General features: G+C 45.3%; 4 protein-coding genes across 10 annotated transcripts; 3 read left to right on the top strand and 1 right to left on the bottom strand.

The window, feature by feature from the left end:
• Nucleotides 1-12509: 12509 nt before the first annotated feature.
• Nucleotides 12510-49217, top strand: ZC3H7A (zinc finger CCCH-type containing 7A). Of its 3 annotated transcripts, none has more exons than XM_084881118.1 (23): nt 12510-12647; nt 24186-24287; nt 25296-25352; nt 27008-27205; nt 29039-29197; nt 29895-29975; nt 30068-30106; nt 30969-31002; nt 31472-31755; nt 32312-32513; nt 34406-34470; nt 35397-35583; nt 36342-36503; nt 37135-37331; nt 37600-37700; nt 38141-38322; nt 38739-38815; nt 39559-39692; nt 40096-40201; nt 43797-43905; nt 45439-45572; nt 47147-47310; nt 48309-49217. In XM_084881118.1, the coding sequence occupies exons 4-23, from the start codon at nt 27086-27088 to the stop codon at nt 48496-48498; spliced, it is 2727 nt and encodes a 908-aa protein (XP_084737244.1). In that variant the 5' UTR covers nt 12510-12647; nt 24186-24287; nt 25296-25352; nt 27008-27085; the 3' UTR covers nt 48499-49217. The 3 variants fall into 3 exon arrangements, with proteins under 3 accessions (XP_084737244.1, XP_084737242.1, XP_084737243.1); XM_084881116.1 differs by having other exon boundaries at nt 25296-25335; XM_084881117.1 differs by having other exon boundaries at nt 25296-25335; nt 30071-30106.
• Nucleotides 49218-53565: 4348 nt separating this feature from the next.
• On the top strand, nt 53566-123627 carry TXNDC11 (thioredoxin domain containing 11). 4 transcript variants are annotated; one of them, XM_084882191.1, is made up of 12 exons: nt 53566-53993; nt 63553-63769; nt 67492-67589; nt 73524-73653; nt 82824-82917; nt 101743-101855; nt 104198-104398; nt 110372-111161; nt 113687-113829; nt 114554-114663; nt 118808-118888; nt 122927-123627. In XM_084882191.1, exons 1-12 carry the CDS (start codon nt 53728-53730, stop codon nt 123567-123569), a joined length of 2886 nt encoding a protein of 961 aa, XP_084738317.1. In that variant the 5' UTR covers nt 53566-53727; the 3' UTR covers nt 123570-123627. The 4 variants fall into 4 exon arrangements, with proteins under 4 accessions (XP_084738317.1, XP_084738320.1, XP_084738318.1 ...); XM_084882194.1 differs by having other exon boundaries at nt 53596-53993; nt 63635-63769; XM_084882192.1 differs by lacking the exon at nt 73524-73653 and having other exon boundaries at nt 53629-53993.
• SNN (stannin) lies at nt 123612-133706 on the bottom strand. Its single transcript, XM_084882195.1, has 2 exons — nt 133587-133706; nt 123612-126902 (listed from the first exon to the last, which is right to left on the bottom strand). Exon 2 carries the CDS (start codon nt 126813-126815, stop codon nt 126552-126554), a length of 264 nt encoding a protein of 87 aa, XP_084738321.1. The 5' UTR covers nt 126816-126902; nt 133587-133706; the 3' UTR covers nt 123612-126551.
• Nucleotides 133707-212060: 78354 nt separating this feature from the next.
• On the top strand, nt 212061-245189 carry LITAF (lipopolysaccharide induced TNF factor). Of its 2 annotated transcripts, none has more exons than XM_084881183.1 (4): nt 212061-212192; nt 235253-235477; nt 240969-241125; nt 243601-245189. In XM_084881183.1, the coding sequence occupies exons 2-4, from the start codon at nt 235258-235260 to the stop codon at nt 243707-243709; spliced, it is 486 nt and encodes a 161-aa protein (XP_084737309.1). In that variant the 5' UTR covers nt 212061-212192; nt 235253-235257; the 3' UTR covers nt 243710-245189. The 2 variants fall into 2 exon arrangements, with proteins under 2 accessions (XP_084737309.1, XP_084737310.1); XM_084881184.1 differs by lacking the exon at nt 212061-212192 and adding an exon at nt 212940-213063.
• Nucleotides 245190-251753: the final 6564 nt, after the last annotated feature.

Here is a 251753-nt window from a genome sequence, read left to right on the forward strand (position 1 = left end):
TTGATGTTTCTCTCTCATCGATCTTTCTAGCTCTCTATCTCTCTCCCTTCCTCTCTGTAAAAATTTAATAAAATACATTTTAAAAAAACAAAAAAAATAATAAAATACATTAAAAACAAAACAAACAAACAAACAAAAAAACTCATGGCCCGTAATGTCCAAAACGACAGGCTGCATGTGCAGCAGGCTCTGTAGGCGGGGACTGGCCAGTGGGCTGAACTGCTGACCTCTTGGGGAGAGAGAGGGGGGGGGGCTGATAAGCAGCTACCAAGGTTGCTGGCAAAGCCCAAAGAGAGAGAGAAGCAGGGTCTGATCCGCAGCCTCTCTCTCTCTGAGAGATCAGCAGGTCAGCTCACTTGGGAGAGGCTGAGGGAAGGCACATGGGACTTTCCTATAAATTTCTGAGAAATTTCCTATGAATCTATAATTACTTCATAATAAAAAGTTTAAAATTTTTAAATAGTATTTAAACAGACTGTTGAAATGAAAAAACCACACACACAAACCACAATGTCAGGTTTTATAATTTTGCTTTTGTAAGGGGCCCAAAAATGCTATTATAAGAACTGGCCACACAGTGTCACTAGTGGCCTGCCATAGCCCTCTTAAAAAAAATAAAAAAATAAAATATATATATATATTTCTCTCTCTCTCTCTCTCTCTCTCTCTCTCTCTCTCTCTCTCTATCTCTCTCTCTCTTTCTCTCTCTCTCTCTCTCTCTCTCTCTCTCTCTCTCTCTCTCTCTCTCTTTCTCTCTCCTAAACAAGACTTATCATTCATGAATAAAAGACCTGGCCATGTTAAAAAATAACAAATTATAAAACGGCCACATTCAAGTACAGTTGTTTGTTTTTTTGTTTTTTTTTCTGATTGGGAGCATTTTGAAATCCAGATATTTCATCTTTTTTTTTTTTTTTTTTTTTTTTTTAGGTGAAACCACAGAAAAACCCTAAGAAAATGAATAGAGTTTAAAGAAAACAAATGGGACATTATCAAGAGGAGACTTGCTTCTCAAAATGTGGTCCATGATCTTAGTAGGACTGGCATGGCCGAAGAATTTGTAAGAAGTGGGAAACCCAGTCCTGGGTTAGGTTCCTAATAAGTTCCGAGCGCCAATGCTGCTGGCCCACAGACAGCACTCTGAATAGTTATATGGAAGGGACGCAGAACATGGGCAGAGGCCTGGCAAGTATCAGCTGCTGCAGACACAATAAAACCTTCCTAATTTGAAGCTCACTAAATCAGCTCTCTTACGTTTACAAGTTATCAACATAAGAAACATCCTGGCTGGCAAGGCTCAGTAGTTGAGCATTGACCTATGAACCAGGAGGTCACGGTTTGATTTCCAGTCAGGGCATAAGCCCAGGTTGTGGGCTCAATCCCTAGTGCGGGGTGTGCAGGAGGCAACTGATCAATGATTCTCTCTCATCATTGATGTTTTATCTCTCTCCTTTCTTCCTCTCTGAAATCAATGAAAATATATTTTTTTAAAAAAGAAACATTCAAACTTATAGAGACTTTGTGTGGGTTTATTTGAGCCAACTGTTGATAATTGCCAGGAAGCAAAATCTGAACGAATTGAGATAATGCTCCAGAGAATGGCAGTTTTGCACCATTATATATATTGCAATCCAAAGAGAAGACACGCCCTAGCCGGTTTTCTTCAGTGACTAAAATATTGGCTTGCGAACCAAAGGGTCAAGGGCAGGTATCTCAGTTCCAGACTCCTTCCCGGTAGGACCCTCGTCAAGGCTGATGTAGGAGACAACTAATTGATGTGTTTCTCTCACATAGATATTTCTCTCTGTCTCTCCCTCTCTCTTCCACTCTAAAAAAATCAATGGAAAAATATCCTTGGGTGAGGATTAAAAAAAGAGAAGACACAAGTGAGTTACATGAAATCCACTGGTGGTAGATTAGGGAGGTGGGAGAAAGCAAAGCAGAGAAACTTCTGGGATTGAATGAAAAGTAAAATGATAGACACATACACCTTTTACATAGGTGCGTACAGGATAGTTAACAGTTAACAATTAACTCAATAATAACGAGGGGATTTGTGGTCTTCACAGAGCAGTGCCTGTGCTTTGAGCGGTCTGGAAAAAGGAAAATCACTTGCCATTCCAAAGATATGTTATCATAGATACAAAGAGACAATAGACAGTCTCAGTTAAGGTAAAGATTGACCTTTGTCAAAGAAGATGCTGGCCTAGGACATAACTACCTGCCATAAACTGCTTTTAGTTAAAAAGTTTTAATTTCAGCCCTAGCCAGTTTGGCTCAGTGGATAGAGTGTCAGCCTGTGGACTGAAGGGTCCTAGGTTGATTCCGGCCAAGGGCACATGCCTGGGTTATGGGCTCGATCCCCAGTAGGGGGCGTGCAGGAGGCAGCCGATCAATAACTCTCTCATCATTGGTGTTTCTATCTCTCTCTTCTTCTCCCTTCCTCTCTGAAATCAATAAAGAAATATATATATATATATATATATATATATATATATATATATATATATATTTATATATTTAAAAAGTTTTAATTTCACACCATCCTTTGTGGTTACTTTAGACCTTTGAGTTTGAAAGGCCGCAGCCAGGCCTTCCCTGAACCTTTTTAACTGAAAAATGGGTATAAAATATATAAATTGGCTTAAATGTTTATCATATATCAAACTTTGGTTCTGATCTTGCAAAAATAGTTTAGTGATAACTCATTATAGAAACTTAGACCAAAGCATTAATAATGGCTTACATTGACCTATTGATTTTTTAAATGAAATAATACATTTTATTATTACTTAATTATTACTGAATTCCAATAATAAGTCAGATGTCACTACCCTTATTTAGATGGGGAAATGCTAAAAGGTCTAAAAGCAGTTAGTTTCAACTGTTTTTAGGGTGCTTTTAGAATATTCTGAAGTAAAGCATTCAGAGTTTGATGGGAAAACATTTTTATGATTTTGTTTTTTTCATAGTGCTTTTACTTTTTAATGTTTTCATATTGAGGTTGTTTAGATCCACTTCATTTTTTTTCCCTTACAGGTCACTTTTTCCATATACTTTCTTTTAACTTTTGTTTTCAATCTATAATATTCTCCTGGGTTCTTTTACCTTCCAAAATGGATATTTACTATGAATTGCTTTTGTCTATAAAATTAATAGTTGCTCACTATTTTTAAAAATATATACATTTTTTATTGATTTCAGAGAGTAAGGAAGAGAGAGAAACCTCAATGATGAGAGAGAAACATTGATTGGCTGTCTCCTGCACGCCCCCTACTGGGGGGAATGAGCCTGCAACCCAGGCATGTGCCCTTGGCTGGAATAGAACCCAGGACCTTTTAGTCTCCAGGCTGAATCTCTATCCACTGAGCCAAACTGGCTAGGGCAGTTGCTCACTATTTTAAAGCTATTTTACTTCACACCTTTTGAGAATTTATTTAGTCTTGACCGGTTTAGCTCTGTGGATAAAGCATTGGCCTGTGAACTGAAGGGAGTTGTATTTGATTCTAGTCAAAGGCATTACTGCCCCAGTCAGGGTGCGTGCTGGAGACAGCCAATTGAAATGTCTCTCTCACATTGATGTTTTGCTCCGCCTCTCCCTCTCCCTTCCACTCTAAAAGATCAATGGAAAAATATCCTTGGGTAAAGATTAATAAAAAAAGACAAAAGGAATTTATTTAATTGCCTCATGAGGCAAGTGATTTGCAAAACAGCTACTTTTATTTTTTAATTGTGGTAAAAAAGCATGTAACACATATTTTTCCATCAGAAGTGCTACTTTTGTTTGTAAACACATTGAACTTGGTTTAGCCTCACTCCCTTGAAGGACAGTTTGCTCCCTGGCTGCTCACATCTTCATTGTTTACTCTTCCTTCCTTGTCTTTGCATTTTGTTCCCTGGCTTTTCCTCTGATCTTATCAGTCTCTGTTTTGTTTCCTCTTGGGCTAATTGAGTTTTTCCCACTGACATCTCAATCATCATAGATATAATGATATTTAATAATTGCTTGCTTTTCGTAACTAAATATACAAGCATTCTTTTTGACTTGCATGTTTTCCAAGAGACTTCATGCTACGTAGAAATCTTTCACTCCTAGCTGGCATGGCTTAGTGGTTTAGCATCGACCCATCATCTTCAACCTATGAACCGGGAAGTCACGATTTGATTCCCAGTGTGGGACATGCAGGAGGCAGCTGATCAATCATTCTCTCTCATCATTGATGTTTCTATCTCTCTCTCCCTCTTCCTTCCTCTAGAAATCAATGAAAATATGTGTATTTTAAAAAGCAATCTTTCAGGATTTTTTTTTATATTCCCTTTAGAATCTCTGTGTTGCAGACTAGTGATCATGAAGGTGCACATGTTCCTAAACTTCTTTCCATCTACCACCAACCATCTGGTCTGCTATACTTTGGATTAATTTCTAACTAGTAATCTCTCTTTTTCAGAGAGAATCTTCCAGTAGGAAACTTTTCTCAGTAAACAGCTATACATCAATAATGTAGTCAACAAAATCTATACTAATAAAAGCCTAGGTCGCACCTCGCCCTTGCATCATCACAAGATGGTCACCCCCGTGTTGTCACAAGATGGCTGCCCCCACATCATCACAAGATGGCCACCACAACATGGCTGGCAGGGGAGGGCAGTTGTGGGAGATCAGAGGAGGGCAGTTGGGGGTGATTAGGCAGGCAGGCAGGTGAGCAGATAGGCCTACAGGATTGGGCCTCAGCTGGCAGTCAGACATCCCCTAAGATAGGAGAGGGTGCAGGCTGGGCTTAGGGACATCCTCCCCCCATGCACAAATTTCATGCACCAGACCTCTAGTATATTACCTAATAATAGACAAACATGTAAATTGACCATGCCTCCACTATGCCCACCAGCCAATCAGAGGGAATATGCAAATTAGAAGGACAAAGATGGTGGCCACCCAGCTGCACCAGGTATGGAGTGGCTGGGCAGGGCAGGACACTTGCTATGAGAGGAAGGGTGGGGGGCGAAGGCTCTACGGCAATGGCACTCTGGCTGTAGCGAAGAAGAAGACTACAGACTCGAGTCTGCAACGAAGATGAAGATGGCAACTCTGGAGTCTGCAGCGAAGATGGCAGATTCCAGACAGAGTCTGCAGCAATGATGAAGAAGGCAGACTCTGGCTGAAGGGAAGGCCTGGGTCCCGGGTGCCAGAGGAAAACAGGTGCTGGAAGCTAAGGGAAGGAAGGCCTATTGCATGAATCTCTTTGTGCAACGGGCCCCTAATACTATATAATAAAAGCCTAATATACTAAGTGTTCGGTCATCCAGATATCCGTTCAACCAATCAAAGTGTAATATGCTAATGATATGCTAAGGCCACTCAACTGCTCTCTGTGATGTGTACTGATCACCAGGGGGCAGACACTCTGACTGTTAGTCTATGAAAAATATGTCCATTTTTCTCAACTATGGAATACAATGTTGAGAAAAATAGACATCGCCTCGGCCTCCATGGAGCTTACAGTCTCATGAGAGAGACAAATATGAATCACAAACAAATGTAACTTCGCACTTGTGTCCATTTCTTAGAGGGAAGTACACCATTTACTGAATGTCTCTCCTGGGCCGACTTCGCCTGCTCAAGAAAGCTAGCGAAGGTTTTCCTGAGACAGTGTCACATGGGGAAGGGGGAAGACTGGAGTTCAGTTTTTGACATGCTGTAATGGAAATGCTTCTGAGATATCCTAAAAGCAAGGCTAAGTAGGCAGCTGAACACAAGGGTTGGGGCTCAGAGGACTGAGCTGAGCTAGAGACATACGTGTAAGAGCCATCAGTGGAGAAGTGACAGTGGGAGCCAGAAATGGCAATGAGGTTGAACAGGAGAGGACCTACAGCAGTCACTGCTTTGGACATACGTGCCATTCATTTATAACTTTCTTCAGGAACCAGCACTTTTCCTTGGAAGAACCAGCCACAAACGGAGGACCTGCCTGGAAACAGGAAAGCAGAGTTGACAGATGGGGAACAACTGGACTGTGATGACATTGAGGCCAGTCCTACCTGGATGATTAAGTTACAGGAGCTCATAAATTTGCTTTCTGCCTTACCCTAGTTTAAGTAGGGTTCACTACTTACAGATCCCTTGCAACTAAAACATTCTTGATGTATCTAGTCTTTAACTTCCTTTAAAAAATGTTAGTAAAGTGCTTGAGAAGGAACTGGCCCTCCAAGGATATCTGAATCACTATGATACAGATACCCTGGTTAGAGGAACTTCATTGTTAAATTTTCATGCCCCTCTATTTTATTTTATTCATTTTATTATTTTTTAAAAATAACATTTTTTTTTTTTTTTAATTTCAGAGAAGAAGGGAGAAAGAGAGATAGAAACATCAAAGATGAGAGAGAATCATCGATAGGCTTCCTCCTGCATGCCCCTCACTGGGGATCAAGCCACTACCTGGACATGTGCTCTGACCGGGAATCGAACCTGGGGCCTTCAGTCCACAGGCCAATACTAAGCCAAACCAGCTAGGGCTCATGTCCTATTTTAAAAAGTGTACTATGGATAACATTTCCTGATCAACACTGAAAACAAAAAACACCACTGATTAGACTTCCTTGATAGTATAGATGAAATGGAGAAAATTAACATTTAAATTGAGAAGCATAGAAAGCTCTTCAATAGCTAGAATGTCTAAAATCTAGTTTATTCTGGAAAAAACAACAACTGGAAATTTAAGTTTATCCTATAGTAAACTTATGTGAAATATATGAAAATTTTGAATAAAATTTGTTTCCTCCAAAGGAACACACACACACACACACACACACACACACACACACACACACATTTGGTTCTCTGCACATATGCATCTGTAGCAGTGCATGCTTCCAGAAACCTCTCTCCTGTTGAAGACACAGGTCTTAAATATGAGGCTTGAAGGATGAAATGCTGAAAGCTAGGGAGCAGAGCTGGCTCAGAGCTGGCTCAGGATTTAAAAATTTTTTACATTAATATTTAAATTTTATAATGCAAGTACATTACCATGATTTAGGCTTAGAATTTATTCACCTTTATTCCTTATTCACATTTAAAACATGTTGATTTAAAATTTTGCTATAAATAAGTCTAGGGCAGCAGATGTGGATTCATGCTAAGTACATTTTATAACAAGATTGCAGAAGAGAAAATGGCTTTGGAATATATTTTTGGAAAATATACATGTGGTTACTCAAGGGAGGACTCGTGCTTTTTTTATATTTATGGTTTGGCACATTTCCTAATAAGCCTCCCTCGGCACCCTGCCAGAGGCTATAGAAGACTTTGTAACATTTATAATCCTTGCTCATACTTTTTCCCCTTAAAGCTAGCACTCTATTGCTGATTTGTTAAATTAAAGGAAGCCTGACAGCAGTTTTCTTTGAGGCAACTTTTATTTCATTAGGAGAGGCCTGGTGCATGAACCGTGCAACGGGTGGGGTCCCTGGGCCTGGCGGGGATGGAGGCCTATCAGGGGTCCAGCCTGGAGGAAGGGACCCCAGGAGGTTGGCTGGTGGGGAGGAGGGGCCACAGGCAGTTGGCTGGTTGGCCCCACCCCTGACTGGGGGAGCTGACCCCGGGCAGGGTCAGCGGGGCAGAGGGGCCGGCCAGGGGGAGGGGCTGAGTGAGGTTGGGGGGTGCGGATCAGGGCCCAGATAGGGCCGGTTGGCCACTGCAGTGCGTGTCATAGCAACCAGTTGTTCTGGTTGTTCCAGTGGTTCCGCTGTTCGGTCACTGGGTTTTTATAGAGAGAGACTAGAGGCCCAGTGCATGAACATTTGTGCACTCGGGAAGGGGGGTATCTCTCAGCCCAGCCTGCGGGCTCTCACAATCTGGGACCCCTAAGGTAGGGTCCAATCCCATCACAGCATGGCTCTGGTTCCCTGGGCCTGTGGGCCGGCGGGGAGGGGCCAAGAGGCCAGTCCGAGATCGCAGCATGGCTCCAGTTCCCCAGAGCCTGCAGGTGCCGGGAGGGACCAAGATTCCCAGATCGCAGCATGGCTCTGGTTCCCCAGAGCCTGCAGGCAGGGGGAGGTACCAAGAGGCCAGTCCGATGGCAGCATGGCCCTGTTCCCACAGCTTCCTCCTGGCCCCATGCTGCGGGCAGCTGGGACCCAGGACTGACTCCCACCTTGCCGGCCAGGACCCAGGACCGACTTCTGCTGTGCTGGCCGGGACCCTAGCCTGGTGTTTGGTCATCTGTCCAGATATTTAGGTCGTGACGGGCCCTGGCTCTTTATATATTATTATTATTATTATTATTATTATTATTATTATTTTTTAAATACATATATATTTTCCTTTTGTATTGTTTAAAATATTACAGATAGTAGTACATATATCTTCTTTTTTCCCCTCACTGACCTTCCCCCAGCCTCCCCTACCCCCTGTCGCATGCCCTCATCCCTAAATATATCTTTATTGATTCACAGAGGAAGGGAGAGGGAGAGAGAGATAGAAACATCAATGATGAGAGCAAATCATTGATTGGCTGCCTCCTGCATGTCCCCCACTGGGGATCGCGTTTGCAACCCAGGCATGCGCCCTTGACCAGAATCAAACCTGGGACCCTTCAGTCTGCAGGCTGATGCTTTATCCACTGAGCCAAACTAGCTAGGGCTCTTTGAGGCATCTTTTATATGGCAGGGTGAGAGATGAGTTTCATTCTGATTTCATGCTAATTCTCATTTTCACACGTCCCAATAACCTCACACGTTAAAAGAGAAATATTTTGGACCATCCATCCCAATAGATCAAGTTCCTTTAATCTGTGTTTTTGCTTAATCACGGGTCTCTGTGCTCCTTTCTGCCCATTTCCCAAACCCCATTATGGGGATCTTGAAACAGCAGGTTTAATTTTAAGTATCTTGAATGTAGGAACCATGATCAGTAGATTTTGGGATTCAGCAAACTGCCCTTAACAGAGTTGGCACATATGTATGTTAAACAGATGGATGAAGCTCTTTGACTTCCACCCACGATTCTGGAAAGACCAGTTTGAAGTGGCTTAGATCCCACAGGCTGGAGGCGATAGGACTTATGTTCAGTATTAACTCCATAATCAAAGGGCAGGGGAGGAAGAATCAGTTGGAAATAGGTATGGCGTGGAAGACAAGACACATCCCCAACTTTAGGGCAGCGAGAAGCAGGTGAGATAACTGGACCTGGGTCTGGAAAGGAAGCACTCTTGAGTTCTCATGATCCTTCAATTTCAGAAGCTACTAGACTTGGAATAATTATTTTTCTGAGTATTAAAGGTACATCCCCCAAATACAAGCAGGGGACATGGGACACATTGTGGCATTAAACTGTGTATCAAATCCATATCAAGAACCAAAGGAACTCACTTTAGAACTAAAGATCTGGCCCTAGCTGGTTTGGCTCAGTGGACAGAGCATTGGCCTGTGGACAGAAGGGTCCAGGGTATAATTCCCGGTCAGAGCACATGCCTGGGTTGCGGGCTTGATCCCCAGATGGGGGCGGGGGCGCATGCAGGAGGCAGCCTATCAATGATTCTTTCTAAACTTTGATGTTTCTATCTCTCTCTCTCCCTCTCTGAAATCAATAAAAATACATTTTTTTTTTTAAAAAAAGATCTGCTTTCCTGCCAGTGTGCAGGAGAGCTCCTAAGAACTACTGGGGAAATTGCAGACAAGTAAAATGCAAAGTCTGTTTTATAATCTCCCAAATTATTTAGGTTTCCCCTTGGGTAATTCTCTTGCCTTACACGTACCTTCACATTTAGGTTGCAGAGCAGTTCCGGTGTGAATATTGACAAAAATGAAATGTATGTGGCTTGTGAAAGTATCATATATTCATTTGGCAAACAGATATCTTATACTTTCATGTTCTGAGTGCTATAAAATTGGAGATTTTCTTTTTCTTGTATAGGCATGTCATATTTGCAGATGGACCATTTAAAAAAATGTTTTTTTATTGATTTTGTACAGAGAGGAAGGGAGAAGAATAGAGAGCTAGAAACATTGATGAGAGAGAAACATCGATCAGCTGCCTCCTACACACCCCCTTCTGGGGATGTGCCCACAACCCAGGTATATGCTCCTGACTGGCATCGAACCTGGGACCCTTGTGTCTGCAGGCTGATGCTCCACCCACTGAGCCAAACTGGCCACGGCAAGATGGACCATTTTTTTTTTTTTTTAAATTCTTTCTTATTTGAGGTTTCCCCTGTTGTCAACCCATTTTTGTAGGCGACATTGTGATAATGGCCCCAAGATTGAGGGTTTTTCTTTTGGTTTCATTTTTAAGCCAGTGATTCTCGAACATTTTCACCTCAGTGCATCTAAGAGGCCTGCCAGCTTCATCACAACCCTCAAGAACAGTTTCTCCAAAGGCAGCAATTCCATGGGTACCGGGAGCATGCCGAACAATTTCTGGGGGGCGCAAGTGTCCCTCCCTACTCCAAAGATTACGATGGAAAGCTTAATCCATTCATTAGTCAAAACCTCCAGGGAAAGGTAATGGCTAGTTATTGAACACCCTCTCTGCCAGGTGCCTTACATATACGTTTTTTACTCCTCACCCTGCCAGAGGAATCATCATTCACATTTAAAGATGACGAATTTAAGACTCTGAGATATAAGAAATTGGCCCAGGGCCATCCAGATGGGTAAGGAGTGAGTTGGAACTTGACCGTGTTCTCCATACCTCCAAAGCCCTCCTTTTCCGCCATTGTGCTGACTATCCTACCAACTACTCAATCTTAGATGTTCACCGTCTTAGTTCCCTCGAGCTGCTCTGGTGGCTTCAGCAACAGACATTGATTTCTCACAGTTCTGGAAGCTGGGAAGCCCGAGATCAGGATCTAGTCTGGGGTGACTCTCTCCTTGGCTTTCAGATGACCATCTTCTTGCCGTGTCCTCACAAGATAAATCCTCTCTCTCTTGTCCCTTTTAAAAGGGCACTGATCCCATTCAATAGGGTTCCACCCCCATCACCTAATCTCCTCCCAAAGGCCCACTTCCTTATATCATCACATTGGGGTTAGGATTGCAATATATAAATTTGGGGGGGATGGCACAAACATTCAGTCCATAACATTTACTTATGTTATTTGCAGGAGCTTGAGAAAGTGTGGTATCTTCAACAATAAAGAACACATTTTGCCTTTAGAGGGAACTTAGGATGTGAATATATATTAAAAATACACATTTGTCATGTTTGCATGGTAGTTTCAGCTGAGGATCGTAGAGAACTTTATTCATAAAACAGAACTACTATTGTTATTACTCCATAGGTGTAGATATGCTGTCCAAAGACCCCATGGGCCGAGGATAAATCACCCCCAAAGTTCAAGATGAGTGCTAGGAGAAGGGGTTCTTTCCCTAAGATGTCTAATTTGGCGCTCAGCTGAAAGGAAACCGAGGCAACCAGAAGTCAATTTTGTTTGTTTTATTTCTCTAATAATCTGTTATGAATGTGTGGCAGGTCAATTTTATTTTATTTATTTTTTTTAAAAAGAAGCCATTTGAGCAGAGACTTGAGTGATGAGCAGTCTCGGGTCAGAGAGGCCCTGCATGTTTGAATGTCACAGCCTCAGGGCCTTTGCACTTGCTCTTCCCTCTTTCTGGGGCTCATTTCCCGGTTCAGCTCTAGTGCCACCTTCTCAGAGGCCTTCCTTGGCTTATCCCCACCCCCTCTCTAACCCTCCCATCACGGTCAGGTCATCCTGCTCTAGTTGCTTTCCTTTTTCACTGTCCCCATTGGTCTTCTCTGTGTCCTTTCGGTCCACACCCCCACGCTCCATCCGGTCAAAGGGCGGGGCCTCTGCCTTGCCCTCTGTTGAGACCCAGGGCGCCCGGCTGTTGAAAATACAGTGGAAGATGAGGCATTTGAGCTGGGACATGGAGGACAGGAACCAGCCAAGCCTTCCAAAGGTGGAGGCTGTCTCTCCATCCCAGAGCTGCCAGTGAGCTCCGTGCTCCCTCCCATCTATACGAATGAGGACAAGAATGGCTGTTTTGAGGCTCCAAAGAGTAACTGATCACAGATCAGTAAGCACCAGATAGCACTTGCTACATAGACAGCCTCTCCCGGAAGGCTTCCTGATACCCAAACTAGGTCAGTTCCCTGCTAGATGCGGTGCTAACCCTAGGGCAGCAGATTAGAAAAAAAACCGAAAAAAAAAAAAAACCCGAAAAAAAACCAAAACACAAATGCACAAGTCGCGTAAAAATTTGAACGTTCCGTCCACCCAGCAGTTGGCAGCCCTGGGGTGTCCTGGACACGATCTGGCTTCTTATTGGCTCCACCCGGCGGGCCAGCGCGCTCGGTTTGGGGACGGGCCCGCGGTCGGCAGGGCCGAGGGTCGCTGCCGCCGGTGCCAATCCCGGGCCCCGTCCCCGCCCGCCCGGCCCGACGTGCGCCGCGGCCGCCCCTGGCACCGACGCTCGCGGGCGCAGCCAATGGCGGCGCCTCTCCGGCGGCTCGCGCGCGGCCTCCCGCCGCCAGAGGGCGCTGCGCGGGGGCCGGGAAGCCGCCGCCGCCGCCGCCGGTCGCGGAGGGAAGCTGCGAGCGAGCGCCGAGGCCGCCGCCGCCCCTGTCGCCCGCTCCCCCGCGCGCCGCCGCCCTCTTTCTCGCCCGCTGGCCGGCGCGGCCGCCCCCGCAGGTAGGTGGGCGCCGTCGGGGCCCGCACACCCGCCGCCCCTCCGCCGCGCGGGGCCCCCGCCGGGCGCGCGCCCGCCGCCGCCGCCTCGTGCTCGCGCGCGGCCGGTAACGGGCCCCGGGCGGGGGAGGGGCGGGCGCGGGGTCCTCGGAGGCAGCCCGGGGAGTCTGGAGTGGGGGCTCCGCCACGAAGCGGGGCAAGGTCCGGGGGCGCGCCCCCGATCGGGCCACGGATTCTCGGTCCGCCGTGGGCGCGCGCGCCCGGGGTCTCCTCCCCTCCCTCCCCATCTCCTCCTCCGGGTTGGCGGGGGGAAGAAGGGGGCTCAGCCGGAGGGTTGGGGGCGCTGGAGGGTTGGGGGCGGAGGGGGCGCGGCTCCGGGAAGTGGGGCGAAAAGCGCTGCTTCTCCCTGCCATTCCGCGCCAGCATGCATTTCCGTTGGCTGGACACCTCCTTTCTGGCTATTGAACTCCAAAAGACATTTTCTTTTTTCGTTATCTGTGTCTGTTCCGGTCATCGCGGTGTTCCTAATTCAGTATTTTGGGTTTTGGGGGGCGGGAAGGATGCACGCGGAGTGTGTGGCTCATTTATTTCGGGTTAGTCCCTCCCCCGTGGGCCCCCCCCTTTTTTTTTTTTGCGCGGGACACACGTCGGGAACGCGCGGCGAATGGCTTCTCGTCTTTCTTGTGGACGCGGAGACCGCCGGGTTTAGGTGTCTCCTGCCCACCCTTGGAGAAGGAGGACCTGTCAGTTGCCATGAGCGAGAATTTCCCAGTGGAGGGGGTGGTCATCGCAGGGGTGTGGCCAGGCTGGGAAGAGGTTGTGCCTGCCCCCTGATTGGGTGAACTTGTTAGTGGTTGGGTATTTCCCCCGTCTTTCCCCCCAACCCGCACGATTAGGGATGAAAGGAGGTACCCGCCTTAAATTTAAAGAGCAAGGATCTGCTTGAACTAGAAGACCTTTGCTTCCCAGGAAGGTGGCCACTGACCCCAGGGGACTCTTGAGCACTTGGAATATAGGTAGGCCGAATTTTGGCGAATAAGACACACCTGATTTTAAACACTTACAATGGGGGGGAAAAAAGGTAAAATATCTCGTAATTTTGTTAAAATATTTTTATTGATTTTTTTAGGGAGAGAGGAAAGGAGAGGGAGAGATAGAAACATGGATGGGAGAGAAACATCATTGATTGGCTGCCTCCTGCATGCCCCCTTACCCGGGATCGAACCTGCATCCCGGGCGTGTGCCCTGACTGGGAATTGAACCGGCAGCCCTCTGGTTCTTGGGTTGATGCGCACTGAGCCACATGGCGGGGTTCATATTTTTCTATGCTTCAATAATACACGTTGAGATGATATTTTGAACGTATTGGGTTAACTAAAAAGACGGCATTTAAATTCCCGTAGTGGGGTCTCCCGGCCGGAGCTTTTTTTGGCATTTAAATTCAGCTCTGCAGGCATTTACTTTTTTTTTTTCCCCCCCCCCCTCTATCTTATCTATTTTTTGAGTTAGTTATGAAAAGTAAAAACATTTATAAAGAAAATGTTTATTATTAAAGTTATCTTGACCCACTCCTTGCCGGGAACTAAAGTTCCCTTTCCTCCGATAAAGGTTAAAATTAATGTCACTTTTACTTTTACTTTTGTTAATATGGCGGCTTGAAAATTTAAAATTAGATATGTGGCTAACATTATATTTCTGTTGGGCAGGGCTCCAATGAGCCTGTGAATGGGGGCAGGGGCGGGTGGAAGCCTATGCCATTTGCTTATCTTTTCCTGCTTCTCTGATGGCATCTGGCCTCCTGTTCTGTAGGCTCTCCAGGAATCCCCACCCCCTTCTCACCCTCGGCTGAACTGAACTTTTGAGCTGATTGCATAATGAGGATCTTGTCCTAATACGCAGAATAATTCATGTTCACGGGCAGAATTTTTTTCAAAAAGAAAGGTCTATCCGCTGTGTACTAAGAGTCTGGAAACAGTCATGTAATGTTTAACTCAGAATCAGGTCATATTGAGGTTGAATGTTTTCATTATTTTAAAAAATATATATTTTATTGATTTTTACAGAGAGGAAGAGAGAGGGATTAGAGAGTTAGATACATCGATGAGAGAGAATCATAGATCAGCTGCCTCTTGCACCCCCCCCACCCCCCCACTGGGGATGTGCCAGCAACCAAGGTACATGCCCTTGACTAGAATCGAACCCGGGACCTTTCAGTCTGCAGGCCGACGCTCTGTCTACTGAGTCAAACCGGTCTCGGCAAAGGAGACACTTTTTAAGCGAGGTGCTTTTCTTTGAGGTTTTGTCCCAACAAGAAATCTGCTTTTTTTAAAATTTTTATTTTTTATGAGTTTAGCAATATGTTTAGTTAATTAATATTAATTAATTTCACATAACTTATAAACCTCAGTAAGAGAGAGTCAGTAATTTTCTATTTGACAAAAACCAATAAAACCCAGAGCCTTTGTATTTTATGAGAATACCTAAATTTGGAGCAAGATATTAATGTGGCCCTTGAGAAGACCTCATCTGCAGTCCTGGGCATGTCACAGGCAGTATGTATGACTGGGCAAACTATTTGTCCTGAAGACTTTACATCTTTTTTTTTTTTATTTTTTAAAAAAATATATTTTTATTGATTTCAGAGAGGAAGGGAAAGGTGAGAAGATAGAAACATCAATGATGAGAATCATTGATCGACTGCCTCCTGCACGCCCCCTACTGGGGATCGAGCCTGTAACTCAGGCATGCGCCTTTAGCCACAATCGAACCTGGGACCCTTTACTCCGCAGGCAGAGGCTTTATTCACTGAGCCAAACCAATAGGAGGAACAGATTGACTTTCTCAGTGAACCAAAACTCATAGGTCGACGCTCAACTGCTGGGCCACACTGGTTGGACAGAGTCTTCACATCATTTTTGTTGATTCCTTCCATACAGAGGAGGTGTATGAGGTGAGATGAACCCTGTACCCTAGCAGGGCTGCGCTCTGGAGGAGGCAGTTGGCATATGTATCTGATTTCAAAATGAAAGTCCAGGGGGGCGGGAAACATTATCAGATTACCTTTCTGATGTTTAGCAACAGCCTCCATCACCGCTTTTTCACTTTCAGTGAAGGGGAAAAGTTGTCTCATAAAGTATCCAGTAGGAGAGACAGGTGCAAGAAGGTGGTAGAACATCTGTAATAATGTTTCACTGACTGGATTTGTAGTCATGAGGATTATATTGTATCCACATGCTTTTGTAAGTGTTGCCGGAGCGAGCTAATACATTATTGCAAGACAGGCTTTAACTATTTGTTTGCCTGTTTGTCTAGCCAATACACAGAAGCTTGGGTCTGATGGCAAGTACAATTTTTCACTTGAAACTTCAGAATATCTTTTAAGGCAAAAGTCCTAGCACAGTGTCCAGTTCCCTGGGGGCATGTTCTCTGGTCCTGAGTTAGAACATCTTGTAAATAAGGCCCTTTAATATTTCTTCTTAGTACCTAAGTACATTATAGTAGGGCAAAGTGGACTTCCCTGGAGTAAAGATCCTTCACTGACTACATTCCTGTGTGAACCCTCTGCTTTGTCTAAATCACTTTAGATTATGTTCCTTGAGCACTTACGTCAGTGTATATGCAGGCATATGTTTATTTTGTTCCTCTTGAGTGGCGTTCAGGTGTCCACCTGTCCGTCAGTGCTGCGTTAGTCTTTGCGAGCCGAGCCCAGGGCCAGCTTACCTGAGCCCCTCCTCCTCCAGGCGAAACCACCACTTACAGGGCAAAGGAGGGTGGTGGGTGAGTTCGGGCTGGGAGCCAGCCTGTCTGGCTTTGAAATCTGGCTCTGTCCCTTGGTTGCTGTGCTTCAGTTTCCTCATAGGACCTATGTGTTAAGGTTACTATAAGGATTAAAAGATTTAATACATGTAAAGCACTTGGAACAATGCCTGGCATGGAGTAAGCACACTAGTGTTAGCTGTCATTCCTACCTGTGCTATTGCAGTCATCTACCTGGGTGTCTTCTGTTAATGGGAGCTAGTTTCTAAAGTTGCTAAGGAAGACTGAAATTTTAAATTGTTCACTTATGAGCTCTGTACATTGTACTGGACTTGAGTATAATGAGTTTCACCTAACAGGCCCTGAGTAAATACTTAAAGGAATTATAATAAAGATCCAGGGTATTTTTTTTTTGTTGTTGTTCTTATAAAAAACTTGAGAATGAGTAACAAATTTTAAAATCGGCTGGTTCTGGAAAGATGATGTTCTGGTTTGTAGGAGTTTAGTTAATTTAATGAAATTCATATCTAATTGAATTTCTTGCCTTAAAAAGCTTCCCTATCCCCAACCCACTTCCTTTTCATTTAAGGCACATGTGTCAAACACAAGGCCCGCGGGCCAAATCCAGTCCGCCAGGCCTTGCAATGTGGCCCGCACCGCGCTGTCATCACTGCACTCCGCTGTCAGTTTATGACATTGTCAGTTTATGACTGTTCAGTAAACCATTCGGCCCGCGATTTAGGCTGGATTTTAGATTTTGGCCCTTTCTCTGATTGAGTTTGACACCCCTAATTTAAGGAGAAGGGATGGGTCTGACTTGCTTTCCCCTGGCATCCCAGCACTGTTTCAGGAGTCTTATGGTTTCAGATTTTTCTCTCTGTCTGTCTCTAGTTGATTTACTCCCCAACTTGCTCCCCTGCAGGGTTGGGGCAGAGTCCCCTACAGCCAGCTCTGCTTATGTCCGGCCATTTCCTCCCGGACACCCTCCTTTCTCCTGCTTGCCTGTTTTTGTGAACAGTTTTACCAGGTTTTAACTCTGGGGCCTCTCAACTTTGCATTCATTCCTTCTTCCATTCAAGCTTTTCTTGACCTGGTCCTAGGTATTGTGATGCAATCAGGAGTAAATAACACAAGGTACCTCTTAAAGTGAATAATGGGAGGTGATGACAATTTAGGGCGGAAAGGGAAGCCTCAGGTACACTTACTATGAGCCAGGACTCCAGACCGAAAAGGAGCCAGCTCTGGGATCTGGGAAGCGTGTTGTGGGCAGAGGGATCAGCAGGCACAATGGCCCAGAAGAACAGAGCCCTTGACTCATGTTAGGAACACACCGAAGGCCAGTCTGCCGGGAGCTGAGTAAGTGAATCAGGGTGAGGGCGTTGTGAAAAGACTTTCGGGAAGTTAGTCCTCCCAGATCTGGTAGGTCGAGGTAAGGCATCTCGGTTTTCTTTTAAATGCTTAGGGAAGTCAGTGAAGGGTTTTAGGCAGAGCTAATAACTAATTTCTGTTTTTAAAAGAGCATTCCTTTTAGTTTACTGTAGGACATGAAAGGGGGAGGGGCAGAGGAAATGACTGGAGCTGAGACAGAGGCTGAGAGAAGAGAGGAGGATATGACAGCATTCATACGAGATGGTGAGACAAGGCCAAGGAGGTTTGAGTGGTTGGATTTGGGATGCCTGCACCAATTTTGATGGTATCTTCCACAGGCTTGTCAGTGGGTTGCTTGGATGCGGAATGTGAGAGAGAGAAAAGTGTAATGCCAGGTTTTTGGTTTGAGCAACTGGCCGGAAGGTTTCATTACTAAAAAGGTAAGATGGGGCCAAGCCTTAGGATTGGGAGGAGGGCAGAGGATTGGGGCCACTGAAGTCAGGAATGCTGATTAAAAGTCAGAAACAGAGCCAGGTGGCCTGGCACATATTGCTATAGAATAGAGGACCTTTTTGTAAATGAAGTTTGGGCAACTGGGCAGCTATTTGGGAGGAAAATATAGACAGTGTATCTTTATATCACTCCTTATAGTAAACTGGCAGATCTGATTTAAAAATATGTTTAATGAGAGGATATGAGTACTAGAAGAAAACATGGATAATTATTTTATAATCTCAGTGTTGAAGGCATTTCTGAGTATGTCAAAACCCAGAAGCCATATCTCTCACCTCCTGGTTGACAAAGGTGAAAAGATTTGATAATTTCTGGGGAAGCAGTGAAATAGACACCCTCAAGTACTGTTTCTGGGTAGGGTCATTTGGGGTAGCTTGGCAATAGCTGGTAAAATAACGACAACATATATTCTTTATCATATAGAAATTCTTTGAAGATACACATATGTGAAAGGTCCTGTGTATCTGATGGATTTTAAAGATTGGAAACAACCAAATTGTTCATCACTAGAGACCTAGTGAAGTTACAGTCCAACCGTATTCTAGAACAGGCTACATGGCTGTTAAGGATAAAGCAGTTTTTCAGGTGCTGATATGGAAAGACCCTCTGGATTAGGTGCTTCAGGAAAAAGCAAGGTGCAGAACACGTTAGGAGCCCCAGGTTGTAGCCTATATAATAAAAGCCTAATATGCAAATGGACCAAACAGTGGAATGACTAGTCGCTATGACATGCACTGACCACCAGGGGTCAGACGCTTAACACAGGAGCTGCCCCCAGCCCACAGGCCCCAGGCCAGTCTAGGTGGGTGCCAGCAGGACCCCCTTCCCCATTTCCCCGCCGGTCACCCCACAGATCAGCTGTGATCATTGTCCAGGCCTAGGGACCCTACTGTTGCTGTAGTAAAAATAACATGCATGGGCTACTTTTAACTTATTTTGAAATGTAGACTCTCAGGAAATTGCAAAAGTATGTAGATTTCCAGTGGTGCCATCTTATATAACTATAGTGACATCAAAGCCAGGAAATTGTCATTGGTGTAATACTGTAACCAAGTACACCTTACTCTGTTTTCGCCAGTTTTTACATGCACCTGTGTGTGTGTGTGTGTGTGTGTGTGTGTGTGTGTGTGTGTTCTGTGGTCTATGTCTATACACAGAAAAACTGGTAACAGTGGTTGATTGCTCTCAGGAAGGACAAAAAGGTGGTTGAGTGATGGGGTTGTGTGGATATATTTCTTTCATTGTCATAATAAGATACTATTGTACTTTTAAAACAGTTTATAATGTCTGTGAGTCATCCCAGGTAGAACTATCACATCCGTGGAGAGTATCAAGATCTGCCTGGGGATGGCCTGGGGAGTGTAGAGGGCCCAGATGAGGGTTTTTGACAGCTGGGCAGTGTGGGAGGCCCTGAGGGAGAGTGGTTGGGCGGGAGATGGTCTGATGAAGCCCAGGGCTCTCACAGTTAGAAGTCAGTGGGAGATGGAATCCCAGGTCCAAGGAGGAAGTGGACACCTGTGACATACAATGACTTGAGTTTGAATAAGAAAAAAAAAGGGGGGGGGAAACGACTCCTGATGGTGTGTCTCAGTGGTTGAGCATTGATCTATGGTTTGATTCTGGTCTGGGCACATTCCCAGGTTGCAGGCTGGATCCCCGGGGTGGGGGGGTGGGGTGGGGGGAGAGGAAGGGGAGGCATGCAGGAGGCAGCGAATCAATGATTCTCTCTCATCTTTGATGTTTCCATTTTTCTCTCCCTCTCCTTTCCTCTCTGAAATCAATAAAAATATATTTAAAAAAAACCTGACTGTTGGGTTAACTTTATTAAATTCTTAAATTCTTTCTATCATTAAAATTGAGGCAAGATTTTAACTGGATCCAAAAGTTAGATGGTGTATAATGCATAGATATTTTTCTTTCAAAATGGGAGGTGGAGGAGGCTTATTTTATAGGTAAAACTAATTCACAGTGAAAAAAAACACACAAACCAACCCAGAACAGTGGTTGGTGGGTGGCCAGCTGGGGAAGGGGCATGAGGAGTGACCATGACTGTATATCACGATTGGGGTCTGGGCTACATGAATTTATCTTTTGTCAAAACTTGCCTTAAAATGTGTGCATTTACATTAAGGAACCTAACAAATGTTGAATTCTAGGTAAGGATAAATATGTTGAAGAGGTTAGAGGTGAATTATAATTGATGAATTAAATGTAACTCACTTTGCAACTCACTAATATAATGCAGGTTGATGGAAGGCCAGAAGGATGGGCAAATGGGTAAAGACAGGCAGATGTGATCAATATAGCAAAATATTAATTGTAGAATATAGGTACGGTGTTGGTATATGGTGTGCCTTGTGGAAAGAAATTTAAAATTTGTGTGTGTAAAATTTTTCATAATATTTTTTTTGGGAAAATTATAGAACATTTCATGTTCTGTCATATGTCTAAATATCACTTGATACTATGCTTCCAGATCTTTAACATGTAAAGGAAGCGTATACTTCATGTGAGTCTGCATCTTATTTCCTCTTAATCACTTATCTGAGTTGTCAGCTCTTTGCCACCTGCCCTTTGTCCCTAAGAGGTCCAGGTTCAAGGTTTCCCAGCACTAGCTGGAGAAATGGCCCCACGGCTATTAGTTTGGTGGATTATCACTCCCCAGACATCCCTTCTTATGGGTAGCTGCCCCTTTTGAACAATAGGAGGAACAGATTGACTTTCTCAGCGAACCAAAACTCATTTCTCACCAGGCTGGACAGAGGTGGGGAGAGTTTTGCCATTCACTGAAGAGGGAACAGTGCTTCTGAGAACTGGTGTCTGCTTTTGTCCCAGCCTTTGGGCCTGGCTGCCATAGACTCAAGGCTGCTCTGGGGGCCTCTGAGCTCTGAAGTGCTGCTGTGAGGTGGCCCTGCTTAAAACAAAACAAAATAAAATAAAAGCCACCTTAGTGGGCCTGGAAGGGCCATCTTTCCAAGGAAGGGCTCAGAGGCTACATAGACTTTTAAGAATACTTATAATTCATTTACAGGATTCAAAAGAAAAGTTTTAAAGGTATTCAGTGAAAAGACCCATTCAGCTGCTGCTGCTGTAATTTTCTGGGATTCCATCTGGAGTTTTGTTTTTTTTTTTTACAAACAAAAAACTGGGGTCATATTGTGGGTAGTTGCTCCTTGCCTCTTTTTCTCCAGCTTCATTTAGTTATTTCCTTTCTGATAAGACAGTTAATCTGCTCTCTTATTCTCTTACAAATATTGCCTCCTTAAATAACTTTGTACATACAAGTATGAATTACATTTTTTATCATGAAAACAGTCAGACCTGTACCAGTAGAGGGGCTGAATGAACTCACACATTCCTCCCATTGTTTAAAAGGGGCAGTTACCCATATTTTTGGCAACATTGTTTCACTTCTATCAGGGGTCTTCAAACTACAGCCCGCGGGCCACATGCGGCCCGCAGAGGAGTCTGATCCGGCCCGCCAGGTTTTTTGGGCAGTGAGCGCAGCCGAGGTGTTACAGTAGGAATTAGTAGTTCATATAGTCCGGCCCTCCAGCTCTCTGAGGGACCGTGATCTGGCCCCCACTTTAAAAAGTTTGAGGATCCCATTGAATGGTCGGCAAACTGTGGTTCTCCAACCACATGCGGCTCTTTGGCACCTTGAGTGTGGCTCTTCCACAAAATACCACTGCCTGGGCGAGTCTATTTTGAAGAAGTGTCGTTAGAAGAAGTTTAAGTTTGCCGAAACCGGTTTGGCTCAGTGGTAGAGCGTCCGTCTGCGGACTGAAGGGCCCCAGGTTCGATTCCGGTCAAGGGCATGTACCTTGGTTGCGGGCACATCCCCAGTAGGGGGTGTGCAAGAGGCAGCTGGTTGATGTTCCTCTCTCATCGACATTTCTAGCTCTCTATCTCTCTCCCTTCCTCTCTGTAAAAAATCAATAAAATATATTTTTAAAAAAAGAAAAGAAGAAGTTTAAGTTTAAAAAGTTTAGCTCTCAAAAGAAATGTCAGTCGTTGTACTGTTGATATTTGGCTCTGTTGACTAATGAGTTTGCTGACCACTGGGCTAGACCATCTTAAAAATAAATTCCAAGCCCTAGCTGGTGTGGCTCTGTGGATAGAGCATTGGCCTGCGGACCAAAGGATCCTGGGATTGATTCCGGTCGAGGGCACATGCCTGGGTTGTGGGCTCTATGTAGGAGGCAGCCGATCATGATTCCCTCTTATTGATATTTCTATCCCCCTTTCCCCTCTCCCTCTCTGAAATCAATAAAAATATGTTAAAAAACAAAATCAAATTCCAGAAATAATGCCATTTTACTTCAGTGTAAGAGGTTTTTATCCTTTTTATTTTGGAAGAGTTCAAACTTATAAGGTAGAGCAAGTCCTAGGAAAAAGCCTTGTGCTTTCACCAGTTATCAGTGTTCTGCTGTTTCATATCCCTCCCAACTCCCTTTTTTGTTTGCTGGAGTATTTTAAAGCAAGTTCCAGATATTGTATCCTTTCCATGTAAACACTTCAGTGAAGTACCAACCTTTAAGTATGAGATTGAAGTACTTAGAGCTGACAGTATTTAAAAGACAAAAAGAATTAGTACCAGCTGCCAGCCTTTGGGGCATTCCAACCTTCATCCTCACCCCTACACTTAGAAAAAGGTAGATTTAAAGACCAGACCACAGTGGTAAGCAGTAATGAAACAAACATTTCAGCCACATATTTGAAATGTGAGTGACATTTTCCCATCTGTCACGTGGGTCCAAATACATGGCTTATGTGATAAGATGACTCCTGAGGCTTAGATCTCAGGGGTTTGTACCCTGGGGTGATGTGCCCCACCCAGTCCAATCGTCCCCTGCAGGGGACCTTTAACAGCATGTGGAGACCTTTTTGGTTGTCACAAGAGATGGGGGAGGGAGGGCTACTTGGCATCTCGTGGCTGGAGACTGGGATGCTAACATCCGTCAGCTGCGGTGCTGAGCTTGAGAAACCCCAGTTAGGACATTGGAGACGCTCTTTTATCACAGTCTCTTCCCTGCGGTCCTCTGATTTGCTGGGAGCTCCCTAACGAACACTGATTTGTGGGTTAGATACTACCAGCAAGGACACGTATTGACATTTGCCAGTTACCTGGAAGGTAAACACTTTCCAGAAAATTCTAATGGAAGGAAATTCACTTAGATCACTAATTTAAAAAAAAATATTTTTATCGATTTCAGAGAGGAAGGGAGTGAGAGAGATAGAAACATCAATGATGAGAGAAACATTTATCGGCAGTCTCCTACACCCCACACTGGGGATCGAGCCCACAACCCCCCCATGTGCCGTGACCAGGAATTGAACAATGACCTCCTGTAGGTTGATGCTCAACCACTGAGCACACTGGCTGGGCTAGATCATTTATTTATTTTTTATCAGTTGTATCAACAAGGATTATTTCAGAAGTTTGTGTAACGAAATAAGTGTTCAGGTTTAGAGTCTGCTGGTAAGGAAGTCAGACTCCCTCGGAGGCAAGCGGATGTGAAACCTTTTTACTTCTGGAGAGCTTCCAGAACAAAACAAGGCCGGGACTGTTCAGGGCAGCGTCCGTGCGCCGTGTAGGAAGGGAATCAACAAATCCTGAGGCTGAAGGAGAGGAGAGAAGGGAGGGGAGAGAAATGGCTTTTTCCCGGAGAGTGCTTGGGGGAGCCTTTCCAGTCCGCCTGGCTGTGTAACCTGGAGTCTAAGAACCTTCTGCTCTGTGAGCTGGACAACGGGCCCCGCACAGGAAAGGCTTTGAGAACTGAGAGTCACATCGGCATAGAGGGACGCGTTCACAACAAATCAGTGACATAACCTTAAATGATGGGTGCTTTAACTGGACAGGTTGTGCTGCCTGATGCAATTCTGTGTATTCTTTCTTTCCAGATTGTTCACTTAGAAAGTGAATGTGTGGGGTAACATGTCCAGTGTGTCCGAGGAGAGAAGAAAAAGGCAGCAGAGCATTAAGGAAGGACTACAATTTATACTGTAAGAGCTTAATTCATACCTGTGTCCCTACTAACTTTGATATGGCTATACATTTCACAGAGATTAAGAAACCTTTAGTTATATATCACAAGTCCCGTTAATTTGGATGAGAAATTAGGTATTTTGTTCCAGTAGTAATTTTTGCTCTTTTACATTTGATTTCTTTGTGTTCTGACCTGAATCTTTTTTTTTTTTTTTTTTTAAATATTTTAAAATTTTATTTCAGAGAGGAAAGGAGAGGGAGAGAGAGACAGAAAGATCAGTGATGAGAGAGAATCATTGATCGGCTGCCTCCTGCATGCCCCACACTGGGGATTGAGCCCACAACCCAGACATATGCCCCGACCGAGAATGGAATTGTGACCTGATTTATAGGCGATACTCAACCACTGAGCCATGCTGGCTGGGCTGACCTGGATCTTACTGTCACTGATTGTTAGGGCCGAAACCCTTTAATTTCCCTGGGAATGTTAGGCTGAGGAATTTGAACCTAATCTCATGAGAACAGTTCTGATGAATGAAAGTGAACACCTGTCAACACAGAGCTTTTGTGATCAGACGTTTCTGTTGAGAAGCTCAGTCTCTGACTGACCTTTGTAAGGCATGCTGGTGAGGGGACAGGTGTGGCTTGGGTGGATATGTCCAGGAAGAGGTCTTTCTGTGCTGCCCAGGAAGTGACAATCTTCTCCTTACACTCTAGTAAATTGGGTTCAATGGTATTAATGGTTTTGTACTATTTTTAAAATGTTTTTGGCATGTGGAACATTAGGCCTTCTTTTCATAGCAGTAGATTTGAGAAGAAAATGTACTTAGTCAAGAAAGACAAAGGAATAATTTTAGATTTCTTAAATCATGACTACAGTTATGTGTGAATAAGGAGAAGTAGATCTTTAAAACATGTTTTGAACCAGCAGCAAGCTCATAGATCTTCATGTTTAAGATGCCTTCTGGATGAACAAATCCTGATAAGAGCCTGATAATTAAAATGAATTTGTTTTCTCTTCTTAGGTCACCACTGTCATATCCAGGAACACAGGAACAATATGCGGTAATGACTCTGGGAAGGTCGGCTTAAACACTCTTCAGTAGCCTGTGAACTGTAAATATGTAGCAAGGGTTGGCAAACTATGGCCTTGATGACCAAATCTGGCCCGTTGTTTGTTTTTGTAAATAAAGTTTTATTAGAACACAGTCACACTAATTTGTTCATGTATCTTCTATGGCTGCTTTCACAAAATATGGCATTTGGGACAGAGACTGTATGGCCCATAAAGCCTAAAATGTTAGTATCTGAGCATTTACAGAAAAGATATACTGACCCTCATATATAGGACAACATTTGTTTTTTTTACATACTTGGACAGTTGTCCTATATATTTTTTCTCTCTTAGTATAGTATTGAATTAATATATCTTTTTAAAAATTAATATGTCTTTTGAGCCTCTTGAAAATTCTAGCCTACTTCTCATTTCATCGAAAATAAGTGGGACAGAATATGTTGAGAAGGAGAAAGAGAATCTTCTGCTTTTATTTAGGAGAAAAAAGTTCTAACACTGATAAAGTGTGACTCAGTAATAGGAAGAGCCAGGGGTGAATCTATTAATCTATTAATTAGTGAATCTATTAATGTAAGGCATGTCAGTGATGCGAGATAGTTCTGCAGGTTCTTGTCTCTAAAGACTGTTAGTTCACCTGTGGTTTTGTGTCTCTGAGGGACATGGTGCTTCTAATTGTCACTTTTTTGTCTCTGCCTGTCCCTTCCTCTCCTTTATTTTAGTTACTTCTTTCCTCTTTCTTTCCTTCCTCCAAACAGCTGTAGAATCATGAAGTATGATGGTTGCAAATAAATGGAATAATCCATTTACTTTATAATTCAGTTTACAATCCTTACATTTAAATTGGAACTGGGGTCTAAAAGAGGTTAAGTGGCATTTCAGAAGTTACCTCGATTGTCAAAGGTTGATCTGTCCAGATTTCTTTACTACTTAGACCTGAATTCTCAAAATGAGACAGAAGACTTGAATATTTATTTGATCTTATGATAAGAAAGGACTTCTAAAATATTAAAGCTGTGATAGAAAACACAAAGGAATCTTAAAAACTTTTCTGCACATCAGAAGGATGTACATACTTACATAATAAAAAGTAGCCTGAGCAAACAGGTTATAAAAACAGAAATACAAATGGTCCACAGAAATGTGGAAAAGTTCAACTTCACTGGTAATCAAAGAAACACAAATAAAAAAGGAACCACTTTCACTAGAAATTGGTAGAGATTTTTAGTTGCAGGCACACAAGTGCCTACATGCTCCTCAGGGTTGGTGGGATGCTGTAAAGGAAACCACTAAAAATACCCGCTGTTACCGCCTTTGGAAGGCAGTTTAGAAATATTGGTAAGAAGCCTTAAACGTCTCATTCTGTTTGACCTAGAGTGTCCACCTGTAGCAATGTATCCCAGGCACAGAGTTGGAAACATGGACAAATATTTACAGGGTGCTTTTGCTGCATTTTTCTTAATAATTAAGAACTGGATTTTCTCTTGAAAAAGCAAGCAAGATGAAACCCACAATGAGATAGTGGCCTGGATTTTGTAATTTCTTACAACAGTACTTCTTGCTCTGTCAAATTATTTCCTCTGAAGGTGTAGGTACAAAAACTAAAATTTACTTACACCCGACTTGTTCCTTAAATGGTTTCAAGTGGTACCTTTCTTTTTTTAGGTATATTTACATGCTCTTGTGAGAAATCTTTTTAATGAAGGAAATGATGTTTATCGGGAAGGTGATTGGAATGGCTCGATGAGCCAATACACGGAAGCTTTGAATATAGCTGATTATGCAAAGTCTGAAGAAATTTTAATACCTAAAGAAATCATTGAGAAACTACATATAAATCGGATTGCTTGCTATTCTAACATGGTGAGTTGTGGTTTTTAAAACAGTGTTTCAATATAGTATATTAATAAGTCAATATCTAATTTTAGGTGTTTTTTTTTTTTTAATCCTCACCTGAGCATATTTTTCCATTGATTTTTAGAGAGAATGGGAGAGGGAAAGAAATATCGATGTGAGAGAAACATATCGATTGGTTGCCTCCTGCAACCGAGGTACGTGCCCTTGACTGGAATCGAACCTGGGATCTTTCCATCTGCAGGCCAATGCTCTATCCCCTGAGCCAAATCCGCTAGGGCTAATTTTAGTATATGTTTTTTTGTTTTGTTTTTTTTTGAATATGTTTTGACTGATTTTAGAGAGGAAGGGAGAGAAACATTAATGAGAGAGAATCATTGATCGGCTGCATCCTGCATGCCCTCGACTGGGATCAAGCCCACAACCAGGGCACATGCTCTGACTGGGAATCACACTGTGACCTCCTAGTTCATAGGTTAATGCTCAACCATTGAACCAAACAGGCTGGGCTCTAATTTCAGTGTTAAGTAAAGATGTTATTAACTGCTTTTAGAGTTGCCTGAAATTTTGAAAAATCAGCTTTGGGCAAATGTTTAGGGATTTTTAAAGTAACTTGTTTCTTAGTTACTGATCTATAAAGATTCCTATTTGAATATGCTTTGGGTGGAGTGTCACTTTAAAAAAATAAAACTAAAACCAGCCCAGGGAGATAAGATACAAGTGTTCAGAGATAGTGTGTCTGTCAGGTACTTGTGCTAATTATTCACTTCTTAGTCAAGATTCAGTCCTCTGAATAGATTTTTACCCAAAAGGTACCCTGTTTCTCCCAAAATAAGACAGTGTCTTATATTAATTTTTGCTCCCAAAGATGCTCTAGGTCTTATGTTCAGAGGATGTCTTATTTTTCCATGAAGAAGAATACTGTACACATTTATTGTTAAATGAAAATAAAGGAAATTTATTACCTGTATACGGTACGGTAGTACGGTAGTTGTCAACACAAACCAAACAAACTGAATCCTACAGTATCAAGAATTTACTCATTTATTCAATGACAATCATGTCATCATCTTCTGGAACATCATAACAATCCAATTCCTGAATTTCCTGGTGAATTTCTTGTGACTCCATTTCTTTCAGAATCAGTGGACTAAATCTCTCATGTTTAGCCTAGGGGGGCCTTATTTTCGGGGGGATGGCTTATATTTCACTCAGAAGGAAACCTGTAAGTAGGTCTTATTTTCAGGGAAACATGGTAGTTAGCCTTCAAAAGAATTAACAAGCTTTCTTAAAAAGCAATATTTTGATGTGCCTATAATCTTCACTATGGACGTTCAGTAAAACTTAGCTGTGAAAATAAGAAAGGTACCCATGTTGTCACCTAGTTCTTTATTAATGAGCATTCATTGATATTTATTTTGTTTTCTCTAATGTGTTCCTTTCTCATCTCTAGCTGTTTGGGAGTTACATTTTCATTTGACATTTTAATGAGATCCGCCAAGGGGAGACTAAGAATGGTAGGAGAATAGGACAGAGAGTGACACCTGCAGGCATCTGTCAAGTCTAGAAAGTTTTCTTTCTTGAAGACCTGTGGCTTTTATGGCCAAATGGTAACCTTTGTCTGACTGGGTAGCGGATACATAGGTGTTTATGATATTCTTTCTCCTTTTATGAATTTGAAATCTCATACTGAAAATAATTTTAAGAAGGAAAGTAATACCGCTAACCTGGAGTTTAAAAGGAGGGTAATAGCCTGGGGTTGTAATGTGTTTGCATTTATTTACAGGAAGACACCAGTGCAAGATTGTTTGATTGCTAACTATATTTGGTCTTCCACACCAGGGTTTCCTTGATAAAATTATAGAAGACTGTGATAAAGTCCTCGGTTTAAATGCCAGTAACTGCAAAGCTCTGTATCGGAAATCAAAGGCTCTAAGTAATTTGGGAAGATACAAAGAGGCTTATGACGCAGTAGCCAAGTGCTCCTTAGCGGTGCCTCAGGTATGAGATTTGTATTTTCGTCCATTTGTTTACATCACGACCATTTTATTAATTCCTTGTGGGTATATGGCATCTAAAGAGTTAAATTTTCCAACCAGCCACCAGCCTGCTTTAGTTGGAACTAATTACTCATAAAGCAAATGTTTTGACAGAATATAAGTTATAAGTTACAGTTATATAAATTTGTAAGTTATAAGTTATACTGGAGACCTGGTGCTTGAATTCTTGCACAGGTAGGGTCCCTCAGCCTGGCTGTGATCAAGGTGATCGGGGCCCTCTTGCCCAGTCCAGATCAGGTCCGTGGTAGGTTGGGCAGCCGGCCTGAGCTGGAAGGGACCACGGGAGGCTGGCCAGCTGTGGGAAATTGGCTGTGGGAGTGCACTGATCACCAGGGGGCAGCTCCTGCATTGAGCATCATAGCGACTGGTCATCCGGTTGTCTGGTTGTTCCAGTCGTTCTGGTTGTTTGGTTGTAAAACAGTTGCAACAGTTGCTATTGTATATATATATATATATATATATATATATATATATATATATATATAGAGAGAGAGAGAGAGAGAGAGAGAGAGAGACAGAGAGAGAGACAGAGAGAGAGAGAGAGAGAGACAGAGAGAGAGATAGGCATAAGTTTTGCCTAATCTTCATAGTTAGTAAAATATAACTCTTCATTAAATATATATTCTTACTTGTTTCAGGATGAACATGTAATAAAACTAACTCAAGAACTAGCTCAGAAATTGGGATTTAAAATAAGAAAAGCATATGTTAGAACCGAGGTAAGCCGAGTTCTCTCCATCAGGTGTTCTCATTTTGTTTTGTAACCTGGAGTCAATTCTGTTTTTAAGTTCTCGTCTTTGTTTTCTTTCAGCAGTCATTAAAATCAGTTCCTGGGGACAGGGCTACCAAGGTAAAGCTATTATTTCTATAAAAATCATAATATGAAAATGAAGAAGCAAAGATAGGCACATTAGTAGTTTTGCTTTTAATATGTTTAGTTTGTGTTTATTTGAGAACTTTTTATTTCTCAGACACATTATTGGCCTGAGTTTCCTGGCCTGTGAAAAGAAAGCAGGCACTTTGAGTAGTACCTTTCACGTTTACCCAGTATCTCCTGAAGTCTGATGGAACATTTTACAGGGTATTCAGAGATGATAGGTTTTGTTAGAAAAAGTGGTGGAGGCCAAGTAAGTAATTTTGGGAGTCTTTGGGATAAACACAGTTAACAAGTTGTTTTTTCAATTTTTAAAAAAAAAAATATATTTTATTGATTTTTTACAGAGAGGAAGGGAGAGAGATAGAGAGTTAGAAAGGTCGATGAGAGAGAAACATCGACCAGCTGCCTCTTGCACAACCCCCACCGGGGATGTGCCCGCAACCAAGGTACATGCCCTTGATCGGAATCGAACCCGGGACCTTTCAGTCCGCAGGCCAACGCTCTACCACTGAGCCAAACCGGTTTCGGCAACAAGTTGTTTTTTCATAGGTAAGTCTTCTTGGAGCTGTTAGGATGCTAGTGGCCACTGTGAGTTGCGAGTGAGTGGTGGCCAGGCTCGTGGCTCTGGAACTGGCTCCTGAACCTGTCAGAAATGCTGGCCCACAGAACAGACAGGTGGTGCTGCTGGCTGATAGCACCACTCACTGCAAAGATTTACATGTTCCATTTATTTTTTGGATCTTAATTGGGAATGTCTTACAGTGAAGTTTACAGATTCCTTTATAGTTTAGAATCCTGAAAAATACTGTGATTCATTATTTGGTTTAATTTCTAGGCTTTGAACTGTTCTGTTGAAGATATCGAGCCAGGTATGTGTTTCCATGTCATCTTAATCTGAAAAGTGCCAGTGTTAGACATGAGATGTGTTATAGTTGTCAAATGAGATTACTATGTGGTTATTAGTATGAAAGCAAGAATAATTTTGGAAACCACTTTTATGCTCCTGTCTGAGCCTGCACGTGACTGATAATGCTGATATCAGTAAGCAGTCATTGAATGCCCACTAAGGCCTTACCACTATTTTAACAGTTCTGCCTATAAGGGGCCCAGGTATTTTGAGAAAGAAGGAAATATTTTCTCAAATGAATATATCTATGCCTGGGTGAAACAAATTATTTTTAGAATTACATTTGCTCTTTTATTTGAATTGCTTTTACTATTGTATCTATGTATTTATTTGTTTTTATCATTGCTCTTTCTATTCTCTTACTGTTTATTAACATTGGTATTATGTATATACACTGAAAATGAGCGAGTACATTCCTGTCTACGTTACAGATTTATTAACGCCAAGGCAAGAAGCACTTCCTCTTGTTTCTGTACCTGCATCTGGTTTTCCTCACCACCTTGGAAGTGAGCTGGCCTCAGTTTCAGTTATGCCCTTAACTTCTGTTTTGCCACTGCAAGTGGAAGAGAGCTCTCTGCCATCAACAGTTTTGGCAAATGGAGGAAAGATCCCCTTCACAATGCCGGAAGCTTATGTAGATGATGGAGATATGGTCCTTGGAGAGGAAATAGATGACCTCCTTGATTCCGCCCCTGAAACTAATGACACTGTTATGGTAACGTTCAGTGTGACTTCTTTCAAAAAATTAAGGCAGGCTTGTTAAAAAAAGAAAAGGCAATATAAGAAACTTAAAAAAAAAAAATAATAAAATAAAAATGGCAAAATAACCTATTAGATATTTTCAGAATTGCCTACCAGCTGAACTTTGGATTTGTTATCTTGAAAATTACTTTTGTCTTTCTTTGGTGATATAACTGGCTAATTTGGTCATTTTTGAAATAAAAAGATACATACTCTCTAGTAATTAGCCAATTTTCTTCAACTCCTATTGGAACCATATCTATGAAAAGGGTAAATTTTACATTTGAACAAAGAATAGGCATTTGATATTTAAAGCAAAATAAGTTTTATGGATGACGACTTCTCATTCTTCAGTGCACAATAAGCTCTGTAGAATAGATTACTGAGTTTTGATTTTGATTTCAACTTTATGTAATATATCACCCAGTGTCTTGATTTGTTTTTATATATGCTAATGTTAAAAGCAGCTCAGCTAACTTGGAACTGAGATCCGTGGATTGTCATCAGATCTTTTTTTTTTTTTTTCCCAGCCATCAGCTTTAGTCAGAGGACCCCTTCCGACAGCCAGTGTCACCCCTAGCTTACCCTTTTCAGCGTCTCTGTTGAGCGCCTTGCCCATTGGTGCGAGGTATGCCCCTCCATCCTTCTCAGAGTTGTATCCACCTTTGACCTCATCCTTAGAAGATTTCTGTTCTTCTTTAAGTTCATTTTCAATGAGTGAATCCAAACGAGGTAAGAATCCAGTCATTTGTGTAAGCAATTGTGGTTCATTTTCTAAAAATGACAGTTGATATTTGGCAATTATTTGTTTACTTATTTTTATTTTTGCGTGTGTTTGGCAATTATTTAACCCTTGTTAGTTGTACTTAAATTATTTTCATTGTAGCTGAAAATATAAAAACAAAACCTTCAATTTTAAATTCACCTTGACTTAAATGTGCCATTCTAGAGATCAAGAAGCAAAGGAGAACAGGAATGTATGTGGCACTGGGTTTTTAATAAGATTCTTTATTAAGCTGGGTATCTATTGTTTTTGGGAGGTGAAATGACTTTCAACATTTTCTCCAAGAAAGGTCTACCCCAAAAGGTCTTAAAGGCAAGTTATCCTTTTAAATTCTGAGCTGGGCAAATACATGTTTAAAACTAATTTAAGATGAATGTTCAGAGTAATAACAATTAGACCTATTTCAGGCTGCACCCACTCAGCTCAGTAAACTATGCCTTAGTTTTACAGGGATTACTGAGTTTTGGACTGACTTCTGTTTCTGTAATCCCAGGGTTAATAAATATTTTCAGCAATAGTAATATAAATCATCATATTTCTGAGGCATTGATGTGTGGTTAAAGGGAAAAATCAAAATAATTGATTTAAAGATTGACAATGGAAGAAACTAAAATTTGTGGAAGACAAATGGCAGGGAGAAATTAATTGAGTGGCAGGTTAAGAAAAAGAAAATAATTGAACCTAACTATTTTTCTTTATGTTATAGTGAATTCTTGCTTTATATTTTCAAAAGTAGAGGCTCTTTTCCTATTGAATATGAATTATTTTCTTAGTCTTTATTATATATTTTTATTGATTTCAGAGGGGAAGGGAGAGGAAGAGAGAGATAGAAACATCCTATATAATAAAGAACTAATATGTTAATTAGACCAGACTGTGGAACGACCTTCCAGATCCACCTGCTGTAACAACCAGTGGGCGGGGGCAGGGCCAGCAAGCCTGTGCTGCCAGGCCAGCCATGGTGGTCCTGGCATCCCCCTTTCCACAGAGGCGGTGGAGGAGGCAGCGGCACAGTCCCAGTCCTGGCTCCAAGCCTTCCACAGAGGCAGCCGCAAGGGAGTGGGACTAAGCCACAGTCGGACATCCCCTGAGGGCTCCTGTATTGTGAGAGGGCACAGGCCTGGCTGAGGAGTGCATGAATTTTCGTGCACTAGGCCTCTAGTTAATAATAATAATCATTAATTGGCTGCCTCCTGCATGTCCCACACAGGGGATTGAGCCTACAACTTGGGCATGTACCCTGATGGGAAATGAATTGTGACCTCCTGGTTCATAGGTTGATGCTCAACCACTGAGCCATGCTGGCTGGGCTGCTGGTTTTTTTTTTTAATTGATTTTACAGAGAGGAATGGGGGGTGATGGGGGAGGGGGAGAGAGAGAGAGAGAGAGAGAGAGAGAGAGAGAGAGAGACAGAGAAAGAGAGAGAGAGAGAGAAAGAGAGAGAGAAACATCAATTAGTTGCCTCTCCTATGCTCCAGACTGACCTGTGATCAAATCTGCAACTTTTCAACCAACTGAGCTCCAGTAGGCCAGGGCTCTTACTTTTGTTGTTGTTGTTTTTTTGTTTTTAACAGTCTCACTTGGTAGCCCTGCCTTAGTTTCTATCTCTGAAAATAGCTTTGTATTTAAATCATTTTTATCTACGGGTTTTTTTACATCCTTGGTTTCTGGAGGAAAGGCAAAACTCCATATCCCTCTTTGAGTATCAATCTGGAGCAAGAAGGCTTCTAGGAACTGGGATGGAAAATAACGGGGGAAGCCATAGTCAGTTACTAAGTCCTGATGTTCTTATTACTTGATTAGAATGAAAAGGTCTGTTGAAGTTTTTTTATTATTTTAGATCTGCCCACCTCAACTTCTAGAGAGGGAACATCGCTTAACAACAGTAATTCTTCCCTTTTACTTGTAAGTGCCACTTCCTCTTTTGTAAATACATCAGTTAAATTGAAAATAGGTCTTTTACTTAAATAACGGAGCTATTTGAATGGACCAGACAGTCTCCCTAAAATTTTGTGTGTGCTGTGGGAAATAGTGTTAGGATAAGACTCTTTTAGAACATCCACTAATAAGTGCTCTGTGTTTAAGACTGGATCTGTCATAGCAGATTAACCACTATTGCAGACAGTGTTAAGAGGCTTTAGCACAGAGTGAACAAAACAAGGAAATACAGTTGATCCTTGAACCACACGGGTTGGAACTGTGAGTTTTTTTTTTTCAATAAATACCTGTACTGTTTTTGAACTGAGGTTGGGAGTCAGTGGATGTGGGAGGCTGACTGTGTGCATTGATCTGGCCATTTTATATAAGGAGCTAGAACATCCTCAGATTTTGGTATCCTCAGGGTTCTTGGACCCAACCAAGCCCCTGAGGATGCTGTGACAATGGAAGTCTTTGTGGAGTCAGAAGTTGCATACGGATTTGTGACTGTGTGGGGTCAGCCTCTTCATCCCCATGTTGTTCAAGGTCAACTGTATAAGATCAGGGCATGTAGGATGTGCTTGCTGTGAAGCAGAACAATTACCTATTACATTTAACAACTCAGGAAGGGTCAGGAAAAGTGGGGGAGGGGTGTAGAGACCCACATAGAGGAAATATACAAAGAAACCTATTTATTTATTTATTTATTTATTTACTTATTTACTTATTTATTTATTTATTTCTAAGAAACCTTTTAAAATAAAACGCTTTAAGGGACAGAACAATACAGACTTTAGTCTGTGAAGAATCTCTTATTTTTCATAGACTAAAGAAGAATTTGTTTCCCGCTTTAATGAGAGTGCAATCAATATTTGTTGGCTGTTTTTTGTTTTTTGTTTTTTTCATTCTTGCAGATGAATGGACCAGGAAGTTTGTTTGCTTCTGAGAGTTTCCTGGGGATTTCAAGTCACCCTAGAAATGACTTTGGAAACTTTTTTGGAAGTACAATTACAAAACCACCTTCATCAGTGATCCCAAGACATCCCCTAGAAGCAACCCATGAACTGAGACAAGCTTGTCAGATCTGTTTTGTAAAATCAGGTCAGGATCAACCGAAGCAGCAGACAGTATTGAACTAGTAATCTGAGAGTTCTTAGGAATTTGTAAATACATGTAGCAAACACCAGGTGTTTGACTTTTCAGTCCCTGTTTGAATTCTTTTCTAAAGAAGCCACAGTTATTGATTTGGGGCCTTTGGAGTCTAATTTAAAGTCCCTTCTCTGATTTGGTATAATTTTCTTTATATAATCTTATGCAGTAGAATATTTACCTGATTTTGAAAGCTTATTGAGATTTTTATGAAATTATTTACGTATGTATTAAGTATATGCTTAAGAACTTGGTCATTTTTAAATGGAGTGAGAACAAAAATTTTTTTTATAAGACCAGTATATGGTATAATGTTTATGGAAATCAAAGTACTTTATATTGGTTTATTTCTTATCTTCACCCTTAAATTAAGTGATTTAAACACAATTTATCCTCAGTTGAAACACACTGTATTCCCCGATTCATTTTTTCCCCTTAGATTTATGTTTAATATTGTTTTTTATGAGCCATCAGAATTCCTATCCTAAATAAGGATATATGTTGAGAGGACTGGTATTGAATAGAACTATGTGTTGTTTACTGAACACCTTAAAAGTAAAAATTACTTCAGTGGCTTGTTTTCATTTTGGTATTATGAAAATGGGATTTTTGTAGGAATTTAGTAATCAGTGAATCAGTTCACATCTGCCTGTAAAATGAAATGATACTTTTTGTGCATATGAGCAATCCTTTTTATGTCTTTTTTTCAGGCCCTAAGTTAATGGATTTCACTTACCTTGCTGATATAGACCATAAATGTAAGAAAGATATTTTAATTGGTAGGATAAAGAATGTTGAAGATAAAACATGGAAAAAAATACGCCCCAGACCAACAAAAACAAATTATGAAGGACCTTATTATATATGTAAAGGTGTGTAGTATTATAATTACTTAGTGTTACAAATGATATGCTGCATTTATTGTAATAGTCCCAGGATTTCTGTTACTAAAAATGTTTAGAGTTAAGGGTAAGTTCCTTGGATTGGATTGAGACATTAGTCTTTTTTATATTATTTTTTCCTTGGTTTTAAACTTATTTTGTGGTGTATATTTTGTAGCTGTTTATGGAAACAGGACTTTTGAACAGGTTTTAAACAGAAACTGTCTCAAACTTTAAGAATCAGAACAGTGAACTAAGGCGTTGAAAGAAAATATATTGTTCTTTAAACTGCTTTAGAAAGGATTTAGTATTTTTATTTTGTTAAGCCACTTCATCTAAACAAACTCTGAAGGTTTCTAAACGATTTTTTAAACTTAGGTAGGGTACATGAGCATATCAAGGCTTTTTTTCCCTGTCTGGAAAAAAATTTGTATTTATGATGCTGGGTTTTTGTTTTATTAAGAGATAATACCATTTCTGGGTAGTAACATGGGTGTCATCGTTTAAAACGCCCCATGAATGTTATAACAGTTCAGACGATGCCCTAAATGTGTTCAGTATTCATTGGTTTTGGAAAACCAGTGGCCCACATTATAAATGTCTGAATTCTCTGTCTCTCTAGATGTTGCTGCCGAGGAGGAATGTCGGTATTCCGGCCACTGCACGTTTGCTTATTGCCAAGAAGAGATAGATGTGTGGACGCTGGAGCGGAAAGGGGCATTCAGTAGAGAGGCTTTCTTTGGTGGCAACGGAAAGGTCCACCTGACTGTATTCAAACTTCTGCAGGAGCATCTAGGAGAATTTATATTCCTTTGTGAGGTGCTGTCTCCAAACCTTATTTGCTGTAAAATTGGTGATAGTTTCTGACTTGTGACTCAGAAGTATAAAGTACTTAGTACAGGTGCTGCTAAAGCATTCACTTGGCAATGGCAGCTTCTATTATTATCCAAAAGATTATAGCGAATATTAGTTGGTATAAGTATATAATGTATAAATGTAATAATATTGAATCTAAGAAATATTCAGGGTAAAAAGTTATAATTTGTATTATGTTTTTGTGATAATTTGTCTTCTCTGTCTGTTCCAGAAATGTTTTGATCATAAGCCTAGAATGATCAGTAAAAGAAATAAAGATAATTCTACTTCTTGTTCTCACCCGGTTACAAAGCATGAGTTTCAAGACAATAAGTATGTTGCTAGTTTCTGATTTTTATTGTGACAAAATAGATTCTTTTCTTAGCTCCAAATAAAACCAGACTATTACCTGCTCAGGCAGTCCTCCCTCTTCTTTTGTTGTTTTGAATGATAATGACTATTTTTAAATGTCTGTTAGTAAATTTTGCTGTAAGTTTTTAAATGAATTACTAAATTAATTATTTAGTACAGAAAAGTATTATTGACTTTTAGCTGCACGTGACATGGATTTAGGTGTTCTATGATTTAACCAATAATTATCCCCCCCTCAATCCAACAATTGTATATAGTAATTTATTTTTTATAAAGATTTAAAATGTATTGCTAGTCTAAACTTGAAATTATATATATATATATATATATATATATATATATATATATATATATAAATTTATGGCAGATTATATTAAAATGTCCCTCCCTTTTCATCTTAGGTGCCTTGTCCACATTTTGCGAGAGACAACAGTAAAATATTCTAAAATACGTTCTTTTCATGGTCAGTGTCAGCTGGATTTATGTCGACATGAGGTTCGATATGGCTGTTTAAGGGAAGATGAGTGCTTTTATGCTCACAGTCTTGTAGAATTGAAAGTCTGGATATTGCAGAGTGAAACAGGTAGGTGTCTGTGTGTGTGATTGAGACATGTCTCAAGAGCCGTCTAGACTTGATGAAACAGTCTCAGAGCCTCTTGTCTTTCATCCTGATATGACAACCTGATGATTTTGCTCTGAGCTTTTAAACTGTGAAGTTACTTTTCATTTTCAGAGTCTCTGTTTTTAGTATGTTCTTATGTAGTTAATTACTGGCACAAATGCATGCATGTGGTATGGTTTTGTGAGCAAGATTCCTGGGAAAGCACCAAGAACTCTATTTGTAAATGTTCCATTTTGAAAAGAGTCATGTGATGTTCATTCCTCCTTGATGATAGATTACACTGGCTGGGGATAATTAGGGAATGGAGCCTGACTGGGACCTGATTGGTGGGCTGTTATTACATTGAGATCCTAAAGGAATGCTTGTACATTTCCCAGGTATCTCACATGATGCTATTGTTCAAGAATCTAAAAGATATTGGCAAAATTTGGAAGCAAATATGCCTGGAGCACAGGTATTTTATCTTGTGTACTTTTGCATTTGGGATCTTTCTGGAATGGCCTAATGGATATTAGTTGTTAGCAGAGGCAGTTCATACTTGAAGTCCATTACTTTCTTAATGTCTGTTGAGGATTTCTTAATGTGAAAAAAAATTCTGAATTTTAAAAAGTTTGGTCATCATAAAAAATTAGGCATCCCATAACATCTGCCAAGTATATAATACACAATTTTCTTATTCAGCCTAATTGACAGAACAATTGAGATCTTGGGCTTTGGGGATTCTACTATTATCCAAAAGAATAATTTTAAGACTTCATAATTAATATTAATTGGTATAAATATGTAATGTATAGATATGTAATCATACTGAAACTAAGGAATATTAAGTTACAAAAGTTATATTTTATATTATGTAAGGGAGGTGTATTTATAGTTTTATTTCCCATCTGGCACATCTATTCCCTCTCCTCCCAAAAAACTTCCAGTCATCAATTCCAAAGCCGATTTTTATAAATCGAGGTTTGACATCTTTAATCTGCTTTTTGTCATGTTCTCTTACATTTGGGTGGAGGATTGGAGATTTAGTTATTATCACATCATATATAGTGGTCAAATCATCAAACCAGACAAAAAGAGATATCCTGTATGCTATTGTGAAAACAAACAAACAAACAAAAAAAGAAAAACATGGTGATTCACTATTCTCAGAAAACTGTTTTTCTGTTAAAATTAAAACTGGTCTTTTAATTGTTTAAGGTATCTGGCAATCAAATAATGCCTGGATTTCTTAATATGAAGATAAAATTTGTGTGTGCTCAGTGTCTGAGAAATGGTCAAGTCACTGAACCAGATAAAAACAGAAAATATTGTAGTGCAAAAGCAAGGCATTCGTAAGTAGCGTGTGTGTGGAAACAATACCTGTTTCATAATGATCTGTTTCATAGGTGTAAAATCGTGTGAGAAAAGATTAAGACTTTGAAGAGGGGAGAGGAAAGTAGATAATTTAGGATTAATTAAAAAGCACAAGGAAAGAGATTTTTTTAGGCTTTAGTAGCTAAGAATTCAACAAAACTCAATAGCGTTTTTCTTATATTTTATCAGTTCATTCTTTAGGATTTGTAGGGAATGTTTATTTACAAAAAACAACAGGAAATGACAGTATTATAAGGCATTTCTTTTAGAAGGGTTGAGAAAAAAGAAATCTCTGGTCCTTTAGGTACAAACTGCGTACCTGTCCCTTTATATTATGCCTTTGCCAGTGTGTCTGTTTTTTCTGAACTCCATTTTTCTTAGGTGGACCAAAGATCGGCGTGCGATGAGAGTGATGTCTGTTGAACGTAAGAAGTGGATGAACATCCGTCCTCTCCCCACAAAGAAACAAATGCCTTTACAGTTTGATGTACATACGTAATTTTTAAGCCACTTTTTTAAATTAGGCATTTCAAATTATTAGAAAGTAGTAGCAATTTAGATCAAAATTGGCTCCCTTTAAATAATGCTCATCGTAAAATAATGAAATTTAAATGGTCCTCTCTTTTTTCCTTCCCTTTAGTATTTAATTGTATGATTCTGGGACAGTTTTCAGATGGATTGGAATTTTAGGAGTTACTTGGAAAAAGTAAATAGAGAATCAAGGAAGAGAGACTTCTGGGCATGATTTCACTTATTTTTCAGATGAATTACTTTTGGGAGGAAATGGAAGAGAATTTCATTTAAATTTGATTCCTCAGCTTTGCTATCAAACCCAAGGCTTTCTGTGTTATGATGAATGCTGTGGATGAGCTATTTTTAAATCATGCCAGTTTCCTTCACTGAAGCAATGTATACTAACTAAAAGATACCCTACTCGATAGGGCCTTCTACCAATAACCCAAAGGAAAAACGTTCAATCAAAAACTCTTAGAATGAAAATGCCAGACCAATTTAAAGGCAGGATAGTGCTTCATTCACAAGGTGGCATGTTTCACCTCTGTACCCTCTGTTGCCTTACATGGAAGACCTTCCGGGAGCTGGCTCTGGACTGTCCTCTTCAGGGGGCGTGGTGAGGAGCGAGTGGAGGGATGTCAGCAGTGAGTTAGTGGACAGTGCCCTGAGCAAAGGAAGCTTTTGACGAATCAGAAAGAGTTGAGGACGAGACATTAATTTCCCATCACCCAGAGTACCTTGCAGTTTGTAAAACTTATACTGGTTACAAAGTCAGTCTTGGAAGGAAGTGGTGTGTTTGTGTTTCATCAACCTCGGCTTCAGACTCAAATTTGGGTGATTTAACCAGTGAGGTATGTAGGAGGGGAAGTAGGCTGATTGGAATAATTGATATCTTGGGCTTTAAAAGATGGTGGAGATTATGAGTAAATTCCTTAAATACTTTGCTAAAACTGAGTTACCTGAGAACAATTCTAGTTCATTAAGCAGCTGCCTAGGACTGAAATCTCAGAGGTGGTGTACTGCTGTATTCTGAAATCTCGGAGGTGGTGTACTGCTGTATGATGTTACAGTAGCTTATTTCCTTTTCTTTTTCTTCCATACTAGGTATTGCTTAGGGATCCTTTTTCTAAAAGAGGAAACAGTACTCTTGTGTGTATGTATGTAGGCAGTGTCCTAAGGGAAAGAATGAGCTTCAGAATCTGCTACAAGGGCTCTGGTTACGTTAGCCTCAGTCAACTCGTCTGTAAATGGGAATAATTGTATTATAGGGAAGATTACATGAGATGGTATTATGTAAAAACCCAGCAAAATGTCTAGCCTTCTCCTTTGTTTCTCTTCTCCCTGCTGCTTATTTGAGCTTTAAAGACTATGGTAAATGCTTCCCTAGTAATGCTTTAGTGCTTACTGAGGTTTGATTGGGGAAAGAATACAATCAAGTCAGTCACAGAATGTTTTATTGACTACTGACTTAATACAGAAGATCCTAAGAGGAGGGGTCACTGATCTTGGTCTAAGGGGAGAAAATGAATGTTCAGGGCACTGCTTTAAATTTTTAGCAAAAACTTATGCTAAACTTCTAATATTATATAAGCCAATATATATGGCCAACTTCTGTTGAAATACAAATAAATAAACTAAGATAAGCTAACAATTGTGCTAGGATTTATGTTCTATAACAACAAGTGTATTTTTTTAATAGTTTGCTTTAAAAAAAAAAAATCCTCACCTGAGGATATGTTTTTATTGTTTTTTTGAGAGAGAGGAAGGGAGAGGAAAACATGGATGTGAGAGAGAAACATTGTCAGTTGCCTCCTGTACGAGCCCCAATAGGATTGAAACAGCCTGGACCCGGAATCAAACACACCGTCTTTTGGTGTATTGGACGACACTCCAAACAATTGAGCCTCTCGGCCAGTGCAGAGAAGTTTATTCTTGGTATTTAAGAATGAGCTCTTGGCCGGGACCGGTTTGGCTCAGTGGATAGAGCGTCGGCCTGCGGACTGAAAGGTCCCGGGTTCGATTCCGGTTGAGGGCATGTACCTTGGTTGTGGGCACATCCCCAGTAGGGGGTGTGCAAGAGGCAGCTGATAGATGATTCTCTCTCATTGATGTTTCTGACTCTCTGTCCTCTCTCTTCCTCTCTGTGAAAAATCAATAAAATATATTTAAGAATGAGCTCTTGGTGATGGAGGTTTTCTTTTTTCTTTTTAAATATATTTTATTGATTTTTTTTACAGAGAGGAAGGGAGAGGGATAGAATTAGAAACATCAATGAGAGAGAAACATCGATCAGTTGCCTCCTGCACGCCCCCTACTGGGGATGTGCCTGCAACCAAGATGTATGCCCTTGACCAGAATTGAACCTGGGACCTTTCAGTCCACAGGCCGATGCTCTATCCACTGAGCCACACTGGCGAGGGCTGGAGGTTTTCTTTTTTAATATATTTTTATTGATTTCAGAGAGGAAGGGAGAGAGATACATCAGTGATGAGAGAGAACCATTGATCACTGCCTCCTGCACCCTTTCCTTCCCTACTCCCCCACTGGGGATTGAGCCCGCAATCTGGGCATGTACCCTTGACTAGAATTGAACCCAGGACCCTTTAGTCTGCAGGCTGATGCTCTGTCCACTGAGCCAAACTGGCCAGGGATCTTTTTTCTTTTTAAATTCTTATTTATTGTTTGATTTAGATAGAGAGGAAGGGAAGAGAGAAAGGAAGGAAAAAGGAAGGCATATTGGTTTGTTTTATTTATTTATGCATTCATTGGTTGATTCTTATATGTGCTCTGACTGGGGATTGAACCCGCAACCTTGGTGTATTGGGATAATACTATAACCAAGTGAGCTTCTGGCCAGGGCTGATGGAGGTTTTCTTAGATCTTCACAGTCAAGGTTCCTAGGAAGTCTGCATTCTGCTGATCACTTTATTTCCCCACCAATATCATTGTATTTACTTTGTAAAATATAAATGCAAATAATCAGAAGATATATTATTTCAATACTATGTAACTGGATGTCTTGGTTAGCATAATAATCATTTTCAGAAAATGGATACCTAGTGAATGATGGCCAAGGTTCATTGTCTGTTGGTTATTAGAAAACTAAATGTCCAAGATTTTTTTTTTTTTTTTTTTTTTTTGACACTGTTTAGTACCTTTACAGTTTCTTAACTGCTTTCCAAGTGCTGGAAAGGAGGCATCCTGATTGTAGGTAGGGGAGAATAGGAGCTGTCAGACTGAGGGGCCAGAGATCAGCCTTCGGAGATAAAAATGTTCCACTATGTTGAAAGCAGATACTCTGAATAAGTGAATTTTGTAAACATTTGTAAGAAAATGTTCCACATTCCAGTTCCATATTTTCTTTCTTTTGAAAATGTTTGAAATGGAAAGCTTAATATCATCTCATGTATTTTGGGCTTACAGTCACTTTGCATAGAATCAAATCAGTTTTATTTTAAAATTGTCTTACTCAGCATTAGCATGGATAATAATGCTTATTTTGCTTAAGTGTAAAAATTAGGCAGTTTTACTAAGTGTATTATGTTTTATATTCATATTTTTTAATACAGCTGTGCAATCATATTGCTTCTGGGAAAAAGTGTCAATATGTTGGAAACTGCTCTTTTGCTCATAGTCCTGAGGAACGAGAAGTGTGGACTTATATGAAGGAAAATGGGAGTAAGTTGATGTCTTAATTGTGGCCTTGATATCCATGAAATCTAGCTCGTCTGAAAGTTTCTTTCCTCTCTGGAAATGTGCCAGCTTGTCGTGAACACAGAAAGCAGTTTGCTTCTGAGACAATTGTACCATTTTACCAGTGGAGCAGACTCTGACATCTGATCTGTGCTTAGGTCAGATGTGGATACAGATATCTAGGTTTACATCCTTCGATGTGGTGGATGTATTCCTTAGTGATGGTGTGGGGAAGTTCAGTCCTTCCACAACTGCCTAAATCAGATCGTCTCCTGCTGTGACTAGTCACCCCTGAATTAAGCAAATTAGAACTGGAGTTTCTTGAAGGAGGCTTGACTGGTAGAACAGGCCCAGATTCAAAGGCAAGGAGAGAACGTGTATCTTGGTCAAACTTCTAGTTCACTGTGGGAGTCCTTAAAAGGAGCTTCAGACAACTTTTCACTTTTGACCAGAAAATGTTTTATTCCAAGGATCATTGTTCTTTCATCTTAATCAATGGAAAGTTACAGACTTTCCGCCACTTCTGTAGGAGCTGGCGAGAGTGGTACCCTTAAGATCTGCAATCTCTGGATTACAAGAACTAATTAGACTTAAGCCTGTCATCTACCATGTTTCAACCATGTCAGAATTCAGTGGCTTGTGTGGATGGAACTCCTCCGCATTGTCTTGCTTGGAATAGGGACGTAACAGCAACTGGGGATAAATTTGGCCACACACACCCCTTCCCCTCTGGGAACATTGGCAATATCTGGAGACATTTTTATTGTCATGACTTTTGGGAAGGTGGTACTGGAGTCTAGAGATGTTAAACATCTCACAGCGCACACAGGACAGCCCCCAGCAGCAGTGCTGTCCATCCCAGAATGTCAGCAGAGCTGAGGCTGAGAAACCTGGCCTTAGCGCTTGACAGTCATGCACCGGTTTGTGCATAGGGAGCAGCTTGCAGCCACTTCCCAGGGCCTGGTCACGGTTGTATTGTAAACTGTACCCCAGCATGTCGGTCCTTTGGGACTGTGGCTTACCTGATGGACCCCCGTCAGAGTCAGAATCTCGGTCCCAATAGCAGTGTGTTCTCCTCTTTCTCAGTAAGCAGTGAGGAGCGTATCAGCTCCAGGCTCCCAGCCGAGTAAGTCGCTTGTGTGGTTACGGCAACGATAACACGTGTTTAATGTGGGCAACATGAAGCTGTGCAGAGGCTTTTTGTTTCGTTTTGTTTTTCAGTGGTACCCTTAGAATGGTTTCTGAATTTTAAACACCCCAACCAACGCGTCTTGCAAATGCAGGGAGGAGGTCATTAATCTTGAAAACTAATGTTGGTGGCCTAACAGCGCTGAGTTTGATTCTTGCCCATGATAGTTCCCTGGCTGCTTGGGTGTCTAATATAATCAGTCTCCATTCAGCCTCTCGCTTTTCTTTTGAAAATGTATACTGACTGATAGAAAAAGCGTGCATGATCTTGCGTTTATTTAAATGGTATGCTTAGATCTTTGTTGCTGAAAGTGATTTATTTTTCTTTAGTACAAGATATGGAGCAGTTTTATGAACTCTGGCTAAAGAGTCAAAAAAATGAAAAAAGTGATGATGCAGCCAGTCAGTCCAACAAGGAAAATGGAAAACAAATTCATATGCCGACAGATTATGCCGAAGTTACCGTAAGTACTGGTGGTTGTTTCACCCCTCCATTGCTTCTAAACCGTAGAGGGAAACTTTCTTTTTCTCCCACCTTCTCTAAAACCTGCCTCCATCACTTACTCCCTGCCCTTTTCTGGTATCTTCATCTTCTCTCTCTCTCCAATGGCCTGCTGCTGTCTTAGTTTAAGACTCTTCATGCTAAAATCCTCTCCTTGATCCTTTTTCTGACTTTGGAGCCAGAGAATTTCAAGTCCAAGTTCCTTTCTTACTCGCCTAGGCAGATTATTAACCATCTCCGAGTGGGGCTGTGATGATGGAGAGGTAAAGCATAATGATCTGTACACTCATCTCAGCCACAGAAGGTTCTCAGGAAATGTAGGGCTCTCTTCTCCCCCATTCCATCCTTACCCACCTGCAGTTTGGCCTCTGCCTCTGTCTTTTCCTGCTGTGGTCGTCTTAAAATTTTCAGAAAACTGAGGAGGATAATACAGTGATTATTTTGAGTCCACCATCTTAAGTGAACTGATATTAAAAGTTTATTGTATTCTGTAAAATAAAAAAAATGTTACAGATAAAGTTGGAATCCCATTTGTCCCTCTTCCCAGAGGGCCCGGATCCGGTGTGTATCTTTCGTGCACATTATCTTTGACATATTTATTCCACATCTATAGTTCTGCCTGGCGTACTTTTTAAATTGACGTAGGTGCATGCGTTCTTGTGCAACTTGTTTTGTTTTTTGGCTCCTCTCCATATTGATTCAGTCTGATCCAGGTCACATCGTGGCCTGGCCTTGCCCTGCGTCTCTGCTTGTGTTACAGCCTGGGAATCTGCCCTCTCTGCCAAGCTTAGCTCTCATTCCCTTGCCACCTTTTCTTAAGTCCTTCTTGGGTTCCCAGAGCAGGGCCACCCACGCTTGCTGGGGCATGAGATCTACCTGTGGTGTTTAAATAGATAGATTCTCATCTGTATCCCAGACATATCGAGTCAAAATCTCAGGGGAAGTGTCCAGAGTCTATTCTTAGCCAGTGTTTGCAATGATTCTTACCCAGGGCATTTGGGAAATGCTACTCAGACACTTAAAGCTTGCACCCCCCTACCCCCCAGCCAAGTGCCTTCTCTGTAGGTGTGCACCCCAGGGGCAGTGTCTTCCCAGCAGGCACAAATCCTGGCCCGTAGTAAGGGCTTCTGTTCACGTACACTGAATGCAGTTGCTGCTCGTCCCTCTGCAGCTGGCGAGGCTTGAGCTTTCTCGCTTTTCCTCGTGGTGTTACTCCTTCCCAGAATCCTTGTTTGAACCTGGCCCCCTTTCCTCCCAACAGACATCCTTGTTTGCAAACTAGCTCCTGTCATCTCCTTGCTGGAGACTTCCTGGACACCTGGCTGAAGCCATTGCCCCCAAGCCCGCTGCCTGTTAGGGCACGCTTCACTTTCCTTGGTCCCGTTTCTTACTTTGTGTTTTATGTTCTTGCCTGGCTCTCCCACTAAATGGGCTCGCATTAGTTTGGGTGGTTTCTAGTCTCCCTGGTGCCTGGACCGTGTGTGAGGGACACACAGACACACCTGCTGATGGGATGCCTGTCTTTGTGCTCTGCAGGTGGACTTTCACTGCTGGATGTGTGGGAAGAACTGTAACAGTGAGAAGCAGTGGCAAGGCCACATCTCCTCGGAGAAGCACAAAGAGAAGGTTTTCCACACTGAAGACGACCAGTACTGCTGGCAGCACCGCTTTCCAACAGGATATTTTAGTATTTGTGATAGGTAGGTTTCTTCCATTGCCCACACGAAAACTGCTGGTCTCGCATATTTTGATGGTCATTATGTCAGTAGACAGAATATCTGGGTGATAAATCCTCTAATATTGGAGGCTTAGATTTGGGCCCAAAGCTTTATAGTTGCTCTTTGAACATTTCTTCACTCTTCTGTGGTTACTGGAAAAGGTTGCTAGTCTGCTATCAGTTTGAAATGTCTTAAGATTAGTGTGTTTGAGTTTGTCCAATTTTTTTTACAGTTGCTGTTAAAAGCACTTTTTTTCTTTTTATGTTGAGAGTATTATAGGTGCCCCCCTTATTTCCTTCCCATTGTTCCCCAGACCATTTTTGAGTTCCTAGCCATGATTGTCTAACCTTTCGCCACAGCTTTTCTTGTAGATGTTCATCAATTTTGAAACTACCTTTAAATATTTCAAGTGTAAATCTGAAACTTACTGGGGTCAAAGGAGAATGTGTCACTCCTGTGTTTATGCGGAAATTTTTTAATGGCAAATGAGATAATTTTGAATTGCTTCTCATTTTGTTAAAACACTGTTGATATTTAATTTCCAAGTTTAGATCCATGTGATACTTAAAATTAGCTAAGGCAGTTCTTATTAATGTCACTTCTAATTTTTCTACCCTGCAACAGGAAGGATTGTAGTCCCTCCTACTCCCATTTAAACAGTTTTTTTCCTTCTAATGAGTTCTATGTTTTAACTAGATTACAAAAATCAGGAAAAATTCGTTTAATCAATTTATCTAAAGATACATTTGCTTAAGAAAATTTTTGAATTGTGGCAATAAAATGATATTTTTCATTAAATACATTTAAATAGTTTAAAGTATTTTCTCTATTGTGGATGTCAAGGTTGTAAAATATCCATTTTTCTAGTCTTAAGATTTTGAACCAAACGTTTTATGCAAATTGTAAAGATAGGAAAGTGTACATTTTAAGATTTTCATAAACAACTCGAGGACACTTACAAAGCCGATTGGTCCTGACAGGTATATGAATGGTACCTGCACAGAAGGGAGCAGCTGTAAATTTGCACATGGAAACGCTGAACTTCACGAATGGGAAGAAAGAAGAGATGCCCTAAAGATGAAGCTCAACAAAGCAAGGAAAGATCACTTAATTGCCCCAAATGATAATGACTTTGGAAAATATAGTTTTTTGTTTAAAGATTTAAACTAATATGCTGGCTTTTATGTGTGTTACCTAATCAGAGCATTGACCAGAAAAATTGAAAGTGTTCTAAGGAACGTAGCAGAGGAGCTGCAGATTTTCTGCTTGTATTGGCGTCTATCCTCCCTCCTGAGCAGCAACCACAGTAGGTAGGAAAAGGGCTGTTTAACAGGTATGGCCATGCTCTCACAGCACCACTGGCATCAAATGGCAAAGTGACTGCTTCCCGGTTGCCATCTGTTGAACAGATTTTTGGATGAAGTGTGTTGGGGAAGAGGATAAGGTTATGTCTAGGACAATTCCTTGAGATGGTCCTTCAGATAAGAACCATGATGGTGAGAGATTAAATACTTGTACTAGAATCAGAACACATGATGGATGAAATTCTTTACACATTTTAAGCAGAATGAATTTCTTTAATAAAGTTTGCTACTTATCTGTATGTAGGTTGCTAAAAAGGATTTTCTTAACTCAGATTTTAAGCCAAATAACCATTTAACACTAGTATACGTTAAATGGGGTATTTTTCTCTATTTGAATGTTTCACTATATAAGGGAACTGAGGATAAAAATGTGCATTGAGAATATTTTGAAAAATAATCAGCTGACTTAAATTTTATTTCTTGGTCTTTTGCTGTTAAAATGATGATTTTGAAAGATTAAACTTGTACTGTTGGTATTGTGTAGTGTATGGACCAATATTGCCTGTAATAAAGATTTTATATGTAGATGTCTTTCAGTTTTTGGTGTGATACTTTCCCCCACAAAGAATTGTTGTGAGACAAGTGTCTAGCCTAATTCCCTCAATAGATGTTTGATTGTTAAAAGATCCCTGAAGACATGGACTGACAGAGACAAAGACAGGGCTAAGCTGTCCTCTCTGAGACTAACCCGTTTCAGAAGCTGGAACTCAGCCAGCTAGGGAGAAAAGTCATCATCCGGGTGTGGGTGGCAGCTACTCATGAGGACATTGTCAGCGCAGAGTCCTTGTTAGGATGAGGGATTAGGGAGAATGGCTGACAAACTTTGAATCCCTGACAAACGGATCTGCCAGGCTGTGATGTACCAACCCTTCAAACACTCAGGCAAAGTCACTGCTTCACCATGACCTTGAATGAGTGGGTTTGGGGGAAACAGATGTTTCTGCTTGTAGAGTCCAGCCAGGGTGGAGGGCAGGCACAGCTGCAAGTAGTGAGATGAGAGCAGCAGAGTTTAGCAGAATCGGCACAGCAGTGATAAGTCCCGTGACTCCTTGAAGGTTGTAGGAATGACTGGTTTTTCCCTTGTGTGTGGGAAGGCGGTGGGACCAGTTTAATTTGGCAGGTGCATTAGGAATGCATCTTATTTGTTAGGAGGGACACTGTCTGGCAATATTACTACTCTGCTAGGTCTTCCTAGTTTGACGGTCTTCATTAATTTCTCTCTTCGTACTTTCTCCCAGTCTACTTTTGTCCTCTTTTTCCAGGGAGAATGGTAAATGTTAAAAAAGTTTCCCTGGTGATTCGTCTCAGTTTACAGATTAAAAAGCTGGTTGTCTTAACCTTGGGAATATAGGTTTGAAACAGAGTTGGAGATCCTGTGAGTGGTCAAGGTGAGAGTCTTGTTTTTCAGCCTGCATTTTCTGTACTTGGCTTTCAATCTTCTTGCAGTTGATTCTTTGTGCTCTCAGCCATCCTTCAGTAAATTCCATTTCTACCTAAGTGAGCCAGTGACTTGCTCTGGTTTGCACCAAGAACCCCCCCTGCCACAGCCTTGGTCTCAGCATTAGGAAGCTAATGAATTATTCCAGGTGAAGTCACACTCCATCCTATACCAAAGGGGTAATTTTGGAGGAGGACAGTCTTGTGATGGGGATGGGGTGGGGAAAGTATGAAAGAGCAAAAGTCCAATACTCACAGCAGGGGAAAAAAGTAACCACTGGCATATCTACTTGGATATGTTTATCTCCACAGGATGCATTTCCCCCCCAACATTTAAGAAAATGAGATACAAGTCACAACAAAAACTTTACCATTTTAAAGTATAATCTCATGGTTTTCAGTATATTCCAAATAGTAAGATGCGAGAAGCAGAGTGTTTAGCAGTGTTGTGATACAATTATCACACTCAGGTATTTTTAAAAATATGTTTTACTGATTTTTTACAGAGAGGAAGGGAGAGGGATAAAGAGTTAGGAACATCAATGAGAGAGATATTGATCAGCTGCCTCCTGCATACCCCCTATTGGGGATGTGCCTATAACCAAGGTACATGCCCTTGACGGGAATAGAACCTGGGACCCTTCAATCCAAAGGCTGACGCTCTATCCACCAAACTGGTTAGGGCCACAAAGAGTTTTTAGAATATTTTCATTCCTTAAAAAAAAACCCACAACCTAATTCCCCCCCTTGCCCTCCTACTCAAGCCATAGGCAACCACCTGCTTTCTGTCTGTATGGATCTGCCTGTTCTAAGGGAAACAACACATAATGTGACCTTTTGTGACTGGCTTTCACCGAGCATATTGTTTTCAAGGTTCATCCATGTTGTAGCAGGTTATGAATACTTCATTCCTTTTAATCACCGAATAATACTCCATTTTACTCATTCACATTTTATCCATTCCTCTGTTGATAGACATTTGAGTTGTTTCCCTGTTTTGGGCTCTTGTGAATATGAATATTCATGTACATGTTTTGTTGGCTGCAATAAGCTGCCCTAGGAAGGCTATGGGAGGTTGCAAGTGGGTCCTTGCTCTCAGGGACTCCTTCCTGGGCCCAGTCCTCCCCCTCTGTGACGGAGGCACGCAGGGCAGGCAGGCTGGTGCTGGAGGTGCTTGCCTCTTCCCACCACCCTCACCTTCCCTGGGCTGTCTGCTTTGACGACTGTTGGCAGAGTCCTCCACGTTGTCTCCCCTTAGTTCCAGGGACCTGCATCAATTGGGAAACGAAAGGAGAACACTCCCTCAGGTAGTGCAGGTTTCAAACACTCTTTAGTTGACTTCTACAAAGGATAAATGCCAATTTCTGGAAAGCTAATTTTGGGGTCTTGATACAAAAGACTCCCAGAAACATTGGAGAGAATACCATTGTCCAGAATACCCAGGCTTATGGAGTACGGGCTTCCCTCTTTATTATCTGCCAACCTGTACCTTGTTTTTACATCCCTGTTGGTTAAGTCAATGCTTAGGAGCTTTTAAAAAATAACGAACCTGCCGAAACCGGTTTGGCTCAATGGATAGAGCGTCGGCTTGGGGACTGAAAGGTCCCCGGTTCGATTCCGGTCAAGGGCATGTACCTTGGTTGCGGGCATATCCCCAGTAGGGGGTGTGCAAGAGGCAGCTGATCGATGACTCTCTCATCGATGTTTCTAACTCTCTATCTCTCTCCCTTCCTCTCTGTACAAAATCAATAAAATATATATTTAAAAAAAAAATAACGAACCTTATTTCTCTCTGGTTCTAAGAAAGGATTAATATGTGGGATATGTTGAAAACTGTTACTAACTGCCTGGGAAATGTGTTCTTCAGTTTCTCAATTGATGCAGGTCCCTGGGACTTTGGAACTAAGTGGAAATGAATGTTGAGGGCTCTCTGCTAACAGCTTCAAAGTGTGTTTTTAAAAATATGTATAAAAACCCAAATATTCTTCTTGCCTCCTATGCTAACTCTACCACCGGATCAGGGTATAAAAAGTGGTTACAAAAGTTCATCTTCTGGTTGATGTAGACAAGTTAAGGCTAACCTAGCCTTGAAGAGCAGTATAGTCTGACCCTGACAACCTGCTGTATTCTGAATTTATCATTGTTTCAGAATATTCTAGTGCCAGAGCAGCAGCCAGATGTCTAAAAAAAGAGAGGAAAGGACCATACTTTTATTAATGTAGGGTAGTTTCCTGGCCTACAAGCTTTGTGGGTCTCAGGAGATTAACTTACAGGCAGCGTAAGTACTTTGAACCTTATAAAAAGCCTGTGCAAAGAACAGATGTCTTATGGAAGTGTAGGGTAGATTGTAATAGCAACCTACTGTGAATGGGAACTGGCGACTTCTTACCATATTTGTCTTCATTAGCAATGTAACTCAAATCTACATAAAGAAAAGAGAACTAGAAATGGCAAGAAGGTTAATATAAATTTAAAAACTACAAATATATATTTCTTAACTTCTTTTAAAAAAATTTCTTTATTGATTAAGGTATCACATATTTGTTCTCATATCCTCTTCTTTAAACAAATTTATATAAAACAATATAAACACTGTTTTATTGGGCTTGCAACATAACAGATTAAAAAAGAGTCATAGTAACAAAAGAGAGGAGGGAATGGAGCTACATTGGAGCAGTTTCTATATCACTAAATTTATAAATCTGAAGTAATCATTCCGGAAATTCTGAAAAAAGTGTGTACTGTAATCCCTAGAGCAACCTTCCCTTATAACAAAAAAGTTTAAAAATCATTAAAGGAATTAATGGTATACTAGAAAATATCCACTTACTATAAAAGAAAAAAAGTAAAGGATAAAAAAAGATGTGAGATATAGAAAACAAATAGCAAAATGACGGGTAGGTTGACAGGCATTTCCGTGAGTTGCCTCATTTAATTCTCAAAACAGCCCTGAGAGCGAGTTACTGCTATTACCCCATTTTGCAGGCGTGCAGACCAGTGCCGAGGAACAGGTGGTTCCCGCCTCACTCCCGTGTTCTCGGACACTGCTCGCCTCCGCACGTGTTTCCCTACGTGAAGCGGAGCTCACAGACGGCACCTACTTCCTCCGGGGACTGTAGTGAGACGGGTGGGCACGTGTTCTGTTACCCTCACGGCTCTTAAAACGCGGTGCGCCAGGCAGAGACGCTCCGGGTACGGCGTTTCCGTTTGTGGACACCGGGGGACCTCGGGGCGGGAGGGGCCCGGCGCTCGGCCTAGTGCTTGCGCATGCTCTGTGGGCGGAGGGCGGGGCCCGCAGGGTAAAGGCGGGGCTTCAGAACGTGTGGGCGGGGCCGGGAGGCGGCGCCGGTGCCAAGGTCGAGGGGGCGAGGCCTTCCGGGGGCGGGGCTACGGGGCGGTGTCCGCGTCCGCGCAGACTCCGAGGGCGTAGGGCGGGGCCGCTTGCTCGGGGGCGGGAGCCGCGGCGGCGGCTGGGCTGACGTGGAGGGTCACGGTTAGCGGGCACTACGAGTTGCGGGATTGGGGCACGACGGGCCGGGCCGGGCCCTTGGGCCCTCGGCGGCGGCGGCGGTATAAAGCTGGCGACGGAGAGCATGTAATGTCGGAATGCGGAGGCCGCGGCGGCGGCGGCGGCGGCAGCGGCAGCAGCAGCGGCAGCAGCGACGACGCCGAGGAGGAGGGTGGCGGCGCCGGCCCAGCGGGCTCCGGCTCCCTCAGCCCGGAGTCGGCCGGAGCGTCCTCGGCGGACCGGTTCCGTCGCGGACTGCGCGGGGCCTTCCTCATGGCGCGCCGGCGCCCGGAGCTGCTCGGCGCGGCCTTGGTGCTCGGCTGCGTGCTGCTCCTCGCCTTCAAGTTCACCTGCAGGTGAGGCGGCCCGCACCCCGGGACACCGGCCCCGCGCCTCCTCGGCGGGGCGGGCGGCGCGTGGCCAGGTTGTGGGTGGGAGCGGCTTCCGCGGCGTGAAGTCGGAAACTGACTTCCCTTGCGGCTTTGCCGGCCACTTTCCCGTCGCTCTGGCCGGCCATCCAGCCATTTGGCGAGGTTTTCGGGTGCAGCTCTGCGCCCCTTCACCCCATTTTGTACCGACGGAGGTGGGCCAGGTTCTGAGGTGCTCAGTTGGGGTTTCTCGGGGGATGCACCTGTCACTTCTGCCTGAGCCGTAGGACCCTCACCTATCACTTATGTTGTGTCCTTTATGCTTCGAATGTGATAACTCACAACCATTGGAGAGTCCCCAGACCCCTTTCAAAATTCATGCAGTCATTGATCTAATGATTATTTATTCGCACCTCTTGGGGCGCACTCGTCCAGGTGAGCGATGAAGATAAAAGCTTCTACTTCAGTGGGTGGGACAGGCAGTAAACACGTAAACTTAATTTTTAAAGGGTTTCTGTCAGTGCTGTACGGAGAATGGAAGCAGGGAGGGTGGGGCAGAAAGGCTTTCCTAAGGAAGCCACAGGAAGCTTACACAAGAAGGGGAAGAGGCCAGCATGGGACGATGTGGGGGAAAGAGTGTCCCAATGAGAGTGAGAACCAGAAGTGCGAAGGCCCCGAAGCTGGACAAGCAGGCTCATGCATTATGAGCAGGGAAGATGAGAGTGACCACAGATACAAACTTCGCTTTAAATTTCAGGAGTAGTTTTGGCCTCCCGCACAAGTGTATCTCTTGGGACTTTGATTTACGTCTGTGTTGCCATTGAGTGGCATATTGGCCGAAAGGAAGATTTCAACTTGGAACATTGTTATTGCATATGTTAAGTGCAGAGCTGTCCCGTTCCTTGTAGGATGTTTAGCATCCCTGACTTGTGCAGATGTGACAAGGAAAATTTCTCCAGTCATTGCCAAATGTCCCCTGGGGAACAGAATTGCCTGCTTGATAACTACAGCTTAGCTTACAAGAATGCATTTCTTAATGTTAATTTAATGCAGACTCAGAGCCTAGTGTGGATCATTTAAATTTCAGTTCTCAGTAAAGTCTGGATCTGCTCTTTCTTGTCCTTCCAATTTATAGATAAAGGACTTGAGCTTTGGTCATGTTACAAAACTTGCCCCATATCACATCTACCTATTAATTCCTTATTGTCAGGTTCTAGGCTCTTAACCTTGCTCTTTATCAATAACTTTTTTCATCAAAATGTACAAAATATTTTACAAGTAGAATAATTGCAAGGTGGCATTTGGGTTTAAATTAGCAAGAGAGGTATTTCCTCCCCTCTAAAGGTGGGGAACTTACTGACATTAGCTTATCTGTCTATAGAAATAATGACTTGCTAGATATGAAAGCCCTTTCAGATTTCAGGATGAAAGAAGAGCCGACAGAACAAGATCCCTGCCTGCTTCAGTGAGGAGAGAGAGGCACAGCTTGTCTGTCCACCTCCTTGCTCTGCCACTGGCAGATGTGACAGGCTTTTAATAGACTCAGATTGAGTTTTTTTAGAGTCCTATTTGATTGAAAGGTGTCATGATACTATTTCTTCGTTGTACAACTGACTTAAACATTTCTGACCCTCTTTTTCTATTTGACTTTTAAGATCTTTGTGTTAATGGAGACAGAGGCTTAATGAAGAGTGAAATTTTTAAAATTTAATTTTTGTTAATAGCTCCAGACCTGAAATAAGGGAAAACCCTCTTCAGTGTCTATTGCTTAGCTGAGTTCAACAAGATGACATTAAGAGGTTGATTTGGGGTTGAAATATAACTAATAATTCTGTATTTCTGGACATTTAATCTCTATCCTGTGTGCCTTTCTATGCATTCAATCTCCCTGACTTCCTCCTGCTCACTTTCCTTTTACCCTGCTTTGGAGAAAAATATTGTGTGTGTATATATTTATTTATTTTTTATATAATCAGGAGTTGCAACAGGCCTTCTTGTTTGCAATCAAGTCTTGAGTTTTTAGTACTTGAGACTTTGACTTGAAAGCTGCAGGGAATCTTTGATCTAGGTATAGTTTCTCAAAAACTGTTTAGCAAATTTAAGAGTTAAATGGAAACTTGTGAATGTGTCTGATGGAACAGAAGCATATGTCTCTCTTCCCTGGTTAATGCTTGTTTTTTGAAGTGCCACGTATGTTATCTGGTGTGTTTACTCAACATGCAAAGCAGTAATACTACGTTGATAATTATCCTTTCCTTGGCCATCATAGACCTACATTTTGTTATTTAATTTAATACTTAACATGCAACTAAAATAGTAGAAAAAAAATACCTCCAAAGAGCAGAATTTTGGAATTCTTGAAAATGTGTCACTCTTGCACCACAGGGCTTTTATGATGCTGCATGCTGTCTTCTTGTCATTCAGATCTCAGCTTAAAAAGATAACCACTTCACACATCTAGAGGAAATAATGAACAACATAAACTGATGAACAAAAACAGACCCAGAGAAGCAGCGATCAGACTCTCAAACCTCAGAGGGAAAGTAGGGGAGGGTGGGGGTAAAGGGAAGAGATCAACCAAAGGACTTGTGTGCATGCATATGGGCCTAGCCAGTGGCCATGGATGTCAGGGGAGTGGGGGCATATATAGGGAGGGGGTTGGGATGGAAATGGGGGGATAAGGACAATTATGTGATACCATAATCAATTAAAAAAAAAAAAAAGTATGCAGGCCAGACAGGAGTGGCGAGAAATATTCAAAGTGATGAATAACAAAAACCTACAACTAAGATTATTCTACCTAGCAAAGCTCATCAGAATGGAAGGTCAGATAAAAGAGTTTCACAGATAAGAAAAAGCTAAAGGAGTTCATCACCACCAAACCAGTATTATATGAAATGCTAAAAGGTATTCTTTAACAAGAGGAAGAAGAAAAAAGTAAAGATAAAAATTATGAACAACAAATACATATCTATCAACAAGTGAACCTAAAAATAAAGTGAATTAAAAATCTGAGGAACAGAATAAACTGGTGAATATAATACAATCAGGGGCATAGAAAGGGAGTGGACTGATAATTCTCAGGGGGAAAGGAGAATGGGGGTGCGGGAAGAGACTGGACAGAAATTGTACACCTATGGATGAGGACAATGGGAGGGAGGTAAGAGCAGAGAGTGGAATGGGAACCAGGTGGAGGGGAGCTATAGGAATAAAAAGGAGAAACAATTATAATCATCTGAACAATAAAAGATTCATTAAATTAAAAAAAAAGTAAAAAAAAAAGATAACCACTTTTACTAGTTAAATTTCCCTCGTAGCAGTGATTGTTTTGTGTTTTTATTGTTTGTTGTTTACATGTTTGGTTGTTTGCCTGCCTTCCTCTCTGAGAAAAATAAGCCCCTGGAGAACATATCCCACTCACTTTGGTATCTAGTCCAGTGCCTGCAGCACAGTAAGTTTGTTCAATGAAAATTTTATTGAATTACAGTGGAACCTCAGAAGGCTGTTCAAAAATTGAATCATTTTTTCCCATTAGAAACAATGTAAATTGAACTAATCCTTTTCAGACCCCCAAATGATTCCATGTTTTAACCTTTCATATGTATACCAGTGACCTGATGCATGGGTTCATGCACATTGAAAGGAAATTAATCAGAAAGTGGCTGGTGGGGCGGACAACACCCTGGAGCCAATCCCCCACAATCCTTCCTCCACGGCTAGAAGGGCATCTTGGGCATGTGTGGGGGAAATCCCTCCAGCAGGTGGGGTCCCTTGGCCTGGCCTGTGGGGATTGGCAGAAGTCGGCTCTCCAGTATCCCCCGAGGGGTCCCTAGTGTGAGAGGGCACTCTGCAAAGTTGCTGTGTACAGCATTTGGAATGCAAATGCAAGAGTGCAGTAAACCAGATTTGGGGCCGACAATGTCCCCGTGTGGCCCTCGAGAAATTGGCTTCCTCTTCTTTGGTTTCAGGGAGCGTCATCTGAGAATGACAACTGCTGCTGCCAAGTCACAGCAGTTCTGCAGCACCTGGGTTGAGTGTCTGCCCCCTGGTGGTCAGTGCATGTCATAGGTACCACATGGTCAGACAATAGATCAATAGCTTAGCCTTTTATATATAGGTAGTACAAGTATAATGTACTGATGAATCTATAAATAAACACTTTAAAAACAAAAAGGACTTGAAATATAAATGAAAATTAAACAAAAAGGTAAGGAAATGTACAATAAAAAATGAAAGTTTAATAACAAGCAGCAACAAAAACAAAAAAGAAAATATTTCCAACACAATATCCTGAGATTTTAACTTGGGTTAACTGACTCATATTCACACATTCTCTCCTTGTTTGTTGCCTGAGAGCCTTGTGACTGATCATATAGCTATCAGCATGAAAGGGTTGTCAGGTTGAGAAGCAAATTGTTTGAGATGGCAGATGTTCGAGAATTGATGTTTGACTGTATTTTGTGACTGAATTTTTCAGGTTATGAAGATATTTTATTATTTCTTTATTTATTTTTAATTTAATGAATCTTTATTGTTCAGATGATTATAATTGTTTCTCCTTTTTACTCCCATTGCTCCCCTCCACCTGGTTCCCATCCCACCCTCTGCTCTTACCTCCCTCCCATTGTCCTCATCCATAGGTGTACAATTTCTGTCCAGTCTCTTCCCGCACCCCCACTCTCCTTTCCCCCTGAGAATTATCAGTCCACTCCCTTTCTATGCCCCTGATTGTATTATATTCACCAGTTTATTCTGTTCCTCAGATTTTTAATTCACTTTATTTTTAGGTTCACTTGTTGATAGATATGTATTTGTTGTTCATAATTTTTATCTTTACTTTTTTCTTCCTCTTGTTAAAGAATACCTTTCAGCATTTCATATAATACTGGTTTGGTGGTGATGAACTCCTTTAGCTTTTTCTTATCTGTGAAACTCTTTATCTGACCTTCAATTCTGAATGATAGCTTTGCTGGGTAGAATAATCTTAGTTGTAGGTTCTTGCTATTCATCTTTGAATATTTCTTGCCACTCCTGTCTGGCCTGCATAGTTTTTATTGAGAAATCAGCTGATAGTCCTATGGGTGCTTTCTTATAGATAATTAATTGTTTTTCTCTTGCTGCTTTTAATAGTCTCTCTTTGGCTTTTGTTCTTGGCATTTTTATTATGATATGTCTTGGTGTGGTCCTCTTTGGATTCCTTTTGTTTGGGGTTCTGTGTGCTTTCTGGACTTGTAAGTCTATTTCTTTCACCTGGTGGGGAAAGTTTTCAGTCATTATTTCTTCAAATAGGTTTTCAGTATCTTGCTCTCTTTTTCTGGCACCTTCATAATTCTGATGTTGGTATGCTTGAAGTTGTCCCAGAGGCTTCTTACACTATCTTCAAATTTCTGGGTTCTTTTTTCTTTTTTCTTTCCCAGTTGAGTATTTTTGCTTCTTTGTATTTCAGATCTTTGACTTGATTTTTGCGTTCTTTTAGTCTGCTGTTGGGTCTCTGTATAATGTTTTTTATTTCAGTCAATTATGTTTAATTTCTAGTTGGTCCTTTTTCATATCCTCGAGGGTCTCATTAGATTTATTGGCCTTTTCTAGGAAATTCTTGAAAAACCCTATAACTGTGGTTTTGAACTCTATATCCAATTGTTTATTTTCCTCCATTTCTTTCATTTGTGATCTATTTCTTTGTCTCCACATTTTCGCTGCTTTCTTGAGTTGGTAGGGTGGCTTTGTGTGCTAGGTGTCCTATATGGCTCAGTGGGTCAGCCTCCCAGTTACCTGAGGTGGACACTCTTGGTGCACCCCTTTGTGGACTGTGTGTACAGCCTTGTTGTAGTTAAGTCTTGATTGTTGTTGGTATCACTGGGAGGAATTGACCTCCAGGCCAATTGTCTGTGAAGACCTGCTGTGTCTATAATGGAACTACTGTGCTGGAGATATGCTTATGGGGTAGGACTTGTTTCAATGGGGCTTTGGTGCTCACTGAATCTGCCTCTTGAATGTGTCACTTATGGATGTGAGTAGTTGAAACCTGGTGTCATCTCACACTGACCAGTAGATACACTAGCTTCTGGACCTCCAATGTGGTGCAGTTCCGCTACTGTCTGAGGCCACTCAGCAGGAGCTATCGCAAGAACTACAGTTTTCTCTTCTTGCTTGAGGTTTGGAGGTTTTGGAGCTGTCTGACCAGAGCTGCAGCTTATTAGGTTAAGCTGTGATAGGGCAGGCCATTTATATGCAAAAGCAGCTGCACGGAGCTTGGGTGGGTTTGTAGATTGTGCAGGGCGGGGTCTCAGGGAGTCACTAGGCTAGTGCTTGGCAAACGGTGATGGCTGCCAGTCAGCTGTCTCTGCGTGTCCGTGTTTCCAAGTCCCTGCATCCTGTGCACCAGTGCAATAAACGATGATTGCTGCACGCACCTCTTCAAGTAAGCCGCCTTCACTTTCTGAGCAGATGGCATACAGTACAACTCCTCATAGGAGTTTGGGTCTCCAGCATCTCCCCAGAAACTGGAGTTCAGAGTAATCGGGAGCTTGTCTCCCTTCTGGTTGAAAAAGCAGTGCACCCAGTTGCCCGCTGCCAGCCTGATTCGCATGCCTCCGAACCTCAGCTTTTCAGCACTTGTGCACATCTCAGTGCTCTTTTTTCTTTCCTTCTAGTTGTAAAACTTCCACTCAGCCTGCTTTCCTGTGGTTTTGGGTGATAGACGTTTTGTCTTTTATTTGCAGTTTTGAAATTGTTGTGCAAGGAAGCGGTTTAGGTATTTACCTATGCCACGAGGTTTTTTTGTATTTTGTTGTTTTTTTTTTAATGAAGATATTTTACATAGACAAGCTCCCTGATTGCAAGGTTAAAATGTTAGTTTGAGTTAATAAATATATTTGCTCCAACTTTTAACACATTTATGATGTTAATAATTTTTGGTTAAAATAGTTAAGTGATATATTTAAAACTGTCTTCATAATTCAGAAAGATAACACCTTTTAGATGCAGAGGAGAATCTGGGACTCTTTTCCTCATACTAAATAACCCAAGGCTCTTAGAGTAGCTTAGTTCGAAGTCTTAGGTGTTGATATATGTTTCTTTTTAAAAAAAAATATGTTTTTATTGATTTCAGAGAGGAGGGGAGAGGAAGAGAGAGAGATAGAAACATCAATGATGAGAGGGAATCATTGATTGGCTGCCCCCTGCATGCCTCCTACTGGAGACTGAGCCCGCAACCTGGGCACATGCCCTTGATCAGAATCGAACCTGGGACCTTTGAGTCTGCAGGCCGATGCTCCATACACTGAGCCAAACCAGCTAGGAAGATATATGTTTCTTTTTTGCAGTCAGCTGCATATCTCAGACTTGTCAGCACCTTCCCTCACATTCCTCCTTCCTACTACAGTCTTCCATTGGTATGTGCAGGGGCTTGATTCCAAGACCACCTTCAGATACCCACGTCCTTGGATGCTCAAATCCTTTATGTAAAGTGGTATAGTATTTGCATATTACCTACCCACAGCCTTCCATATATTTTAAGTAATTCTAGATTACTTATAATACCTAATTCAATGTAAATGCTACATAACTAGTTGTTATACTGTATTGTTGAGTAAATACCAATAAGAGAAAAAGTATGTACATGTTTTCAGTACAGACATAACCATGGTAGGCCTAACTATGTAGTACACATTATCAACAATGTAACATTTTTTAAAAGAATATTTTTGATCCATGATTGATTAAATTCATCAATGTGGAACCCAGAGATACAGAGGATTGATTATACTTGGCTATTTTCTGAGAAACCGGATTATCAAATTCATTTGCACACCTGTAAAGTTAAAGCGCAGTTATGCATCCCTCCGAATCATACCTAGGAATGCAAATAGGCCTTCTGACACTTCAATTCTTTCAGACTGTTCTTAATAACACTAGAGGCCCAGTGCACGAAAATTCGTGCACTGGAGGGGGGTCCTTCAGCCCGACCTGCGCTCCTTGTAGTCCCAGAACCTCGGGGGATGTCCAACTGACGGCTTAGGCCTAGTGGGAAGTGGGCCTAAGCCATCACTTGGACATCCTTAGTGCTGCTGCAGAGGCGAGAGAGGCTCCCTCCACCACCACTGTGCTCACAGACTTCAGCCCGGCTTTGGCTGAGCAGAGCTCCCCACTGTAGGACTGCACTGACCACCAGGGGCAGCTCCTGCATTGAGCATCTGCCCCCTGGTGGTCAGTGCGCATCATAGCGTGTCATTCGACCACTAGGGTCAATTTGCATATTACCTTTTTATTATATAGAATATGTCTGGATTTATATTTAATTTCCTTTCACATATGTTTAGGTTTGTTCACATATGTAGGGGAGGTTTGTTCATTTCACAAGTTACTGAACTTCATAGTAACAGCAGCTACTAAACAATGAGGATCTAACAGTGCAAAAGATAATGTCCTTATCCTTATGGAGTTAATGATCTATCTTGTAGAGTAAATAAATAATAAAAAGGTAAAATAAGTAACAGAATGAGGTGAGATGTATGAAAGCAACCAATAGGGAGCTGAGAGATAATTTTCTCAGTACCCTTCTGCAGTTAGTCTCTTCTCCACTCTCCAGTCTAGATAATCACTGATGCTGATTTATTTCATTATAGATTAGCTTTGTCTGTTTTGGGATTTCATATAAATGCATTCATATTATAGAAGGTGGGCAAAAGTAGGTTTACATTGGTTTGTATGAAAAGTAATTTTTTATATATATAAAAGCCAGCTACCGGAAAGCTGTAATGACCAGAATGACTGATGCTATAATGCCCACTGCGGCCAGTGAACAGGCCTGTTTGGTGGGTGGGGCCAGCTGGCCAACCTCCCATAGCTCCCCCCCCACCTGTCCTGCCGCTCCGATCAACTTCAGTTAATACACTTTTAAGTTTTCTCAAAATTGAATTGATTGTAAGCATTTCATATAGAAATCTTATTAGCAGTAGCCACATGTGCTCCCTCTCCTTAATTCTGAGCAAGCTTACCTGGTGGCTCTGAAGTCCTGGAGATCAGTGGCTCTTGTGGAGAACAGGATTGCAGAGATCAGGGGCAAAGAAAGAGAGTGGATTGATAATTATCAGGGGGAAAGGGGTGTAGGGGATGCAGGAAGAGACTGGATTAAAATCGTACACCTATGGATGAGGACAATGTGGGGGAGGTAAGGGCAGAGGGTGGGGTGGGAACTGGGTGGAAGGGAGCTATGTGGGGGAAAAGGAGAAACAATTGTAATAATCTGAGCAATAAAGATTTATTAAACTTGGGGGAAAAAAGATTGCAGAGAGGTGAGGTGAATCTTGGGTGTGGAGGCAAGATTGTGGATTACTCAAAGATATTCTTCTCTGCTCTTCACTGCCTTCCCACTTCACATGTGGGGAGACAATATTATAGAATAATTTCTAGCATATTTTATATCTTCATTTTCTCAGCCATATTGCCTTATTGCAGAATATTTAAGTTTCATTCTCCTTCCACATGAAGCTGTTGTTGGAGAAAATAAACTTAGTGATCTTGTTTTTGTTTACTCTTTTTTTAGTCGAGCAAAAGATGTGATAATACCAGCAAAGCCACCTGTCAGCTTTTTCTCCTCGAGGTCTCCGGTTATTGACCTCTTCCAGGGTCAGCTGGACTATGCAGAGTATCTTCGCCAGGATTCAGAGGTGGTGCTGCTGTTCTTCTATGCCCCATGGTGTGGACAGTCCATCGCTGCCAGGGCAGAAGTTGATCAAGCAGCGACTCAGCTTTCAGACCAGGTAATGCTGACATTTGGCCTGTTGCAAGAACTGTCAGTCCTGTTGCAGAGCAGATTGTCCCTATAGAGACAATTTACCAACTGGCTGATTTTGTCAAGGTGAAGACCAGGAGCACTTTTAAAATTCTAAAGCCTTCTATAAAGAAACAAAGGATTTCTGATTGTGATGATCCTAATCAGTTAGCAGCAGGAGGGGGAACAGATTCTGCATCCTGTGACTAAGCCAGCTGCTCATTTCCAGGTGCCATGCTATTTAGTTTTTGTGTTGAAGTAGGTGGGGAACTGAACGTCCTAGTTGATTATCTCTTTGATATTTGCTAGTTAAGTATTTTATTTAGGAGAAATTTATTCATTATGACTACAGTGTAAGCTGTCTGACATTTAAATACCCGTACTTGGACCAGAACTGTAACAGATATTTAATGAACGAATGCAACCTTTATAATAGATAAGAGGGATATATAGGCATATGAGTTATCTGTGACAGTGGTTTTAAACCAGATGGATCTCAGATGCTTTTTATAAAACAAGTATTTGATATTTATTCCTTTTTATGCCTTAAAAAGGAATTCATAGATAAGAAAAACTTCCTACACATAAAATTTCAAAATAGTTAATCTAATGAACTATTTAAACTTAAAGGGAGAAGGGAGCAAAGTCATATATAATTAAATCATATGTGTTTCAGTTTGTAAATGCTTGGACAAAATAGATCCTTGTACCTTTATATAGAGTTAGTATGGATGGAACAGTTACAAATGTAGATTGATAAAGGTACGTGTTGGACTTTGATACCATGGGGGCATTGCACTCGGTGATTTTGATTTTTCTAAACAATGGACAGCTGTTGGTAAAGTTCTAAACTAATCAAAGTACTTTTTGCCCTCAGGTGACACAGAAATTGCCTTCCTAAGAAATTCAGTGTATAAAAAAACCATGTTTTGGTTTCACATATAAAATGGAATTAGGTTCTGGGATCTAATAATAACAAATGGGTTTTCCTCAACATCTGTGTTGGGCAGGGCATTTAAAACTGCTCTGGAATGAATCTTCCCTTGCAGAACAATTTTGAACATTGCAGGATATCTACCGCAGCCCCTGCCCAACCCCCACCACATGCCTTGTAGCCTTCCTGACCCCACGGCCCCCTCCCTCCTTTCCCTAGTCATTGCAATTCACTAAAAAGCATCCACAGGCTTCTAAAAGGCTGCTGTTGGGACCTACTGATCTGAGGTTACTTAAGCAGGCAGCTGAATTCCAGAAGTTCATTTGGAACTCTCAGTTGGCTTTTCTTCGAAACAGTGTTTTAGTAAAAAAAGGAAAGACTCTTCGAAACTGTGTTTTAAATGGTGACTAGACTTCCTTCTCAGCCTAGTAAAGCATTTTAAACCATTATATATCCCCGAATGGAGAACCAATTACTGTTTAAATATAACTCTTCATTCCCTTAACACTGATTCTTTGGGGTGGGATATGATTTTGTGTTCCAACTGTGGGTCAATGGATTTAATCTATTCCCGCCTTTCCTTTACACACCCTCCCCCTTTTAAATGGAGAATAGTAACCAAACTGGCAGATACTTCCAGGGAGGAAACAGGAACTATAATGGAGCACTGTGAGGCAAGTAGTATATAGCATGAAGGAAATCACCACTTTGCCAGTCATTCCCCAAATTTTCTGAATTTAGAGAACAAGTGAAGAATATATATTAGAGTATCAATCACTTATTATTTTACTAGAGGCCCAGTGCATGAATTTGTGTATGGGTGGGGTCCCTCAGAGTGGCCTGTGGGGATTGGGCCCCAGCTTGCTCCCCCAGCCCTTCCTGGCACCCCACTGTGGCCTGGCACCACCCCCTCACCTGCTCAGGCCCCCCACCTGGCTTCCTCAACGCCTCTGAGCTGGGTGGTGGCTGCACACACACCCCCCCCCCCCCCACTGCTGGTTGCAGTCTGCAGGGTGATCAGCTCCTGCTTGTTCCCACCTTGGCCTGGCACCACCCACTCACCTGCTCCACCATGCCGTTGTGGTCCCACTCTCATTGGGGCCCATAGGGGCACTTATACTGCCGCCCACTGCCAGCGCTGCTCACCATGTTCCGTGCCGCCCCCTGGTGGTCATTGCACGTCATAGCGAGTGGTCAAACTCCTGAGGGGACAATTTGCATATTAGGTTTTATTATATAGGATTGTCAACTTAAGCAATATGCCCTTTAAAGTGATTACATAGGAATAGTATTTGGGAGTGCCTAGCCCTATGCTGTTCCTCACAACAGCTCTGTAAGCTGATACTGGTTTTCCTGTTCTTCTGAGGCAAGACCTCAGATTTAGAGGGCACAACAGTTTGTTAAAGATCACAGGACAAATGATTGAGGTCATAGTGCCATAAACAACGGACCTGCACTGCTTTTCCCTTTCCCCCTAAATTTTCCTAATTGCTTTCCAAGTTCTCAGTAGGAAAAAGGAGCAGGTTTATTTTCAGAAATGGGGCAAAAATATTTTGAGCCACATTGCTTAGTAAAATGGTAGATTCTGCCTTATTTTTGGGTAAAAAAATGAGATGTCACCCATAAGTAAAGATACTTTGCTTTTCTTTCTCATGAATAGACTCCAAAAGGAGCTGTAAAGAGTTTCCACTAAGTTTGAGCAATATTGCTATCTAATAAGTATAAGCCATCTAAAATAACTATAGTCTTCATATTTTTTTCAGTGGTAATTATAAGTTTTTAAACATATAGCGGAGGTGAAGGAATTTTCTATATATTTACCACTTAAATTCCACTGTTAACATTTTATTTTGTATTTATCCATCTTATCCCTCTAATCAGTGGTTCTCAACTAGTGGCAGTCTTTTCCCCCTCCCCCGCAGGGGGCCTTTGGCAATGTAAAGAGAGGTTTTTTGGTACTTGAGAGGGGAACACTAGTGGCATCTTGTGGGTAAGAGACTGCTAAATACTCTACACTACCCTTTGTTTACTTTTGTTGTAGAGCAGCCCTCACAGCAAAAACAAACATAACAAGGAAAAAAGCCTCACAACAATTTAATCCCAAAATTTCAATTCTGCCAAATTTGAAAAACTTTGCACCAATTTAACTATTAATCCATCTTATTTTTGGTCTATTTCCAAGTAAATTGTAGACATAGGGACACTTCTTAAGTACTTCAGCATCCATCTATAAATATGTACTTAATCTATATTTTTTCTATTCAGTCCTATATTTTAGAAATAGCTTTAATAATCTGTTATTTTTATTAGTTTTTAATGTAATCATTTGAAATGGTCTTGAAATTTGTGATGTTTGATTTGTATATTTTTTTCATTCTCAGATATTCAGTTTGACTATCAAAAGGCATATCTTTCTATTAAGTTTTCTTGTTAATCATGCTTAGAAAAAGCTCTGATGCTCATTCACTTTAGAATTCAAAGGAAATCATTTTCCTCTTGGACCAGACTCCAAAATATTCAGTCCTAGCTGTACATTTCAAATATTCTAAAAGTGTTTTGTGGTATAAAAATAAATAAAAGTCTTTATCCTATTAGTTGGCAGGCTAGCATGGAGTCTTTTTTATTGCAGCAGTCAGTGATGACCTTCTTTGAACTCTTGAAAACAATTTTTTTTATACTTTCTGTTTTAGAGAGGAATAGTTCCATAGCTACAAGTTTATCTTTTAAGTTTTTCAGTTGTTATTCATAGTCATTTGAAACCTTTTTTGGCTCTGCAGGTGTTGTTTGTGGCAATTAACTGTTGGTGGAACCAGGGGAGATGCAGAAAAAAGAAGCATTTTTTTTATTTTCCTGTAATATATCTGTATCATCGGAGGTAAGACATTTTAAGTAATGTTTCTAATTCCAACTAAGTTTATCAATTTTGAAGTGATTTTTCCCCCCCATTTAAAATATTAGCTAGGTTAAGAAAATATGTATAAGCAAAAATAGACAAAAGGATCTGGATTATTTTATCAGCTATATATAATCATTATGTGTTTAGATTTATAAAAATAAACAAAGCATTACCCTATAGTAATATTTAAAAATAAAGCATTACCCTATAGTAATAAGCAAAGCATTACCCTATAGTAATATTCTTTCCTAAACTTTTTTCTTTTTCAATTTTTTTTTATTGATTTCAGGGAGTAAGGGAGTTGAGGGAGAGAGAGAGAAATAGCAAATAGTTTACGCCCTCTACTGGCGATTGAACCTGGAACCCATGTGCCCTGACTGGGAATCAAACCGTGACCTTTTGGTTCATGATAAACCACTGAGCCACAAAGATGGACTAAACTGGTTTTTCTTAAATTTCATATCATTACGTATATTCTAAAGCATTGTTTTTAATAGTAATAGTTACTCCATTGTGTGGCTGTACATTTCAAATATTCTAAAAGTGTTTTGTGGTATAAAAATAAATAAAAGTCTTTATCCTGTTAGTTGGCAGGATCGCATAATCAAGAGGGTATCTTACCATCTTTTCAACTGGGAAGAAAAGTACAAGTCCATAATTCTATAACCATAATTCTGAAATCCAGAGAGCTTTGGAAACCTAAATTTGTCCCCAAATACATCATCTGGCCTAAAGTAATAAGAGGCTGTCTATAGGCTTTATCTCACTTAAGGTGCCAGTTTATTCATTTTGCTGTAGAAAAATATTGGTGCTTGATTTTGGAGTACTGCCTGGCCATTGCTATGGGTAATATCTAAAATTTGACTTAAAGGATTTTGGATACATGAGATGGGACTCAGACTTTGTTCAATGCAGTTGTCTTAAAGTTTGTTAATGAAAGTAAAATGGGTAAAGAAGATGTGATTAGTAAGATTTTATTTTTTATTTTAAGATTTTATTTTTTCCCCTCCCTCCAAACTTCTTGGACCTTAATAGGGATTTATAACAAACATCAAGAAATTACCATTGTGGATTATCTGTCACATTCCATTACACTTCCGTGACTTTAACATAAAATGTTGTAAATAGTATTTGGGCAAAAACATACTTTTCTACCCCATTTTCAACCTCACATTTTCCTCTAGACATATGAATACTTTCTCAGAGGAACTTTCTCATAGTTCCTTCTTTTTAAAAAATATATTTTTATTGATTTCCGAGAGGAAGAGAGAGGGAAAGATAGAAATATCAATAATGAGAGAGAATCATTGATTGGCTGCCTCCTGCAAGCCCCACACTAGGGATCGAGCCCGCAACCCGGCATGTGCTCTTGACCGTGATCGAACCTGGGACCCTTCAGTCCGCAGGCCAATGCTCTATCCACTGAGCCAGTCCAGCTAGGGCAAACCCATGGTTTGCATGCGGCCCACAACGAATATGTTTGCGGCCCAGCCAATATAACGGTATGTAAGAAACGTTTTAACAAAAGTGTCGTAACTTAATTTTTACAATATTCTGTTATACATAATTATTAATAATGAATTACAATGTTCACTAGTGACAAATTACTATAATCACGCACCTTATGTGCAGGCGCACTATTTCTCTCCACTAATACTAGCAGCTAATATTTTAGCAGCCAATTGCCACATCAGTTGTCTTGTACTGATTTGTTTGGTATGCGCAACAGGAAATATTTTGCTTTTGAAGAACAAGGAAAATAGTTTTTGTGTGTGTGTTTTGTATCGTTATTCAGTGTCTGGTAAGTTAATGTTCAAGAAAAAATATTAACTTTATTGAAATGCTCTATTATTTTATGTTAACGATTACTCATTTATTTCAGCTCTTTTTATTCAGCATGTCTCTATTAAAATAAACCTACATTTCTATTTGTTTTTTTTGCGGCCCATATAAACTTAAACCTTGTTTATTTGGCCTATGTTAGCCTTTGAGTTTGATATGCTTGAGCTAGGGCTCCATTTTATTTATTTATTTATTTAAAATATATATTTTTATTGATTTTGAGAGGAAAGGAGAGGGAGAGAGATTGAAATATCAATGATGAGAGAGAATCATTGATTAAGGCATTCTGATATTTAGAGGTGATTGTGTGTGTGTGTGTGTTTGTGTGTTTGTGTGTGTGTGTGTGTGTGGGTGTGTATAAAAATGCTAATAAATATAAACTATAAAAGGACTGGTTTAGGGTACTTCCTAAAAATACCTGACCAATTTTTTTCTTATTAGGTAATATAGAATATACAATACACAGTGAACCTGCTACCAAAGAATTATTTATAAACTGTTTTTGTGTTTTTTTGTTTTTTAAGATAAGTATAAGGTGCTATGCTTGAAGGTTCTAAAACTCTGTGCTCTGTCAAAGGGATAATGAGCTTGCCTCATGAAGGTTCCTGCATTTCTTTTCTTGGAAATAGGAAATAGGACACAGATGTCTAGCAGGGAATAAAAGACTTGTAACTACATGTAACCAAGCCAGTTGCCAGAGGTGGACTTAATGTGATGTGACATTAAGATTAGAAGAATTCCCTTTAATAGAGTACAAAATGTCATTTTGGTTTATGTGGCGTGTGCATTGTTGTCTTACGCTGTTTGTTTTCTTAGTTTTATAGAAAGATTGAAAAGGCATGGAAAGAACTTTAGAAAAATCTAGTCCACTCCTCTAATTATATAGATGAGGAATTTGAGGTTAGTACTCATCTTGAAGTGTTTGCCCCTCATCTTTATGTGTTAAATTTTTACTTGTTTAAGTCATTCCCAATGTCTCAAAAACAGAAGAAAGTGCTAAAGCACAGAAATATCTGAAAGGTAGCCTTTTCATATTCTTTTTAAGAATTTCCAAGCCCTCTATTTTACATGAAACACATATGAATGAATGTGTTTCTTTAACTAAACTCTCTTGTGAGTATTTGGTAGTCTTGGAGATTTTTTTTTTGGTTAATGTGCTTGCAAATGTGAATCTTGAGTCTGTCTCATCACTGGATAGACTGTTGTGTGTGTTGTTTCTGTTTGTATAATGACTTACCTAGTTGTAGCTGCTTAAATAAATTAATAGATTTTTCTGTTTTGTGAAACTAGATTCCACTTTTTTTTTTTTTTTTTTAAAGTATATGTGTTGCCGAAGGGAGCATAGATTCCTTTTTTTTTTTTTTTTTTGGCTTGTATTAATATTAGTTATAAAGGCTCTGAGGCAGTAGTTTCTCAAAACACTATATGGAGTTAATCAGCCCTAGGTCAGCTTGTCCTACAGCAATGACTATAGCATGTTGCTAAAACATGTCCCCCATCCTGCATTCTGGGTTCTTCTCATTACAAGTACTGGGATTCTGTAAAATTCAGCAGAGCCTGTTTGCTTGAATAGATGAGGTTTCCAGATTGGTTGCCTCCTTTTTGCTGAATAAAATAAGTTATCAGGTGATTTTTATTTCTTCCTTTAAATTTTTTTTTATATATGTTTTATTGAATTTTTACAAAGAGGAAGGGAGAGGGATAGAGAGTTAGAAACATCGATGAGAGAGAAACATCAATCAGCTGTCTCCAGCACAGCCCCCACTGGGGATGTGCCTGCAACCAAGGCATATGCCCTTGACCAGAATCGAACTTGACACCCTTTGGTCCACAGGCCAATGCGCTATCCACTGAGCCAAACTGGCTAGGGCTGGTAGTGATTTTAAACTAATTGTTAAAATTAAATTAGTTGTAATAAGTCTTGACTTATGGAATTCTTAACTGTCTCCCAGTTGTGCACGTAGAATGCTATTTTTACTTTTTTATGCTAATATTTCTTTGCATCATATTCTGCAGTACACACTGAAGAATTGTGTTTATCTTATCACATTATATGTGTGTTAATTTCTATAATCAAATATTATATTATTATGACCATAGCATTTATATAATTCTTTACTGTGCTTTGTCTATGCTTGCTATTAACAGTAAGCTTAATATCAGTTTCTGTTTAGAGAGAAGAATGTTTATGGAGTTGCTGAATGTCACTCTATTTCTTATCCACTCCACATACCATCCATTTATGTTTGAGCAATATCTGTTGGTATTGCACAATATCAAAGAAAGCCATTTGAGGATTCTGATCAGCTTATTAGGAGGTTAACTGAGTGTTAATAGTATGCTTAGCAATACCAGATCAACTTCTTATGCATCCCCTAATACAGGGGTCTTCAAACTACGGCCCGCGGGCCACATGCAGCCCCCAGGGGAGTCTGATCCTGCCTGCCAGGTTTTTTGGGCAGTGAGCGCAGCCAAGGTGTTACAGTAGGAATTAGTAGTTCATATAGTCCGGCCCTCCAGCTCTCTGAGGGACCGTGATCTGGCCCCCACTTTAAAAAGTTTGAGGACCCCTGCCCTAATACAACTGGAATGGAAAATCATTTATACAGGCTCCTGACTTGATCCATCACATAATTTTTTGTTGTAATAAAGCTCTAACTAGGTTTAAGGTTCAATTAGTGATCCTTTGTATAAATGCCTATGTGAATATTTATTTTTAATTTTTAATTAATATTAGTGGCTCAGTGCTTGAATTTGTGCACATTGAAAGGGAATTAATTAGAAGAAATATTTTAATATTGCTGTTGTCCTTTCTCTATAATAGAAGTGTCAACCAATTTCATGATCAACAGTGCCATATTGAAACACACGTGCGATTGGTGCCAGCAAGAGCATTATATGTATCATACATGCATGAGTCAACTTAGCCTTTTATATATATAGAATAAACTTGCTTAATTAGACCTGCTTTTAGATTTAGCTAAACTTTTTCCAGCCCAGTGAAGCACCCCAACTTCTCTTTCAGGTAATTGTGAGCAATACAGCAGTAAATATCAACATGAAGCAGATTATTATTGTAGATCCCACAGGGAGAACAAAGGGTAAAATATTTAACTGCAGCAGTGTTTGATTGTATTCTATGCAGTGAGAAAACCTGAAGTCATTTTCAAGGTCCACCATTTCTTCTTTTCAGTTGTGTTAAGTTCCTAAGCTTTCTAAATTTCCGTTTTCTGGCTAATGAAAAGAAAATAGGATTCCACCTACTCTCCTTTCTACCTTCTCCAGGATTTCTGTGAGGATCAAATGAGATGAGGCATGGGAAAATGCTTCACAGACATTTGGTTACAGTGTAAAATGTTTGCACCTGGCTATAAAGCAAGTTGTATTCCTGAGCTGAAGAAATTGCAAGGAGACTAGTTGCTATGGAGAGGAAGTTGGGCATTGTTATGTAATATTATTACCCAGACAGATACTTAGCATATTAGCCATATATATTGATCTCAGGAAGAGAGAGATAGAAACATCAATGATGAGAGAAAATCATTGATTGGCTGCCTCCTGTACACCCCCCACTGGGGATTGAATCCACAACCCAGGCATGTGCCCTTGACCAGAATCAAACCCATGACCCTTCAGTCCGCAGGCCGATGCTCTATCCACTGAGCCAAAATGGCTAGGTTGGGAATATTTAATAACTGTTTTTTAGTAGGCTAAGGGCCAACTGCTCAATGGAAAGCTTGCCCCTCTACATTGAATTGTGTGGTTCAGATCCTGGAATCCTTTAGGTTTTGGCCAGTTTCCAAGGTTGCCTTTCTATTTTGTTTTTTTAAGGAAATATTGCGGGAATTAATTTGTTTTTCAGAGATTGCTTGTAATGGCTTCTGTATCTTTCCTCACATAAATGCTTCTTAATTGGCTCTCCAGTTGCCCCCTGAGACAAAGAACTTCTCAGTCAGGATCCTAAAGCAGGACCTTTTCATTTTTTGTTGTTAATGATTTCAGTTATACATTACAGGTTTAATGCATGGTGTATTCTTTTTATTTTTATTATTTTTTTTTTTTTGGTACTAGTTTTGGACCAATCGAATACAAAGGCCCCATGAGTGCTGTTTACATTGAGAAGTTTGTCCGCCGGGTGATGAAACCACTTCAGTACATCCCATCTCAATCAGAATTACTAGATTTTCTCTCAAACTACGAGGTACCTATCTTTCATATCTCCTTACATTCCCAAGATTTCACCGGGTTGTATTGGATTGTTTGTATAGAAAAGTTTTTATACCTCCTGATTTTGTAGCAATTAAAAAGTTACATTATAGATAAGCCCCAATTAAATGCTTTTTGAGATAATAGATTATAGGGATGGTTTGACCAAGTGAGTTTTAAGAAAATAGAATGCTTGCAAAACCTTTATTTTTTATTGGGGAATTTTTAACAAACTTTCAATTTGTCTCACAATTAACTTAGAGTATATAAGAATTAACTTATTTATATACAGCGGCAAATTTCTAAAAATTTTATTTGATGCTTTATGGCATCTTATGATGAGGTATCTGGTTTTTCTTGTCAATTGTAGTTTCAAAGCAAAACAAAACTGAAAATACATTCCTTTATATTTTAAGTGTATAACTATTTTAAGATCTGAACTGCTTTTCCATTGCCAATTTCAACACCTGATAAAATATTTTTATAGGTTGTTCAGTGCTTGTGCAGGGCAGCTTATTTTTGGGAGACTAGTATAAAGCTTAAAATAATCTCAATAAAATGTAAAAATAGTTTCACAAAAAATTTTTGGAGCAAGTGTAAAGTCATACTTGGGTACAACAAGTGAAAGTGCTGAATCTACTAGACCCGTGGTCGGCAAACTGCAGCTCGTGAGCCACATGCGGCTCTTTTGCCCCTTGAGTGTGACTCTACCACGGCCTGGGCCAGTCTATTTTGAAGAAGTGGTGTTAGAAGAAGTTCAAGTTTAAAAAATTTGGCTCTCATAAGAAATTTCAACTGTAGTACTGTTTATAATTGGCTCTTTTGACTAATGAGTTTGCTGACCACTGCACTAGACCACTAGGAACTAGCAAAAATGAAAAATGGTGCTTAGATATAACAAAATTAGGACCTTAAGTAACCAGATACAGATAAAAATCATATGAATCCTGACCTCATAATTTAGAATTTAATAATAGTGATGGGTTGAATTTTTGTGCTATGTAGATTGTATGTAGATTAGTTAAGAATTTCTTTCACTAGAACATCATTAACAGCTTTTTCAATCATGTTAGAAATATTATTTATATGTTAATGATAGCAGATTCCCCAAGCAGCAGTATTAATATCTAGTTCTGCTTGTAGTTCTCAGATATGCATTTGAGTAAATTCTTTACTCTTAAGGTAGAAAAATAATGGATTTCCGTGCTACTCACTATCTTGCCTCCCGTTTTGCCTGGGTAGGCTGATAGGCCTGAGCTACACTGGGAAGTAGGGCATTTGGGCCTAGTGTCTTTGGTAGCACCAACTAGGTCTGTTGATTTGCTTCTTGGAATCTTCTCTACCATTGAATCTCTATAAATTGTCATGTCATTTAGTGTATGCTTAATTTCTGACTGGACCTTTTTCATGTCGTTGACATTCTCACTAAGATCCCTGAAATTTAAGATTAAAGATCCTTGAGCAACTTTATAACCATGGTTTTGAACTATGTATCCAGTAGTTTGCTTGCTTCCATTTTTTCATTTGTGACGTTTCTTTGTCTCTGCATTTTGGCTGCTTCCCTATGTCTGTTTCTATGTATTAGGTAGAGCTACTATGTCTCCTGGAATTGGTAGAGTGGCCTTGTGTAGTATGTGTCCTTTAGGGCCTAGTGGCTCAGCCTCCCAATCACCTGAGTTGGGCACTCTAGGTGCCCCCTGTGTGGGCTGTGTTCACAGACTTGTAGTTGAGCCTTGATTGCTGTTGGCGTCTCTGGGAAGAGTTGGCCTCAAGGCGAGTTGTCTGTGAGGACCATCTATGACTACAGTGGGAGAGCTGCTTTTTAGGAGGTGAGGCCAAGCTTGAAGCAAGGCAGTCTTGTACTAGTGTCGGTCTTAGGCTTTTTATTGATAGGTTTGGGGCATGCTGTCACCAGCTGCAGCTTGTTTGATTGATTTTTAGCAAAGTCTGAAGCCTGAGCCAGGACAGACCATTCATATGGAAAAAGAAAAAGCTACTCCGTGGAGTTCAAGAAAGGAATCGTGGAAGACTCTTGGGGCCAAAATCTTACTGCTTTCTGCAAAGAGAAGATGTTGAGTATCCGAGTGGTCCAAAAATGGCGAGCAGAGTATGGTAACCTCATTGAACAAGTGGACAAGGGAAATGCTAAAAAGCGCAAGTGTGGATCAGGTCGGCAATCATTATTTTCTGAGCTGGAAGACCTGATCTGTGAATGGGTTGTTGACAGGAGAGCAGAGGCTTTGATTGTGAATAGGACTCAGATTCAAGAATTTGCCCTTGCAATGGCACCACAGTTTGACATAGCCCCGAAGACCTCAAAGCATCACAACACTGGCTGGATAATTTCCTTCAGCGAAGTAAACTGTCTTTAAGAAGATCTACAACGTTGTTTAGGTTAGAAGATACTCAAGTTATTAAGCGAGCACTTGCATTCAAGTCCTTTATTGATGATGCTGACTTCTCTAAATACAGTCTTTCCAACATGATTGCTATGGATGAAACTGCAGTGTTTATGGGCAAATCATCTCAAACAGCAATTGAACAGCCAGGTGCCTCCTTAGTGTACATTCCCTCCACTGCTTACGAAAGTGCATGTGTTTCCTGTATTTTGGCAATTCGTCTGGATGGCACTAAAATCCCACCTTTAATCATTTCTAAGGGCAAGAAGGAAAAGATTGAACGTATTTTGGGCATTTTTATTCTTGAAACTGAAAAAGCCTGGGCCACACAAGCAGTTATAAGGAAGTGAGTCGATTTAATGCTGCTGCTTGTTATGCGAGGGAGCCAAAGAGGTCTGCTAGTCTGGGATGCAGCCAGCACTCACCGCGCTAAAGATATGAAGACATTTCTTCACGAAAGAAAAATAGATCAGATGATTCCCACAGGAATGACGGCCTATCTCCAGACTCTTTTTAAAAAAATATATATATATATATTTTATTGATATTTTACAGAGAGGAAGGGAGAGAGATAGAGAGCTAGAAATGTCGATGAGAGAGAAACATCGACCAGCTGCCTCTTGCACACCCCCTACCGGGGATGTGCCCGCAACCAATGTACATGCCCTTGACCAGAATCGAACCTGGGACTTTTCAGTCCACAGACTGACGCTCTACCACTGAGCCAAACTGGTTTCAGCTCCAGACTCTTGATATTGCAATAAACAAGCCATTCAAAGACAATTTGCACATGGAAATTAATGACTACATTGAAAATAGAATGGAGAGAAATCAGCGTGGAAACTTTGTGAAACCTAAACTGCAAGAAGTTGTGACTTGGGTGAAGAATTTATGGGAGAAAATCACTGACAGTTGCATTGCAAATGCACTGTGAGCAGGCTACCTTGACAAGAAGTACTCATTTAAAGACAGTGCTATTGCTAAACATGAGAGATTTGGTCCACTGATTCTGAAAGAAATGGAGTCACAAGAAATTCACCAGGAAATTCAGGAATTGGATTGTTATGATGATGTTCCAGAAGATGATGATATGAATGTCATTGAATAAATGAGTAAATTCTTGATACTGTAGGATTCACAGTTTATCTGATTTGTGTTGACAACTACTGTACTACTGTACCGTATATAGGTAATAAATTTCCTTTATTTTCATTTAACAATAAATGTGTACTGTATTCTTCTTCATGGAAAAATAAGACATCCCCTGAAAATAAGACCTAGCGCATCTTTGGGAGCAAAAATTAATATAAGACACTGACTTATTTTCGGGGAAACAGGGTATTTATACTACCATCTTGGTTCTCTCTCAATCTGCTATTATTAATTGGGTCATTAGCATTTATTCTGTAGAACTGGGAGTATGATAATCACAATATTGAGACAGAGTAGGTCCTATAATTTTCTTTCCAGACATGCATTAAAATCATAGCTACCTTATAAATAATGAATTTAGCGAAAAACTTAAGTGAACTTGTCAATGCATACTACAGAGGGAGCTCAAGAGCTTTAAGTCATCTCATTGTAAACCATGTTAAGAAATTTTATTTTCTTCATTTATTCTAAATGTAGAATCTTTCTTCCTGGAGGTCCTTCTTGCCTATTTAAGATACAGACAGGAAAATGTGATTTATTACTTGTGGACAGCATAGCCCAGTGTCATTTTTATTTTGGTGGACATTAAGTTGATTGGAAAGGAGATAGGACTGAGTGATGGTAATGTCACTTTCTCAAAGTCACTAGTCTTATGGCTCTCCTAATTTTGGTATATTTTAAATTTATTGATTTTAGAGAGGAATTGAGAGAGAGAAACACCAATTTGTTCATTTGTCTCAAATCCAAATATTTGTGAACCGTTTGGGCTATTTTTGCATTCATTGATTGATTCTTGTATGTGCCCATGCGGGGGATCAAACCTACAATCTTGGCATATTGGGTTGGTGGCTCCAACCATCTGAGCCTCCGGGTCAGGGCATAATTTTGGTATTTTTTAGGCATCAATTGTTTAAGGTATCAGTAGCTTCTACATCAATAATACTTCTTTCTTTTTTTATTTATAAATATATTTTTATTTATTTCAGAGAGGAAGGGAGAGGGAGAGAGATAGAAACATCAATGATGAGAGAGAATCATCAATCAGCTACCACCTGCACACTTCACACTGGGGATTGAGCCTGCAACCCTGGCATATGCCCTGACCAGGAATCAAACTGTGACCTCCTGGTTCATAGGTTGACGTTCAACCACTGAACCATGCCAGTGGGCTCTTTTTTATTTTTTATCAGAATCATCTGATTTGTATCTTTTATTCTACCCACTAAATGCCAACAATATTATTTAATCCTTATGTTACATATGTGGCCAAAATATTTTCTAAATCTCTTCATGAATTTATAATTTATCCATTTAAGAGTAGTGATTTTGCATGTATGTAGTCATTTATTCTTATCAGTATGGTAAACCAAATTGTTTTACATTTAAACAGAATGGGAAAAAACTTGGCAATCTTTTAGAGATGGAAGCATGGTGTTGAGTAAATTGCCAGGTGACAGAAAACCTGAGTATTTTGGAGAAACATCTAGTAGAATGTCTGCTGCCTGCTGTTATACTGTTATTTCTTAGTAAAAATAGCCTGAATGTTGAGCAAATAAATACTGTTTCTGTCAATTTATAGTTTTATAGCACCATGGACTAAATAGTTTTAAGTTTTCTAGGTGTGAGTTAACATTAATGCAGAAATACTTCAATTGTCATTGATAAAAACACACCACTAGAGATTGTGTACATCATTTGCTGAAATTGATGCCAAACTGCAAATAGTATTCACTTAGGAAATAAATATTTAGTCTTCCATGAGGATTTGTTGGCCTCCTATAAGTAGTCTATTTAACCTCATTCTAGCAGGTACTGAATACACTGTACGTTAGGGAATGGAATTAAAAACACAAACTAGGTCAAATTATAATCTGGCATTTATTATGTTATGTCCTTTGCTAAATTGTAAACTTGATAAAGGAGTATTGTCTTATTCACATTTTTATCCCCAATTCATTCATTAACAAATGTTTATTTTGTGACTGCTCTGTGCTAGAAACATGGTGATGAACAAGAGAGAGCCTCTGTTTTATGGAGTTTTAAAGTGGAGATATATAACAAAGGAAAACAGATGTGACAAGGTGTAGGGGGTTGAGTAGTGTCCTGTTTGCAGTTGAGTTCCCATGATTGTTTACCTGGTAGCTATAAGCATCTGGGAGTAGATTAATAAAACACTGCAGATGGAATCTGGGATCAGATGATCTTACTTATGGTAAGCAGCAGAGTGAGGAGGGTCAACTTCTGTACCAGCAGGGCTTGCACCCCAACTATATAACCAAGTGTCAGACTGGCTTATGTGCTAAAAGCCTCAAAATATATTAGGCAGGGTTACAGTTGTGCTTTGAACCAGCCCCTGGTTTATTTGCAGATGAGCAAACAAGGGATCTTGACCTAGAAAATCTACTTATGTGAATATGCATGAATTTTATTCCCCAAACTCTCCTTTTTCCAGATTTAAGAAAGAACTGTGAAAGGAACTCTGAAATATGTAATCATTTTTTTTAAAAATATATTTTTATTGATTTTTCACAGAGAGGAAGAGAGAGGGATAGAGAGCTAGAAACGTCGATGAGAGAGAATCATCGACCAGCTGCCTCCTGCACACCCCCCACTGGGGATGTGCCCGCAACCAAGGTACATGCCCTTGACCGGAATCGAACCCGGGACCTTTCAGTCCGCAGACCGACGCTCTACCACTGAGCCAAACCGGTGCCGGCTGTAATCATTTTTCAAATACAGGTTCTGTTAGGCGACACTGAAACTTTGGGGAAATGGTTGCAAAATTTGTTTTGATCTTAAGCAAAACCAGAGCCAGTTTAGTTACTTTTCAGTGATAATTTGTAATAGAAATAAACAGATAAATATTAATTTATTATTTAGAAATATTAATTTTAAGTTACATTCTCAAACAGGCCAATTTTCAAAACTTAATATAGATTGTCACAGTATGGTGAATATTTTAAAAATAATACTTAAAATATATTTTGTCTTTTTCTTGTTTTTGTAGCTGGTATATAATTTTAAATAATCTCATACAGTTGTTGAGTCTTATCTGTGTTTTTGGCAATGAAAAGAAAATAATTTTGCATATGATATTATTTGTTTTGTATTGTTTATGAAATTTCTTTGGTCAAAGTACTTGAAAAGTTCAGTACCAGTTCTTCTGAAGATAGGCTCCTTTGTCCAAGCTCTGTAGCCCCTTGGAAAATTGCAGCAGCGATGCCCTCAACAAGAATAAACCTGTAGAAATGTCCACAAAGGACCCCTGCAAATGCTCCAACCTTCGAACATTTTAAAATGTTTATTGCAGTTTCCCTTGAAGACTAAGGTTTAAAAACTTTTTTGCTTCCATTAATGTCTGTACATGTGTGCATTTCTATATATAAACATATATGTAATTGCATACATTCATGTAGATATAAATGTGTTTATGGACCATATGTTTACTTCTGTGAAGTCATTGGTGATAACATGATGTGAAATTCCTCTGATTTAATTTTTAGCAAAGAAACATTTATTGGTATTTAAATTAATTTATTTCATTTGGTTTCAGTTTGGGAGATTGGTTATAATATAAAGAATCTTAAATGAGTCCATTTTGTTTCCACTAGTTTTCATTTTTGTGATCTTGCATACAACATTAACTGGGTGACTAGAATGTCTGAAGATTTTGTCTTCCTTTTGTTCTTGGTAGTAAGGTTTATTACATCATCATAGCATGTTTTGAAACCCAAACAGTATGCAGTTCTTCTTTCAGCCAATTCTGGATTGGCTTGTTAAAAAGATTTTGGAGGAGGCCTGACCGGGTGGCTCAGTTTGTTGGAACATCGTCCTATACACCAAGAGGTTGTGGGTTTTTTCAAATACCTGGGCAGGGTGCATGAGGTAATTGATTGATGTTTCTTTTTCATATCATTGTTCTTTCTCTCTTTCTCCCCCTTCCTCTCTAAACATATTCTTGGGCGAGGATTTAAAAATAAAAAAAGATTTTGAACGAGTTTAGCAAAAGAAAATTTGTTTTCCGTACTTTTCTTTCTAATGTTCTCAGTTGTTTTAGAAGTTAGTTATTTGCTGGATTTTCTTAGATAGTATTAGGATTCAACATTCTGACTATCTCAATTTCTATCAGAATAAAAACCAAGTGATTTATTTAAAATTGAATCTTGCCTGGCTGGCATGGCTCAGTAGTTGAAACAGAAGGTCACAGTTTGATTCTGGATCAGGACACATGCCCAGATTGTGGGCTCAATCCCCAGTGTGGAGCATGCAGGAGGCAGCTGATCAAAATGATTCTCTCTCATCATTGATGTTTCTCTCTCTCCCTTTCCTTTCCTCTCTGAAATCAATAAAAATATATTTTTAAAATAAATAAATAAATAAATAAATAAATAAATGAATAAATAAATAAACTGAATTTTATGAGAGTAAACAAGTGATTTGAATTTGAAAGATAGTATGTTCCACTACAGATCAGAAATTTTCTTTTTTTATACAAATTATTGATTTTAAATTTTACCAACAGATGAAATTCCTACCTTATCTTTTGGGTCTGATTTTGCCCCAATGATCAAATCAGCTCCACCATTATTTATTAAGAGCATGATGTCGCATGCTTTAAGGCTAGAGAGAATTCTTTACATTTGCCTAGTGCTGTATAGTTCATCAAGCTCATTCTTCTCCGTAACACTATGATAAATTGACCCATTTGCTATATAAGGAAACTGAGGTTTCTCTTTGAAGGGTTCACCCAAGATCATTTAGCTTTTGGACTTGAGCTTAAGTCTTCTGACTCCAAGCTCAGCACTCTTTCCTTAGGGATCTCAGTTTGGCTTTTTAGACAGATACAATCATTACAGAACAAAACCAGAGAAAATGAGTGCCACAAGGCCTTCATAGACGGAAGAAATTATTCTGAACAGGAAGGCAGGATGTATCTGGAGAAGATAATTCATTGGTTTAGCAGACTGGAGGGGAATTCTGTCCTAAGCTTAGAGAAGTAGGATGAAGAGAGAGAAATAAGTTTGTGGGGGATAGAGGTGCAAGAGAGTATGAGATGGGTCCTTTGCAGAGGGTTCTGGGTGTGGAGGAGAAAAGAGCCCCTAGAAGAACTACCTGGAATACAAGTGGAGCAAATCAGATTTAACCTGATTTCTAGTAAGTGTGAAGGGGTGTTGGGATTCAAGAAAGCAATTTGAGGGAGAAATAAATCTAAGAAAGATTATGAGGAAATTGATAGCTTGTCTGGAGTTGCCAAACAGAAGTAAGTGAGAACCGTACCTGTAATTGATGGTGAGATTTTGAACCAGGGACATAGGAAAACTGTCAACAGAGAATGGAAAGACCTACTTAAGAAGAGGGAAGGAAGTTTCAGCTCTGAATTAACTCCCCCTATAAAAGCTGCTGCAATTGTATCTCTTAACCCTGTTGCCTAAATGGAAGGAAAGGTCCACCCTAAATCCCAACGTTTTTCATGTGATTAGGCTTTTAAAAAAAATGAAATGCAGCAAATGACAATTGTCATTTTATAATGGCATGTCTTTCTTGTTTTAAAATGTCCCCATTGCACAATGATTAGTGATACCTCAGTCACTTAATTCTGCTCTTGTTCTTGCAGCCTGGAGTACTTGGGTACTTTGAGTTCAGTGGTTCACCCCAGCCTCCTGGTTATGTGACCTTCTTCACTTCAGCATTACATTCATTAAAGAAAGGTAAAAATCATTTATAGTAAGACATTAGAACTTTAACAAAAATGTTTGTATATTGATAGCTTCTTTTGCATGTGTTATCTTTATGATTACTTTCATTTTCTTGATTCTTTTTCTCTGTATTTGTATTACATAATTGTATTCTTTTATGTTCTGTAGTCCCTTACTTTTTAGCCTTTTAAAATATATATTTTATTGATTTTACACAGAGAGGAATTGAGAGGGACAGAGAGTTAGAAACATCGATGAGAGAGAATCATCGATCAGCTGCCTCTTGCACACCCCCTACTGGGGATGTGCCCGCAACCAAGGTACATGCCCTTGACCGGAATCGAACCTGGGACCTTTCAGTCCGCAGGCCGACGCTCTATCCACTGAGCCAAACCAGTCCCGGCTAGCCTTTTAAAATGTAACTTGATCATACTGTCTGCAATTATAGGTTTTGTACTTTAAAATTTATTATATCATAATTTTTTGTGTGTGTTCATAGTTATAAGTTCTGGTCCAACTGTGTAATGGCTATATTGTCAGTTGATGTACCATAATTTAGGAATACATTTCCTTTAAGAAGTGTTTGTAAGTATAAAAGTCATGTTACATTACACTTTAAGCCTACTGTCAGTTTAATAATTCTCAAATGTATTTTTTTCACTTTAGCTAAATCATGTATTATATGAGGTCCTACATTTTAAATTAAACATTGTATCCTGGCCTTTTTTTCATGTTGTTCCATGTTCTTTCTTTAAATCAGTTGTAGCATCATGTCCATTCTCTGTGGAATACATTTTCATCTGCTCTCTCGTCTCCATCTCCTTTGTTAGCACACTAGTCCAAGCCCCTTGCTCTTCCCCGGACTAGACCAATGGTCACTTAACTAGTATTCATTCTAGTCCCTTTTCCCTCACACTTGGGCCTTTGTATGTGCTAGTGTTTTTGCCTATACTGTGGCCCCTCCTTCCCTGATCCCTAGGGCTCAGCTCCCCATTTGTCAAACCCCTATTCATACCTCAGAATCCCCTCAAAAATCATTTCTGCACCCTCTGATCTCAGTTGGGTATCCTGTTGTTTTCTTTCATAGTACTTAACATGGTTGGTATTTATGAGATGATTTGTTTAATATCTGTCTTCTTCCCCAGACTGTGAGACTTTGAGGTAGGACCATGTCTCTTCAGTTTAGCATACTTTCTCCAGTGTCTGGTACATAGCAGGAGCTCAGTCACTATTTGCCAAGTGAGTGATCAGATTAACGGCCATGTACTATCTTTTCCCCAGTAGCTTGACCAAAAATATGTAACTATCCTTCTACTACTGGGTCTTAGATTGCTTTATTACTATTTTTTAATAATAATAGTATACTATTAATACATGACTGGCCATTTTAATATATACATTATCTTAAGGTTTTATGCATAGAGAATCTACTGTATTCATGTTTTTGATCGGGGACATTGGGAGAGGAGATCATGCTGACACATTTTAAAGACTTTGAGATGCATAGCTTCAGATGACAAAGAAGACTGAGTTTGAATTTTGAAAACAAAATACTACCAATTTAAACTTAAGAAGCAGATTTTAAAAAATCTTCTTAGAAAAGTAAAGCCCTTTGAAGAAGATCTCAACTGAAGATTACATATGAAAGCAAAACCTAGAGACATTCACTGAAGTGATGGTAGCATTTAAGTCAAAGGATATTTCAAGATTGTGGAAATATATTTAGTTATCTAGTTAGTTTATATAATGTGCTAATGGTTCATCTTGTATTACTTTTCATTCAGAGGTTTCCAAAATATTGCTTCTTTTTGAAAAAACCTTTCAGTAGCCTTTCACCCCTATTTTTTTCTTTTTTGTTTTTAAGCAAAGGAAGGTACAAAATGAAGCTCTTTTGGGCAATTCATTAATTTTGACAAATGATTACATGAAATTTCTTCTCAGAATATATCTAGTCTGGCTTAGCTTTATTACATTTCTTTCCTACCATGTGATTCTAGTTTAGTTTTGTAAAATCCTGTTGCATATGAACTTTGCAAGAAATGAGATTCATCCTAATTAATCATTTTCACCTCATTTTTGGTGGATAATCTGCCATTTAGCTTAGTAAACCATTTTTAGAAGAAAAAGACAAATTTGGAATGATTTTTCATAATATGTGCACTATGAAGGACTATCTAAAGTAAATCATGCTTTGGGCATCTAGGCTTTTTTCCTCTTTTCTTTCTCTTTGAAGTCAAATAATTTTAACTTATTTATTAATAGCAATTGTTCAATAAGAGAAACATATGCACACTTCTTTTTTAATGGTACAGCTTGAAGTGCAAATTCTGGGTTAGTATTGTGTTTAGATTATATACACAAAACAAGGCCTGAGGAACATTTGACACACTTAACATTTGGCTATAGAGCTTAATTGAAGAAGTGTTTAGACTGTTGTAGTAGAAAACAGATGTTCTGGTTCAACAAACCAAAAGCATTTACCAAAATGCACGTCTTTCCATTGCCTCAGTGATTTTTTAAAAATTGTCTTAGAAATAGCCTGTGAAATTTGTTTCTTGACACTAGCAGGGCATTGGTTTACAAATATTTGGAGCATCTACCATATATTATGCATCATGCCTGGGTGCTGGGGGTGTGCTTAGAGGGCGGGTAGCTCATTCCTGCCCTCAAGAATGTTGTTAGCTCTGGCTTCATGGGACTTTACCATTGCCATTCCTTTAATACTATTTGTCTAATGTTTGATAAATTTGCACCTTAAAATAAGGAAATTAGGGAGATTTTACTTACCATCTCAGCACTTAATGTTAACTGCTTTCTCTTTTTGTTGTTTTAACTATTTGATCACAGTTACCCATGTCCTTTACTTGTTGATCTCAGTCTCGGTGTTGATTTGTCAGTTTATAAAGCTTTGCCTTCCTGTTAGGTGGTGTGGGCAGTAATCCTTTGTTATATTTCTGTTTATTGTTTTCCTAGCTGTTTTATTATCATTTTTTATATAGCAGTTATATATTTTCATGTAATTAAATCTGTGGTTCTTTTTCTTTTTAAAATATGTTTTCCTTACTGATTTGAGAGAGAGAGAGTGAAACATCAATAGGTTGCTTTCCATATGCACCCCAACTAGAGACTGAACCTTCAACCTGGGGCATGTGCCCTAACCATGACTCCAACCTGCTCCCTTTCAGTGCTCAAGATAATGGTCAACCAACTGAGCCAAGGCTGTGGTTTGTTTTCTTCTCTTTTTTAAAAATATATTTTTATTGATTTCAGAGAGGAGGGGAAAAGGAGAGATAGAAACAACAATGATAAGAGAGAATCATTGATTGCCTGCCTCCTACACGTCCCACATTGGAGATAGAGCCTGCAATCAGGCATGTGCCCTGACTGGGACTCAAATTTTGACTCCCTGGTTAATAGGTCCTTGCTCAACTGCTGAGCCATACTGGCTGAGTTGTGGATTTTTTTCTTTCTTGATTAAAAAAATGTTTTTTTGCTGGGCTAGTGTTGCTCAGTGGTTGAGCATTGACATATGCACCATGAGGTCACTGGTTGGATTCCTGGTCAAGGCACATGCCCAGATTGCTGTCTCAATCCCCCAGCAGGGGGCTTTGCAGGAGGAAGCAAAGTGTTTATGTTTCTCTCTCATTGATGTTTTCCTCTCCCTCTCTTTCTCAAATTAAAAAATATATTTTTTAAAAAACCTGATCACTACTTAGTTCACTTTCTTTTTAAAAAATTTACTTTGGCTTAAAATATAGAGCACAGTTGGTCCTCCCTGCTCCCCCTTCTTAACCTCCTACTATATAATAAAAAGATAATATACAAATTGACCCTCACGCCCTCACAAGAGGCTGCCTATGTCCAGGCTGGGGGGTTAGTGAGAGAGAACCAAATGACCAGCAGGTTGCATGGGGCGACCAGGTAGGCAGGGAGGGGGGGCAGTGGGGGTGTCCAGGTTGGCAGGGGGGGCAGTTAGGGGTGACCAAGTTGGCAGAGGGGGGCAGTTGGGGGCAGTTGGGCCAACAGGGGGGTCAGTAAGAGGCAGCCAGGCTGGCGGGGGGTGGGGGGTGGGGAGCAGTTAGGGTTGACTAGGCCAGCGGGGGTATGGGGGTGGGTTGGGGGCGATTAGGCTGGTAGGGGGGCAGTGAGGGGTGACTAGGCCAGTGGGGGGCAGTTGGGGGTGACCAGGCCAGCAGAGGGGGCAGTTGGGGGCAACCAGGATGGCAGAGGGGGCAGTAAGGGATAACCAGGCTGGCGTGGGGTGGGGGGCAATTAAGAGCAACTAGGCTGGCAGGGAGGAACAGTTGGGGGCAATCAGGTCAGTGGGGGCAGGTAAGCAATTAGGAGCCAGCAGTCCAGGATTGTGAGAGGGATGTCTGACTACTGGTTTAGGCCTGATCCTAGGGATTGACAGTCCTAAACCAGCAGATCCTAAACCGGCAGTCAAACATCCCCCAAGGGGTCCCAGATTGGAGAGGGTGCAGGCTGGGCTGAGGACCCCCTCCTCCTCCCCACTCCCACATCCCATGCATAAATTTTGTGCACTGCTCCTCTAGTTGGGTAATAAGTTAGCACCATTTACAAAATAATGCTTCCTTTTACCCTCATCTTGGTGATGCCTGCTTTATCACCAAATATTTTATTGCCTGTAATTGGGTCTATTTCTATGTTTTCTCTTGGTCTAGATACCTCCTTTTATAATAGTAAATATATCATTTCTTGATTTTAAGTAAAGCCTATATTCAGCTTTCTCATTCTTGTGTTTTATGGAATATATTTTTATATCTGTTAATGCACTTGGCTGGATTTTGGTTGGAATTATATTAAACATATAAATTGACTTAGAGTTATTGACATGTTCATAATATTCAGCTTCCTTTTCTAGGATCACAACAGATTACTCATTTATTCAACCTATTTATTTATTTATTTATCTATTTATTTATACATCCTTTATTAATGTTTATACATTTCAAAATGTGGAATGATTTTCTGGGCTGGCAGACTGTGTATGTTTTAAGAACTTGAGTGAAACCAATCTCGGACTTCTCTACTCTTTGGAGACTGCAAAGTCTGATCCTTTTTTAAAAAAATATTTTTTCTTAATTTTTTTACAGAGAGGAAAGGAGAGGGATAGAGAGTTAGGAACTTTGATGAGAGAGAAACACTGATCAGCTGACTTCTGCACACTCCCTACTGGGGATGTGCCCCCAACCAAGGGACATATCCTTGACCGGAATTGAACCTGGGACTCTTGAGTCCACAGGTGATACTCTATCCACTGAGCCAAACCGGTTAGGGCCTGATCCTCTTTTTTTTTTTTTTTTTTTTTTTTTTAAATATTTTTCTTTATTTCAGAGCAGAAAGGACTGGGAGAGAGAGAGATAGAAACATCAGTGATGAGAGAATCATTGATTGGCTGCCTCCTGCACATCCCACAGTGGGGATTGTACCTACAACTCAGGCATGTGCCCCCATTAGAAATTGAACCGTTACCTCCTGGTTCATAGGTTGATCGATGGTCATCCACTAAGTCATGCTGGCTGGGCACCTGTTTCTCTTTTTATCTTTTCACATTTGGTCTTGGCGGACAAACTTCTTTCTATGCTTAATGAAAATTTGGTAGAAGGGGATCATTATTTTTGGTTGGTTGCTTGATTTTTTCCTCATCTTATTTCATTATTTGCTGTAAAATGTTTTCTGGTAAAATGTTATATTCTTTTATGGTTAGTGACTTCTTTTAAAAAAGAAAATTTACAATAAATTGAGGTACTCTTCTTTTCATTCAATCTACAATAGGGATGCAGTGCTGTTGGGAGTAAAGCAGTAGCTTGGGAACTGACAGTGCCTGATCATTACCCTTTGTTTGCCCTTGACAGAATCTGTAAAATCAAACAAAACACTTGACTTTTCTGTGTTTGAGATTGTCTCAAATTAGAGAGGGTGAAGAATGAAAGATGAGACAGAGGGCCAAAAACCAGGACTACAGGCTTTATTAGAGGAGAAGGACCCCTGCCGGGCTGCCCCCAAAAGGGGAGTAGCCCATGTGCAGAGGGGAACACACCTTTTGAGGGGAGGAATGGGAAGGGATGGAGCTTAGGGTACTCTGCATGCGCTGATTGGTGGTTTCATATAAGGCACATGATTATGCACTTAGGTACTTAGAATCAAGGGCTTAGGGCAGTGGTCGGCAAACTCATTAGTCAACAGAGCCAAATATCAACAGTACAACTATTGAAATTTCTATTGAGAGTCAAATTTTTAAAACTTAAACTTCTAACGCCACTTCTTCAAAATAGACCAAGGCTGTGGAAGAGCCATACTCAAGGGGCCAAAGAGCCGCATGTGGCTCAAGAGCCGCAGTTTGCCAACCACTGGCTTAGGGTATTTGGCAGGTGCTGATTGGTTGTTCAATGTATAGTCCATATAAGGTGCCTGGTTAGGTGCTCAGGAATGTCCAAGCCACCGATGCAGTTTAAGTCATACTCTGTCCATCAGTTGGGGGAAGGGAGGCTCTATCAGAGAGGGTAGAATTAAATGCTTATTTTACCAAGTCACATTTGTGTGAAATACATCAGGTATAAACAAAGTCTATTGTAGCTTAATTAAAAAGCCACCTGCCTGAAAGCGCTTTAAGTATTGTGTCTGTTTTCTTAAAAGCATCTATACCAGGTATTATATAACTTGACCAACCATTGGGCACTGGTGTTCCTTCTCCCTTTTCCTTTAGCACTCCATATCTGCTTCTCATGCTTCATGCTGTCCTTACTATAGAACTGTCTGCATCTCTAGGGTAGGTTGAATGAAAAGAATTTGTTTAGATACCGTAATATTTATTGAGTGCTTTGAAACCAAGGTTTTGCCTTCCTACTCCTACATCTTGATCAGTGTTGTAACTGAGAGGTTGAATGGATGACTAATAAAGGGAACTTTTGCTTAAGTGAGAATGATTTTAGGAGGCCAATGCCTTATCCATTAGGCGACTGGGGCTCAAGTGAGAATGATTTTAGTAGTGGGATGTTAAGTCATTTTGGGTCCGCTCGCACCACCACCACTCTCCTTTCAGGTTCCATAGACCAATATGTGGGAATCATTCACAGCAGAACTGTTTAGTGTCCCTGCCTGGTTCTTTTCTCCTTATCTTTTTCCACTGGCTTCTCAGTGTTCTCTGACACTAAAATCCTATTTAATTTAATTGAAATTCACATGATACTTAAGTGTCATCTTGAAAATACACTATAATTGAACTAACAAGCAAAATAGAGACAGACTCATAGAGAGCAGGCAGGCAACTTTGGGAGGGGGAATTGGGGAGGAGGAGGATTGAGCAAAAAAGGCAAAAGAGAAAGAACTCATGGACACAGATAATAATGTGGTGATTTGGGGAGAAAGGGGAGTGGGTGGAAGTGAAAAAGGGTGTAGGGGGGATAAAAAAAAAAAAAAAAAAGAATATACACTAAACTATTAACTAAAGACAACATTTTCACTCCTTTCTAACACCTTTATGAATTTCTAAACTTAGTTGCCAAGGGAACTTTGTGGCATGAGTCTTCTAAGGAACACCCTTTGAGAAATACTGTTGTAATGAATTGCTTATAGGAAAAAACTTATAATTCCAGTGTAGGGTCCCTCTATGGCATCAGGAGGCATCTGATAGTGCTGTGCTTTGCTGGTATAATTCAATCAGTATATATATAAAAGCATCCTCCTCTATATCCTTATTCATAAATAAAGCTTTTTTGGAGCACTTTTATGTTAGATTGTGAAATTTTATAAAATATCAAGAGGTCTGAAGGGTAGGATTTTCTTACCCTGTAGGTGACATTCTTAGAGGCATTTAAAAAAACAAAGAACTGACATTTTAGGCAAGATTGATGTTGAAATTGCTTTATTTTCTTGGGTTCCTGGGTCTAACTCTTTGGTGGTGGTTGTGAATTCTCACCGGAGGATATTTTTCCATTGATTTTTAAAGAGAGGGAAAAGTGGGGGAGAGACAGAGAGAAACATTGATGTGAGAGAGACACATTGGTTACCTCCCACATGCACCCCAACCAGGATTCGAGCCTGCAACTAAGGTACGTGCTCTTAACCGGAATTGAACCCATGAGTCTTTAGTCCATGGGCCTATGCTCTATTCACTAAGCCAAACCAGCCAGGACCCTGGGTCTAACTCTTCAGAGTTTGGACCAGGCATTGGGTTTAACAATTGCCCATGAATGAAGATGGTTCTAGGATCCCTTGGTTTTCTCTGATAATCTCATAGTTGTCACTATACTTACTAATAGAAGGAAATTATTTTCTATCTGTCATGGGTACTGATTAATGCACATTAGAATAAACATATTAGGAATTTCTTGCTTTTGGTACCCATACTTAAAATTGACTTTTTAATATTTTGCTATTTTAGCAAGGTTATCATCATATATCATAAGAGATGCTTTTATTCCCATTATTACATATCTCTTAAGTCTTGTAAATGCTGCTACATAAGAACTAAGGCCAAAAATGGACCTCCTCACACTTTAAGTTAGATTCAGAAGCATGACTTACAAATTCAACGAACATTTGAGGATCCACTGTAATTACAGCTATAAAGATGAATAAAACTTGTTCCCTGACATCAATAGTGCTACCAGCTAGTGTGGCCAACATGTAGGCTTGCCCATAATATGAGTGTGGTGACAGGTCTGTGACAAGCTTTGTTGGATCTTGGAGGTCAGTTGATCTGATTAGTTTAGGGAAGACTGCTCTGAGGAGTTGGCACTAGGGGTATGGAGGGTTTCCCAGGATAATGAGAGGTCAGTCTTCAGGTAAGTGTGTTAAAAACTAGAAAGAGAGGAAGATATAAGGGATTGGAGAAAGCAAAAGTTGTGCAGGAAGCTCAGAACCAAATTTAGTGATCTTTGTATATATTTTGGATTCCTTGAATCCATGTATCTAAAAAATTATACCACCTTGCACAGTTGCCATGGCTCAGTGGTTGAACATTGACCTATTGTATAAACCAGGAGGTCATGGTTCAATTCCTGGTCAGGGCACATGCTCAGTGGGCTCGATCCCCAGTGGAGGTTGTGCAGGAGGCAGCTGATAGATGGTTCTCTCTCATCATTGATGTTTCTCTCTCCCTCTCCCTTCCACTCTGAAATAATAAAAATATGTGTGTTTTTTTAATTGTACCATCTTTACTTTCTAATTGTTTGTGATAATTTTTACCTTTTTAAGTTGTCCTGTGTGTGTGTGTGTGTGTGTGTGTGTGTGGTGTGTGTTTTGGTCCTTCTAGGTTTTTTCTTTTTGTTAGTTTTGAAGCTGCGATAAGACTCTTAGATGAAGAACCACAAACATTAAAAATCTTGAAAAACTCTTATCTAATAAGGTCACAAGCTTATAGTGAAACAACCGAGTGCAGACAAACCCAGTTCTGATCTGTGTAAAGTTGAACATGACCAGCTGATTGTGGACAGAGCCCTTTGATGAGTCAGGCACTTTACCCAGATGATTCAGTCTTCACTGTCCTCTTCGCAGCAGAAACTGTTTGCTCAGTGCTGTTACCTCAGTGAGGATACGGAGGCTTTGAGGAGATTGACTCAGGGTGATTCTGGTAGGCAGAATAATTGCTCCTCAAAGATGTCCACATTCTAATCATCACAACCTGTGAATATGTTATGTTACATGGCAAGGGGTAATTTGAGGTTGCAAATGGAATTGGTTGCTAGTCATCTGATATTGAGGAAGGGAACTTATCCTGGAGTATCCAGTATAATCAGAAGGATGCTTAAAAGTGGAAACAAGAACTAAAGTGTAGTATCAAAGTGGTGGTACACTGTGGGAAGGACTTGTCTGGCCATTATTGACTTTGAAGATGTATGGGAGCCACAAGCCAAGAAATGCAGGTAAACTAGAAGCTGGAAAAGACAGGGAGATGGATTCTCCTTAAAGGAACTTGTCCAACTGACACCTTAATTGTTTTTCAGTGAAGCCCATTTTGGACTTTTGATCTCTAGAGCTGTAAGATAAACTTATGGTGTTCTAAGCTACTAAATATGTGGTAATTTCTTATAGCAGAAATAGCAAATTAATATTGTCAGATACCATATAGGAGGAGCTGAGATTACTGCTGTAATCATGGGATGCGGCAGGTGGTACAATATGCTGATTTTACCTCCAGGCCTTGCCCATGATACTGTTTTAAATATAATACCTTTCTCTAATATCTCCTGTCTAATTTTCAAAGTGTACCTGAAGGCCTATGGGATTGATAAATATTGTCTAGGATGATGCTGGCAAATTGTGGACATGATATGAACATTTCTATACCACTGGTCCCCTTCTTGGAACTTCTGCACTGGTTGGCTATGTCTCCTACTTGGCAGTTAGCATTGTTTTCTTATTTTCCCTTGGATTTCAGTGGTATCTTCCTAACAAGAAGTTCCAATAGACAGTTACAAATCATTTTAGTGGCAAGTATCCTGTATGACCAGGATCCACTCAGTCACCCCTTCTCAGGTTCCCGTCGGTAAGATAAAGGAGCCTTGCCCAAGTTGCCTCTGAAGGACACTTCAGCTTGAAAAATGCATTGGCTCTTGGCTTGTTTTTGGAGGCCTGCGAGCTAAGAATTGTTTTTATATTTGTAAAGGGTTTGTTTGGGGGTGAACATGTGACTCCATGCTAGACGATAAAGAATAGCCTAAAAGGGAGTGTAGAAGCCATTTCTAAGCAGATATGTTTCTTTTATGAAATCCTTCCTTCAACAAGTTTATTGAAAGGAATTTAATTGAAATATATACAAGGGAAGTATTCTAATTGATCGGTTTAATATTGTGCTTTGGTTAAATGGGACCAGCTGGTATGAGGGTAGTTTACTGTCATATTAGTATATGTGCTAGTGCATATTTAACTCTATAATTTATGTTCCCCTAAAATAGTGAAGTTGAAACTGATTTCTCTTCCTCCTTAACTCACAAGAAAAAAAAAAAAAATCACAACTGAGGACTTACATGTTTACTTAGGGTTTAGCAGTATTTTGGCAAACACCAGAATATGCATATTGTATTTATGGTGCCCAAATGCCAGGTTTCCCCCCCCCAGATAATTGCTTTGGCTTTATATTAAGAATTTTGAAAATATATACATTCCAAAGCTGGATTTCTAGGGGAAATTGCAAGTAATAAGATGGTTCATATATTAAAAATAAACATTTCTGTAATCTATTACATTTCTTTCAAGGCTTTTTAATTTTGGTAATGTATTTATCATTGGAAATGCGTGAGTCATTATCCAGTGAGTGAGTGAGTCACTGTGTAAGTGCTAAGTAACATTGGAGAGGCTGTTGTTACCTGTTTTATATAATCCTATCATTTTCTTTTTTCTTCCTTGTCCAAAACCTTGGAAAGAAGAGTGGGAAAGCAGAAGTTAATAAAATGGCAGAGTATAGAGTAAAATGAGGACTCTTTCCAGGATGAAAGGTACACATTACAAGTTTGCCTTTTGGAATGTCACTACTTCCCAGAGTAAAGAAATGAGATAAATTCCCCCAGGAAGGTATATGACTTCCTAGCCATACTGATTAAAAGCTGTGTGATGTAATCCAGTGGTATTTAGTTTTGAAGTATGTCATGATTTATTTGTTAGTAGTGATCTTCATGAGGATTTTTCCTGACCTGATATTCCATTTCATTTCAGTGATCCTAGAGAGATTGGCTCACAAATCTCCACATTGTTCACTCAGGCATTCTGTTTATTCTTTCAGTGTCTTTAGGTACCTTACTTTGTGGGTACAGAAAGTACTGCTTGCTTTAGGCCTCTGAGAGAGAATTTATTTCAGAAGCTCAGCACTTTATTCCTAGAGCCACAAGGTCTGGAGCCCCTCAAACCCTCTCCTCCCCCCTTTTTTTCTATCTGAAGGAGAGAGGGGGTTGGAGGGGTTTTCTCCCCCAAAATTTGAGAAATATTGTCTTATGTATCCTTCTTAGATAATTGCTCATTATTCAGACTTACTGGTTACTCTATTTATTATCTCAGTCTAAATTTCTTCCTGAGTTAAATGAATCTTGCTTTTTCATCATTATTATGCTGGCATTGTCCAAATATAGCATAACCTTGTAGATATTTTAAAATTTTCTGATGGCTGAATTAAAATTTAAGGAAAAATAGCTGAAACTAATTTAATGATATAGTTTATTTAACCCAGTGTGTTCCAATTATTTCAACATGTATTAATATGAAAACTATTGTTATTTTATATTCTTTTTTTGACCAAGTCTTTTATACTTTTACACTTAAAAACACATATCAATTCAGATCCTAAATTTTTATCAGAAATACTTGATTTCTATTTAGGTTTTAAAAAATTTATAGTTGAAAAAATCATTTGCATACCCAAGTTGTAAATATACATAAAAAGTTTCCAATGACTGTGTTGAGCATCACTTTAAAATGAAAATAATTAAAATCAGCCCTGGCAGTGTGGCTCATTGGTTGGACATCTTCCCATACATCAAAAGGTTTCAGGTTTGATTTCCGGTTAGGGTACATACTTGGGTTTTAGGTTCATTTCAGGTCGGGGTGTGTACAAGAAGAAACTGGTTGTTGATGTTTCTCTTCCTCTCTTTCTGCCTTCCCCTCTCAAACCAATAAACATATCCTTGTTATTAAAAAAAAAATCAAATAAAGATGAAAATTTAGTTTCCAGGTTGCTCATATTTCAAGTGCTCACTAGCCACTTTTAGCTAGTGGCTATGAATACAGGATGATGCAGCTGTGGCACAGGCCTTATTATCCAATTGTCCCGGGAAAAGCAATCTGTAATAATCTATACTAATAAAAGGGTAATATGCTAATTAGACTGGACATCTTTCCAGACAATGCCACGGTAGCAGGGGCTGAGGCAGAGGTGGTTAGGGGTGATCAGGCTGGCAGGGGAAAGCAGTTGGGAGCAAGATCAGGCCAGCAGGGGAGGGCAGTTAGGGACGATATCAGGCTGGCAGGGGAGGACCATTGGGGGTAAGATCAGTTGGCAGGGGAGGGCAGTTAGGAGTGATCAGGCAGGCAGGCAGAGAGGTTAGGGGCAATCAGGTAGGCAGAGGCAGTTAGCGGTAATCAGACAGGCAGGCAAGTGAGTGGTTAGGAGCCAATGATCTCAGATTGCATATGGAATGTCTGGCTGTTGGTTATCCCCAAGGGGTGCCTGATTGGAGAGGGATCAGGCTGGGCCGAGGGAACCCCTCCGTGCATGAATTTCGTGCAGTGGGCCACTAGTTGTTTCATAAGATACTTGAGCCTACTGTAGGCATTTTCTTTTTTGTTAGCATTTCAGAGTGTGCTCCTGGTAGTCTGTTACTTGGTGAATGTGAGTTGTGTAGCTTTGCCTTTGGCAGGACCCTTCATTATTAATCTTAAACTACAGTTAAAAACATATTCTCTTTCCTAACAGAAGAAACGAATTTTATTCTTCCTGGAATGTTTGAAAATTTTAATAACTTGTCTCAATAAAGTAGTTTTTGCCTCAGAATGTTTGTGCTTTTCCCTAATACTAAGTTTTAATACTAAAAAATTGAATTAAAAAAATTGGATTTAAGGCAAGTGGTTTTAAGCAGACTATAGTAGTCTGATAATCTATAATAATAAAAGAGATATGCAAATTGACCATAAATCTGCTACGCCCACAAGCTACACCCACCAGTCAATTAGGAGCGAGTATGCAAATGAACCCAACCAAAATGGCTACTGCCACAGAGCAAGCAGGAGGCTTGGGTTTCTCTGGCGATGGAGGAAGCCAAGCTTCCCACTCGCCCTGGCCTGCCTTGGCCTCTGCTCGAGGCTACAAAGTTTCAATATAGAAGGTAAATAAATCCAACAAAAATGGCTGCAGCCACGGCCCGAGCAGGAGGCTTGGGTTTCCCTGGCAATGAAGGAAGCCAAACTTCCTGGCCTGCCCTGGTCTCCGCTCAAGGCTACAAAGTTTCAATTATAAAAGATAAATCCCAGATACCAGGGCCTTTGCTTGGGTCGCCAGGGGATGTGGCCAGCCTGCAAACCACCATAGGCCCCTTGCACAGTCTCTCAGCCCAGCCTGCACCCTCTTCCAATCTGGGACCCCTTGAGGGCTGTCCGACTGGCCGTTTATGCCTGATACCAGTGGGATAGGGCCTAAATGGGCAGGTGGACATCCCTCTCACAAACTGGGACTGCTAGCTCCTAATCACTCACCTGCCTGCCAGCCTGATCACCCCTTTTCCACTCCTCTACCAGCCTTGATCAATGCCTAACTGCTCCCTGCCAGCCTGATGGATGCCTAACAGCTCCCCTGCCAGCTTGATTCCCTAACAGCTCTCTCCTGCCAGCCTGGTTTCTCCCAACTGCCCTCTGCTGCTGGCCTAGTTGCCCCCAACTGCCCTCCTCTGCTGGCCTGATCACCCACAACTACCTTCCTCTGCTGGCCATCTTGTGGTGGCCATCTTTGACCACATGGAGGTGACCATCTTGTGTGAAGGCGTGAGGGTCAATTTTCATATTGCCTCCTTATTACAATACTAGGCACCTGTTGCAGGAATATTCCTGCAAGACTTCTGGCGGGCTTCCCTCCTGCCACCCCACTTCTCCCACCCCCCACCTCTCCTGCTGCAGTAGGCGGGGCGGGGCGGGTGGGACAGGCAGGGCACGCCCCACCCCACCGCACCCACAGCCACCACAGCCACCATCTCCTCATCCATGCACGCTGCCACCACCGCTGCGCGCCTCGCCCCGCATGCCCCGACCCACTTTCACCCTCTGCTACCGCTGCCTCCACAGCTGCGCTTGCTGCCGCCACCTCTGGGGCTGCATGCCACCACTGCGCACCTCGCCCTGCCCCACATGCACTGCCAGTGCTTCCCTCCAGCAGCCAGAGCTGCCTTGCTTTCCACTTTCCCTTTCTCTTCCTTCTATGCTGTCTTCAGTCTTCCCTCCTTCCTCTTTCTGCATATGCAAATTAACTGCCATCTTGGTTGGGGTTAATTTACATACTCGCTCTGATCTGCTAGTGGGCGTGGCTGGTGGGCGTGGCTCGTGTAGCAGAGTGATGGTTAATTTGCATATTACTCTATTATTAGGTTAGATAGGATTTTTGGCTACTTGAATAGAGTTATGCCACTGCCGTACACTTTTTTGTGAAGAATGGGAGAGCATTTTTCTGAATCTATTTAAAAAAAAATTGTTTTAACCAACACCCAAAGATATATTTATTAATTTGAGAGAGAGATAAACATCAATGGGGAGGAGAAACATTGATTGCCTCCCGTACGCCCCCTGAGTGAGGATCAAACTCGAACCCTTTATTGGTATATCAACTATGCTCTAACCCAGTTGTTGGCAAACTCATTAGTCAACAGAGCAAATATCAACAGTACAATGATTGAAATTTCTTTTGAGAGCCAAATTTTTTAAACTTCTTCTAATGCCACTACTTCAAAATAGACTCGCCCAGGCCATGGTATTTTGTGGAAGAGCCACACTCAAGGTGCCAAAGAACTGCATGTGGCTCGCAAGCCGCAGTTTGCTGACCCTGGCTCTAAGCAACCAAGCCACCCGGCCAGACCTAAATTTATTTTTAATCAAGAAATTTAGAGTCCTCAACTGAAATATTGAAGCTTCATTACTTTTGGACAAAATTATCCCATTTCATAAATAACAAAAGACCCCTATTGTAAAAAGCCATGACTTCTTAACAGAGAATGTTCTGGATATGGAGATGAGAAGTGTTATTTTCTTGTATCATTCTTACACTATGAACTTCCTCTGGTAATTCAGTTCCTCCTTGTACACATGAAATGGCAAATTTAAACTGCTTTTCCAGCAAGATTTCCACAATATGCAGAGACGTAAATAGATGTGTGATTTTTATAATTTTCTCAAAGTGGAAAAAAATAAAGTTTTGAAACTGTAGTATGCTTGGGCATGATAAAATCTGTTCCGCTCTGTGTAGGCAAGCTCTCTATTCTTATTAATTAAAGAGATTATTGAATGGACTCTTTCAAATTCTGGGTAGAGTTGTCACTTCTTATTCCTCTGATCCAATAAATCATGTTGGTGACTTTGGCAGACTATCAAGTAAATTTCTTTACTGGCTGCTTTTTTTCCTTTTCTCTTTTTAGCTATTGCTGTCCACCAAGATTCAATCCCCTCCTGGAGAGTGGTGTCCATTGGTTCTGCCAATTCATGTCCTATCTTAAGTCTTGCTTTTTCTTCTGACAGTTTTGGGATCTGAACTTTTATGACATACTTTTTTTTAAATTTAAATTTTGAACTAATTTTATACTTGCAGAATAGTTGCCTTAATAGAGAGTTCCCTAATTCCCTACCTTCACCTAGCCTCCCCCAATGTTAGCATGTTATATAACCATTTGTGAAAACCAAGAAATTAACATTGATACTGTATTATTAACTAAACTGCAGACCTTATTTGAATTTTGCCAGTGTTTTCATTAATGTCTGTTTTCTGTTCCCAAATCCAGTCTGATCCAGTCTGGAGTCCCACATCACATTTACTTATTTTTTTTCTCCCTACTCTTCTCCAACCTGTGACAATTCCTCATTCTTTCCTTATCTTTGGTGACCTTAAGACTTTTGCAAAATAGTGGTGATTGTTTATTTTATTGGCCTTTAGGAGCATCTTGGATTAGTTTCCCTATCTTTTTATATATCTGAAGTTGTGTGTGTTAAAAGCCATAAGTTTATACTGATTTCCTCTGGTTCCAGTATGACACCAAAGGGTTCATGGTTGGGGTCCCTTCTAATATATAACTTCTTTCTCTCTGCCCTGAGAGTCCTAGCTCTGTCTTTAGTTTTACAGTATCCAGTTAAGATACTGTTTCTAGTTTCTCAGTTTTTTATTCCCAAGCCTTCACCCCATCATTGTAGTGTGGTACATTTGTGATAAAGTTAGGTGTAATTTCTTGTGTTTGTATTCCACATTAGGTTTCCCCACATATGGGTTGATTTAATGATTTGTTTAGTTTTTGAGCATGTGAAGGGTGTGAAATAAGAGTCTGATATAAAAAAGTCTGATATAAAAAAGGTCTCCTCAGAGGAGGGTCAAGCCTCCTCATTCTTGTTCTCCAGTTTCCATTCTTCCTTCTTTGCCCCCTGTCATAAAAGCAACCAGTCTCTGTAGTTTTTGGTTTATTCTTCCTGTATTTCTTTGGGTTTGTGCCATTTTAAACTCATCAGGTTTGCATTAAAGCTTGTCCAGCATGGCATTAGGGACATAGTCATTTCTACTTCATCCTTGACAGCCACTCCTCTGAAAGAAGACACCACTGCTGGGAGGTAGACACCACTGCTTGTGCGGAAACCTCTCTTTTGTTTAGTACTTAATACTTTATATTTTAGCTACTTAGGTATGATTTGGTAACTTTAAAATGTAACCAATATTGTATCGCTAATAAAGCAAAAAGTGGATAGGAAAAAATATACCTTTTCCTACACCATCTTATCCATCGTTTAAATATTTAAGTCCATTTCTAATCACACAAGTCTTATATATACTCATTGGGGAAAGAAAGAAAGCTTCACACATAAAGATAAAGTCCTTTTTGCTCTTTATTTCATATTCTTTGAGATACTTTTATACATTTCTGAACGTGTGTGCCAGTAGGAAAAAAGTATTGTTTATAAATGTGAGGTTTTTTTCTGTTTGTTTTGGGTATTTTTATTTTATTTATTTTTTTTACAGAAAAGGTAAAAAAATAGCTTTTTTACTCACATATGCCTTTAAGTCTATTCATGTTTTATAGGTAGCCCTACCCCATTGTTTTTAACATATGCAGAGTGTTTCTTGGTGCCTTTCCTCACCTGACTCTTAGTGCACATAAGTGGATACTAAGAAGTGGAATTGCGGGGCTGTAGTGTGTTCATGTTTCATTGTGATCAGTACAGCGTGTGTCATTGCTTTCCCTCGTGGTTGCCATTTTACTTTTTCTATCAGCATTCTATCAGAGTACTCCTTTCTTTATTAATCACCAACACTTGATATTTCCTATCTCAAGTTCTGGACAATCTGAGGATAAAATTTGTATTTTGTTCTAATTTGCTTTCATTTGAAATGGTGAGGTTGAATGTATTTTCATGTAATTATTAGCCTTTAACATTTTCTTTTCTGTGATTTGCTCATTTTTAACTGTTTTTTCTTATTAATTTGTATGAGTTCTTTGTATGTGTTAGACTTATTTACTTATTGATCTCTTATAATATGCCCAAACACTATTGTAGGTTCTGGGCTAACAGCAATAAACAGGTTTCTAATTTCACAGAACTTACAAAGAAGTTAGATTTTAAAACATCTAAGTAAGTCAGTAAAATTATATAGATGTTAGTAAGTGCTATTAAAAATAAGGTAATAGAGAGAGCGCCAGAGTAGGGAAGGAGCCCCAGTTTTCCCTTACAGACTTAATCCTCTGATTATTTGACCTGAGATGGGATGGTCAGAGAAGCCTTCTCAAAGAAGGTGCAGTTGGAACTGAAACCTAAATGGTAAGAAGGGGCTAGCCATGGAAGTGTCCACACAGGGAACAGCATATACCTGGGCTCTGAGGTGGGACTGGTGAGTGAGGGGGTAGCATAAAGTGAAGTCAGATCAGCACAGATGGTCAGAAACAGTGAAGGTGATTATCAGAGTGTTACTCAGGAGTAGGTGAGAGGTCTGTGTCAGGAGGAGGTTTCTTAGTTCCTCTTCATTCCCATCAGGCTAGGTGACCAAAAGGGCTTTGCTCCAGGGAATTTGTGCTTCTAGACTTGATCATTGGGTTTTGTGGTGGTTTTAAGGCATAGGCCTTTTCTTTAATAAAGGAAAATTTTCTGTTTCAGATTACCTAAGAACAGTACGATTTGGGGTTATCACAAATAAACATCTTGCGAAACTGGTATCCTTAGTACACTCTGGAAGTGTGTATTTACATAGACATTTCAACACATCACTTGTAAGTATTTTGAAATCACGTTTATATTAGTGCAGTGGTTCTTAACCTTATTTAGATCACAGACTTCTTTGAGAATTGGATAAAATCTGTGGATACTCTCCTTAGGAAAGTGCACATGATTTTATATGCAAATTGAGAGTTCTTATAATTCCACTCTAGGACCCAGGCCCCTGGTTAAGAACCCATGGTTTAAAGGGTTCTTTAATTTAAAATCTAGAAATTCTTGTTTATATTCTTAGGTTTTGGGACAGCCTTGTTAGTTTTCCTTCTTGGATAAAATTATAGAACTATTCTGTTGGGGAATTGTTACTCTGGGCCCATGTTCTCAGAGGTTAAGCTTCCATTGGGCTATGTTCTTTGTTTCATTGGTTCCATTTATCTAGAGTAGCAATATGGCATGCTTTTCTCCTTAGCTGATATAATGGATTTTGAAGTTCTTGTCAAGTCACAGTGAGAAGTTGATGACTTCTCACCTCCATTGTCGTCTTTGTTTCCTGATTTCATTTGCTTTTGGTGGTCCAACTTCAACTCAGCTACTTCTGAACTATATCCTGCTAATCCTGTGCATCTGCTCTATTTATTGCTGCTTCCTTGGTCCCAATATTGAGAGTTTATTTCTCTTAAGTATTTTCTATTTCTAACTTCAGTGATAGTGTCAGTGACTTAAAGGTCAAATGATGACCAATAGTATCTCTACCCACCTTGACTCAGCATACAAGTCTTGTGCCTTGTAGGTACAATTAGGCAGCAATCTCTAGGGGACACCTCCTTGGTTGCCAATCACCCCAGCTTCTGCGTATTTCTAGTAGCCCACATGTTATGCTTTTCTTCTTTCAGTTCATATCCTAAAAAATCAAATGTATTTTTGTGTTTTCTAAATAGAAATGTTTATTATGATGTTTGTTATTTTAAACTCTCATCGTCCCACTTTGAGAATCACTGCTGTGCTTATCTCTCCTCTACATACCCATTCTCATTGCGCCCCTGTCTAAGCTTCTTTTAACTCCAACTGCTTTTGCTGTGTGTCATTTTTCTTCATCTCTCTTTCATAACATGCTATATAACCAGCATATATCATATTTATAATAAAGAGTACTGAGGAAGAAATTAAAATAGATGGAGAAAAGAAGATAGAACTATGAGAATGACACTGAAAAATATATTGGGTTTCCTGTATCAATTCCATAAATTAAAGTTGGTTGGTTGATTTACCAGCAGAATTTCTTTTTTCAAATGAAATACCATGATACTAGTATTTTAAAAAATAAATGCAGAGGACATCTTTTTTTATATATAATTTATTGATTTGTTACAGAGAGGAAGAGTGAGGGATAGAGAGTTAGAAACATCGATGAGAGAGAAATATTGATCAGCTGCCTCCTGCACATCCCCTACTGGGGATGTGCCTGCAACAAAGGTATATGCCCTTGACCAGAATCAAATCTAGGACCCTTCAGTCCACAGGCTGATGCTCTATCCACTGAGCCAAACCTGTTAGGGCGCAATGGACATCTTTGTTATGAATCTAAATTTGTTGTTTTGGGGGTGGCAGGGTATAAAATATCTCATTGTATGTAATCCTCCTAAGTACTTTGGTGTAAGTTTTGTTTCAAACTTACTGATATATATTAATTGGAATTTTAAAAATAATTACATATTGACACACTTTGGTTGTTGTAGAAAAACAAAGCAAAAAAATCTAAGTTTCTCTTTCTTTCATTTTGTACACATAAAGTGTGATTCGTGGCCTTACACAAGTTCTAGGTCATTTATGGATTCATTCAAATATTTGTTGAATTTCAGTTCTGTGTCAGGCTCTTCTTAGCCACTTGAGCTATAAATGAGCAAAATAAATATAGATTGTGCCCTAATAGAAGGTTCATTCCTGCCCTTATGAGCCAGCCTTTGAGGGGCAAGGTGAAAATCTAAATGATCCATGACTCCATAATTTCTATTTCCTTAGATATTCACTGATCCTTTTATAAAATAACTCAATAACACTAATAGCTCCCCTTTATGCAATGGTAGAGATCCCTGTTGCCGGCAGCAGGCAAGGAGAATTATTTATTGATGGATGCATCTGTCTAATGGGAAAGATAAATCACATGATATGAAAGTCACCTCTTGCAACTGCTCTTGCTTTTTCCAACCACTTGTGAGAAAATGCTCTGTCTGGAGAAGTAGAACCAGGTTTTAGCTGCACAGGCAGGGGCCGGTCTTGTTGCAGCTCTAGGCCTCATTTTCCTCACCTGTGAAGTGGTAGGGTTGATTGGGCCTCTTGAGGACAGTGCTGCTGTGCGTTGATCCTGCCCTGCCATTTATTCCATGTTTGTCCTTCACAGGTCTTTCCCAGGGAGGTCCTTAACTACACAGCTGAGAACATCTGCAAGTGGGCCTTAGAGAACCAACAGACACTCCTTCGATGGCTGCGGCCACATGGTGGAAAGAGTCTCCTGCTGAATAATGAACTGAAGAAAGGACCAGCCCTTTTTTTATTTATTCCTTTTAATCCCTTAGCTAAAAGTCATCCTTTAATAGATGAGGTAAGAGTTCTGATGTTGAAAGGTATCTGATAAGGAGTAGAAAAACCTCCATCACTTGGACTTCTCTCATTCTATGTTCAGAATAACTTCCACGTGTAGCTGAGTGGTTGCTAGGAGTGGCAGTTGTGTTCCTAAGGTTACTCCTTTCTCCTGTAAAGAGGCAGGAGAGCCATGCCTAGGGTAGGATCCACCAAAGCCTCTCTGGCCACGTTTACTGACAGCTGCTCAGGTCTGGATGAATCGGAGGGGACAGGGAAACCAAACCATGCCTCTCGAGAGAAGGACCATATGCTCCTCTTTCTTTGATGACTAATGTCAGGGAGTGGGATGGACAGCCACACAGGCAGGATTTAGTATGGCCTAGGACCGTGGTGGGCAAACTGCGGCTCATGAGCCACATGTAGCTCTTTGGCCCCTTGAATGTGGCTCTTCCACAAAATACGACGGCCTGGGTGAGTCTATTTTGAAGAAGTGGCGTTAGAAGAAGGTTAAGTTTAAAAAATTTGGTTCTCAAAAGAAATTTCAATCGTTGTACTGTTGATATTTGGCTCTGTTGACTAATGAGTTTGCCGACCACTGGCCTAGGAGATGGTATTTTCATGGGGGCCAGCCAGACTGCTGGCCTTTGCCATCTCAGCTCAAGAGCCAGGAGCAAATAGTGCTGACATTGGGATCTCTTATGTTTCTACACCTTTCCTCTTAAACGCAGATAGCCAGAGTCTGACCCTCCCTCCTGCCTTTGTGCTTCATCTGGTGTACTCACTCTGTCTTGGGTGAGTTTATTTCATTCGTGGATCATTTGGAGCCACTTAGAGAGCAATAACAATCAGCAAAGAGCACCTGGGATTGCTAAATTGAATTTACTGGGGGTTTTTGTTTGTTTTTTTCTTCCCTCAAGGATCCCTTAATTTGGCCAAAATCAATTTCAGACAGCCATTTTACCACTGGCCAGGTTAACCAGACACTGCCTGTCCCCCGCCTGTCTGTGTGAGCCTAATGGTCTGCCTAGAGGGAATGGAAGGCAGGGTTCTTGCTCAGCCAGACCCTTCACTTGGTTCAAGTTATTATCCCTGCAAGGGGACATTCTAAATGTTCGCCTGCTATCCTGGTTTAGAGGAAGAAAGAAGAAATGAAGTAGCTTTGTTTCTGCTTTGATTAAGGAGGATTTGAAGTAATAAGACTTAATTTCTTTAGAAAATCTTCACTATACATTTTTAAAAATATATATTTTATTGATTTTGTACAGAGAGGAAGGGAGAGAGATAGAGAGCTAGAAACATCGATTAGAGAGAGTCATCGATCAGCTGCCTCTTGCACATCCCCCACTGGGGATACACCCGCAACCAAGGTACATGCCCTTGACCGGAATCGAACCCGGGTCCCTTCAGTCCCCAAGCCGACGCTCTATCCATTGAGCCAAACCGGTTTCGGCTTCACTATACATTTTATGAACTGAGACAATCTTCCAAATTACTAGGCCTTTACTGCATCTAATATTAAGAGCTTTAAAACGCTTTGTAGAAAAGGGGTTTTCAAGCAAGATGTGGGTTTTTACCTTAACTTTTAAACTTTCCTTCTGGAGAATTTTATTTTGTTTAGTTTGGGCATACCAGGGTCCTAGGTGGGTGGTATTTTGTGACTGGAGCTTACTTCTGTGTTTAGGAGGTTGTGGTTGGATTTGGACACCTGGTGCAAGGACTCTTGCCTCCCAGCCCTTTGCTCCTGGCTGATTGTCTCTCCCCATCTCCCCTGACTCCTTTGTCTGTGGCTAGGCCTTCTGATTATTACACTTTTGCCTTTGACTCCTTTCCATAGAGATCATAGCATCCCTGCAAGGTGAATGGATTCCCTTAACCTGTGTGGTTAAAGTTGCTGAAAACCAGGTGGCATCTTAGCAGTATTGGGAATTACTTAGCAAGTAAAGTGTTCTGTGCAGTGTAGTTCCCTTTTTATTTCAGATCAGTTTAGGAGATGTTTACTGAGCACCATGTCAGGGAGCCACAGGGGAGAAAGTTGGGAAAGACACAGGCTTGGTTTCTTGGCCTCAGGAGCTTGTCCAATAGGGGAGCAAGAGCCTGCTTATAATTCAAGGTAGAGGAAGGTCTGGGTCAGGAGGAATTGAAGGATAAAGGGCTGTGTCCCAGGAAGCTGGGGACTGGGCAACAGAGGGGTTGGGAGAGGCAAGTATTTGAGACAGACCTTCATTGGTGGCCAGGGTCTTAATGGATTGAGAGAAATTTATGGGAAGGAACAGCTTGAGCAAAGGCACAGGGGTGGGGAAGTTTTGGTTTAGGTTTTATGAAATAGTACTAGTTGCCTGGCCTTTATAAATGGCTGACTGGAGAAGACCCCCCCAAAAAAAAACTTTGGAAGAGTGGCCCTTAGGTGCTTCTTGGAGGATTTTAGCATTCATTGTAGCTATCAAAGTCTCACTCACTGTGTAAAAATGTCAGCAGAGCTGTGTGTTACTATTATCAAAGTTTTCTTGGTAGCAGTGTTCCATAAAAGAGAAGAATAGTAAGATCCTGAACTTGTATGGTGGTGGTGGGATGGCAAGGGGGTAATGCCAGGGAAATAGTGACACTGACCAGAAGTCATTTGCAGGAAGACTGGGAGGAATGAACACACTTCTCAGGGTGAGTTCTAAACTCATCAGCTCCTCAAACACAAAATAATTTAAGCCTTAATTCTTATTTTTCCATTACCACCTTTAGGCCTAATTTTGGGCAGATAGCTGCGGAAGCTTACATTGTGAGAAGAATGAGGTAATCGTGGAATGAGGTAGTAGAGTTGGGGGCTTGCCAAGCAAGGAAGTTTGGAGCAGCTGTAGCGGGCATTGTGATGGGGGTCAGTGAGACAGCCATGCCATGGCCACACTGTGAGGCCCAGTCCAGGACCAGGCAGCTGCTCCCACACACGTACCCATTCTCCTCACAGGAGAGCACAGCCTGTATTCATACAGCATCAGGCCATGACCCCTGGGGTCATTAGAGTCTAGAGAGGTCATAAGACATTTCAATGTGCTTATCGAAAGAGATGCTTCCGCAGCCGGTGAGTCTCTGTGACTTGTTTTCAGATCTCACAGCCCTGCTTTGAAGCATTCACAGTCTGTGAGTTTGGTAAGCAAAGGTGGTTATCTTGTTCAGAATTTCTCTGATTAAAGAAATGGAATGAAGCAGTTACAGTGCAAACAAACTTATTTGCCAAATTTCCATATCAGTTCACGTGAAATTAAATATAGCATCAAATGATTTACATATGGGATGTAACTTGAGCTGTAGTTTTCAAAACTGCCTATAATATAAAAGGAATATAGGCCTGGCTGGTGATTCTCGGTGGTTAGAGTGTCATTCCTCCCTCCCCAATACTGAAGGGTCTTGAATTCGATCCCTAGTCAAGGGCATGTGCCTAAGTTGCAGGTTTGATCCTTGGCCTGGGAATGGGCATAAATGGGAAGCAATCAATTGACGACTCTCTTCCTCTTTCCTTCCCTCCCTCTCTTTCTCCTTCCTACTCTCTCTAAAAATCAATGGGGGAAAAATGCTTAAAAAAGGAATATAAAAGTAAAAACTAGCTCACTTTATACGAGAAAAGTAAAAATTCCTCATTCTTCAAGAGCATTACTCTATACAAAATATTTTCTTTAATTAAAAATATCCTTGATATGGCTGCTATGTGAGAGAGAAGAATGAAAGATGAGGGGAAAAAAGACTTTTTAAGGAATTTTGCTGTAACTAATATACTCCTACTTGGACCTTTTGTAAAAGACTGTAGTAAATACTTGAGTTGGGAGGGGGGGAGGTGGTTTGGGTAGGAGTGGTAATGTACTATTGTGTCTCTGAATATTAAGAAGTACCAAGATGGGGCCAGAGGGCAGCTGGGCTCTTTATGGATTATAGAGGCCTGACCTTACTAATATAATATGCTGTCAGGGCCTTATCCAAAAAGGGCTGAAGGCTTATGTTGTTATGGGGAAGAAACAAAACACTGGTTATCATCTAAAATGATCTTTTTTGTGTGCCCAAGAACTATTCAAACTATTTTTCAGTACAAATGCATTTGTCTTGGATTAATTCTCTCTATAAATATCATAAGTTACAAAATTTGGAGGTTTTTTGAAATTGGAAAGGCACTCATTAAATGGCCTTCACACACACGCACAAGCACATGCACACGAGCACACATTTAATGAAAAATAATCCTGAGTGGCTTAACCTTTTAACTGACTTTGGCAAGATTTGATCCAAGTTAGCATATAATTCTATTTTAGAGAATAAATACAGTTTGGAATATGACTTGCTCATCTTTCTTTTGAAACTGAGGTAAGTGGTGGGTGGTGAAAGTTATTCAGTTTGGAAATGGAAGAGTCTTGGAATGAAATGTAAATCTAAATGGCTAATACTGGCCTGAGGGCAAATAGTTAATCTTACTAGGAAATGGGAGCATGCATGTGCCACTTGTTCACCATGTATTTATTGAGCATTTGTTTTGTGCCTGGCACTGTAATAGGCTCTGCAGATAGCAGGATAAATCAAATGTGATTTCTGCCCTTGAGGATTCATAGCTTGGGAAGAGGGGCATCTCAGCAGATACTTATGAGATACTTTGGAAAAGACTCTGGAACCCTGAAGATGCAGAACCCAACTCTTCCTGGGATAGGGATGGGGATAGCTTTCCTGAAGCAGCCACCCTGGTGCTGGGTCTGAGGGGCGGTATTGAAGTTTGTCAGTTGGAGTAGGTCCCAACCAGGCCTCTAAAGATATGGCATTGTGAGTGGGCCTGGCATGGTCTAAAGAGGGTAGGGTGACACCGGAAAGGCATATGCAGGCCAGATTATGTTAGATTTTTTGCTACAGTTAATAAGGAGCCATTGAATGCCATTTACCAGAGGAGTCTCATGCTTAAGGCAGTATTTTTAAAACTAAGTGGTGCCCTAGTTTGGCTCAGTGGATAGAGCATCAGCCTGTGGACTAAAGTGTCCTAGGTTCAACTCTGGTCAAGGGCATGGGCATCAGTTGCAGGCGCCCTGGTCAGGGTGCTTGTAGGAGGCAACTAATTGATGTGTCTCTCTTACATTGATGTCTCTCTCTCTCTCCTCTCTCCTCTCTCTCTCTCTCTCTCTCTCTCTCTCTCTCTCTCTCTCTCTCTCTCTCTATATATATATATCTCTCTATCTCTATCTCTATCTCTATCTCTATCTCTATCTCTGTATCTCTATCTCTCCCTCCCTTCTACTCTCAAAATCAATGGAAAAAATTCTCAGGTGTGAGGACTAATAAAACAAAAAAAAGTGTTCACAGTGTGGAAGCTCAGTTAAAGTAGAAGCCAGAAAATGGTGGTCTGTGACAGCTGAGGGCCTGAATTGAGGCAGCGGCTATGGGAATGCAATGAGGGACCTGCTTTCCCAAGCTGAAGTCAGAACTGGCTGGATTTGAGGCCTGCGATGAAGCAGAGGAGAGGAAGTGAGGATTAACTGATTTTTCCAGTTTGATGATGCCCTTTCCCTGAAGAGGGTGGGTACAGGAGGAGAAAGAGATTATGGGGGAAGGTAAGATGAATGGGTATGTTTTGAGTTTAGACAAAGAAAGACATATGGAGGAGTTTTGTAGATGTAAAGGAAAATGCACTCAACTGGGAATTGACATTTAAATTCTTTTTCTGATTTTTCATCAACAACCTGTGTGTATATTGTGGGGTGAACCACTTTATTATCCCTCATGCTTTGTTCTTGTCAATGATAAGCCAAAACATCTACCCTAAGATCCTTTTTGTCTCTAAACAGTTGGTTCACTATTGGTTAGTAGAATGATATGTTCTGAAAAATAATCCTTGCCTCCTTATTTATAGATTTTGGTGTGACAGCTTTTGATTTGACACAGTGCTTCCAGCCAGGGTTCCTACTTGTGAATCAGATTAGGATGATTTCTAGGCCTCTGTCATCCCACGCCTCATGAGTCCCACCCTGTGTTGCAGATCACCGAGGTGGCCTTGGAGTACAACAACTGTCACGGGGACCAGGTGGTGGAGCGGCTCCTTCAGCACTTGCGGCGAGTGGATGCCCCGGTGGTCAAGTCTCTGGCATCTGAGCCCCCAATTCAGCTGCTGGACCCGCCGCTGATAACGGCGCCCCCCTGCTGCAACACTGTGGTGCTGCCCCAGTGGCACTCAATCTCCAGGACCCACAATGTCTGTGAACTATGTGTCAACCAAACGGCTGTAGGCATTAGGCTGAGCTCAGTTAGTGTGCCACAGTGCAGCTTTCTTGAGATGGCAGCAGCTCTGGATTCTTTCTACCTCAAGGAGCAGGCCTTTTATCATGTGTCGGACAGCATGGAGTGTAGCAATTTTCTGAGCTCCTACAGCCCTTTCAGCTACTACACTGCATGTTGCAGGACTATGAACAGGGGCATGGCAGGCTTCATTGATTCTGAACCAGATGTCTTCAAATCTCCAAGCATTGCATTTTCTTCACTCGAGAAGGAATGTGAGGTTGATATCCCAAGCTCCGTTCCTCACATTGAGGAGAACAGGCGTGTCTTTCCTGAAGTGGACATGAATAGCACAAACTTCACAGGCCTGAGCTGCAGGACCAACAAGACCCTGAATCTCTACCTGTTGGATTCAAATTTGTTTTGGTTATATGCAGAAAGGCTAGGTGCTCCTAGCACCGCTCAGGTGAAAGAATTTGCTGCAATTGTTGATGTGAAAGAAGAATCTCACTATATCCTGGATCCAAAACAAGCTCTTATGAAGTTCACCCTAGGTACTACAGACACTTTCCTTCTCCAAGCACAATTAAGTTTGCATAACTTGATATAGGTAACTTTTATCTGGGGATCTCATTACATTTGGTCATGGGGGTGATGTCAACTCTTTAGCTCATTTGAAATATTTAGGCTACACTTGGTCATAATTTATAAGAAGCTAAGTTTGTCTATTAAATGGAACAGAAACTTACAAACTCAAAATTTTTGGTAAGTTTGTTATTTAGACCTTGGGGGTAAGAGTCCAACATTCCAGATTGGCAGTACCTATCACATTTCTAAGGTAAGAAGAGCTGCAGTGGTAGAAACCTGGCCACTGTGATGGCGAGCCCTTTTGGTGTAAATATCCCATGAGTGTGAGCCCTAATAGCAGCTTCATTCTCAAGGAACTTAAACAGAAAGCAGTGAACAATAGAACCACCTGACCTCCGGTTTGTCTCAAAGATTTAAGTGTATAAGTGTCAAGGCTTAGTTCTTTTATAAGGGTTGGGAAATGCTGCTGTGACCTTGGGTGCCTAGATTGTAATAAGTGTCAGGTTGCAAACCACCTTTTGGGGGATACGACCTATTCATTATAGGAGAGGTTGCCCTTGAGACTACTAGGGGCTTGACAGTTGCAGTATCTAACCCACCCTGCCCTGTTCCCAGGACCATGCTGACATCCTTGGTATACACACAAGAAAGTGAGAATTCAAAAGCCATGTTAGTTCAGCCTCATTGGAAACACCAGGGAAAGTCAGTGTTTGCCAAATGGAGACAGGAGGAATTTGGTAGGGAAAGAAGCCTTTTGTTTTCAAGTTTTAGAGAGTATTAGAAAAATAAAGTTAGAGCCCTAAGTAACAGTCCTTTCAGCTGTCTTTTTTAGAGTCCAGGTGAAGCTTGTTTCTTCCATTAGACACATTTGAAAAGGCTTATATCAATATGATTTTGTTCTATATCAAGTTATATGTTACTAGAGGCCCAGTGCACAACATTTGTGCACTGAGGTAAAGGGGGAGTGTCCCTTAGCATGGCCTGCACTCTCTCGAAGTCTGGGACCCCCTCACTCTTTACCATCCGCCTGCAGGGGAGGTGGGAGAGACTCTCATCACCACTGCTGCGCTCAGCCTGTGAGTCTGGCTTCTGGCTAATTAGTGCCCCCCTGTGGGAGGGCATGATCACCAGGGGGCAGCTCCTGCATTTAGTGTCTGCTTCCTGGTGGTCAGTGCACATCATAGCGACTGGTTGTTCCGCTGCTTGGTCCATTTGCATATTAGAGTTTTATTATATAGGATAAACAGGAAGGCACTTGAGTGTTTAAAGGACCCTGTGACCTGTCACTTTGTGTATTCTTATTAATTTTTGAAATTGCTTCCAGTCATGTTTTTTTTAAGTTGCAATTTGGTGTACTGAGTTTTTGTAAAATGAAATAAGCCTGTATTTTTTTTTTTTTTTTTTAAGAAAGTGTTTATTGAATTTTCTGAATTCTGTTCGGTTATACCCAAGTACTCAATGAGCTCATAATGTGGTCACTTTGAATTTAAAGGTAATCTGAAAGAAGCCTCCTTAAGATTGCTTTTCGTCTTCTGTATCTTTTCGGGAACATTGAGCTAAGTTGTTCTTTGTCCTGAAGTTGGTGACAAAAATAAGGGTCCTTGTAAAAACAAACCACATATACTGGGAGTCATGGTCAGGAGAGCTGACTCTTTAAGTCAGCTGTCTCTGGGGGCAATCTCAGAATTTAGGATTCATATAGAATAGGAAATAATTCTCGGTTTTATGTTTCAAAACATACCCAAGTAAGTGTTATTCAGTGCTGACAATGAATTCTCTTTAGCATTCACGTGACGTTCTTCACTTCCTCCACCTCTGCAGAATGTCACATTGTTCATTTAAGACCAAAATGGAGAGTGTTACTAGTAGATGAAAGAACAGGAAGTGAAACTCAGATTAGTGCTGTTTCAGATGATACAGTGGCCTTTTCGAGGAGGGTAAAACTTCGTTCAAGTTAGGTTTTTAGATTATTTATGTTTTTTTAATGTGCTTTTCTGCTAAGTATATTTGAGTTTATTTTTTTAACCTTCTAAGAAAGAAACTTGAAGAACTTCAATATAAGAAACAAAAACATCAGCTCCTTGTCCTCAAATTAATGAGTGTTAAACTAATGCATTACAGTAGACTGGTGCAATTACTGCATGTATAGTTATACTTAAAAGTTTTAGTATTGTAGATTGAAATCTCTTAAAAGATGTGTCATGTTGATGATTTATGCAGTCTCAGGTGTCTTGTTAGGAAAAAAAAAAAGCCAGGATATTAGAATATCTACCATGCATGGTGTTTTGTTATCTAAATTACTGAGTTAATACCACCAAACTAAACCTGGTGCCACCCTGGGCAGCTTTGTTCAGGGTTTTGCATGTAGCTGAAGTGTTAAAAATGTGAGCCTGTGAAGTCATCCCAATTTTTAAAATGTAGAGTTTAAAGTAGGCCAGCTACTCTCCTTGTACTTAGAGAAGAGTTGATCTCATTTTCTCTTTATTTTTAGAGTCTTTTATTCAAAACTTCAGTGTTCTCTACAGTCCCTTGAAAAGACATCTTATTGGAAGTGACTCTGCCCAGTTCCCTTCTCAGCATTTAATCACTGAAGTGACAACTGATACCTTCTGGGAAATAGTCCTTCAAAAGCAGGTATGGGTCTGGTTAATGTGGCTCAGTGGTTGAGCATCAACCTATGAACCAGGAGGTCATGGTTCGATCCCCAGACAGGGCACATGCCCAGGTTGTGGGTTCGATCCCCAGTGGGAAACATACAGGAGGCAGCCTATCAATGATTGTTTCCTGTCATTGATGTTTCTATCTCCTCCCTTCTCTCTGAATTCAGTAAAAATATATTAAAAACAAAACAAAACAAAACAAAACAAAAACCCGGCACAGAATCATGAGAAAGACAGAAATCAAGCCATCTACCCTATTAAAATTATCCCTAGTCCTGTCTGGGTTAGTCAGTGGTTAGAGCATTGAACCAAGGGTTCTTGGGATCAATTCCTAATCAAGGGCATGTACCTTGGTTGCAGGTTCAATCTCCAGCCCTGTCAGGGTGTGAATAGGAGCCAACCAATCGATGTGTCTTTCTCGTGTCGGTTGTTTTTTCTTCCCTTCCCCTCCTCCCCCCAACTTCTACTGTCTCTAAAAGGTTGGTTTAGAAAATTAACCACATGATAGTTTTATTACAGGACGGGTGTGTGAATTATGTGGGATTTTCTAATTGCAAAAGTCCTTAAGATAGTACATAATTGGAAACATCTGAATATTAATTTTTTTCACTGTAATATATACACAAGCAGCATTATTGAATGCCTACAGGGTTCTAAGAATGAGGAGCCCAGTCACAGCCATCTTCCCTTTCCCACAGGATGTTTTGCTGCTGTATTATGCACAGTGGTGTGGCTTCTGTTCTTCCCTCAATCATGTCTTCATCCAGCTAGCTCGCCTCCTGCCAACGGATACATTTACTGTTGCAAGGTAAGGAAGCCTGTTCTGCAGCACCTTTGGCTGTGTTCCTGTCTTCACTCTTCCTTATAGCTTAGCCATATGGTTTGCAAGGGTTTGCCCATTTTTCACTAACTTTGGGAAAGACTTGGTTGAATTTAATTATCAGCTTAAAGTCATGAGCAAAACCTCATTGAAACCAAAGATTTCCAGAAGAATTCTGAGTGTTTTTTTTCCATGTTGTTGAGTGTGTTTAGCCCTGATTGAATTCATACGAGGGTGAGTGCAGTTCTGTGGGAGCAGTGCTGACCTGGTTGTTAGGACAGCCCCCTTGAGAGGCCAGCTTCCTGGAATACCTCAGGAAGGGTGCCTTGGAGTTGCATAGCACAAGGGCCTCTGCCCACTGAAAGGAGGCCAGTCCCCGGTGTGCTGCCAGCCGGCCCTGGGATCTGGAGTAAATCTCTCCACCAGGCCTTGTTTTTCTCCTCATTTGTAAAATTGGAAGGAAAGATTGGTTGATATCCACATGTCCTATTTTGTGATTCCTTGGAAACTGTATGTGATCTCTTCAGTAAACAAAAAATTTTAAATTGCGTTTTGTAAAAACAAGGCTCAAAGAGGTTTTAGATAAGGTAGAAAGCAGTTTTTGGGGAAAATTATTTAGATATAAGGCATATCTTTTCTCCCTCTTCTCCAGATAGATTAGAATTAAATATAAAATATCAAATCACAGAGAAAAAAATAGAAGATAGACTATTGGATTGGCTAACTCCTTTGAGAGATGAAAACTTTCCAAAGTGAAGCAGTTTAAAAAAATAATGAAAGAAAATGAACAAATTCCACTAGAAAAAATGAGCAGTAAAAATAAATAAGGAAAACAGACCAAAAAAAAAAAAAGATAATAGTTGTATTTTATGGCATATATATTTCACCTATTATATACTCTGTAAGTGATGATGAGAGCCAAATTTGAGATGTTATATTGCTAATATATACACACACACATAACACACACACACACACACACACACACACACATATACTTAATCTCAGAACATTCAGTGAAACAGACATGAGTATCACTCTCTTTTTACTGAGGAAGAAACTGAGGCACAGAAAGATTAGGTAACTTGCCCAGAGTCACATAACCCATGAGGGAACAAGATTCAGAATCAAGTGTTCATCCTCTAGACCCCGAAAAATTAAAATAGTTTAAGAAACTGCTAAGAGTACTGGTTCATACAATGGAGTACAGCCTTAAAATGGAAAGGAATTCTGACACACACTACAACATGAATGAACCTTGAAGACATAATTTAGGTGAAATAAGACACAAAAGGACAAATACTGTATGGTTCTTGAAGCATCAAGAATAGTCTGATTCATAAAGACAGAAAGTAGGATAGTGGTTGTCAGGGTTTTCAGGGAGGGTAGAATGGAAAATTGTTTAATGGGTACAGAGTTTTGTTTTGTAAGATGATGGTTGCACAGCAGTATGGATGTATGGTACTTAATACTACTGAACTGTACATTTAGAAATGGTTAAGATAGTAAGTTTTGTGTTACATATATTTTATCACAATAAAAAACAATGGTGAGGGGGTGTGGAGAAACAGCTAAGAGGGATTCCAGTATGAAGAAAGGACATGAGCCCTGGCTGATGTTACTCAGTGGTTAGAGCATCAGCCCATGCACTAAAGGGTCATGGGTTTAATTCCCAGTCAAGAGCATATACCTGGGTTGCAGGTTCGATCCTAGCCCCAGTCAAGGTGCATGCAGGAGGCAACTGAACAATATGTGTGTATGTGTTTCTCTCTTCCCCTCCCTTCCTCCCTCCTACTCTCTCTAAAAATCAATGGAAAACATATCCTTGGGTGAGGATTAACAAAAAGAGAAAAGAAAAGGCATAAACAGGTTTTCATGTAGGAGAAAAGAGTAAATAAACAAGTGGGAAAATTGCAATAAGTTTCATTTATATTTAATAAATTAACATGCCTTTATTATTTTTAAAAAATATATTTTATTGATTTTTTTTACAGAGAGGAATAGAAAGGGATAGAGAGTTAGAAACATCGATGAGAGAGAAACATCTATCAGCTGCCTCTTGCACACCCCCTCCTGGGGATGTGCCCGCAACCAAGGTACATGCCCTTGACCACAATTGAACCTGGAACCTTTCAGTCCATAGGCTGACGCTCTATCCATTGAACCAACTGGTTTGGGCTAAATTAAGATGCTTTTATTTATTTATTTATTTTTTATTTTTTATTTTTAATATATTTTATTGATTTTGTACAGAGAGGAAGGAAGAGAGATAGAGAGTTAGAAACATCGATGAGAGAGAGTCATCGATCAGCTGCCTCTTGCACACCCCCTACTGGGGATATGCCTGCAACCAAGGTACATGCCCTTGACCGGAATCGAACCTGGGACCTTTCAGTCCCCAAGCTGACGCTCTATCCATTGAGCCAAACGGGTTTCGGCTAAATTAATATGCTTTTAAATTACAGAATCTTGCTTTTATAAAATAAAGTGAACTTAGCATAGTTAGATATAGCTACCAGAATAAATAAATTGGCATAACTTTTTTGAAAGCATTTTAGCAACAGTGTATGAAATAAAAAAAATAGTTGTGCATTTTTGACCTAGTTAATTTCACTTTGGGGAAATAAGGAAACAGAACTTCCATAGATGCATGAGATAGGCATGGTAGCATTATTTATACAGCAGTAGATTAATGGTTAAGTACATTATGGTTGGGCATTTGGTGGAATTTTGAGCCACTTATTAGAACAATGCTTTGCGTACAATTAATGGAAAAGAATAGAGGATAAAATATATGATTACTGCTCTTAACAATATGTAGGCATGTATATCAAGCCAAAATGAGAGTCCCAGAAAGAAGGTCCTGATTAGTCCAATGGAATTCTGAGTGGATGTTTACAAATAATTTTCTTTCAATTTTACAGTTTGGTCTTCCTTTGAAGCCAAAGTCAGGAGGAAAAAGGCATTGTAGAATAAAGTATTCATCACCATTTGTTTAAAAAATGGAACTCAAATGTTTTAAGTAGGCAGGAATGCTGTTTTATTAGTAAAGCTGTTTAAAACCATTATAATTTGGTTATGTCATTTTTAAAAAAGTGAATTTTATCCTTTTGGACAAATGGCACTAATCCCACCAGTACTTTTTGAAAATTTCTGTCAAGTTAATGAGTCAAAACATTTCCATCTTTTGTATGCACTATTTGTAAGAATAGGGTTGAGGGGCCAGTTCCCTCTAGAATATTCTTTTTATGCAATCTTAGCCCCAATATGTCCCACTTATAGCTAGCTGCAGGAGGGGCCGCCACCTAGTTCAATAGTAATTAAACACAGGTAGGTTGGGTAATTTAGCACAGATGTCATTTTCTGTATTAAAAAAATTAATTTTAAATCTGCTAAGAAAATACACCTTTTTGGGCCTCTGTCCAGATTTACAAAATATAAAATATAGCATTTCTTTTCCAATTTCTTTTTTTTTTTTTTTTTGGTGCCCTCTCTGAAGCTTTTTTCCAATTTTCTTGCATCTTCAGAGAGGTTTGATGTATTTTGCATAATGATTTCCTTTGTTTTTTTCAGAGCTAATTTAGGAATTAAAGTATTTGCCCAGCTGAAACCAGTTTGGCTCAGTGGATAGAGCGTTGGTCTGTGGACTGAAAGGTCCCAGGTTCTATTCCGGTCAAAGGCATGTGCATTGGTTGCAGGCACATCCCCAGTAAGGGGTGTGCAAGAGGCAGCTGGTCCATGTTTCTCTCTCATCGATGTTTCTAGCTCTCTGTTCCTCTCCCCTCCTCTCTGTAAAATAAATGAATAAAATATATTAAAAAAAAAAAAAAGTATTTGCCCAGATCCTGTCAGGTAGGTGGGACTACTCCGAACTTGTCAGTGAGGCATTTTTTGGGAAGTTCATTTTTACTTTCATAACTTTACATTTCTACTCAGTAAGTGAAGTGGGAAGATTCATGTCATGGAAGTATTAGTGCATCTGGCATGAACTGTGTCCAATTTAAACCTAATGGTGCACTCACCGAGAAGGGGCTGGTCGAAGAAAATGCTATAGGATCTTCAGTTATTTGACAAAGTTCTTTCAGGTCAGAGTTTTTTTCACAGATCTTTTTCTTTTCTTTCCCTTTTCTAGGATTGATGTATCTCAGAATGATCTTCCTTGGGAATTTATGGTTGACCGACTTCCTACTGTCTTATTTTTTCCTTGTAACAGGTAATGCAGAATTTTTTTCAATATTTGGACAGATGGGATTCTTTTACTGAAAATGAAGTGGATTTAAGATACTTAATGGAAGTGAAATGTGAATCATTAGTTATTACTAAATTACTTTGAATAAAATGTATTGTGCAAAAACTGTGCTATTAGGAATGAAAGGTCAAACAGCTTTAGTGTCACATTATGGTGCTGGTGGTGTGTTTTTTTTTTAAAAAGAAGCTTGCCCCTCCCTGAGCATGTGTTTTACACCAGCAAAGATGTCATCATTAAAACTCATTTGCTTTCTTGGCCTTATGAGCATATAATGGATGCCAAGATTGACAGCAGGGAGCCCCACATTCCTCTGGGGCAAAACAACAGGCACCTATTGAGCCTTACAAAGTGTGTTGGTCCCACCTGTCCAAGATTTCATGTGTATAATTTCTTCTCATTGAGTCCTGGCCATGACTACCTTGTTTCTCCAATGCAAAGAGGAAATAGGGGTCAAGGAGCCTTCTCCCAAGTGTGCAGACTTCTGTGAACATCTACTACAGGGCTGTCACCTGGATCTCCTCATATTTGTCAGGGTGCTACTCCAAGTTCATTGATTACTGCTACTATTCTGAAAGCCCAGAAAGTAGGGTGAACATTTATCAAAAGGAATATGAATTGGCATTTAGCATATGTGGATGTGGATGTTTTGGTAGAAAGGGAAATTAACTCTTGGCCTTTCAAAGCCAATAAACCAGATGTTCTCTCCCTTTTTACAGATTTCCCTTTTGTTATTAAAAGGATGGGTCCTTGGGGACCCAGTCACATGGCTTGACTGGGAAAAAGCATTTGCTGGGTTATTTCAGTGAGGTCCCTAACTCATATATGACATTTACTGTTTTAATTTCCTGCACTCTTGCCATTTATTGTAGCCACTACCTTGCTTTTTGTGTTTTGCCAGGAGAGGGTTTCCTTCATACATACTGAATCATTTCCTTGTTTTTTCCTCTTTATCTCAAAGATTTTTTTCTGGAATACTTCCTGTGGTAGTAGAGTCTTGTCAAATCGCACACTAAAAGCAGAGCATGACTCACCCTATTGTACTAGTGGTTGTGTCTTGAGGACCCTTTTCTTTCTAAGGAGCTTTAAAGAGTCACACAGTCACAGGATCATGGACAATAACACCAGCATTTCCATCTGGATGGGTCAGAGGTTGGGCATGAAATTTAATGAAACATAATTTTAGAATTCCAAACACAGTTTAGAAAAGTATTAAAGCCATAACATCCAGCTCTGGCCTTTGCATAAAGAAGTTCTCAGCAACTAGAATCCATGAATATATATTAGGAGACAGGGAAAGACATCCAGAGACTTGGTGGTAGGGAGTTGTGTGTTTGGAGGCCTGAGTCTGGTTTGAGTAGCTTTCATTCTAAAGTTGTCTGATGTAGTCAGCATGGAGGTGAGATTGTTTTCCACACCCACATTGGGGTCACTGCAGCCCCTTGGTATATTCCTTGAATTGAAAAATCAAGAAGGTAAATATTGAACACGAAAAGACTGTCCAGTTCTATTTTAATGGAAAGAGCTTACTTGATCAACTAAAACATCACTGCTTTGGGATGGAATTGTACTTATTTCCTCAAAATAAATTATAATCAGAAGTGCCTCATTACCTCATCCGAAGTGAGTCTTCAGTTTACTCAGGAAGTAAATGGGCAAAGGATATGAGCTGACAGCTCGAAAAAGAGGAAATAAAAAAGACTGATTGGTAACATGTAACAAGACCTTTTTCACAGTTATTTTTAGTGAAAAGAATATAAAATGTGTTTTGATAAAATACAAATTTGCACTGGTTAAAATGTGTACATAAGGGAAGAAAAGATGTCAAGATGTTGACAATGATTGAGGATTACAAGTGATCTGATGGTACCTCTTGTGTGCTTTTTGCATCCTTTGCAAATTGTCTAGATCTTATTTTATAATCATTAAAGGAAACCATATGAAAGAGCTTGTCCTCTGACCCAGTATGCAATCCAGCCCCTCCTGCTCCTGGCTGGGCCAGCCTTCCTGTTCAGGGGCATCTTAGAACTACCTTCCTTCCACCACTATGTGTGATATTTCAAAATATAGGTGCTGTGGCCCCGCTCTGGGCTAGGATATCAGAAGCGTGGCAGGGTTCATTCTAATGTATCCCCTGAGGAAGGACCTTACTTCTTCAGAGAAGCAGGCCCATTCTCCCTCAGTACGAGAGCCCCTTCTTTGGAGTAGAGCCTTAGACCCCATTTGTCATTTTTAAAATCTGGATTTTTACGTGCCAGAGTTGCATAAACATGCTCCTAGTGAATTTAGAGGAGAGTCAGGTAAATAGTGAGACCTCTACCACCACACTTTCAAAGTGATTTTTTTTTTTTTTTTTTTTGGAAGCAGTTTGTTGACACTCTTTCCTTGCTACTTATAAAAAGGTTGGAAGCATTTCAACATACTCATCAGGTAGATTCATGGAGATTGCTCCAGAAACTCTAAAATGGCATTCTTAGAAATGTTTTCTGCCTGTAACTATCTCCAGATACATACACTGGTCTCTCAGCAGCTCTTTCCCTGGGCAGTAATTCACATTTACTTTCTGCCCGGTTTGTGCTGCAGATCAGCCTCTGCTTGTTGTTCCTCACCTGCAGAGGCCAGCTGAGAATGGCTGGGAGGCCCCACTTAAGACAGCTTGCATGTTAAGAAGATTATGCTTTAAAGAGGGTGTGGTTATATACTTATCCCCAAAATGTTTGAAATTAATCCATTTACCTAAAAATGTCCATTAACATTGTAAAAAATGGGGCACATCTGATTTTAATTTCCCTGTGATTTTTATTTCCTAGGGAAAGTAATAGAACACCTCTTATATTTTCTTAGATATTTGGCCACTGGCTCTGTGTATGAAGAGGGTGTACAAGCTTTTAATGAATGGTTTCTGGTTTTTCTAAGGAACAGGGTTTTTTTAAGCTGACATTCATTGAGCATTTGGGTAACTTGTGTAATCCTGTGAGGGAGATGGTGCTCTTGTTAACCTTTTATAGATGAGGCAGTGGAGGGACATGGAGAAGCCACTTTTCTGGGACCTCCTGACAGTGAGCAGTGGCACTGTGAGTTGGCTCCAGACAGGCAGCTTCCAGAGGTGCTGCTCTTAAACTCCATTTCTTTAATACTAAAAGTGACAATAAACATTATTTGTCCAACTCATACATAAAACTAGTGGTTTTGATGTATTGCAGCCAGGGTGTGTACCAGTATATTCAGGAAAATATATCTGTGGTAGAAATTTGCTCATCAGACAATTAAATGACAAATTCTAAAAAGGAATTTTCTACAAATGGACTTGCAGTGAAGCTTTGGGCAAACCCCCTTCTCATGTCACCCTCCCTCCTTATCATGTGTTCTCAGGACCAGGTAGCTTCAATTCCTCTGTTTGTCAAGGGTCAGGGCTCCAGTAACAACTTCTCCATCATGGCTATCAAAATGTCTCCAGGTGTTGTCAAATGTCCTTTGGGGGCGGGGGAAGATACAGTCACCCCCAGTTAAGAACTCCTGCCTTGTATAATATGGAATACATGCTAGCTGAAGAAACTGAGCTGTGTTTCAGGTTTTTCCTATTTTACCAAGCATTGTTGATGGCCACAGGAGTGATGGGGGACAGCCCTGTGCCAGGACACCCTTCCTGACATGCCCTGGGCCTCTAAGAGTGTATAGGCCATTCTGCCCCTGCATCACTGGCTTTAGGCTTAGGCCTGGGAGCTCTTGTCTTTCTTGGAAGGTTGTGAGTAGAAACAGCTCTTTGTCCTTAGCAACAGGCCTGTTTGAGATAAGCCACCTTAATTACAGAATGAGCATGTGGCATAACCTCAGCTTTGTAGAAAAATTTTTGCCCTAAAAGCATTTTCCTTGCTGATTTCAGTTAAGTCCAATCCTCAGAATATCTTTTGTAGGAAATAAACGGCCTGACCTTCAGTAGCAGTCTGGTTTTGGACTAAACATCTTGGTGTGACTCTCATCTTTGACTCTTCCCTTTCTCTTCAGAAAGGACCTAAGTGTGAAATACCCCGAAGATCTTCCCATCACCCTTCCAAACCTGCTGAAGTTCATTTTGCATCACTCAGACCCTGCTTTTATCCCCCAGAACTTGGCTAACCCTCCTACCAAAGAGTGTCTTCAGAGGGAGGCAGTCTTACAGCAGCACATCTCCCATTTGGAGAGAGAGATCCAGAAGCTGAGGGCTGAAATCAACACCCTTCTGCGAGCGCAAATGCAGGTGGAGGCTCAGCTTTCCGGAGCACGCAGGGATGAGCACCGGCTGCTGCTGCAGCAGCAGACCTTGAAGAAGCAACACAGCTTGCTCCAGCTGCACACTGAGCAGCTGCAGACCCTGTATGAGCAGAAGACCAGGGAGCTGGAGGAGGTGGCCCGGAAGCTCCAGGAGCTGGCTGACGCCTCAGAAAACCTGCTCACGGAGAACTCATGGCTCAAGATCCTGGTGGCGACCATGGAGCGGAAACTGGAGAGCAAGGACGGAGTTGAAAATCTTGATGCCCCGGAGGAGGAGGCACACTCTGACTATCTTGAGCCCTCAGGGTCCCCCGGGTTACCTGGCAGCACCCCTCCGCCTGCCAATATCAGCTCCCCGCTGGCGGCTGAAAGGAGCAATGAGAATAGGACAGACTAACTTTTTAAGCAACATGAAGAAATCAGAGGTGAAAACTGTACATTGGGAATATATTTATGCAAATTTTATTGAAATTTATTGTAAATAAAGATTTTCTCAGTGGTCTAGAAAATCAATGTGAATGCCATTCAGCTTTTATTGAACAGGGATGACATCCCTTCCACTTATTGCACAAACTTGGTAACTGAGACAAAAACAGTAGCACAGTCCATCTGAAGGTTTGTCTGAAAAATTAGTCCATATTTTAGTGGCTGCGTCAGAGTTCCCTCTCCATTCTCCTATTGTTGCTTCTGTGATGACATACAGGATGAAATGTTAATTTCTTGACTGACTAGTCAGAAAACTTGAACACAACAGTAGGCAATTCAGAAAGAATTTAATGAGAGGTCATAACTTACTAAGCCAGTTGAGTGTGTGGCTCTGGTGTCTACACTAAAAAAAGTAGCTATTGACAAATAAGAACAGTGAGAGCTATTGTGTGGTTGTTCGCCAGTTCTACAGGCACTTTCACTTTCCTCCCAGAGACTCCCATGAGTGCCCCACCATGCCTGTGACCCTCACCTGGCACTGTCACCATGCTGATGGGATGGGCCTGACTCAAGCTGCAAAGATGTCATCCCTGGCAACCAAGGAGTGGAATAAAGGACTTCCAGACGTGAAACTAAGGAGAAAGCAACATTTCAACATTTCAAAACCCAAACTTCACTGGCACGGTAAAAACCTCAGGGTAAGTCTGACAGTCAAGTGATGGTCATTTTCAGAGCCAGGCTCAGAGACTGAAAATGCAAGTCCCAGGTGCCTCCTGGGTTACTAGGGTGAAAGACAGCCTAGGTGTAAGCTGCTGGCTGCAGAAAGTTAGAGGTAGAGAGCTTGGAAGTTCTGGAATGCGAGGGGAATGGATCAAATGCCCCTACACCTTCCGTTTTTCTTGAGCATCCTTCATTAAAAAGCAAATCTCCCTGATTTTCAAGTCGGCACCTTTGGAATTTGTCTCCACTCCCAGCCCAAAGGGAAAGGGCCTCTGCTGATTTCCAACTTAAGTCTCATGCTTGGCCATCCTCAGTTAAGGGCCAGCGACATTTCTCCTTGCCTTCAACTCAAATTGCCTAACTGCCCATATCCCTCTCTCTAAGCTATTAATGTTTGACCCCCAATTTAGAATTATGGTGCTAAAACAAGAGCTCCCTAAGCTCCCTCCTTGGGGTTCTGGAAAGTAGATTAGTTCAACATGCTTTTTAGAGGAGACCTGAATGAAGCCATAAGTAAGCTGCCTTCAGCCTGACCAGGAGGCCAGGGCTCCTCTGATGGTGAGAGCTGGCGGGCAAGGCTGAGGGCCTCCTGGGAGCTCCATGCCCATGCTGCTGGCAGGCTACTCAAGTGCTAAAGGCCACTGCACTGAGGTTAAAACAAGGCTGGCCTCCAGTTTATTACCCAGGATGCCGATATAAGTCCTAGTTAATCGTGACAGATAATGTGTTTACAGTGGTGGAATAAAAATCCAAGTGATTTCATACAAGGGACACCTTGGAGATGCAGGCTGTGGAGGCACTGGCCCGATCCAAAAGCCACTAACACCTCATCTTTTTGAAAACTTAAGTGCAGGACCGGAAACTCACTCTCCCCCTCCCCCGTTCCCCCAGGTGCTCACTAAGCACAGGCAGTCAGGGCACATCTGGGGCTCCTGTGAACATGAACATACATGTCCTTCCACTGCACTTGGTGCTCTCGTGGAGTCAGGGGACTCTCCTTCTAGGACAAGGGTGGGAACCTTTTTTCTGCCAAAGGCCATTTGGATATTGACATCATCATTAATGGGCCATACACAATTACCAGCTTAAAGGTCAGCCTGCTACATTTGGTCAAACATTTAACTCATACCTAATGCCTTGGCAGGGCCACACAAATGATTTCATGGGCCTTATATGGAACTGTGGGCTGGACGTTCCCCACCCCTGTCCTAGGTGATCTGCTGAGGAAAGTAAAATCCAGTATCCAGTAGGTGAGTAGTGAGAAAGGAAACTAATTAGTGAAAAGGGAAGGAGTGGAGGAAACCCCAGTCCCCTCCCCCTTCCCTCCAGTGCAGAAAAGATTAAATACAACAAATAAAAACCACAATTTTCTCTCCTGGGCCAAATGGGCTTTGGATAAAAGCCACTGCCTGCTCCCTAAGCCTGTGCTAAGTAATGCCCGGTGGGGGTGGGGGTGGGGGTGAGGGTGGGAAGGGGACAGAGTGCTCAGCATGCTCAAGACCAGGGGGCAAGAAACTGCTCTGCCACTAGGATGCCTGGCAGCCCTCAGGACGTGTGCCTGACTCGTCCTTCACTGGCTCCCAAGCAGCTGCAGTAGCTTCCTTGCAATATCAACAGCAACTGGTATTTAACGACCGAACCTACCTAGAGAAAGACAGTGGTGTGGTTCTCCCATCTATTGCTAACCAAGCAGAAATCACCACAGCACCCCAACCGGTCAGCTCTGAAACTTAAAACACACACATATATTAGAGGCCCCTGCCAAGTGCATCTTGGGCCTTACATGTCCAAGACCCTCCCCCACAGTCTTGACTCAGCTTATTAGTACGGTGAATCCCCTGTATACTATGCAGTATTTTTTTTAAAATCAGCAAAAAAGGTTTAAGCACGTGCTTCTGGGTCCTATTTACAGTTCACAGGTTTGTGAGTTTACGCGTTACAGTAGTAGCGCCATCAAAACAGGCTCAGCTAAACATTCAAGTAACAAAAGCAAGGTCAGGTCTGCCCACTGCCTGCAATGGGCAGCCCCGCCAGGAGGCAGAGGGAATGCCCAGGGCCACCAAGTCCTGGCTTAGGACGGCTGGGACCCCAGGAGTCAGTGCATGCGATAATGAAGCCCAGCGAGGCCATGCCAGCGTCAACCCCTCCTCTCAAACGGCAGCACATCTGTGGTTTTCCCCTCCCACGCCTCTTGGCTGGCTGCAAACAGGCCCAGGAGCCTTCGCATCCCAGCTCAGCCGTGCACTTCTGGGCCGTTGGGGGTCAGCTTGGCCTTCCTCTCCACACACGGTCCCTTGGCTGAGTACTGCACCAGCAGGAAGGGCTCCTTGGTGTCGCCATCCCCCACGATGCTCTCCTCGTCCTCTGACTGGCTGATGCGCTGCAGCCGCAGGTAGCACCAGCAGCCCAGGATCAAGGCCCCCAGGGCAGCGATGGCGATGAGGATGACGATGACTGTGACCACGCCCGTGGTGGGGCTGTGATCCATAATAGACATGGTCAGCGCTGGGGGAGGCTTCCTCAGCAGGGAGGTCTGTGGGTGACAGGCTCAGTGAGGCTGGAACTCAGGCCGGACACGAGAGCCCTGAAAGACAAAGCGACATGAGGCTCCACTAGGGACTCTGCAAGGTACCCACCTGGACAGCTCACGAGCTCACATTGGCTCTTCCACAGGGTCTATTTTTAATCCGTTGTAAAGCCTGACCATCCTGCCCTCATCCTAGTGAAAACATGCTGGTTGGCTTTTGTTGTTTCGTTGCCTGTGGTGTTACCAGCCTTCTCCTTACTCACCCTGGCCCACTTCCATTCACTGCCTCTGGAGCTTCTGCTACCAGACAGGCGGCCACCCTGGCTCAGCCAGAGCCTGACATGTGGAGGAAAAGGGTATGTACAACCTGTGACCCCACAACAGCCTAGAAAGAGGGTCTGTGTAAGGTGAATGTTCTGGAAACCCAGCACCACTAGGTGTTCACAGCAGTTCAGGGACGAAGCCAGTGCTCCGTGATGGCCAAAGATGAGTGATTTGACAGCAGGGAAGTTTGATTTGACAGCTACCTCATTTGAACAAGTGGTAGCACAACCAAGTCTTCAGGAACACCTGTGAGAGGGTGCAGGAGATGACAGTCTTTGCCCCTAGGAGAACAGCAGCTGCCTGGGAAGAGCCCGGATCCACTACACTAGGGGTGTCGAACTCAATCAGAGAAGGGGCCAAAATCTAAAATCCAGCCTAAATCGCATGCCGAATGGTTTACTGAACAGTCATAAACTGACAATGTCATAAACTGACAGCGGAGTGCAGTGATGACAGCGCGGTGCGGGCCACATTGCAAGGCCTGGCGGGCTGGATTTGGCCCGCGGGCCTTGTGTTTGACACATGTGCACTACACCATCTGAGAGGGAAGCCAGGCAGCAAAGGAAGCCAGGAAGACGGAGGCACTCAAGACAGACTTGCTGATGCGCTGCAGCCACCCTCCTCAAGCTCAGCTTCTGGCGTAGGAGCCAGACTACAAACAGGCCAATATACCAAACACCCGTCATGACAATGCAGGAATGCCATGCCAGCACAAAAGGGGACCAGGTCCCATGATGCTAGACTGGGTGGGGCAGGGCATACTTAGGGAGGCAATGCTGACGCTAAGATGTGCATGAAAAGCCAGCCCTTGGGAACAGCATCTGCTAAGGCTCTGAAGGCAAGAGAGGGCTGCAGGCAAGTGCAAGGAGCTGAGGGTGCTGGTCGCTGAAGTTGGAGCATCAGCTGATTTGGGTGAAGGTGGGAGGGGGTGTTCATGTACTGGACCACCATTTCCTGGCCTCCTAACCTCAGACAACTCCACAGAGCCCCCTGTTAATGGGGTGAGGGGCAAAGGAGAGTGCAGCTGTGGGAAGTGCAGAAGACTCTATAGGTGAGGCCACTAACAGCCCGTTGAAATTCAAATGCTGAAGCTAGCAGGCTCCCCTGGGTCCCACGTGCCTGCACTTTTTTTCTCACGTCTCACCATATGCAGAGCAAATAACAGTAACTAACACCCAGGTGGTGTGGTTACGAGGATGTGGAAAAGCACCAAGTTGGCACTTAGTAAGTGACCTGTTTGAATTCGTTTTTTTGAGAAGACTGATATCAACGCAGGTAGACAGCGTTGGAAGGGGAAGGTTTTCCCTCCCAATAAGATGGGATTTGTCATCCTTGAGCAAATAACAGCTTTAATTAGAAGTGATTTTTATCCTGAAGGTCAACACTCCGGAATCTGTTTGGGGACCAAGCCCTGTGAAAACTATAGACCCAAGTTCCACCTGCCACCATGCCCACATTTGCAGAAGGATCCTGGGCAGCAGGGGGCAATATCCCTGGAGTCTGCCTCCTTCTTATCACCTCCAGGGTTAAGCCACTGCCATCACTCTCAACGAGCCTCCAGCTCCCTGGTCTACCATGTGGGCCCACTGCAGCCAGTGCCCCTGTGACCCAGAGGAAAAGCCCAGTCCTTACAGTGACCCACAGAACCTTGCATGATGCATCCCCAAGCCGTGCTGCCCAGGCCAGTCCCTCTGCCCAAGTGCTCTGCTCCCCTTACCTTTGTTCAAGGGTTCTTAATGGGACAACTTTGTCCCCTAGGGGGCATTTGGCTATATCTGGAGCCATTTCTGGTTGTCACAACTGGTGTGTGTGTGTGTGTGTGGGGGGGGGGGGGGGGGGTGATACTGGTACTGAGTGGGTAGAGAGCAGGGATGCTGCTCAAGACCCCACAGAGCATGGGACAGCTCCCCAATCCCAACAAAGCTCAACAGTGTGCAGGTGGAGTCACCCTGACCTAGTTAACGCCAGCTCATGAAGGGAAGCCTCCTGATCCTACAATCCAGGAGTGTCTCTTGGTTTTGAGTCCTCCCTCCAGGGCACTAGCCTCAGCTTGCAACCCTGCTTTTGTAGCATAGCCATCTGGTTAGCACCCACCTACCCATCAGACTGTGTGCTCCATGAGTGGCCCTGCACACCCCTGTGTCCCAAGTGTACAGGTGACCATCAGGACTGCTGTATTCTCCCACAACCCTTCTTACCCTGTCCTCTCAGCCCTCCAGATGGGACAGGTGACTACCCCTCCACGCCACCCTGACCTCCATTTTCTCTTCCTGCTGGGGAGACCACCTGCCTGCCTTGTCCCTCCCCACCTCCCTCTCTCTACTGGACCTCTCCTGTCCAGTGTCTGCTGGGGTGCCTGCACTCCCACAGCACTCGTGGACAGGAAGGGAAGTCAGTTATCAATTCAGAAGGGGAAGTCTGCGTGCGTTTGGGGAGTGGGGGTGGTTTGGGAACTCAAACAATGGCAGCAAGACCTGGGGATGGGGGGAACCCAAGGGCCAGTCCCACTGAAGCCAGAAGCCCCAAGCTAACGAGGAAGCCAAGGCAGAGGCAGCCCCCTGGCTCACAGGGACTTTCTGGAGGTGTGGTGACCTCAAAAGACACTACCAAGTACCTGCTGCCCCTGACCAGGCCAGGAGTGGGCATAGCCAGGTCTGGGACCCTCACCCCCATGAGCACAGAGCCAGGTGACCAGGCCACAGTCACGCCTGGCCTGTGTCTCTGGCCCTCCCCTGAATGTATTCGTTTGTTCCTTCACTCACTCAGCAAGTATTTTCTGGGAACTCATCTTTTAAAAAATCTGATCACATCATCCCCTGCTCAGCAGTATCAGCAAAGAATCTGAACTACTTGCCTCCCGAAGCTTCTGCACACACTCTACCCTCCCACCTCAAGGCCTCTGCATTTTCTGCTCCTTCTGCCTGGAATGTTCTTCCCTGATTGTCCCATGTCTGGCTCCCTCCTGTTTTGGGGGGACTTTCTTAGAAGGTACCTCGCGGGGGATGCCCTCCCAGACCACCCTGGCTCCAGATACCCCTCCACCCTACACTTGCCACCACCTTGCACTCCTTCATTTTATTTCCTAGCACTCTCTGCTACCCGACATCCTCTTGGGTCAGGGGACACGTTTCCCTAGCTACTGTCTCCTTCCTGCAGTGGACTGAGCCAGAAAAACTATCTTGCTCACTGACTATCTTGCTCACTGCGGGATCCCTAGCCCACAACAGGTGCTCGATACATGTCTGCTGACTGCTCCAAGCCCAGTGAGAGAGTGATGAGTCAGAGGAGACCCTGTTGTCATGGGGATCACGGTTGGCAGTTACCCATCCCTGAGCCAGCTCCCTCACTCCAAAGCCACTCACAGGACTCTGGACATGGGTCTGTCTGAACAATTCAGGAAGCCACCAGCCTGCAGGGGAGGACGGGCTGCAGCCCGAGTGTGGGGGTGGGAGCAACATGTGCAAGTGAAGGCCGGGCAGGCCCGAGCCCATGGAAGGGCAGCTGTCACTGCGTGTACTGAGCAGTGGGGAGGGGAGGAGGCCTCCAAGAAGCAGAGTCCAGACGGGACATGAAGCATGAGGGAGGCTGGCTGGCTGGCTTGAGTGAGACCCCACCCTACTTGTGTTCTCTACTGGGGCTTTCCCTCTCCCCCATCCCTGTGCCCCTCTGGGCCAAGGTTTCTTCTGCAAGTTAGCTGTCTCCTCACTCTAATCCAGGAAAGCCCCCAGGTGAGCTAAAGAGGGCCATGGCTTGGACTGAGTAAACACCCAGGATGGCACCCTGGAAACCTGACAGCCTCAGAACAGTCATCAAGCCCTAAAGCCTGGCCTCTCCAATCTGCAGAGGCCACTCCTCTGAGCTCCCCATCCCATGCCCCTCTGCCCATCAATGGGTTCAAAAGGATAGTTCTCCCCACAGCCAACACCTCTCACTGTCCTGCTGCCCCTAAGAGGCCCACAGTCTAGACCTTTCCCAGTATTAGGTGGGGTTTCTTTCAGTTATCCCTGACACTTCATGGAACCCCCAAACTGAGCCTTAATCCCACTCCGTGGGTCACTGCTCACACTCAAGGCGCAGTGGGGCCACAGCCAGCAAAAAGCAGTTTTGAGGCCCCTTGTTCACCCACCCCACTTCTTTCTTGACTTGCTATTGTGAGCCGTTTTGACCCAGCCAAGCAAGCTGCTCCTAATGGCCTGCTTCTCAGTGTGCCAAATAGGAATGAGGCCCTGACCTCACCCATCAAGTTGCGTGGAGGATGAGAAGTGATAAGAAATGTGAAAACGGGAAGGGCCAGGGGGTTCCCGGTTTGAATGTCACCGGGTACCCTGTGCCTTCCTGGGTGCCATAGAGAGGACAGTGAGCCCTTAGGATCCCTTTTCCCCAAAGACTTGCCTCCCAAGATGGTACAGTCTGGTCCAAGCTCAATGCCACAAACTGTCCCTTCCTCGGGGACACTGCCTGATCACTTAACTGAGCATATCATGAGTGTCATCCAGCCCAGCTGGACACTAGCTTACCACCCCCGCCTTCTGGGGCTGCCCTGCTTAGAGGGGGCCAACCCCCCTAACCCAGAGGCTTCCAGCCCTGCCCCTAGGGGTTAAGCCACACCCTTCCCCTAACAAAGCCATCTGCTAGATATGCCAACAAACCCAGCTCCACCTCTTCATGGGACCCCAGGTCACAAATGAGAAACATTTCCTACCCGGTTTCTGATTAGGAACACAGAATAGTAGAGAGGATGAGACATTGCTGGGCACAGTGAGGGCACAGGGGGAACATCAGCTCTGTGCCAGGCCCCAGCTGTCCTTGGGACCCAAGGACACATCACACAAGGCCCCTGTCCTCTAAATGCCAGGACCAAGAACAGTGGGGATCCTCATGGGAGACTAACAATTACAGGGCTGTGCCCAGCTCTGTGATCAGTGTCATCTCATCCTCTACCCTACCCCCCAGAGAGGAAACTCGCATCAGAACCCCCTAGGTTCCCCTGTGCAGAAGAGGAAGCTGGCCTGGGGCAGAGCGCGGGGACTGTACCAAGGTCAGACTGGGTCTCTCCTGCAGACCAAGGCCTGAGGCTCATGCCCCCACCCTGTGAATCAGCCACTGGTAATTCTCACAGGCTGCCCCAGGGTCAGCCACTTGGCTAAACAAGTTTGGTAATAACAGATGCCTGACAAAAGTTGGCGATGATTACTATGTGCCAGACACCGAGCTAAACAACTTAACAGAATCATCTCCTTTCAGCCTCAGAAACAACCCAGCGAAGAGTTTTTACTATGCCCACTTTGCAGATAAAGAATCTGTGGCTCAGAGAAGTTAAATCAATTGCCCAAGGTCACACAGCTCAAATTTTTGCTGCACAGGGATTCAAATCCAGCCAGCCTGCCTGAATCCAGAATTCCGGATTTCAACCTTGACTCTAAAGTGATATTCTATTTTATTTTATTATGATGTTCTTGACCCACACCTCCCCAATCCCAGGGCCAGGGGACAGGGAAACCCCAGTCAGCCTCCCCCGCACCCCAACCCAGCAGGAGCAGGCTGGGTGAGAGGGGCTGAGGCCTCGATGATGCGGGGTACACAGGGATGACAAGCGCCCCAGCAGCTCCCGCGTGCTAAGCGCGGGCGACGTGCAGGCGCGGTGCCAGGCGCGCTCCAGGCATCCTCTGGTTTAACCCTCCCAGCCAAAGCCGTCGTCTCTCCCATTCTGCTAGGAAGCTATGCGAGGCTGGAGGAAGGAGCTTGGCCCAGGGGGCGACAGCTGGAGGGGGTTGGACAACTGGAGAGAGAACTCCCTCGGCCAGACTGCGGGGAAGGAGGGGGGTAGGCGGGCAGGGGGAACTGGGACCACGAGACCCAGTCCTGCCCACGCCGCGCAGCCACCACCGACGGAACCCGGCACCAAACGCTCCACCTGCCAGATGGGTGCCAGACCTCGCCAGGACCCCATCCCTGCCACCTGGAACCCTCCTGACCACCCCGGGGGCTGCCAGGATCCGCGCCTCCTCCGTTATTTAAAAAAACAACACAACAAAAGACACCGAAGTATCGGGAGAAGCCGGGCGGCCGGCCAGGGCTCGAAACTGCGGGCCGCAGGAGGGGGCATGCACCGCGTAGGGGGGGGGAAACACCCGCTCCCCGCAAAGCGGCCGCCGCCCCCCGCCGCCTCCTTTGTCCCGATCTCGCCGCAGCGCAGCGGACAAAGAACCCCCGCCCGCGGGCGCGGCCCCCCGGAACAGACCCTCCCCCGAAGCCGCGTCCCAGCCCGGGCTGCCCCTCCCCCGCCGCAGGGACACCCCCTCCCTCCGGCCCGCGGCCAAGCTGCCCAGCACGCGCCCCAGCCCCATCCAGGGTCGCCCCTTCCCCTCCCGTAAGTCTCCGCCCGGCCGATCACCCAGCTCGTTCGGACCCGCTCACCATGGCGCCGCCTGCAGCTTGGCTGGATCGCCCCGCAGCAGCCCTGCGGACCCGCCTCTGCCCGCACGCCAGCCCGGTCCGGCCGCGGCGCTCGCTCCGTCGGGACGCAGGAGCCCCAGCTCAGCGGCGGGCGGGGCATTCCAGGCACCGCCCCTGGAAAGGGGGCGGGGCCTTTGTGGATAGGCCAATGGGAGCTCGCGCTGGGACGGCGGGGCGTGGGCACGTGCGCGCGGGGCTGGGTCAGCCTGAGGCGGGCCGGGAGCTGGACGCAGCTGGCCGAAAGGGGGACGGGATGGGGGGAGGGTGTGAGGGGGACACTTTTACCTCGGCGCGCGAGGATTGGGCGCCCGGGGCTGCGGGTCCCCGGCCAGGAAACCTCCCTCTGACCTTAGAGGCTGCTCGTATTCACCCGGGGCTTAGGGAGGGGGAAACTGAGGCTTAGCGCAGATGAGTGTTGCCTGGAAGCAGGAGCGGTGGGATCCCGGGCCGGAGCTGGAGAGAAGCAGGACCCCTTAACTGAAAGTCCTTGCTTGCGGCGGGGAACTGGCTATTCACTTATTGGCTAGTTCATTTACTTATTTTCATTCACTCACACATTTATGGAACACCAACCCTGTGCCTGGTACACAGCTCCCCTCGGAACCGCTGACAAACAAGATCCCGGCCACCCTCACGGAGCTCTCCTGCTGAGGGCTGAGGCTGCCGGGAGTTTGCCTCTCCTTGGCTTCGTATAAACATGGTTATTTAACGTAATAACCTTGATTAGCCCCCACCAAGGGCCACGCCCTGTGCTAACCACTCAACACGTTTCTCAAGATTACTCGGGAAGGAGAAATATCTCTTTTAACAGATGAGAAACATGAGGTCCGCAGGGTAGAAGTACCACAGCTAGCTGGTGACGGAGGCAGGATTTGAGGCAAGGCCTGGGAACGCCAAGGGGCCAATAAGTGCAGGGATTTCCACTTGTTCACCCAAGAAGGGAATCCAGTGAGAGGACAATAAGTGCAGTGAGAGGACAGTAAGTGCAGTTCACCCAAGAAGGGAATCTAGTGAGAGGACACCGGCTGGCCCTGTGGCAAGCTAGAGCATGCAAGAAGGTAAGATGGGTCCTTCAAGACCTCTGGGGCCCAAGACCCTTGGGTCACTGCCTCGGGATTGGAAGATAGGAATGGGCAGGTGAAGCCTCTCATTCTGAGAGCTGGGGGGCTTGACAGCTGGAAACATCTCTCCCAGCCTCAAGCAGACCCTCTGGGGGAAGATGGAGGACTCAACTCATAATACCATGGTGACCAGGCTCTCCTTACTCCCTCCAGAGCAGCCTGGCTGGTTTGGTCTCTTTCCTGCTTCAGGTGCACCAAGCTGTTTCCCATCTCCGGGCCTTTGCCCATGCTGTGTCCTCTAGCTGCAGTATTCTTCCACTTCATCTTTCAGATCTCAGCTTAAATGTCCTTCCTCAGGAGGGCCCTCCCTCATCTCTACCTAAGTGATTCCTTTTGTTATTGTCTGCCTGGAGCATTGTGAAATTGCACATTTTTGAGGGTGTGTGATTAAATTTGGTCTGTCTCTTCCCCAGGAGTAGGGCAGTTTCATTCATTGCAACTTTTGCAGAACAGTACCTGGCACACATTCATTCAATATATATATGAATAAACAAACGAATGAATGAATGATTAGTCTGCAGAGGTCCAGGCCTGGCCCAGCTGCATCCTTGCCAAGGGGCCACGCCCAGATGGTGAACTGGTGGTTGAATAGGAATAGGGGACAGAGCCTGAGGGAAGCCCGGCTTTAGAGGCCTGAGCCAAGCGTCTCAAACAACCCCAGTCTGTCCAGCACTGCCTTCAAAGGCTCCTGTCACATCTGGGAGCCCAGAACAGAAGGAAACAGGTTTTTCCAGCAGACCCAGTTCCAGTGGCCTCTGTGGTCCCAGCCTGAAGTTTTCAAGACCTCATAAAGGGTGTGGGAGGGGCAGGCTCAGAGCCCCAGAGCCAGGGCAAAGTGATGACAGAGAAGACAGGGACACTTGGGGAAAAGATTCTGGGAGAAAAAAAAAATGATAAGGTGGAATGTAACATGGCACAGAAGTCGAGAGTCAGACATCCTTTGGAAAAGCAGCCTAACCTCTCTGTGCCTCAGTTTCCTCATCTGAAAAATAGGGGTGACAGAAAGGTTGACTTCACAGAGTGGTTGTGAGCACCTCAAGTGCTTGGTGCAGAGGCAACAATTCCACCTACCTTAATGTTAACCTTAGTAGCAGGGTCTGACAGTTGGGGTGAACTTGGACTTCCCCATTTGGAACTTGGGCAAGTTACTGTACTTCTCTGAGCCACAGGCACCTCATCTTCATTTGGGTCTCATGTAGTAAGTCCCTCTGGGGTGCTGAGAGATTGGGGTGGGGGAGGGCCTTGAGAGCAGCCCACCTGGGCCCAGCCATCATCTTGCCCAAGTTGAGTTGCTTCAAGAATAACAATAAATAATAATGGCAGTAAACACTGTTTAAAACACTCCATCTGCATAAACTCATTTTAATCCCCATTTTACAGATGGGGATACTGAGGCACAGAGTGGCACATGAACACGGAAATTACCTGGGGGGTCTTGTTAAAATGCAGGTTCTGGCCCTGGCTGGGTTGTTCAGTGGCTAGAGCATCAGCCTGTGGACGGAAAGGCCATGTGTTTGATTCCCGGGCAAGGTCATGTACCTTGGCTGCACATTCCCCAGCCTCGGTAGGAGGGCACGTGGGGAGCAATCAATAACTGTGTCTTTCTCAGGTCAATGTTTCTCTGTCTCTCTCTCTCCCCCTCCATACCTTCCTTCCATCTCTCTCTAGAAATCAATGGAAAAAATATCCTAGGGTGAGGACTAAGCACACACACACACACACACACACACACACACAAAATCACACATGCAGATTCTGTCACAGAAGTTCTAGGTGTGAGATTCTGCATTTCTTACAAGCTCCCAGGTGGTGCTGACATTTGGGGAACCACACTCTGAGCAGTGAGGGACTAAAGCCCTCGCTTAAGCCACATAGGTGATGAGCAGTGAGCCGTGACTCAAGCTCTCATGGCAGGCTTCAAAGTCCTGTGCTTAACTGCCACCCTGCCTGCCCCAGCTTTCTCCCCTACAAAGAAAAGGCAGGAAGTAGAGCTCCCCTCCCCAAGCTCATTTCCTCTCCTGGGGCCTCTACCTCCTTGCTGACATTTGGCCTGTCACACCTCCCTGCCTCCAGTGTCCCAGGGGTCCTCCCTGGCAATGGCACGGAGGTTCTCAGATGCTCATTAGCCGGGAAGATAAATAAGGGCTAGGGATGAGCTCATCCTGGTTCCCTGGGGATTGCCATGGCTCAGCTGAGTCTGCCCTGTGCCAGCCTGGCCCTGTGCCTGCTTCCCTTTGCTGGTGAGGCTGGGACAAGAGAGGGACTTGCTAGGGAGTAGGGAAGTCTCAGCCAGCCTCCTGGGAAACTCCCTCCAGCTGGGCCTTTCTGCCTCGCCACCAGGCTGCACAGGCTTCTGCATCCAGGGCATCCCCATCAGCGTTCTGGACCTAAAATGAAATGAAAACTGCTTGGCCAGAGGGGAGTTTCCCAAAAGGTGAGAGGTGACCCACCAGGGAGTTCTCTAGGGTTAGGATAGGTGGGACAGCTAGCAATGAGTCAGACAACAATTTTTAAAAATATATATTTTATTGATTTTTTTACAGAGAGGAAGGGAGAGGGATAGAGAGTTAGAAACATCGATGAGAAAGAAACATCAATCAGCTGCCTCCTGCACACACTCCACTGGGTATGTGCCCGCAACCAAGGTATATGCCCTTGACTGGAATCGAACCCAGGACCCTATTAAGTATGCAGGCCACCGCTCTATCCACTGAGCCAAACAGGCCAGGGCCAGACAACAATTCTCGTTCAAGGGGAGAAAGCCTCACTTGCTTTAACATCTCTCCACACCGGCTTCCCTCATAACCAGGAGATTGCAAACCTCAGGCTCAAAGTTTGGGCAATCTACATTCTTGAACTAGAGGTTAATAATGTGTCATTTTCTGCATATTTATGTTTATAGTTACCTTCTATTTGGGCTCAGGTATTGCTTTTCCATTTGTGATAATGACATACCTATCCCTTTAAAAATCCATCCATTAAGGGGGAAAAGAGAGTTAAAGCGAAGTATTAATGGAAGTAACTAAAGCTGGTACAGCGAGATGAAAGCAGTGGGGACAGTGGCAAACGGATAGCTGAAGTGGGGAACCTGCTCGAGGTGAACCAGAGGCTGCTCACAGCCCAGGCACCCCACAGTCTTCTTACTGCAGAGCCCAGCCGACCACCAGCCTGAGGCAGAGACACCCCACAGGCTCTGTGTCTGCCAGAAAAGTACAGTTATGTTTTCCTGGGTTAAGTGGGGCCTAGGTTGACTCTGGTCTTTACTCCTGAGGTCTGTGGTCAGTGTCAGTGTGATGAGGAGCAGACTAAGGGAGGGGGGTCGGCAGGCCCAGCCTGAGATACACCCCACCCCCAGCCTGTCCTGCTTTCCATCTGTAGCACCAACACAGCCAGACACACACACACACACACACACACACACACACACACACACACACACTCATACACACAAGCACTGGAGCCTGTTAATCATACATTCATTCAGTTATTCATTCATTCAACCAATCTTTATTGAGCACCTACTATGTGCCAAGCACTGCGTTAGGAGCTGGGGAGACAACCATGAGCCAGTTAGTCAAATCTTAGTCCTCATGAAGGTTACATTCTTCTAGGGCAGTGCTTTTCAACCTTTCTAATGCCACAGCCCTTTAATACAGTTCCTCATGTTGTGGTGACCCCCAACTATAAAATTATTTTCGTTGCTACTTCATAACTAATTTTGATACTGTGGTTGAGAACCATGAGGTGTCAGCAGGACCACACACCTCTGAAGGCTCTGGAAAAAGATCTGTTCCCTGCCTCTCTTGATTTATGATGGTTGCCAGCAATCCTTAACAATTCCTGGCTTCTACATGCATCACTCCAGTCTCTGCCTCTGTCTTCACATGCGTTCTCCTCTGTGTGTCATTGCATCTTTTTTCCTCCCAACATTATTGAGGAAGAATTGACATATGTAATTGTATATATTTTTAAAATATACAACATGATGCTTTTATGTACATACACATGATTATTCAGGTCAGTTAACATATCTTCCACCTCACATACCCTGTTTCTCCAAAAATAAGACAGTGTCTTATATTAATTTTTGCTCCCAAAGATGCGCTAGGTCTTATTTTCAGGGGATGTCTTATTTTTCCATGAAGAAGAATACAGTACACATTTATTGTTAAATGAAAATAAAGGAAATTTATTACCTGTATATGGTACAGTAGTACAGTAGCTGTCAACACAAATCAGATAAACTGTGAATCCTACAGTATCAAGAATTTACTCATTTATTCAATGACAATCATGTCATCATCTTCTGGAACATCATCATAACAATCCAATTCCTGAATTTCCTGGTGAATTTCTTGTGACTCCATTTCTTTCAGAATCAGTGGACCAAATCTCTCATGTTTAGCAATAGCACTGTCTTTAAATGAGTACTTCTTGTGAAGGTAGCCTGCTGGCAGTGCATTTGCAATGCAACTGTCAGTGATTTTCTCCCATGAATTCTTCACCCAAGTCACAACTTCTTGCAGTTTAGGTTTCACAAAGTTTCCATGCTAATTTCTCTCCATTCCATTTTCAATATAGTCATTAATTTCAATGTGCAAATTGTCTTTGAATGGCTTGTTTATTGCAATATCAAGAGTCTGGAGATAGGCCATCATTCCTGTGAGAATCATTATCTGATCTATTTTTCTTTCATGAAGAAATGTCTTCATGTCTTTAGCACAGTGAGTGCTGGCTACATCCCAGACTAGCAGGCCTCTTTGGCTCCCTGGCATAACAAGCAGCAGCATTAAATCGACCCACTTCCTTATAACTGCTTGTGTGGCCCAGGCTTTTTTCAGTTTCAAGAATAAAAACGCCCAAAACACGTTCAATCTTTTCCTTCTTGCCCTTAGAAATGATTAAAGGTGGGATTTTAGTGCCATCAAGACGAATTGCCAAAATACAGAAAACATGTGCACTTTCGTAAGCAGTGGAGGGAATGTACACTAAGGAGGCACCCCGCTGTTCAATTGCTATTTGAGATGATTGGCCCATAAACACTGCAGTTTCATCCATAGCACTCATGTTGGAAAGATTGTATTTAGAGAAGTCAGCATCATCAATAAAGGACTTGAATGCAAGTGCTCACTTAATAACTTGAGTATCTTCTAACCTAAACAATGTTTTAGATCTTCTTAAAGACAGTTCACTTCACTGAAGGAAATTATACAGCCAGTGTTGTGATGCTTTGAAGTCTTCGGGGGCTATGTCAAACTGTGGTGCCATTGCAAGGGCAAATTCTTGAATCTGAGCCCTATTCACAACCACAGCCTTTGCTCTCCTGTCCAACAACCCATTCACAGATCAGGTCTTCCAGCTCGGAAAATAATGGTTGCTGACCTGATCCACACTTGCGCTTTTTAGCATTTCCCTTGTCCACTTGTTCAATGAGGTTACCATACTCTGCTCGCCATTTTTGGACCAAAAGGATACTCAACATCTTCTCTTTGCAGAAAGCAGTAAGATTTTGGCCCCAAGAGTCTTCCACGATTCCTTTCTTGTACTCCATGGAGTAGCTTTTTCTTTTTGCGCTTATTTCTAGGGGTAAAAAAAAGGATTGGGGTATCAAGGTGGGGGGAGGGGGATCACTTAAAATGACACAGGGGGAATTAGAGGGGGAAATCAAAATGGCACAGGAGGCTGAAGCCGGGTTGGTTCAGTGGAAGAGCTTCAGCCTGGGGACTGAAGGGTCCCGGGTTCGATTCTGGTCAAGGGCATGTACATTGGTTGCGGGCACATCCCTAGTGGGGGGTGTGCAGGAGGCAGCTGGTCGATGTTTCTCTCTCATCGACGTTTCTAACTCTCTATCCCTCTTAATTCCTCTCTGTGTAAAATCAATAAAATATATTAAAAAATATTTTTAAAAAATGGCACAGGAGAATCAGAGGGGGGATTACAATTTTAGTAACCCCCTCTGATCCTCCTGTGTCATTTTAAGTGATCCTCCTCCCCCCACCCCTGTGCCACTGAACACCTTCACGACATACCCCTACCCCTTTATCAGACATTTACCCCCTGGGGCCTGCCTGGGGACTGTCACTGGGATTGCTGGGGCCTGGATCTGGGCTGGAGCAGGGTCTGCCACTGACTGAGAACCTTCAGTCATCATGAGGGCAGCTGCGAGCATCAGGTAGTGTCACCAGAGACAGACCAGCACTCACCACCTTCACCGCATCCTGTCCGCTCTAATCCTCCTGTTCTTCTACACACATCTGTGAAAGTCTCCTCCTCTCTCCTGCCCCGCGCTCACCGCTCACTCTGACCTCCGCTCCGCCTCCACACAGCAGTGACGTCAGGACTCTGCATAACGTCACTGGTTGCTAGATGCCAGTCGGGGCAGCCCTAGGGACCAGATTACGGTAAATTAATTTTCATTCTGAGTCAGAGCCTGGGGGGGGGGGAGGGCTTATTTTTGGGGGGATGCCTTATATTTCACTCAGAAGGAAACCTGTAAGTAGGTCTTATTTTTGGAGGATGTTTTATTTTCAGGGAAACACGGTAGTTACCTCTTGTGTGTGTGTGTGTGTGTGTGTGTGTGTGTGTGTGTGTGTGGTGAGAATGCTTAATATTTACTGTCAGCAACTTTCAAGTATACAATAACAAATTATTAACTATTAGAGGCCCGGTGCATGAAATTCATGCCCGGGGGTGGTGGATGTCCCTGTACCCTCTCCAATCTGGGACCCTTCGAGGAATGTCTGACTGCCCATTTAGACCCAATCTCACTGACAGGCAGTCAGACATCCCTCTCACAATCCAGGACTGCTGGCTCTCAACTGCTCGCCTGCCTGCCTGCCTGATTGCCCCCTAACCGCTTCGCCTGCCAGCCTGATCACCCCCTAACCACTCCCTGACAGCCTGATCGATGCCTAACTGTTACTCTGCTGGCCCGATTGCCCCCAACTGCCCTCCCCTGCCATCCCTAACTTCCCTCCTTTGCCAGCCTTATTGCCCTAACTGCCCTCCCCTGCCAGCTTGGTCGCCTCTAACTATCCTACCCTGTAGGCCTGGCTCTCCCAACTGCACTCCCCTGCTGGCCCAATCACCCCTAACTTCCTTCTCTTGCCAGCGTGGTTGCCCCTAACTGCCCTCCCCTGCAGGCCTGGTTCCCCCTTCAGGCTTGGGTTCCCACCAACTGCCCTCCCCTGCAGGCCTGAGTTCCCCTGAACTGTCTTTCCCTATGTGCCTGGTTGCCCCCAATTGCCTTCATCTGCTGGCCTGGTCACCCCTAACTGCCCTCCCCTGCAGGCCTGGTCACCCCAACTGCCCTCCTCTGTCGGTCTGGTCACCCTTGACTGTACTCCCCTGCAGGCCTGATCCCCCACAACTGCCCTCCTTTGCTGGCCATCTTGTGCTGGCCATTTTGTGTCCACATGGGGGTGGCCATCTTTGACCACATGGGGTGGCTATCTTGTATGCTGGAGTGATGGTCAATTTGCATATTACCTTTTTATTATATAGGAGAGCCACCACGCTGTACATTAGATTCTCAGAACTTATTCTTCTTATAGTTGAAAGTTTGTACCCTTTGACCTACATCTCCTTATGTCCCCCTCCACCGAACCCCTCTACTTTATGTTTCTACAAAATCAGTTTTCTTTTCTATTCTTTTCTTTGTTTCTTATTCCACATTTAAGTGTTTTTTGGGGGGACATCCTGAATCTATACAATGGAATGTTATATGTGTATGTGTGTTTATATTTTCCATTACTCATATCTATATCTTTTTATGTCTATACACACACACACACACACACACACACACACACACATACACATACACAATATATATAGTATATATATATTCAATATATTCATCTGTTGAAGGACCTTGGCTATTGTGAATAATGCTGCGATGAATATGAGAGAGTAGATATCTCTTCAAGATACTGATTTCATTTCTTTCACATATATTCCCAGGAGTGAGATTGCTGAATCATATGGTAATTTTATTTTTAATTCTTTGAGGAACCTCCATATCACTTTCCATAGTGACTGCACCAATTTACATTCCCACCCATAATACACAAGGGTTCCCTTTTCTTTACAACCTCACCAACATTTGCTATTTTTAAAAAAAATAATAATCATTCTAACAAATGTGGGGTGATATCTCATTGGGGCTTTGATTTGCATTTTCCTGATGATTAGTGATGTTGAGTATCTTTTCATGTGCCTATTGGCCATTTGAATGTTTTCTTTGGGAAATATCTATTTAGGTCCTTTGTCCATTTTAAAATTAGATTATTTGCTTTTATTGTTATTGAGTTCTAAGAATATTTTCTCAAATTCTGTAGGTTGCCTTATCAATTTATTGTTTTTTCTGCTGTGCAAACGCTCTTTAGTTTGATGTAAGTTGTTTATTTTAGCTTTTATTGCCTGAACTTTTGGTGTCTTATCTAAGAAATCATTGCCAAGACCAATGTCAAAACTTTTTTTCCATATACTTCTAATAGTTTTATGGTTTCAGGTCTTATATTTAAATCTTTGATCCATTTGAGTTAATTTTTGTGAGTGATCTAAGACAGGGTCCAGTTTCATTTTTATGCATGTGGATATCTAGTTTTCCTGGCTGCCTTTATTAAAAAGACTATTCTTTCTCCACTTTGTGTTTGTTGACCATATATGCATGGGATTATGCGTGGGCTTGTTATTCTGTTCCATTGGTCTATGTGTTTTTTTGTTATGTCAGTACCATACTATTTTGATTAGTATAGCTTGTAATATAGCTTGAAAACAGGAAGTGTGATGCCTCCAACACACACTTTGTTCTTCTCTCTCAAGATTGCCTTGGCTATTCAGACTCTTTTGTGGTTCCATACATATTTTCGAATAGTTTTTTTTTTTCTTCCTATTTCTGTGAAAAATGCCATTGGAATTTTTATAGGAATTTCAGTGAATCTGTAAATTCTTCCAATCCAAGAATACAGTATAGCTTTTTGTTTTTTGTGTGTCTTCTTTAATTTCTTTCACCAGTGTCTTATAGTTTTCAGTGTACAGATCTTCCATTTCCTTGGTTAAATTTATCCCTAAGTATTTTATTGTTTTTGATGCTATTAAAAATGGAATTGTCTTATTAAATTCTTTTTCAAGTAGTTTGCTGTTAGTATATAGAAACACAAATAACTTTCATTGATTTTATATCCTGCAACTTTACTGAATTTATTTATTCTAACAGCTTTTGGGTGGAGTTGGGTTTTCTATATATAAGATCATGTCATTGCAAACAGAGATCATTTTACTTCTTCCTTTCTAATCTGGATGCCTTTTATTTTTTTTCTTGCCTAATCACTATGGCTAGGATGTTCTCCTTTTCTTATAAGTTTACCAGTCATTTGATTTAGGGCCCACCCTAACCCAGTATGACTTTATCTAAACTTAACTTATCACATCTGCAAAGGCCCTATTTCCAAATAAGATCACATTTATAATTAACGGGAATTAGGACTTGAGCATAGTTCTTTGGGGACACAATTCAATCTGCAACAAAGAGAATCCAGGCAACCAAAAATGAGTGTAAGCTGTATGAATCTTATACTTATTCTGGGACTTAATTTCTTCATGGAATAGTATAAAGCTAAGACTGACCCATAGTGTACATTACTTGTTTTAACTGTTGTGCCTTATTCTACCAGGTCATTGTACCCTCTGCTCTCGAATGGATGGCCTCTGGGTGGTGTCCAGGTGTCTGCTAAAATGAACATTCTGGTAAGTGGCTCTTGCTGCATGTGTGCAAGGGTTTCTCTAGAGTAGGGTGGGGAACTCCTAGCCCGAGGGCCATAGAAGACCCATGAAATCATTTGGGCTGGCCCTGCCAAGGCATTAGGGGTGAGTTTATTAAACGTTTGACCAAATATAGCAGGCTGATTCTTTTTTTTTTTCTTTAAATATATTTTATTGATTTTGTACAGAGAGGAAGGGAGAGAGATAGAGAGTTAGAAACATCAATGAGAGAGAATCATCGATCAGCTGCCTCTTGCACACCCCCTACTGGGGATATGCCCGCAACCAAGGTGCATGCCCTTGACCAGAATCGAACCCGGGACCCTTCAGTCCCCAAGCCGACGCTCTATCCATTGAGCCAAATCGGTCTCGGCAGCAGGCTGATTTTTATGGTGATAATTTTTATGGTGATACCTGTGAATGATGTTATAAATATCCAAATTTTCCTTGACAGAAAAAAGGTTCCCTACCCCTGCTCTAGAGTGTTTACCTAGACGTGGAATCCCTGGGACTCAGAATATCTGGATATTCACCTGTAGGAGATAATAGCAAGCTGCTTTCTAAAGTAATTGTACTAATTACACTGCCACCAGCAACGTGTAAGATCCATGTCCTCTCCTTTATTTGGCATAACTAAATTTTAAAATGTTTGCCAGTTGGAGGTAAAATTATTACTGGTAGAGATCTTAATCTGCACTTACTTGATCATAATGATGCTGCACAACTTTCTCAACCCTAAGGTCTAAATTGTATTCACCTATGTTTTCTAAAGCTTTGTTTGTGACATTTAAGTTCATAATCTGCCATCTTTCCCAACATTAAGGTCTAAAAGATATTTAGCTATACTTTCCACTAAAGATTTTAAAGTGTTTTTTTTGTTATTATTTGTTTGGGCATTTAAGTTCTTAATCTGGAGTTGATATTTGTGTACTGAGTGATTGGTTGTGTAATCTTAGAAACTTTTATAAGGGACAAATATATTTTGGGGATCATGGGACAGGATTATCGACTGGAACTCTTAGTGTACTGGAAGTTGCTCACTGGATTTGAGTTTAAATCCTCAATGGACTGTCTAAGATCTTAACTTCATCTCTGAGAGTCTCAGTTTTCTTGTCTGTAAAATGGGAATTATACTAGATACTGCTTTGGGTAGCCATGAGGATTACATGAAATAAGTTATGCAGAATGCTGCCCACATCGCCAGGTACACAGCATAAGGACACTAATTAGCATTTATTGAGCACTTACTGTGTGCCAGGTGATGTGCTAAGCACTTTACATGTGTCATTAACTCAACCCCTGACAACAGTGTGAAGTAGATAGAATTTTCTACACTTTACAGATGCATCTCAAATAGGATGAATAAGTCCCTCATCACACATCAAAACCATTTTCCTTCCTTTTTTCTGTCCTCCAAAATCCAGTTCCTGGGGAAGTCCATCCATCCTGCCCTCTAGAGGTAGTTGGCCAGGCACTGAGGAGGTGAATCACAAGGTCACACAGCTAGCATGTGTCAGAGGACTTGAACCCTGGTAGTCTGGCTGCAGAGCCCTCATCCATCACCACCACACATCAAAACCATTTCCAGCCAAAACTGGTTTGGCTCAGTGGATAGAGCTTCGGGCTGCGGACTGAAAGGTCCCAGGTCCGATTCAGGTCAGGGGCATGTACATTGGTTGCAGGCACATCCCCGGTAGGGGGTGTGCAAGAGGCAGCGGGTCGATGTTTCTCTAACTCTTTATCCCTCTCCCTTTCTCTCTGTAAAAAAAAAAAAAAATCAATAAAATATATATTTTTAAAAACACACACAAAACAAGTAAAAAAAACAAAACATTTCCATTCCCTTCCTCTGTCCTCCAGAATCCAGTCCCCTGGGCTTGGGGAAGAACTGGCTGCTTTTCCAGAGGAAGGGCTTGGACATTGAAACGGAGGGGAGAGGGGGGAGTGGTAGACAGTGGGGTTGACCCCCAATTCCCTTGTGGGCCCTGCCTTTGACTCTGAGGCTGGAGTCCATTCATCCTCCCCCTCCACAGGTAGTTGGCCAGGCACTGTGGAGATGAATCACTGGCCACAATGGTTCCCTTTCCTATCCCCCTGGTGTCATCCATTATTCATAGCTGCCATCCTGGGCCTGAGGTTGCTTTGTGGTCAGGCAGGCATTATTCCCTACGCCCAGCTGTCAGGGATTTTTATCCACAGCTGAGCCTGAACACAAGCTACTCTCTTCTCTAGATCTGAGGGCTGTGGCTTCCCACTGGAGGGGAACTTGGACAAAGGGCTTTGAGCTGCATTGGAACCCAGCTCTGCCACTTCCCAGTTACCTTCTCTGAGCCTCAGTGTCCTTATCTATAAAATGGGAATAACTGGCCTTGCCTTGCTAAAAGATTTAGATGTAACCCACATAAAAGACATTAGCCCAAGTGGCCTTAATCATGGAGTCGCTGTTATTACATTTGCTCTTTCAAGGCCCTACTGGGAATATGGAGATTGTGTGACCCCCTCAGCAAGTTTGCACCCTCCTGAGAGAGACAGACCCCCATTGTATTACCTGCAAAAATGACTTTTAATAAGCCAATATATCCCCCCATAAAAGTGGGTTAAAGGTGATTATTTATGGAATAACTTTTTATTGAACACCTACTATGTGTCCAGCAACCTGCAGTGGTGATCAGGTCAGTCTGGCATCCATAACACCTACAGTCTCAGGCCTCAGGAAAAACAGAGACTTCCCAGGATCAGGCTGATGCACAGGTGGGAAGGACTCCCAGGCTTGCCCATGGCTGGGTGGAGGCTCATGCCCCCCCATGCCAGAAACTGACCCTGACTAAGGGAAGGGGTAAGAGTGAAGCCCTTGGAATCACAGACCCAAGTTTGAATTATGGACTGTATAGTTTCTGTTGCTGCATAACAAATTACCCCAACACTTAGCAGACAGTGATTTTTTCATATAGATTCTGTTGGTCAGAAATTCAGAAGCAGCTCAGTTGGATGGTTCTGGTTCAGGGTCTGTCTTGCAATTGCATTCAAAATGCCAGCCAGAGCTGCAGTCACATGAAGGCTTAGCAGGCTGGAGGATCTACCCCGATGTGGTTCACTCACATAGCTATAGGCAGGAGGCCTCAGTTCTTCACTACCAGGGCCTCTCCAAGTGACACAGCACAGTAGCTAGCGGTTCTCCATAGAGAGCAAGAAGAATGCCTTTTATGACCGAGTCACAGAAGTCATCATCTGTCAGTACCATATTCTACTTATTAGAAGTGGGTTACTAAGTGTAGTCCACATTCAAGGTGAGACTCCACTTTTTTAAAAAAATATGTGTTTATTGATCTCAGAGAAAAGAGAGGAGAGAAAGAGAGAGGTAGAAACATCAATGAAGAGAGAGAATCATTGACCGGCCACCTTCTGCACACTCCCTACTGGGGATTGAACCCGCAACCCGGGCATGACTGAAATTGAACTGTAACCTCCTGGTTCGTGAGTCGACACTCAACCACTGAGCCACACCAGCCAGCCAAGACTCCACTTTTTGAAGGGAGGAGCGTCAAAGAATTTGTGCATCTATTTGAAAATCAACACACTGGGTGATCTTGGGCAGGTCTGTTGTTTTAAGTTCAAGCCTCAGTTTTCTCACCGAAGAGGTGGGAGTAATGAGTCATGGCAGCATTATGAAGACAAGACAAGAAGATACAGTGGCGTGTTTGGTGCAGGGCCTGTTAATTACATGCCTAGTAAACACTACTTATTATCCCAGTAGTTACTTAAAGGGACTTATCTAGGGTGAAATCCCAGCTTCTTCTAGCCCAGTGGTTCTCAACCCCGGCTGCACATGAGGATCACACAAAGAGCTTTAAAAAGTACCTCCAGAAACCCCCACCCCATTTTCTGATTCAGCAAGTCTTGAATGGGGCTTTTAGGCTTACTGTTTTTTAAAGTTCACCAAGCAATCCTTATTTGCCGCCAGGGTTGAAATCACTCTCCTCACCTGGGAATTCTTAAGGGTGACCCATCAACAGATAAAATGCAATGAAGAAATAAAAAGTGAGGGAGGGGGTTCCTATAATGCAGTAGTTTTCCAAGTGTGGCCCCAGCCTCACTTGGGAACTCATTACAAATGCACCTCCGTGGGCCCCACTCAAACCTGCTGAATCAGGAGCTCTGGGGGCAGAGCCCTGGGAGTTTCCTCAGAGCCTCAAGGTGAGTCTGGTGCACACTCAAGTGCCCACTGCTCACTCTCCTTCTCTCACTTTGATCAAACAAGTTGCCGTGTTGGAGGGACCAGCATGGAATAGAGTGATGGGCCACTAAATGCTGCCAACACCTACTGGGTGAGCTTGGAAGCAGATCCTTTCCCAATTACCCTGCAGGCAGGATACCCCCTAACATCTCCCCCCCCCCACCCCGCACTGAGATTGCAGCTGGTGCAGGACCCTGAGCTGGAGGGAGTCAGCCCAGATTCCTGCCTCACAAAAACTGAGATAACAAGTATTTGTTGTTTTAAGTCACTAAGTTTTGTGGTAATTCATTATGCAGCAAATAGATCACTAATAGGATAGATATTGGCAGGAGGGGGAGAGACAGGCTAGGGCAGTGGTCGTCGGCAAACTCATTAGTCAACAGAGCCAAATATCAACAATATGACAATTGAAATTTCTTTTTTAATATATTTTATTGATTTTTCACAGAGAGGAAGGGAGAGAGCTAGAGAGCTAGAAACATCGATGAGAGAGATACATTGACCAGCTGCCTCCTGCACCCCCTCTCCCCCCAACTGGGGATGTGCCTGCAACCAATGTACATGCCCTTGACTGGAATTGAACCTGGGACTTTTCGGTCCACAGGCCGATGCTCTATCCACTGAGCCAAACCAGTTTCGGCTGAAATTTCTTTTGAGAGTCGAATTTTTAAAACTTAAACTTTAACGCCACTTCTTCAAAATAGACTGGCCCAGACCGTGGTATTTTGTGGAAGAGCCACACTCAAGGGGCCAAAGAGCCAGCATGTCATTCATGAGGTGCAGTTTGCCAACCACTGGCTAGGGTGATAGAGGAACCTACTAGGTGGGAGTAATCTAGAGTCTAAATTAAAAGATATTTAAGACCTAACTGGATGGCTCAGAGATTGAGTGTCAAACCAGGAAGTTGCTGGTTCAATTCCCGGTCAGGACACATGCCTGGGTTGTGGTCGAGGTCCTTAGTGTGGGGCATACAGGAGGCAGCCCTGATCCATGATGTTCCTTTCTCATCAATGTTTCTATCTCTCTATCCCTCTCCCTTCCTGTCTCTCTCTCTAAAAAAAAAAAAAAAAAAAAAAAAAATTAATAAAGACATATTAAAAAAAAAAAAAAGATAAACCGATTTTAATGTGTAGACCTTGTTTGGATCCTGAATTGAAAATGTTAACTGTTTGTTTTTAAAGTTGATCTTTGGGAAATGTAAACCCTAAGGGGACCCTGCTATTATTCACTTTTATTGGGGATGCTAATGGTATTATGGCTATGTTTTAATAAAGAGGCTTTATCTTTTAGAGAAACATATTGAATTACTTACAGACGCAGTGATATGCTGTTGGGGATTTGCTTTAAAGTCAGCAGGGCGGGGAGGGTTATGTGTGGAACAGAGTGATTGGCGGTGAGCTGATGGTTGTTGAGGGGAAGGGCAGTATGCGTGAAGGCTCCCTTGACTATTCTCTCTGCTTTTGTATATGTTTGAAAATTTCCAGAGTAGGAAGTTAAAAACAAATGGAGTGAGCGCAATGTGCTATTTTACAGATGGACAAAGCAAATCCAGCAGCAGGCAGGAGGGCTAGAGGGAGCAGGGGCCTTAGCTCATTGACACTGCTGGCTGTCCCCAAGCAGCCCTGTTTTGTCATCCTGGGAAAGGGGTTTGCTCAGGGGACTCAGGGGGTGCTTCCCTGACCGAGCCTGGGGTGTGAAGAGGAATCCCTCCTGTCATTTGAGAATCACAGCTTTTGGGCTGTTCCTGGTTGACACCATCATCTGTCTGAGGGCACCTGATGGCTGACTGTTATGTTTATACATGTAGGAAGCATCTCTTAGTACAGTGGTCAGCAAACCGTGGCTCGTGAGCCACATGCGGCTCTTTGGCCCCTTGAGTGTGGCTCTTCCACAAAATACCATGGCCTGGGCGAGTCTATTTTGAAGGAGTGGCATTAGAAGAAGTTTAAGTTTTAAAACTGTGGCTCTCAAAAGAAATTTCAATTGTTGTACTGTTGATATTTGGCTCTGTTGACTAATGAGTATATGATGCAACTGTCACCTTGTCTTAATGTATCACCATCACCATAGGGTGTGTTTATTATACTTCATTGTAGACCTCTTATTTTTAAAGGAGTTACTCATTCATGGCAAATCAAAGGGAATGCAGTGAAAAGCCAGTCTCCCTCCCTCCTTTTCTCCAGTCACTTCTCAAGGATAACTATTTAATTTATTTATTCAGCAGATATTTGTTGAGCACCTACTATGTGGCAGGCACCATGCTAGTTTATGATGTTTAATAGAAATATTACAGAAACCAGGAGCCATATTTAAAAAGTAGAAAGAAACAAAAAAATTAATTTTAATAATGTATTTCTTTAACCCAGCTTACCCAAAACCAACATATGGGATCAATATAAAAATTATTAATGAGATACTAATGATTTTTTTATAGTGTACTAGTTTGCTAGGATTGCCACAACAAAATACCACAGACTGGGCTTAAACAACAGATGCTAACTTTCTCACAGCCATAAGTCCAAGATCAAGGTGGGCAGTGCTGATTTCTCCTGAGGCCTCTATCCTTGGCTTATAGATGGCTACCTTCTTGCTCTGTCCTCATGTGCTCTTATCTCTGTGTGTATGTCTCTGGTTTCTCTCCCTGTGTCCTAATCTTTTCTTATGAGAACACTAGACAGATTGGATTAGGGCTCACGCAAATGGCCTTATTTTACCTTATTCACCTCTGTAAAGGCCCTGTCTCCAAATACAGTCTTGTTCTGAGGAACTAAGGGTTAGGGCTTCAACACCTGAATTTTGAGAGGAACACAGTTGAGTCTATAGCACACATTAAGTTTTCAAAACCTAACATATGTTTGACCCACACCACATCTCAGTTCCAGCCAGCCCCATTTCAAGTGGTCGGTCACCACACAGGGTTGGTGGTTACAACATAGGACAGCGCTGTACTGGTGTGGGAGTCACAGTGGCAAACACAGCAAACAAACGTATCTGCCCTTATGGGGCTTCCATTCTATTGGAGGAGATGGACAATGAATAAAGATGTGAAATGAATAATATGCCATATATGCCGAAACCGGTTTGGCTCAGTGGATAGAGCGTCGGCCTGTGGACTGAAGGGTCGGGTCCCAGGTTCGATTCTGGTCAAGGGCATATACCCTGATTGCGGGCACATCCCCAGTAAGGGGTGTGCAAGAGGCAGCTGGTTGATGATTCTCTCTCATGGATGTTTCTAACTCTCTATCCCTCTCTCTACCTCTCTGTAAAAAAAATCAATAAAATATCTTTAAAAAAAATATGCCATATACATTCTGGGTAAAACAAAGGAGAGAGAATCATAAGGGGGAAGGGTCCAGGGGTACTTAAAAATATATATATATATATATATATATATATATATATATATATATATATATATATATATATATATATATTCCAGAGAGGACGAGAAAGAGAGAGAGAGAGATAGAAACCTCAATGATGAGAGGGAATTATTGATTGGCTGCCTCCTGCATGCCTCACACTGGGGATCCAGCCAGCAACCCGGACATGTGCCCTTGATTGAAAATGAAACCGAAACCCTTCAGTCCGCAGGCTAACACTCCATTCACTGAGCCAAACTGACCAGGGCAAGGGTGTCCTTCCAGAGATATCCTGTATAAACACAGGACATGGATGGATGGATGGATGGATAGATGGAGAGAGATATAAATATATCTCTATTTTTTCAGCCTTTTAAAAAGATATAATTGGTATGTAACTATATTAATTTCAGGTGCAACATATTGATTTGATATTTGTATATACTGGGAAGTGATCAGCACAATAAGTCTAGTTAACATCTATCACCATACATAGTCACAAAATTTTTTTTCTTGTAATAAGAACTTTTAGGATATTCTCTCTTAGCAACTTTCAAATCTGCAGCACAGTATTATTAACTGTAGTCATCATGCAATGCACTGCATCCCTATGACTTATTTATTTTATAACTGGAAGTTTGCATCTTTTGATCACCTTCACCCATTTCACCCTCCACCATGACAACCTCCCCTCTGACAACCATCAATCTGTTCTCAGTATCTATAAGCTCAGGTTGTTTTTTGTTTGTTTGTTTTTTTGTTTTTGTTTTTTTAAGATCCCACATATAAGTGAAATTACATGGTATTTGTCTTTCACTGTCTGGTTTATTTCACTTAACATAATGCCCTCCATATTTAGCCATTTTGTTGCAAATGGCAAGATTTCATAATATTCCATTGTGTATGTGTACATATACACATTGTGTGTGTATATACACCCCCCCCACACACACACATATACATATATACCATATTTTCTCAATCCATCCATCCAGCAATGGGCTCTTAAGTTGCTTCCATGTCTTGTATCTATATATATAAAAGCCTAAGCAATGGTTCGACCATTTGATTGGTAGCTGTGATGCTCACTGACCACCAGGGGGCAGACGCTAAACGCCCAGGCCTGGAAACATGGAACAAACTGATGAATCTCAGAGGGGAGGGCGGGAAGAGATTAACCAAAGATCTTATATGTATACTAGAGGCCTGCAGGGATTGGGCCAAACCAACAGTTCGACATCCCCCAAGGGGCCCTGGATGGTGAGAAGGCACAGGCCAGGCTGAGGGACCCCACCAGTGTAAAATCCATCCTGTACACCAGGCCTCTAGTTGAAAATAATGCTGTAATGAACATGGAGAAGGGGAAGTCCTACAGATAGCCTTTCAAGTTAGTGTTTTCATTTCCTTTGGATAAATTCCCAGAAGTGGAATTGTTGGATCATATTGTAATTCCATTTTTAATTTCTTGAGGAACTTCCATACTTCTTTTCCACAATAGCTGCATCACTTTCTCACCAACATTGTAGAAGGATTCCCATTTCTCCACATCTTCACTAACATTTATTTCTTGTCTCTCTTATAATAGCCATTATACAAGTGTGAGGTGATATCTCATTGTGTGTTTTTTATAATTTTTTAAATTTATCTTTATTGTTGAAAGTATTACAGATGTCCCCTCCTCAATAACCCCCTCCATCCTGCTCCCCAGGCCTTCACTGCACTATTGTCAGTATCCATGGGTTATGGATATATACATATCAGTTCTTTGGTTAATCTCTTCCTGCCCCACCCCCTACCTCTGAAATACATCAGTCTCTGGTTCTGTTTGTTCATCAGTTTCATTGTGGTTTTGATTTGCATTTCTCTGATGATTAGTGATGTTGAACATCTTTTCATGTATCTATTGGCCAGTATCTATTCAGATCCTCTATTTTAAAATCAGATTGTTTGCTTTTGTTGTTGAGTGTGTGAGTGCTATGTCCCAATTTTAAGAAACATGGGTGGTACTATTTCAGACATGCAATGGCTGTTCTTTGCTTTCCTCACTTAAAATATATCTTGAGCCCAGCGTTTGAATGTCATCCTATGAACCAGGATCTCACCATTCAATTCCCGGTCAGGGCACATGCCCGAGTTGTGGGCTCGATCCCTAGTGTGGGGTATATAGGAGGCATTCAATCAATGATTCTCTCTCATCATTGAGGCTTCTATCTCTCTTTCCCTCTCCCTTCCTCTCTGAAATTAATAAAAAAAAAATATTTAAAAAAAATATATTGAAAGTCACCCCCATCATCACACAGAGACATACTTTATTCTTTTTTGATTTCTTGCTTTTAAATAATAATTTGAAGCATATAAAGACACGGTGCTGCTGAGCTAGAATAACAAAACTTAGCATTTGTTGAGAGCTGACTATCCTGATCCTCCCCACACTCCATAAGGTGGGTTTTGTTCCAAAAAAACAATCTAAGTTCATGGCCAGCTTTTATAAACAGGTGGAAAATAAAAATACTAACTTCAGAGAAATGTCAAACAATAGGGTCTGAGAGACCTGTTGAGGTTAACAGAATAATAATATTCTAATATATAGTATTATTATATTACCATTAATATTCAGCAATATTATAATATATGGTAATATATTAACATAATATAACATACTCTTTTGTACTAATATATGATAAATATATATATGTAATATATATATATAAAACTTATTATAAATATGTTTAATACAGGTGTGGCAAAAGTAGGTTTACAGTTATGAATATATAAAATACACACTTTATTCTTGTATCATTGTTTATTACTAGAGGCCTGGTGCATGAAAATTCATGCACTGGAGGAGGGGTCCCTCAGTCTAGCCTGCCCCCTTTCACAGTTTGGGAGCCCTCGGGGGCTAAAGGTGACCCGGCGATCAGGAGAAGGAGATGCCCCATCACACCTCTGCTGCTGCCACTGCCAGCAGCGCAAGCCTTGGCTGGCCCTAGTTACCTGAGCTTTGGGTGGCCCTGGGCGCCTGGACAGCCGCCACCTGAAGCTTGCCTGTACCTCGGGTCAGCCCTGGGTGGCTGGGGGGCTGAGGGGACTGGGGGACTCTGGAGGCAGGCAACCTGGTGGGGTTGAGGGGACTGGGTGCCACCATCTTGTGGCTGTGGACACAGCCATCTTTGAGGGTGGGGCAGTCAATTAGTATAGTCCCTCCTTATTGGCCATGGGTGCTGCCATCTTTGCGATGGTGTGAGGGTCAATTAGCACAATCCCTTTTTATTAGATAGAATTTTCCATATGCAACTGTAAACCTACTTTTGGCCCACCTTGTATATTAAAATACTTAAAGATAATCCTACATAATAAAAGCCTAATATGCTAAGTGTCCCACAGTTTATTTGACTGTTTAACCAGTCGCTATTATGCACACTGACCACTAGGGAGCAGATGCTCCAAATGGTAGGTTAGCTTGCTGCTGGGGTCCAGCTGATTGGGACTGGGCAAGATGGATCAGACATGCCCCAATTGGGCACCAGTGGTATGCCTCAGCCTGGCCTGTGTCCTCTCGCAATCTGGGACCCCTGGGGGGATGTCTGCAGGCCAGGCCGCAGGACACCACCAGTGCACTGGGCCTCTAGTAGAATATATAACATAAGGAGAAGAAAAAAAAATAAATAATTGAGATGAAATACTGGGAGAAGAACAAAACCAGAGCTGAGAGGTTACTCATGTAGGAATTGAGAGAGGTCCTATGTGGCTCAGGGCTGGCTCCGGGGTCCAGGCAGGACTCTCTGCTCCCTCTTATCTCACCCCACTAGGGGAGAAGCTTCTAGAAGAGAGAGAATTGCTAGGAATCAAGATAGAACCCATCTGCTAGCAGGTTCATGTGTGAGGTGAGAGGTGGATAGAAGGCACATCTGGCACCTTAGTCCAGCCCCAAAGCTCCAGAACTCTCTGTACCCTGGGGTCCCTCCTGTTCCTGGGGACCCCAGCCAGTGAGCTCTGTCAGGGCATGCACGGGGCCTCTGTAAACACTGGGGTTCCAGGTGGTGTGCCTGCCCTGTTGAGAACCCCTGTACGTCTGGAATGGGCTGATGGGGTGGCATAGTCCCTGCCTCTGAGGCTGTGGTGAGATAGAATCGTTTGTATGTGCCGAGTGCTCAACCGGGCCCGGAAGCACCTTGTGTGGGTAGCTGATGCTGGTGAGATACTCCTGAACCCTGACGGGCCCTGCAACTCCAGGAGGGGCCTTTGCCCCACCTGGAACGGGTTCTACAGGAAATGAGACTGGGAACATTGTTCTGGGCTCTGAGCCATACAAGCTGTGTGGATTCAAGCCTGGCTTTGCCCCATCACAGCTCTGAGGCCCCACTTCTCCGAGCCTCAGTTTCTCTATCTGTGGCATAGGCTTGGCACATGGGCAGCCAGGGCACTTGTTAAGAACTCTGGCTGAGGGGGGTGTGCAAGAAAATGAGACGTGTTTCTTAGCAGAGCTGGTGCCTATCAGGGCTCCCTGATTCCTGATCCACTGACGGAAAACCACCAGCACTGCCCTGGGCGCCGGCCAAGCCCTGCCCCTGCTGCCTGGCCCTGAGGGAAGGGGTTAGAGCTGGTGAGTTGTCTCTTGCAGGCCCTGACCTGTCCTGGATGAGAGACTGGAGGGGAGTGAGAGGCTGAGGCAGGAACTCAGCTCAGGTCCTGAGTTCCTGCTCGGACTCTGGGGCCTCAGCCTTCCCATCTGTCATATCCTCCGCTCACTTCCTCCCTCCCTACATTGCATCCACGCTCAGCCACAGCAATTCCCTGACACCCTGTCTCTTTTCCCATCTCCAGGCCTTTGCACAGGCTGTTCCCACAGCCTGGGGTTCCCTTCCCCCCCTTGACAACTTCTAGCCCCTGTTTAAGACTCTGCCCCAGGATGCCTTCCCTGAAGTCCCACTCTGTGGCCCAGTCCAGGTCTGTAGCTTCTGTGGTCCCCTGAGGGCCTGGATCAGATCTGTGCCAACTTTGTAGCCAGCGACAGTGGATTCTCAGTAGTAAATGCTTACTGAGAGCAACTAAATGAATGTAGGAAGGAAGTTACACGTCTCCCCTCCCGCCCAAACTTTGATGTACCAGCTTCTATGCTAGCTGAGGCCCGGAAGAGAGGGTTCCTGCCTCCAGGGCATTTGAAGTCCAAGGGTAGGCAGATGTGAAACAAGTAATTGTGAAACTACCTCATATGGTCCCTGAAGGCAAATATGGCACCATGGGTGTGTGTAGCTGAGGCAATGTGTCCTGACCAAGGGTCTGGGAGGTTTTCTGGAAGAAGCGATGTTTCAGAAAGAACAACTGGGCAGAGAGAAGCAGAAAGATCTTTCCAGGCAGAGGAAAGAGCCAGGGGTTAAAGGACACAGGGGTCAGAGAACACAGAGCAGAGCCAAAGAGGCCAAGAGGCTAGGGTGGGAAGGTGGCTGAGCTTTATCCTCAGAGCAATTTGAGGACATCAAAGGGTTTTGGCAGCCTGGGAAGACGGGACCCTGGGAAGATGGCTGTGTCTGCCTGTGGAGAACACTCAGAGGGGCTGGACGAGCAGGCGGAGGCTCCTGCAGCTTCTGAGTGACTTGGACTGAGAGGGATGGAGAGAGGCACTGTGTCCGGAGGGTTTTTAGCAAAGAGCCGGCGACAGGCTCAGCATGGACTGGGTCTGCAGATAGAGAAAAGGGTGGACCCAGGTGTCCGGCCTGAGCTGGTCCAGGCCAGCAGGGAGCAGCTCGCTCTCAGGAGCAAGGTCCAACAAGCCTCCAAGTGCCTGGCCCCCCACCAGCCATCGACCAGCGCAGAGCCAGAGCCACAGAAAATTGTGGCTGATCAGCCACAGGATCTGTGCTGATCCTGTCCCCACAGAAAACTCGGGAGCCAGACCCTTCTCCCTCTGGACACAGATATCTTTGAGACCCGCTCCCCCTGGAGCTGCTGGGTGACCACCTCTGGGAGCCTCCCTGCCTTCTGGGCTAAGCGCCCAGGGCCCTCCCCAGGCTTCCTTGGGGACCCAGGGCTCCCTGAGGCCCCTCCCAGAAAGCCCCTGCCCACCTGGGACTGTCCCTTCAGCCTCTCAGGATGTGCATGGCGGTCCTGGGGGTGGACTGTGAGCAAGATCCCTGCCCTCATGGGGCTGGCGTTATAGAGGGGGAGACGGAACACAAAAGTACCTTAATGACAGGTTGTGCCATAGAATTTCAGAGAGGGACACATGCTCTCACAAGTGATGTGACGGAGTCTAAGAGGGAGGGTGCCCTGGGACTGCGTCATAGAGGGGCTCAGGGTGGGCCCCTCTGAGGATGCCTAGAAACCAGTCTTGGAAAGAACATTGTGCCAGGGCAAAGGCAGGGGCCTGGGAGGGGAGGAATTGGAAAGGGACAGAGAAGAGGTAGACCAGGCCTGGGGGAGGGGGTTGAGCATGACACCGAGGAGACATGGCGGGTTTCAGACCGGGAGTGATGTATTTTATTCCCTCATCCTCTGGAATCTCCCTTCTCCTTCAGCCTAGAAACCTCATCATGGTAGTTCCCTGTTTCAGCCCTTTTCTCAGGGTCTTTCCAGCTCTGTCTCCCTTCCCTGTGACAGGTACTCCCTGGGCTGGACTTCCCCCAGGGTCTATAGCCAGAGAGGGATCTATCCCCCCATCCCATCCCCCCGCTTCCCACTATGAAACACAGGCCGTGGGCCTCTGCTGTGGGCCAGCCCCCAGGACTCTCATACAGACCCTTCAGATTGCACAAACCCGTTTACAGAGCAGGAGACCAGGCGCAGGATGAGTCACTCAAGGCCCAGGGACTCTCAAAGCAGGAACTCAACTCAGCCTCATCCTGAAGTTCTGTCAGATCTCATTTGAGCCCCATGACAGCTTTGTGAAAGTGGGAGCTTCAGATACTTCACCCTTTTTGTCCTGTCTCTCTTCACTTCCCTCATTTTGGCGAATGTCGCCAGCAGCTCCCTAGCTGCTGAGCTGCACACCTTAGAGCTGTGGTTGGCAAACTGCGGCTCTCGAGTCACATGCAGCTCTTTGGCCCCTTGAGTGTGGCTCTTCCACAAAATACCACGGCCTGGGCGAGTCTGTTTTGAAGAAGTGGCATTAGAAGAAGTTTAAGTTTAAAAATATGGCTCTCAAAAGAAATTTCAACCATTGTACTGTTGATATTTGGCTCTGTTGACTAATAGTTTGCCCACCACTGCCCTAGAGCCATTCTCCATCTTTCCTTAAATGCCCCTTGGTGGGCCCTCTAGCAACTTTAACACCCTCCACATCAGAGGAGGTGATCGCTCCCTCTCTCTCTTGAGAAAAAAGGAAATTAAGTTGTGGCAGGTTTTTATGGATCTAGAGAAGCGGTTCTGAGGTCTGTGGGCACCTTTCTCTAAAGATACACTGTACTTCACACAATTGCAGGAAATGTATTGCGTCTTGAAGCTGGGTCAGCTGGCAAGAACACCACAGCACCTGCCCTTGGCCCCACCGGAGAGAAGCCCCAGGGAGATGGTGGCCCCCACAGCCCACCCCTCTGTCATAGGGAAGTCATAAGAGGGCTCTCAGTCACTACCCCACCTTTCTTGAAGCGGTGCCCTGTTTTGGGGTAATGTTCTAAAACAGATTGGGGTGATAGTGCATAACTCACTCCATGCAGACAATAAAAACCACAGAACTGTACTACACTTTAAATAGATGAATTCTGTGTAATGTGAATTATCTATATCTATATCTATCTTTAACCTCAGCGCAGCCAGCATGGCTCAGTGGTTGAGCATTGACCTCTGAACCAGGAGGTCAGTTAGATTCCTGGTCAGGCAGGGCACATGCCTGGGTTCTGGAATCGATCCCCAGTAAGAGGCATGCAGGAAGCAGCTGATCAATGATTTTCATCATTGATGTTTCTTTCTTTAAAAAATATATTTATTGATTTTTTATAGAGAGAAAGGGAGAGGGATAGAGAGTTAGAAACATCGATGAGAGAGAAACATTGATCAGTTGCCTCCTGCACACCCCCTACTGGGGATGTGCTCGCAACCAAGGTACATGCCCTTGACCAGAATCGAACCTGGGACCCTTGAGTCCGCAAGCTGATGCTCTATCCACTGAGCCAAACCAGTCAGGGCTTCATTGATATTTCTATCTCTCCCTCTCCTTTCCTTTCTGAAATCAATAAAAATATTTAAAACAGAAAACCATCCAAAAGGGTGGAGATACAGATCTGCTCAGAGAAATGAAAAATTAAAATTAAAAAAAAAATCATGAGAAGACTCAAATATTACCTCATAGCAATAATCAGAACTAACTTTCTTTAGTGCTGGTGATGTGCTGGACCATGTTCTAAGTGTTCACGCCTGTGACTCTCACAGCAGCCCTATCAGGCAGACATTATTATCCCCCATTTGGCAGATGGGAAAACTGAGGCACACAGCAGGAATGTGAATCACCAAGGTCACCAGCAAAAAAAAATGTCCGAGGCAGGGTTTGAACCATGCAGCCTAGCTTGAAAACCCTCACTCCCTCACCCCAATGTACACAAAAATAATGAGGCTGGCTGTATAATAAACAAGTGCCAGCACCCCACAGTGAACCAACAGCAGGTCCCCTCCTATTCTTTTTTAAAATATATTTTTATTGATTTCAGAGAGGAAGGAAGAGGGAAAGATAGAAACATCAATGATGAGAAAGAATTATTGATCGGCTGCCTCCTGCATGCTACTGGGGTTTGAGCCCACAACCTGGGCATGTACCCTTGATTGGAATTGAGCCTGGGCTCCTTCAGTCCATAGGCCGAAGTTCTATTCACTGACTAGGGCTCCCCTCATGTTCTTATCAGCACCAGTAAACCGCAGGCTGGCCCAGTTTCCAGACAAACTGCTTTTACTGCAATCATGTGAAGCATATATTTGGAAAAAGGTGCAACTTCCTCTAGATAAGCTTGTCTCAGCTCTCCCTGTCCCGTTTCCCTGCTGAATTATTCTATTGCAAATCATATCACCATATTACTTCATAAATTCTTCAGAATGTATCTCTATCTGATAAGAGCTCCTTTAAATCACTACATGTTTATTTAGTTACCATTTTCACACCTAGAAGAAATCCATGATTCTGTAATGGCCCCTAAAATCCCATTTCCCCCCATTGTTTTCCTAGATTTGTTTTTATGGGTAATGGTTTAAATCAAGCAGCAGGGTTCAGAAATTGGATTTGGCTTATTTCTCTCTTAAATTTCTTTTAAGCTATAATGATTGTCTTTCTTAAAATATATTTTTTATTGATTTTAAAGAGAGAGGAAGGAAGAAAGAAAGGGAGAGAATGAAATATGTGAGAGAAACATTGATTGGCTGCTTCCTGCATACCCCCTACGGGGGATCAAGGCCACAACCCAAGCATGTGCCCTGACCCGGAATCGAATCGATGACCTTTTCAGTGGATGGAGTGTCGGCCTGTGGACTGAAAGGTCCCAGGTTAGATTCCAGTCAAGGGCATGTACCTTGGTTGCGGGCACATCCCCAGTGGGGTGTGTGCAAGAGGCAGCTGATCGATGATTCTCTCTCATCAATGTTTCTAACTCTCTATCCCTCTCTCTTCCTCTCTGTAAAAAAGAAAAAAAAGAAAGAAAGAAAAAGAAAAAATGAAAGTGGAGTGGAAGGGTTATGGGGGTGCAGGGGCTTGGCCCGGGCTCCAGACCTGTGGGGAGCCTGGTATTTCCACCGTACTGGTTATCTGAAAAGAAATACAATTAGGCCTCGGAAGGCACATGGATGTTGGCAGCAGCTAAATATACTCATTTGTCCATTTCGCCACAAGTGTGTTATGCCCACCTTCAAAGCATATGAGGAATGGGCCTGCTTCTCTTTGGCAGAAAGCAGATTGAAGGAGCGAGGAAGGGAGCAGGGAGGCTGATGGAAGCTCCCACAGTCCAGGCAAGAGCTGACGGGGGGGCCTTGCTGGCTGTGATGAAGAGGGAACAGGTTCCAGGATATTCTGGAGGTAGAATGGGTCAGACACATGGGCCGTATGGACACGGAGGGCAAGAGATGTCCAGGGTGTGTGGGCAGCAGGCTTCTTTCTCACTGGGAAAACAGTCTTCCTGCCTCTAGTTCATATTTGCAGGCCCTGCCCCCCAGCTCCCAGCTGCTGCTGGGGAGATGACACGCACAAAATGAGGGTGACTCACTCCTCAGCATGGGCCACTAGCACCCCACGCCCAGGCTTCCAGGGAGGATGAGCCAACAAGAGGAAAGAGTAGGGGGTAGGACAAGGGCACAGATGCCAGAATCAGCCGCTTCCCAGTGGCATAAGCTCCCTTAGTGCTGTTTTTCCATCTGGGCAGTGGGAAGGCCCGTTCCCACCTGGTGAGCATTGTGAGGAGTTAAATGCTGATTCCTGCTCTTCTGTGATCATCTTGAGGAAGAAAGCATAGGAGGCCTCAAGTGGACCAGGAGGATGTGAGGAGTGGCTGGTAAGGAGGCTGGGTGTGATGGGGGCTTGGTCAGTAGCTGACCAAGATATGAGGACAAACAGATCTCAGGTGGTCCTTGATCCCTTCTGGGGTCAGCCTCTGAGTGCCTTAGTTATAGGCAAAACTGAATGAAAGATGGAAGAAGTGATTGGGGTGCTGTCCATGGTTCTAAGCCCTCAGCGGAGCCTCAGGGTAACTTTCCTCTCTCCTTCCCCCCCTCCCTCCATCCTTCTTTCCTTCCTTCCATCAATGATGAGAGAGAATCATTTATTGACTGCCTCCTGCATGCCCCCAACTGGGGATCAAGCCTGCGACCTGGGCATGTGCCCTGACCAGGACTTGAACCATGACCTCCTGGTTTATAGGTCAACACTCACAGAGCCACACAGGTTGGGCTGCTTTCTCTTTCAACAGAGCAATATTAGAATGGTGATGGAAACGGCAGTATTGAGGATGCAGAATGGGTGAGGCTGGAGGATCATAAGTCCCTGGGCAAATGTTACCACGGAGAGCATAGATGTGTTGGTCACTTGTTTAGCCATTTGTTCTACATCACACAGCATGGGTTACCCATACAGCTCTGAGGAAAGGACACTCTGCCACTTGACTAGAGTGGGGGTGGCAGAAGAGAAAAGGATACCAGAGCCCATGTATGAGCACTTTCCTACACATTACCTGCATCTAATCCCCCTCATAATTCTGTGAGAAAGGCATTAATATTGTATGCATTACATGCAGTGTTAGAATTTAGACTAATGGCCACATTTGGGGAAGAAAAAGGGAGCAGTGACTAGGGGTGAGCAGTATAAGTTTTCTAGGATGCTGATTATGCGTCAGTTCTTGCCCTGGATAGTTCACCAGTGTAGTTTAAAAAATATATTTTAAATTGCTTTTGAGAGAGATAGGAAGGTAGAGGGAGAGAAGAGAAATATTGATGTGAGAGTAAAACACCTATCGATTGACTCCTATATATCCCTGAGCAAGAATCTAGTCCACAACGCTGGCATGTGCCCCTGACTTGGAATCGAACTGGCAACCTTTCAGTGCAAGGGACAGTGCCCAACCGAGGCACACTGGCCTGGGCAGGAGTGTGTTTTCTTTGTGAGGATTCCTTGAGCTGTGCACTTAAGATGTGTACCTTTTTTATTTTATGTAAGGGCTTTACACCTCAACCAAAAATATAAAACACATGTTATATGTTATATGCATTTTACAAATGACAGCACATTGGGTTAAGTTTTGAGGGGTTCAGTGGCACACGTAGGTTCCATTAGTAGGTGATAGAGCAGAGATCGTAGCCCAGGAGAGCCCAAGCCTAGAAACCCAGCTTTGGTGGCTTTCAATCAAATTGCCCTTCCCAGAATGACCTACAGGGGGAGGCAAAGAACAGGGGAGGCACCAGGAAGGCAAAAAAAGTACCCAGCCAGAGGAGGGTGCTACTGTCACTGTCCCAGGCTCCAGGTGCTGGGAAGCTTGGTGAATGGTGCTCAGGTGAGTCAGGACTGGACAGCCTCCAGGGAGTCAGCGCCTTTTAAAAAAGAGTTTAAATTGATAGTTAGAGAGAGGAAGGAAGAGAAAGAGAGAAAAACATTGATGTGAGAGCGAAACATCTATCGTCTGGGCCTCCTGCACATACCCTACTAGGGATTGAACTGCAACCTGGGCACGTGCTCTGATGGGAATTGAACTGGCAACTCTTCAATGCTCGGGATGATGCCCAACCAACTGAGCCACACTGGCCAGGGCAGGAAGTCAGCTCTTAACCCCGAGGCCCAGAGAGCAGAAAGGGCTACCCAAGGGGGTGAATCAGCATCGTAGGCCCCCTAATCCAGTGTTCCTGCCCAGGAACCTGAGCAGGGGAGGCAGGGGCCTGCTGGAGATTAACCTCAGGGCTGTGGTCCAGGGATAAGCCCAGACACCCAAAGGCAGGGTCTAGGCTTCTCCCTGTGGCTAGGTGCCCAGCATGCCCTGTGTAAAAGGTGGTGAGGGAGGGCCGAAGCCAGGTGGCACCCATCAGGCCAGAGCACCAGGTAGCACATCTGCTGATCTTTTCAATTGTCTAACTGGAGGTTTCCAGAGCAACCGGGGGAGCCCTCTGAAGTTCCACCCTGTGGGATTTCTCCCCGAGGTTGGTGGTGCACTCTGCATAGAGGGTGGAGGATCCAAGCTGGTATAATTTCCCAGCTTCCTGGTCAGCAGTTAGCTTTAGCAAGCACAGCTCAGTGTGGGTGGGGGGAGGTAGGTGGGAAGCTGGTGGATTCAAACCCTACAACAGCCACTCACACAGTGTGAGCTGGAGCTCATCACTCTGCCTCTCTGAGCCTCAGAAATCAGCCTCCCGGGTGAAATTTTAATGCTTCTCACACAGAGGGGGCTCTCTCTCCTCTAGCAGACCCCATTCCACCATCTGGAGTCTGCAGATGACAGCCAGAATTTAGGGCTTTGCTGATAATATATTTTTAATTTGGGGAGGGGTAAATCTTCTATGCAGAAGAATTCCAAATAATTCACCTTGATGAGCCAGGTATTTAAGGTCAATACCAACAGTGATAGGGCATCTTGAGAGCATACACCCTTGAGATGAAAATGCCCTTTCACCTCTGTGGTTTTTCTCCTAAAACACACCACCCCAGTCTAACCATCAGAAAGACATCAGACAAATCCCACTTGAGGGACATTCTACAAAATATATGACAAATACTTCTTAAAGCTGTCAAGGTCATCAAAGGCAAGGAAGTCTGAGAAACTGTCACAGTTCAGAGGATCCTAAGGACACATGAAACTAAACATAACATGGTCTCGCTGGGCCTTGTGCGTGGCCACTTTCTACAATTACGCTGGAACTACCAGGAGGAGCTGGGAATGTTGGGTACTGTACCCAGAGAGGGGTCTTCCGGAAAACTGGAGCACCGGCAACCGAATCGTGCATTGCAGGCAGTGTGGTGCATATGTTTATGAAATAGTTTATTCAGTTTCATGCTCGAGTTTACAGAAAAAAGAAGTCCTTAAACTCGCATTCACTCTCAAAGCACGAGACCGAGATCTGTGTCTCAAGTCTGAGTAGCTACAGAATGGCAAGGAATGTGTTCATCAGATAAGTGATATTGGGCTCATCACATTTTCTGGACCAGTCTTCACAGAGCTTGAAAAACACAACCCAGAGACATCTCCCAAGCCTTTCTATTTAGGAAATAAGTTTTACGTTTCGCTGGAAAGGCTCCTTGCTCATCGCAAGGCGAGCCGCTGATGTGATCACACAGACATGATGGAAGGCTCCTTGCTGTCACGGGAAGACTGAGCCGGGATGGTTCTGCCCTGAGGTGGTTTGTGCGAGGAGAGCCAGTGAGCGGCAGTCCTGAAACTCAGGATCTCAGCTATAGGTGGGCTCACTTAGAAATGTTTTGTGTAGTCATAATTCAATAACGTTTAAAAAAATATACCTTTATTGATTTCAGAGAGGAAGGGGGAGGGAGAGAGAGAGAGAAACATCAATGATGAGAGAGAATCATTGATTGGTTGCCTCCTGCATGCCTCCTACTGGGGATCGAGCCTGCAACATGGGCATGTGCCCTGACTCAGATTCAAACTGTGATGTCCTGATTCAATGCTCAACCACTGAGCCACGTCGTCGGCCAGGCAATAATTCAAAATTACTTGACTCGTTCTTTTTTTTTTTTTTTTTTTAAGTAGGTTTATTTTGTTTGGGGGTGTGTAGAGAGTTCCTGATATGCTTGTTTGTTTTGTTGAAGTCATATGTTGACATTAAACATTTTTAAAGGAATAAATAATATATGTAATGTCTCCTGGCTGGGATCCTGGAACATAAAATGGACATTAGGAAAAAACTAAGGAAATGGGAACAAAGCACAGACTTTAGTTAGTAATGATGTATTGATGTTGGTTCACTAACTGTGACAAATGCATGAGCCACATAAGATGCTAATAACAGGTGATATAGTATATGGAAATCTGCACTACTTTCACAATGTTCCCCTAAATCTAAAACTATTTTAAAATTTAAAGTTTATTAAAAATTTTTGAGGATGGACATAAGATGGCTAACGTTTTATTTAAACGAATGAAGGCATTAAAAGCCACACTAAGATACTTTTCTTCCCTCCCTTCCTTCCTCCCTATCAGAAAGGCTAAGTGACCATCCATCTGTCTGACTGTCGGACTGACCGATGGGCCGGTATATATGATGCACACTGGCAATTTAAAAATAAATGTTGGCTGGCATATGCGTGATACATATTAAAATATTTTGTATTTTAATTTTATAGTACTATATTATCTATCCTATATAATAAAGAGGTAACATGCAAATTAACCCTCATACCCTCACAAGATGGCTGCCTACAACCAGGCCAGCAGGGGGGTTAGTGAGGGTTGGACAAATGACTGAACAAGCAGGCTATGTGGGGCAACCAGGCTGTCACAGGGTTAGTGAGGGATGACCAAACAATTAAACAGCAGGCTGCGTGGGGAGACCAGGCCAGCCAGGGGTCCATGAGGGATGACCAGGTCAGCTGGGGGGAGGGGGGCAGTTAGGAGTAACCAGGTCCACGGGGGGGGTGGAGGGGGGTGACCAGGTCCACGGGGGGTGACCAGGCAGGCAGGCAGGTGAACAATTAGGAGCCAGTGGTCTAGGATTGTGAGAGGGATGTCCAACTGCCAATTTAGGCCCGATACCTGGGATCGGCCCTAAACTGGCAGTTAGACATCCCCTGAGGGGTACTGGATTGGAGAGGGTACAGGCTGGGCTGAGAGGACCCTCCCTCCCCTGTGCATGAATTTTGTGCACTGGGCCTCTAGTAATATATAAAGACCTAAGTGGCTGAATGACCGGTCAACTGGTCACTATGATACACACTGACCACCAGGGGGCAGATGCTCAATGCAGGAGCACACTCCCACAACAGGAGCTCCACTCAGCTGACTAATGGGTGCTGCCAGACACAGAGCTCATGGCTGGTGAGCGCTGCTGTGGTGGCACGAGCCTCTCCCAATTGGGACGGCCAGAGTGCGAGCCTGCGGCAGGCACAGAGGGGCCGGGATGAGCAGGAGCAGCAGGCAGGAGCAGCAGGCGGTGTTGGACTGATGGTTTTGGCCCAATCCCCGCAGGCCAAGGGACCCCACAGGTGCATCGGGCCTCTAGTATATACTATTTTGTCATGTAATTTTTTGAAGTAACCTAATTACCGCATGAATCTTTCTCCTAATTAATTTCCTTTCAATGTGCACAAATCCATGCACTGGGCCACTAGTTGTTTGATAAAAGGAAGGACATTTGGAACAACAGGAAGGTCTCTATCTCAGAATGGAGTAAGTCTAGGTCAACGAAGAATTCAAACTCTCAATTTTTCTTATCTTGCCAAGGACCTATGAGAAGTTTAGGGCTGTCCTTAGCCCTGGAGAATATGGGCAGAGTGAGAAATGGTTAAAGATCATGACCAAGATCATGGACAAAAGCTGGAGGGTGATTGTGCAGTGAAGGGTGCTGGGGAGCAGTGGTAGATGGCAGGGGTAGCAGGCAATGAGGCTTCAGGGCCAGTAAGATGACCAACCATCCTGTTTTGCCTGGGACAAAGGACTTTCTGGGCACTGGACCTTCAGTTTGCAAACTCAGACAGACTGGGCAAACTGGGGTATTCATCCTAACCAAGCAGGTGGGCCTGTCTGAAGGGGACGCACCTGCCCGCAGGAGCTGTCACCAACCTCCTGGAAAGGGAAAGGCAGGCCCTATGGGGCCAGATCTTGTGTTTTTCATTATTTTTTTTTCATGAGAATCTAGAAATCGATTTGCTGTGTTTGTTTGTTTATTTTTAAACACAACTCCCACATTTCAAATGTGGGCAGCTAATACAACTGTGAAATGCTTTCAGTCCAAACCACACACAGTGTGTCCTGTGTGACTCCCAGGCTACCAGTTTGAGCTCTCTGGGGTAGCTCTGACTTGGGTCCTTGAGCTGGTCCCTTAGCTCCTGTGAGCCTGTTCCCCTGATTGTAAAGTGGGGACAATTTTTCCTCTTCCAGGGCCATGTGATCTGTCAGCAAGTCAGGTATGCAGGCTGGCACACAAGAAGTTCTCACTCCACAGGAGATGAGAAAACATGCATGTGGTAACAACAGAAACATCCATCAACACATGAATGCACAGACAGAGAGTACTCTGTCCACACAATGAAATAATATTCTGCCTTGAGGAATGACGTGCTGATAACAGCTTGTACCTTGGATGAATTTTGAAAACATTGTGCTAAGTGAAAGAAGCTAGTCCCTAAAGACCATATCTTGTATGGGTCCATTTATGTGAAATGTTCAGAATAGGCCAATCCATAAAGACAAATCAATGGTTGCCAGGGCTGGTGGAATTGGGCGAAACAGGGGTTTGGGGACAATTGCTAATAGGCATAGGCTTCTGGGGAGGGTAATGAAAATGTTCTAGAATTGGTGGTGGTGACGGTTGCACAACTCTGTGAATAGACTAAAAGCCATTGGATTGTGCACTTTTAAGTGGGTAAATTATATGGTATGTGAATTATCCTATCTTATAAAAAAGTAATATGCAGATTGACCATCACTGCAACACACAAGATGCCTGTCTCCAAGTGGTCAAAGATCCTTCCCCCATGTGGACACAAGATGGCCACCACAAGATGGCCAGCAGGAGAGGGCAGTTGGGAGGGACCAAGCCTGCAAGGGAGGGCAGTTGTGGGCGATCAGACCAGCAGGGGAGGGGAGTTGGGAGGGACCAGATTGGCAGAGGAGGGAAGTTGGGGGTGACCGAGCCTGCAGGGAAGGGCAGTTGGGCAGGACCCAGGCCTTCAGGGGAAAGCAGTTGGGAGGGCAGTTAGGGGTGAACAGGCTGGCAGAGGAGGGAAGTTGGGAGCAAACAGGCTGGCAGGGAAGCAGTTAGGCATCAATCAGGCTGGCAGTGGAGTGGTTAGGGGGTGATCAGACTGGCAGGCAGAAGCAGTTAGGGGCAATCAGGATGGCAGGCAGGCGAGCAGTTGGGAGCCAGCAGTCCTGGATTGTGAGAGGGCAGTTGGACATCCCTTGAGGGATCCCATATTGGAGAGGGGGCAGGGACACCTCCCCTCTGTGCACGAATTTCGTGCACCGGGCCTCTAGAATTTCAATAAAGTTATTAAAAGAAGAGCAAATAAGCTACAAGCACAGTCAGTCCTCCTTCCAGCTCTGCCCCAGATCTCTGTGCAGTCATAAGCAGGGTGCTCCCCTTCTCTGAACCTCCGTCTCCCACTTGGAGAGCACAGGTGTTGAATCAAGTACATTTTGGCTCCAACAGCTTATGATTTTATTGTGACAGATGGTCACATATCCAGGGCCACTGCCCACTGAGACCCGGGATAATACGGGCCAAAGGTGGCCCGTCAACCAGACCCTGTAATTCTGCCCAAAGCTGACAGACCGCAGGAACTGTAAGGAGCCAAGAGGACGCTAGCATAAACACACAGACGTTTTCAGTTGACAGTAGGCATGTCCACCGACATAAGGAAAGAATTTGCCCGCATTTGTTGTCTGTTGACCAAAACTTCCTTGGTGAAGTTAATCCTCACAGAGGAGGTCGCTTGGGCCGAGTCAGGATGTCTGGCTCCGATGTTCACTTACCCGGGCAAGTCACTTGATCTTTCTGAGCTTCATATTCAGCTTGCTCCTGAGGGAGGCAATACCAGTGGTGGCAGAGATTCGAGCTGGCTCTGATTCCTTAACCTCATTAGGCCTTTATTTTCTCAGTCTGTCATTTGACAGGATTTATCCAGATCAGTGGTTCTCAACAGTTTACCTCCAAGATGACATTTTTGATCATCACAACTTGGGAGAGAGGGGAGTGCTACTGACATCTAGTGGTAAAGACTAGAGATGCTACCCTGTTTCCCCCAAAATAAGTCAGTGTCTTATATTAATTTTTGCTCCCAAAGATGCACTAGGTCTTATTTTCAGGGGATGTCTTATTTTTCCATGAAGAAGAATACGGTACACATTTATTGTTAAATGAAAATAAAGGAAATTTATTACCTGTATACAGTACAGTAGTATGGTAGTTGTCAACACAAACCAGACAAACTGTGAATCCTACAGTATCAAGAATTTACTCATTTATTCAATGACAATCATGTAATCATCTTCTGGAACATCATCATAACAATCCAATTCCTGAATTTCCTGGTGAATTTCTTGTGAGTTCTGGGGGGGAGGCCTTATTTTTGGGGGATGCCTTATATTTCACTCAGAAGGAAACCTGTAAGTAGGTCTTATTTTCAGAGGATGTCTTATTTTCAGGGAAACATGGTATTAAGTGTCTTCTGGTGCACAGGACAGTCCCCAGAGCAAGGAATTATCCAACCCCAAATGTCGTGTGGCTGAGGTAGAAAAATCCTGGACTAAGATAACCTCTAAATTGCCCTTCGGCTCTAGATCTTTGAACTTGATCTGCCTTGCCTGGAGCTGGGAAAGGCCGTCTGGAGTGCACAGTTTTCCCACCCCCAGTCGGCTGCAGAAGACTATGCCTTGGGGCCGGAACCCTTCCCTTCCAGGCGATAAAGAGCCTGCTCAGCCTCAGCTGGCTTATCGCCTTATGTGGGTATATCTTCCCCGGATTCAGACTTAATGTGTGCTCCTTTGTTCTGCTCAAGTATGTGACTCATGTGGCACCTGACCCACCCCACTGATATATCTGTCCCCTGTGGGGAGGAGACGAGGTCCTTTCTGAGACACAGAGGTGTTTGTGCATGCAGGCCCATGGCCCTGGCTGGCTGCCAGAGGGAGCCTCAGGCCATGAGGGACGGATGCCCACTGCTGAAGCTGACTTGTTCTATCTCTTCTCGATATGACTGGAGCCTTGGCCCACTCAGCGCCTGACCAAGTTGTATTTTTCCAGGTGACTGAGATCAAGAAGCAGTGGGCACAAGTGTTCAGACTTCTACTCTGGTGATAGGCAGACTTGAATAGTGCACCATCATGGTTTTCTCAGCCAACCCCCCTCCCCGGGGCAACTTCCACAAAGCTGTTATCTGATGACTCTTCAGTTCCCCAGAGTGCACATTCCTGCAGAAGCTCTGTTTGGCCTTATTCCCTCGCTTTCCTTCCCGGCAGAATGGGGATAATGCGTGCCTCCCAGCACGGCTCTGCTGACTGGAAGCTGGAGTAATAATAGTAATCAACAATAAGTGTAACACTTGGTATAACTTACCATGGGCCAGGCATTGTGCTAAGTGTTTTGTACATATGAACTCATCTGAGACAGGTTTGGTTATTTCTCCTAAAGATGAACAAACTGAGAGGCTAAGTTAGCTGTATAGATTATACCTCCCTCCCCAAATTGGGGTGGCTTTTCAGCTCACAGTAATTTTCCATGTGGCAGTCCCCTCTCTTGGGCACTAATCCTTGTTACTCTACTCCTTTGGGATATAGTGATTGGTACAGTAATGCACACAAGATGGGCCAATTAGAAGCCTTCCCTGGGATTTTTGCCAGTTGGAGTTGGCACAGAGGTGGTAAGATGTGAGCCCAGGGGGGTCTGCCAGTGGTACAAGATGGTTTGCCCATGTGGAGCCAATTTACAGAGAGAAGCACGTGAGAAGTGAGAGAATTCTGGTGGCTTCGATGCCTGATTCTGGACCCCACCATCGATCTCTAAAACATGCAGGTTCCCTTTATGCCTGCATTGGTTCAAGTTGCAGTTTTGAGTCCTAACTGATCCATTTCCTACCCCTGCATGACCCTGCTCACGTGTAAACGTGTTCCCCTGTGCACACATGTGTATGCGCTCAGCTTGTATGGATGTGTGCACCCACGGTGTCTACACGAATTTACGCTCACAGGCCAATGATCCAGGTGGTCCATTCCTGGTCCCATTCTGCCATGGCCTTGAAATTGACCTCCCCCGCCTGGACTGATGATTTCAGAGGATTAAAACCTGAAATTCTGGGCTGACTGCCCTTTAGGCTAGGGCAAACCTCTTCCCTGGAGACCTGGGCAGCATCTTGGAAGTATATTGGGGACAATTCCAGAGCCCCAGGACATCTGAGCTGGCAGGCAGGGCCCTACAGTGGGTGTCACATTGCTTTACCTACCCAGGATCATTCCCCAACCCTGTCTGGGACCAGCACCCAAATTGCATGATTCCATTTATATGAAATGTCCAGAATTGGTAAATGCATAGAGACGGAAAATCAGACTAATGGCTGCTTAAGACTTAGAGGAGTATGGATGAAGGCTAGGGACACGATAGCTAAAAGGTTTCTTTTTGAGATGATGAAATATTCTAAAATTGACTGGTGAGGGTTACAACTATCTGACTTTACTTAAAACCATTGAAATGTACACTCGAAATGGGTGAATTCTGTGGCATCGAATTATATCTTGATAAAGCTGTTTTTTTAAAAAAGACTCCAAGGCTCCCGGCTGAGCCAGGCCCTTTTCAGGGTATTTCTTTAAAAGTCACACGCTTGGCCTCTAGGGGGCATGTTTGGCTGATGAGAAATCAGGACATTTTTATTTCTGCTCTGTGCTCTGCAGCTGCACAGATCCCTGTATCTGCCTTGCTTACCTCGGAGCGAACATTTTGCATGTACACCGCCTGCTTTCTTTTGCTCGGCATAGTTGTCTGTGTTCCCATCTGCCTCTAGGCTGTCCATCCCTCAGCCTTAGGTCCTTGTTCCAGCTCCGTTCACACTCTAACAGGGGCTCCTGGGAGGGTAGCATGGCCAAGGCAGGAGATGTACATGTGAATAGAAGGGCCTCAACGTGGGGACCAGTCACACCAGTGCAGGAGAGCCCGAGGCCTGGGCTGGAACCACAGAGGGGATGCGGAGAGGGCGGCAGGTGGGAGAAACACCTAGCTTCTCCCTTCCTGCAAGGGGTCTGAGAAAAGAGGTGGGCTCAGTGGACGAAGAGCAGGGTCCAGAAGACAGGAATAGCTGGTAGGCCCAGGTGGTCAGATGAGAGGGCAGGGAGGGGTGCGCTTCACTGGAAGCCGTCCCACCCACCAGCATGTGACAGGGTGAGTCACCAACTTTTCTGTCCCAGCTCCTACATGGGAGGGCAGCCAACCCTCAGCCCCTTCCCAGCCACAACTTCCCAGGGGTGTCACTAGCAAATGTTCTTTGTGTCCCATTCCTGCTCTAGTGCATGCAGACATGGGTCACTTTTGTTGGGGCTTGTCTAATAGAGGGGCCCCGGAGTAAGAGGGAGGGTGAGACTTTCTGTGGCCAGGGAGTGTTCCTGGCCTGGAGGTCACTTTACCTGTACAGAAGTGACCTTCAGGCCAACTGTACAGAAGCCAAGAATCTGGACGCCAATCTGACAAGACAGGAGGCACTGGGTGCAGAGGAAAGCGCCTGGGCACTGGAGATGCACTGGGTTCCAATCCTCCCTCTGCCAGCCCCTGGGCAAATTTTCTTATTCAAGCCTCAGTGTTCTCATCTGTAAAATGGGGCTAAACACAGCATGTAGCTCCTAAGCTTGTGGTAAAAAAGAATGGTTCTAAACGCTTGACATGTGGCTCTGGGGTAATTGTGGCCAGCTGTGCAACCCGGTCAAAACCCGCAACCTCTCTGAGCCCTGTTTCCTCTTCTGTGAAATGGAGATAACAGGGCTGACCATTTTGCAGGGGTGTGAGCAAGGATTAACTAAGCACCTTGTGGGCCTGGTGATTCTCGGAATCGTGACGCAGTTCTCTCCCCGACACACGGGACATCGGTCCAGGCCGCCCACCACAAACCAGCCCCCTCTCTTTGGGTTTGCTCACTTCCTTCCTCCTCGGCAGTGTCTTGCCCGTGAGCAGACTTGAAGACAGCTGAGCTGTGTGGGGAGGGGAAAGCCGGGCTGGAACTGAGTTTGGAATGGACAGTGTTTGTCAAGACCCACCCTGTCCCTTGGCTGTGTGTGACTCAGCCGTTAGGATGAGATTTCCTGTCCAATGGAGCAGAGCATCCTTGTGAGCTGCCAGAGGGATTCTCATGACCCCGTCCCAGTATGGAGTGAAAAACCCCAAACCGGTCCCTCCTGCTGGTGTGGTGCTCAAGGGTAGCTTGTGATTGGGGGAGCCTTCTGCTGTCTGTGCCACCAGGGCTGGAGGAAGTCAAAGAGAGAGCCCTCTAGAGCTCTGTGTGCATTGCATGCGTCCCTCTGTACTTACAAAATAGTTATAATAATAAAAGCATCATATGCTAATTAGATGGATATCCTTCCTGACAAAGCCAGGGCTGTGAGGGAAGCCTGGGTCCTGGGTGCCAGAAGGAAGCTGGTGCTGGCAGCCGGGGGAAGGAAGGCCTACTCTTGCGTGAATTTGTGCATCGGGCCTCTAGTTTCATAATAGTAACCTCAGATGTGTGTAGTAGGTGGCTCCGCCCACTTGATGTATGTGACCTCTTTCAGGGGTGCAGGTACGGAATGAGATAGTGTTTGTCTGGTGTCCACACCTGGAACAAGCTTGACATGTGTTAGCAAGGCAGAAAAAGGCTCCGGCCCGGGGAGGCAGGCAGCACAAAGGCCCTCACCTGGGAAATGCCTCCCAATAAGTCCCAGAGCTCAGGCATCCCTGCTGCCCCTGGGGGTAAATCTCAGGCTCAGGGCTGACTTAGCTCCATGCCTGGCTCTGGCAGGAGGGGGAGGATTGTCACTTGGCCAGATTCCTCCCAAGGTCTCCTTGCTCTGAAGCAAGAACCAGAGGGACCAGAGCGCGTGCCTGCCTGGTCAGGGCCAAGGCCACGGCCCACAGAGGGTCAGGCGACTGTCACATGGTGCCTCTTTTCATGGCAGTCATCTAAAAACAGGGAAGGAAACCCCAACCAGAATCCCCATGATTATCAAGGGGCAGGTGCACCGGGGACCAACTGGGACACCTCGATTCTTAGGACCCCTCTGGCAAAGCCCATGGACTCCTTCCAAAATAATGTTTTGTCTTATTTTTGAAGATGAACTAGGGTTTTATTTTTGTTGATTTAGCACTGGATATTTTAAAAATATATTTACCATATAAAAATTTACTTTTTTTTCTAAATATGTTTTTTAAATGTTTTTTTTTTTTTAAATTGATTTTAGGGAGAGGAAAAACATCAATGAGATGGCTGCTTCCTGCACACCCCCTGAGGGGGATCAGAGAATCGAACTGGCGATCTCTGGGTGCATGGGACGATGTGCAACCACCTGAGCCACACAGGCCAGGGCTCTTTCTGAGTATCCTGAGCACGAGTTTGGCAGTGCCTCTCCCGGATTACTGACCATAGGAAGAAGGACTGAAGTCTGTACCCCCCAAAATAACTGAAGGACAGCAATTCTGCTTTTTCTGGCACAGCCACTTCTGGCCTGCCACAGAAAGGACAAGAATAATTCCAAAAGCATGAGAAATGCATGCATTTTGGTAAATTTCTCAGAATTTTCACACTTCGTGAATCTTCTCTCTTTGCCCGTACCTTGAATGTTGCCTCACTTGCCAGTTTTATCCTTTTCTCTCTTTTAGAAAACATTTCCCCCGACATTTTATTGTGAAAATAATCAACCATGCAGAAAAGATAAAAGAATTGTACAGTGAACACTCATGTTCCCAGCACCCAGATAACATTTTATTTTGCTTTGTCACCGTTTTAACCATCCATCCATCCATCCATCCATCCATCCATCCATCTTTCCTTCCATCCAACCATAACTCTATCTAGGCATCTTATTTTTTAAAAATGTACATCAAAGTAAATTGCTAACCTCAGTACCAATCCCTTTAAACACTTTGACATGCATTGTAATAACCAGAATTGAATATTTAGAATAATATTTTCAATGCAGAAAATTATACACAGGTTACAAAGAAAACTAGCTATATATATCTGCAACAGTCACAGAATATAAAAATACCTGTGATTCCTGCCTGGCTGGTGTGGCTCAGTTGGTTGGAGCATCATCCCATGCACTGAAGGGCTGTGAGTTTGATTCCCGATCAGGGCACATTCCCAGGTTGCAGGTTCAGTTGGGGAGCCTATAAGAGGCAATTGATCGATATTTCTTTCTCACATCAATATTTTTTTTTTCCTCTCTCTCTCAAATCAATAAAAACAAACCCTCAGGTGAGGATTAAAAAAGCCCCTGTGATTCATGAGGGTGACAAAGTCACAAGTCCTGCTAGCACTACTGAGGGTGTGTTGCTACATTAGGAATTCAAAGATGTATTTTTTTCCCTATCTAAATCCACGATCCTTTGTATTTGAGGAGCCCCTACTCAGTTCTTATTTGATAAAATCCAAATAAATTATGCTGTCACCAAGTTAAGGCAAATGTTACCAATGGAAATACTTCCTGGGCATTTGTTATGTGTGTTATCTCATTGGATCCTCACAGCAACCTCTGGGAATAAAAGAAAACTGTTTCTCTGCTCACAACACTTCTGACCCCAAATGTGTGCATCTCCCCGCCTCTCCTCTCCCCAATCCAACCAATTCTATAACCCCTTGGACTCCAAAGTGGTGTCCTATAAATTAATTCAGTTCTGACCTAACTACCTGCAGTTAGTGTCAGACCCCACAGGTTAAGGGCTCAGACCTACAAGACCGAGCTCACTTTAGACACCCATAAGGATAGGGTCCCATGGTACCCCCAATTCCGTCTGACTTTCCTACAGTGTCAAAGTTCTCACAACCCCCACCGCACTCTCAGTGATGTGCTGGAGCAGCTCACAAAACTCAGAAACACTCACTTATGTTTGCCGTTTATTATAAAGGAGGTGGTAAAGGATCAGATGTACAGACAAATGAAGAGATGCACAGAGTGGGAGGTCTGGAAGGGTCCTGAGCCCAGGAGCTTTTTTCCTGTGGAGTTGGGGTGCACCACCACCTGGCACGTGGGTGTGTTAGACCCCAGAGCTCTCTGAACCCCAGAGTTTAGGGATTTTTATGGAGGCATTCTCATGTAGGCTCTGTCGATTATTAACTCAGTTTCCAGGCCCTCTCCCTCCTTGAGTATTGGGGAGGTTGGGCAGGGAGGGGGACTGAAAGTTTCAAGCTTCTAATCACAACTTGGTCTTTCTGGTGACCAGTCCCCTCCCAGGAACCCACCCAGAGTCACCTCATTAGAACAGAAGACACTCCTGCCGTCCAGGAAATCCCAAGGGACTTAGGAGCTCTATGTCAGGAACTGGGGGCAGAGACCACATATCTATTTCCATTCCTGTCACAGGGGGATGAACTATTATAAGCCCATCTTACAGCTGAAAAGACTGAGGCCTGGAGGGGTGGCGTGATATGCCCCAGTTCCTGGGCTAATGACATGTTAATAGCACATTTGCCAACAGGATCTGAGTCCTCCAGTGGATGGCCGCACTCGCTCCTCACAGCTGACGTGCAGGGGGTGGATGAGCCCTGGTCCCAGCTGCCAGCAGCAGGACAGACCCGGCCGATGTCAGCAGAGAAGAAATCTCCAGGAGGAACACCCGAGGACTCAGGCCCAGGCTGACTCTGGTCTGGAAAGTGGGCAGCAGATGCATGCCTGGAGCCCTTCAGGTGGGTGTCCCGGCCTCCTGCGGTGGAGCCCCCATTCCTACTTCTTTGTGGCACTAGCGCCCTCTCTATCTGGGGCCCGTGAATGTGATTTCTCAGCCGGGGACACATGCCCGCATCCTGGCTGCCAGGGGCTGGCGAAATGCAGGGCTGCCATCTTCAGTTTTCCCTGCGAAGAGCAGGGTTTTCTCCCACCGGGACGCCTAAGGTGGAAATTTCTCCAAGTGTGGGACGGGGCAGCCCCAAACAGTGCCCATCGCCCACACAGATGCTGCTCCTCTTACCCTCTTCATAGGCGAGCAGACGGAGGAGGTTCAGGGAGGAACAGTGCCCCAGCAGCCCTGCTCCTCCCTGCTCTCCTGCCTCTCCATAAATGCCCAGGGTCTGTATGCCCCGCACTGCTCTTACTCCAGTGTGGTGCTGGTGGGAGGCCCCCTGCAGGCCTCGGGGAGCTAAAATGCTAGAGTCCTGGGTCAGAAATGCCCTTTGTTGTCCGACAGACAAGAAGTTTCAACCCACAGGTCAGGTGGGGTGCTGGTGACAAAAGGGGTTCTTCTGCCAATCCTGATCTCCCCAGAGGCGGGAGGACCTGTTGCAATTGTTTTTTTGTTCATTTCCCCCTTTGGAACCCAGCATGGGAGAGGGGCCCCAAGCAGTGCCCGCTGAGGTTCCCACTCCTGGCGCCAGACCCCAGGCAGAGCAGGGCGCCAGACCCCAGGCAGATAAGGGAGCAGTGGGTGCTTTGGGGTGGGTATCTGTGGTCAGACCAGCCTATGGGTGATGGTGTGTTGTAACCTGAGAGATGTCACAGGTGCTTCTTGAAAGACAGGGAACACTCTGGTCCCCATGGCCACTCCCAGATGTGCCCTGTACACAGCTAGGCAGTGGGGGAGGAGAGGGAGAGGGAGCACTGAAAGGGGGGTGAGCCAGCCACAAGGGCTGGCTGGAAGGTTCCCTGTGGTGTCTGGTGTCTGTGTAAAGTCATGTGGGCACATGTGAACACCACTGTGCACACATGCATGCATGTGGCATATGTGCACCACTTAAATATTCTGAATGTGTGTCTGCGTGGACCCATGTGTACGAGTGCCTCTGTGCACACAAACATGTATCTGTATTTGCATATGAGCTTTCATTAGGACTTACTATGTCTTTCTACACAAGTTTCTGTGTGTAGGTAGGTGGCCTCATACATACCTGTGTGCTTATGCTAACGATCGTAGCAAACACTTACACTGCACTTGCTGTGTACCAGGCTGCCGCGTGCTTGCGAGCGTTAGCTCAGTTAACCCTCTCAACAACCTTTTGAAATGGGTACTACCGTGTTTCCCCGAAAATAAGACATCCTCCGAAAATAAGACCTAGCGCATGGAAAGATAAGACATCCCCTGAAAATAAAACCTAGCTCAACTTTGGGAGAAAAAATTAATATAAGACACTGTCTTATTTTCGGGGAAACAGGGTAACATATCTGGATTTTCAAATGAACGCAGAGCGGTTGAGTGACTGGCCCGAGGGTGCAGAGGCAGAACTGAACCCAGGCTGACTTGCTCTCCTCATCCCTCAGGCTCCCCCTGCTTCCCCTCATCCGGTCCTGGGCTGCCCGTGTCCGCCTAATGTTCCGCCCTAGCGTGGTGTACACGTGGGAGAAAGGCACCGCACACCTGTGTGTGTGTGTGTGTGTGTGTGGTCAGGCCTTATGTGGGTGTGTCTGTGGCCCCTGTATGCACATGTGTGTTGGGGAATACATACATATGTATGCAGGTGTGATGGGGTCCAAGAGGCCTCCATCACCAGGCCCTGCCCTGGGAGCTCCACACCTGGGCTATCCTCTTCTCTCTCAGGCAATGGAAGCGCTAGCTGCCCCCTGCCCCCCTCCCAGGCCCAGAGCCGGCCTTTGCTTCCTTTACAGGGGGCCAAAGGCAGGAGGTGGGAGCAGGAGGTGCTGTGGGAATTCACAAGGAATTCCAGGCACTTGGCCTTTCAGGGGCCTGGGAGGCGCCTAAAACTCTCCAGCTGGCAGGGGGTGGGGGGTGGGGGCGGTGCTGAGGGCACGGTGGAGTGTGTGTATGTGGGGGCCACACTCTCGGTCCTTGGAGGGAGCGGGGAAGGTGGCACTTGCAGAACCGAAAATAGAGCCTGGGTGGCATCTCCCTTAGGCCTGGAGTCTGGCCAGCAGCCTGGTCTGGCTCTGTGGAGCCTCCCCCAGGATGGGCCTGACCAAGGGGCCCCAGGCACCAGGACACCGGCCAGAGGGCCAGCAGTGTGGGCAGGGCATCGAAGGCTCTGGGGAGTCAGATGCAGCAGTGAGTCCTGAGCTGGGACTGGCGGGAGCTCGGGGCCTTCCTACACTGCTCCCTCTGTCCACGGTTTGGAGCCGGGAATGAAGCCTGGTGGCTCCCTGTCCCCGCTCGTCTCTGCACCCCCACTTTCCCCTGTCCCTGCTCCTCCCCTGTGTAGCTCAGTCCTGCTCTCTCACCACCCCTGCTGTGCTGGAATAGTAGCCCCCTAAAAAGTGATGTCCGTGTCCTGCCCCCAGGGCACCCCCACGAATGTGATCTTACTTGGGAATAGGGTCTCTGCAGAGGTCCTCAGTTAAGGATCAGAGATAAGATAATCCTGGATTTAGGGAGGGCCCTAACCTCAATGACTGGCATCCTTATAAGAGGAAGGAGGGGAAAACTGAGACAGGAGATGCAGAGGAAAAAGCCGGAGGCAGAGATTGGGGTTATGAAGCCACCAGACCGGGAATGCTTAGAGCCATTGGAAGCTGGAAGAGGCGAGATTTCACCCTAAGGCCTCCAGGGGGAGCCTGGCCCTGCCGATGCATTGATTCCAAACTTCTAGCCTCCGGAACTGTGAGAACGCAGCGTTTCTGGGTTGTATTGTTGTTGTTGACAGTATTACAGACATCACCCATTTTCTCCCCTTTGCCCCTCTCTACCCAGCCTCCAGCCCACCCCAGGCCTTCACCACGCCACCAGTTTGGTAATTTGTTACAGCTGCCCCGAGAAACTGGCACAGCACCTACAGCCCCTCCCCTGCGGTGCCTACTGGAGTCTGGTTTTCTCTTTTCTGCAGGCCTGGGCTCAAACCGCCATTCCACCACCTGCCCTGGGTGGGTGATTGTAACCCTGTTAAGCCTCGGTTTCCATAAATGTGAAACAGAGACAATTCCTTCTTCCCTCCCTCCCTTCCTCCCTCCCTCCCTTCTTCCCTCCCTCCCTTCCCCTCTCTCTTTTATTGTTGTCAGTATTACAGATGCCCCCCATGTTCTCCCTCTTTGCCTCCCCCACCTAACCCCCCCTCCCCCAGGCCTTCCCCACACTATCCCTTATGCATATTTGTTCTTTGGTTAATTTCTTCCTGCCGCCCCCCCCCTCCCCCCCCCCCCCCCCCCGCGCGCCCTGCCCACCCTGAGATCTATCAGTCTGTTCCATGCATCCATGTCTCTAGGCCAATTTTGTTCATTAGATTCCACATATAGGTGAGATCATGTGATATTTGTCTTTCCCTAATGGCTTATTTTGCTTAGCATAATAGTCTCCCGGTCCACCCAGGCCAGAGACAGTCATTCAAACAATGCTTGGACAGTGCTTAGCTGGGCCAGGCACCTCGACAGCAGCAGTGATCGCCATTGTCATGGCTCAAGGGGTGGGGCCTGTACTCCACGCACTGAAGGCAAACGGTGGATTTTAACTTGATGGGGAAGGTGTACATTATAAATAAATGTATCTTGCCGTCTAAAACCGTGGTCAAAATTAGCTGGCAGGACTGGCTTAGCTTGCTGTTTGGTGCAACGTAAGTGTATATAATTAGTGGTGGCATCTGATTAGCCACGGGCAGAAGGGACCGTTCATCCCACTCACCAGCTTCCATTCATTCATGCCACACCTATTTCCGGAGCATCTGCACTGTTGATATCAAATCGGTCACATCCAGATGCACTCAGTCTTGTTTCGAAGGCAGGTGAGGATGGAGAGTGATGGCGGGGGAGGGGGGATCGGAGATGGGCACAGGATGGGAGGAGGACCCCATCCAGAGGGGCCTGGGTCAGGGAAGGCTTCATGGAATCAGGGAAGGCTTGAGGTCAGAGCAGAAGGACAGGTAGGCCCCAACAAGGTAGGGGAAGGCCTTCTGGAAAGAGAGAGCAGCATATGCAGAGGCTCGGGGGCAGGAGCCTGTGGGACTCGCCCATAGTTTGAGCAGCCAGGACACAGGACGTGGCTTATGGGAATAGTGAGTCCTAAGAGGTCTCCCCCAGCAGAGAATATGGGGCTGGCACTTGTCCTCAGGGCCTTTGGGGTCAATGAAGCATTTGAGCAATTCCAGTTCAAGGCCAAGCTTCCTGATTTCTTACTGAGTCACTCACTCTCCGTTTGGACTTGCGCTTTGTGCTCCACACGTGATTCTCATGCCAGTTGAGGTACTTTTCCACCAGATGGACTGAGAATGGGGAGGAAAGTGGGGAGGCAGGACTTCCCAACACAGAGAGGTTTGGACACCCCAAGGACCAAGGGTCTGGTGACACCTGGCACACTGTGGGTGCTAAGAAGGGTCCAGGAAGACCCCCACTTTGACCCCCATGGCCCCAGGCCTAGGACCCTGGAGATATGTGCAAAACTGAGACTTTTGGGGAACCCCACACACACATTGGGTTCTGTGTGAAGGAGCATCTAACACTCACGATCATGTTTCACCGGCACCATGTCCTGCGAGCTGTGTACCACTGCAGCTCCAGGCAGGAGCCTGAGTATCCCAGAGGCAGGATTCGAGTCCAGCTCTGTCTTCCCCCAAAGCCCTGGGCGCTCAACCACTGAGCTACACCCTCACTCATGGATCCCCCACCCCCATCCCACCTGCAATCAGTCAAGGAGTCTCTTCCCGGAAAGCAGGTATGTGGTCCCAAGGAAGGAGGACAGGCTGCCAGACCCTCTTTACCAGGCTGCTGTGTGCCAGCTGCTGTGAGTGTTGGCCAGCAGCTCAGAGCTCTCTTACCCCACCGCCTTAGCCACCCCTCCTCCAGGGAGCATTCTCCTCAACAAGCCATGTGCACCCAGAGCCCCAACTCAGGCTCTGTTTCTAGGGAGCTAAGCTAAGGTGAAGGCATGTCTGTTTTCCCCAGTGGAGACTCTCCCCCCTACAGCCTCAGTCCTTCCAGAAAGTCTCACTTCCTTGGCTCAGCCTTCGATGCCATTCCTCACCTGGCCTGGCCCCTGCAGACCTCTCCCCCTTGCTTCTGAGGACCCTTGTTAGCCCACCAGTCAGCAAGAAGGGGCAAGACCTGCTGCTTTGATCTTAAAGAGGCGGGACTTCTGAGGCCTCCTTGTGCCCTGCAAGCATTTGCTGGTGTTAGCTTGGCTGGACGTTCTATAAGGTGTTTGATTGGGGCTGGAGAAAACCCAGCTGCCAGGACTTCGAGCTGAAGGAGAAAAGAGTAATGACACAGACATTCTTGTCACGTGACCATGGAAAAATCTGGGGAGGCTCTCAGTGTAGCAGGCTCTCGGGATGTGTTGAGTAATAGTTGCAATGCAGAATGACCTGCTTGAGAAATGAACTAGGTCTTATTTTGGCTATTGATTCATTACAAAAGAATGAGGAGTATTTTTCCCTCCCACCATGTCCTTCAAAGAGCAACTGTGTCTTTATGTTCTGAGGCGCTGTGTTTGCCTTGGGCCAATTAAAGCCTCGTTAGTATGTTAGGAGGCAGCCAGCTACAAATATTGTTTCATGTCACTGGACAGTCAGGAGTGTGACAGCTTCAGGAACAGCTGGATCCAGGGCTGAGGCGGTGTTGTGGGGGATCTGTCTCGATCTCTTGACTTTGCTTTCCTACGTTGGCTTCATTCTCAGGTGGGCTTTCTCCACCTGCTGGCAAAGATTTCCTCTCACTAACCTAGTGGAGAGTTCCTCTTACTCAATAACTCCAGCAAGAGTCTTGGGGTTGAGTCTCAGAGGTTCAGCCTGGGTCACGTGACCATGACTGAGGCAATAGCTATGGTCAGCCTGGTCATGTGCATGACTCAGCCCCAAGAGCTTCGGGTGGGTAGGAAGAAGGAAAGCTTTGGCTGCAAAGTTAAGAGATGCTGTCTACATGAGGGGTGCTTGGGGAATGGAACCTGGCTGCCATGGAGAGGCTTAGTGAGGGTCTCTGGGGAGACTTCTGAGTTGCAAAGTCTTGCTCCCCTAGCAAGGGGCATCAGATCCCAATTTCATGAGACTTAGAAAAGGAAAGTAACAAGATTTTTCTCGCAAGTATTTATGGAGCTAATTATATCATTTATGGGAGCAAGTTCTACATTCCGGGACTTCCCTCACTTAGCCCAGAACTCCTGCAGAAGTGGCTAAGAATGTGGGATCTAGGGTCAACTCCTGGGTTCGACTCCTGGCTCTGGCATGCCACTGCCTAGTTATGTGACCTTGGGGAAATCACTCAACCTCTCTGTGCCTCTTTTCCATCATCTGAAAAATGGGCACCATGACGTTTCTGCCTCAGAAGACCACTGTGAGGACTAACTGCAGTTCAGAGGGTGGGTGACTTGCCTCTGTCTCAGACTGGGGTTAGCTCCAGCGTAGCTGACTCTGAGTTCTGGGCTCTTTTTATCCCCAGAACTGGTACATAGGAGGAGCTCGTCGACTATTTGTTGAATGAATGAATGAATGAATGAATGAACAAGTGAATGAAAGATGAGAAGGAAAGGTTTATCTCTTTCTACTTGGAGCTGTCACTGGGCTCCTTCAGCACACAACACAGGGGCACTTGGGGTCCCCTGAGGAGCCTGTCTTAGGCTCAGTTCCTCCCGAAGCAGAGGCTGAAACAGGATTTGGGTACAAGTGCTTTGTTTATCTCAGGAGACTGTCACCGCATTGACCAAGTTGACCTTTATGTAGTTTCATCCACTGTTTTGCTCTCACTCTCAAATGTCGTTCATGTTCCTCTTTTGGTGAACTCTAACCTGGAACCATGTGGGGAAGCTTCCCAGTTTATGTGAATTAAATCTGCCTTAAATAGCTCACCCCAGAAGTTTGTGCCACCTCCTGGGGCCTTTAGTCCAGAGGCAGGCGGCTGGGCACCTGGGCTCTCCCTCAGGTGACTCTCATCCCCCATAGGCTACTCCCTCCCTTGCATGCTGGTCTCAAGCAGCATTTCCAGGGGGCGAGAATGGAAACCTGGCATCCTAAGGCCCAGCCTTCTAATTTGCATCGTCACTTTCCCTGCATTCTGTTGGTCAGAGCAAGTCACAAGGCCAGCCCAGATCTACAGGGTGAGGACACAGATTCTTGATGGTAAGAGTTACAAAATATTGTGGCCATGTTTTTCAATTCAGTCATAAGACACTTACCGGTACAGTGACAGTGCATGTAAATAGAGTTCCTTCAAAACGTGCAATGCACAGCCTGTGCAATGGTCACGGCAACCTTGCAGGTGCCCTGGGATCCATCCATTCTGTTCTGATGCCTCCCTGTGGTAGGCACCTGTTATTTTTGAATGCCCAGTGTCCAGCCCAAATTCTGGTGCTGTAACTCCCCATCCCCACCTATATTTCAGCGAGGCTGATCCTCTCAAACTCCAGGGGTGAACATGTGGTCAGGAACCTATCACCCTGACTATAGTCATTGGTCAGAGGATGGGCCCATGACCCAAGCTGCACCAATGAGATTCAGTCAGGGGACTTGGCCCAAAACTTTCAGGAAAGAGGAGTTCTTTTTCTCCTGAGGGTTGCTAGGCTGATTGGAAGCCTGGACCTGCTGGGGATCATCACAAGCATAAGAAAAGGGCCTGCCTGAGAATGAAACAGTCACAGAGGAGAGCAGAGCCAAGAGATGAAGACAGAGATTCCTCATGATATCGTTCAGGATATTCATCCTGCCTGAAGTCCTTACTGTGGACTGTCCAATGATGCAAACCAATGAAGTCCCTTTGCTGTAGGTTTCTGTTCCTTGAACCCAAAAGATACCTTTACAAAAGATGCCTGAATGCAGTCCTATGCAGCTATTTGAGTCGCGAGGAGAATTAAATGCGCTAACAATATATGAACTATGTGGCCCACCCGTGGCCCATTAAAGGCCAGCTCTCAGGAATTTCTCTTCTCCCTCCCCTCCCCCAGTGAATACAGTTCCAACTTAAAATCTACTAAATTCATGAAACAGCCCTGACCAGTTTGGCTCAGTGGATAGAGCGTCAGCCTGCGGACTGAACGGTCCCAAGTTCTATTCCGGTCAAGGGCATGTACCTTGGTTGCGGGCACATCCCCAGTGGGGGATGTGCAGGAAGCAGCTAATCGATGTTTCTATTTCTCTATCCCTCTCCCTTCTTCTATGAAAAAAAAAATCGATAAAATATATTTTAAAAATAAAATAAAATAAAATAAAATAAATTCATGAAACAATTTAGAACAGGCATGGATGGGTTTGGCTGGCTGTAGGACAACACACAGAACCACCAACATTTTACATCACCCGCTTGTGCTCTTGACACCTGTATTCTTAATTTAAATCCTGAAGAGGCAGCTGAAAAGGGAGGCTTTAAATAACCATGTGAATTGGTGCAAAAGGAATCTCAGGAGACACCCTTTTGTTTCCTCTGCCGGAGGAGAGCAGGGGCAGCGCAGGGAGATGGAAATCTGTAAAGACAGCCTCCTCCATCTGCACAGAATTAAAAAGAAGTTCAGCAGTGTGGGGTCTGGAAGCAGCTCTCACAACTGCCTCCTCCTCGGCGCTCCGGCCCCCTCGCGTTTGTTTTTCCTGGGCCTGAGTTTGGATGTCAGGCGGTGGAGGGGTCCTGGGATTTCTCCCCACCCTGCGAGCCAGGGGAGGCAGCCGGCGGCGCAGGGTCTGCATGTTTGAAAAGCATGCAGGCTGATTGTTTACTCTGGGGCTGTTGCTGGCTCAGGGGGACCACGCCAGGCCCTCCAGATGCTTCCAGCTGGGATCCCACAAACACTCCATGCAGCCTGGCCTGCCACGGGCCTCCTCGGCCTGTCCCCACTCAGGCCACTAGGTGAGTTGAAAGCACCCCTCTGACCACGTTCCGAGGTCTGCAGCTTTCTGTGCTCCCTTCCTCCCCTTCCCCCCTCCCACCTCTCAGCTCTGAACTGGCAGGTCTGTAAAGGACCGGGTGGGCCTATAGACACGTTTTGTTTGGGTTTGTTTCTGTATTATTTTGTTCCGTATTGTTTAATTTGAGCTGGCCATGAAAACTCAGACGGTTTCATAGGAAACTCTGGATTCTGGTTTCTCTGAAAAAAATTGGCAGCCCTTGCAATACTGGACCTGCCTTTCCATCTGGCAAAAATTGGCTGTAGCTAAGGAGCAGTTAGATGGTCCCTTATCTTAGTTTTGGTCGCCTCAGAAGCAGATTCTGAGACCAGAATGCAAGCAGTGTATTAGGGAGGGGGTCCCAGGAAGCGCAGGGGTGGGGAAGGGAAGGGGCCAACACACCACTGAGCGTCAGCGAGCGGTTACTGCTGTGGGCAGCTGGCGCTCAGTCCCTCTGGGAACATGGGAGACTGCACTGAATGTTCCTCAGAGCCCACTGCCCGTGGGCCGAGGGGACTGGGTATTTCCCGCCAACTCCTGTCTGTCATTGGTGGTGGGCCACGTCTGGGGTTTGAATTTCCTGGCACTGCCAGTTTGTCCAAGAGCAAAGCCTCAGGTAGAACGTCACAGATGGGGAATGACCCCCCACACTGTTGACATGTACTCGAATGGCAGCTGCCACAGCCTATGGGGCCTTGCTCTCCAGTTTGCCACAGTCCCTACCACTCCCTATTGCACGCCTCCGTGGCGGGAGGCTTAGGATTAGTTCTTCCCATCATCATTCTGGTACTGATGATTTTCTCACAGAACAGAAACATCCTTTGCCCACATTGTCTTGAAAAAAACAGTAAAGTGAAATATTAGCTAAGAATGTCCTCTGGTTATCACCACACTCTGCTCACTTCTCCTATTTCTGTCGCTGACCTGGCCCCTGAAGGGGACCGAGTTGGCAGCCTCTCACCCACAGAGTGAAGTGCCCCAATGTTCACATGACATTTAGGGCCCTGGGGACGCCAGCTTTCAGCAATAATACCACAGGGCGTGTCTTCCTCTGAGCCCACTGTGGAGTGCCTTCCTCTCAGCCCACATCTTCCCATCCTCCATCCTCAAGACAGGCCTGTGCACCCCCTGCAGTCCTCCACCCACCGGGAAGCGAGGGCATCACCCGCGTTCATTACCGGAAAGAAAACCATCTGCTGTTAGCCCACCCCACACAACAGAAGCCCACAGGAGCCCGTCAGACACCCTCTCTGATTCTCCGACACCCTCTAGCTGTCCTACTACCCAAGGCTGACCCTGACCGGAGTCAGCGCAGGCCCTTCAGACGCCAGCCATGAATGGTGTCCCCAGGCCACCTGCACGTCTGCCTGGCCAAGCACAGGTTCAAAGATTTGCTAGAACTGGAGAAAGTGCCATCTGTACCATTACAGTTTATTACAAAAGATACAGGTGAAGCAGACACAGGGCAAGGTCTGGAAGGGCCCTGAGCACAGGGGTCTGCCCCAGGGCAGTTGGAGTGGGCCACCCTCCTGGAAGTATTCACCAACCTGAAAGTCCCCTGAACTCCATCATTTAGGGGTTTTTATTGAAGTTTCATTACACAGGCACTATTGATTAAGCCATTGGCCCTTAGTGCTTGAGCTCAGGCCCCTCTCCGTTCCCAGGAGGTCAGGGGACAGGGCTGAAAGTTCCTACCCTAATCACTTGGTTAGTTTTTCTGGTGACCAGCCCCCTTGAGTCATCTCACCATACATAAGACACTCTTGCCCGGCTGGTGTGGCTCAGTGGTTGAGTCTTGTCCCATGCACCAAGAGGTCACTGGTTCGATTCCCCATCATGGCACATGCCTGGCTTTCAGGCTCCATCCCCAGTAGGAGGCTGTTGATCGATGTTTCTCTCTCATTGAGGTTTCTGTCTCTCTCTCCCTCTCCCTTCCTCTCTCTCTCTAAAATCAATAAAAAAAATATTTAAGAAAAACCTCTTGGATAAAAAGCTGTGGTACATTTATACCATGGAATACTATGCAGCAGTAAAAAAGGAGAATATCTTACCCTTTGAGACAGCATGAAAAAGTCTATCAGAGAGAGACACGTATCACATGATCGCACTCATATGTAGAATCTAAGTAACAATATAAATTGTTGAACAGAGGGGATCCAGAGACACGGAAGCAAGGAACAGAGTTCGGGTTCTCAGAGGGAAGGCAGGGGAGGGTGGGTGGGTGGGATGTAACCAACCAAAGACCTTGTATGCATACAAGCATAACCCATGGATGCAGACAGTGGGGTGGTGAGTGCCTGGGCTGAAGGTGGGGATGGGCTGGAGGGGGTTGGTGGGGGGGAAAGGGGACGTGTATATGTAATATTTTCAATAATAAAAATTAAAAAATGAAACACACTCATCAGGAAATTCCAAAGGTTTTAGGGCTCTGTGTTAGGAACCTGGGACAAAGAGCAAATATATATTTATATTCACCCGCATCTTTACTTTTCCACTGAGTTGCCACCTAGGCACATGCCCTTGACCGGAATCGAACCTGAGACCCTTCAGTCCACAGGTCAATGCTCTATCCACTGAACCAAATCGGTTAGGGCAATAGTTCATTTTACATTATGTGGATGTTACTACAATTAAAAACATGAAAGTAAATGGGAGAACTTCATTTGAATACCCTTTTTTAACCTGATCCATCCAAAATGTAGTCTTTTCGGCATGCAATTGATACGAGAAGTTAGGAACGAGGGCTTTTACCTTTTTTTTCTGGGCTACGTCTTTGAAATTGAGTGTGGTGAACACGGGCACTGCGGTTGCACTCTGACCAGCCACATTTAGGTTCTCGGCAGCCCATGCGGTTGGCAATTCCCGCACCAGATAGCTTGGCCCTAGGAGGAGGCGAGGGCTTCTGGCTTCTTCAGAGGAGCTGCCAGGAAGTAAACCTTTTTCTGGAAGCCCCTCCCTTATCGAACTCCCTGGTGTTGATTTGTTCAGAACCTGTCTGGGTCTTGTCCCCTCGGACGAGCCCTCCCTCCCAGAGATGAGTGCAGTGGGTTGAATGGAGCCCAAAGATGTGTCTACCCAGAACCTGTGCATGCGACCCTCTTTGGAAAAAGGATCGTTGCAGGTGTGACTAAGTGAAAAATCTCGGTGTGAGATCATCTTGGATGATGTAGGTGAGCCCTGAATCCACCAGGTGTCCTTATACGAAGAGGAGAGAGCACAGACGGAGGAGGCCTTGGATTGACGGAGGCAGAGGTTGGGAGTAGACACCAGCCAAGGAACTCCCAAGCGTTTTCATTGACTTTCCCAAGACAGGTCAACTGGAGGGGAGGACACACGTCTGATGGAATTTTACATGTTCGTGGGAGCCATCCCAGGAGAAGGAAGACCCCAATAGTGACCAGAGCAGGGAGCTTTTGTACCTTTGAGACAAAGAAGCAATACATTTGTGAAGAATGACAAGACCAGGGGGGCTGGGGGAGTAAGTGGTGAAGAAATAACCTGGAACACAAGGCTGTTTACCGAGGCTTGTTGTTCAGGGCTCTCAGCCCCAGGTCCCCATGCTGGCGATGAGAAGGTCTCATTTCCTCCAGGTGCAGAAAGGTACCTGTCACATGGAGGTTTTACTCACCTGTTTGAGGGAAGATGGGCAAGCGGCCAAGGTTAGAGTGACATTTCTGCTTCTGCCGTTTATTCAAACTCCTTCAGCCGGAGGTATTCAACAAGTTCAGGTGCTTTATTTGGGGGTACCATGTCCTGAACCCCAGAAGCTGGAAGAAACTGGGAGAAAGGCATGGGCCAGATTCTACCTCTGGAAGGTATCTTGATTTCGAACTTCCAGTCTCCAGAATTGAGAGAAAATACATTTCTGTTGTTTCAAGCCGTTTGAGCCACCTGACGTGTGGTAATTAGATATGGCCACCCCAGGAAGGAAAAGGAGAGTGAAAGACACCTGCACCCACATCCCAAAGGGGTACCACCCCCACACCCATCTGTGGAGCAGTTAGAACGTAGGCTTTGCATTGCTGGACCTTGAGACCCAGGCTGTCTTTCTGAACCTGCACGGGCCTCTACTGCCCCATCTGTACAATGGGATAACAGTGCCACCTGCTTACCAGTGGTGCTGTGGGAATGCATGAGATGTGCAGGTGAACGGGTACATGTGCAAATGCAGGGCCTGGCAAGGAACCCACAGAGCAGCGAAGCTCATCTCTATCATTGCTCCCATCTTAGGGATGGGGAAACTGAGGTTCAGTGAGTAAAGTGGCTCTGCCCGGAGTTACCCGTCATCATGCAGCATGTGGCAGGGTGAGGCCTGCCATCTGAGTTCAGATCTTGGTTTCTAGGATGCCCATTCTGTTCAGCCTTTTCTCTGCCCACCTCCTTTCACCCCCGGCCGTGTTCTCAAGGCCACCAGCCTGAACTGCCTAACGGTTACCTGCTTGCTGAGTCTGCACATGCGCCCCACCTTCGACCTTACTGTGTCCTCCCCCCCCCCCCCCCCCCGTGACAATGCCCTTACCACTCCTCCCACAACCAATGCTGGCTCCCACCGGAGCTGCTTCTTCCTGGAAGTCTTCCCTGACTGCCCTCTCTCTGAGGCTTTTCCAGAAGCCTCGCCTGAATCAGCAGGGTGCTGCCTTCCTGCGTTGGCAGTCAGAGGGGAGAAGGTGAATCACTTTTGCTCCTAGCGGGGCCGGTCTGTCTGAAGCGGCAGAACAGCAGGGTCTGATACTTGAAACCCTGTTGTTACCGAATTACCCAGACAATGAGGAGAAAGCAGACCAGGGAGCTGACATCTGGCTGTGTTGCATGTTCTCCCAAGGGGTGCAGGAGTTCCGGTCTCTTTGTCCATGTGGGTGTCCTTTGCTCTCCCCATAACACAGGGGTGAGAAGTAGATCACTCATGCCATTGGCTGGCCCTCTGATGAGACGAGGGCACCTCTGGCCTCAGAGTTGTGTCCCACCTGGGGCAGCTTCTGCAGTGACCAAGTGCCCCCGTGCCTCTCCAGGGAACAGGAATCTGTTCCCGTGATGGGGAGGGACCCACAGTGATCAGGAGCCCAATCGCCACTGGTCTAGCAGAGTGGGATTGTGCCTAAAAGGCTGGCTCCCCCCTTAAGCATGTCATTTCAGTCCCTCCTCGCCTGGCCACCTGCCCTTGCCAGGGGCACAGAAGGACAGGGATGTGGGGAGCAGGAGTGGGGGAGTCGGTGGGCAGTGGGGAGCAGGGCTCTTCCAGGGGCTCAGGATCTAGGCCCGGCCTGCCTGGCCCCTGGGGAACTTCCTGTCCAGGTTCCCTGTGCATGTGGGTGTCCTGCCAGCTGGGCTGGCTCCCGGCCCCACTGGCCACCTGCAGTTTGCTCTGGCTGCAGGTGGCCCCACAAAAAGTCAGCCCGCTGTTCTCATGGAAACCACCTGGGAGTTGCCTGAGGTACTTCCTCATTCTCTATCTGCCTCCCAGAAAGCCCGGGACAGCCTGGGAGGGGTCATAGACTACACCCTACACCTCCCCTCCCATCTCAGATGAATGAGAGGACACCGGGGCCCAAGGCCACCAAGGCTCCCAGGGTCACCATGTCACTGTCTCGGGAAACCACCTGCTCTCACTTCCTGGAGAGGCCTGACCTCATACAGGGCAGTTGATCGTAAATCTGGGCAGAGCGAGCAGGCCTTGCGCAAGAATCTCCAGTTTCAGGGGCGTGGGCAGTGCCCTGCGATCCTGAGGCTCAGTGACTCTGCTTCCACCCTCCCCCCCACACCAGGGCCACGTGGCCCTGCTGGCCTCCCACATCCAGATAGGCAGCCCGGGCAGCCAGGCCACTGTGGTGGTTTCAGAGCCCCCAGGGGAGGAAGGAGGCCGCTGCGATGACGTATGCGTGGGGTGGGGAGTGCTCTCACGCCTCCTATCCTGCCTACGGCGCTGCAGCCAAAGGACTTGGGGGGACATGTTCCCCGTTTGCTGCTGGTGTAATAGCTGTCTCCAGGCAGTGGTGGGTGGGGGAGAGTTGTCATAGGCATGAGCTCCGGGGGTAGGGCTGATAGATTTGGCAAATAAGAGCAGAGGAAGCCTCGTTAAATTTGAACGCCAGACAGCCAAAGAGATAAATTTCTAGGGTAAGTATTATCCCATGCGGTATTTGGGACATGCTTATGCTAACTATTATTCATTGTTTATCGGACATTCAGATTTAATGGGGCGGCCTCTGTTTTTTCTGGCAGCCACACCAGTGTGGTAGGACAGCCCACAGATTTTGAGGCCCTCACGCCCTTGACTTTTCCTTCTTTCCCCTCCCTCGTAGATGTAGTTATCTGCGGAGTGTGTGTGTGTGTGTGTGTGTGTGTGTGTGTGTTTGTGTGTGTAAATATTTCGATCAGGATTGACATTTGTGATGAGGTCTTGCTGTCCCCCACATACAAACTGGCTACTCGGTCACATCCCCCCAGCTCCCACTCCACGTGAGGCCCCAGCCACGTGGCCAGCTGGTCCTCCTGGTACCGTACAGGCCAACTGGAACGGCTGTCAGGCTTGCAGCGTGACTCCGCGATTGAGAAGAGCACCCTCTGCTGTTGTGCAGTGCGCCGGCACATCTGGATTTTGACTACCAGGACTTTTCTTCCTCAAACTGGGCCTCCTACGGACTCCATCCCACTCCCCCAGCTCCCTAGACCCAAGGAAAATTCGAGCAATTCGGAAGGCCCCACGGCACCGTGGAAAACAGTTGAGTGCTCGGGCTGTGCACAAAAGGGCTTTTGATTCCTGGGGCGGGCTGACATCTGCTGGAGGGGCACGCCCTTCCCACTGCCCAGCGTGCAGGCGGGGGCACGGGGAGCAGGATTAAAGGTTTCCTGCCCGCCTGGCCACTACATCCTCTCCTGCTCCTGGCCCTGGCCAACCTCCCCCCCACCCCCCACCGTCCCCCGCCACTACCACCCCCTCTCCCCACCCCCCGACTAGGCATAATTTTAGAAACATAATAGTTGCTGCCCTGCACATTCTTGGCCTGGAGCCTGCGGGGGCAGGCCCTCACAGCATACAGGCGTTTCTTTCTTAGGCCATGTCCATAGAGATCCTCTGTTTTCCCCGGGGACAGGTTTCTGAGGGGCCATTGTACGCCGAGGTCCTCGCACACTCACTCCTTTGTGGGATCTCCCCACCACCCCATCCTATCCGGACTGCATGGGTTTTGCAGGGTCAGTGCCAGCCCCTCATTGCCTTGTTGGGGTCCCCAACGCCACCAGGAACAGTGGGGTCAACGGATTCAAGGGCCCCACGTGGTGGTGGTGGTAGTGGTGGCGGCCACAAAGACCCCTTTGCCGGTCACTGGGGTCATTTGGTGTGGTAAGCTGTACATGACCGGCTGGACCGCGGGCCTGGGGAAAGATGCCGGCAGGGCAGTGTGCTAGGACCTGGAGCTTGGACCACAGTCAAGGATTTTGTTTCCTCCTCAGACCAGGAAAGCCTGCCGTCTTTTCAGATTTCAAGGAATTGCCCCGTTCCTGGAACGGGCATTCTCGAGGCTTCTGGAGTGTGAAGCTTCCGAAGTGGGTAGGAAGGAGACACATTCAGAGTCTAAGCACTGCTATGGCAGGCTCTAGGCTGCAGGCTTCCTCTCCTTACTTTCTCTGCAACCCTGGCAAACGGGGGAGCAGTGATGCACCCCTTTACAGATGAGGAAACTGAGGTCCTGTGAGGTGACCTGCCGATGGTCACACAGCCTGCACAGCAGCCTGAATCCTCTACCTTGGGAGTACCCCTTCTTCTCTTTCTCTTTTTACAAAAACTGCTCTATTGCGCTGTCATTTGCATACCATACAATGCGACCATTTATCAAATGTACAGTTCAACCACTGGGTTTTAGTACAGGAGAGCTGTGCAAATATCACCACAGTCAGTTTTAGGACGTTTTTATCACCTTGAAAAGAAACCGGTGCTCTTTAGCTGTCACCTCCCAGCCCCCTGCTCCCCCAGCCCTAAGCAACCACTTACCTACTTTCTGTCTCTAGAGGGATTCGCCTCCTCAGAGTACTTCGTATAAATGGAACCCTGCACCGGGTGACCTCTGCGTCTGGCTTCTTTCACTGAGCACCGAGGCTCATCCACGTCGAAGCCATGTGTCAAACTTCACTCCCCTTATGACTGAATAATATTCCATTGTCTGAAGAGGCGGCCTTTTGTTTATCCTCGGCTGATGGGCATTTGAGTTGTTCTCACCTTTTTATTATTATTGTGAATCATACTGTTACGAACGTTCGTGTGCACGTTTGTACTTCTCTCAGGAGTCTCCTGGTCTTAAGCAAACCATCAAATTCCTACCCGTAGGCCTCCCCACTTTGGGACTCCCCAGGCAGGGACCCCTGCCCAGACAAATCCAGTTTACTCCTCAGGTTCCAGCGTTCAGCCTTGACTCACTGTGGCCACTCCCTGTCCTCTCCGCCATGGCAAGAGACAGGGAGTCCGCTTACGGCCTTTGCTGTGTGATCTTGGGCCACTCGCTTGGCCTCTCTGGGCCCCAGTGCCTTTGTCTCTGAAGTGAAGATCTAATTCTGGCCTCAGGGAGCTGCTGTGAGGATCGAGATGGCAAGCGATCTGGGGCTGGAAGCCCGGGGAGGGGGGACGTGGTAGTGGGCGGGCATTTGTTCATCTTTTATCAGCGAGCCCTGCCAAGTTCCACCTGGCTGTGGTCCAACCACGCTCGTCCTGCCTTTAAGAAGCTCAGGCTTGAGCAGAGGTTCTTACCCGGGGATGAGTTTGCCGCCCGGGGACATTTGGCAACAGGCCTGACTGTCATGATGGGAGTAGGTGTTACTGTATCTGGTGGGTAGAGGCCAGGCAGGCCGCTAAACACCCTGCAACGCACAGGACAGCCCCTAGCAACAAGGAATGATCCAGTTTTAAATATCAACAGTGCCAAGATTGAGAAACCCTGGTCGAATGATATCCTTGTTACTTACTCATTTTTCACATGTATATATATTTATTTGTAACCTTGGCTCTTGCCAGAATAGATCAGAAGTAACTATCAAAGATTTTTTATAATAATTGGATTTTTTTTAAATGAGAAAACTATGGTAAAAAAAAAAAAATTAATGAGAGGGAAGGGAAATAAAACAGCACCTTTGCTAAAGCACAGGACTGCCTCCAGAGCCTGCTGTGCCTTTGGTCTGAGGTTCCTAGTGGCCAGAGCAAAAAGGGAAACCATGCGTTTCACGATTCTCACCTCTCTAAGTTGAAAACAAATGAAGAGGGAAGTGTGGCTTTCCTGGGCCTGGCAATGGAAGGATTTTTCTCTAACCGGCCCTTAACCAGGGGCCATGGAGAAGTGCTGGAGGCGACAGCTCTGTCCTCAACAATAGCCCTACAGGGAACACAGCAGTGAGTGTCACAGCTCCAAAGCAGCCTGTGATGTAAGGCTGGGAGTGGCTTGACAAAGGCAGTCCTTCTTCCAGCTCCTGTGAGTGTGGTGGTTTGTGTTCCCAGCTAATGGGCCCATTCAGAACAGCGACAGGAATGGGTGTTCTGAAGCCAGTCCGCCTGGGGGCCAAGACCTGGATTCTCTCCCCAGTAGCTGAGTGGCCTTGGGCCATTCTCTAGTCTAAACCTCTGTGAGCTCCCTTTCTTTATCCATAAAATAGGGCAGGAATACTATGTACCTCGCAGGGGTGTGAGGGGAATTCAATGAGATAGTATGTACCTTGGGGTGAAGTGTTTGTGTTTGGGATCCAGTCCTGATCTGGCCAGCAGGGGAGTGAAGATTTTTGGCTGCAGGACATCCTGTAGCCAGAAGTGGTCAGATCTGCTCCTGCTGTGTTCCTGCCTAAAACCTTCTCTGATTCCTCATCACATAAGGGCAGCATTCAGACGCTTTATCCCAGACCCCTGGGGCCCACTCCTGACTTAACCACAATCTTTTTTTTTCTCTACACCCTCTTCTATTCTATGCCCCAGTAATCCCAAACTCCAGCATACTGTCAGCCTGCCAGGCCTTTGCCCATGCAGCGCCCTCTGCCTGCAATGCTCTCCCTCCCTGTCTGCTTCGCCCAGATGTTAACACTTGACCTGAGCACCAGCTCCTGTGTAAAGCCTTTATTGGATTTCCTACCCCCCAGGGAACGATGGTTTCTTTGTATTCAGCTCCTCCCCAGCTATTCCGCTAAGGCTGCTGTCAGAATGCATATTAATCACCCATCATTGATTCATACACTCATTCTTTAATTCACCCAGTCACTCATTCACTTATTGATTGATTGATTGATTGATTGATTCATTCATTCATTCATCAGTCAACTATTGGGGGCCTACTGTGGCCAGCCAATGTTCTGAGCAATGGGGAGACAGCAGTGAACAAAAATCCCTATGTCTTTAGGCCTTATACCTAGTAAGCACCCAATAAGCTACCTGATATAAACTTCTCCGACTGGACCTTCTGCCCCCCAGCCCCATGCTCTATGTCCTAGGGACCCTGCTATCTAGTCTCCCGAACATGTACCGCAGGCTCCCACCTCCTTGCTCTTGCTGTTCTTCCTGCCTGGGATGCCTCACAAGTCGGTCCCATTGTCATCCCCACTTTTCAGGGGTTGAGGCAGCAGCTCAGAGAGGTTGCAGAGCTTGCCTCGGGTCACACAGCCTCTGAGCCTCAGAGCCATTGTTGAACTCAGGTTCTCCCAACTGCAGGCCCATGCAGGCCCACAGCTGGGCTCTGAGCGCTATTGACACAGGGCCTGTGGCTCTGAAGACTGGTCATATGTCTAACTCCATGTGTCAGACCTAGGGTCCAAGGCTAGAGAAGGGAGATGACCTCGAATGATGCCATGAGGCCCCAGGCCGGGGTCCATCAGCGTGGCAGGGCTTCTTAACAGAAAGGAGAGGCCAGAATCCGACTGCACTCTGCGACCTGGCTGGCCTGAGTTCAAAGCCCAGCTTCACCACCTACCAAATTCTGTGACTTTGCTAAATTATTTCCCCTTTCTGAGCCTCAGTTCCCTCATCTCTAAAGAGGCGTTTGTCATGGTCTCATTGGATTATTGTAAAGATGAAAGGATACGCTATATGTGAAAAAAGCAAAACAATACAATCTAGTAATTGTTAGCCATTGTCATTATTGTTTGTAAGTGTTATTTTAATAGTACTTAGTTTTAATTAGAATTGTTCAAAATAAATAAGAGGACTCAACCACGAGCTTCAGAAGTTTACATTCCTCAGCCTTGGCCCCACTTCCTCCTGGAAGCCCTCCCAGGTGCTCTCAGAGCCTCTTTCTCCTTCCCTTGTGACCTTTTCCCACTGACAGCTATAAGTGCATCTGATGGTTTCATTTAAGGCCTGTCTCCCCGCTGGACTCAAACTTGGTCTTGGCCACTACTGGTTCTCCATGGCCCGCCCCCATGGCTGGCATCTAATAATAGTCAACAGATATTTGCTGTGTGGCCCGATGAGGACAGTGAGAGGCCTCGGGTCCTCCCTCTGGGGCCCCGGGAAAAACTGTCTTGGAGTCCTCCGGGAGGAGGGAAAGCAGGTCAGGAACTCCTCTGCAGGGCACCGATGAGGCCACGGGTGCCCACGTGGGTGTTGGCAGAGTGAGGAGTAACGCCCAGCCCTGGAAACTGTGCCACATGCCAGTCTGTCCTCACGGTGCTGGGGAGCAGGTCGGGGCCGGGGAGGCTGGCCCGGCACAGCCTGCTGGTGGATGTGTGTGTGTGTGTGTGTTTCCTCACCTGCAGGTGGAGGGCTGCTGTCAAGTCAAGTGTAGCACCTGGCCAGGGAGCTATCGGTAGCTCCCTACACACTCTTCCCCTGTTCCTGCGGGAGTCCCGCCTCGCTGTGTGGCCTTGGGAAAGTCACTTCCTCTCTCTGTGCCTCAGTTGTATCCTCCCCAAAAAGGGACGACAAAAGGTGTTACCTCTCAACATGGCCGTCAGGATGAAACAAGGAAGTCCATGGTGTCCAGCCTCAGAAGTACTCTGAATATAAGAATTTTTATTTTTTTTAAACCATTCCCTGTCCGTATCTGTTCAGTCAGCAAGTATTTATGAAGGACCCACTCTTTGCCAAACAAGCCGATTGCCAGGTGACGGGAACGCAGTGAACAGGATCCTGTTTCGAACAAACCAGATTCTTTTTCAAATGTTTGTGAGACGGTCAGGGAAATGTAAACCTGGGCTGGACGGCGTGGATGCAGTCCAGTAATCTTTCATTTCTTTTCTGGGACATCGTAGCTCTGTGGTTATATTTTTTTAAAAAAAAACAGTCCTCGTCTTTTAGAGACTCCAACTGAAGTGTTTACAGATGAAATGATGTGATGGCAGGGGTTTGCTCCAACATAATGTAGTCCCCCCAAAAAGAGATTATTAAAAAATAAATCCCGCGATGGAAGGGGTGAGGGGGCTAGCGGTGACATCAGATGATGGGGAAGGCGTTTTGTGATGGTCCACAATGAGTTTAACAAAAAAGCGAGCCCTTAACTCAGTGGAGGATTGTATGCCCCGCATGAGAGATGCTCCAAGGAGAAAATGGGGACCCGAAGGTGAAAGAGGGAGGCTTTGGGGGGCCGTGTCCCGATTCTAAGTGGGTGGTCAGTGGCAGGGTTGCAGCAGGGATGGTGGCGCCGGTCTTGGGTGTGGTTGTGTGTAAACCGCTCAGAACACGCGGTCTCACCTTTACCAGCCCTTTCCCCTTATATTTTCCCCTCAATCTCTCTCTCCCCCCTTGTTTCATTGCAATTCCCTTTCTTTTCCTTCCTCTCTCCCCTCTTCTTTCTTTGTTGCCCATGCTCTTGCTCTCTCCCTCTGTACTCTCCTCCTGCCTGGCTCTGACCTGCCACACGCTGGGAGGCCGGCAGCCCAGGGAAAGTGCTTGCCAACCCTCCAAGGCATGGGGGTCTTGTTTGGAAGCAGGAAGCAGCAGCTTTTCAGACCTGGGGGACCCGAGGTCTTGTGGGGGCCCATGGGGGTCCCAGAAGGTAGAGCTGGCATTGAGCTGGGTCCCTACCCACCCATCTGCCCTGTCTGGACAAACGATAGCCCTGCCTCCTCTGCTCAGCATGTACCCAGAGTTATGTTTGTGTCCCCCTCCCCACATCACTTACTGAGACTTACCCCCAATATGGTGGCAATTAGGAGGCGGGCCTTTGGGAGGTGACGAGGTCATGAGGGTGGTGCCCCCATGAATGGGATTAGTGCCCTTAGAAGAGAGACCCACAGAGCTCCCTCCTCCCTTTTACCCTGGGAGGACACAGAGAAGACGTCCATCTATGCACCAGAAAGTGGGTCCTCACCGGACACGGAATCTGCTGGTGTCTTGACCTTGGGCTTCCAGCCTCCAGAACGGTGAGAAATAAGTATCTGTTGTTTATAAGCCACACAGTCTGTCATTTTCTGGTAGAGCAGCCTGGATGGACCGAGACACCCACATTCTTCGTGGTCACAGCCGACTGACCAAGTCTACGTGCATAATTCAGAAAAAATGCCCTCCTCCCCCGCCCTGGCTTTGGGACGCTGAGGACCTGGCTTCCAGGTGTCTGAGGTGAAAGGAGAGGAAGGCACCTTAGCCCTCGGGCTAAGTCCGTTCTCGCGGGCCCTGGCTGGTTCCTGGCGGCACAGAGGAAGCCTCTCTCCTGCATGGGTCCCGCAGGAAAGGGGGGCTCTTGGGTCACAGGTGATTCAGGTCCCAGGAAGGAGGTGGTGGTGCCTTAGTCACTCCAGCTGGCCCCGCCCTTTCCCAAAGCAGTTTGGCCTGAGAGTCTCCACTTTCCTTTCCAATTTGCCCAGGGGAACTGATCCTAAAAGACAGAAAAGGAAAGCCAACCGCCTCTCCCCTCGGTTGTCTCCGGACATCTATAATAGGAGACAGTAGGATCCAACGGGTATGTTGTGACTGCACGGGGGAGTCTGAAAGTTTTTATAAAAAGGAGTTAGGACAATTCTTTACCAACATGGAAACGCCAATATCATGCTAAACCGAACACATAGTACCCACATGTGGAGATGGTCTGACTGGGTCGGGGGTCCAGAGACTCTCCTAACAGCCTGGGAGATTGTCCTATTGCTCCGAGTGCCAGGAAACCAGCCTGCGGGCGGCAAGGGGGGTCCCAGCTCCGCTTCCCAGCTGGCAGCCACGTCCCCAAGACTCTGCCGCCAACCCCACGCTCCAACCCGTTTTCGAAAATGAAGACTGATATCAGAAGGCGTGTTTCCTTTCTGGAGGACCCGTGGCTTTCTGGAGAGGAGGGGCGGCCACCTGGAAACCAACCAGGGCGGCCCGCAAGCCCCTGGGAGGCAGAGCCCGCAGGGCCGGGACATGGTCTTTTTCACATCAAAAACCTGTCGACAGCTCGCCCCGCCCCGCCCCTCTCCTGGAGACTGAGGCAGGCGTGTTTATTTTCTCTGAAAGGTTTAAAAAGGTCTTTATTTTATTGCAAAAGCAATACATGCTCATTGTTTAAAAGAAAGCCCCAAACAGTACCGAGTTGTATAAAATAAGGCTCCCACTCCCTTCTCTTCAGAGGGAGCCTCCCGGCCTGTTTGGGTCCTTCGTTTCGTGTAGATATTTTCCATATCAAGGGTTTCCAAACTACGTTTTAGCTCCAAGCCACAGTAAAAAAATAGCTTTTGCATTGCAACCCAGAATGCAGACAATAGCATATTCTTAAAACGTTAAGTTTTATGCAGTGGTACTATTGTAAGGATGGGCTTGTATTCTATTTTGTTCCGTTCCATTCCATTCCATTCCATTCCATTCCATTCCATTCCATTCCATTCCATTCCATTCCAAGACAAAGGTAGGTGCTGGTCTTAACCTAGTCAGATGGATTCATGTTCCACTGGAGTGGCATGACCATCCATGAAACAACTGCTATAGATTCTGATTGCTCGTCACTATTTTAAAAACATTTTTTATTTTTAAATGACAGTTGACATAGAATAGTATGTTAGTTTTAAGTGCACAAATATAGTGATTTGACACTTCTTTGACTTAGGAAGTGATCACCCCCATAAAGCTTATACCCACCTAACACCACACATAGTTATTACGGTATTATTGGCTGCATTCCCTAGGACAAATGTCGGCAAACGGCGGCTCAAGAGCCACATGTGGTTCTTTGGCTCCTTGAGTGTGGCTCTTCCACAAAATACCATGGCCTGGGCGAGCCTATTTTAAAGAAGTGGCGTTAGAAGTTTAAGTTTAAAAAATGTGGTTCTCAAGAGAAATTTTAATCGTTGCACTGTTGATATTTGGCTCTGTTGGCTAATGAGTTTGCCGACCACTGCCCTCGGCCATGTGTTAGATCCCAGGACTGTTTTTATAACTGGCAATTTGTACTTCTTAATCTCTCTGCCCTGGGGGATTTCAGAGCCTTCTTTCGCTGAGTGGACATGCAAGGCTATTCCTTCCTTCTTAAGCAACAGAGGAAATTATGGAGTGGTTTTTCATGATGTATTTGTCAGCTTCTTCTTCTTCTTTAAAAAAAAAAATATTTGTATTGATTTTTAAAGAGAGGAAGGGAGAGGGAGAGAGAAGAGAAACACCAATGTGGAGCAAAACACAGATGGCTGCCTCCTGCATGCCCACCCCCCATCGGAGAAGTGAGCCCCGAACCCCAGCATGTGTCTGGACCAGGAACCAAACCAGCAACCTTTTGGTGCATGGGTTGACACCCAACCCACTGAGTCACACTGGCTAGGGCTGTCAGATTCTTCTTAACAGCTATTTGTGTTGTCCAGTTTGGGCTGTCACCAGCAATGTTCCGGATGGGTCTCCCATCCATGCACAGGCAAAAGGACATCTGAGAAGTGACGCCAGCATCTCTCAAACCTCGGGATTGCTGCTGGGAATGTCTCAGGGAAGGGTTCAGCAAGAGCGCTTCTGGGGTGTGTGTAAAAGGACCCTTTGTTCCCCTACATCCAATGACCACACAATATTTGTGTCTGCCGGGTTTCTCAACCTGCTTACGATGCTGGGAAATACCATCTACATTTTAGAAATGAGTCAGCTCTGTTCACTTCTCCTTTCTCCCCTCAGCTTCCCCTTTAGTCACTCCAGAGTGTTGGGGAGGGGACCCTCTTTAAACCAGATTCCAAAGCTTGTCCACCTGCTGGCTTTTCTGTTCCTAGGTTCAGGCCTTTGTTTTCTCTGGCGTGGTGGTGAGAGCTGGCTCAGGGGTACATGCACACAGCTGGAATGGGCCCGCGGGGGCAGTGAATTAGAATGGGCCCTTTAGTTGCAGTCCTGTCTTAGGTTCAAATGCTGCTGCTGACACAGCGGCAAAACCTTGGGCCTCAGTCTCTTCATCATTTATAAAATGGGGATTATAATTCTTAGGCAAAAAGGGTAGAATGATGGGTAAGCACAGATTTTATATATATATATATATATATATATATATATATATATATATATATATATTTTAATTGATTTCAGAGAGAGTAAGGGAAAGATAGAAACATCAATGATGAAAGAGAATCATTGATTGGCTGCCTCCTGCACCCCCCCTTCTGGATTGAGCCCACAATCCAGGCATGTGCCATTGACTGGAATAGAACCTAAGACCCTTCAGTCTGCAGGTGGATGCTTTATCCACTGAGCCAAACCAGCAAGGCAAGCACATAGACTTTAGAAAGAGCCTGTTTGGATTCTGATTCTGGCTTCACACTGACTAGTTGTGTGACTTTGGGCAAGATACTTCATTTCTCTGTGTCTCAGTTTCCTCATGTAAAATGGGGAGAGTAGTTGTGTCTACCTCATAGGGAGAATGAGTTAATAGGATTTGGCATATAGTAAACAATTGCATTTTTTTTAAATTATGGTTTTAAAAAGAGCATATTCTTGGTTCAGAAGGCAGAAGGTCTAGCAGTGTTTCCCAACCTTCTCTCATGATGAGAATCACCTGGTGGAGTTGTTAAAACACAGATTCCTGAATCCCAACTAAGAAGTGCTAAACTAGAATTTTTGAGAACATATAGGTAAAATTGCATACCTAACTTAGTGCTCTGTATATAAAATCTGTCTTAGAGCACTAGTTAAGTATACAATTTTACCTATATGTTCCCAAAAATTCTAGTTTAGCACTTCTTAGTTGGGATTCAGGAATCTGTGTTTTAACAACTCCACCGGGTGATTCTCATCATGAGAGAAGGTTGGGAAACACTGGTCTAGAGCATTTAATCCTAACTCTAGCCAAGGAGGGAGAAACGGTTTTAGAGGTCCCTTCGGCAGCAGGTTTCTTCTGTTTCTCAGTGTCTCACTTCAGTGGCCCCAGAAAGGTGTGTCTGAGGGGGACAAGGCGATGGGTAAGAGTGTCCACCTCATAGGGTTAAATGAGTCAACGGGATTTGGCATCTCAGAAAGGTAGGTAAGTGGAAAGGTAAGTAGCACAATTCACCTTTTTGTGTGTGTGGAAACTCAGGATAACAAGGCTTCCTGATGATGCTCACAGGCCGAGCAGGAGGCAGGAAGGGGGAATGAAGAGTGTGGAGGCTGTCAGGGTTCTCTCTCTTCCCTCCACGCTGCCTTCTCTTTATTCATCTGCCAGGCCTGTGCTGGGCATCTGGGACACATGGACAGCAACACACAATGATCCCTGTCCTCCCAGAGCCGACAGTCTAGCTGGGGAGACAGACGTGGAATAGCAGACATGATGCTGATGACTAGAATGTGGTGTAGAAGAGTGGGGGAGGTGTCAGGAAGGTGGGGGAGGGTTTCAGATAGGGTGATCCACGTGGGCCTGGTTGTGAAGGTGACATTTAAGCAAAGGCTTAAATAAGGGAGCGAGCGATATAGCTACGCGGGGTGCCAGTGGTCCTGGCAGGGGGACAGCCGGTGCAAAGGTCCTGAGGCAGGACTGTAATAGACAGCAGGGAGGTGTGCACGGCTGAAGCAGGTGAGCAAGGGCCAGGGTGTCTGGAGCTGAAGGCAGAGAATGAATGGGGCTTAGGTCCTGTAGGGCTCTGGAGGCCTTAGGAAGGGTCCTGGCACTTCTCTAGACAGTGAGGAAACCGAGTCAGGAGCTCAGGCTGTGCTAGGTTTGTGCCATGAGTACATTTGCCTGAGTAAGACCATTTTTACATCATGGAGCTTGGCTGCTGCCAGCAGATCAAAACCAAGATTCCAGAAACACACGGGGCACGTCCACCGGCCTGTGGATTTTTGTTTTTGGTGGAAGGGGGCTTACAAACAACAGCAATACAACGAAAGAATTGCCGCGGATGACTGAAGCCTTACTGGGTGCCAGGCCCGGGGCCACGCGGCTTCCCTTCAGGAGTTCGTCTCACTGTCATGGCCACACTGGAGATGGCAGGGCAGCTGAGAAAGCGGGGGGAGTCTGGCCAGAGAGGTTGGCTGAGGTCCTGCCAGCAGGAAGCAGCCAAGAAGGTGACATGGTCTAGGCCTCATGCCAAACTCACCACTAGGGCCTCACCACTGCTCTGCCCATTTCCCCCAAAAAAGGGGCCTGGCTGCCCATCCCCCACCCCCAAGCCCTGGCCAGACCCTCTGGACGTTGGACAATTCCAGGCTTCCCCGGACCAACATGCACGGCCCCTGGCCTGCACTCCTCCCTCCAGCTGGGAGAGAAACTGACTTTGAACCAAGTTCAGCAGCTAGTGCTAGGCAACCTAGGACTGATGGACAAACACTGGTGTTCAGGTTCAAACTCCAGGAAACACAGAAGCCGTCCAGCAATGGCGTGCCTGGGAGAAAGCCCCAGAGGAGGAAGTTCCTTTGAAAGCTGGATGGGAAGCTGGCACCCGTGTCCAGGGCACCTAGAGAGACAATGGTGCGAGGGACAGAGGGCCTCTGTGGGTGCCCTCTGCTGGGGGAGGGACCTGCTTGGAGACCTGGTTGGGCCGGGGAAGTTGGCAGATGGTTCCCTTCAGACTGGGTCTCGTTTCAGCCCACATAGGAACTGCTTGTTTCTGTTTTGTGAGTTGGGGCTCTGCAGAGATTGCACGGGAGGAAAAGGCTTTGAGGTTCAAAGGCCTGAAAGACACGGATTTGGGTGATCTAGAAGGCTCTAAGCTCCAAGAAGCTCTCCATGACCTGGTGACTAAACACAGACTAGGTGCCAGGCAGCCTGGGTTCAAATGCCATGGCTACCATTACTACCTGTGTGACCTTTGGCAACTTGCTTAACCTCTCTGAGCCTCAGTTGCTGCATCTGCAAAGTGAAGATATAATACTTCCTCATAAGAGTTGTTGGGAAGCCAGTGCCTAGTGCACCATGGGACTTATAGTAAAACTAGTGGCCTGGTGCATGAAATTTGTGCATTGGGTGAGGGTGGTGGTGGTGGTGAGGGGTGGGGGGGATGTACTTCAGCCTGGACTGTACCCTCTCCAATCCGGAACCCCTCCAGAGATGTCTGATTACCAGTTTAGGCCTGATCCCACCTGCAGTCAGACATCCCTCTCGAAATCTGGGACTGCTGGCTCCTAACCACTCACCTGCCTGCCTGCCTGATTGCCCCTAACCACTCTGCATGCTGGCCTGCTCACCCCCAACCACCCTTACCCCTTTCCTTCCTTCCCATCCCACCCCCCCTCCACTAGCCTAATCACTCACAACTGCTGTTCCATCTTGGCCTCATCACCCACAACTTCCCACCCCTCTTGGCCCCTAACTGCCTCTATCTCGGCCCCGCCACCATGGCTTTGTCCAGAAGAATGTCTGGAAGGCCTCCTGGAAGGTCTCCCAGTCTAATTAGCATATTACCCTTTTATTAGTATAGATAAACAGGATTCTGGGATGTATGCTCCACCACACCATCTCTCCTCACCTCCCTACCCCCTCTACCCCCCCCCCCCCCCCCCACAGAGCTACAGAATGGATTGCAGAGAATGAAGCTCTTCTGGGCCACTAAAATGTGTTTCCTGGAGGCTACGAGGAGTCAGCGATGATTGCAAAGTCACAGGGCACTCACTTACGATTGCTTTATTATTTATCTCCCCTGCTGCCTATCAGAACATAAACTCCAGGGGAATGAGGACCTTGACCTTTATTACCCTGGCCCTGGCTCCAGGAACAGTCGTGGCAGCCAGTACATAACCGCGGAGGGAATGAGGAGGCTGTATGGTAGCCTCAGGGGTCAGCCGGACCCAGTGCAACTCCATCTTCAGCCACCTTCCTGCTGTGTGATATAGAGCTTGTTACTTACCCTTTCTGGGCCTCAGTTTCATCTGTAAAACAGGAGGGGTTTGGGAGAATAGAAATGAGATCATGAATGAAAAAGCGCTTTGGTCAGGGTCCAGTACCCAGTGGGGGCCCATCACCAACATTGTTACCATTGTTGTCATCATCAGTCTGCGGTGGGCGCTCACCAGGGGCCCTTGCTGAGTGCCATGGCTGCTGCGTGTTTTGTTGGGTAGAAACAGAGGCAGAGGCACTCAGCATGGCATCTGAGTGTTGTTATTAAGGGCGTCAGGCCTCTCTCATCCTGAGGTCACATGTTCCCTGTCGTTTGTGGTGTGCCTGAAGCAGGTAACCAGGTCCTCCCTCTAGGCCACATGTGTCAAACACAAGGCCCGCGGGCCAAATCCAGCCAGCCAGGCCTTGCAATGTGGCCCGCACCGCGCTGTCATCACTGCACTCCGCTGTCAGTTTATGACATTGTCAGTTTATGACTGTTCAGTAAACCATTCGGCCCGCGATTTAGGCTGGATTTTAGATTTTGGCCCCTTCTCTGATTGAGTTCGACACCCCTACTCTAGGCAGCCAGAAAAGGCCCCACCTGTTGCTTGGTGGGCCTGGTGAGGACACCGGGGGTGGGGGTGGGGGTGGTTGTGGGGGAGGAGCTGTCCAGGTAATTATGGGGCCCAGGAAACTTACCTGGCCTCCACCTGGGCAGTGGTTGCAGGTGCTGTCGCCCACAATCAGAGACCAAGGACTGGCTTGGACCTCCCGCCCTGGCCAGAGCAGACAGGCAGGTGACATTGCCAGGTAGAACAGAGAATACCCGGTCGAATATAAATGTGAGGCAATGAGTGGTGTGGGCTTTTTGTTGGTTTGTGTTTAGTTTCAATGTGTCCTGTGAAAGACTGGGCATGTATTACGGGTCTGCAACATTTGGGACATACTTATACTAAGCAATCACTTGCTGTTTGTCTGCAATTCAAATTTAACAGGGCATCTTGTGTGGGTTGTTTGTGTGTGTGTGTGTGTGTGTGTGTGTGTGTGTTTGTGTGGTTATTAAAGCATGTATATTTTTATTGATTTCAGAGAGGAAGGGAGAGGGACAGAGAGATAGACACCTCATTGCCCCCCACTGGGGATCGGGCCGCAATCTGGGCAAGTATGCTGAGTGGGAATCGAACTGTGACTTCCTGGTTCACAGGTCAACACTCAACCACTGAGCCACGCCAGCTGGCCAGGCATCTTGTGTTTTTATTTGCTATATTTGGCAATTCTACCAAGGCCTCTCTCTGCCCCTGAGTGTCCAGAGCCCCAGCCCCAGCAAGGACAGAGAGCCAGGATCAGGCACAGGGTCGGAGTGCTACCTAGTCAAGTCTCTCCTCCCCCTGGCCTCAGTTTCCCCATCTGCATAACTCGGCAGTCAGAAGGTCTGCTTTCTCCAGGATGAATTGTGTGATGTGCGTGGGAAATGTGTTTTGGAAATGGAAGAGGTGTTATGGAAACATTAGTTACCAGAATTCATTATTATGAATAACACAGACCAGTCCGTGGAGGCTATTTCTGGAAACCGAATTCCTTTTTTGAAAATTAGTTTTCATTTTAAAAGCAATTTGTATTTGTTCTTGAAATGTGAGATAATGGAGAGTAGCAAAAGGAGAGAAAAAAAAATCCTAATTTATATCACTCAGAGACAACTTTTTATAGTGTGCTGTATCCTTGAAAAAGTATGAAGACTTCTTTCCAGGTGTGTGTGTGTGTGTGTGTGTGTGTGCGCGCGCGCGCATGTGTGCATGTGTGTATTTTTCTTTTAAACAAAAATGTATCTTATTTTGTATTTTTTTAGGCAACCTGCCTTCTCCTCAGGCTGCTGTCATTTTTAAAGTAGAACAAGGACCTTTCACCCAGAGGAAGTCTCTCCTTTTCTGTCCAGTTCCTGTGATTCCACAGAATTGGCATGTGTGTCTACTCCCCAGATCTTGTTCTGGGCCCTTTTGGGTTAGAGCACAGCAGTGAAGTCTTCAGTGGAAAGAGAAAACAGATGTCATGTAATGCTGTGTGTCCCCCCTCCTTCTGTGTCCAAACAGGGCATACAGGAGAGGCCTGGTTTACTTTTATTAAAATTGAGGTAATAGTCACGTAGCATACCGTTTAACATTTTAAACTCTACAATCTAGTAGCATTTAGTACATTCCAAATATCGTACTCACCAACAGTACATACCACTGTTGTCAACTTCCAGGACTCATTTAGCTTCCCAGAAGGAAACCCCATAGCCATTAGCAGTCACTCAGCCCCTGGCGACCTCTGATCAGCTTTCTGTCTCTATGGAGCTGCATATTCTCAGAATTTCATGTAGATGGAATCATATGACACGTGACCTTTTGTGACTGGCTTCTTTCACTTATTGTTTTTAAGTTTTATCCACGTGGTAACATGTATCAGTACTTCCTTCCTCTTTATGACCAAATAATATTCCATCATATGGATATTCCATTAATCAGTTGATGGATATTTGTTTTTTTCCCACCTTTTGACTATTGTGAATAATACTGCTGTGTATATTCCTGTATTAATTTTCATTTGAATACCTGTGGGTGAAGGAGTAACTGCACCATTATATATATATATATATATATATATATATATATATATATATATATATATATATATATTGATTTCAGAGAGAAAGGGAGAGGGAGAGATAGAAACATCAATGATGAGAATCATTGATCGGCTGCCTCCTGCACGCCCCACACTGGGGATCGAACCTGCAACCCAGGCATGTGCCCTTGACCGAAATCAAACCTGGGACCCTTTGGTCCGCAGTCCAAAGCTTTATCCACTGAGCCAAACCAGCTAGGGCAGTGGTCGGCAAACTCTTTAGTCAACAGAGCCGCAGTTTACTGACCACTGAGCTAGGGCATAACTGTACCATTTTATATTCCTACCAGCAACATGAGGGGTTCAGTTTCTTCACATCCTTCCCAATACTTATTTCCATTGAAAAAAATGTTACGACCGCTACAGGGACAATGGGGTGGTATCTCATTGTGGTTTTCATTTGCATTTCCCTGATAACTAACGATATTGAGCATTTTTTTTCTGTGTGCTTGTTGGCCATTGGTATATCTCCTTTTAGAAATGTCTATTCAAGTCCTTTGCCCATTTTTAATTTAACTTAATTTTATTGTTTTGTGGTAAAAACATACATAACGTAAAATTTACCATTTTAACCTTTTTTAAGTATACATCTCACTGGCATTAAGTGCATTCACAATGTTGTGCAACTATCAACACCATTCATCTTCAGAACTATTTTCTTAAAAAAAAAAGACAATTTTAAAAATTTTGTTTGTATTTCTTTTAAAATATATATTTTTATTGATTCCAGAGAGGAAGGGGGAGGTTACAGGAGAGAAACACCAGTGAAGAGATAGAATCATTGATCAGCTGCCTCCTGCACGTCCCCTACTGAGGATCTAGCCCGAAATCCAGGCATGTGCCCTGACCGGAAATCCAACTGTGACCTCGTGGTTTATAGGTCAATGCTCAAACACTGAGCCACGCCAGACAGGCAAGACAATTTTTTTTTTTAAAAAAAAGCAGTTTTAGGTTCACTAAAAGATTGGGCTTACTAATAACATGTACCTGGCAACTCCCCATGCTTGGAGGACTTTGAAATCTCCTCCTCTGATTGAGTAACACATGCATGACTGATGGTGGCGGGGTTGACATAGTGAAAGGTGGTGAGTGCTTTGGATGGGGAAGGGAAGGACAGTTTGCTGTGGGACCTTGGGCAAGTCACTCTCATTGTCGCCCTGTCTCCGTGTAAAGGCAGGAGATTCCACCACCAGAGGAGTCCTAGGCCCCGGGTCTATGAATCCACTCATGACAGGGTTCAGAAGCTATCAGCCCAAGTGGCATTTCTCTAGACTAGGGGTGTCGAACTCAATCAGAGAAGGGGCCAAAATCTAAAATCCAGCCTAAATCGCGGGCCGAATGGTTTACTGAACAGTCATAAACTGACAATGTCATAAACTGACAGCGGAGTGCAGTGATGACAGTGCAGTGCGGGCCACATTGCAAGGCCTGGAGGGCTGGATTTGGCCCGCGGGCCTTGTGTTTGACACATGTGCTCTAGACCGCCAAGTTAGGGTTCCGCCTATCTCCAGAGTTCTATATTCTCAAAGCCAAGCACAAGCTCATTAATGCCTTATACTCACCAGGGAATCTTGCTGCATTAGGACTGCTGCTATTACTGTAGCAGGCAGATGGGCTCTTATCAAACAGGCAGGAAGCACCCATTTAGGGGCAGAGGGTTGAGTGGCTGTTGAAACAGGAGTTACTGATTTCCAGAGCTTTTTAGCCATGAATTGAGACAGCTCTTAGGGGCCACTGACCATTCTGGGGCATACAAGGCAGTACAACAGCAGCTAGGTTTGATTTCACACAACCTGTGCTAAACCCCGCGCCTGCATCATCTCAGTTAATTTTGACTAGCTCTTATGAGATAGGTAACTGTTATGCCCATTTTGTAGACAGGAAACTGAGGCCCAGAGAAACCGACTTGCCCAAAGGCACAAGGAGTATGTTGGGCTGTCTGGATACGCCTGAAAGTCCAGATTTGACTTTTGGGGATTATAAAGGCCCCCCTCACAAGGATAGGGAGGGGGGCACCGGGGGTCCCTCAACGCGGGATCTGGGGTTGGTGGTCCGGGCGTCTGAGGATGGGGGAGGAGAAGGCATGCCAGAAGTGGAAGACTAGAGGAGTGCGGAGGGCAAAGGGGGGCCGAAATCTGGGGGATCAGGGGTGTCCCAGACACGCGGCGCGGGTGCCGGCGGCGCGCGGAGGCGGGGAGGATCCGGAAGCCGGGGCAGCAGCTCCGCCCCAGCGAGTGCAGCCGCCGCGCCGCCCGCGCTGCGGGCTCAGACCTCCCGGCTCGGCTGGCGGCGCGCGGCGGTGAGTGCGGCGGGCGGGCGGCCTGACGCCCGTGGGGGCGCGGAGAGGGAGCCGAGGGGCTCCGGGGCTGGGAGCGGGGGTCCCTGCGGCGCCGGGCACCTGCCCGGGATTCGGGGCGGTTGAGGCCGGGAGTCCCGAGGCATCGTGCCTGTGGCGGCGGCCCGTGAACCAGGCGGGTCCCGGGGTGCCAGACCGGGTGGAGGGCGCGGGGCTCCGGCCAGAACTTCCTCGCGGGGCGGGCGCGGGCCGGCGTCCCGCCTCCCAGCGCCGCCGTGGCCGTGGGGGCCGTGGGGGCCGTGGGGACCGGCGGGTCCCGCTCTCGCGCCCCGATGGGCCGGTGGTCCGCGGATCGCGTGCGGTGGGTCGCGCTCCTGCGGGCGCGCGGTGCTCCCTCCGCGGGAAGGACGCCCAGGGTCGAGTCCTTTGGGGAAAGTCGAGGTTCGCTCTGGCGTTCTGCGACCTGAAAGTTGAGATTTCCAGAATCATCATCACCCGTGGGGTTTAGAAACCAAACCAAACAGAACCCAACCAATTTTCGGACGTAGTTCTCAGAAGTTCGGCTTCTAGGGGCCACGACATCTGCCTGCGCTTTTGTCCTTTCCTCCGGAGATCCATCCCCGCCGGATCCAGGGCCGCCCTTTAGCGGGTGCCTGTGTGGGTGCATCAGAAGGGAAAACCCGGGCCACAATCCCATCCCAGGCTTGGCGGGCCGGGCGCCCCCGCCCTGAGGTCGGCGCCCTGGGAGCGCAGGCGGCAGCCCAGTGCCCAGGAGGATGAGCGCCGGTGGCACAGGCAGGGGAACCGGTGGCCGAGGTGGACCTTGCCCCTCCCGCCACGCGAGGCAGGTGCCCTCCCCTCCTCAGCTCCCCAGGTCAGTGTGCATGTGGCAGTGGGTTGGGTGTTATGCCAGGAGCTCCTGATCCAGGTTAGTGTGCGAACGGGTGGGGGCGGGGGACGGGAGTGATAAATCTCCCCTCCCAGGGGCCTTGGTTCAGGGGCTGTCTGGAAGGAAAGTTGGCCCCGCCCGGCCCTTTTAAGGAAAAACCATGGCTTGCATGAATGTGTGCCTAAATTACTTTCCTACCCCCACCCCCTGGGCCTCCTCAGGGTGGCTCTTGTACATTGAGACTCACCTGGATGACTGTACAGAGAGATTGTATCTGGGATTCTAACACCGTTCGGTTTTATCACAGCCGGATCAGAATCCAGGGAGCAGGTGACTCCTCTGTCTGGCTCTAGAATAATACCCATACTGCCCTTGGCTTTCCCCACAGCCAGCCCTGGCTTTGGATCCCAATGTGCACCAGCCTCTCTAAGAAACACTTACTGTAGCTCTTACAGTGGGAGAGGCCCATCGTCCCTCTTTCCTGCTACTTTAAGGCATTAATAATAGATGCTTTTATTCACATTTGAAAAAGTATCCTGGTTGTAATGTTTCCATGGATTAAGTGACTTGGTGATTGATCTGAGCCGGAGGATCAATTGGGTAAATCTCTAAACTACCAGCCTGAAGTAATGCGCTCTCTCTGATGAGTAAAGGTCCCTTTGTTCCTTCAGTCCATTTTGTGGGCTGGCTGTGGGGAAATCAAGGGCCACCCTTGCCCTGGAAAGGACACGGGAGAAATGGTTCTTGGTCCTGAGGGGTTGATGCTGTGGGTGGAAAGTGGAAACACCCAGTTGTGCAAGAGCCAGCGCTCACTATTGCTTGGAAGGAGGGGTGGGAGGAATGGGAGGGAGGGTGCTACGATCTTGTTACCCAAGAAAAGTTTAGTAGCAAAGCTGAGGCCTGAGCACCTTTGGCAGAGGGACGTGTGGACACGGTGGGCAGCATCCCATGTTTGCAGAAGCATCTGAACAAAGCTTTGGAGGAGGCACAGACATACCGGGGGCTGAGGACACTAAACGGGGGACCATGGAGCAGGAAGGAGCCAGAAGGCATTTCCAGGACAACTTAATTTTCAAGGACACAAACATGCATTGCGGCCCTCGACCACCCATGCTGACCAGAGGTGTGAGAAGAGGCAGGTGCCCATCAGGGGCTGAACATTCTCCTGCCCAAAGTGAACCTCCCCACGGCAGTAATCCACACGGGGACGTCCCAGAGTCTTGGTAAGGGACTCGTCCTCTGGGTTGCTTTTGCTGCTGTGAAAATAGCCCTGTGGGTAAGGGGATCCACCTCTTCAGGCAAACAGACCACCTTTACTCTGTCTCTCTTTAGCATAGATGTGGCTCTGACGTCTTTGGTGCTCTTTGGGCTGCCCGTAGCCTGTTCTGCCCTTGATTGGCGTTTACTTATCGTAAAAATTGTTATTTGAGCCTAAAGGGCTCCTTTCCTGAATCCTCAAAATTTCATCCTGTTGTTTGAACCTGCCATGGCGCTCTGGGCAGCTGTGGTAACACTTGGGTACCTAATGAAGTTATCCCTTCAACGTACTTATGTCAGTGGAACTGTGTGTAATTCCATAGGGTTTAAGGTGTGGACAGTATCGAGGGTGTCTGTATTGATTTCCTGTCACCTCCTGGTAGGTAGGAAGTTAATTCACCAGGATCCTCAACGCCTGAGGCACTTTTCCTTCTGTTTCGCTTTCTTATTGGTGTTACCTGATGGAGAATTGAAACTATTCAGCTCAGGGAGCTTTAGAATTGACCGTGTTCCTGGGGTAAATTTAAGAGCTTAGTACAGTCTTGCCTGTGCCTTGAGTCCAGGAGGGTTACTCATAGATAATGCATTGATATTTTTTAAAGTGATATAGACAATAACAATATTACAGAAAGTGTGGGAGATAGGAAAAAAATGAGGCTAATCTCACTTTGTGAATGAAACAGCTAGCACGTTTGTTTGCTAATTCAGTTTTGTCATGGTGCCTGTTTGTTTTTTTTTAATGAAGTTGCAATCAGGGTACACACACTTTTGGTCTCTTGATGCAGTCCCATTCATGTTTTCATTGCACAGTTTCACCAAAAACCTTCATTCATGTGGAAACTGGGGATGTGGCTTCACCAGGAATCCAGAGGGAAATTGCCCTCTCTGGTTCTCCCCAATGGAAGCACTTTCCATCCCACAATTCACTGTACTTTGTACTCTCGCTCTGCTTGAAGCTGGCTTTCAGGCTGTGGTACATTTATCTTTGACTTGTGCACAGGAAACAGATTAGATTCAGAAGATGGAATTTGAAAGCATTTCTCTGAACATTTCACTATGAGCTTCTGTGTTTTCATGGAAGTATACTGAATCTGAACTTGAATAGCCTAACACTGTGGTCGGCAAACTCATTAGTCAACAGAGCCACATATCAATAGTACAACGATTGAAATTTCTTTTGAGAGCCAGATTTTTTAAACTTAAAACTTATTCTAACGCCACTTCTTCAACATAGACTCGCCCAGGCCACGGTGTTTTGTGGAAGAGCCACACTGAAGGGGCCAAAGAGCCACATGTGGCTCGAGAGCCGCAGTTTGCAGACCAGGGTTCCCACTACCATGGTACAATTTCTCACTTCCTTCCCTGAAGATGGCTGGAGACCCCAATTTCCTCTTTTGTCTTAATTCTTCCCCTTATTAACTTAGAGTTTAAGAAACATCATTTATGTTGGACATTTTCTGGAGGTTAAATTCCATTACAACAAAAACAGCCTCGCGGAGTCTTTGTATTTTAAAGATGCCTGGCCAGTGGCCCTTACTTTAAGAATTCTGAGCGATGCTCGATTCAATAAATGCACAAGTGAAAGAGTTCCTTGGGGCGCTTGTAGTCAGGTTTCACTTATGCTCACATTGCTGTAAAGAACCCTTTCTCCAGAGACAGGAAAAGACCAGATATTTGGGGCCTTCCCCAGCTGGTCCTCCACCTTGTGTACAAACTGAGCCATTTTCTTTGGAGCCCTGACAATTCGCATGCGTGCCCTTCTTTGGCTGAAGGAATCCTTTCTTCCTTGGGGTCTCCTGGGGTCACTTGCATTAGGCACATATTCCGGGATGTCTCCTGGGTTTCTTTTCTGGGGCGGGAGAGTGGAGGCGGGGAATGGAATTGAATAATCTTCCTTTTTTTCCTTCCTGAAAGAACTGATCTTAGAGGATTAAGTTGGTGGTGAAAACACTGCTTTATCTTCCCTCTGAAGGCCTGGTCCTTTTGTATGTGGGTCTGATACCTAAGTCTGGAAAACAGCTCTATACACATCATGAAGATGTATTTTTAGAAGAGTTTCTTACCAACATGTGGTCAAGACCACTTTGTGCGTCTTTTAAAGTCTACACCTTCGGAGAGGGGGTGCAGATTTGTGGGGTATTGATGTATATTCAGCTGGTACGAGTTTGGGAGATTCCTTAAATCTTAAGGCCTGACCATTCAATTAAATTTGGGGGTATATTTTTCTTTCTTAAACATTCCCAGGTAGAAATACTAGAAACCCTAATTTTTTTTTAACCTCCCCAATTAGAAATATTAGAAACCCTGCCTCCACTTAATCTTTTGCATTTAACCAAAATACAATTAAAAAAAAAAAAACAACTTTCTTTTTTTTTAAAACACATACACACACACACACACACACATATAATTGAACTTGAACGACTTTAGATGAGGCCTGTCTGCCCCAGTTCACCTTACAGTTTAATTTTAGATCTGCAGGAAAATTGCAGTTAATACTGGGGACCCCATGTACTCTCACCCCGTCCCCCTATTTGTCAACATCTTACATCGTCTCTGCAGCACATTTGTCACACTAAGAAACGGACACCGGAACCTCACTGTTAACCAAACGCCAGTGTTTCCACTGATGTCCATTTTCCTGTTCCAAGGTCCCATCCACAGCACCACGTTGCTTTCAATCCCCCGTCTCCCAGTGTTCTCTGGTCGGCTAGTTTCTCAGCCTTGCCTTGTTTTCAGGACTGTGTTTGAAGAGTACCAGGCAGAGATTTTGTAGAATTTCCCTCAAATTGCGTTTGCCTGATGTTTTTGTCACGATGACACAGGGGTTATGGGTTTGTGGGAGAATGCCACAGAGGCGAAGGGCCCCTCCTGTTACATCACATCACCTGGGGGTACATGGTGGCCACATGGCATCGCAAACAACATTAACCTTCATCACTAGGTGAAGGTGGGGTTTGCCAGGGTTTTCCACTGTAGAGCTACTCTTTCTTTTCATTTATTATTTAAAGATTAGAGGTTTGGTGCATGAAATTCGTGCACTGGAGGGGGCTGTCCCTTAGCCCGGACTATACCATCTCACAGTCTGGGAGCCCTCAGGGGATGTTAACTGCCGGTTTAGTGGGCCTGAGCAGGCAGTCAGACATCCTTACCACCATCGCCGCTGAGCCCGGCCTCTGGCTGAGCAGCGCTCCCCCTGTGGGAGCACACTGACCACCACGGGGCAGCTGCTGCATTGAGCATCCGCCCCCTGGTGGTCAGTGCACATCATAGTGACTGATTGTTCCACTGCTTAGTCAATTTGCATATTAGCCTTTTATTATCTAGGATAATATGCTAAATCTAGCTCCCAGCCAGTATTTGGAGGGAAAAGATTAGGCTCTACCTCCTAGAGGGGAGTGTGTCAATGCATATTACTTGGAATGCTGTAAGAAAGACTTGTCTTCTTCATTTAAAAAATACACACTTCAGCCCGGCAGGTGTGGCTCAGTGGTTGAGCATCAACCTATGAACCAGGAGGTCACATGCCCAGGTTGTGGGCTTGATCTCCAGTAGGGAGCATGCAGGAGGCAGCTGATCAATGATTCTCATCATTGATGCTTCTATCTCTCTCTTCTTCTCCCTTCCTCTCTGAACTAAAATAGATCCAGAGACATGGAATCATGGAACAGGCCATGGAGCCTCAGAGGGAAGGCAGGGGAGAGTGGGTGGGGGTGGGGGAAAGAGATCAACTAAAGGACTTACATGCATGCGTATAAGCATAACCAAAGGACTCAGATAGTAGGGGAGCGGGAACATGTGCTGGGGTTGGGGGTGGGGAGAAAGTGGCCAGGGAGAGGTCAATGCGGGGGGGGAGAAAGACATATTGTAATACTTTCAACAATAAAAAATTTAAATAAAAAAAAATAAACACTTCAAAAGAGCTGGCATTATAAAATATATCATGGAGGGAGGGTCCATGTCTCCCCAACCCCTCAGCCTGTTGTCTGGGGTGATATAGGTCATATACATGCATGAAATCTCAGCTCTACAAAGAGGTAGGCTGTGGGGAATCCAGAGAAACAGAACAGCCCTGGCTTGGCCTGGAGGGGTGTAATGTGGTCCATTTGGGCAACACAATCTAACTTGCAGACAGGAAGTAATTAGAACGCATGAGGAAGGCATATGTCACAGGGGCTGGAGGGGGGTGGGTTGGGTCCAGGGGAATGGAAAGAGCAGAAAGCAGTAATGTTTAACACCCAGTCTCACTTTATTCCTAAGTCTTGCTAAATGGGAGACTATTGTTTTCAACGACATGACAGTTACAGTACCTGCAGTCATCTGGAAGAGAGCCAAAATGGAGGAAATAAGCAAATATAGGACTCCCGGGAGTGCAGATGTTATCATTAAGCCAGATGTCCAGGTTGTTTACCTTTCTCATAGGAGGCGCCCAAGTTCACCAGTAACTCTTACTTTACCTGGAGCCCTTATGCCTCTTACTTTACCTGGAGCCCTTATGCCTCTTACTTTACCTGGAGCCCTTATGCCTCTTACTTTACCTGGAGCCCTTATGCCTCTTACTTTACCTGGAGCCCTTATGCCCCGGGTCTGGTTTTCCAGCCATGGGAAGTCCGGAGGGAGCTGTGAATCGGCAGGAGGAGAGGCGGACTGGGGCCACCTGGGCTAGCATGGCCGACACAAGCATTTTGTTATTTATTTACTGTCCGCACATCCAATCTGGTACCACTGGCTCCTAACCGCTCACCTGCCTGTCTGCCTGATCTCCCCTATCTGCCTCTGCCTCGGCCCCCACACCCGGGACCCAGGCTTCCCTCCTCTGACCGGTTGCAGGCAACCAGGACCCAGGCCTCCCTCCCTCTGGTTGGCTGCCACAGGCACCCAGGACTGGGCCCCAGCTTTGTCAGGAAGGACGTCCAGAAGGTCGTCCAGAAGATGACCGGTCTATCCAGTCTAATTAGCATATTATCCTTTTGTTAGTATAGATTTTTGCTCATTTTAAGAAGGCAGAGAGATGTGTGGGATCGGTTTGAGAACTTGGTTAAGATACTTTCTGGGGAGCAATGTTGAAAGAGACTGTCAGTCAGAATGAAGCAACACCAGGAATTATGAGAGCGGCGTTTTCGTTGTGTTTAGACCTAATCTGGAGGAGGACCCCCTTGGCCGTGGGCTGTGGGGCCTGTGATGTGTGTTTGCCGGACGGGGGAGCTGGTGGTGGCTTCTTCCTCATAGGCTAGGTTTTGAGACTTATTTTTGGAATCTGAACTCCCGTTGGCAGGAGTTGAATACTTTAGGGGGGTTTTGAAGTTGCTCTTGGGCTACGGGTTCGTGAAACAGAACCCCTGCGTGAGGTCCCTCCTCAGAAGGTCCAGCCTGGTGCCCGGACCCTTTGCTGGCCTTAGAACCTGGACTCCGTTTCCCCTTTGTGTCTGCCTCCATATCTTCCTATATGGGCTTCTTGGGCCATCCAGGGAGAGTCCATTGTCTCCCCAACCCCTGGCCCACCACCAGCCTCCAGACCTCCCCCATGAACAATGGATCTTGGCACAACATGCAAAGAGAAGAACTCTGTTTTGGTGAACAGGATGTGGTCGGTGCAGATTGGGGAGCTCTATAGCAGGAATGGTAGAGTACACCTCTCACCAAATAGAAACGATCGGCTTAATCACTGTGCAAACACGCAGGGAGGGGCCGAGGCCAGGTGCGGGGCAGGGAGCCAGCGCCAGTCCACGGACAAAGGGCTGTGTGATGTCATCTCACCCTGAGGCGGGAGGACCGAGGAGGCCAGCCTGGGGGAGGCAGAGAAGGGTTTGCAAAAGAGGCTTTTTTCCCCATTAAAAGATTGAATTTATTTTAATTATAAATATTTTGATTATAAATATATATTGTTATAATCAATAAATTGTAAATTCATTGTGTTGTAAATAATACATAATTTATTTTTCTTAATGTGATTTTGATTATATAATATAATCAAACTCATTTGATTATATAATATAAACAAACTCATTAGTCAACAGAGCAGCAAACCACGGCTCGCGAGAGGGATGTGGCTTGAGAGCCGCAGTTTGCCGACCACTGCTCTGGTTCAATATACAAGAGATCGGCAAGGGTATAAATATGAAAAGTGTTCATCCCATTGCATCCCTAGTCCACCTCCCTGCTCACAGACAGCCACTGCTACCAGTTTCTGTGTATCCTTTTAGAGGTATTTCATTCCTCTTATGTAAGGAAATATGTATCTCCTTCTTATACACAAACTAGAGGCCGGTGCACGAGATTTGTGCACTTTGAGGGGGGTCCCTCAGCCCGGCCTGTGCCCTCTCACAGTCCGGGAGCCCTTGGGGGATGTTCAATTCTGTGTGGGGAGCGGATCTGAGCCATCAGTTAGACAGCCTTAGCGCTGCCCTGGAGGCAGGAGAGGCTGCCGCTCGACAGCAGTGAGCGGGGCTCAGGGCTTCTGGCCGAGCAGTGCTTCTCCTGTGGGAGAGCACTCATCGCCATGGGGCAGTCCTGCATTGAGCATCTGCCCCCTGGTGGTCAGTGCACATCATAGCGACTGGTTGTCCTGCCATTTGGTCGGTTTGCATATTAGCCTTTTGTTATTAGTCGGGTTACATCAGACTAGACTTACGTCATTTCGTGGTTATGTCACCATCTCCCATTTACAGTATTTATAAAAAATAAAAGTTCCGTTATTTTGATGTATGCACATATGTGCTTTATGTTTTTTATTATTTATTTACCACAAGTAAAGGTCAGGGATTTTTATCTTCCTTTTAAAATTATTTTGCTGTTTCACTTCATTACTGCTGTGTATGTGCTCCATGTGAGTGACGTAGGTGCTTATGTATGTGGGTTCTGACTTACAGCGAAAATCGAGTTACGTCATGCCCTAAGAACAGATCTCTGACGTAATCCAACAGATCTCTGCCTGTATAGGATGCTGACTTGCTCTAATTGCTGTCCAAGCTATTCATGCAATGATATATTTTAGGGATTATTGCATTTCTGCACATAAAACTTCCTTGTTCTGCTTTAATGGTTGCATACTATTGCCTTGGGTGGATGGACCACCCCTGATCTACCCAGCTCCCTGCTGATGGACAGTTAGGTGGTTTCTAGCAATGTTGAGTGAATATCCGTGTGCTCACCGTTCTGTCACTTTGCCCATGCATGGGGTTGTCTCTCATACAGATTCCTTGAGGGGGAAGTGCTGGGTCAAAAGACTCGTGCCTGTTAAATTTTTGGCAGATGCTTCCATTTTGCAAGCCTCAGTTTACCTTCCCACCAATCCTGTGTGACATCCACAACCAGAGAGCTCCATGTGGATTCAAATGCTTTGCCCTTTGCCAGGGTGAAAGTGCAGATCTAATGATGGGTGAAAAATATCCTGGTATCGGTTGTGAGTTTTTAAAAACACAAATCTTTTATTTTAGAACTAGTGGCCTGGTGCACGAAACTCATGCACATTAAAAGGGAATAATCAGAGGAAATATTTTAATATTGCTATTTGCCCTTTCTCTATAATAAAAGTGTCAGAGATGAAAGAAAATTAGTAAAATGTACTTGAAAATCTTCCTCCTATTAGAGTCTAGGGCACACTGCGGGACTCAGAGTCAAGTCCCTGCCCACCCACGTGAGTCCTCAGACCTGGCTGACCCCATGCCCTTTGGGTAAGATCCAGATCTGGCCATCCCCACCCCTGTCAAGCCCCACCGGATGGGGGTGTGCAGCTTCAGGTCCCATGGTCTGGCACTGGGCAAGGGGGCACAGCCTCAGGTCCCCCGGCACACCCTCAGGTCCCCTTGCCTGAGGCGAAGGGCACAACCTCAGGTCCCCCAGCCTGGTACTGGGGCAGGGGATGTGCCTCGAGGTCCCCTGTCAAGCCTGCTAGGTTGGGGGCGTGGCCTGGGGTCCCTAGTCAAGCCCCTCTGGGTGAGGGGCGCAGCTCTCCCGCCCTGCCCGGCTCCATGCAGCCTCAGGTCCTTGCTGATCGCTCATTATGGGCACAGCCATCTTGTGATGATGTGACAGTTAATTTGCATATTACATTTTTATTATATAGGACTAGGGGCCCAGTGCACGAAATTGGTGCACTGGGGAGGTATCCCTCAACCCAGCCTGCCTCCTCTCACATACTGGGAGCCTTCAGGGGGTGTCCAACAGGGAGCGGGCCTAAGCCCCAGTCTGACCTCCCTTTGCGGGAAGTGACCAGGTTGACCAGGGGAAGGTGCCAGCCCCATCACCCTGCTATTGCAGCCCCTGCCAGTCGCTTCAGCTGCCAAGGTATTTTCATCAACGGGAACTGCAATCCCTTCACCATGAAAAAGTTACAACTTTATTTAGGCATTTTCAAGATGTGTCTTTCATAGGATATGACATTTTTTTCTTTATTTTTTTTATCCTCACCTGAGGATATGTTTCCGTTGTTTTTTCCCCCCTTCCCTCCAATCGCAGGCTCGGCCCCTGCCCCTCTGATTGCCAGCTCGGCCCCTGCCCCTCCGATCACCGGCTTGGACCACACAGGCTTTAGGCTTGGGCAAGGGGTTGCTGTATCCCCCTCCAATGGCTGGCTTGGAGTGACCTGGGTACTGAGGATATTCCCAGGATCTAGGTACATATGCAAATTAACTGCTATCCTTGTTGGGTTAATTTGCATACTCACTCTGATTGGCTGTGGACGTAGCGGAGGTATGGTCAGTTTACATGTTTGTCTATTATCAGGGAAGGTAGTTTCAGATTTACAGAAAAGTTGCAGAGTTAGTGCAGAAGTCCCATATACGCCATCTAGCTTCCCCATTGCTAGCATCCTACATCACCAGGTGTTTGTCACAACTAAGAAAATGACATTGGCACCTTACTATTAATGAATTCCAGATTTTATTTGAAGGTCACCAGTTTTTTCCCACTGGATTCTGTTCCAGGGTCCTACATTGTATGTAGTTGTCATGCCTCCTCCTCCTCCGGTTTCTTTGACCTTGACCGTTTTGAGGAGTGCTGGCCTGGTCCCCTGTGAAAAGTTGTTCGATCTGGGGTTTGACTGATGTATCCTCATGATGAGCCTGAGGGGTCAGAGGTTTGGGGTCAGAGGTTAGGGGGAGGAAGACCACAGAGCTGAAAAGCCCTTTTCACCCCATCCTATTAGCAGGTATGTGATGTCCACGTGACTTCTCACCCAGGCAGGATGTTAAGCCTCACCATCTGCTTCTGTGTTTTAAGTGCACCCCCTTGCTTGGGAGAGAGATGAGTATCTTTTTGTGTGTGTGAAAACGAAGTTGTCCAGAAATGATCATGGTCATCTCGAGGGGTGTGGGGTTCAGGAGTAGAGGGACCACAGGAACTGTGTGCAGGTCCCCAAGTCCCAAGGGACCTGCTGCAGAGGACTGATGGGGAAGGAGCAGCCAGTGTAGGAGACAGAGGTTCAGGCCCAGGCCAAATGAGGAGGTCCTCCTTCCAGAGTGGGTGCCTGGCAACTTCAGGAGAGAACAGGAAATGGAGTGGGCTTAGGGGGGTGGAGGCCGAGGGAGGAAGGAGGCTGAGACAGAGCGTGAACCCGTTGGTGAGGGAGAGAGGCAGGGAGCCCCAGGGGCTGAGGCCCAGGCTGAGGGTAGAGGGGCGTTTTGCTTTTACATTTTAACAAGGAAAGATTGGAACCACTGCCGAGAATGGGACGCACGCAGTGCGAAGGGGTCTGTGCTTGGGTCTTCCTGCCTCCTAGCGGTGAAACCTGTGTCACTGTGGGCAGGTGACCCCGTTCCTGACCCCGTTGCTTAGCTTCCCTGTAGATAATGAGAACTGTATGCTTACAGCAACCCACGTGCCCAGTGTTCTGAGTACATCCACTCACTTCACTCGTACAGCAGCCCTCCAAGGGGGTCCATACTTTTTCCAGCCCATTTTCCAGATGAGGAAACCGAGGCCACAGAAATGAAGCAACCCACCCAAGTTCAACCAGCCCGGAAGTGGCAGGGTTGGAATTTGAACTGAGGGAGCTTGGTGCCAGAGTTTCTGCTCTTCAACATTCTACCTGCCTTCAAATTCTGTTGTCTTAAATATTGTTTTCTTTTGGCATTTTTCATTCCCCTTTGCATGCCCTGCCTGCTCACATTTTTTCATGCCCTCTCTTTCCTCGGAGTGACTGTTGGGTATTCAGTAGGCCAGGCCACAGTCCATGCCATTCCTACTGTGCCTTGAGAGATGAGTGGTGCCTGACCACTCATCTTGTCCATGTCAGGGGAACACAGACAGATGTTTCCGAAAATACCACATCTGGGCACCCGGCAGAGATGTCCCTCCTGTGACCTTTCTGAGCTCAGCGGCCTTGGTTTCCCCACCGGGTCATTTTCCGATTGGATTTTGCTATGAAGCCCTTTGTATCTTGAGCAATTGTCGGAGGAGAATTCTCAGTTGTTGGGCATTATCTCTCTGTCCTCTTCCTCCTTTGCTTTTGGGCCCTGCCTGCCTGTGGGTCATTTCACCAGAAAGGGATGAAGGGTGGGAAGGAAAAATGACCCAAAATTCCATAAGTCCCTCATTCGCCGCTACCCGCCCCTCCCTGCTTGCCCGGCATGGACAAGCACTGAGGATGGAGAGGCGTGAACTCTCTAACTCCTTCCTGTCCACACAGTCAGCAGGAGGTACTGATGGTCGGGTCTCAGGGTACAAGCGACTTAGAGCCCCTGCATTTTCTCAAGAAAAAAGACAGGTTGTCATTGCTGGAGAGTGGATGACACATCCTCCACGTTGAACGAGTGGCTTCAGAGCCACACGCAGGACCAGGGCGTGAACACGGAGGGACAGGCCTCTCTGAGCTTGGTGTGGGGGCAGTGGTCACGAGTCAGACCTTGAGTGGATGATGAAGTCGCAGGCACTGCCACTTCCGTAGCCCCGGCCAGCATCGAGGAATACAAATGAACCGATCTTGAGGTTCGGAGACTGTGGTTTTCTTCTCTTTCTGATTTTTATCTTGTTGGTGTTTGCACGCCTCCACACTTCCCCTTTCAAGTTCTTTCCACCCACGTCTTGACTTGCTTCCCTGCTGCACATCCCAGGGTGCCCTTCTGAGAAACATCTCCCCCCAGGAATCCTGGAGGAAACGAAGGATTCCAGACCCCATGAAGTGATTCCAGTTCTGGAGCATGTTTGGAGACGCGTTGGCCAAATCCTCATGCTGCCTTGGGACAGACCCTCCGTGATGGAGGCCTGTCGTCCATGAATGTCTTTCTTTAAAAACTTTCTTCTCAGGTTCTACGTTGAGGCTCTGAGGCTAAAACCCTCTCGTTTACAGCAGCTTTCAGACCTGATGCCACCCAAGGTGGGTCTTTCTTGGTGTCCTTCTTACACCCAGGCATTTCCCACAGACGTTCGTGGAAACATCAGGGTGATCCATGTGTCCCGGTTTGCCTGGGACTTTCCCAGCGTTAGCACCAAAAGTCCCGTACCCAGGGACACCCCTGGGCAAACGGACGGCGTGTCACCCTGGGAGGCACCTGTGGTGTTTGGAGCTGGAGATGCAGATTTTAATCAATTCCCGCTCCTTGTTCTTATAGAGCCTACAGACTGGTCAGGAAGATATAGTCAAAACAAAACAAAAAAACTCTGTGCCAAGTACAGCAGAGGAACACTTAACAGCTGACACATCTGAGTACTTACGTGTCCTTCGTGGTTCTGGTACTTTGCACAAGGATTCATTTCATCCTCCCAAGAGCCTTAAGAAACTACCATTGGCTGAAACCGGTTTGGCTCAGCGGTAGAGCTTCGGTCTGCGGACTGAAAGGTCCCAGGTTCGATTCCGGTCCAGGGCATGTACCTTGGTTGCGGGAACGTCCCCGGTGGGGGGTGTGCAAGAGGCAGCTGGTCGATGCTTCTCTCTCATCGACGTTTCTAGCTCTCTATCTCTTTCCCTTCCTCTCTGTAAAAAAAATCAATAAAATATATTTAGAAAAAGAAAAAGAAAAAGAAACTACCATTGTGCCCATTATACAGATGGAAAAACTGAGGCTCCAGTGTCGTGCTGTGGGACATGGGAGAGCCTGGGTGTGACCACAGGCCATCTGGCTCCGTGCCCTGCACCCTTGATTCTGCACTGGGTGGAGAGGTTTGGGGAGGAATTCTGCTCTGGGAAGGCCACAGGTGGTTTCTTGGAGGGAGTGACGTGCTTACTGGGCTATGATAGGTGAAAAGAATTTGTAGACACTCTGGGAAGGAAGGAAAATAAGACGGAGAGAAGGAGGGTGCCTGGCATGTTGGAGATATGTAAGCGAGGCTGCAGATGCACAAAAGATCTGCATTTGCACTGTTGGTAGGGGGTAAAGTGAGAGGGGTGGGAAGTAGGGGCCCAGTGTATCCTGGGAAACCCCTCCATCCTGGGAAACCTGGTGTCTGATCATCTTGGTGGGACACATTAGGGGGTGGATGGGTGTCAGAAAGACCCCAGGGGTCTTGATGATCATAAATGGGCATCACTGGATGGGCTGAACCAAGACTATGGTACATTTGGAGGCTCGGCTTGTAGGCCTTGGCTTGTGACACGGAGACCAGAGATTTCCAGCAATGCCTGCTTTTATCTTTTTATTGAGGTAAAGTTCGCATACCATAAACCCTCCACTTAAAGTGCACAATTCAGTGGCATGTAGTACACTCACGGGGTGTGCAACCTCTCTCTAGTTCCGGAGCGTTTTCATCTCCCCAAAAAGAAACCGTACCCATTAACAGTCGCTCCTTATTTCGCCCCCAAACCTCCCTCCAGCCCCTGGCTTCCTGTCCCTGGATTCACCTTCTCTGCACATTTCAGATGGATGGAGTCACATGAAGTGGCCTTTTGTGTCTGGCTTCTCTCACGTGGCATCCTGCTTTCAAGGCTGGCTCCGGGCTGCCTTGGAGCTGAGTTATCGGTGACAAAGCTGCTCGGCCAGCCCTCTCTAGGCTCCCGGGAGTCAGCTTCTTCCCTTAGAACTTAGGGTTCCAGGCAGCTGCTGCCAGTCTTGGCTCCCAAACGTTGAACGAATGTGGGTGCAGGCACAGGACGAGAGAGATGGCCCTCAAGCTCGTGGTGAGTGCCTGACAACAGCAGCCCTCCTGTCATGTTTCCGGGGATTCTAAAGCTGTTGAGGCCAAATTTTTGAGGAGCAGATCCATTGCTGAAAGTGAGTTTATTCCCACATTCTGGGGTTTCAGGATCAGTTAAGGCAGCCCAGGACCTGAAGGTGTGGCTTTTCCCTAGGATTTCCAGGGCTTTCCCCTTCTCTTTCTTTTTTAATATACTAGAGGCCCAGTGAATGAAAATTCATGCACTGAGGAGGGGTCCCTCAGCCCGGCCTGCCCCCTCTCACAGTCCAGGAACCTGCACCCTTGATTCTCCACTGGGTGGAGAGGTTTGGGGAGGAATTCTCAGGGGCGAGAGATGACCAGGTGATTGGGAAGGCGACGCCTCATCACACCTCTGCTGCTGCCACTGCCGGCAGCGCAAGCCTCGACCTGCCCTGGGCGGCTGGGCAGCCAACATCTGAGGCTTGCCTGCATCCTCAGGTGGCTTTGGGGTTGAGGGGACTTGGAGGACTCCAGAGGCAGGCTCACGGAGCAGCTGGACCTGCCTGGGAGCCAGCCCGGCTGTGCCGCATGCCTGCTGCCTTGGTGGGCCTGGGGGGATGGGGTGCCGCCTTCCTAGTGGCTGTGGGCACTGTAATTTTTGAAGGTGTGGCAGTCAATTAGCATATTCCTTCCTTATTGGCTGAAGGTGCCACCATCTTTGAGGGCGGGACAATCAACTAGCATATTCCCACCTTATAGGCTGTGGCCACCACTATCTTTGAGGGTGGGGCAGTCAATTAGCATATTCCCTCTTTTATTTGATATGATTTTTTTTTGTTTGTTTCAGAGAGGAAGGGAGAGGGAGAGACAGAGATAGAAAATCAGTGATGAGAGAGAATCGCTGACCGGCTGTCTCCTGAACACACCCCACTGGGAATTGAGCCTGCAACCCAGGCATGTGCCCTGACTGGGAATTGAACTGTGACCTCCTGGGTCAGAGGTCAATGCTCACTGAGCCACACGGGCTGGGCTGCCTTCCCTTTCAACAGAGCAATATTAGGAAGCCAGCACTGCGCTGCTCGGAGACTCAGCTGGTTAGAGGCCTTTGCCCTTTTCTCCCTTGGGGTCGCAGCCTGTGGTGGAGATAACCCTATCCCACCGTCACTTACAAAGTGTGTACCTCAGAAATTCTGAGATTCCCCCATCATTGTTGTCTCCCCAGATGAGAAGGAAGAGCTTCCTGGACACCTGCCTTTGGTTGATCATTGAGACGGGCCCCACCCTTCGTAAAGCAGATCGTGTTTGCATTGCAGAGTCCCCAGTGACAAAATGACGCAGAACCCGTTCTGGCCATGTCTTCCCTTTGTCTCGGTTGTGTGGTGTGAAAGTCTGAAATGCATCTTTTCACCCTTTTAGAGAGAGGTGACACCTTGAGAGCTGTTCAGATGTGTTGCTTCCTCTGAGAATTTCTTTAAAGAGTTTTCTTTAATTTTTTTTTATGTTTAAAATCTTTATTTTTGAAAGCATTACATCTGTGAGAATTCATTTTCTATTCGTTTCATTTGGGGGCAGGGTGGGTAAAACGAGGCCGTTGATTGTACCTGGATCGCCGAGCCTGGGAGGTGCTTTGGTGGACTCTGAAGGACTCCGGAGTTTCTGGGCCTGGGTTCAAACCCCAGCCAGCCCTGCCACTTTGTCTGTGTGACTTTGGACAAGCAGCTTAACCTCTCTGGGCCCCAGTTTTCTCATTTATAAGTTGGGATGATGATAATAGTTTCGGACTTAGTGGGTTGAAAACTACATGGGATAGTTCCTGGAAGGACGTAAATTACAGAACAGTAAAGGAAGAGCCCCCTGTGGTTCATGTAGATCAGTGTTTCCCAAACTTCTCTCATGATGAGAATCACCTGGTGGAGTTGTTAAAACACAGATTCCTGAATCCCAACTAAGAAGTGCTAAACTAGAATTTTTGAGAACATATAGGTAAAATTGCATACCTAACTTAGTGCTCTGTATATAACATCTGTCTAGAGCACTAGTTAAGTATACAATTTTACCTATATGTTCTCAAAAATTCTAGTTTAGCACTTCTTAGTTGGGATTCAGGAATCTGTGTTTTAACAACTCCACCAGGTGATTCTCATCATGAGAGAAGTTTGGGAAACACTGATGTAGATGCAGCTGTGCATCTGGGGTGGAGGTGGAGTGTAGTAGATTTTGCTCAGGCCAGATGTCTGAACTCAAAGATGCCAACATAAGGTTTAACAGCCTCCTTATCTGGTTCGCCTTAGTACTCCTCAGCTTCTTTCTGGGGTGAGAACCCAGCAGATTCTAGACCCAGACGAGTGACTGGTGACAAGAGGAATTGGCCGGCCCAGCCCTGCCTGGCTCCATTGCAGAAAGGAGTGCCACCCTATCCTGCCTCCCCCTCAGTTGTGACTCATTCGATGGAGGGGGTGAGAGGGTCGGGCTTGCCCTCTCACATACAGATGTAAGCGGTATCAGGACTTGGTCAGGAGGAGGGTAAAATGCGTTTGGACGGTTGCATTGATGACAGCAAGAAAAGAGGAGACACATTTTAGAAACACTAGATGAATAAATGTTGGTGATTTTGGAAGATTCATTGGACCCACACTGTGCATTCTCAGGGGAGACCCGAGGGATTGAAAATCGGGTCTTGGGATTGGGGGACGGGAGAAGCGAAAAAATACCTTAGATATTACAGGGGTGTGTGGCCCTCCAAAATCCAACCCTACCCAACAAAATCTTATTTCTTAGTATTTCACTACTCTTGTTAGGCAGAAATTAAATTACATTTAAATTAATTAATTAAATTTAAATATAATTTAATTTCACTCTCCGGAGCGGGGGTGGGAAGGTAGTGGGGGAGATAGTGGTAATGAAAACAAGCTTGAGAAATCCTGTTCTTAGTCTACGGGTTCCATGAATGAGCGGCCCCCAGACTCATTCCTCCAGGCTCAGGGGTAATAGCCACATAACCCCCACTGCCCATTGACGAGAGTACGCTTCACTAAGCAAATCGTTGAAACTTGGGACAAGGGAAATTTTCAACATTCCAAGTGGCATAGTTACAGATAAGAAAGTGGGGGCTAGGGTTATGCATCTGGTCACGAGCCAACATTTCCAAGGCCAAGCCCAGTTCTTGTGTCAGAAATGCAGATCCATGGATTGGAAAGGCCTCCTTTTCCTTCTTTCATATATATATATATATGGCCTGGTGCACGAAATTCATGTGCAGGGTAGGGGAGGTCCCTCAGCCCGGCCTGCACCCTCTCCAATCCGGGACCCCTCTGGCGATGTCCGACTGCCTCTTGCAATCCAGGACTGCTGGCTCCTAACCACTCACCTGCCTGCCTGCCTGATTGCCCCTAACCACCTCTGCCTGCCTGCCTGATCAACCCTAATTGCTCCCCTACTGGCCTGATTGCCCCGAACCACCTCTCCTCATCCTACACTCAGGACCCAGGATTCCATCCTCTGGCTGGCCGCAGTGACCGTGCTGACCGTAGCCTCAGGGGATCATGGGTGGGCTTTCCCTTTCCCAGGCTTCAGGTGCAGGAGCAGCCACTGGTGCCCCTGACCATGGGGCAGGCAGCTTGTCCATCTCCCAAGCCACTGGTCTCTTTTCCTCTCTCACGAGCTCATTTGTGCCTGGCTGGTCCCCATTCCTCTCTCATGAGCTCATTTGTGCCTGGCTGGTCCCCATTCCTCTCTCCCCTGTGTTGAGTGTCTGAGCTGGTGTGATGAGGGTGTGATGACCATTTGCATATTATCTCTTATTATGTAGGATATTTTTATTTATTTCAGAGAGGAAGGGAGAGGGAGAGAGAGTTAGAAACATCAATGATGAGAGAGAATCATTGATTTGCTGCTTCCTGCACACTCACTGCTGGGGATCGCGCCTGTAACTGGGCCATTTGCCCTTGGCTGGAATGGAACCTGGGACCCTTCAGTCCACAGGCCCACACTCTATCCACTGAGCCAAACCCGCCAGGGCCTCCTTTTCCTTTTCTTTAACCAGCACTGACGTTCATAGACAGAGCATTGGGCCCTCCTTCCAAAGGTGTCCAGAGTGTCAGGTGGTGCCCGGAGTTCCCACTTTTGAGCGCCCTTCCGAGCGGAGTGCCCTGTGGGACTGACTGCACAGGTTCCTGCCTGGCCTCACTTCCCATTCCTCAGCATTTTCTTGATTTCTCGGGGGTGGGGTGTAAGGTCCTGGAGACTGGCCTTCCGTGTGTTCTTGCAAATGGACAATTGAGAAAAGCCACTCTTGGGTTTAACAACAAAGTTAAACAATGGGGGTGGGAGAGGTACCCCCTTGTTTATTCCTCTATTCCCCCCCCAAAAAAAAAACAAAACAAAACCCGATAACCATGGCAACCAGGGCTCTGCCTTGATGCCTCAAAGCCCAGGATGCTCAAGGCTGTGTTTTTATGAGCAAAACCGTGGCTTTGCGTTTTGTTAGATGCTGAGATGCTTTCCCAGGGTTTCCGTTTGTCCCAGAAAAAGGGACACAAGTGTTTGACATAACGGTGCCAGCACCTCAGCGCCCAGGCAGCCCGGGCAGCTTGGCAGAGGGTTCTCGGTGGCAGTGGAGTGTGCATATGTTGTGTGTGTGGGGGGGGGGGGGGGAGCATCTGCGTCTGTGTGTGTGTTGGGGTGAGGCCGCTGCTCTTAAGCGTGTCATGTGTGGGCTAGGAGGAGCGAGTGGAGGCGGGCTGAGCGCATTCTTTCTGGAAGGGTGAGTAGGTGGGTGGTTGGCTGGGCCTCCTGCCCCCGGGGGAAGTGAAATAAAAAGAAATGCGGAGGGGGTGGACGTGGGACTGAGTGAAGTGGCATTTCCTGGCCTGGGGCCTGGGGAAGGAATGCTGTGGAATTTATTTAGAAAGCCTTCAAACCCGCTGGGTATGGGTTGTTGCTTGCTCTCTCTCTCTCTCTCTCTCTCTCTCTCTTTCTCTTTTTTTTACTATTCTAGTTTATTGCTCTTGTTCTTTTCAAAGCTATAAGCATGCTTATGTGGCTGTTTGATCAAAAGCAATGTTCCCAAGGGACAGTGCCCTGACAGTCCAGAAAATAGGATGTGACTAAAAGAAAGACGATGCCTGGTTAATGAGCGGGGACCTGGGCCTTGATTTCCAAAACGAGGCATTCTTTACAGTTCAGGGACAGGAGGCCCTGGCCCGACACTTGTGATCTTCTTTATTCACGTTTCTTTACTTTCGGAGGAGAGAGGTGGTGGCTTTGAAGTAAAGGAATTCCGCCTCTGAGTGGAGTCATTGATTTCCAGCGGTTTGACCCAAACTATTTGCAGGATTGAGGGTACCCCAGACCTTATTTTCCCCTCTCCCAAAGGCACTCCGATTGCAACCACAGCAAGCAGGGCTATTTTAGGCTTGCCGCACGCATGGCGTTTTCTGCTCTCCTGGTGTTTTTCCATAGGACTTGGTGTCCATAATAAATTGTGTAAGCAGCCAGGGTCTGCGTTTTCTGAGACAGGAAGGGACAGCAGGTCCTTGACGTCGAATGTGGATGTAAAGTCCTGCAGAGCATCATGGCCTGTTCCCCCAGCTGAAGACTCGGGGAGCCCGGAGCCCAGTCCCTGCCGGAAGCTGATGGGGAAGTGCCTGGGGCAGCCTGAGGGGACCTCAGCAGACGGAGGGCGTGAGCCGGATAGAGAAGTGTCCTCGGCTGGTCTTTGTGGTTTCTCTGTCCTTCTGCATTTCTGTGTCTGTATGTCAGAGGAACCAGTCCTTAGCCACTTTTCACGGGGTTCTCGTCTGTAACCCCTGAGCCTGTTCCCACAGAGACGGTCCGCCCTCCTGCTTCACCCTCCCTGTGGATTTGGGTGTCCGACCTGTCCTGTCACCCGTACATGGGGCCGTCTGTGGTTTTCTTCTTGCTTCCCTTACGGGCCTTCTGTGTCATCTACATTTTCTAGGGATGGACCTTCCTCTTCTCCATAACCTTCCATGGTTCCCACTGCTCCACAGCAGTGCTCTCCCGCAGAACCAGGAAATGGGCCACATAGGTATTTTAGATGGTTTAGTAGCCACATTTTTTAAAATTGAAAAGAAACAGCTGAAATGCATTTTAACATCATACTGTAACTCAGCTCCATATATCCGAAATAGTATCGTTTTGACATACAGCCGATATTTTAAAATTATAAACAAGATATTTCACATCCATGTACTTTAAAGTACTTGAAATCTAGGGTGTATTTTACATCGACGTATCCCAAATTAGATGCTAAAATTTTATCAAAAACATTTGGATATATATATATATATATATATATATATATATATATATATAAAATTGATTTTTTTAAAGAGAGGAAGGGAGAGGGAGAGGGATAGAAAGTTAGAAACATCCATGAGAGAGAAATATCAATTCAGCTGCCTCCTGCACATTCCCTACTGGGGATGTGCCTGCAACCAAGGTACATGCCCTTGACTGGAATCTACCTGGGACCATTCAGTCTGCAGGCCGATGCTCTATCCACTGAGCCAAACTGGTTAGGGGAGTGGTCGGCAAACTCATTAGTCAACAGAATCAAATATCAACAGTACAACGATTGAAATTTCTTTTGAGAGCCAAATTTTAAAAACTTAAACTTCTAATGCCACTTCTTCAAAATAGACTTGCCGCAGCAGAATGAATTGCTGCCTCTGTTCCCCAGGGGTTCGAGAAGACCCAGCCGGATGGGCAGGGGTCGCAGGCCCGTCGGAGCCCCGGCCCGGCCTGTGGCTCGCTGTCCCGGGAGCTCATACCCCATCTCTCCTGGGACAGGTTTGAATGGATCTCCTAACAGCAGCCTTGGCCCTGCCCCGTCGGAACACAGAGCCGCACAAAGGACGGCCCTGTGTCCTCCCCGCGGCTGCCCGGGGGCTGGGAGCGGGCCGTCGACCGGAGCGCACCCTGGGTGCGGGCCATGTAATTCTAGGCGGGCATCGGCTCCGAGAGGAAAAACAACCCTTTCTTCGCCCTCACAGAAGGAAATGTGGGCCCGGCCGCTCGCTCGGAGACTCATTTTCCAAACTAGGAACCGTGTGTGTGTGTGTGTGTGTGTGTGTGTGTGTGTGTGTGTCCTTCTTAAAGAACTATAACATATATACAGGAAGTGCATAATTGTACAACTCAGATGTTCGCAAAGTTAGCGTGCCCATGTAACCAGCCCCCCCCCCCCCCCCCACCACCGATGAGGAAAGAGAACATGACCGGCACCCCAAAAAGGCCTCCTTCCCCCCCCTCCACACTCTTCCCCGTCTCCTCGGAGCCCCCTTTCCTGCTTTCTAACCCATGACTCATCTCCCTGTTTCGGAACTGTGTGTCCAGGGAGGGCAGCGCAGGCTGTGCGTTTCAGGCGTCTGGCTTTTGCTCAGCACTCTGTTCGCCGTAGCTTGTGGTTGGTTTCGAATTCTGGCATCGGAAACTTTATTCGTAAAAAAAACAACCGCGGTGGTTCAAAACGAAGCAGACACTCGGTGTGAAAGGCAGGTTGCTGTTGGGTGGCGGTCTGAAGTGTGAAGAACCTTTTGCTTGCGTGCGTTCTGAGACGTTTGTCCTCGGGGTTTTCTAGGATTGGGCGATTTTCGGTTGTCCAACATTTACCTTTTATCTTTAATTAATGAATCCTGATTAAGGTGATCATTCTTGGGTCTTGGAAAGATGTGAACTCCCTGTCTGGCTTTTGGCCACAACTGGACAGGAGTCATTTCTCCAGGTTTTCTTTGTGTCGGGTAAAAAGTTAAAGAAGAGGGCGGAGGAGGGAGAGAGAGAGAGAGAGAGAGAGAGAGAGAGAGAGAGAGAGAGCGCGCTGTCCATTAATAAATTGCTTATGTGGTGTCTTCTGGTTTTGCCGTAGGTGAAATGTCTGCTCCGGGATTGTACCAGGCGGCTGCCGGGCCCTCGTCGGCCCCCTCCGCACCCCCAACTTACGAAGAGACGGTGGCCATTAACAACTACTTCCCCACGCCTCCCGTGCCCGCGCCCGGGCCCACCACGGGGCTGGTGACCGGCCCCGATGGGAAGGGCATGAACCCTCCTGCGTACTACACCCAGCCAATGCCCGTCCCCAACACCAATCCAAGTACGTGCGACCTCTCCTCCGATCTCTCCGCCTCCCGGTCCCCCTTCCCGCCCCGGCCTTCAGTCCAGTTCTCCTCCGTGTGAAACGTTACATACCGTCTCGCAGGTTCTGCACCGCTGAGGCTCACGGCTTTCCCATGATCAAGGACCGTTTATGAGCTTCCTCAAGTCCGCCATAAATCACCCCTTTGGCACTCACACTGTGCCAGAGAAATCTGGCAACGGCGGCTTGCTTTCAGAGACCTCACCCTTCCCGCCGGGGTTTGCTAGAAGCCTGGGCCCTGAGTGGAGGGCGGGAGTAAGAGGCGGAGGAGAAGCCGCCCCGCGTGAGGAATGGGGGAGCAGAAACCCCTCCCCCAGCAGAGCCCCCCAGCGCTCCATGTGCAGAGGGTGCTTCCCTGCCTCCCACAACTTTATTTTTATACCCGCTCAGGGTTTAGTATCCAACATACATGAAGAACGCATACAGCTTAACGCCAAGAAGACAACCCAGTTAAGAAACGAGCAGACAGCCTGAAATAACACTTCTCCAAAGGGGACACACAGATGGCCAGCAGACGGGAAAATTTAGGCTCCTTGTCCCTAAGCATCAGAGAGACACAAATCAGCACCACAATCAAGTATCACCTCACACCTGTCAGAAGGGGATGGGGTGGGGGGCTTCTTTCCAAGCTTGTTCTCCAGTCATTGCCTCCCAAACTACCTGAAAAGAAAGCTCATGTAACCAAGTGCACCATGTGCTGTGCACAGAGGGCTCGTGGCTGAGGCCAGGCCGTGCTTCCGGGAGCGAGCTCGGGGCTGTCCGTCGGCCCCTGCAGGACTGACCTCCAGGGCAGACAGGGTCTCGGCACACCGGTGTTCATTTGTGTCGCCCAGGGAAGACACCCGTGTGGACACGACACGTACAGTCCGTGTGCAAGGAGAGTCTCACCCCCTTTCCCGTGGCACCCCATCGGCCCTCACACCTTTTAGGTCACCGCTTTCAGCACTGAGGTCCCCTCCCACATTCCTCTCTGCAGACATAATGAATACAAATACATGTTCTTGCCACTTCCTTTTCTTACAGAAACGGTAGCGTGCTATACACGTGCTGTGTGTGTGTATGTATATTCTTTTGTACCTCGCTTTTTTCCCCCTCCACTTACCAAAGTGTCCATATGAGTCCACAGACAACGTCTTCGTTCCCTTTTACAGTGCCGACAGAGTATCATGTCCAACTTTAGAAATGTTGCCGGCCTGGTCAATAAAAAAAATGTTATCTTAGTACAGTTTTAAATTTCATGCACCTTAGAACACAGGAGGCTTATCATCTTTTCATTTGTTTAAGCCCATCTGTATTTCCTAATAATAACTCCTCTTTTTGCTGGAATTCGCTGAAGCAGGTTCCTGTGGTTTGCATACGGTCACGCTGTTTTATTTATTTTTAAAATATATTTTATTGATTTTTTTTTTTTACAGAGAAGAAGGGAGAGGGATAGAGAGCTAGAAACATCGATGAGAGAGAAACATTGATCAGCTGCCTCCTGCACATCCCCTACTTGTGGATGTTCCTCCAACCAAGGTACAAGCCCTTGACCGGAATCGAACCTGGGACCTTTCAGTCTGCAGGCCGACACTGTATCCACTGAGCCAAACCAGTTAGGGCACTGTCACGCTGCTTTACACCCCCTTTTCCCGGAAGCCAGAGTGTTTCTTCATGCCCTTATTTTGATATCAGTCCTTGAAGGGCCAACATGGAAGAGCTGGATTTTGCCCCAAGTGTCTGTCCTTCTAGAGATTAAGGAAAAGGGGTCTAAGGTGAGGGGAGGTGGGCTCTGCCTCCAGCTTCCCAGACTTGATCGAGTTTTGCTGCTAAATGCTTGAGTTGGGAACAAGCAATAGGGTGGCCTGTTGATCATGATTTAATAACTCCACAAACATCCACAGATGGGACATTCTTATAACTTTTTCCTTTCTTCTCTTCGTGTCTTCTCTTACTCTTTCTGCTTTTGTTATTCCACACGTTATTCCGGGTTAGAAGTCTGACAGGTCTCCCAGGCTGACACGAAGGTCTAGGTGGGGCTGCCTTCCTTCCTCCAGGCTCTAGGAGAGAATCCATCCCCTCGCCTGCCCCACCTCTTGTCTCACGGCCCCCTTCCTCCATCCTTAAAGCCACACCAGCAATCCAAGTCCCGCTCACTGTCACATGGATAAGGGCAGAGATAGAATACTGGGGGCCCACTAGAATTGTAAGAAGTATTAATCATGCTCCGTTAACCATGATGGTTTTGTTCTGATGAAAGAAGGCACATTCTAGCCCGACTGGGAGCTCACCTGCAGATGCAGCCCATCTTCCCCCCCAGGGAGCTGCCTGTTATCAGGGCAAGTTTAACAACCTTGTTGCAGAAACCAGAGCGACCAGCCCTTTGAAGACCCCCCAGCCTTTGCATACCCACGGGCCTTTGCAAATCTCCAGACCTGTCAACTGCCCATTTGGCATAACCTTTTGCCTACTGACTCGCCCTTTGAAGACCCCCAGCCTTTGCATACTTTCGGGCCATTGCAAATCTCCAGCCCCCATTATCTGTCGCCTACTTCCCCATGTAATCTTTGTCCTTCTGCCCACTATAAGCAGCTGGCTTATGGGGGGGGGGGGCTGCAGAGCAGATTTTTGTGGGTGACCTGCTGCTCTCCCACACTGCCGGCAGTATGGGAATAACCACTCATAGATGGCTCAACCCTGTCTCTGCTTAATTGGCTCAAGTAGTGACAGGCGGCCCAGGCCCATTGATTGTCTGTCCGGTTACATCACATTATTGCTTCACGGCCATGGCCCCTGGCCTGTGTCCCTTGGCAGGGGGAGGGACACAGCCAATTCAAAATCACAGGCAGCTCAGGAGGAAATCGCCTGCTCAGACTGGTCCCCGGGGTCTGCCCGGGTCACCTCACCCGCTTGGGCCTCAGTTTCCCCATCTGTAAGTAAGTAAGGGCTCATCGGGTACCTCTATCAGTGAGTTCTTAAAATGAGATAACATTTTATGAGTAATCGTTTCATAAAAGTGCTCAAGTGACTTTGACCTCTCGAGAAGGGAGGGGACAAGATAACTTTTGATTATTTTCGATGGCCGCTCTCTGCTCGATAAATGACTCATTCTTGCAGCCCACCCTCAACCCCACCCCAAAAGTCTTACTAAAACTGACACGCAGGTGCTAAAGCAGGCTCAGTGCTGCTCTTCCTGGAGAAGTGTCAGGCTCACCTAGCCCTGGGCGGCGTTCATTTCCTCTGAGGGCAGGGGCATTCCAGCAGCCCAAGGACGGACCAGGAGGAAGTCCCCGTGACAGAAATATGAGCTTCAACACCTTTGCCAAACACCACAAAGAGCACGTAAAACGCGCAGGGCTTTGGGACTGACACGCCTAGATCCTCTCCAGTTGCGAATGTCTGTCTGGACACGTCTGCCGTGGAGTTTCCTCTCTTTGGCATGACCTCACATCCTCGCTGCATGTGCTCAGGTGGCTCCCGGCTTGTCCTGCTCAGTGACCCGGCCTTTCCCCTGGCATTGGAGTTGGTAAAGGGGCCTGTTTTATGAAAAGAGGGAGTTGTTTATCGAGGAGCCCCTCTGTCCCAGAACCGGTGAGAGGGTCTTCCTTTACCAGCATTATCTTATTTAATCCCAACAACAACTCTGTTACATCCATTTCTTATTTTATTTTATTTTTTAAATATATTGATTTTTTTTTTTTTTTTTTTAAAGAGGAAGGGATAGGAATAGAGAGTTAGAAACACTGTTGAGAGAGAAACATCAATTAGTTGCCTACTACTGGCGATGTGCCCGCAACCAAGGTACATGCCCTTGACTGGAATCGAACCTGGGGCCCTTCAGTCCTCAGGCTGATGCTCTATCCACTGAGCCAAACCTGTTAGGGCTACATCCATTTTTTAAATAACAGCTTCGTTCAAATATAATTCTCAGACCGGAAGGTTCGGACTCTTTAAGTGTACAACTCACTGGTTTCTGTCTGTTCGCAGCACTAATTCCAGAATGTCCCATCACCCAGAAAGAAATCCTGTACCCTCTACACCCGTTAGCAGTCATTCCCCAGCCCCCTCCCCTAGCCCCTGGCCGTCTAATCTGTGGGTGAGGAAAATGGGAGCGAAAACCCGCCATGTCACAGTCTCTGAGATTACATCTGCAGACCACAGTCGCAGAACCATTCGGAACTTAACACAGTTTGGGGACCCTTCCTGGACCGGCTGGATCAGGCTGTGCCGGGGCGGGGCCCGGGCACGTGCATTCTCAGCTCCTCCCATGGCTCCATGGCCAGTTGCCTTCGGAAGCCTGGCCCAGCTGAGCACAGGCCTTGGCCGGCTCGCCTGTGGGGTTCTGAATGTCCCTCAAAGGATATTTCTGGAAATCTGCCACTTTCCTCTTTTTCCCTTTTTGTCATCCCCCCTATTATTTTTAATATTAGATTTGTGTTTTGTTTTTTTTTAATGTTAGAATTGTGTGTTTTTTAATAGCGCATACATGTCAGAGCAAAGTGCTGCACATACAACTACAGGTCATTTTGGGGGGAGCGTGTGAGAAGTAAAAGTGCAGCTGCTTTAGTTGTGCAGTCCCACCTCAAGGGAGGACTCCGCAGTGAAGGTGCTCCGGCCCCTGGCAGCAGCTTCCTGGTGGTGCTGCCCAATTTCTGCAGCCCCGGGCCTCTCCACCTCATTTTTTAAGTTAGGGTAAAATCTATGCTAATTAAAGGGTAATATGCTAATTAGACCGGGTCAACCAGACATCTTCTGGCCATCTGACTTCCAGACAGTTAGAGGGCAAGCAGGCCAGCAGGGGGGCAGTTAGGGGGCGATCAGGCCAGCAGGGGGTTAGTTAGTGGGGAACCAGGCTGGGATGGGGCCTGAACTGACAGTGGGACATACCCTGAGGAGTGCCAGATTGGAGAGGGTGCAGGCCGGGCTGAGGGACACCCCCCGCCCCCCGCCCCACCATGCACAAATTTTGTGCACCAGGCCTCTAGTATACAACATAAAATATATCATCTTAAGCATTTCCAAGTATAAGTTCAGTGGCATTATGCACATTCATATCGTTGTGCCACCAGCACCCATTTCCAGAACTTTTCCATATTGTAAAACTGAAACTCTGTCTCCATTAACTCCCCAGCCTCCTCCCTCAGCTCCTGACAACCACCGTCCACTTTCTGTCTCTATGAGTGTGACTTCTCGAGGTGCCTCCTGGATGAGGGATCCGGCAGCATCTGTCCTTTCTTGTCTGGCTTATTTCACCGAGCGTAACATCCTCAAGGTCCATCCATGGTGCATAAGTGAAGGCGGAATCATACTCCGCTGTATGGATGGACCACATTTTGCTTATCTGTTCACCCATCGGAGGACATTTGGCTCTAGAAATAGTGCTGCTGTGAACAGGGGTGTGCCTCCACCTTGTCTTCTAACAGATGTTTCCTGGTTTACTGACCGGCTCTCTCCTCTTCCCTCCCATCAGTTACCGTGCAGACGGTCTACGTGCAGCAGCCGGTCTCCTTTTTCGACCGCCCGGTCCAGATGTGCTGCCCTTCCTGCAGCAAGATGATTGTGACCCAGCTGTCCTACAACGCCGGCGCCCTCACCTGGCTCTCCTGCGGGAGCCTGTGCCTGCTCGGGTGAGCCAGGTCCCCTCGGAACCCCGGCTCTCCCTCATTCCTCGCTCTCAGGGTTTCTCAGTGGTAGCATGCACTTCTGTCTCGTGGGGTGCCGTCCTGCGCATGGAGGACGTTGCTCAGCATCCCTGGCCTCCACCCCTGTGTGCCAGGAGCTCCTCCGAAAATCGTGTTAAATAGTAGGAATTGTCTCCCGTTGAGAACCACTGCTCCTGAGCATCTCAAAGCTTGGGAGCTGCTGTCCCATCATTGCTTCTTTCTTATTCGTTTGTTAAATCCACACACAAGGATATTTTCCCATTGACTTTTAGAGAGAGTGGAAGAGAGAGAGAGAGGAGGGAGGGAGGGAGAGAACCATCCATGTGTGAGAGACACATCAATTGGTTGCCTCCTGCACGCACCCCAACCAGGAATGGGGATCGAACCTGCTATCCAGGTGTGTGCCCTTGGTTGGGAATCGAACCCGAGACCCTTCGGTGTCGGGGTTGATGCTATAACCCCTGAGTTATACCGGCCAAGACCCATAATTCCCTCTTGCTCATCTGCTCACACCACTCCCTCTATGACATCTAGTGTATGCAGTGACCGGCAGAGCATCCACGTGCGTCTTATAGCGTGATACCTTAGGGATCTCTGTTTCTTCCAGGATTCCGTGATCTAAATCACAATGTTTGCCTCGCTCCGAGAGAAGCTTTAAACATCTGCACATTACATATACTCGATAGTCATCTCTTTAAAATGTCTTACCCTTTTATGAGCCCAAGTGTTTTTCTCATTGCCTCCACAAGGGGATGTGTAAATATTTATGTCTGCACCAAGGACATTTTATTGAAAGAGACAATAATTTCTGTTCTGAGAGAAACTTGAAGATACACAATCTAATCCCCCCCCCAACAGATCCAGGCAGCCTCCTGGCTCCTGGCCGTGGACTCTCTCGGAAAACCTTGGGGCTCTGTGTTCTTCCCCAGAGGCAGGGTGTTCGTGCATTTCTTTTCAGGAGCCCCGGCCTCTTGTGCGACTGGCTCTGCCTCCTTTGCTGCAGGCCTGGTGAAGGCCCTGCCCGGGCCTGCTGGCTGCGTGGGTTAGAGACAGTATCGGGGGGAACTTTGTGTGGTGGCTGCTGTAAGAAGCAGCCTGTCCACGTGGAAAGGGGATCAGTCCGAGACAGAGGTCGGCAAACTCCAGCCTGCTGTGAGTTGGACTGGAACACATCACCTCCGTCTATGGGTCATGACCTCTGGCTGCTTTCACACTGCGGCGCGGATAAAAGAGGTGCTCTCTGGCCCTGTACCAAAGAGGCCCCCCAACCTTGGTCTGAGGCTCTGGAAGGCGCCCAGATAACCCAGGACTTGAAAACACACTCGGCACAGTCTGTCGGTGGGAGCAAGCTTGGCAGTGGTTGGCGTAGTCCTTTCCTAGAGCTGCCATAACAAATGACCTCAAACCTGTTGGTTCAGAACAATAAGGATTGATTCTCAATTTTGGAGGCTTGAAGTCCAAAATCAAGGTGCCATTCACCCCCCCCCCCCCCATTTCCCCCCCAAGGCTTTAAAGCAGTGGTTCTCAACCTTCCTGATGCCACAACCCTTTAATGCAGTTCCTCATGTTGTGGTGACCCCCAACCATAAAATTATTTTCGCTGCTACTTCATAACCGTAATGTTGCTGCTGTTAACGAATCGGAGTGTAAATACCTGTGTTTTCCGATGGTCTTAGGCAGCGGTTCTCATGTAATAAGATATCCATGATCATTCTATACGTTGCTTGCCACAGACCTGGAATCAACCATTTGTTCAGGAAGTCTTGTATTCCTTAATGGGAAATACATTTATAGGCCACGCTCTTGGCATTTTAAGGGGAGAAAAGCATGCACTCTAGATTGGGCAGTCTGGGAGACCAGTAAAATAAAACGCTAGCAGGGTGCCCTAAGACCATCGGAAAACACAGATATTTACATTACAATTCATCAACAGTAGCAACATTACAGTTATGAAGGAGCACCGGAAATGGGAACTGTGGTAAAGGGCCGCGGCATCAGAAAGGTTGAGAACCACTGCTCTGAGGGGAGAGTGCTTCCTGCCTCTTCCGGCTTCGGGAGGCCCAGTGTCCTTGGCTTGTGGCTGCATCACTGCCACCGTCTTCACGTGGCCTTCGCCTCCCTGTGTCTCTGTGTGCTTCCCGTTATAAGGATACCAGTCATTGGGTTTAGGGTAAGGTGACCAAACCTTTTTGCAAAATTCGGGACTTTTTTAAAACGCCGCAGGACGCGGGACAGATTGTTAAAAGGCGGGACTGTCCCGCCAAAAGCGAGACATCTGGTCACCTTAGTTTAGGGGGCCAGCTGAATACTCTGTCATGACTTCATCTTGAAGCTAATTCTATCTCCAAAGTCCCTTTCTCCAAATAAAAGTCCCTTGCCTCCACCGTCCCCACGGCTGACGTCGCTAACCTGCCCCGTGGGGACTGTGCTTGTCTCCAGGTGCATCGCGGGCTGCTGCTTCATCCCCTTCTGCGTGGACGCCCTGCAGGACGTGGACCATTACTGTCCCAACTGCAAAGCTCTCCTCGGCACCTACAAGCGTCTGTAGGACTCGGCCAGACCCGGAGGAGAGAGCCGTGCGTGTGGCAGGAAGTCCTTCCCTTCTCTCACCGCTCCACCCCTGACGGAGGAGGGTCCACCTCAGTGGTCTCATCTCTCTGTCTCTTCGTGTCTTCTTTTATTGGGGGGGAAATATCGCAAAAGCAACACACTTCCGGGCCCCAGAAACTGCTGCTTGGAGTCGTGCACAGGACATGCAAAGACATTGACCTTGAGGACTGGGTCAAGGGCTTTCCCGCCTGCCCACGACCCAAGCCGTCCATCCAACTGTGATCGTTGCCCCTCCTGGATATCTTCTGGTGATTCGCCTTGCCAGCTTCTTTCCTCACCTCCGTGGGCCTTTCCGGGGGCGGCTCGGACTGAGGAGCCGCAGGCGGCTTTGTTTCCGAGGCCGCCGTGGCCCGGATAGGACTAAGCCAGCCTGTAGCGCTGCCATCGCACCCTCTGTCCTCACGTCTGACGGCAGCAGTCTTGCCTTAAGGCCTCGGCTCTCGGATTCTGTAACCGCAGGCTTTCTGCTCGCACGAAAATCCACTTTCATTTTTTTTTTACTTCGTTTTTAACGACATGGAGGGGACCACGCCCAGCCCCCCGCCCCACAGGAGCTCGCTAGGGACACTGCGCTGGCTCCCGTCGCGGGCCGGCTTCCCTCCGTTCTGGGTGCCAGACCCTCAGCCACTTTTCACGAAGGGCTTTTTCTTGTGGAGAGATTATTATTTGTATGAACCGTTTTTAGTACCCTTTGGCCTTAAACTGCCTCGGAACGTGATTTTGACAGAAGGGGTTTTATAGAACCATTTTCCGTGGCCGTATAATTGGTGTCATTTTCCCTTTTGCCAGGGCACTCTCGTATAAATATATCTATTTTTTTCCTCAATAGAAAAAGCCATGGGGAACTGCATCCCCGGCCTTCCCTTGGGCTTCAGTGTGGTCCTTACGAACCTCTGTCAGGGAACTCAGAGCCGGGCCCCTTTTGGGGGTGTGTTTGGAAAGACGAGGAAAAGCACGTGTGAGCATGTCGGGTTCCCTGGTGCTGGAGAGCGTGGGCCCTGAGTGATTTCAAAGGAATCTAAAGTCTGGTTTTAGTTTTCCGAAGTAGAATTCGTTGTATAGCCTCGGGAGGCATGATTTCTGGGACTCCAGCAGCAAGCCAGGCTCCTCGGGCGGCTGCTGCGTCATCTCTGAAATCGAGACAAAGCCGGACTCGACTTCCCCGAGTCCCCATTTTGATACTAAGTAGGTCCAAGGAGTGCATGTGAATAATACCATTTAGAAATCAAGCCTCGTCCTTGTGGAAAATCTGTGTTACCGGCTGAGAATTAGTCATGATCATTGATTCAGCGCATTCATTTGATGTTTTGGAAGTTTCAGTAATTATTTTTTTTCTCAACGAATATGGATACTACATTGTACTTTGGTGTTTATATCTGCTTTAAAAAAATAAATAAATAAATAAAGTCTTTGGTTCACGTGGTGAACTATTTATCTGCTCTTCCCGTGCGAAGGAAGGCCTTGTGCTTCTAGTCCCCGTGACCAGGGACCTTTATCTGCCCCGTCGCAGTAGAATTTGGACCCACTGCGTAGCCCGCGGTGCCAAGATGCAGACACTGAGCTGGGTGGGTTGCTGGTGAGTCCGATTTGAGCGTTAGGCTGTTGGGACTCAACAGGCGTCATCGGTGGCAGCCAGCCACAGCTTTCGAGTTTTAATAAAACGCACAGAAGAGAGCTGTCCCCATTCATTCTCTGAACAACACACGCTTTGTTCACGTGTCCGGGTGGCTGTGGCCGCTGAAAGGAGAGCTTTGTCACCCGCAGGGAGTGGGACTGCCATCCTCCCTTCCCTACCTGGCGACACGGCTTCCTTCTGGCAGATGCAGGAGAATAATGTCCTCGGTGTGGCGAACGTCGTCATTTAAACCCATCTTAGGGTCTCGGAAAAGTGCCCCTCCCTCAGTTTGGGTCCTGTTGTTTTCCTTTTCATTTGACAAAATGGAGAGCCATGCATATTCAGCAGTTTGTTCAGATGGTGGTCCAGGGAGGGTTTCCAAGCTGCTATTAATTACGTATGCAAAGTCTTCAAAACAAGAGCCCTGCTTCAGGGGCCATGAGTTATCCGGTGGGACCTTTAGTGTCAGATGCCTGGAGACTCCCTCCCGAACCCGGGCTCCGCTGGGCACTTATTGGACCTGCCATTTCATTGTTCTGTGTACAAGGCTCACTCCTGTCTGTGTACCAACTTAAGGCTCTTCCGTTCTGCCACTGTTTGTTAGGGATGTTGGCGTGCAAAGACTGAGTCACATTCGATTAATAAAGGTGTTTGTATCTATCGATCTCAGCGAAGAATTCTACCAATTTCTGAACCCCACATGGCTGTGTTTCATATACACCGTTAGGCCATCGAGGTGAGGTGACCTTGTATGGAAGAGTTGTCTTGTTCACAAAACCGATTCAGTTATTGCATCTAGCTAAGCCAACTTGAAGCACATGACCGATTCCTGGCAGATCACAGCACTGCCCATGGAAAAAAAAATTTTTTTTTCTGGCACAACTGGCTTCCCAGTGGCTATTGCGAACACTTCAATAGGCACCGAACTATTTCTAAATGTGGCGTCCTACGCCACATGGCCTCGGTTTTCTTCCCAGTGACAGCCTCTTATGTATGGGATGATAAAATCCTTCTGACTTTCTGGGGTCAAAGGTCTCCGTTAGGAGTAAGTATGGAGCTTGTACTTTGACTTCCAAAGTTCCCATTTGCATTTTGAAGCCTTTTAAAGTTATCGCCTGCGTTTATGACTCACATGTTTACAATGAGTCATCTGTTTGTCAGAGACACATGAGGGATTGAAAATAGACCCAACCCAGTAAGGGTGATGAAAGAGAAAGGAGATTTTTAGTCCTAGAATTTTAAAGAAACAGGATTCTGAGTCTCAGAAAGATTAAAAACAACAACAACACAAAAACACTTCATGGCCTAACCTACAGTCTGATGCATTTACTTAACTGTTTTTGCGACTGTTCTCTGTGGTATTAGGAAAATGTTCACATGTTTAAGTACCCTTTTACCCCTAAAAATAAACTTTTTTCAGAGCAGTTTTAGGTTTATGGCAAATTGAGAAGAAAGAGCAGAGTTCCCATATGCCTCACACATGCCCAGATTCCCCCGTTAACAAATCCTCACCTGACTGGCCCATTCGGTACAACTGACAACCTACATTGATACACCATCCCCCCAAGCCTGTAGTTTGCATTGCAGCTCACTCTGGTGCGTGTGCAGTGGGTTTGGACAAATGCATAAGGACGTGTCCATCATTACAGCCTCACAGAGAGGAGCTCCAATGCCCTGCAAGTCCTCTCTTCCACCTGTTCATCCTCCCAACCCCCAGCCCCTGGCAACACCGATCCATCTGTCTATTGTCTCCACGGTTCTGCCTTTTCCCGAATGTCACACAGTGGGAACAGGGTTGTATCCTTTTCATCCCGGCTGCTCTCACTCATGCATTTAAGTCCTCTCCGTTCCTTCCTTTCTAGCGCTGAAGAGCGTTCCATTGTTCGGGTAAGCCACATATTGAATTACTTTTTTAAAAAATATATTTTTTATTGATATTTTACAGAGAGGAAGGGAGAGAGATAGAGAGCTAGGAACGTCGATGAGAGAGAAACATCGACCAGCTGCCTCTTGCACACCCCCTACCGGGGATGTGCCCGCAACCAAGGTACATGCCCCTGACCGGAATCGAACCCGGGACCTTTCAGTCCGCAGACCGACGCTCTATCCACTGAGCCAAACCGGTTTCGGCTTGAATTACTTCTGTTGTTGTTGTTGTTCATCTTCACCCAGGGATATTTCCCCATTGATTTTTGGAGAGAGGAGAAGGGACGGGGAGAGACAGAGAGGAAGAGAGACACATCAATTGGTTGCCTCCTACAGGCGCCTGCAACCAAGGTTCGTGCTCTTGATGGGAACTGAACTGGGACCCTTCAGTCTGAGGGCCAACGCTCTAGCCACTGGGCAATCTGGCTAGGACACATTTAAGTGCTTTTAGAGTCCTTAACACGGTAGTGTCTCACGTGATCTTGTACTGGATGTCCCAAATGGACAAAATCAACTTAGTGTGTCAACACCACGTGTCATCATGGTGTATGGTGGAGTTTTGAAACCTGTGGGTCTTTGGCTGTGTATGTGTGGGGGTCACAGGGCAAAGGGAGTGCCCAGGGCAACATCTGGTAGCCTCTGATCTGGCACATCATCCAGCTGTGGTCCTCATGTTTCTCGCTGACTGACCCCGGCCGTATTCGAGGTGTTGGATGGCCCGGGTACCAAACCCAGCCCTGCCTGGGAAGAGTGAGCAGTGGGCTCAGCCCTGCCCTGCCCACTTTCCTGGTGGCTTCTTTAAGACAAACAAAAAACCCCACTAAAACTCGCCTGACATTAACATGTGTAATTCAATGTCATGCAGTACATTCATGGTGTACAACCATCACCAAAACATTTCATCAGCCCACCTAAGACTCCACACCTCATCCCTCCCCACCCCTCAGCACCTGGCAGCACCACGTTCCCTCTTGTTCTTTGGATTTGCTTACTCTAGATATTTCTTTCCTATAAACGGAATCATGTAATATGTGCCCCGCTGTGTCTGGCTTCTTTCACTTAACATCATGTTTTTAAGGTTCATCCAGCACAGCAGGTGTCACGGCTTTGTTCCTTCCCCGCCCCCTTTTAATATTTTTATTGATTTTTAGATGTGGAGGAAGGGAGAGAGAGAGAGAGAGAGAAAGAGAAACATCGATGTGAGAGCAGAACGTTGATCGGCTGCCTCCTGCACACCCCCATATCCAGGATCAAGCCTGCAACCCGGGCATGTGAAGAGAACCAGGAACAGAACCGGCAGCCTTTCCGTGCATGGGACGCCGCTCCACCCACGGAGCACCACTGGCCAGGTTTGTGCTTTTGTCCCGTTTAGTGGGAGAATAACTGTGTGTTTATACCGTATTTTGCTGATGCCCCATCCACTGATGAATGTTTGGCCCTGCCACCTTTGGGCCAGCATAGGTAACGCTGCTGTGACGTTGGATCACGGGCCTTTGTATGGACATATGTTTTCATTCTCTTGGATGTGGAATTGCTGAGTCATGGAAATCCAGTTTAACTTGTTGAGGAGCTGCCCAGTGACGTCTTAAATGTTCCCTATTGCACAGCCACATCTGGCACGGCCGCCCATTGGCACGGCCCTGGAATAGAGAGAGAACTTTGCCATCGTCTCTCCCGAGAGCCACGGGAGCAGCCTGGTGGCAACAGAGCCAGATTCAGAGCAAGACTTGCGCCTCAGGCGGCCTGCTCCGCTCAGCTCCCTGGACCCCGCTCCGTCCTCCTGGGGCTCCCCCAGAGCCTGGAAAACCAGCAGGGGCTGTGGCCACATCTCAGCCTCTCTGTGTGGACCCTCTTTGGAGAAGGTGCGGTGAGCTCAAACACAGAGCCCTCAGATGTCCTGTGTGAAGTATGGTAGCAACCATACTTGGGTAAAAACTGCTGTTTGAATTTTAACCCTGCTCTTATAGGGTAGTTATCTCAGCTTCCAGGTGGAGACCTGGAGGCTAAGGCAGTTTTCCTGTGCCTGGGACCATAAATACAGGAGTTTGATTACCACTGGCTCAGTAGCTTCAGGGGTGGAAACTATAGATAACCTTTAGAGATTAACCTCTGAGTTCTGCTTCTGTATTATCGGCAAGATAGGGCCACATCCCAATGTTCCCAGCCTTTAGAATTTAGAACAAAAGAAAATTCCTGTGGTTTGAGCCTTTAAAATAGGGGTGTCGAACTCAATCAGAGAAGGGGCCAAAATCTAAAATCCAGCCTAAATCGCGGGCCGAATGGTTTACTGAACAGTCATAAACTGACAATGTCATAAACTGACAGCGGAGTGCAGTGATGACAGCGCGGTGCGGGCCACATTGCAAGGCCTGGCGGGCTGGATTTGGCCCGCGGGCCTTGTGTTTGACACATGTGCTTTAAAAGGACTGCCTACACCTGGGACAGTGCAGTCTCGTGGAGACCACCTGCGTGTGGTGCTCTTGCGGCCGTCCTGGCCAGTTCAATACATCCTTGCCTGCCTTTTTAAATTAATCATCAGCCTCTGGTGGTCTTATTTTAATTAATCAACACCTCCAGGGTTCGACCCCACAACACTGTGGGTCCTGTTGTCGTGTATGCACGGCGCTGCACACAGCTGCAAGGGGGCGGGGGGGGGGGGCATTAAACCAGAAAGCCTATCTTAACAAACTGGTGCAAACCGGGGAGGAAAAGCACCGGAGAACAGCCTGTGGTGGGGATTGTAGGTGGAGGGGGAGTGGAAGGGGTCCCTCATCCTCTGAAATTATCAATCATCCTGCCGTTTCCTCCCGCTGTGGAGGCAGCACGTGGGAGACGGAGCCCCGGAGCCTGACGGCGGTCCGAGGCAGGTCCCCCTGTTCCGTGTCGCCCCGGGGTTTAACAGGCAGCGGCTCCCTCTCCGGGCCCAGTCACCAGAGCCGTGTTCTCTGGAAGAGTGACGGCCCTAGAAACGAAATCTTTCTCCAGCTCGAGGTCGCCTGACTTCCGGTGAGTCAGCCGGAAGGCCCCGGCGGCTTCCAGTAATCGGGTGGACTCTGTGGGTGTGAACTCCCGTGGGTGTGACTGCCCGTCCCTGATCGGCAGGACCGCCCCCCCCCCCCCTGCCCGGAGGGCCTGATCCTCCCAGTGCCTGCCCCAGAGGGCACCTCCTCTGAGCCCGGGCCCCCCTGGCCACACCTGCTCTGTGGAGAAAGGGCAAGTGGGCAACCCCTGGCCCTCATTGTCAGGGCTCTCGGGGGGCGGGAATTCTGCTGCCTTGTTCTCAGGAGTCCCCGCGGAGAGGAGCAGGAGGGGAGCAGAGGCAGGGACCCCGCAGCCCTTCAGGCGGGTTTTCTAAGCTGTTGCCTGCCTTTCTCATTCATGTCTGAAACGGAGAGTACGTGCCCTTGGCCAGGAATCAAACCCAGGACCCTCTGGTGTGTGGGCCGACTCTCTAACCACTGAGCAACACCACCCAGGCCTATCAACACAGTGTGAAGACACACTTCAGGAAATATATTTCTGGAGGGAGGGGCCCAGGGACATATGCTCATGGCTCTGGCTTGTCCCCATGGTGTCGATGCTGCTCTTTGCTTTCCGTGGCAAGGCTCTCTGTCGACGTGGTGGGATCCGTGGTGACTGTGTCCACTCGGTCACGGGGACACAGCAGCAGGTGGAGACAGGCCCCTGGCTCTGGGGGATTGAGACAGGAACTTCGTCATTGCGGGATGGCTTTGCACGTGATGGTGAGGTTATGTGTTGCCTGCGAATGCTTCCTGGAATACCGTCTTCACCAGTCCCGCCAAGAGCGTCTCCAGGTGGAAAAGAAAGACGTCGCCGGTTTGCTGCTGAAGAGATGCAGGCACAGACTAAGCGTGATGTGCGGGGGCCGCCCGAGCAGCCCGCCGCAGAGGAGCGCCTTCTGGTCCTGAAACACACGGGGACCAGTTAGAACATAGACCCGGGCTCCTCCCCCGGAGCGCCCCGAGGGGCCCGGGAACACGGCTTTGTGTGTTCGGTGCTTCCGAAGGGCGGGCCGGGCTAGAAATGCTGCTCCATGCGGCCTGGGACCAGGTCAGCCAGAGGGAAGGAGCTGAGGGCCCGGCCAGGCAGAACCCCGACTTCACACAAGTGGCACCGGCCCAGTCACCCCTGGGGTGGGGGGTGCGGGGTGGGAGAGGCTGAGCAGAGTCCTTGGCCTCCACTCACCACGTGCCACACACGCCCCTCCGCTGTGACAACCAAAACGTGTCTCCAGACGTCGCTAAGCGTTCTCCCCGTTTGAGGACCCCGGGCTCAGCACAGGGGCCGGAGCAGACCCTTCTCACGTGGCTGACACGTAACACAGGCTCCTTTCCGCGGACAGGAATGGAGCGCTGACACGGAGGACAGCGTGGACGGACCTTGACGTCACGGTGCTCAGTGAGAGAAGCCAGACCCAGGC

This window comes from Pipistrellus hanaki (genome assembly GCF_964339955.1).
Source record: "Pipistrellus hanaki genome assembly, chromosome: 4".
Classification (NCBI taxonomy): Eukaryota; Metazoa; Chordata; class Mammalia; order Chiroptera; family Vespertilionidae; genus Pipistrellus; species Pipistrellus hanaki.

Excerpts from the sequence above, each read along its gene's own strand:
- ZC3H7A (XM_084881116.1), top strand. The coding sequence starts at position 24,220 with ATGTCCAGTGTGTCCGAGGAGAGAAGAAAAAGGCAGCAGAGCATTAAG. Across the intron at positions 31,003-31,471 it reads TGTTGAAGATATCGAGCCAG|ATTTATTAACGCCAAGGCAA; the intron begins GTATGTGTTTCC and ends TCTACGTTACAG. Across the intron at positions 47,311-48,308 it reads TATTTTAGTATTTGTGATAG|GTATATGAATGGTACCTGCA; the intron begins GTAGGTTTCTTC and ends TGGTCCTGACAG.
- SNN (XM_084882195.1), bottom strand. The coding sequence starts at position 126,815 with ATGTCTATTATGGATCACAGCCCCACCACGGGCGTGGTCACAGTCATC.
- TXNDC11 (XM_084882191.1), top strand. The coding sequence starts at position 53,728 with ATGTCGGAATGCGGAGGCCGCGGCGGCGGCGGCGGCGGCAGCGGCAGC. Across the intron at positions 53,994-63,552 it reads GCCTTCAAGTTCACCTGCAG|TCGAGCAAAAGATGTGATAA; the intron begins GTGAGGCGGCCC and ends CTCTTTTTTTAG. Across the intron at positions 104,399-110,371 it reads GTCATCCTTTAATAGATGAG|ATCACCGAGGTGGCCTTGGA; the intron begins GTAAGAGTTCTG and ends CCTGTGTTGCAG.
- LITAF (XM_084881183.1), top strand. The coding sequence starts at position 235,258 with ATGTCTGCTCCGGGATTGTACCAGGCGGCTGCCGGGCCCTCGTCGGCC. Across the intron at positions 235,478-240,968 it reads CGTCCCCAACACCAATCCAA|TTACCGTGCAGACGGTCTAC; the intron begins GTACGTGCGACC and ends CCCTCCCATCAG. Across the intron at positions 241,126-243,600 it reads GGGAGCCTGTGCCTGCTCGG|GTGCATCGCGGGCTGCTGCT; the intron begins GTGAGCCAGGTC and ends GCTTGTCTCCAG.